Genomic DNA, 288,358 nt, shown 5'->3' on the forward strand with positions numbered 1-288,358 from the left:
TGACCAGATTTTTAATTTTTACAGAATTTTATTAACCTGTGTAATTAAAACTCTATATGTTCAAGCATTTTGAGATGAACAATTAAAAAAAAAAAAAAAAAAAAAAACAAGCTAGTAAATACAAAATAAAAAGTGACAGCTTTCAGATATTACGCCCAAAGGGGCTTTTTTAACGTTTTGTGTTTTACCTTTATTTATTAAATATCATGTTCTTCGCACTTAAATCATAAAATTGAATTCAACAGAAATATCACAAAATAATTTAAAAAGAGCATATTTTTAGAATTTCGGATACACAGTCTTGGGCGCTGGAGATAATTTTTTTTTTTTTTTTTCGTACAATGTTGCCACTGCTTGCTTTGAAATCGCTGAGTTTGCTAATCAAAAATTCATTAGCGTTTTATAAAGTATGAAATTAATAACAAAACAAACTCCAAATTACAAATTTGGGCTTCCAGACGCCCATATTCGAGATTATTCAAAATTTGGTGCCTTTAGATACCGTTGTTTTTTCACAGTGAGAGAAACATACATGCATTTATACAAATTCTTCATTATTTAATTTTTTTAATATAATGCAGAGATCTAATGTTTGGTGGCAACAATTTGGAAAGTGAAACGCCGTTATATTTTCGCCTTATATTATATTTAAAGAAATTAAATAATGAAGAATCTGTATAAATGTATGTATGTTTCTCGCAATAGGATAAAACAACGGCACCTAGAGCCATCCACTTTTAAATAGCGTAATTCTCCTGCGAATATGGGCATCTGGAAGCCCAAATTTGAAATTTGGAATTTGGTTTATGATCGATTTCATATTTTGTAATACTTTAAAGAATATTTGATTAACAAATTCAAGGATTTCAAAGCGAACAATGGCAACGTTGTACAAAAAAAACATTTTTATCTCCAGCGCGTGAGACTGTGTATTGGAAATTCTAAAGAGATATTCTTTTAAAATTATTTTGTGATATTGCTGTTGAATTGAATTCTAGAATTCAAATGCAAAGAACATGATATTTAATAAATAAAGGTAGCACCATAAATGTTTAAAAAAAAAAAAAAAAAAAACCGCTTTTTGGACGTAATTTAAAATCTAAATTCGTTCAGATTTTTCTACTTCATATTTTGCAAAACTTTAACGAATTTTGTATTTTGTTATTAAATCTTCTCCTTTTTGCATAACAATATTTCAAAGTATATAACGCCCAGATACGGGACTGTTAGTGAGCAGATCGTTAGGACAAAGCATTTCCGGACTAATTCCATTTATTCGGAGGCAAAAATTAGGGCAAATAAATGACATTGGAAGCATTTTTCGTTTTTCTTTTTATGTCGAGTACCTTTTTTGAGTGAAGCCATCGTTATCGTCTAAGGACAGAGATAGAAAGACGTTGGTGTATTTAGTGCACTAGCTTTCCTAAAACAAAAGCGAAATGATTTGCATTTGAATAAAAATACATTTTTGGTCTAAATACCTTTCCGCCTTTGGAGTAACGATTAACTTGACATTACCTATTTCTGAAGCACTCTGCGATTTGCATACATTCCAGACCACTCGTGAGATAGTATTAATTGTGTTGAACAATTTCATGTATGCAGTTTAAACGTTAACTTATTGCTATCTTTTCGTTAGTACTCTAATTAATGACTTTTTAGGTCAATTTACCCACAAGGGTTATTAATTTCGTTTTGGCATTTTGAGTCGTCCATTATAAAACGGCGTTTCACTTTTCAGATTGTAGCCACCAAATATTAGAGACCTGCATTGTATTTAAAGAAATTAAATAATGAAGAATCTGCATGAATGTATATATGTTTCTCACACCTCGATAAAACAACGACACCTAGAGACATTACAATTTGAATAACGCAGTCCTCCAATTGAATGAATTGAATGTGGGCATCCGGAATGTTCAAATTTGGAATTTGTTTTATTATCGATTTCCTATTTTGTAAAACTTTAACGAATTGTTATTAACAAACTCAACGATTTCAAAACGAGCTGTGCAACACTGTACGAAAAAGAAAAAAAAAATTATCTCCATCGCGCAAGACTGTGAATCGGAAATTCTAAAGATATGCTCTTTTTAAATATTTTGTGAAATTGCTCTTGAACTGAGTTTTATGGTTTAAGTGCGAAGAACATGGAATATAAAATCTGAAAGCTTTCAGATTTTTTTTTTTTATTTCTTATTTTTGAAATGCGTTTTTTAACACTTTTAGCTTAAACGGGCGTTCAACCCAAACGGCTTATTAATCTCAAATGGGCATTTTGCGTCGTTTCACTTTCTGCGTTGATTCGCTTTTTAAGCTGTTGCCACCAATATTATCGCCATGTATTATATTTAAAGGAACTAAATAAGGAATAATCTGCATGAATGCACGAATATTTAGAGCCATATAATTTTGAATAACGTAGTCCTCCAACCGAACATGGACACTTGGAAACCGAAATTTTGAATTTCGAATTTGTTTTACTATCGATTTCAAATTCTGTAAAACTTTAACTACGTTTTGATCAACAAACTCAGCGATTTTAAAGCGAGTAATGGCAGTAGCTTTAAAGAAATATTTTGAACATACTGTGGTAAAATAGACCAACGTTTAACGGATGAAGAAAAGTAATTGTAAAGCATTATTCCGAAGAAATTAACTGTTTCGAAGGAAATTTTAGCTGCATCATTTACAACTAAATTTAGAGAATGGCAGAGCAGGGGATATACAGTGCCCTCGAATTATTTTCAATAATTTTTTGTTGAAATCTTTTGTGCTTTCCTCTCATATTAGCACCATTATCATAAGATTGGTCTCGTAAATCTGATAAATTTAGTTCTAACGATTTTAAATATCCATATTTATGAATTCAAACAGACCCTGTCCAATAGTGACGTCGACAGATTGGAATCCTAAAAAAAATTCTTCAATTTGGGCTTTATTGGTTTCCTCGTTTATATAAACCAATCGAATTACGACAGTCAACTGTTCAGTATGACTGACATCAGGTGTAGTATCCAGAATTAGTAAGTAATATTTTGACGATTTAATCATATGTAATAAATGCTTTTTAATTCCTTCTGAAATAATGATTATAATTTTAATCTGAATTTGATCTCCTAAGTAATGAGCAATGTGCTTCTTTTGAGATGCTTGAATTTTATTGCGATGTTCAGCAATTATTGGATCAGATTTTGCTATGGTTTCAACCAACTTAAAAAAATTTCCATTATCACTATGATACAACTCTTTCGAAGAACCTCTAAATGCAAGGCATTGCCGGGCTAAATATTGTATTAAATAAATAAGCCATTCAATAACCGATTGCCAGTTACACTTTTTCTGCATCATAAAGTCTTTGTTCAGCTGCGTCAATAGTACATAAATTAAGTAAAGACATTTTGAGTTCACTGCATTTTGAACTATGTTTAAGGTGACTGCTTTCATGCATTTTCAAAATGTGGGTTAAATGTGCCCAATCATTACATCCATCTTTAATAAGCTTCTCACTGAATAGTTTACATGGGAAGCAAAAAATGCGTTTCGGGAATTTGAATATACTAAATAATTTCTAAATACTTTTTCTTCATTCGGTAATGTTCTCTAACTAAACGATTCTGAAAACTTTCTGCCAGAATTATCTCTTGAAAAATGTTTGGTTATCAACCGGGGAGGTTAAATAATCTGTAATTTTTATAGAAATTGTATCAGGCCAGGTAACTGGATCGTTTAATATCAAAGTCAAAATCTTCGTTTTGAGATATTACGTCATTACCGGCGAATTTTTTACGACAACATGTATAACTGGTACAAATCGCGGCTTCTTTAAAAGGTATTTCTCCCACTTCCCTAGCGTGCCTTCGTGGTGTAACGGTAGCACGCTGGGCCGGTATTCCAGAGGTCCGTGGTTCGATTCCCGGCGAAGACCGTTGCATATTTTTCGTCTTTTCTGCTTCCAATTAACCTAATGACTCTACAAGTGGCGCCCGAACTAAAAGGGTTGTGGATGATGATTCTCCGCACCCAGGATTTGGCGACTAGGTCCCCTAAAAAAACCCTAGCCGCCCTTTAAAAAGGGGTGTATATAAGGTATTTCTCCCACTTCCCTAGCGTGCCTTCGTGGTGTAACGGTAGCACGCTGGGCCGGTATTCCAGAGGTTCGTGGTTCGATTCCCGGCGAAGCCTGTTGCATATTTTTCGTCTTTTCTGCTTCCAATTAACCTAATGAATCTACATCTTCTTGATCATATTTTGATGAATTTACATTTTGAGACAAATTTTCATTGTGAAATTCCAAACCAGATGCTGATGTTGACGGTCCTAGTTCAATTTCTTATCCGTCTAATCCAGGGGCGTAGCTAAGGTTTTAAGCGCCCGGGGACACCTAAAGATTTTGCAACCCTTTCTGTATTCTAAGAATGGACTAAGAATGGAAGACAAAAGTTGGTAAACTAAAAATATTCTTCGCTTTTAATTTATGTAAATAATATTATGAATTGGCAGGGCCAATACTGAAGCCAGGCACCGATTTTTAAAACTCGAATTCTATAGTATTATGAATAAAGATTTTATGGACCCAGTATGTGTACAACCATGTCGGAATTTCATACAGTCGAAATTTATTTTCGCAACCGTTGGTCATAAACATATACATCCAATTGGAAAAATGTTTAAATGACACAAAATTTTATGTTTCTATATTTTTTTATAAAACACAAAATTTAACTTTTCACATCTCACTAATCTCTAGGAAAATTTTATATTTATTATAAAAAATACACACAAAATGTTTGACAGCTGTATGACATAAATTGAACGCGATATTTAATTTCAAAATAAAAAATCTTTGATGTCTTTTTAAACCTGCCTTGAGGGATCAGTTAATAAATAAATTAGAATAATTCGAAGTTAATTTTTTTTCATTAAATATCATTCAGTTATAACGCTAATTTATAACGTTGTTACAACTGGTATGTGAAAAGAAAGTTACACGAAAATTTTATAAGCTTTGGAACGCTAGAAATACATTATAAATATTCTCATGCAGTTTTATTACTTTAGAAGTCTAATTTAAAAACCATACAAAAATTCATTAAACTAAAATTATTTAAAATTTTTAATTTATGCATATAAAGTTATGGTTTGGTAATGTGACAATACCAAAACTTGCCAGTGTGTCCTAGAACAAGAATCATGGAAGTTTAAGGGAATAAAATCTCTTATTTGAAATATATATAGTAAGTAAAAGTAAATTAAAAAGCCTGTGACTTGCGCTAAAGCCTTGGAGTATATGTATATGGAAAGTTTTATTATTATAAATTATTATGAATTATATATACATATTTATTTATATGGATCGATACTTTTCACGATAATATGCATAGAAAGCTAGTCACTTTATTTGACAACATCAGAAAATATTTTCCAAAACTGATATTTTATTGTTAATTAAGTATAAATGCAAACACTTCGCTCTTCAATTTGAGCACAGTCTCTGGCTGTGATATTTCGACAAACTTTTGTCGTGCGGACGTAACAGTTTTTTTTTTTACAAGGTGCGTCCATTTAAATGTTTTATAGATAGAAAACTATTACTAACCTTCAGATAAATTTATCTCCTTCAAAATAATCGCCAGAGCAACGAATACATTTTTTCCAGCATTTCTTCAGATCATCGAAACATTGTTTATTGACATTGGAACTTCCAGTTCGCAAATTTACCTAATTTGTAACAAAATTTAATGTTATAACGCTGTTCTATTTCGAAGATATCCATTAAATGAAAATGACTCGACGTTTTTATTTGCAGACGACAAAATAACTAGTTTAAGCTGGCATTATCAAGAGTGGAGATGCCACTCTTTCTAAATATATATTTATTATCGTTTGTTCTTTTAATTTGCCAACTTACTTTATTGGTGCACTTTATAAAATCAGTACAACATTTCGCTAACTATGAATGTAGGAACCGAGAATAGGTGTAAAAAGTTAGATATTTTTACAATTTTTAGTCCAAAGGGGCAATTTTCCAAGAGGGCGATTAACTTCGTTTTGGCAATCTGCGTCGATTCACGATAAGCGGTGTTTCACTTTTCAAATTGTTGCCACCAAATATTATATTTAAAGAAATTAAATAATGAAAAATCTGCATAAATGTATATATGTATATTTCTCGCATTCTGATAAAACAACGGTACTTTGAGCCATCAAAATTTGAATAACGTAATCTTCCATAAACTATGGGCATGTGGAACCCCTAATTTGAATTTGAAATTTATTTTCATATTTTCTAACACTTCAACGAATTTTTGATTAACAAACTCAACGATTTCAAAGCGAACAATGGCAACACTGTACGGGGGGGGGGAATTATCTACAGCGCGCGAAATTTCGTATCGGAAATTCTAAAGCAATGCTTTTTTTGTGATATTGCTGTTGAAATGAATTTTATGGTTTAAGTGCGAAGAACATGATATTTAATAAATAAAGATAACACAGAAAACGATAAAAACATACCCGTTTCAGCGTAATATAAAATCTGAAAGCTTTCAGATTTATTTTTATTTAAAAGTGCCAAAACATGAATATCTGCCTTATTTAAAACATTTTTATGACTGGAAGCATTTGTTTTTTCGCAAGCATGGAATGAGTAAAGGCTTTTGTGAACATGTAATATATATATATATATACATGATAATATTCATACAACATATATATATATATATATGTGTATATTACTCATAATTATATATATATATATATGTGATGATTTATTTTGTTGTAGATAACTTAACAGCAACACAGCTTGATTAGGGAATGTACCAATTCACTTTTTAATCATGGCTGAGAAGATTCTTGCATAGATGATGACTGGAGGAAAAATGACACTTGGCTTGATGGTTAAAATATAATTTTTATTTTTGAACAGGAACAATTCTTTCCAAACGCAGTTTTTCTTAATTGATACAGCACTAGCGGTGTTAAATGCACCCTAAGCATCCAAATTAAAATGAGTAATTTTTTAGCTTCATATTCTTTATCTTATATATATATAATGCAAAATAAAATATCGAATAAATTTAAAACTCATCACATACAAAAACCAGAAAAAACAGAAGCATAGTGGCAAACTACTGGAAATGGGGAGAGCCAAAATATGGCCAAACCAAAAATGAAATATGAAATTTGTATCTTCCGCTGCATCATTATATGGGGACTTGGTGCAATGAAAGATGTAAATAAATAAAACAAACTTTTTCTGCACCGACAAAGACACAAACTGAAGTTTAAAATTTAAAAATAATCTTAGAACAACAATAACAGTAATCTGTGTCTTTATTAGTCAAACCCTTGCAAACCGAAGTAAACAGTGCAAAAAATTGCAAAATCATTACATGAAAAATATATACAATTTCAAAAAGATTATGAAATAACAGACAAATTTAAAAAGTTATTTTGAGTAGACTAATTCGAAATAATCAATAGAAAAGATTTCAGTTTTTCATTTCATAACTTTTGTTACTCTTGTGTTCCAGATTTTAAGTACTAACTCCTTTACTTTTTTATTTTATATTTTTTAGATCAAATTTTCATTTAATTCCTTTATTTTTTTCATATGTCTAATTACTTCTCTTTTACATGTTTTTGAACTCAAACTGTAAATTTTTTTAGCTTTATTGTTTGTTTGTGGTTTGAGTTATTATTTTTTTAATCTGGCATGTATGTTTTCAAAATTTGCATATTGACTTGTTTTATTCAGATCCCGGATTAAAAAAAATTGCATATTATTTTGTTTTCTATTAACAGGTTATTATTTTTCAAGTTTGCTTTTTTTTGCGATTAATTTTTAACATACTTTTTAATTTTATTTTACGTTATTATCCCCACTTGTTGCTATTATTGGCGTCGGCACACAACTGAATTAGAATTTGAATTGCTATTTATCAGTAGGCTTCGAGTTTTAAAGCTTAACTTGTCATTCTTATCCATGATGATTCCTTAGGAATATTTAGGAATATCCTATATGAATTTCCATCAGTTAGATTAAAATTTTATCCAGTCACTGTTCTGTTGTCTTAAAGTAATTTTAAAATAACATTTAATTTAAAGATAAATCAAGATTTTAACTCATATGAAAACTATTAATCAATATTTAAATTAATACACATACTTAAATTTTAGCAGTTTTTCAAATATTTATGTAAATTTCATGGAAAATGCCTATTTCATAGAATTTGCGGCAAGCACTTTAATCAATTTCTTGTTAGGGAAATTTCCCAGATACATTATTTGATCTGCTGCAAATAGTTTTGGTTATTTTTCCTTTCATCTATAAACTGAGAAACATGAATTAAGAAATTTTGTTTTACAAAATGGCCACTGGGAGTAAAATACTAAATGAAGTCTAGGAATATAAAACCTCAAAATAAAGTGGTATGTGAAATGATGCTATGCATTTGATGAATTCAGATGATCTGTTCTGAAATAAACATTCTTTCTTAATAGTTTGAATTTTTGACAATCAATTTGAGATCCAGAATCATATTCTGGATGAAGAGGAGAGAAAACCAAATTATTTAACAAGCTATATAAATAATGTATCTGGGAAATTTCACATAATCTATTTAAATAACATAGTTGAAAATTTATACTAGCACTTAAAACAGAACACTTGTAATGCAATTCTAATATTGCTATATGGGAGCACATTGTCTAAAACACATCTCCAAAGAAAAAAATAACAGCGTTTAAGACCATGAGACCTCCTTAGTCATCAGAACATCTTCCGGTGTCAACCAGTTGAATTAATTACCTTAATCTACCATAGTAATGTATTTCAGTATCCCAAAAAGATGAATATCTTCTTCCTGGACCTGGAATTTTTTTAATCTGTTTTATTTGAGGAAATAATCAAAACTACAATACATTGGAATATAAAATGTTTTTCACAGTATTTCAGAGGAGGAAAAAGCCCATACATCTTTATCTCTGAAATGGCAATTGAAATGTTCAGTTTTGGTGACTGTCTTTTCTATTCAATAACAGCATAATAATTTTCCAAGCACCAGTATAAAGACATATCCATTTAATATCCATCACCTCATCACTGGATATTAGAAGAGTGGCAAGAGCAATATTTCTTGCATGTGAATACAAAACTTATGTAGTAGTATCTGCTAAAAGTATAGTTTCAATAGCAATTAGCATTGCAAAATGCTCCAAATCTTTGATCATGTTTGTTGCTAGTGCATTTTCTTCACATCTGGGGTTACATGATGAAAAGAGTTAAGAAAATTTTAACAAGAAAAAAGTTACGAAAATTTTAACAAAAAGCTTGCATATTATTCTATTAAAAAAAGCTGATGTGCACACCACGACTTCCTTGTACAGAATATTAAATTGTAAACACTTTTTTATGCATTTAATTTAAACTTATTTCCTCAAATTTCATTTATATCTTATAATATATATAATATCTTATAATATATATAATCTCATAATATTTTATATATTTATAAAGAGATATATTTCTCTTTCAATTAATTCAGTTCTCCCTTCCCAACAAGACAAAAATACATAAAACCTCAAAATATCTTCATTAAAAATTGAAAGGTATAGAAAAACATAAAACACCAAATACAGTTAAAACAATTAAAAAAAAATTTTTACAATTAAAATAATAGTTCCTATGCAAAAACTACTGATTCGGCAAGAAGGCAGATATTTTGGTGTAAAAAACTAAGTTTCCTTTTTGTCCCACTCGGCAAAAATACACTGAAAGTGCAGGAAGACTTAAATCACTATTCTGCCAAGTTTCAAATGTAAATAAATATGGGTGCTATCATAAAAAATAAAATAGGTTTAATCGCACTTAAACAAATTTTAAAATGTTGATAATTCTACAACTATTGCATGCAGATTAACTAAAGGCATAAAAACCTTAACCAAGAGATAATAACAATATAATTCAATCATTTTTAAAGCAAAAATGCACAATTTACCAACATATAAGAATAAAAAAAAAACTGAACTCAATGAGCCGAGTAACAGAGTAGGTATATATTTATTTACTTTTGATACCGATTGAAACCAAAAAAAGGAGGTGCACAACTACATGTTATAGCAGTCCTATATACAAAGTTTCAACATTCTGAGGCTACTCGTTTTTGATTATGCGAGGTACATAGATATGTACAGGCACAACGAAAAAAAAACTCTTCTGAATCTATTTTAAATTGATTTTATAATTCGTTTGAGTAAGAAGAGTCCTTTACTCTGTTATTATGTAGAGATATCATGCAAAAACATTATTCAATTGCATTCAATATTGGTTAAAATGCATAATTTTGTTGAAATATGGTACCCGGAATTTTTCATGATTACAATACTTTCTTTACTTCGTACAAGGAAGTAAAAATTAGCAAATTTTATTGAAATGTTTGATTTTTTAGAGAAACAAACAAAAAAAAATTACACGTTAATAAAAAAATTTAGGTACTTTTCCGTTTTGCCGGCGCACCCGATAAAGTTGTCAGTTATGGTACAACCGATGCCAAACTAAATATCCTAGCTGGCAACCTTTTACTTTAACTTTTACATTTTCAAAACAAGTCACAGCCAGTTCTCATCAGGTTGATTGATTCTTTCAATACTGCCATACAATTACATAGAATTTTTACCACATAGTTCAATTTTATGTCCTAAGGCCATTCAGTAATTAAGTCAATTAGGATGCAATCACACAACTCACCCGATGGCAAAAATATAGAAAATACAAAGTCAAAGGTTAAATTCATCGATTCTATAGAGAATGAACAAGCAAAGTAAAGCACTGTGATTTCAATTTCTGAGTAACCTATTCGTACGTATTGAAATAATTCTTGCATTCAGACTTGTATTCCAAATTAAGATTTAACTTGAAATTGATGTAGATAATTACTGAGAGAAATAGATTTTTGTAGCGTAGTTTACGTGAGATGAGATCACTTGGGGTCATGTGATATGAACCGGCGAATCAGGATGTTGTACGATGAAAGCATAGTAAATTCTTAAATTAATGTCTTTTTACAAATTTATTGTCTTTATTATTTATTGGCTTTTTTGCAAAATTTTAAATGACATTAAAATATTTATACCTTCAAAGTAAAAAATTCTTAGAACTAACATTTGTCAACACCTTTTACGTGTATACTGTGTGTTTTCGCCAATAAAGTCTACTTGGCAAGATTTGCACCGGAAAAACGGAAATGTACCAAAATTTAAAAGAAAGAAATGGTTAAAACTCACAAAATATCAGATATAATAATTCCTATAAAGTACCCATGATCAGTGCCAGGTCTTTTAATAATTTCAAATTTAGGAGATAGTTTAAAAAGTTCTTATATACTTATTTTCAAAGACGGATAATTTTTCCACATTATGAAAGCTGCTTGAAACTGCATGCCATTTATTGTGGTTCAAACACGATTAATTTTGATACTTAGATCTTTACCAGTCTCATATAATTAATTCTCCTTTGCTAGACAGTCTTATAATAAAAAGCATTTCAGTTTAAAAGAAAAAATTCCTTTAATTTCTTTTCCTATTGAATTTTACTATACTAACTGTAAAAATATACATATATAAGAACATAGTTATGCTACTAATAAAAGAACACAGATGACCAATATACAATGACCGTTATTCATTAAAAATATTTTTATTTCACATAATAATCAACAGAAAAAATAACAGTGAAGAAAAAATTTTAATGAAATTAAATTGCACTCAGATGACATTGCCATCCATAGGAGGACTGTCACTTACTGGACACAACAGCTTCTCAGATGTGCTAATTTTCATAAAATAATTTTAAAATCTTCTGTAAATATCCGAAAAGCACTTATTTTTGGAAAGCTATTTGACCACAAAACATAAAATATAGACAATCACGAAAACAAGTGCCATTGGGACTCCATAAAGTACATCAATTTTTAATATTACTTATCTAAAAAAAGTATTTTGTTAACATGAATTATCTTGTGTATTCATTTCTGAAAGCATATGTATTTGTAAAAATTTCCCTATTGCCAATATTAAACATACAAAAAATAAAATACATAAAACTTCATACAAATATTTTAATTATAACCTTAAAAATTGATACCATGTGTATTGGAACTAGGAACTATCTAAACTAGAAGTAAAGCAAATACTATTTTATCCAAAAACCAATCATGGTCATACCATTCTTCTTCAGTAAACATCTTTTTGAATCTAAAGGTGTGTATAATTTTATCAGATGCATTAACAATGCAAATATTTTTATCTTTTATAAATATTAAATTCTGTACATAGGCCTTGATACATCTTTAGTAAACATCATATGCCCTAACACAGTTATACTTTCTTAGCCTATATAGCTAAGAAGTTCTGAAAAACATTTGATTTTAATCATTACATAGAAGGGGATAATAAATATTTAAAAAAAAATAAAGCTTTACTTATTTACATTCATTTTCTGTAACAGCTGATTCATAAATTACTTTATTAAGCCTCTGAAAGTGAGCAACATTTTTTTCTCCGAGTTTGCCCTGAATTTGTAATTAAAAATTAAAGACACATAATCTGATTCAATGATTACTAGATGGTTTACTTAAAATATATAGTATTGGAAACAGATAGCTTTTGTTTTGGTATTTCATATGTTAATACTTTCCTATGTTCTCTTAAAATATTGCAATTTTTATAAAAGACATCAAGTTATTTAATAACTAAAAGATGTCTAAACAATGCTATGTGAAAGCTAAAAATTAAAATGAGTTTAAAATATATTTAAAAAACGTTGAATAAATTTTAATCAATGTACAGAAAATTATTTGAATTCCAAAAATAAACCAAAATAGTAGGGAAAATATACTTCGCTAAATATAATTTTTACCAAAAACTGGCCCTAGGAACATTTAAATATATTAAAAATGCTCTAGATGCTTAAAAATTGAAAAAAAAATCATCTAACGGAATATATCAATTATTAAAACACAAAGAATTATTAATTTCCTGGAGGTTGTCGCCAAAGCATCACAAAATACCTTATTCATTCTTCAAAGATGCGTTACATGCCACTGATACATTTAGATTATGATGTATGCTTATATATATTCATTGTAATGACATAATACATATAAATATTTTTTATCTATATTAAAATATTTACTGCAAAGAGTAGATTGTTTGCAGTCCAGTACTGCGTATGAAAGGCAAGTTAATAAACAGCAAATTAGTTTTTGCTCTTCCCACTGCCACAAAACGGTGTTTGAAAAAAAGCGATTGAACTTTATATTTCTTTTCTTTTTTTTTTGGCACATTTTTCTAAATTTAGGAGAATAAAACAAAATAATTAAACAAATCCGATGAATTTCAAAATATAAACAAACACAACAACACTAGAAACGAAATCTTCCGCCGTATCTGCGATTTAAGCGCCCTCTTTGTTGCGCTTTACAGAAAACTTCGTTAATAGTTCATTATAAGTTATCATAAATTCATTTTAAGCAAAGAAATTTAATTCGAAGCGAAAATATGTTTTAAATTTTTCAAAGCGATTCCATTGCTTTTTCCAGTTTGATTTGAGTATTTATTTTCACATTGGTGTTAATATTTTGCACTTCCTGGGAAATGATTTATAATACACGTGCACCGAACTTGTGTTTTGAATTTGGTAGCACGTGTGAATAAGAAGGAAGGTAACTTAAATTGGGACGTAAACTTAAATCGGGACAAGTATTTACAACTTGTTGATGATTAGACAGTAGGTAAGTGTACTCTTATTTGTTAGCGAGGAAGAAGATGAGATGGTTGGAAGACACTATTTGTTTCTAAGGCAGCCAAAGAATTAATTTTTTCTAATTCCAAATCCTAGACCCCAAGAGACATGTATTTTTGTACTTGAGAAAAAGCTGAGTGTTTGAGATTATCATATTTTAATAGGTGTAATCTAGGAAACTACGAAAAATTTATATCAGTTTTAAGATAGTGTTTGATTTTGTAAGTTATACAGCCTTGTAAGACAACATGAGAAGCAAAATTTGACATTAAGATGAAGTGAAGAGGTAGTTAGAAGAAGTTTTGTTAGTCGATCAATAAAAAATTCAAAATTTTGAAAAGTAGATTATGTATATTTTGTAGGATGGCTGTTGTGGAGATATCATCTGCAACTGTAAATACAACTGTAATATCTACTGTAATGCAAAACAGAGCTTACTCTAGAAAAAAAATATATATATATATATGTATGCTACTTGATTCAAATTTATTATTTTAAATTTATGCTGGGGAAAATTTGGTAATTTTATCTGGATTATATATTTGAAACTGCTATAGTTTGTTATAACAAAATAAGGTACTGTTCCATTTTGAGGACCGTAAAAAAATTGGAGTGAAAATGTATGCACAAAAGCACCAAATCTAACAAACGCACCCATTTAAAACAGTGCGCCAAATCTAGCGTACGCACTGATTTCACATTACGTAAGTTTATATAGTTTTATATTTCTTAAGATGCCGTTGAAATACTAGTTTATTTTTTAAATTCTTTTTTGATATCCTATGGATTGAACAATTTGGGAATTGCCCATGATGAAAAGTCTGCAATAGAATTTTTGGGAAAGTGCAGAATCAACCACTGCTTGACGGGGTTTTTAAACATTGCACATACTCGGTATCCATGTACACAGCAACCTATTTTCACTTAAAAAAAAAAAAAAAAAAAAAAAATCCCAGAATTGCACAAAAATGGCACTGCGTGCATCCTTGACTTTATCTATGTACACATTGACCTATTTTCACTTATAAAGTAAAAGAAAATTGACAAAAATCCAATTGTTTTTATTTTTACCCTTGTTAAAAGTGACAAACAAATAAGTGGAAGATTCTGCACTTAAACCAAGAATTTTTTCAAAGAAAACGCATTATTCATTATGGAAAATTATGTCTGAGCAACTAACGAGATGAAACTATGCTTTAGCGATAACTCGGTAGCGATGCAGCCATCCATTCAGTTATGTTTAGCAATTTTTATATAAATTATAATAATGATCTGAAATAGTTATTTACTCTTATGCTTCCATTCAGTCAGGTTTAGTCTTTTTTATATAAATTATAATAATAAAAAAGTATTATATGAAATTAACCTTTCATCTAAATTAAAACATCAATCTTAGATAGTTATTTACTATTATACTTCCTTTCTTGCATTAGGGTTGCCACAATTATTTTTTGCAGCACTGGCATCAACAATAGTTTGACGATTTTTTACGGCCCTCAAAACCGAATAGTACCCAAAATTAAAATTCTGCTACAGTTTGCTATAATTAGTAACAGTTCTATATGTTACAATATGCTAAATCATATATCTGGTTGTAATGAAAGTTTTCTGCCAAAAAACTTTTTTAATAATGATAGGAAAAAAAAAAAAAAAAAAAAAAAACATGAAAGCAATACCTTTAGTGTGGGTAGTAATCAGCACCCAAATCTCTAATTTTCTGCCAATGCTTTCAGGTAGTTTTTAAAAGCCTTCACCACGGGGCTACGAGTCCAAAAGGAGATAAACTTTTATTTCATTTCAGACATCCTGTGCAGAATGGTTCCTATTCGAGTCCATACAAAATCCAGCCAGAGAATGCAGACACATGTGGTCTTGTATTATCTTGATGGAACATTGCCTTTTAGTTCCGAAACTTAGTTCGATGTTTTTCTTGATAGCAGTGTCAACATAGATTAGCATCCCGCTGTACACCTTAATGCCAAGGGTTTTACCTTTTTCCAGATGCTCTTTCTTGATAATAACACGACAATCCCACCAGATACAAAACATGATCTTTTTATTAGTTAAGTTGTGTTTTGTGGACTGGGGGCAGACTAAGTCCCTTTTTCAGCCTGTGTTGTTAAAGTAAATCCATATTTCATCACAAGGGATGATACAGTTCAGAACTTTGTTCTTGTGTTGATATTCGAGCATATCAGTGCAGGCCCAAACAATGCCTGTTTTTATGTGCTCGAGTCAGCTCATGCGGCATCCAGCGATTGAACTTGATATCAAGTTTATGCAATGCTAATAGACATGGTACTAATGTTTAACTCCTTAGCAAACTCTTGAGTGGCTGCATACTGATCTTCTTCCAGAAGTTCTTGCAGATGGGCCTGAACAACATCAGTAGGCTGGCCAGGGCACTCTGCTTCTTCAGTGCCATGGTCCTTGTTTTTGCACTTTCAGTACCAAACTTTCATAGTGTGGTATCATACAGTATTAGTACCTAAGCTGCTTTGGTGGCATTCTGTAGCTGACTTTTTGCAACAGAACTGGAAATAAATGATGGTTCTAGTCTGATAGTATGATAGTGATTCATTTAATTGTGTGTTATATTCCATTTCCCCAAATTCTTTATTTGGATGAAATGCCTTTTTTTTCCCCCTTGTAAAAATGCTATAGCTTCCTTTTCAGTTAACACTATATTGAAAATAGTTAAAAATTTGCAGTGAAAAACTGCTAGAACTTAAAAAGCAGAAATTTTCACTAGCCAAAGGAACGTGAATAACAAGCACACATGAAAAACTTGTATTTTAAAATTGACAGTAAAAGAAAACATATGTGCAGATCAGTAACTAGGAAAAACCTACTGTATTTAAAAGTGAAAACTTTAACTGGCTCTAAAAACATGAACTATGAGTGCAGACAAAAAGTCCTTATATTTTAAAAGCAAGAGTAGATGAAAAATGCTTGTGTTCAGATTGTAACCATAAATGTTTGTTACTGGCCAGTGTAGAAAAGTACCAAATTAACATTCTTTCCTAAGCTGCTGCAGAAGACAAGCACCCAATTTTTTTTTATTGCTTAGATTTTTGTCTTGTCAAAACTTCACCCTCCTTTTTTGGATGGCTGATAAACTGTTTAGTGGAATAATAAACTTTGGTGAAATATCCATCTTCTGGTCTTCATTTACCTTTTTAAAAATAGACATTTCATTTTTAAAACGGTTTAATTTTGACTGTTTTTAGCTTTCAGTAAATAACCTAAAAATGAGTTACTATGAAAAATAGTATAAAAAAACTTCAACATGCGAACAATATTATAACGTGCAAACACTACAATTCTATTCTTACTGAACATTTAATACATTGCCATGCTTATAGCTGTGTTGAAGAAAAAAGATTCAGAACCAGTTTGTAGGAAATATTTCAGTGATTATTCTCTCTCTTTTTATTTCTTCCTTCCCCCTTTTTTTTAGAAAACTTTGAAACTTAGAAAATTTCTGATAATAGAGAGATAATGACAGTTTCTTTTTCTTGATTCCAAAACCTTTACTTTTAAAATTGGCAAAAAGCAATTTTATTTTGGCATTAGAATTTAACAGTATCAGTTTCAAGGGTGTTTAGACACACCTCTTAAGAACCTAAAAATTTTTTTGATCATCCTCGAAATTGGTAGAATTTTATTTAAATTGTGTATCAAACTTTGTTTGATTTTTTTCCCTCGTATATTAATAAGTCTAGGTGTTTATCTTCCATTTTATTTCCTTTCCTTTTTATAAATCCTATATACTTTTTCTGTGTGAGGACTGTAGTTATAATAAAGTATACAGTAAAAGCTTAACTTGCAAAGCTTGAGAATATCAATTGCCGGATATGTGAAAATTATGCACAATTGAGTATAAGGGTAAAAGTATATTTTAGGGTACCTCTTGGCGATTTTTGGCGGGACATGGATACCGAGTTGACTTATTATTTTGGCTTGCATAGTGGCGATTTTTCAAAAATTGCCGCTACACAAAGCCAAAATAACAAGACAAAGAATTGCACAAACTCGGTATCCATGTACACATCGACCTATTTTCACTTAGAAAAAAAATTCCCGAATTGCACAAAAATGGCATTGCGCACTCTCTCGACTGTGTCCATGTACACGTCGACCTATTTTCACTTAAGAAAAATCCAAGAATTGCACAAACTTGCATTGCGCACTCCCTTCACTTTGTCCATGTACACATCGATATATTTTCTCTTAAAAAGCCAAAGGAGCACCCGATTAATTCTATAATATAGGCAAACAAAAAATACATAATCTCAATAAATTACATTTTAAACCAAACAATAAAAATAACATAAAGTAAAAAACGTGTTATACATTTAAGCACTACAAAAAGCAAATATCCACTTACCCTATTTAGGAGTTCCTTCGTCTTTAGTATGTGGCACAAATGCAAACCCATTAAAATCCATCTAAATGGTTTTTACGTTGGACTAGACGCATATCCTTCCTAAAATCCAAAAACTTCCTAAAAGTACCTGAACTGGAATCTGTATAGAGGCATCACCACATAAATTCACAAAAATATCCTTCGTACTGCCGACATCGTTCAGCGTTTGACCATACGCATTTTCTTCCTACGTACAGGATACTTATAATGGCTACTAGGTAAACCTTCATTTACACACCAGTCAATTAACTCTCTTTTCCCCTTTCGTTCCAAATCGTACAGAAAATTCAAATTAATCTTACTGCATTCAGCCATTCTACGGTCTAAACAATAAAACCAACACACACCACAAAAGTGCTTACAAAACATCCGATGTTTCAAAATTTCCCAGAATCATGCACCCGGTTACGTCGCAATAGGGTTTCCATAACATTATCTCAGCCTACCATAAATGAAACAACAACTTCGCCGTAACACAAGAGGTACCTTAAAGTCTACTCTAACCAGCACAAGTGCAATTCATAGTAGAAAAGTCAAATGAATGGAAGAAATTTTTGTTCTAAAATTATTAAAAATAGTTATCTTGTTTATAATCAACTTGAATATCAAAAGCCTACACTTAAAATTATGTGGAATTTTGAAAAAATATGTATTTCAGACATGAAAGCTGACTTATTTTATAAATCTTAAACATATGAAATTAAAACGTGTTGAAATCCCTAGGATCATGAACCAAACTCTCACCAGTCATTCCAGCAGATGTGTAAAGCAACAGATCATTTATGTAGATAGATAATCAACAGATAAAAATTATGGATATAGCATATAAAAAGCAAAATAACTTACACAGTCAAAAGTCATTAATCCGGACTCGTCGGGACTTCGGCGACTCCGGATTATAGATCATCAGTTTAAATCTCATAAGATGGCATGCAGAAATTCTAAAATTAAAAATATGAAACTGTAATTTATGAAATAAAGAACAATTATGATCTAAAGGGTATCAAAATTCACACACACACAAAAAAAAGCTTAATATTTATTTGTTTACTTTATTAAACATTTCTTTCAATGTAAGTTGTTTAAGTTGCTTCGTTTTATGTGATAATACTTTCTCTTTAATTCTATAAACAGACATAATTTCTTGTTCAGTTACAAAGTTCCGCTGTTCAAGTCCCGTTAATTGCTGTGCCGAGAATACCGACTAACTTGTCAATCGAAATTTTTTCGTTTTCACTAACCTCTCTGTCACATTCTTCATGTCTTTATCCATTTTTTGCAGCAATTCCACTTTTTGTTTGTTGGACATCGAAACATACTTTCGTTTTGTAGATCCTTTGGAAGTTCCAGCATCGGAAATTCTATTTGACAAAATCGAAAGTTCAAGTTTACTTTTATAAAATTGCTCTTACAGTCTGCAAAAAATAATAAGCGGGATCCAATTCGAAGATTAAGGAACAACGCAATCATTAACATTAACTGAAATAGATAATTAGATAATTTTAGCTTACACCGTCCGTTATACATTAAACGCACAGGCGAAAACATATTCTGCACTTGCGCACACGATTATGCGCAGTAGTCAAGGTCTTACGCGCACACGTAAAACGCCTGTGCGCATGTGCCAACGCGGCGCATGCACAGAAAGTTTTTAGCTTTGAGGTCTGGATTAATGATCATTCCGGATTATGGGTGTCCGAATTAACGACTTTTGACTGTAATAATGTTTCACATTACATCACCATTGTTTAATGTTTTAGAATAAAGTCGCATATCATGCCATTAATGTTCACATTCTTGATCCCAGGATCCTGTAATTTTGAAACTTTCTAAGAACAGCTGCACTACATGCTGTTCTTAGAAAGTAGGTTTAAAATTTTAATACGTTTTTTGAAAATTTGTGGGAAAAACATATAAATAGCAGTTACCTTATAATCCTTTTTACAAAAACCTAAACAGACTGAATTAATTGTGTTTACATAAAAACAAAGTGTCTGATTAAGTTGGCATGTCTATTATTTGCAATAAATCATGTTGTTTGGTGACTGTATCCTGTGTGTAGTTTATAATGGCTATAAAAGTCTCTCATTTCCTTAATAGGGGAAAAAAAAAAAAAAGTTATAAAATGTAATGGTTACTTGAATGCTTAACAGTACTTTTTTATAGAAAGGTATAAAAGTCATTGAAAAATATGACAAGGTGATTTTTAGAAATCTCTATTAAATAGAGAATACACTATGCTTTTTGGCAATTATTTTTATACAAAAACTCAAAAAGCATACTTTAGGGGAAAAAACTAAGTTAACAGAAAGATAGTACATTAACACATTATAAAACAGATAGATAACATTAACACATTTATAAATCAGATAGATAGTAGTAAAGCAAATAAAGACACTTATAAAAAAGATTAAATAAAAGTTTGACTGTATATAATAGCAAGTATATTGCATGTTTCTTATGTTAACATCAATTTCATAAAAATGATTTTATTTGCATATTTCAATGTATAATATTTATGTACATCTAAGTTTCTTCCTTTTACTTGTGCAGCTTATATTGGTGACATTTCAGAGGAATTTAATATAAAAATCCACCCCCTTAGCTGGAAGTCAAGCAACAATTAAAGCCAATTTATTTTTAAATTTTACTACATTACATTCATCAACATGTCTTTTTTGATGATATTTTTTATTACTAATCGGAACTAATTGAGGAGATACTAATATAACTGTAATTTACTTAGCAAAGCTAAGATAATGATTCCAGTATGCAAGAAAACGTAATGCAGAATGTTTAATTTAAAGGAATTAAAATCATATGCATTTTATGTTAGGTTCATCATATTGTTTGACTTGTGTAATATGATGTGCTTAATGATCATAATGCTATTAAATTGGACATGATACATTTAATTTTTTTTTAACTTTTATATACGTCCTCGCTTGGCGACAAATATTTTTGGTGAGAAACTCCATGGTGCCATAAAGCTAAAAATCCAAAACAAAAAAATTAGGTAGCAAAAACATAAAGTAATCACTCTGTACATGGGAATCTCTTGAATTGCTTTGCATTATTGATTAATCTTATCTAGCTTACATGATTACATTTTTTTTACCTAATCAGCTTTATTTTGCATTTCACTGGCTTCCATAACTTGGAATTTGCAAAGAGATGAACAAGCAGCTGGTATCATTTTTTCAAGAAAGAGATGTTCTTTATAAGTAAAGATTGTGTTCAAATGACTACCTCATGAAATTAACCGCTTCCCTTACAAATTTTTTTTGAAAAAAATTGCAAAAAATCATCACATTTTTTTTATTTTATTATTAAATACAGCAAAACGAAACAAATCAAAATATGTAGGTTTTAAGTTGAATTTTTAGTTTTTTGAAGGTGTAAAAGCATTTTTTTTTAATATTAGTTTACTATCCCGAGTTATCTCGGGCAAATGAAAAAAAGTTAAATATTAATCTTTGTATGATAGTTTTTGAAACAAGGGACAACACAGAGTGATACCTGACTTTCTACAGTGGTATCTGGTCTCTTTTCTTACTGGCTTACCGCTGGAATCTCTTTTACGGGAGCACAGAGTACACTGTCTCATTGGATTTGATTTTTTTTTCCACCACCTTTTCATAATCACTATCTGAAAAATCATTGCTTTTGCTATCTTCCATCATAGCCATTATTTTTTTTCTTTCACCACCTTTTCATAATCACTATCTGAAAAATCATTGCTTTCGCTATCTTCCATCATCGCCATTATTTTATTTTTTTCCAACGCATGCATCCTTCTTTATACATTACTAATCCACAATAGTGAAATACACAATAGTACAAGAAATATACAATAGTGAAACACGCGACCAGTCCCTCCAAAAGAACCGTGCAACCAACAAAATTTGGCAAACTGCCAATCAAAGCTAAATATTTCCTTTCATTTCCTCCAGACCGAGTAAAACCGTGATAAAAGAATTTGTACTAACAAATTCTGCTTCGCCCGAGTTTTCTCGGGATAATAATTAACTGCAATATATACGAACCCGAGATAACTCGGGATAATCAGGCAAGTGGTTAAAGAGTGAATCGAAGCTGAAATGTCTGAACACAAGTGTGATTTGTGGAATTAAGCATTCCTTTCATTACTCCCATACTTAAAACATTTCCAAATCGTGTCAGGGGTTAATATCTATTGAGTTTTGCAAATCAAAGTTACTCCAGAAGAATCATAGCACAGTAGGTGATTGGAATAATTACATAAGAGAGGTATTACTTGTTATTTATATGTCTTAACATTAAAATTAATGGATGCGACAAAGTTATGGAAATTCATGAAATGTTATTTACAAAAAAAAAAAAAAAAAAAAAAAGGGGTAGGCCACAATGGATTTTTGGAAGATTTTATTGTGAAATTAGGGTGTTCTTTTTTGTTGCTCCCATTCTTTGTTTTCTCTCAACAAGCAGCCAAAAGTATTGAAAAGAAATAAACCAAGATGCACCAATGTAACACCAAAAATGCATGAAATGTCTTTAATGGAAAAGTGCCAAAAAATCGTATTAGGCATTAATTAACATTTAAAGTAATGAAAATCTGAAAGCATGACAGAGTTTTGAAACTTGAAGCTCATTCATTAACTAATTGTATAAATTTAAATAAGCTTTTAAAATTTTAATAAGCTGAACTGAATATTGAGATGCAAAATTCAAAATTATTAATTTTCTGTATAAATCCAATTTTTGGTTTCTGAAAAATTGTTCTGCAAAAAATGTAATATGTAAAGAGGTATTATTATTTTTTTGTTAATTTTTATAATTTATTATTCAAAATAAATAACATTATTTATTTTGAATTTTTTATTTATCAGTAATTCAATTTTTTTATTTATCAAAATTTATCATTAATTCAACAATTTGCAGCTATGCTTAGGTCTGTCTTCCTTTATATTTATAACATTACTGTTTAAAAAGGAATACAGTCAAAAGTCATTAATCTGGACTTGTCGGGATTTCGGCGATTCCGGATTATAGATCATCAGTTTAAATCTGGTAAGATGGCATGCCGAAATTATAAAATTAAAAATATGAAACCGTAATTTATGAAATAAAGAACAATTATGATCTAAAGGGTATCAAAATTTACCAAAAAAAAAAAAAAAAAACCTTAATATTTATTTGTTTACTTTATTAAACATTTCTTTCAATGTAAGTTGTTTTGTTTGGTACTTTTCTGTTTCACCGGCGCAAATTTCGCCAAGCACAATTTATTGGCGACAACATACAGTATACACAAAAAATATTAAAAAAATTTTAGTTCTAAGAATTCTTTTTTTTTTTTTTTTTTTGAAGGCATAAACATTTTAATATCGCTGAAAATTTTATAAAAAGCCAATAAATAAAGACAATAAATTTGTAAAAAGACATCAATTTAAGAATTTACTATGTTTTCATGGTTCAACATTCTGATTCGCCGGTTCATGTCACGTGACCCCCAAGCGATCTCATCTCACGTAAACTACTCTACAAAAATCTAATGCTCTCAGTAATTATCTACATTAATTTCAAGTTAAATCTTAATTTGGAGCACAAGTTTAAATGCAAGAAATATTTCAATTCGTACGAATAGCTTACTCAGAAATTATGTAAAACTGCAGTGCTTTACTTCGCTAATGCATTCTCATTAGAATTGATGAATTTAACCCTTGACTTTACCTTTTCTATATTTTCAGCTTCGGGTAAGCGCTGTGATTGCATCCTAATTGACTTAATTACCGAAAATGGCCTTTGACATAAAACTGAACTATCTGATAAAAATTCTATGTAATTATATGCCAGTATTGAAAGAAACAATCAATCTGATAAGAAAAGCTGCGACTTGTTTTCAAAATGAGGCGTAAAAGGTTACCAGCGAGAATATTCCGTTTGGCATCGGTTGTACCATTATTGGCGACTTTATCGCTTGTGTCGGCAAAACGGAAAAGTACCTTTCGTTTTTTATGTGATGATACATTCTCTTTAATTCTATAAACAGACAGAATTTCTTATTCAGTCACAAAGTTCCGCTATTCAAGTCCTATAATTGCTGTGTCGAGAATACCGACTAATTTGTCGATCGAAATTTTTTCGTTTTCAATAACCTCTGTCACTTTCTTCGCTATCGGAAGCGAATTATAATGATGAGGAATTTGATTTAAATCATATCAAAGACAGAGTACATCGAGATGAAATAATGCATTTAGTAAGGAATTATAAGCCAAATAAAATGAAAACATCTGCCCTGAAGATAAGGATAGTGCTGACGGATCAACTTCCAATTCATTGCATGCCGCAGCGTTAAAGATAAACAAAGTTTAGATAAACAAACGTTAAAGTTTAGATAAACAAAGGATATGCCTTTATTCATTTTTTGCAGCCATTCCACATTTTGTTTAATGGACTTCGAAACACACTTTTGCTTTGTAGATCCTTTACATAATAGTAAATATATATCAGAAATTCTATTTGACATAATTGAAAGTTCAAGCTTACTTTTATAAAATTGCTCTAACAGTCTGCAAAAAATAATAAGCCGAATCCAATTCGAAGGTTAAGGAACAACGCAATCTGCAACATTAACTGAATTAGATAATTTTAGCTTAGCTTATACCATCCGTTATACATTAAACGCACATTCGTAAACATATTTTGCGCACATGTATATTCGCAGCCGTAAAGGTCTTACGCGCATGCGCAGAAAGTTTGTAGCTTTGAGGTCTGGATTATGATTTTTAAGGCATTAATTTTATGAAAGGCAGGAAAACATATGCCTAAAGGTAGTTCACATTCGTAAGTAATCATTTACATTTAGATTCACATTAAAATGTAATGTTACTTAAATTTAAGATTTGAGTTATAATTATAGTTTAGATTTGAGATGTTAGTGTCATCTTTTGTATATTTCTAAATGCTTTATGTCTCTATGTTTATTGCATTTTGTAGGAATTACACTATGGCTGATATGGATAAGTCTGAAACACATAAGGCCCATCGAGTGGCCCACAGTGGCCGCAAAGCAAAGAAGAAAGATGCCAAAAAGAAAAAGCATCATGAGCAAGATTTGACGGCAAGGCAAAGAAATCCGAAAGCTTTTGCCATTCAGTCAGCTACGAAAGCTGAAAGGATGTTTCGCAGGTAAACTGTGCTCCGTAATAGCCAAACTAGCGTTTTATTTTAAAAGTCTTCTTTTGGACCATTGACAATTATTAAACTATTTTTAACTTTAAGGTATATTTTATAACTTTTTACTTGTACAATATTTGCATTAAATTTTTGTGGAATTTTATAATTATTGCATTAAATATCTACTGCTGTTCACTTCTGTTATCTTTCTCATCCTATAAAATAAACTATTTTATTATTTAATATATTTTTATTAATGAAAATCATTTCAGGACAATGGATATAAAGAGCAAGGGTTACAAAATGCCTACTGTTGATCGTATGCCTGAAAATCCTCCACCTGCTGTTGTAGCCATTGTTGGACCTCCTAAAGTAGGCAAGACCAGTCTACTAAAAGGCTTAATAAAAAATTTTACTAAACAGAAGATAACTTCCATTCAGGGCCCTGTTACTTTAGTATCTGGTAATAAAAATTTTTGTGTAAAGAACATTTACTGAGTGTGTATTGAATTGTAACTACCTTTTGAATGCTTTGTTCATCCTACTGAGGCACTAGGACTACTGAGGATGTTTGTCTTTAATTCTGGCTAAGTATGCAACAGCTGTCAGTTAGTAGGATGACCTTGAGATGAGGCATGGTTCTCATTAGATGCTGATGTGCATCCAAGAGGATCTGACCTCATATATATTAGGTAGCAATCTATAATGAATCAATGGATGTTGGAGCAAGGTCCTTGATTCAAAAGCTGTGTTCTAAAATACTTAGTTTCTACACATAGATGTTACATGACACTGAGATGAGAAAATTATATTCATCTGTATCAGCATTTCATAAACTGTGGATTGTAACTTTAAATGGGGTAATAATGCGAAATGTTAGGATCACGAAAATGTAATTCAAGTATGTGAATTGAAAGAAGTGTTAATCCCTTCATTATCTTTAATTTAATATATTACATTTTCTGTACAGTGCAGCTACAAAATTGTAATACTTGTCAATTTCAGTTGTGTATCATGTTTAAATACTGAAAAATACCATTAAGCATATTGTAATAGTTGTCCTGCTTTGCGATTTAAATGTATAAGTTATTTCAGAATCAAAATCTGTCACAAATGCACAGCATGTTGTAAGGATTTATATATTAAGGTTTTATTAAAAGAAGAGTATTTGTAAGAATAGAGTGGAAAATTATTCATTAGAAACGTTTTCAACTATCAGCAGTTTTGTAACTGATGAAATTTAATAGCAAAATTTATTAGAGATCACTTGAAAACTGTAGAAACACAGTTTTCTTGGATCAAAATTAACTTTAGCATCAGTGAGATTAATCACTTGTCATAAAGCCCAGGAGGAATTTGTTGAACTGTTGACTAACAATGTCAAATATTGCACCAAGATTTAATTTGCCATGCAGTTATACAGTATATCTATCTCATTAAAATGGGATTTTCTTCTGTTAATTTAACTAATACTTGAAACAAATCTTAAACTGCTTCTTACCATATGTATATTGCTTACCAAAGAAATATATTATTTATGGGAAAATATTTGTATTTTTATCTTTATTCTATATTTAACACTTGAGGTTCTGAAAAAGTCTTGATGATAAAAAAGGGTCATTAATGGAAAAAAAATAAGAAGCACTTGTCTGTATGGTGCATCTCTGCAGAATATTTCTATAGCCAATTAAACGTAATATTTTCTCAGTATCTCTGTACATTGTAATCATGGAAAATACTAGATTCAGTTAAATCGAAATGTTGCATCATAGTCTTTGCACCTTATAATATGCAAAAAATATCATGTGGGGGTCTATAGTGATCCTAGATAATGCAACAGAAATATTTTCCTACTATTTGTACAATATTCTCTTTGCACAAATGATCCACAGGTTCATACTGGTACAAAATATTGTGCTATATCTGTGAAGCATGGACATGTTCCTATCTGTTTGGTACAGCAGACATTTCAGTTTACTGAAGTGAAAGTTCCTTTTCTGAATGTCAACTGTTCAGTTAACATAATTGTGAGCCCAAACTAAGTGAAGCAGGTTATGATGTTTCATTAGGAATGGGTGACTTGCGAGGCATTTGTTTTGGAAGTTTATATATATGCTTGTTTGTGCCACATACATAATCATATTAGGATAAGGGTAATGAATTTCCATAGTTTCATACTACCTGCAACTTCTAAATGCTGATTTGATAGAAAGGTTTTCAAAACTAATGCTATGTTCAGATTTGTAAAGCTCTGTATTTTATGCTTGTTTCTCATTCTAATGTTTTAATGCATACTGGGACTTTATTAAATGGGCATAATGAGCGTTGTTCTTGTTAGTAGCCATTGTTCCATGTTTTTTTCTTTTACTGTTCCGTATTGACTACTAGATTGGATGCATCTGACACCAGTTATACTGCCTGAGTTATTGAGGCTTTCAGGCGTAGGTATCCATAATCATACTCATTTGAGAAGTCATTAATCATTACCATCTCCTATTTCTATGTGTGCTGTGAGATTAAAACATAATCATGCTTCTTTTCTAATGGCCTTAGCACCGTTAACTGTACTTGCTTAATATAATTTCCATTGCAGGTAATATCTTTTGCATTATGAAGAGGTAGTTGCAATTCAGTAAATGCTATGTATATTTTATGTTGTGTTATTGTATCTGCATTAAGAAGTATAATCATAATAACTTTCATGTAATAACTGTTGCTTGCTAGTTATTATTTTGCATGCATTGTTTCAGTGAGATATATCAAGTCATGAAACACAGTTTACTGATATGTTGTTATAGTTACTGATATATTGTTATGTTGAAATTTTTAGGTAGAAAGAAGCGGGTTACTTTTATAGAATGCAACAATGATATAAATAACATGATTGATATTGCTAAAATTGCTGATATGGTGAGATATACTTTATTTTTTTTTTTTATTTCAATACCTCTTTAAATTATATTACAACAATTCTTTTATCCTTTTTGATATGTATGAAAAACTCTTCCATGTATATAATAATAATTACAATGTTATATTGTAGCAATCTTTTATTAATTTTGATATACATGTAAAATGCCCACACACATATATTTAATAATAATAACAATGCCATAGAAATTATTGATCAACCTTCACTAAATAGAAAGTAAATCGCTTCTGTAAAATGAATTCATAGATTCATCTGTATTTTTTGGTAAAGGATATAGTTTTATTGTATTTGCTGTTGATGAAAGTTTTGTGAATTTATGCATAAAATGCAGGCTACTGTTTTAACTCTGAAACAGATGTTACTTTGGAATGTTTTCGTTTTATGTGCAAAATGCTTTTCTATGATTTGGGCTGCTTAGTTAATAAGTACAATGTATAAAGTTTAGTGAATCTTGTTTAGGTTGTTTAATTGGTACAATATATAAAGTTTCATAAATCATCTTTAAACATCTCACACATGATATTGGACAGCTGTAGTTGTAATTACTAATTGAAGATTTCTGCTACTTAACACTATTATGGTGAAAGTATATGCATTGATGCCTAGGCTAGGGATAAGCTAGTAGTGTTCTTAATTGCTAACAGTAATTATGGCTTGATAGTAACAATGGTTGATCTTTGGTTAAAAGTCATAAATCCAAGAATCAAGAAAGATGTATGTAATTATTTTAAATGAGTTTAAGCAGAATAATCAGTGAGTGATGATGTGATTATAGCATATGAGGAGAGAATAGCTATTGAATGGCTGTGTTAATATGTAAAATTTTAGGCTGTTCAGTTGTATGGGTAGCACCCTAACTTGTGTAATACTAACTTCTTATTAGACTTCAGATCCTATTAGACTGCCAAGTGAGTTATCACTATGTTTGAAAATGTGCAACAGAATCTTATAAAGGATTTAAATAAAATTTAATTTAAGCTTGAATTTATAAATATCTCTCGGATTTGAGATTTAATATAGTGATATATTTTATTAACTTAATTTTTTGAATTTTTTCTTGAATTGTTGCTAAGGGATAACTGATATATTTTGTTAGTAGCCCAGAAGGGCTGTTAGTCTCGAAATTGCAGTTTGTGTCGAATCATTATAAATGGCTATATAATTTTTCATATTGTTGCCACCAAATATTATTGACCTGTGTTATATTTAAAGCAATTAAATAATGAAAAATCTTCATGAATGTATGTATTTTTCTCACATTGTGAAAAAAACAACAATATCTAGAGTCATCAAATTTTTAATAATGCACTCCTCCACTCGAATATGGGCACCTGGAAGCCCAAATCTTGAATTTCAAATTTGATTTATTATCTATTTCATATTTTTTAATCTTTAGATTAAGAAACTTGGTGATTTTGAAGTGAGTAGTGGCAACACACTGTAAGGAATAAAAGGGACATTAAATTAACATTTGACCCAAAGATTTCACCCCAAGCAAAGCCTGCACTAGGAACACAGAAAGCATGGAATAGCTGCGAGCAATTAATCAATCATAGCTTCCGGACAGCCAATGTGGTGCCTTTTTGACATGATAGGAATATGAACCTTCTCCACCTGCCCACCTGTAGTCTGATGAACTACATCATTCGTGCCACCCATGGCATCTTTCTCCAGAAGTCTTAAATGGGCCCAAATAGCTGTGCCAATTGAACAAAGCTAAACAGAATCACAATCACATTAATGCTATGGGCTCAAAACACTGTACAAGTCGCCCCTATTCATTAGCATACAGATGCTGGGGTAGTATGTGGAATATCTGCTCAGCAATTCAGCCTAGCACATAGGAGCTCTTTTTCACTGGTGGTAGAGAATTCCTCTCCTATGTCACAGCCTCAGGTTCTGTACCTCAAGGCCACTGTGGTCTGTTGCACCATGCTTCTGATTTCAACCTATAGATTTCAGCATGAGCAAAGCCTCCACTAAAAACACAGAAAGCGCAGAATAACTATAAGCAATAAATCAACCATCGTTCCGCTGACTGCCACAAGATGAAGTAAGTCAGCAAAATTTGAGATGCAGATTATCTGTTTTCAAGCGCCTTGGAGACTTCTTCCCTAAATTACATGCTTCAGAGTTAAAAGCTAAATTCTTTGTCAATTGTCAGGAAAAAAAAGATTGTGAAATCTGAAGAATTCCTCTGAAAGTTTACTGGTTAAAAAAAAAAAAAAAAAAAAGCTTGAGACAGCTTTGCGGATAAAGTGATTTGCAAAGAATTTCAAAGAAAGTTTGTTTCATGATAAGGCATGAAAGATATTGCCAAATATACTTAAAATGTACTTCAGATTTATTAAATAGTTTAATTTGTTTCATTAATTATTTAAAAATGTTTATGCCCATACAATTTTTTATCCCAACAACACGCTGTCCAGAAACTTATGTTCAGATAGTGATATTATAATTGAATAGGATGTTTCATTGTTATTGCATATTTACTGCCTTCACATTTTATAATTAACTAATGTAATGTAATAACTTCTGTTTCATTTTATTTATGTTCAGGTTTTGGTTTTAAAGTTACTTCCTGAAAATGCACACATTATCTTAACTTATTAAGAAATTATTGAAAATTTGTGTAATAATTTTTAGGTGTTATTATTAATTGATGCTAAGTCAGGTTTTGAAATGGAGACATTTGAATTCATGAATATTTGTCAAGTCCATGGAATGCCTCGTTTAATGGGAGTTTTAACACACCTTGATCTGTTCAAAAATAAAAAAGCCTTGCAAAGTGCGAAAAAAACATTAAAGAGACGTTTCCGTGCAGAAATACCACTAGTGAGTACTTTAATTTTTGTTATATTGTTTACAGAGCATTAATATTCATAAGCAGCTATTTAATATAATATTGTTATTGAAATAGTAAGTAGAAGTCTTTTATTTATTTTCACAGTTATAAATACATTTGAATTTTTCTCCCTCCATTCAGATTAATAAATGTTTAATGCATCCAAAATATATTAAATAAGTCTGTTGCATTTACTATTTTTTTTCATACATTACTGAGTCATTTAAGTGCTTTGGAATAAAATACAGTACAAAGTCCGAGATCTGGACTTCCGTGCTTCCGGATTTGGAATTTTTCCGGATATTCCAAATCCAACTAACTTATCACTAACAAACAGCTAACTCCAACTAACTTGTCAATCGAAATTTTTATGCTTTCAGTAACCTCTCTTCACTATTTATTGGTAGCGGTGTTTTCTGAATCTAGAACCAACCATACTTCAGATTTCGCCATCCATTAATTGATTGATGATCGAGAAGCATTATCTTCACAATGAAAATCTTCTTTTATATTATCAGTTTAAATCTAGTAAAATGGCATGTAGAAATAATAAAATTAAAAATGTGAAATCGTGATTTATGAAATAATGCAGTATTTATGATCTAAAGGGTATCAAAATTTAGAAGAAAAAAAAAGCTTAATATTCATTTGTTTACTTTATTAAACATTTCTTTCAAGTTGTTTAACCCTCTCGCTGCGCATCCTGTGATTTCCACGGGCAACATAAAAGTAACAAAATTTGTGCAACCCGCAATTTCCGCAGGGATGAATTTTTGCCATCTGTTTAACTGTGCAACCTGCTCTTTCTCCGTTCAAGGTTTCCTTTCAGGTTTTCTGTGATGTTTAATTGTTTATTTAGATGTGGGCTAACAGATGGCGTTAGTTGTCCACATTTCTGCCAAATATACAAGAATACGTAATGTAGCATTTTGTGCGCGTTTTTCAGAGCTCAAAGATGTCTGGCAGGAAGCGTTTCGCGAGTGATATAACCTATATTTCTGACACTGATAGTAGTTTTGACTCTGATTTCAAGTATATTGAAGGTAGTTATAGCGAAACTGATAAGAATTTCTCGGATTCCTCTGCAGATAGTGATGAATCTGAAAATTCAGTTTCTATTGAAAACGTTCGACAGTGGTGCAAAATTGTTATGAAAAATATTACATTATGCATATATTTTCATTAGTATATATGTTTTGCAATTAAGACACAATAACGCACCGAACAAATACGAATTCAGAAGTCAAACAACAAAAATCAGCGTAATATATTCAAATTTTCACAGGAGTAGTTTCGATATTTTTACCGAACCACCATCCTCAGCTGCAAAAATGCAAATGAACGAGATAGAATACAATGATCAGATAAGATAAGAAAGTCTGGACAGAAAATAAGCTAGTGGTGCGATCTGTTGGTGAAACCAGAACTAAAACATAATTTTTTTAAAGGCAGAAGGCAAAGATGGATAGGAATTAGGATCGTTAACTGGATTTTCTAGAGGCATTTCACATTCAAAAAAATCTTTCTACTATAGCTGATTTTTGTTGTTTGAATTCATATATGTTTTACCTTTGTGTTTTATAAAATAAATCATAATTTAACCAATATTAATTTTCAAAATTTTCCTTTTGTATCATTTTTTTTTTCAATTTCAGTATTCTGACAACCTTTTTCTATGATCTAATTCTATATTGGAAAAAAATCTCTTTTACAAAAATTTTTTGTATATTTTAACTCTAAAATATATGTAGTTTTGAAATATGTAATAAAAAAATCCTTGATAATTTTTGAACCTATTTTGATAAAAAAAAAAATACTAAGTCAGAGGGTTCAGTTGCTTCGTTTTTTGTGCTAATACTTTCTCTTTAATTCTATGGACAGACATAATTTCTTGTTCAAACTTCCATTGTTGAAATTCTGTAATTGCCATGTCCAGAACTCCAACTAACTTGTCAAAATATTTACACTTTTGGTAACCTCTCTTCACTATTTATTGGTAGCGGTATTTTCTGAATCTAGAACCAACCATACTACAGATTTTGCCATCCATTAATTGATTGATGATTGAGGAGCATTATCTTCACAATGAAAATCTTCTTTTATATCATCTTCATTTATTACCACTTCTCCACATTTCTTTATAAAATCCATGAATTAGAAAATTTGCGATATCCAAAAACCTTCAGATGCGTGGCCATCATGATAAAAATTTAGCTATAATTCACTATACATATTTGGCTATTATTATGAGATTGGCGACTAAAGGCAAGTTGTTCTGCTATATTTTATCTTGCTTCTGTCACGCACTGAGATGATTAAGCCTGAATTTTGTAATTAGTTTAGTTATTTATTATACTTATGCCTATTCCTTACACATGCTTAAGGCTTATCTGAGTCCTAAATAAATAAATTCCCACATCTACTTTAAGGCTTATTGGGGGCCGGTGCTAGAAATCTTACCACCTGATGTAGTCTCTGCGGGTCCTAAATTCTGCTACCAAGCACTTCCCTTTGCCTTCCTTAAATTCTGCCTTTCGATGTGGCCATACAAGCACTGGCGCTGGTTCTGGGTTTATGTGAATAACAAATCAGTTATTCTTAATTCAAATAGCCTTAAATGTAATCTTTTGGTTTGCCTATGAGTATAATTAACAACATTTATTCTTAGCATATGGAAAGAAATTTTTGTTAGATGTTCCCTGTCAACATAAAAGATTACCATACTCTTTATTATTCAATTACCAATATATATATAAAAAAAAATTGTTTAGGCGTTGCTACATGAATCATTACTCAAGTTGTCATGTGTTGATAAACATGTGGTGAGGAAAGCAAAATATAATAAATAATGATTTGCCAGGTTGTCATCAAGGATATAAAATATTGTAGTTGTAAAATTAACGATGTATCTATATAGAATGTTTCAGTTTGAGATATATGCCAAGTAGATACACAGCTACGGAGCCAAATTATTGATCAAACAAATCTAAAATGACTGATTCTTCAATAGCGAGGTATTTTATTTAGTACTGAAGTGAAATTAAGAATTGGGACTCTCCACATGCATGTGTGTGTGTGTGTGTGGAGGGGGGGGGGTAAAATGCATATGTGTAAAGCATATACATGCAAAAATTAAATAAATAAAATAAAAATTAATAAATAAATTTAAAAAAAAAGGTGGTGATAGCTTTGGAGGTCCGGATTTTAGATCATTCCGAATATTGGATGTCCGGATCTCGGACTTTGTACTGTAGTAAAACTTTAGAACTGTTTGAATGCCATATATTCAGGGTGCACCAATAATCATTGCTGTTAACATAAATAAGAAAGATAGATGACGATATGTCTCCTTGATAATTTTATTTGATTGTTAAACTTCTGGAAATTATTTATTTTCATGAAACCAAGCTATTTCACAAAATAAATTATATTTATATTACAGGCTGAAAAGATGTTCTATCTGTCAGGTATGCTACATGGAGAATACCTGAGAAAAGAAATGCATAATGTAGGACGTTTTATTTCTGTGATGAAATTTGAATTGTCTTCATATAGAAAATCTCATCCGTATGTTTTAGTTGATAGGTAAGGTATAATTTTGACATTTAATTATGGTGAAATACACATAAGAAAGTTAACTTATACTTAGTTATATAGTAAAAAAAATATATCTTTTTTAAAATTAAATTACTATCTTGTACAGAATGGAAGATATCACTGATCCAGAGCTGTTAGTAAATAATCCAGTTGCCAATCGCAAGGTTTGTTTATATGGTTATGCCAGAGGCGGGGCTTTGAAAAAAAACTCTCCTTTTCATATTCCAGGTAACTGAAAGTTTTTATTTTATCTTTCATTAAAATTTAAACAATTGAATTACAATGTTTTATTATCAAATATAAGTTTGTTCTTATAATTAAATATCGCAGTTTTTGCATAGAGAAAATGGAACATTGTTAAAAATTGCGCTATCTTTCTTATAGAAGAATCCACTTTCTAATTAATAAAAATTTTGATTTTAAGTTAGATAATAGCATTTAAGCAGGGGTTCTCAACCAGAGAAACATAGTTTTGAGGAGGATTGCGGTCACCCTTTTATTTTTCTATTAAGTACTAGGTGGTTATAATTAAAGTTGCACTTTGAAATGGTCATAAAAGGAAAACTATTGGACCAAATGTTATCAAATGTGGTAATTGTGTAAAGGAGGTAATGGAAATTTATTTCCCGCAGAAGAAAAAAAAAAAAAAAAAAGAAGTTAAAAAACTCACCACTAGGGGGGAAATGGTGCTGTATGCAATACTGTTAAATGAGGTAAGGGTCAAAATCTAACTTAACCTTTTGTTACACTGGTTTAACATGTTGTATACCCTTAAGAGACATTGACCTAAACAAAATTACCATTTAAAGGTGATAAAAGTCGAGTGCACCATCTGCGTAACAGAGAAATTCATGGGTAAAAACCACAGATTAGTGATTAGAAAATGTGAGATCACAAATCACTCGTAAAAGTGTGTGCATTCTGGAAATCATTTTCTTACAGATTGTAGCATTGCGTGCCTCCAACTTGCACGCAACCAAGAGGTGACTGTGAAAACTGTATAAAAGACAGAGTCTTGTTAAGGGTTTAAGTCCCTTTTTATTCAACGTAATAAATTACAAGTGCGTGCTCTTGATGCTCACAAACTGCGCCAACTCGGCGGTCAAATAAAAATAATAACCTGAAAAGAAACTAAAGACAAGACTCTAACTATGAGGCTCTCTAAAAGTAACTAACCTCACCGCATTTTACAATACCGCTGCTAATTCAGCAAACTTGAAGATCACGTTGAACGATTAACACTACTTCCAGGCAAGCACACAGGCCGAAACGGGGGTTTCTTCAATTTCTGGCCAACTACCTCCGCGCTCGTGAAGTAAGAATATCACACGCTCGAACTCGTTTCCTTTCTATTTAAATCAGAATACTTCCGCTGATAATTTGAATCCTTGCGCATTCTACTAAAATTTACATACTCTGGCATTGGCAGTTCCAGGGGAAAGTAAGGCTTGACAGGAAAGATAGTTTAAACTTAAAATAAATGTTAGTTAAAATAAATATAAACCCTACAAGATCATTAATTTGTGATTTTTGAAGCCTGAATTTGACCTTAATGAAGATATCAGTTTAAAACCTTTTTAATCATTTCTAAAATGAAACTTTTTGTGGGGTGAGGAAAAACCACAATGGCTTGTAATTGGCACGGAAGGAAGAATCAAATGATTTATGCAAATAATCTAAACAATTTGGCCTAATTGAAAGATGCAATACAACGACATGTCCGTAACATTTCTTCAGATATGCTAAGAGCAGCTGTTGAGAATGCAGTAATACAATTTAACTTGCTTTGAGAAAATGGTGGACGCCACACTGAACAAGCTTTGTAACATGTTTCAGAAATGATTAAACACATTTTAAACCAATGTTTTTATGTCTTATTTCATTTAACAATATTGCATACAGTGCTATTTCTCCCTGATGGTAAGATTTTAAACTTTTTTTGTTATCATGGAAAATAAATTCCCATGACCTCCTTTTCAAAATTACCAAGTTTGATAACATTTGGTCCTGTAGTTTTCCTTTTATGACCATTTCAAAGTGGAACTTTAATTATAGCCACCCTATATTTAGTTTTGGTTTATGAATACAGTCAAAAGTCGTTAATCCGGACTCGTCGGGACTTCGGCGATTCCGGATTATTGATTTTTCCGGATTATAGATCATCAGTTTAAATCTCCATCAGTTAAAGGTGGCATGCAGAAATTCTAAAATTAAAAATATGAAACCGTAATTTATGAAATAAAGAACAATTATGATCTAAAGGGTATCAAAATTTACAAAAAAAAAAAAAAAAAGCTTAATATTTATTTGTTTACTTTATTAAACATTTCTTTCAATGTAAGTTGTTTAAGTTGCTTCGTTTTATGTGATAATACTTTCTCTTTAATTCTATAAACAGACATAATTTCTTGTTCAGTTCAAAGTTCCGCTGTTCAAGTCCCATTAATTGTTGAGCCGAGAATACCGACTAACTTGTCAATCAAAATTTTTTTGTTTTCACTAACCTGTCTGTCACATTCTTCATATCTTTATCCATTTTTTGCAGCAATTCCACTTTTTGTTTGACAGACATCGAAACATACTTTCGTTTTGTAGATCCTTTGGAAGTTCCAGCATTGGAAATTCTATTTGACATAATCGAAAGTTCAAGTTTACTTTCATAATATTGCTCTTACAGTCTGCAAAAAATAATAAGCCGGATACAATTCAAAGATTAAGGAACAACGCAATCATCAACATTAACTGAAATAGATAATTAGATAATTTTGTCTTATACTGTCCGTTATACATAAAAGGCACACGCGAAAACGTATTCTGCGCTTGCGCACATGCATACGCGCAGTCGTAAAAGGTCTTACGCGAACGCATAAATGCCTATGCGCATGTGTCAATGCGGCGCATGCGCAGAAAGTTTTTAGCTTTGAGGTCCGGATTATAGATCATTCTGGATTATGGGTGTCCGAATTAACGACTTTTGACTGTATAAAAAATAACTCAAGTTTTGATATTTACCATCATTTTCTATACTGTTATAAACACTATAAACACATTAAAATTAATCTAAATTTAAATAAATGTATACAGTACAAAGTCCATAGTCCGGACGTCCATTATCCGGAATGATCTATAATACGGATCTCAAAGTCACAAACTTTTTTTTTGTATGCTTTACACATGCACGTTTAATGTATAACGGACAGTATAAGCTAGGCTAAAATTATCTTTACTGATTCTAAGGCATTTCAGTTAATGTTGCAGATTGCGCTGTTCCTTAATCTTCTAATTGGATCCGGCTTATTATTTTTTGTAGACTGTTAGAGCAATTTTATAAAAATTAAGCTTGAACTTTCGATTATGTCAAAAAGAGTTTCCAATTCTGGAGCTGCGAAAGGATCTACAAAGCGAAAGCATGTTTTGATGTACCGCTTCTGATAGTCAAGGTCAGAGAGGTTAGTGAAAACGAAAAAATTTTGATTGACAAGTTAGTCGGTATTCGCGGCACAGCAATTACAGGACTTGAACAGCGGAACTTTGTAACCGAACAAAAAATTATGTCTGTTTATAGAATTAAAGAGAAAGTATTAGCACATAAAATAAAGCAACTTAAACAGCTTACATTGAAAGAAATGTTTAATAAAGTAACCAAATAAATAATAAGCTTTTTGTTTTGTAAATTTCGATACCCTTTAAATCATAATTGCTCTTTATTTCATAAATTACGGTTTCATATTTTTAATTGTATAATTTCTGCATGCCATTTTACCAGTTTTAAATCGATGATCTGTAATCCAGAAAAGCCCCTAATCCGGAATCGCCAAAGTCCCGACGAGTCTAGATTATGGACTTTGTACTTTATTTTTCAGAGGGAGAGGGAATGGTTTGGTTTGGTTTATGTGACTACAGCAAAGCCTCGAGGCTATCTGCAAAAGGGGAGGCATGTCTTCGTGGAGGATTAAGGAAAGCTGGCTCATATCCATGTCACATATGAAGAAAACAATGAAACACCCATGCAACCAACCTATTCGCTGGATTTGAACCTTGGACTGAATTACCAGTGTTCAGTGATTTTACCTCTGGGCCACTGGTGGGCAGAGGAGCATTGATCATCTAGTAATGCTGAAAGGGACGCATGGGGCAAAAAAGGTTGAGGACTACAGCAGTAGAGCCTGCTTAAAAATTTCTTGAAAAGAAGTTCCCTCTTGTTAATATTTATCTTATCAAGACACATTTCCCTATAAATACACTGGTTATCATAAATTAAGGAAAAATCATGATTACTGAAAAACTTACATGTAGAATTTAATGAAACTTACCCACAATATACAACACATAGTAAGGTATCAAACAACATAAAAAGAAATTACCAGACAAATATGGTAATATAGAAATTAGCACATGTATAAGATGAGCAAATCGAAGGTGTCAGTTTGCTACAGGAAAAGTACCTTCAATATGGAATATGATCGCCTCTAGAAGCAATACAGCACATACAGCGATGTGTGATGCTCTCAATTATGCGGTCCATAGGAAGTGAGAGCCATTGCTCTTGCAAAGCAGTTGCAAGCGCGACAATAGTCTGAGGGGGCGGATTGAGAGCAGCTAGACATCTCCCTAAAGCATCCCAAACGTGCTCGATAGGATTCAAGTCCGGGGATCGAGCTGGCTACTCCATGCGCATAATTGTTTCCTGTTGAAGATAATCATTTACGATGCGAGCCCGGTGTGGTCTTGCGTTGTCGTCCTGTAACAGGAAAGCATCACCTATTGGCCCGGCATATGGGTGCACATAAACATCAAGGATGTCATCTCTATAAATCTGAGCATTCACAGTTCCCCTTGGAAAGACATGGAGGTCTGTGCATCCACCCAAAGAGATGCCACGCCAAACACAGACACTGCCCCTTCCGTATGCATCTCTTTCACGGATGTTTGATGGATGATAATGGGTTCTAGGTTCTCTCCATATCAAATAACGCATACTATCGCTTTCTAGACTAAACCTGGACTCATCCGTAAAGAGAACCGCCCTACATTGATCAGACGTCCAGTGTACATGTTGTCGGGCCAACTGAAAACGGTTCCTCCTATGGCGTGACGTGACAGATGTTGCAGGTGATTGTGTTCCTTTCATGTTAGTTGTGAAATTGTAACTGTTTAAATGTCAAGCAAAGATATTACTGGAGCAATTATTACTCGCGTATAATTAGAGTATGTCATTTGACACCTTTTAATGCTCAAATGTTTGGTTAAAAACTCTTGGATTAAAACTTGTGTCACAATGCATTTGAAATAGCTACATTTATTACCACAAAATACGAGGTAGGATTCAAAAGTTCCCAGACTGAGTCTATAACGTAAAAAATATTATGAATTAAACTGCAGAAACATATCCTCCTTCGAAATAAGACCCTTGTGCAACAATACACTTTTGCCAGCACCTGTAAAGTTCATCAAAGCATGTCTGGAATTTGGCCATATCCTTTAATTCAGCCTGCGATGCACATTTAACTTCATCTGAAGATTGAAATTGACGATCCTGCAAGCGTCTTGCCAGTTCAGAAAATAAGAAGATGATGCTAAAACAAAGTTTAAAGTTTAAAGAAATTAAACATTTAGCAGTAGTAGCAATGAAAGCTCCCTGAGATATGTTGTGCAGACATTGAAGACAATAAAAGATTTTGAACTTAACTAATTTATTAACAATATAATAAAGAATAAAAGCACACAAAAATAAATGTCAATAATATCAGAGTCTTAGGAAAAATATAATATAATCATCATTCATCAAATATTTTTACCTGTACTCCAAAACACTGGCATTCTATACAAACAAAAAATGTCCTAAACAGTGACTATGCGGCCTAAAAATAAAGCTGGCTACCCATTCAATAAGTCCATAATCAATGGTCAAGAAAAACACCTGAAAATTTAAATGAAGTTCTTGAAAACACTTAAAACCGGCCTAACTCCGTTTGCACAAGGAATCGTCGCCGCTCACGTATTTTTAATTCCGCCTTCATTGAAGAAACATGGATGCCGCCCACGGCAGTCACTCACATGGTAGCCGAAGAACTTTATTCTGGAACCATCATCTCGCAAAACAAAACCAATGCACTTTAATCACCGGACTGCATCCATTCTTCTGAAGGGGCTGGAAACCGCTCACTCAAATACTGGGAAAGCAGGAACTAAAAAGGGTTGAGCCAGAGCGATGCGAGATACTTATAGCAGAAGTAGGAATGACGTCATCTCACGGCAACCAATCAGCTATCGGCACGAATCGGCTTTTCAGATGACGTAACATCATGTTTCGTTTTTGCATCTCAATTAGGTTGAAACAGTCCGTTCTCAATGCAAACAGTGGCAGCAAGAAAAAGAAGTAGAAGTAACTACTATATTACATTAAAATAAGGACTAAACTAAATAAACATTTCAAGGAGGAGAGATGATGCAGTAAAAGGTTTAAAAATAAGCTATATTTTCCAACAGAAGAAATTGCAGGGTGCGAGATCAGGTGAGTAAGGAGGATGATGCAAAACAGTTGTTTTCATTTTCGCAAGAAAGTCGTTGATGAGTAGGTATTGGTGAGCAGGAGCGTTGTCATGCAACAGCACCCATGACTGCTCAGCCCAAATTTTTGAACTCTTCTTCTCGATTGACTCACGCAAATGACGCAGGACTTTGACGTAAAGTTCTTTGTTCATTGTGCATCCTTCAGGGATAAATTTCAGATGCACAATGCCCTGGATATCAAAGAATACCTGTAGCGTGACCTTTCCTTTAGTGCGATCTTGGCAGAATTTCTGCTTCCATGGAGAGTGGTGATTTCCATGTAACCGATGCCCTCTTGGTTTGAGGGTTGTACAAAAAACACCATTTCTAGTCTCCAGTAATTCTGCCAAGTAGGGAGAGATCTTTATCAACAGTCAAGATTAAGTCTCCTGCCATTTCCATTCGAATTCCCTTTTGGTCTACATTTAACATGCGAGGAACGATGTGTTGACACACCCTATGCATGTTAAGATCCTTAGTCAGTATCCACTGACATGTGTCTCTGATATCCTAACTGATTCTGCTATTTGGCAAATTGTTTGCTGCCTGTACACATGCTTCCATACACATGCTTCAACATTTCAAAGAACAAAAAATTTTATATTGATTCTCTGCTCAACTGATGCTATTTCTTTCTATCGCCGATTACTAAATGCACCTCCCTACACAAAAAGCTGTTGCCACAAGCTTTCGACCGCATGATTTGGGACAAACCACTTTTAGAAAGGGGGAGAACATAGTAACACAAAAACACTCTCATAGTCGCACCACTGCAAAAAATTTTTACCTTATAGACTCAGTCCGGGAACTTTTGAATCCTACAATGTATATCTGATATTTTACTTTTTTTGGGAGAGGGGGAGGTAAATTTTCCGAAGTTTTCTTTTTCCTAATCTATTTTTATTTAAAAAAAGTAGATGTAATGTAAAAAAAGGTCACAATTTCATTTATTTTTCATTAGAGGATTTCTGTTTAAGAATTTAATTTTTTTTTTTCATTTGAAATAATATTAATTTTCCTGAGGAGTCCTTCATTTGCATCTTCAACATTGCAACTACTAATTAGTGCTTAGTTTATAATGAATTAGTGCTTAGATTATAATGAAATATCTTCCTGTGTCTCCACTTGTCTTGAATTTCCCAAGCTGATTGAAATAGTTCCCATGAAAAGAAAATTTGATGCTTTTTAGTTATGTTCTGTGAGAATCACGGACTTCTTGTGAATTTCCCAAAATTCATGACTTGTTTCATTACCTACTTGATATTCATATGCAAGGAATGTTTCTCAACCTGAGCATATATTGCCAAAAAAGAAAATGTTGCATTGTGAGTTTTAAACTTGTAACTGAAGCTTTGATTTGTAATTTGAGACAAGAAATTTAGGGAGAAAGCTATTTGAGATAAACATAAAAAAAAAATATATTGATTCTATACTGAAAATGCAGAGAAATAAATAAATTTCAAAATGTAGTGGTTTTCAAAATCTGTACCGTATGTAATGATATCACACCAACAATAATAATAACATAAAGTATATCCAAATTTTGTTTTCAACTTAAACTTCCAGTGTTGTTTAGAATAATTAATTTACTTGCTTCTGGAGATGCAAACATATTTTTTGTTTAATGAAATACAACAAGATTTTCAATTGTTATTAATGCCTTATTTATAAAATAAGGAATTAGTGTTTATTAAGCGATGGTATAAATTGTATATTTTCTTCTTAGGTTGTGGAGATTTCATAATTAAAACTATTCACTTTTTACCTGATCCTTGTGCATTGCCTGAAAAGCATAAAAAACGTTCTTTAAATGAGAAAGAAAGGCTAATTTATGCTCCTATGGCTGGTGTGGGTGGAATTGTGTATGACAAAGATGCTGTTTATATTGAGGTGAAGGATAATCAAGGTCAAGCAGACGATGAAACGGTATGATGCATATTTATTTTCAGAGCAAAAAAAAAGAAATCTGATGATGTTTTCTTTATTTTATTTTTTATTGCACTTTATGGTCTATAAACATGAATATCATAACATGAATTGGGCCCCATGTACTAAATAATATGAAACAAAAAGCTAATTCTTATCCAGTATGTTTCCTGTCATTTTTTGTCTTGCCTGTGGTCAAGTTATTAAATAAATGAAATGTTGATTGCCAAGCCATTAGTTTTATGACTAAGTATACATTGAATGTTAAATGTTGATATATTCTAAAGGCAAATTTCACTGATTGTTCATCTGAGCAATGGAGAAGAATTGAAATATAATTAATTGAATGTATTAATTAACTTACCTTTGCAGTCCATTGCTATCCATCTGCCTTATTTAAATGCATGTATATTTTCTTCTATAATTTCATAATTTCAATATCAGGAAACTTTAAAAAAAATACCTGTAATGAAATCTGTTTTTATTGGAGACTTTGTTAAGCAGAAGCTCATTATTAGCTGAAAATTCCCCCCCCTTTTTTTCAATTTTAATACGTGCTCCCTTAATTAAGTACAGTCCAGTTAATTCTGGATTAAGCAGAGCTTTCAAGAACAATTTCCAGGTAGCTAGCAGATGGTTTAAAAATCTGCTTATTATACCTTACAGACATTGGTTTCTTTCATGTGTGATGACAGGTTATTACTAGTAATTTCTCTTTGTTCTTGTGCACTGTACTAAACATTCTGTATGTGTTACAAAACTAATGTTTGCATATATCATTTCTTCAGTTATCAGTTAATTGAGGAATCTTATTAATTATCATAGCAATTAATTGATCATGGTTTCAAAGAAAGCATAAAAAGATAATAATAATTGTATATGTAAAATATAAAATATCTATCTTTCAAATAATAAATTAATAATAGCCCTTTAACTCCTGTCTTCATTCTAAAAAATAACACAGCAATAATTTTTTGAAGTAAATGAAAAAGATTCATCATCTAATGTGTAGTGCGCACTTGTCGATGAAATCTGAATCCTACATCTGGACATCTGTCATGTGATCTGAAGTGGTATAAAAGGTTATTTGATTTGCAATTCCCCTTTCTTCGCTCTTTACTTTTGCTTCTAGATGCTTGTGTCGCCTTGCCGTAAGTCGCGAAAAGTTTACTTTCCTAATTTTGTCCATTAAGAAGATATAATCTGTATAAAATTGGGGGGGGGGCATAGAGCACCCATAATGATGATGTGCATTATCAAGGAATAAAATTATGTGGGGAGTTTATGTGTGTTTTTCGAGTGTCATCTTGCTAACTACGCAGTAAAATTTCTTCAATTTATAATTCGGAGAAGCACCGCCAATCCGTTGCAACTTTCCACCAAGTCATCTTATTAGAGCAATACCGCAGTCATATTGCAATAATGATGCAGTCCTATCACAGTAATGGATTAGTTATATTACACACACATATAAATATAACTTAATAACTATAAAAGATATGTAAATCTTGAAATTATAATTTAAACTAGTAATAACTTTACTGTGTAATTTCTAGATAAATCTGTGTCATACAGCTTGCATAGCGCTGATGAGATAGCTAATTCAGAACCTGAACCAAAAATTTCAAGAACTGAAACCTTTCTCTTTAACAGGCTGCCATATTGGATAACTGTGCACTTTGCTTCTACCTCTGTCCCATTAAGACTGCCTTGTGGCTCTGTTCCTATCGCAGTAGCATCAAAAATGTAAATGTTTTTGAATAGCATGATTAGAGTGCTAAGTGAATCATGGTTGAAAATGTCAGAAATAAAGATGGATATTTAATATGCCTCAACTGCAAAGTTTGCTGTTCATTACGGATTTAACATTCTACATTTACACCATTGATATTGCCAAGTCTTTTTCATTACAATGATGAAATACCATATTTCTCCATCTACATCATCAACTATTTCTAAAACTGTTATTTCTAAATATATTATATATATAATTATTATTATCTTATATACTGGGTAAGTCAAAATGAATATAGTGGTTACAAAAGGCTATAACTATTTAATGAGAAAGAATTTATCGATAAGAGTAACACAGAATGTAGACGGAAATACAAAATTTCTTTACGTAAGGTGCAGGTGCAGTGAAGCGTAAGCATACGTATGCGAGTTGAAACTTCACAAAGACAAGAAACCTGTTCATTGCGGGCATCTCATTAGTAAAAATGCAGAGTCCCATGCAGAAAGCATTCTGCGTGTTAGACTTTGAAAAGTGTCATTCTGTTATAACAGTTTGTGCAGAGAAGATTTCGTCAGCATTACAAATAAGAACCTCCAAATGCAAACAACATACGCAGATGGCATCGGATGTTTAAAGAAACAGGATGTCTGTGCAAAGGGAAAAGTTGCGGAAAGTCACGTGTTTCAGCAGATAACGTAGAAAAAATTCACCTCACGTATGAACAAAGCCCACGGAAATCGACATGCGAAGGCAGTAGGGAGTTGCAAATGCTACAAGAAATGGTATGGTATGTTCTCAGAAAGAGGCTGCAAATGAAACCTTACATCATTCAACTTGGGCAGTAATAGAAACAGGAAGACTATGGCAAACATATGAATTACACTACATTTTTGATGGAAAGCATGGAGTATGAAATAACGGCTAATCATCTCATTTTGAGCAATGAATCAGCCTTCCACATAAGTGGGAAGATTAACTGGTACAACTGTTGAATATGGGGTATGGAGAAGCCTTCCACTGTAATTGAACATGAACAAGACTTTGCGAAAGTTAATGTGTTCTGCAAGATCTCATCACATAAATTGTATGGTCCTTTTTTTCTTCAGTGAGCAAAGTGTGACATCAAATGTTTACCTAGACATGCTTGAGGTATGGTTAATGCCACAGCTAGATTCTAATTCCACGGATTACATCTTTCAGCAAGATGGAGCACCCCCACATTAGCGTACGGAGGTTTTCACATTTTTAAATCAACATCTTACAAAGCATTGGATCAGTCGAAGTAGAGCTGCCATGGTGTCTTCTATTCTTGGCCACCGAGATCTCCGGACTTAACACCCTGCAAATTTTTTCTACGGGGTTATGTAAAAGACGGGATGTTTGTATCTCCCATGCTCAAAACAATTGAAGAACCCAAAGTACGCATTTGTAATATGCTTGCGTCGGTGACTGAACAAATGCTTAAGAAGTAAAGTGTGAAATGGACTACCGCCTAGATGGTGTCCCCGTGACCAAGAGAAGTCACATAGAACATCTATGACGTATGTATACAAAATTTTGATGTTATGTGTTAATTTTAAAGATCTTAAAGATAAGTTCATTTTCAATAAAAAGTTATAGCCATTTGTAATCGCTATATTCATTTTGACTTACCCTATATATATATATATATATATATGTATGTATATATATGTATATATGTATGTATATATATGTATATGTAAGGTATATCTATATATATACACACACACAACATATAGTACATACTCTGGTCTTTTAGTTAAGTTTTAAATATTAGGTTGTTCATTGATATTTATCATTTGAAATAAAATGATATTTTTTTCTTAGCTTTTTTCTGGATTGTCTTTGCCTTCATAATTCACATGAAAAATTCTGAAATTGCTATTCTGAGAGCTTGTAATTGGAGAAGCATTAGCTGTTAATTCTTCTAATATTTAAACACTATAGGATTTAATTATAATTCATTAATAAAACTTATTTAAAATTTTCAATATAAAATTGATTTTGCTATTTTTTGTGTTTTCATTTTATATTTCTTATTGCTGCTTAATTAAAGATTTAAGAAATTAAATTTATTTGAGGTAACTCTGTTTAAATCTAAATTTAGTTAGCTAATTAGAGATCCAGTGCTTCTTTGCAGCGTCTTGAAATCATTGAAGTACAACATTATTTTGTATAATTTTCATTTGCAAAATTGGTTTAAATTTCTGTGTGAGAATTTTAACATATCTTTTTTGCTGTTATTGTGTAACATGTTATACTTGATTATGAGGTTAAATTATTTCTCAGAAGTTACTAAAATGATTATTTATTAGGAAAATAAACCTTCTGAGAAACTAGTAAGCTCTATAGTTTCAGTACAACATCCTATTGATGAGAAAATGAGGGCTGCAAAACTGCAGTTACTTCCTGGAGAACAACCTTTAATTGAAGAGGATTTATCAAGGTAAAGCAACATAATTTGTAAATTTTTAAATAATAAAGTTTAAAATAAAATTTTTCAGATCAGAATTTGTTGTTGTAGTTGTTAACATTTAAGTGTATGGTATTATAGAAAATACAGCTGTCATCTCAACCCCCTTTTATTTGTGTAACCTTAAATTTAGAATGTAGAAATTATTAGGCATTTCTTATACTCTGACTACCAATAAGTATTTGGACACCTGTGATAGAAAAAAAAAACTAACTTTTTTCAAAATCAATAGTTGGTAGAGCCTCCACGAGAGGTAATTACAGCGTGGACCCTCCGGGGCATACTTTCCATAAGTCTTTGTATGACAGCTAGTGGTATTTTCTTCTACTCGTCTTGGAGAAGACATAGAAATTCCTTCACCGATTTTTCACGGGTAGTGCACCCCTGAATTCGGCGATGCAGCTCGTCCCAAAGGTTCTCGATAGGGTTCAGGTCTGGACTCTGGGCAGGCCAGTCCATTCGATGTTATCCATTGGCACCATACCAAGCCTTGGTTAACGTCGAAACATGACAACTGGCATTGTCGTCCTGAAAGTGACAGGGGTCCAACCCGTAAAACTGCCACAATGTAGGAAGCACATTGTCATCCAAAATAGTGCAGTAGGCATCGGAGTTGAGCTTACTATGAATGGGGACCAAGGGTCCCAGCCCATACCAGGAGAAACACCCCCAGACCATAATTCCCCCTCCGCCTAACTTGACTGTTGGCACAAAGTATTCTGGCAGGAGACGTTCTCCAGGTAGATGCCAGACCCAGACCCTGCCATCCGAACGGTAAAGGGAGAACCTTGATTCGTCACTCCAAAGAACCCATTTCCACTGATCTACGGTCCAATTTCGATGTGCTTTGCACCACGTTAACCGAGCAGCGCGGTTGGACTTTGTGATCAAAGGCTTATGGGCAGCAGCACGACCATGAAAACCAAGCAGATGTGCTTCCTTACGGATGGTATTCATTGAAACAATACTCCCGGATGCCTGTTGAAACTCCTCGCGGATAGGGGCCATCGGTTGGGTGCAGTTTTTCTGAATTTCTCTGGACAGCACTCGTCGGTCTCTATCTCCCAGTTTCGTTGGTCTGCCGACTCGGGGCACATTCCGACAATCATCGCTCACCTTCCACTTCTTAATCACATAGGCCACTGTCGATTTTGGGTACTTCAGATCGCTAGATATGTCCCGTAAGGATCAGCCACATTTGTGATACCCGATAATTATACCTTTCTCGAAATCAGAGAGGTCCGAACCGTGAGGCATCTTGCATGTGACTAAAGCCTATGCTGTTTCCTACATGATATATACCGGCGGAGTCCGTGACGTACCTTAGGACCGCAGATATCGTCATTTGCATAGGTGTCCAAATACTTATTTGTAGTCAGTGTATTACTTCACTAAAATCATGTTTACAATTTCTGGAGATCGATTATTAGCTGAGTTTTAATCAGTTGCAATTTTGATATGAAATGTTTGCTGTATACTGAGCTGTATTTTTCATTATATTTGTATTTTTTTTCTTTTTTTAGTTATTCTTTTTATTATAATTTTAAAATTTACAAAGTATGGAAAGTAATTAAATGATGAAATGAGAATTTTTTAGATATCTATTAGACATCTATGAAGACAAAAATGAGCAGGAAAAGATCTGGTTTGTTTAGAGCAGGGTTTCTTAAACTGTGGGTCGCGGGACGTGCAGCAGGGGTCGCCAAAAATTTTAACAGTTTTGATACTACTTTAACTTATTATAATAATTTTACAATTACCAAATATTTTTACACAATGTATCTGAAGATAGATAAAGGTAAGACAATACAGACAAAGAAAAAAAACATGAAAATGTTTCGACGCATTCTTTTTATAATATAAACATTAACTTTCGTTGCTTTGTATGTGACGCTGTCATTTTGTCTGTTACTTATTTAAAATTTTCACATTGTTCTATGTCTTAAAATTAGAAATTAAAGTTAATGACCTGAAACTGCAATAATACATCACAATACAAGTGAAAAAATTGACAGTTTCACTTACGCGTGTGTCTGATTTGCACAATACTTATGGGGTCCCACAAAAAAATGTTGTAAATATTATGGTGTCCTGGGGGCCGCAAAAAAATTTCAGTGATAAAAGGGGTCGCAACTGAAAAAAGTTTAAGAAACCCTGGTTTAGAGTAACAAGAATGTGAAATTGAAGAATCACAATTTTGACTCTGAAACAATCTTATCTGATGATTACTTTGTCAGTGATGATAATTAAGGTAACTTAATTAAGTTTAAAATGTGGAGGAAAACAGAAATTGCATAACCTTTAAAAGGGATAAAAAAAAAAGAATTATAAAGAAATCACTTATAATAGATACTAGAGGCATTTCAAAGAAATGAAGCCATTTTGAAAATAATGATTGATGAATTAAAATACTCTAACAAATGCCTTAAATATGCATATTTGATGCATAAAAATTTTTAGAAGAATTTACATTGAAAGTATTTTTATTCTTTCATAATAAATTGCATGTTTTATATGCATTTATAAATAAACAAAGAAATGAAATAAAAGTATCTTACTTTAATAAAAAAAAATGCATAAATTAGATGGAAATGTAATGGAGGGCTGTACATATTATTTAAATATATCCCTGAATAATAATAATCCCCATAATATATGTGACTGAACTTGAGAGCATCATCAAAGGTTTAATTAAAACTACTCTGTTTTATTTTTTCCTTTGAATTCATGAAACTTCATAGTAAATCAAGGATCTCCAAATCTTTTTCCTTTCGTTCCCTCCTTTTTTAATGCCAAGCAACCACAAATCTTTTGTTAACATTTTCTTTCTGTTAATTAGTAAAACTAATTAAAAGCTATCACTAAATATATTCATGCAGTGTTAATATATGACATTTTATACAGACTAATCATTTTATTGTACTTTTGTCATTATTAACCCCTTAACTGCCACGGGCATATATATGTACCTTGCTCAGCCGATGCGTTAACTGCCACAGGCGTATATATACACACCCTTCCAAACTACTATCATTTGCTTTGCACTGCTACCCGTAAAATTATTCGCAAAGCTTTGGAATGCAACACCACAAAGACTTTGACAAAGTATGCAAATGAGGATACTATTTCAGAGAAGTGTGTGGGGAGAAATTGGAGAGAGAGGTGTGCCTAAAGCGGGAAAAGTAATATTGCGCAGTATTGAAGTATAAAGTGATGTTGTTTGAGTAAAACGTATTTTTTTAATTCTGTATCCTCTGTTTTCGTTTACTTTTTGTAGTAGGTTCCAGGAATAAAGAAAGATATAATGGATGTTTCAAACCCATTTATCTTTTTTGAATTATTTTTTGATGAACTGCTCGTGCTTCATATTGTTACTGAAACTAACCGTTTTGTAGAAGAGTATATAAACCAACACCTTGCAAACGAAAAATCAAGAACAAAATCGTGGCATTCAACCAGTTCAGAAGAAATACAGTCAAAAGTCGTTAATTCGGACACCCATAATTCGGAATGATCTATAATCCGGACCTCAAAACTAAAAACTTTCTGGGCATGCGCCGCGTTGACACATGCGCATAGGCGTTTACGCGTGCACGTAAGACCTTTTACGACTGCGCATATGAGTGTGCGCAAGTGCAGAATACGTTTTCGCGTGCGCGTTTTATATATAATGGACGTATAAGCTAAAATTATCTAATTATCCATTTCAGTTAATGTTGATGATTGCGTTGTTCCTTAATTCTCGAATTGGATCCGGCTTATTATTTTTTTCAGACTGTAAGAGCAATTTTATAAAAGTAAGCTTAAACTTTCGATTATATCAAATAGAATTTCCGATATATATTTGTTAATATGTAAAGGATCTAAAGCGAAAGTATGTTTTGAAATCCGAAATCTGTTTATCAATTTCACGCTGCTCGGCGGGGGGAACGCCGCGGTGGGCGCGTAATGAATTGGAAGTTGATCTGTCAGCACTATCCTTATATTCAGCGCAGATGTTTTTATTTTATTTGGCTTATAATTCCTTACCAAATGTAGTATTTCATCTCGATATGCTCCGTCTTTGATATGATTTAAAACAAGTTCCTCATCATTATAATTCGCTTCCGATAGCGAAGAAAGTGACACAGAGGTTATTGAAAACGAAAAAATTTCGATTGACAAATTAGTCGGTGTTCTCGACACAGCAATTATAGGACTTGAACAGCGGAACTTTGTAGCTGAACAAGAAATTATGTCTGTTTAATAGAATTAAAGAGAAAGTATTATCACATGAAATGAAGCAAAACTTAAACAACTTACATTGAAAGAAATATTTAATAAAGTAAACAAATAAATATTAAGCTTTTTCTTTTTGCAAATTTTGATACCCTTTAGATCATAATTGTTCTTTATTTCGTAAATTACGGTTCATATTTTTAATTTTAGAATTTCTGCATGCCATCTTACGAGATTTAAACTGATGATCTATAATCCGGAAAAATTGGTAATCTGGAATCGCCGAAGTCCCGACGAGTCCGGATTAACGACTTTTGACTGTATATGTTTTTTTAGGCATATTGATTTCATAAGGTATAACACTAAAACCTGATATTACACTTTACTGGTCTAAAAATGAATTGATCGAAACTCCATTTTAGGGATCTTTTTTATTATAAAAACATCATTTTTATGATACTTACATCTTTTTATTATACTTTTACTCAAAACATTAAATTTTGTGCATTCATTTTTTTTCTTTTATTCTTTATTTTGTGAAAGTAAACAGTTTTTAGAAAGTAAAACTTACACTTATTTTCCCTCTAATACATCGCTGAACTACGTGCGCCTGAGTGAAAAACCGTGGCACTGAATCTTCTATGTTTTTCCGCAGCAGTTAAGGGGTTAATTGAAGAGATATAGTTGATTGTCTTTAATAAGAGCAGTAGCAAATTGATTAACTTTAGGACTGTGGATTGCAAATTTTACTTAACTCTTTCGCATCGAGAGAGGGCAAAATCTCAATTCTCCAAACATCAAAAACGCCCGTATCTAAGAATTTCTCCTGGAATGCTTTTCCTTCCCCCATGACAATTTGAATACTACAGCGTTAACAATAGCCTTACTTAAGTAAAGCAAGAACTTCTTTCTTCGACGCTTTGACACTGTGTGAAGTTCCCCCTTGGGACGGGATTGCAACTTCGGGCATCAAAAGCTAAACACTGACAGTAAACAAAGGAAAGGAAGGAAAAAAGGAAACAAGGAAGCTACTTTTAGTAGCTTCAAAAGAATGATTGACACGTGATTTAACAACACCTGAAAGCAATGAGTAATGTAGTAACGTGATGGGGGAAAGCACTGGGTAGGAAATTATTCAGGCGTTTTGGGCGTCCAGCCGATGTCTGATTGTTTGGGTGTTTGGGGCGACTTCGATGCAAAAGAGTTAAAATATAAAAAGTATGCATTATTTCATCATGTAAACTATTATATTACCTAGAAGCATAGATTACCCCACATTTTCATTTGATTGGCTTATAGCATTTGACGTAAATTTTAATCCTAAACAAATTTTCAAAAAAATATTATTATTGCCTAGAGCTGACACAACTGTAGCCTGCTACTTTAAGCTACAGCATAGCCTGTTGTTTCAAGTCATGATATTATGCATCTCTCATGTCAGAATATTTCAAAACAGAATGTATCACTTTGGCTGCCCTATTCATAAAATTTGAACCTGATTTGGCGTATGTAGGTTGCCCTAGACTTTCAAATCATGAAGCCTCTCTTGATCTTCCAGGATCTGAAAAGTGTTATTAATGCATTGTACGAGTAATGAACGACAGTGAGCATCTGTCATGTCAGAATACTTCAAAACAGAATGTATCACTTTTGCTGGCCTATTGACCAAATTTGAACCTGATTGAGCATATGTAGGTTATCCTAGACTTTCAAATCACAAAGCCTCCTTTGATCCTCCAGGATCTGAAAAGTGTAATTTTAAAAGAGTAATATAATATGTATAATTCCATAAGATTTTGTGAGCAGTTTGGTAAATTCTATGTAATCAAGAGGTGAGGTTTTTCATTTTTGTCGGAGGTGATCATATTCTATATGAAAGAGAGTTTTCTTGCAAAACACTGAAGATCATTATCTCATCATTTTAAAATTTCCATAAGTTTTATGTTAAACTCAATATTTTATGATTAATCAACTCGCAAAGAAGGTAATTTATATTAAGTAATGCTTTTGTACAAAATCAGGGTTCGTAGCGGTCCTTACAAGTGCTTATAAGTCCTTATATTTGAAAATAAAATATAAAGGCCCTTATAGGTGCTTACTTTTTCTTTAAAACCCTTAATTTTTGTTTTTAGTTCTTATTTCTTGCTTTTAGTGCTTTTTTTTTAATCCTTTGTTTTTAATGAAAGTGCATTTTTCCCCCGTACCAAAGCCGAAACTAAATAAACAACTTTTCTTCCTTATATGCAATGTCAGATGGTGAATCATACTCTTGAAAATTGCTTTTCCCCCCTTCCTCTGCATTAACGTAACCTTTGGTGCACGTGAGAGTACAGACAGGTGCACGTCGTTCTATTAGCCAAAGAATTGCGAAAACGTAGAAAATTCCGGTACATTCGGTATTCTTTTCCTCCCAACCAAATACTACACACGTTTGAATTTCTATCAAGATTTTAATAATTTGCATTCTCGTTCCACATAGTCAGTTCATATTCGTGTTTATTATGATCGTTATACTTATATTATGAGCATATGTATGAATATTTATAATAATATAATTGCAGTAACTGTGGAAGTATAGATAAACTTCCAAAAATGGGTGTGTTTTTACACAGATTAGCTTTCTAAGGAATAATATTCAGAATGTCTTAAATAAAAGGAAAGTAATTGAATAGTCAAAATAATTTCATTTTCTTTGCCAATACATTATACAGTACGGAGGTTGGGAGTTTCTCCGCAAAATCTCTAATATTGAAGCAGCGGACTTTTTTTTTGTCACTGTCCAATCTGGATTGAATAGGACTAAAAGATTTTGCGGTCTACCCAACCCAAGCGAAGATTGATTCTATTCCGGAAATTTAATACAGTCTGTTGAAAATTAGAATCAGAAACACCCCAGATTAGTAAGTCTCTTTCTTTTCCTTTATTTAGTTCTTTTTTCTCCGAATACCGGCAGGTGTTGATTCCGATTGCGGAATATCACATATGGAAGAATTACGGCGCACGTATTGCGCAATGTTTGCGGTATTTTGCATTGATAATTAATTTTAATGTTCAGTCTGATATTTGTTTATGAACACTTAAGAGTTTTACTGTGCTTTCTAAGCACAATATTTCTCAGTTCCGTTGCTTTTTTATATGATGCACATATCGAAATGTCAAAATCATTTATTTAGCCTAAATTTAAATCTTAAGAACCGCTACAATCTCCCCCACTCCACTTTTTCCAGTTACTATCCGGAATATTTGGGAATTTCCGAGTATGCGGGTTAGTTAAGCTTTTACTGTTAAAGGATGACTGCATGAAGCAATTTCCCGTCTTCTGATTTCAAAAATGTGCCTCTTTTTTACTTAAATTACTTTGTTCGGGATATATGATAGGGGAAAACTGTTATGCAATGAAAATTTAGAAAATGTTCAGAATTTTGATTTAAGTTAAATTACTTAAATATTAATATGAGTGGACAAATAAGTTGTATTTATTATTAGGTGCCAAACGACTACAATTAATATGGCTTATTATTTATTTTCTATATTTTCAACTGAAATATCATCATTAAATTTTGTAATATAGTTTAGTTCTGCATAGTTTTTTTTTTCTCTCATTGTAAACTAATTCTGTAAATTGAACTGCCATTTAAAAATAATAAAAAAAAAAAAGTTAATTGTTTTCCATTGTTGAGGTAATGCTCATTCTCTTAATAAATATTGCATTGCTCATATTTTAAATTACAAGTCTAATTTTTCTTTTAAGGTTATGCAGTTGTGTATAATGTAATTAGACAGGTACTTATTTTTTCCTTAAAATGTGTTTGAAAAGTGCTTATAGGTGCTTATTTTTTTAACTAAAATGTGGCTATGAACCCTGAAAATGTTATTGATAATATTTCAACAAGTTGTATTTCTGTCAATTTTCTTTAAACTTAATGAGCAATATATGCTAATAAAATTTTTAAAAAAATGAAAGAGGAAGATTTCTTACATATACAGTTAGTTCTCCATAGTATCAGATTGATAAAACCACTCAGCATTGGTATTTTGTTCTTGATGTGGTCATGCATGCTGCTTGATAAGCTAAATTCCTACATCAGATGCCCAAGGAAGATATCACTTCTAAGGCAGATTGCTTTTGTATTGTTTCTCCTAACATTCTCCTCTTCCCCATTTTAACAATGTATTCTTTAAATTAAAGATAGCATTTTTTTAATCATATGCAAATTTAACAATTTAGTCAAACTGAAATAAAATTTTAAATGTAAAATTAATTAAACTTAGTCTTTTAAAATATTATTTTTTTATTTCATTCACTATAAGAACTTTTAATAGTTAGATTTTATGAATTTTGTAGTGAGAGTAATGAAGATGATGAAAATGATGATGAAGATGATGGTGATGAGGAAGATGATGATGGTGATGAAAATGAGGAAGATGATGATGGTGATGAAAATGAGGAAGATGATGAAAATAATAATGAAAGTGACAAAAGCAGTGATAATGGCAGTGAAGATGAACACAACAGTGAATCTGAATCTGACAGTGAAAATGAAGAAAGTGAGAATGAAAGTAGAACATTGCTAGATAAAGAAGAAACTCAGCAAAAAACAGGAAAGAAGAGAAAGGTGTGATGTTTCCTAAATTATATTATTTATCTCTACATGTAGCTTATTCAGGTTTGTTTAAAAAAGAAACTGATTTTTCTCCTGTTGCTTAATTTTTTTTTTTTTTTAAATAATTTAGGTGAGGTTTGAGGACGAAGAAGATGAATCTCAAGTATATGGTATAAAGAAAGATTCTGTAAAATTAGCTTCTGATGCAGAAATGAAGCAGACTAGAAAAAAGACAAAATTAGAAAAAAATGATGAAGAAAAGGAAGATGATTTTGAAGAAATGGGTAAAAAATTATTAATTTACCCCTGAGTTACTTTTAAAAGATGGATTTTTTAAAATTCTGTTGAAATATTTTGTTTAGAAACTGCATTATTTCAGTTACACATTTCCATATATGTAAGTGCAGTGTTTTTTTTTTGGGGGGGGGGGTCTGATTGTACAAAATGGAGACATAATTTCAGTTGAATACCATTGGAAATTAAATTATTTTCAGTTTCATTTTTTTTAAACAACCAGATAAAAGTTTTTGTTGTGTTTTGCATATAGCGTACTTAACAGTTCTGCAGTATATAAAAAATTTTATTTTAAATTATTATTATTATTATTATTTTACTATATCCTTAATTCTGTACAATTGAAAGAGTGTTTACTGTGTCAGTTTGCAGTTAGTAAGTTTAAAATTTGATTTACTAATTGTATTAATGTGAACATTATCATAATAGTCTTTAACTTTTTTTTATTCTCAGGACATGCAAAATGGAAGGATAATTTAATGAAAAAAGCTGCTGATGACTTTTACCAAAGGCAGAAAGAAACATTTAATCTTCAGAAACTTGTTTATGGGCAACGTAAGATTGAAAAACAGTTTTTCACTGTAATATGTTTTCTTGTAATGTGATGTAATTGTGTGTAGTTAAGCAGAGTAACAGTATTAACTAAAGTGTCTGTCCTATGATTGATGAAAAAAGTATAAAGCTGTAAAAGAAAATATTTTTATAATTCACAGTTTTGGTCATTAAATTGAAATTTGAGGCTAATATTGACAACTGACATCATATTTGGTGCTTGTGATCAAATTGAAGAATATGTTTTAATTATGTTTCAGATGCAAGATGCAAGTTTATCAACGTGTAGCATGCAAACTTCTGTACAAGTTTGTGAATTTAGCGTACTTAACAGTTCTGCAGTACTTAACAGTTCTTGTTTAGTTCAACTGTTTCAAATTGGTGACAAGCGAGCCACAATTTGCTCCTTCGAATGGCCTTCGAAGCAGTTTTATGCAACCTGTTAAATTTAAAAGGAATTCATTTTTGAAAAGTTGGCAGTTTTGCAAAACATATAGAAAGGGAGGGCTTTATACAAATTGAAAAATTTGCAGATTCATGATTGACGTTTACTAAAAATGGAAAGCACTCACGCATGTAGAAAATGCTAAATAATAATAGTAATACAGTAAATTCACGTCTCAATTAAAATACATGAAAAATTGCTGTTAAATTTATTTTACTGTTCCTGAAAACTGCAATTTTCTTTGTTTACATCCAAAAATGGATGTGGAGTACAGGCATTCTAAGCTGTTTGGATTATTAGAATTCCTTCCATGCTGTTGTTGCTTAAGCTCACTTGTCTGACGTTGTCAGTCGAAGCCCACGAAATTCTCATGGCAAAGAGCGCAAGATTACGTCTGTCATTGGTAACAACCTTGATCACCTAACAGGGGACAGTGCGATTTGGCTCGGTTCCACGCTCAGTTTTGATGGAGAGCACCTGGGGGGGGATGCGTCCGAGGGTTTCCCATCCCTCTCCCCTTCCACCAAACCACATGAGAGGACTTTCGGCTCACTGTATATTTAGAGTGCCGTCATGCCGCACCGACACTATACATTTACAAACATCCATGCCTTCTCCGGGATTCGAACCCAGGCCCTTCAGCATGCCAGCCAGCGATGCTAACCACTGTACCGGTTGGGCAGCTAGAATTCCATTGTGTTAAGAAGCAGATGCTTTTAAAGATGAAGCAGTGATTTATTTATTAAAACAAATGAATTAAAAAAATTAGTTTAAAATAAAGAAATGAATATAAATAAATTAAATACTAAAAGTATCTGAAAATATTTCAGATTAAAAAATATGTGACTATTTTACTGTAGTATTTTACTGTCAACTAACTGTCACTTACATCTTATCCTCAAACACCTGCTGACTATGGAGTGGCACTGCTACCAATGATTGCATTGATTGATGTTGTGTTGATGTTGGACAGGATTGCACTCTCAGTCTCTGAGTAGTTATGTTGGTGAGAGAACATTTTTCTGTCTGACCTAACATAAGTGAAGCCTAAATGTTGCCATGCCTGCACTGCAGTCTTACTAGATTTAATGTCGTGATCTAAAATCCATAATCACCAAAGTTCTAATTATTCTGGATCTGAGACTTCACACTGTCTATAATATAATATCTTGAATTGAGTTAATCTGAGGTTATTTATTAATGTTCTTTAATTGATGATTATCCATTTATAGGTCAAATACAAGAAACAGAGGACTCAGATTCTGATGATGAAATTGGCGGGCTCTTTCGATTAGCTAAACATGAAAAAGAGAAAAAACGTTCCCAAAGCGATGATGGAATTGATTGTTCCAAGTTTACAACATCTGTTCCTAGGGATTGGACTGATGAAAAAGTATGCCATATGGGAAATTTTGAACAGTTTCATATTTTGCTAAGTCATTTTTTACTTGATTTCTTTTCACAATTCATATATATATTGGTTTATACATATCCCTTTTTTTAGTCCAAAGGGGCAATTTGCCCAGAAGGACTATTAATTTCATTTTAACATTTTGTGTTGATTCACTATAAACATTCATTCACTTTTCAAATTGTTGCTGCCAAATATTAGAGCCCTGTATTATATTTAAAGAAATGAAATAATAAAGAATCTGTATAAATGTATTATGTTTCTCGCATTGTGATAAAACAATGGTACCTAGAGCCATCAAATTTTGAATAACATACATTTCCACCCGAATATGGGCATCTGGAAACCCAAATTTGGAATTTGTTTTATTATCTATTTCATCTTTTGTAAAACTTTGACAAATTTTAGATTATGAAACTCAACAATTTCAAAGCGAGTCATGGCAACACTGGGGAAACATTTTTATCTCCAGCACACGAAACTGTGTATTGGAAATTCTAAAGATATGCTCATTTAAAAATTATTTTGCAATATTGCTGTTGAAAAGGGGATTTGGCTTTAAATATTTGAATTACTTTTGAAATTGTTATCACTAAATATTATTGCCCTGAACTATATTTAAAGAAATTAAATAATGAAAAATCTGCATGATTGTATGTATGTTTCTTGCACTGAGAAAAGCAATGGTGCTTAGAGCCATGCATTTTTGAATAACGTAGTCTTCCACTTGAGTATTTGCATCTGAACCAAATTTGAATTTTAAGTTTAATTTGTTTTATTATCTATTTTATATCTTATAACAGTTTAATGAATTTTTTATTATCAAACTGAATGATTTCAAAGCAAGCAGTATAAAATATACTTTTATCCCCAGCGCATAAGACTGTATAGCAGAAATTTTAAAATTATGCTGTTTTTAAATATTTTGTGATTTTGCTGTTGAATTGAATTTTATGTGGTGTAAGTGTGAAGAACATGATATTTATTAAATGAAGTTATACATTGATTTAATGGAGTGAGATCATATTGAACAAAAAATAGAAAATGATATGCCAACACTTAACACACACAGGCCAACACATCAGGATTTCTAAATAGATGCTGCTATGAGGGTTTTAAAATTTTTGTAATTTTGCTGTTGAATTGTGTTTAGCATAACTTATGCATATATATGTGCCTCACCGAACAAAGGTATTACATGAACCGGACCCAGCTAGAAACTCCTATATTAGCAGGGTGAGGATCCCAGTTAAATTTCCCCCGAGAGGATTTATTAATCTTACTTGCTACTACCCCAGGCCCCAATCTAAGAGTGCAGACTAATGCCAACCCACCTCAGTCAAACCAAAAAATGAATCAGGTAGCTCCCGCAGAGGCAGGTGGAACCACCAAGTTGAATGATGATGTGACCCGTGGCCGAGACTATCACGAGAACTCTGTGAAGTACAGATCCTAGCCAGTACTTCACAGAGTTTTCTGTGTCAACCCTCGGGTAGGTGTATATAGCATAAGTGCAAAGAAAATGATGCCTAATAATAAAGCCAAAAAGGAATGGGTTTATATTGGGAGCAAGAAAAAAATTTTCCTTATTTATCAGTGACAGGAATTTAGTTTATGGCTGAACAAAAGTCGAAAATATTTCTACCATATATTCAAAGTACAAATTGTTAGAATGTTGTAGATCACTTACAGAAAATTACAAATATTAGCTGCTTGTCTGATGCGGGAAACGTATCTGAGTAGAAGAAAAGCAGCATACACGTAATTCAGCCACTGATGAAGCAGCATATATCAGACAATAGGATCTCAGATTGTCATGATTAAAAGATAACATTTGGTTTCTTCAGTGAATATTAATTTGATATTGAAAATGTGGCAAGTTGCTTTTTAGTTTTGCCTGATGGTGTGCAGGAATTGTAATAGCATTTTATTTATAAGCAATTAGATATAGAATTATAAGCTGCTTTTAATGGTTTTTTGGCACTTCATAAAATGTGCTTGTATCCATTATTGGGGATTTATATTTATCTTAAAGTATAACACATTATAATATGGAAGGTTATATTAAATGTACTTAGATTGTTTTAAATTTTTTAACTGTTTTAAATTTGTTAACTTTAACATTAGTGTTCTGTTTGTGTTTGTGTTATGTCAGTGTAATTTCTCTTGAGTAAGAGATCAATTTGTCATACATGCAAAACCAGTATAAAATACATAAATAATACACGACAAAGACTTATTTTAATGTTTATTCTCAAAACTAGGAAATGGAATCAATAAAAGATTGTTTTGTTACTGGTAAATGGGATGAAAATGAAGATGCAGAGCGTTTACTGGAAGAAGATGGTATGTTCACCTTATTTTGCTTTCTATTTTCATGTTTTACTTTTTTTTTTATTGTGTGTGGGAAAATGCTACCCATTTTTTTATTTTATTTATTAGTCCAGAGGGGCAATTTATCCTGAAGGACTATTAATTTCGTCTTGGCATTTTACGTTGAAAAGTATAAACGGCGAATCACTTTTTCAAATTGTTATCAAATATTATAGCCCTGTATTATATTTAAAGAAATTAAATAATGAAGAATCTGCATGAATGTATGCATGTTTCTCGCATTGTGATAAAACAACAGTACCTAGAGCCATCAAAATTTGAACAACATAATCTTCCGCTAAATATGGGGACATGGAAGCCCTAATTCGTATTTGAAATTTGTTTTATTATCGATTTCCTATTTTGTAGTACTTCAATGAATTTTTGATTTAAAAACTAAATGATTTCAATGAGAGCAATGGCAACACTGTACGAAAAAATAAATTTTTAGTTTCAGTGCGCGAGACTGTATTGGAAATTCTAAAGATATGCTCATTTTAAAATTATTTTACGATATTGCTGTTGAAAGGAATTTAATGGTTTGTGTACATAGAGCATGATGTTTAATAAATAAAGCTATCACACGAAATGTTAAAAAAACGCTCCTTTGGACATAATTTGAAACCTGAAACTTTTCAGTTTTTACTGTATTTTAATTTATTTATTTATTATAAATATTATTAGATGAATTGTATGGAGATTTTGAAGATTATGAAACAGGAGTTGCATATAAAGCTGAAGAGCCTGAAAAGAAAACATCTGAAGGTGAGTTAATGCTTTTTGTCTGTTTCAGTTTAATTTTCATGACATTTTTAATTTAGCGATTTGTGCTTGCAAATTGATAATTTAAAAAAAATGAGTGCTATTCAATTTATAAATCCTAGTTATTGATTTTATTAATGATTTAATTTTAAATAGGAGAAAGGGGGAACAAGTCCTTTTTAAGTTTCTTTTGTTATTTAGTTAACTGTTAGAAATTTTCATGTTATATTTTCTTTGTTATTAAGAAAAGAAAATTAAAAAAGCTAGTGTATTTATAACTGGTTAAAAAGCACGAAATTCAATATAAATTTTGACACAAAAAGGCAATAAATTATCAAAAAAAAAAAAAAAAAAACTGCATGTTTAATATTTAAATTTTTAATATTTTTCCAACTTACAACATTGTAATAAATTTTCATCTTATAGCACAGTAATAAATTTCAGAGTTTTTTTTGCTGAGAAACTATTTCCAACTCAAATTTAATGACAACCAAATTAGCAGTAGCCTCAAATTGAAGTTGTCTATATTAGTTTATCATTAAGTGTTTAAAAATATTGCCAAATCATCCTTGATTTTGTGATAACATTTTATGAAATTAATATCTTATATGAAGCAAATAATATATTTTTTCCACATGTTCTTGGAAAATATTTTTTCTACCCCCTTCTCTATGAAATGTTTTCAAAGGAGTGGAATGACAGAAATGCTAGTAAGACCATGTTTTAACTATATAAATTGCAGTTCGTATTATAGCATAACATGTGACTCACTAGGTAAAATCTTCAAGTTTCAAATCTTTGAAGAAGTTTTTAATGGATAGAGAATGAATGTGGAATAGTCTAGTCTTTTTTTTTTTTTTTTTTTTTTTAAGGAATGATGAACTAGATTGAAAAAGACATCTCTGAAGGAAATGGACCTTATCGATATATAAAGAAACTTTTGGTGAAATTTTCTGTGGTTGTTACTTCGTTTTAATTGATTACAGTACAGCATATAAGGGCTAGTGTACAAAATTATCCATGAAGCTATAAAGGGATTATAGCTTCATGGATAATTTTGTAAAGCAAACTGGCTTGTATTCACATTATTTTAAGGCAAACTGGTCCTACACACGTGGAGAAAATTATGAAAATGCACATGCAGCAACCTCTTTTTCTGGGATAGGAACTTGGCTTAAATTACCAGTTTTCAGAGTTTGTAACCACATAACCACTGAAAGACTGACTAGATATGGATAAGACTATTTTTAACTCATTTGCTGTTATTGATAAGAAAAATTCCAGTATTATTTTATGGTCAGCATAAAATAAAGTTATCCAGACCAAACGGAAATACCTTAAAGATTTGGTTATAGTAATATTTTTGTTTCTTACCTTTTTAAAAGTTAAAAGCTAGGTCATTGGTTAGTACGAACAAAAAATGTAACATTTTATAGCATAAGTCATAGGAATTAGTGAAATAAGCAAATTTTATAATATTAATTGAAATGCATCCTTGATTGAATAATATCTCCAATTTAATGGTAGTTTGATTCATCTCTTGACCATCTTTACATGAGGAATTGTCTGCATTAACCACTTGCGCTAAAAAGACGTGCCACGCACGTCGAGATGCTTTTGTCTCAAACTGCAAGTGACGTGAACACCACATTGATAGGTATTTATCGCCAAAATGAAAGTAACATGGTGCACATGTTTCCTAAGAACGAGATTGTTTATTTCTCGAGTTACAGCTCTGGATTACACTCGCAGACGCGGAGCGGCGTAAATGAGACACTTTACCGCTTGTTATATTGTAGCGCACGGCACCGCAACCGTGAAGTTTAGTCGTAGTGCAAGTGGTTAATACTTCAGACAAACATCCAATGTCTGGAATTGTCTAACTAAAATCCAGACAACCAGAAGTTCTTCTTCTTCTTCTCTTTTTTTTCCTTGTATGCTTTGTGCATGTGCATTTTTTTAAATATTTTTTCATAATAAAACATGGAGGGTTTCCAAATCTTAATTTCAGTTCAGTGCTAAATAAATTACCTCCGTATTGAAGAAATTATCATTATTAGCATAAATCTTTATGATCAATCATTTGGCTGTGTATCCAAGTCTTTGCTTGGCATACATTTTAATCTGAAACATTCTTCGTTGAAAAATTATTGATTTTACATACACCTACTGAATAATTTATAACCCTAACACCAACTTGGCCAGGGTTTTGTGTAGTCCTTAAAAGTCTAAGTTTTTTTAAATTGATTTTATGGTCATTGAAAGTCCTTAATTTCAGCCAAAATCGGCAGAAGCTTCTTAATTTTAAGCATTTAAAATTGTTGTCTCTTTTTACGATTGCATTTTAAGTGTGATTCAGCATTTTGGAGGAATATGTTTGGCGATTCACTAACCAATATGGTTATTTTTTGAATGAGTGAGTGGGTTATAATTTGTTCCTATTTGCTCGAGTTTCTGGGTAAGAAGTGAAACATAAGCATCTCAAAATTATTTAATTTTTTCTAATGAAGAGCTCTTAAGCAACTTTGGGGATACGAGTTTTCTTATTAAATGGTTCTAAATTTGGTGATTTTAAGATAAATTTGTATTAAAAAAATTTTAATTCGAAAATCTGGGAATTTTTTGTCAATTTTTTTAACATAACATTGATAAATTTCATTAAAGTAATGGTAATATATTGAAATTATATTTAAGAAATAACATTAAAATAAAACATTTTTATTTTTGTCTCTCATATTATAAAGTGACATTACTTTCCATTTTGGTAATTTATTATACAGTATTTCGAATTTGAAAAATAAACAAGGTAATAAATGCTATAAAGCACAATTTATGAAACAATTTTTAGGAATAGCAAAATAACTATGTAATTAATAAAAACATCTTTTTCATGATAAGAGTTTTTCCCATGTAATCATCTCAGAATGTTCAGAATTCTCAGAATAGAATATGCGTCAGTTTTTTCTATAAAATTAATTTTACACTTTTTCCTTCTGATTTTTTTTCCTAAAATATTTCTGCTTTTTTGCTGCTACAGAATTGGTAAGGGTAATTTTTCTTTAGGATTTTAGATGTTGTAACTTGGAAAGCATAGAAGGATTTGAAGGCAAGATTTATAGACCCATGGTTCTAGAGAAGATGCCGAAAAAATGTGACAAATGAAAAATGTCTTCATGGTATTAACATGTAATGGATGTATTTTACAGAAAGTTTTTGATGAATTTCTTACTTTTTGGAGAATTTTGGAAGAATCATGAAATTTCTGGGAAGGCTTGAAATTAAAAAGATGCACAAATATTTATGTGTTTTGCTTAAAATAATAGAAAACAACATATTGTATCTGTTGTTTTAGTGGCTTATTAGAACCTTAAAGTATATTAACTGGGTTACAATTTAAGGAACTCTACATGAAACTGTGACACTAACTGTGTCGGCTGAGACAAACATTTTGTTCGCAGTGTAGGTACCCGCACATCTTGGCACTACCTCGGAGTATTTAGATGCCGATTTTGGATTATTTTGGGCTTCGAACATAAGTAAAAATCCTAATAATTAATTGCAGAATGATGTGCATAAATGAAACAAAGATAGGCATAGTCCTTGACGAAAAAATTTTAACTGTGTCAGACAGACAGATCATAACTACCTTTCAAAACTTGCCCACCATGCCTACACCAGGCTTTCACGTTCGTTTTGATCAGCAGGTCTCTCTCTAGGCAAGCAGCAGCAGTAGCAACAGACAATCTTCTGTACAAATCATGCTGATTATGATTACTTCTCATTTAAACCTATGCCATTTGACTAAAACCTACCTGCTATTTACTTAGACCGAGCAAGTTCGTATGTGAAAAAATGAGACAAAAAAGAAAAAAAAAAATCCATGTAAAGCTAACTGTTAGTAAAATGTAAATAAAATATGTCTTATCTTCTTTCAAATATGTCAAACTATTTTAAGTGTAAAAGATTTAATGTTACTTAATAAGTTTTATTAAGTTGATTTTATACTCAAATTTGTTTTATAATTATGTTTATTAAGTTATGTTTAACCGCTTCCCTTACAGATTTTTTTGGAAAAAAAATGCGAAAAATCATCACATTTTTTATTTTATTATTAAATACAAGGAAATAAAACAAAACAAAATATGTAGGTTTTAATTTTTAATTTTTTACAGGTGTAAGTTTTAGTATTAGTTTACTACCTCGAGTTATCTCGTGCCAAATGAAAAAAAGTTAAATATTAGTCTTTGTATGATAGGTTTTGAAACAAGGGACAACACAAAGTGATACCTGGCATTCTGTAAACTGGTATCTGGTCTCTTTTCTTACTGGCTTACCTCTGGTATCTCTTTTACAGAAGCACTTGAACTATTGTCTTCAAGAAGGCTACATACAGAAGAATCATTTCCACTATTTTCAATGTCCATCTCTTCATAATCACTATCTGAAAAATCATTGCTTTTGCTATCTTGCATCATCACCATTATTTTGTTTTCAACGCAACTTACCTTCTTTATACATTACTAATCCACAAGCCGACGTATACTATACAATAGGGAAAACATGTAATCAGTCCCACCAAAAGAACCGTGAAACCAATAAAACTTGGCAAACTGCCAAACAAAGCTGAATATTTCCTCTAATTTCCTCCAGGCCGAGTAAAACCGTGCTAAAACAAATCATACTGACAAATTCTGCCTCGCCGAAGTTTTCTAGTGATAATAATTAGCTGAAATATATACGAACCCAAGATAACTCGGAATATACAGGCAAGTGGTTAATAATAATGCATCCTATGTATGCATCTGTTTTATTCTTAGGATGGTATTACAAAAGGGAATTTCAGGCATAGATAGTATCTTCTAAAAAAAATTTACATTTAATGTTAGTAATTCATTTAATATTACCAAAGAGCATGGCAGTCTTTTATGCTCATATTTTGCTTAGTGATGAACCTTCAGCTAACTAAGCTGCAAAGTGTTGAGTGTGTTGATGAAGATAAATTTAACAGAAATTTCTTTCCATATGCGAAAAATAGATTTTGTAAATTATACTCATAGACCAAAAGACTGTGTTATGATTATAAGACTGCTGTTATAATTTAGAATACCTGATTGTTCAGATTAGTTCAAGACCAGCGCCAGAGTTGGTGCAACCACACCCAGCAGCAGAATTTGGAGGAGGCAACATTTTTAGAATTTAGAGAAGCACTGAGCAACATAATTAAGGTATGGACAAATCCTTAGAATTTAGGAAAGGTACTAGTATGCAAAATTTAGGGATGGTAAAATTTTTAGAATTTAGGCAAGAGCTTTTAGCAGCTAGGACTGGACCACAAAATGTCTAGTGCCAGCCCTGGATATGTCTTACGCATATGCAGGAATTTATTTATTCAGGACTCAAATAACCCTTAAGCATTTGTGGAAAATAGATGTAAGTATGTTAAGTAAATGAACTAATATAATCCAGGCTTAACTTCTTCATCGTGATAGAATCAAGACAAAATTTAGCAGAACAGTGACTTTAGTTGTCAGTCTCATGATACATAGCCAGTAGTTTATAGTAGATGCTAGCTAAAAGCTTTATGATGAGACCTGCGAATTTGAAGGTTTTCAAACAAAACAAATTATCACAAACGAAAAACGAAATTTTTCAGTTATTAATTAGAATGTGTGAATAAATGTGGAGAAGGGGTAATAAATGAAGATGTTATAACAGAAGTTTTTAATCACATTGACAATGCCTCAGTCATCAATCAGCTTAACAAAGGGGGAAATGTATAGCATGGTTCTAGAAATCCACAAAATATCGATACCAGGGCCGTAGCTAGGGTTTTCAGTGCCTGGGGACATCTGAAGGTTTTACGCTTCCTTCTGTGTGCCAAGAATGGAAGCAATGTCATTCTAAATTTTTGTAACATCAGTTTGGCACCCCTCAGATGCTGCACCCAGGGACAGATGTCCCCCCTTTTCATACCCTAGCTATGCTGGTGATCGATACCAATAACGAAGAAAGTGACAGGGAGAGTGCTGAAAACGAAAAAATTTTGATTGTCAATTTAGTGGGGATTATCAATATTTAAACAGTTTAACTTTGTGACTGAACAAGAAATTTTGTCTATGTATAGAAAGTTTTTTTGTAAATATTTATTCCCTTAAGGTCATAAAGGCTTTATTAGTTCGTAAAAAACTCTTTCAGAGTTTTAATTTTGTAATTTTAACATGTGATCTTACTGAATTTAAACTGGGGATTTAATATCTGGAAAAATCTCAAATCTGGAATTGCCCGAAGCCCTGACAAGTGTGTGTCTCGGGCTTTGTACTGTGTAATGCATAATGGGAATTGTAACAGATTTTTTAATTTAATTTTTTCTGTTATATGCCTGTTTTAGATGAAGAAGATAGCACAGAAGAGAATACTGGGGAAGATGAAAAAACTGAAGCTGAGATGGAAAGAGCTCTTGAAGAAAAATACAGGAAAAAGAAGGAGTTAAAAGAAGCATTTAACAACAATGTTGATGTAACTAAAGATAAATCATACTATGAGGATCTTAAAGCTGAAGTTGATGCTCAAGCAGAGGTTACTCAATATTTATATGAATTTTTATTAATACAATTTATATTTTAAATCTAACAAAGGATTATATTTTATATTTTAATTTTTTCTCAATAAAAGTTTTTGGGCTTATTTTCATGTTCTAGTTTACAGTTATATTAAAAGATAGTGACATCTTATTTTTGCCATTGTTGTTATATGGTATCAAATTACATAGACATAATTTAATCAAATATAAATAGACATAATTTAATCAAAAATCTCACGGGGCGAGGGTAAAAGCATCTGTAAATTTTCTATTGAATTTTTTAAACATTTGCATCTACCATTTTTTAAAAAATTTCTTTGTAATTTCAGTTTTAATATTTTTAAGAATTTTTTGTATTCTAGTTTAACAATCTTGTGGAATCAATTTTTTATGAATTTTGCTATTTCTTGTAAAAACATCAATAATTGTGCCAATCTGATGATTTGTTGTCATTTTAAGTGCATATTCTTGGCAGGTATTAAGACTATCATTTGAGTTTTTTTTTTTTTTTAATTTTTTTTATTACATGGAAAAGGAGTTCATTTCTTTTTGTGCATTCTTAGATTTGACAAATTATCAATTGGTTATTTAAACCAGTTTGTTATGAAAGTTTTGATCTGATAATCTGGGAATTTCATGACAGTTATTTTAATGAATATAGTAATATTAATTCAGAAGTCATTTCAAGTTTGACTTCTGAATTAGTATTTTTTCAGCATATTGTGTCTTAATTATAGTAATATTTTTATGATATCATAAAATACTGATAGTAAGTTAAACATGCATCTTTTGGAGAATATTCATATCGAAATGAAGATTCGTATTTTTCTGATCTCTTATTTAAAAATATTATGTAATGCATTTCAGATTTAGTGGTTTTGAATATTTTGATCATGAAATTTAAATAAGTTAATAAATGTTATGACCTTCAAATTCTGAAATTTTTTTTAGAAAAAACAGAAAAGTGACAGTAAATTATGTTAAAATAAATTGATACGTAATATAGTATATGTTTTTATGGTAAGTTTTCCTTACCTCTTTTGCTGTTTCAAAATTCATATATGAGTTAATTTTCTTTTAGTTTTCGCTGTAAAAATTATTATATATATATATATATATATATATTTTTTTTTAATCTTCTGAATTTTACTTTCTTGAAACTAGTAGCTATGCATTCATTAGTTTAATATCCGGTGAAGTAAAAATGCTCTGAAAGTTTTTTAAAACTGAGAATTGTCATCAAGTCCACTTCTTAAATCCTATTTATATATTACTTATTACTAATGTACACTTAAGATTTCCAGTAACATATTTTTAACTGTATAAGCCAGTGTTGCCTGATATTTTTCAGCTAAAATAGCAAAAGCAGATTCAAAAAGTCGCAAATGATGTCAGAGATCACATGATTTTTGTGACGTCGTAGTTACACTGGCTCATATGACCTCTGACGTCATCACAAATCTACTGTCTATTGGTTCTGTAATTTACAGACTGTATTCGATTTTTAGTCATTTTAATTACCTATCTTAGCTTTAAAGAAAATGTTAAAACTATATTGTTCATTTTCAACTGTTGAAATGTCCATTCCTTTTTTTAATTAATTCTCGTTTCATTTAGGTTTCGGTTTTTAAATTAATTTGTAAAATATTCCTCACATTTAGATTGTTAGTGTTGTTTTTCTAATTTTTTTGAGTTGACAGTTAATTTTTTTAATTCATGTTTTTTTTTTGCTTGATTGTGAATATTTTAATTGAGGAATGCTTTTCAGTGAGCTTTCCGTTCTGCGTGGAGTTCTTATTTCAGATTCTGATTACTTAAGAAAGTCTTGTTCTTTCACTGCTAAATTTATTTGTGTTGTTATTTAGCAAAAGTTGCTTTGATTTTTTAGTCATTTCCATTGCTTAGTTCATAACAATATTATAATCAAGATACTTAATTTCATTTCTTTCTTTGTTTGGGTACCCAATATACGGCGTGCAAGTTGCAAGTTCTTTTTTTCTATCCGTTATCATTGTAGAACTGGGGGGAGGGGACTGACTTAAAAACAACCAGAACACTAAAATCATGAATATTAGTATTAAGGTATATAATTCTCTGTTTTACATCCTTTTTCAATATTTTTCCTTTCATTGCATTGCTATTGTTTATGCAGAATAGGTTTGTCTATCAATAACGCAATAGAATCTTTGCTTTTGAGTTCAAGAAAATTTTTTTTTGCAAACTGCAATTTAGAACTTTTTTTAATAAGAATGTAAACAGTGATATATTGGACTTTTATAGATACAATAAAAAGGTTTTTCCAATTATAAACGTATTTGTGTCTTCTAAAGTTTCTAAAATTGGCGGCCAATGTCAACTTACGCACGGGGGGGGGGGGGGTTACCAAAGTAGTTTTTTTTTTCTTTCTTTTCCCACTTTTCCCTACACACTTCTTGTTATACCGGCGAGAGGCTGTGCAGCCTTGAAAAGGAAAGCACGTGTAAATAGGATTGGCAGATGCCAACTTCTATTTAAGCCTAAATAAACTTTTTTTTAATATAAATATTTTTAATTGATACATTATTTTAACATATAAGAAATTTGCGATATATTAAACAAATATTTAAAATCACAAAAAGTAGTATAAGGAAATGATGGGGTTCGCAAAAATTTCGCAAAATCGCAAATACTAAAATTTTAGTAGCACAAGTTTGCCAAAAGTGGCAAATTTGTGAAAAATCGCACGATCTGGCAACAATGTTGTAAGCATAATTTGAATTGTATTGAAATTTGGAGTATTAATTTATTGCGATTCACAAACCATATGTGTTTTAATTGACTGAATCTGCATTTTTGCTTATAGCTGAACAGAAAAGAGTTCGAGGATCTAGATGATGAAGTCAGAATTCAGTATGAGGGCTACAGGCCTGGCCTATATCTCCGCCTTGAAGTGGAGGATATGCCATGTGAATTTGTGAAGAATTTTGATCCAGCTTATCCAATTATTATTGGTTCACTTTTGAAAGGTGAAGATAAAATGGGCTATTTGCAGGTATGCTTTTAAAATTCTTCTAAATTTTATTTATTTATTTGAAAATTATGCTTATTTTTGTAATATATCAGTTTCTCATTATCAGAAAATGTGCGTAGTTTTATTAATTTTTAGGTAATTGGTGCCTAATAATATTTAATTAATAATAATGTAATACTATTTAATTAGAATATTAATGTACTGGAAGAAATTTTGATTTATTTATTTCAAATAATACTTTTAACTGTTGTAAACTGAAGAAATATCTTTCTCTCTTAGAATTACTCTTTTTTTTTAATGATATGTAAATGTATTCATTTGGAGCTAAATTTATATGCAGGCAAAATTAAAATATAACTATATCTCCATTTCTTTTTGCACATTCAAAAAATAAATCCATCAAAATTTTGTTGAAAAAATGTTAGTACTTGTAAATTTTTTTATTAAGGAATTTGTTTGAAATGTATTCATTATAAAATTATATAAATATTATGTTTGTTTATAATACACTCCTGCTAAAAAAAATAAGACAAAGCATGGAATAAAACAAAAAAAAAAATGTTTAATGGATATGCATGAAATTGATCTAAAAGGTTGGTGTGGCATTACTAGATCACATAGCAGACAATAAAGCAAAGACATATAAAACACACGCATTGCAACCATCACATCGCAAAAGACCAATTGGGTCAGAAGAATGTGCAATGCAAGCATCACACTAATAATGGGTATGATCCCCTCTAACTGAAATGCATGCTTGATAACGGTGAGGCAAGCTGGCAGTAGTGCCCATTTCTATACGTCGGAGCTTGTGGACTGTGCCTGGTGGCACACCAAGACTTGCTGTCCTTCATCCCAATATGTCCCACACATACTGTATAGGAATTCAGGTTCAGTTATGTAGCAGGCCGTAACAGATGTGGAATGATTTCACTATCCGGATAACTTTAAACTCCTCAAGCTCTATGTGGGCAGGCATTATTGTTTATAAATATTCCGTAGGTATCCATTGCAAGGATGCACAAGAGAGTGTAGGATTTCGCTGCAATATCGAACGGCTGTGACGGAATCATGTAGAGGTCGGTGCGGCCATTCGTTGCTATCCCAGCTCATATAAGCAAGCCTACTCCATTGTAATGGTCTCTTTTGACGATGCTTGGCGCCCAGTAGCATGACTCACTATTGTCATTGCCTTTAGGGAATTGTTCTGGATGTTAAATCGAGACTCGTCTTTAAGGAGTATGTGGTCCCACTGCTCTGAAGACCCAATTCAATTGTGCTGTGACATGCAATGATGAAAAAGGAACACAAACTTTAGGTCTTTGGATGTACAATCCACTTTCATGCAGTTGACGTGGCAGAGTTTGGAGGAATATGGGCTATCCTGTAGCAGCAGAGATGCAACTCCAGATGTCATGCTGTTAGTGATCTACGGCATCTTGCACACAGCAACAGGAAGCGATCATGTGCCATTGTAGTAATCCTCTGCTGTCCAGATTCACATCTTCTGCAGGGGTTTTGATCCCTTTGGTAATGATTCCACAGCCTATTAAAGGTACTTCAACTGTCTCGCAACAGTGTATTGTCTTGCAGCAATTTGCAACATTTTGACAGCCCGCCAACGAGCAAATGGTGTCTTCGGCTAATGTTTTCTACTTTGGCTATCTTGGATTACATGGAACTATCAGTGCTCAAGAATTGACACATAGGTCTAGCATGTCCTTTTTAAGGTGTTGTGTGACTGCAGGATTGCATTTTATGCAAATTTTGGTTGCCTATTTGCATTTGGCAATGCTACCTCTATCTCATATGTAAATTGTATGTTTGAATTCCCCTTTTCACATTTGTACCTTTTCTTTTAGCATTTATTGCTTATTTTTTGAAGAAAGAATTTGATTGATTGATTTTGAGTAAACTTTTTTTTTTTTTTTTTTTTAGGTTCGAATTAAAAAGCATCGCTGGTATCCAAAAATATTGAAGAGCCGAGATCCGCTAATAATATCATTGGGATGGCGTAGGTTTCAGACTATCCCCCTGTATTATATTGTTGATCACAATATGCGTAATAGACACTTGAAGTATACTCCTAAGCATTTACATTGCATGGCTGCCTTTTGGGGTATGTGATAAAAATTGTTATTTTTGTAGTTTTGAAATATTTTGCTTCATAACATTACCTAATTGATGAAATATTTTAAGGTCCCATTTCTCAGCAGAAAGCAGGAATTTTAGGAGTTCAAACTGTTAGCGAAATAACGGTGAGTAGAAATGCAAACATTTATTTGCTTTGTAAAACTAATATTTTTCAAGTTATACCTTGTCTAAGGGCATTCATATATATTCTTATTGCTATTTTTCATGTATTCTAACTATCGAATGCATGACTTGTTTCACATATCATGTTTCTTTTTATAGATTGATACATAGCGTATTCGGAAACTAAGTACCGTTTCATTCTAGCGCCGTCGCAGCGCTGTGGTAGGCATCCTGCGCATGCGCACTAGTCTTTCTTGTTCACTGACTTTCAATTGTCAACATTTTGGTTGCTCTGTGTTGTGTTTTCAGTTTGCTGTGCACATTCAAAATGTTTAAGACAATTAGTTCTCATGCTGACTGTGAGATTTGTGCCGTGATTAAATTTTTGAACGCAAGGAATGTTAAACCGGCTGAAATTTATCGTCAAGTGACAGAAGTTTATGGTGAATACGCAATAAGTGATGGAATGGTGAGAAAGTGGGTAAGAATGTTTAATGCAGGTCGAACAAATGTCCACGCCGAGGCTCGGAGTGGTCGGCCTTCTGTTGTCACTGATGATTTGGTAAGGAAAGTTGATGAAGCAATTCATGAGAACAGATGCTTCACAATGACAACTCTTTCAGAGGCATTTAACAAGAGGCACCATTAATGCGGCACGATATTGTGAGACTTTAACAAAACTAAGGCGTACCATTCAAAACAAATGAAGAGGAATGCTCAGTAAAGGAATTGTGTTGCTCCATGACAATGCTCGGCCCCATACTGCTGGTGTAACTCAATCGTTAATTCAACAGTTTCATTGGGAGCAGTTCGATCACCCACCGTACAGCTCGGACTTGGCGCCGTCCGACTATCACTTGTTCCTGCACGTGAAGCGCGAGCTTGGTGGCAAGCGCTTTGGATCTGACGATGACACGAAAAATGCTGTGGAGTCGTGGTCATCGAAACTGGCGGGAAGTTTCTTTGAGGATGGTATACAAAAACTGGTCACCCGCTATGAAAAGTGTTTGATCATTGGCGGAAACTATGTTGAAAAATAGTTTAAGACATGTATTTTCATGTAAAAATAAAATTGGATTCGAAAAAATTGTTTTACTATTTTTTTTTTTTTTTTTTTTTCAAAACGGTACATAGTTTCCGAATATGCCTCGTATTTTATATAATTTTTTCCTCCTTTTTCAAAATCCTTAAAAGAATTTTGTCAACTACCATGAAAAAAATATCAAATAGTTCCTTAAGTATGAAAGTAGAGATATCTAATTTTGTGGAAGATAGTGAGTCTTTTTCCCTTGGTCGATAAGAATTTGCTTTATTAGCATGCTGCTGGGCTGTGAAATTTGGAAGTGCAGCAAATGAAATATATATTTAAACAGAATAAAAAATATGTAAATCTGAAAGCTTGCAGACTTTTATATTACACCCAAAGGTGCCTTTTTTAACATTTTGTGTGTTATCTTTCTTTATTAAATTTCATCTTCTTTGCAAGCAAACCATAAAATTTAATTCAACAGCAATATCATGGATAAAGAAACTTTGCACATAAAATATTCATGCTTGAAGATGCATTTTTTTCACAATGCGAGAAACATACCTACATTCATCCAGATTCTTTCATTATTTAATTTCTTTAAATGTAATGCAGGGCTCTAATATTTGGTGGCAACAATTTGAAACATTGATACAGTCTTTTATATTGAACTAACACAAATTCCCAAAATAAAATTGAAAGCCTTTCTGAGCTAATGCCCCTTTAGGCTAAAATAAAATTATTAAAGTGATGAGTTTATGATTTTAGAAAGAAAGCATACAAATTTTCTTAGGTATTTTATACTTCACAGAAGGCTTGCAGTATGCATATATAATGTGAAGTTGAAGATTTCTTATAAAATTCAGTGCATCCTATCTTGGTGATTATATTTCGAAGAAACTATAAAAGTAGACTGTGGTTTTAAGAACACAAATAAATATCATTATTGAACATATCTTCTTTAAGAAACGTGCTATGTCTTCAGAAGGCCAAAATTAGCTGGAATTGCTGAAGCTTGTCTTAGGGCTGGTTTTATATCTGTGCAAATTATTTTTTTACCAATGCCCAGGTTTTTTTTTTTACCATATTATTTTTCCTAGCTGCCGTTTGCTATTTCTATTCTCTACCAAAATATTTCTCCTAATTTTATATCTTTCTTGATTTTATCAACTTTTTTTTTTTTTTTTTTTTTTTTTTTTTTGTAATTTTTAATTTGGCCTAAGTATTTAACTCTGAATCTTTTTAATTAAATCTTTTCTAAGCTTTTGATTGTACTGCCACCATTTATTCAGATCCATTCTATTTATGTGGTCAAATTCAACTGTAGAACCTTCTACATTATCCCTAAAAAAATGTTTGGAGTTAAAGGAATTAAATCTTTAATGCTTTTTGATATGTATGTCAAAGGACAGGACTTGATGATATTTTCATATAGCTTAGTGGTAATCTAGACTTGCCCTCTCTAAAGTACTCGTCAATATATCCTTTATAATTCTAATTAGTCTTTCCTACCATGCTGATGTAGTGGGGGGACTGAATTTCCATTTTATTTTCTGGGAAAGGTTTCAGAGTTAAATATTGTCTATAAAGTATGTATTATTCATATAAAGTTTGTATTGAAAATGTAATGTCTGGTTTTTTTCTCTGGCCTATGAATTTTTTCAGACTTTGTGTAAATGCTTCTGTGGAGAGAGCAATAACAACCTCGGTGTGTATTACCCAATAACAACATGTAAAAATCACCATGCCTTCATTGCCACAAAGGTACAAAGATGCAGTTAAATTTAAACCCATAATCTGGAAAATTGCAGATTCTGCTACTCTCTGCTAGTAATGATAACGGGGCTCGCATCAAAACTGGTTACCTCAAAATGTCGACATAAACCACATTTTTTTTATTACTTGACAAACGGCATGCTGACATTTGAGAATCTTACATGGGAATTTTCTTTGTGTTTTTCTTTGGTTAACAAGTTAATAACATGGTTAAAAGAAGAGTTATCAGAAATCTAAAACTTTTGTTGTTTTTTCCTCTGGGAGATCTTTGTTCTTGTTAGTATTAGTCCCTTCTTATCCACAAAAGGTTGCAATGGTACTGTTGTCTTTTTATCACGAGATTCAAAAACTTTTTCCTTGAATTAATTCTAAAAGAATTTCTTCTCTTTTGTATTATGCAAAAGTAATGTTATCAAACATGCAAGGACAAGAAAATCCAACTGGATCGAGTATCACAAGTTTTAAGGATAAAATTCTCCTTTTTGTTACTAATGAAGCTTCTTATACTGGAAATTTCTTTGTGTTACAGCTGAGAGTAATTTTTTTGGTACTTTTCCGTTTCGCCGGCGCAAATCTCGCCAAGCAGACTTTGTTGGCAACAACATACAGTATACACATAAAAAATGTTAATTCTAAGAATTTTTTTTTTATTTTGAAGGCATAAACATTTTAATATGGTTTAAAATTTTGTAAAAAGCCAATAAATAAAGACAATAAATTTGTAAAAAGACATTAATTTAAGAATTTACTATGATTTCATGGTTCAATATCCTGATTCGCCGGTTCGTATCACGTGACCCCAAATGATCTCATCTCACGTAAACTACGCTACTAAAATCTAATTCGCTCAGTAATTATCTACATTAATTTCAAGTTAAATCTTAATTTGGAATACAAGTTTAAATGCAAGAATTATTTCAATTCATACGAATAGCTTACTCAGAAATTATGTAAAACCGCAGTGCTTTACTTCGCTAGTGCATTCTCATTAGAATTGATGAATTTAACACTTGATTTCGCCTTCGGATGAGTGGTGTAATTGCGTTCTAATTGACTTAGAACTAATTGACTTATTACCGTGAATTGTCTTAGGGGATAAAATTTAAATATCGTGTAAAAATTCTATATTATTGTATGCCAGTATTGAAAGAAACAATCTGATAAGAAATGGCTTCAACTTGTTTTGAAACTGAGGCGTAAAAGGTTACCAGCTAAGATATTCCGTCTGGCATCAGTTAAACCATTATTGGCGACTTTATCGTTTGCGCCGGCAAAACGGAAAAGTACCATTTTTTTTTCATCCCATATAAGGTTTAATATAGAAATACAATTTTTTGCATTTTCTTTTATTTTTAAAGAAACAATAAACAATTTCTGAGAATAAACGAGATCCCCTTTATGACCACGAATTGTGGGAAACATTCTCTCCATCTGCTAAAGCATCAAAAACTGGCCTAATTTTAGTAGTAGAAGAGTTCTTTATTTCTGGATGGTGTGGTAAATATTGTTCAACTTCATCATGCACGGGAACTTCTATAATACCTTGTAAATTCCAATCCTCAGAAACCTCTTGATAATCACTCAAGTGGCCATTAACAAGTTTATAAACTGTACACAAAAGTCTTTTTTTCAGCGAGTTGTCAACAAGTAGAAATTGGCAGATGTGTTTCTAACCATGGCAGTAATACTGTGTATCTACTATCTTTATCTCAGTTTTTTGTGAAATTTATGCCATGTAGCCGTTTGCAAGTCTTATCAATAGCATTTATTTTCCAAAGATCAGCAGGTGCACTTTCATTAATTAACAAGATTAAAACAGAGATAGTATCATCATGTGCATGTATATTTGCTAACTTTTCCATTACCATCCGTCCTAAATAAGTTTCATTTGCAGTTAATCCACATTTCAGTTTCTTTACTCTGCTGATCATCCCCAGCAGTACCTGTTTAAATAAGAAGTTGTATTTTTATAGATCACCTCAGATGATCTAGATTATTATTGTAATCACTCAGCCATATCCCTTGTCATCTAAATTCTTTCATCCATATTCTTTTCATCATACTTTTTATTATAGCATATATTTTCTTTTGGTCATTAACCTCAGAATTGCATTTAATTCCTTGCATTTTGCTTGTGATTATTTGGTCTTTTTTTATGCTGCTTAACTACTATGAACTACTGAGCAACTAAAAAGCTTCCAAAAAACTCCAAACCTTCAAAAGGTTTATGTTATGTTTAATTTTTTCTAGGTCATACACCTTTTCTGGAGCCAGTTCTTTTGCAATATTTGATCATTAAGACATAGTGTTGACAATGTTTCCAATAAGCCAAGTTTTCTCATTTCCTTGAATTTTGATCTTCAAAGTTTGCGTCAGTACTTCTGGCATATTCATTTGATTCATCAGAATATATTATATAATTTCAGCTTTTTAGTCATATTTATCCTTTTCAATTTCCCTGCAGTTAGATACGTTGGAACAAATAGACAAATAATGTGTTTTTAAACACTTTGTACATTTATCAAATTTTCTGCAATCTTTAGATAATGACCTGGAGTTGAACATATTTCTTTCTTTCACAAATTCTGTTTTCTTTGATCAAATGCCGTACTTTTAGCTAATTTGCACTGTACAAAATCATGGTTGTCATCACAAAATATAGAATTTCTTTTTTTTTAACGGTTTTCCTTTTGTTGATTCATTTTTCAAAAGTCCTGTGGCTTTCGGAATTTTACTCCGTCCTTTCTGGTCATTTCGTAAATACTTTCATTTATTTAACTTTCATTACTTTCTGCTTTAAGTTATTGTTATTTTCTCTTCACCTGCAACTTCTTTCTTCAGGAAAGTCATTAATAGTTCTAACTTATGTAATGAAATATTTTCATCAGCTGAGGCTAAGTTTCATTCCTGTATTCCCAAAATATGATGTGAGAAACAGGCTTCAGCAAAAGGATAAAGCAATAGCTACATTTTTCTGGGTTGTATTCTTCAAACTTTCTCTTGCACTCAAAGGCATTTCTGTTTTATCATATAATCTGAATACAGAAATTTTTTTTACAGAATTACAGTAAGACCCCGCTTAACGCTGTTTCGTTTAGCGCTGTTTCGGTTTAGCGCTCTTTTATTTCAACCCGGGGATTCCACGAAATCGCTCGCAGCATACGGGGATTCCCCGAAATATTATGCAGCGATAGGTTTCAAATACATATCCGAAAGAGTGTACTTGTATTTCTTGTTTGGTGCGGTATTGTACAGACATATTTTGAAGGGGTGAATGTGGAAGATGTCGAAAAATAATTCAAGAAGCAGCGGCTAGTCTTTCTAATGATGAGCTCAAGGAATTAACTGAACAAGAAGAAAACAAAAATGTTGACAGCAGTGATTCAGAAGAAGAGCAAAAAGAACTTTCGATGGCGTTTGTAAAAAGGAGTTTGTCTACCATAACTGAAATAATGGATCAATTCATTGAAAATGATCCGAATTTTGACAGGAGCTCAAAAGTAAGGCATGGTGTTAGAGATGCTCTATCCGTTTATGAAGAACTTTTAAGAGAACAACGCAACAGAAAAAGGCAAACAACATTAGATGCTTTTGTCACAAAAAGGCAGAACACTGAAAACGCGGAAGGCTAACTAAATATGACTGACTGAGAATTTTATTTGTTTTTTTTTTTTAAGAATATTCATTTTGTTATTTATATTTTGTTTTTATTTTTGCAAGAAATAATAATGTGGTATTAATTTGAGCTTTAAGAAATAAATGTTTGGTTTTATTTTTATTAAAAAAACATACTTTTTAAATTTAATACCTAACCAATTTCCTAGCCATCTTCCCCTAACCCCAATATTTACATGTAAAGATAACCTCGTTTAGCGCTGTTTCGCATTACGCTCTACTTTGATGGAACGTATCCCCCGCGTTAAGTGGGGTCTTACTGTACTACTATTTTTCATTGCTAAGGAGATTAATTCCATCACAATGAATTCTACTGAAAGGTCGTTTCTTGCAAGCTTATCTTTCAAATATTCGATTGCTTTATTATAGTTTTCAGAACTAGGGGTAACTCTCTACAAGATCTCTAGCTTTAAATCCAAGTTCAGTACATTGTAGTAGATACTAATATTTATCTTGAGAAACAATTTCCTGATCTTCTTAAATTTTTCTGAATTGCCTTCAAAATCCCAGGTATTATTTTAACTCACCATTAAACTTTCTTAATTCAATTTTAGGAGGTTTAAATTTCTTTTTAACATTTTAATAGCCTCCCTTTTATCTCTAGGTAAAATTTTATTTCTTTCATTAGAGTTCTAGTTACTTTCATGTTGAAATGTATAAATTTATCATTGTATGATTCAAATGTTTCGTACCAATCAATAACTCTAGTACTTAATCATCTAAACTATTTCTTTTTTGCCGTTTATCATCAAGTTGAGTAAAGAAAGAACTATAATTTTACCTAAATCTGGCCCTTTAAAACTTTTGTGAGTTATTCACTGTATCAGACTTAAAAAGACTTAGACAAACAATCTCTAAAGCATTTAAATTCTTCCATAATTTAATTTGAATATAGTGTTGTCACTTAGTAAAGCAAATTTTTAATTAATAAATTCAACTTCAATAAATATTCATTGCAGAATCAATCATTTAGTTTGCAACAGCAATGCTGTTTTTTAAAATAAAAACTCAAAAGTCTTATATTTCATGGACCAAATAAATTTTTAATCAAAATTTTTGGTTTCCAGTTATGAATGCCATTAGTAAGTAATGAAGAAAGTATCAAAGTATTAAATTAAATTTACTCTGGGAACTACTCTGATATGCGCCCTCAAGTTGGCAAATTTCTCGCCAAACATTTTTGGCGAGAAACTTCACGCTGCCATATTACTATCTAAATTTTTTGTCTATATTTGAAACTTTAAGCCTAAAATGTCTCCAAAAACGCAGTTTTCGCACATGCAAAATCTACGTTTTGAACACACGATTCAAGCTAAAAATCCGAAACAAAAACAAAAAATTTAGATAGCAAAAACGTAAAGTTTCTAACCAAAAATATTTGACAAGAATCCATGTACACAGAGACATGTTTTAACTTAAAAAAACATCTACGAATGGTGCAATGTAGGCAACGAACGAATCTACGAACTCGCACACCTCGCTTTAATAAATTAACATAACAACAATGAATTTCAAAGAATACCATGTACACAGCATCCTGTTTAAACTTAAAAAAACATCTACGAATTGCACAATTTAGGCAAGGAACGAATCTATGAACTCGCACACCCCGCTTTAATAAATTAACATAACAACAATAAATTTCAAAGAATACCATGTACACAGCATCCTGTTTAAACTTAAAAAAACATCTACAAATTGCACAATTTAGGCAAGGAACGAATTTATGATCTACGCACACCTCGCTTTAATAAAATAACATAATAACAATAAATTTCAAATAATACCATGTACACAGCGTTCTGTTTCAAAAACAACAATAACGACAGAAATTCGTACTAAATAACCAATGAACATAACATTCTACAAAATAAGAACAAGAATAAAATAAAATGCACTTACCATAAATTAATGCTTCTTCGAGCAGCAGATATACTAATTTTATACTGCCTTTAACATGCCGCCACGTAATCACTATCGTACACACTCCAGAAAATTCATACTATGGTTCACAAATAAATAAAATCACAAATCCCTACTTCAATCATGCACAGCCATTAAAAATAATCTCCCAGAACCTCTTTCCACACCTCCAAATACCCACTACCCCTCAACAGGATGGCCACAATGATATTTCCTTTTGCCGAACTTCAATTCAACAACTTCTACCATTTTATCTTTCCCTCCCATCTTCTCAGACGCGAATCAACGAGCTCCAGCGAAAGATTGTTCAACGTCAACAGGGTTGCCATTGAAAACGCAATTGTGCCAATAACCAGCGCAGAACATATATTGCCACATTTGGTGAAATTAGGACGTATATCAGAGTTGTACCTTACTCTGTACTTATGTTCAAATGAGGTATCTAGTAATTCCTCATCAGAATTAATATGTAGTAGCTGTTAGAACAAAGAACAACAAAACATGTACATCAGTCATGGATTCCAGTGTATTTTATTTAGTTAATTTCAATTTCATAACATAATCAGTGCATTTTTTCCTTACTTCATCAATTGCATGTATACATACAGATATTAATTCATTATATCACATATATTGTCATATATTTATTTGTTTTTTAGAGCAATTTTAGAATTGCTGCTGTAGGATCTGTAACAGAAGTAAATAAGATGACAGATATTGTAAAAAAACTTAAACTTATTGGAAGACCATGTGAAATTTTCAAGAAGACAGCTTTTATTGAGGTAAATTTTCATATATATGTGCATCTCTGGTTGCTGTTTTTTCTATGTGGTGCATACATTAGGACAATATCATATATTACGGTTGCTATTTTTTTCTGTATGGTACATAAATTAGAATAATATCATATCATAGAAAATACCTTCTAAATTAATATTTAGTAATTATCTTCAATTTTGGTCTGGTGTGTTTATAAAAATCATTGTTCTGAAAGTTATTACATGTTTTGATAGATATAGCTTAAAAATAATCGTAAACTTTTAGATGTAAATTTATTTACAATTATATATGTGCAATAATTTTTATTGAATGTTCTTAAAACAATACCATAAACACTTTTCCTTATATTTTTATTGGAAACAAGAGTACAGGAACCTACCTAAAATTAGATAGAATTTTATAATTATTGTACTTTCAGTGTTATTTGTTAGAGTAATATAATAATAAAGTTTTATTGATAATAGAATGATAGTAGTAGAATAGTAGTATTTTGTTAGAATAATGAAAATTTATAATCATTTTGCTTCTATTTTTTGGTTATATTTCTGGCCTTCTTGAAATGTAATATGATGAATAAATGTGTTAGTTAATACAAATATGAAAATTCATTTTCCTTTTGCATGTGTTTGTAGCATGAAGTAGCATAATGATAGTTTATTTAGGTTTTATGAGCTGGTTTTCTCTTTTTCTTGCAATTCATAAATAACTAAATGCTTGTATTCGTTTTTAGGGTATGTTCCATTCAGCTCTAGAGGTGGCAAAATATGAAGGTGCTGCTATAAGAACAGTTAGTGGCATCAGAGGACAGATCAAAAAAGCATTAAGGGTAATGATTATTCTTAACTAGCCAATAAAAACAACAAATATGTTATGCATGTAAAGTTTTTTAAAGGATTGCTAAAAGTGGAATTTTTAAAATTTAATGAATTTTGAAATTGTTTATGGCTTTTAAAATTTGGACTTCTCCAAGGAGGACTTGAAATTTTAAAAGAAGGGGTTAAATCAGTGTGAAATACATTTTAATTCTGTTTTAATTGAATATTCATTCATCATCATATTATAGACAAATGAATATTATAAATATATATTTATTGTAGATTTATGAAAAATATTTGCTTTGTGTGTATGTGATAATTGCATCATGTGACAGTGTAGAAATTTAGTCAACAATGTACAATCAACTTCATTATAGCAAAACTGTATATGCTGACTTGTTTCATTCACAATTTTCAAAGTTCTCTAAAACTGAAGTGTCTTTTCTTAACCATAGCTGAATGGAACATTGAAAAAGAAAGTAGGATATTCAAACAATAATGTGTACATAAATTATGTTCATAAAACTAATAATATGTACATAAAGTATATTTATAAAATTAAGTAAATAAAATCAATATTATATGACTCATTTAGCATAAAAATAATCTGACATGCACTAATATTTTCTGCAATTTTTTTCACAATTAACATATTCTCTAAGTCTTTTTTTTTTTTTTTTTTCCCTGTATACAATTCTACATTTTCTAGTACCCCTGAGAACTTTGCTCAATCTTGATATCATCCAATGCTTCTTTCATTTTTTGAACATAAATCCTTGGCGATTCCAGTTTCAGTCATTGAGATATTATTTCTTAATTCACAATCATTGTTTCTCCATTATTCTTTTCAATTGTTGTGTTTTTCCTTTTCTTCCATCAGTTCAGTTGCCATTCTGAATGTGCAAATTCTTAGTTGTTGTCCAATAACTTAGCTAGCTGCTCAGCTTTGTTTCCAGGCTCATTAAGGAAAACTTCTGAAGTGTTCAACTAACTTTTGAATTATAGTTGAATAAAATTGAACAACTATTGAAATAGTTCAACTAACATTTTCTCTATTGTATTATTAAAATATTTTTACATAATTTTTATTTGCATTGAACTGAACATGGCAGAATTTTCTCCTTGTTTTTCAAGATATTACATGCAGTTGATTAACTTAAGCTCTACTTTTGATACACCTCTGGTTGCAGAAGACCATGTTCAGTATTGCTGAAGATCTGCCTTAGTACTTAATGTTGTGATATTTTAATTGTTCAAAATATAAAATTAAGATGGAAAAGGTAAGATGGGAAAGGTACTCATCAGCTCTTGCACCCCTTCCTGCATCCAGAGTAAATTATTTACTTCAAGCAGAGTGATTTCCATTGAAAGTTGGTACTTTCTGATGATTGACAACTTTTTCCCATTTTTTGTCCCTGTCTATTCTCTTTTGTTGTTTAAATGAGCATCTAACAGATGTTTGCATATGTAAAATCAAACTTAATAGATATGCAAGAATCTTGTCAACCTTTTTTTTTTTTTAAAGTTTTGAAGGTTTATGGATTTGAAGACTTACGTTTAAAACCTTCACTAGATCTGAGCATCATGTTCATAGCATGAGCAAATGTCAAAAATAACTGCATTTTTGCTTTGTTATGATGCCATTTGGAGTATTTAACTTACTAATGATTAAGTTTCATTAGTAATTCAAATAATCATAAGTACTGAACCACCTGCAGCTTAATAATATGTTCGCTTATTAAATTCACATTTTATTAATAGTATATTTTATGAAAATGGCAAATTTTATTTATATTTTTGTATTTTTTTAAAATCTGTTTATTGTATTGAGGAAAATCTATTGATCTTTTATAGCTGCATGATTTTATGTGATTAGGTTTTAAAGAGCATATTTTATCAAATAAATTATAACAGTTATTACAGAATTTTCATTGTATTGATTTCTTTCATTTATATTTTGAATTGTTTTATAGTTTTGTGGATTTGGTATTAAATTAAATAGCCATTTAAATTACTTGAGCTGTAGAGCAGGTATGTTTACATTTTTATTACATAACGTAATTTTTTTTTAACATTCCATTTTAGATACCTCCTGGGGTCTTTCGTGCTACTTTTGAAGATAAAATTATCAAAAGTGGTAAGCGCATATTTTTTTTAGAAATTACATTTTTCACATCTGAATAATTTTAGAATACATTTTAGTTGATTCTGAGATTAGATGCATAATATTTAAAATATATTTAGATATTGTATTCCTACGTACTTGGGTGAAAGTCATAGTACCTCAGTTCTGCATTACTGTAACATCTCTGCTTTTGCCTCCTGATCAGAAGGCAAAGTGGCAAGGAGCAAGAACTATTGGTCGACTGCGTTATGAGAAAGGGCTCCATGCTCCTGTTAATGAAGATTCACAATATACTGTAAGTGTTTTTTTTTTTTTTCTGAGTTTTGTTACAATTTTGATTAATTCATAAAAATCTTTTATTGTAACTTTAGGGGGGGACCAGCTTATTTTGAAACTGAAAATTAAAAAAAATATATATCTGAAAGGTTTCAGATTTTAAATTACGTCTAATGGAGCGTTTTTGTAACGTTTTGTGTGTTACCTTTATTTATTAATTATCATATTCTTTGCACTTAAACCATAAAATTCAGTTCAACAGAAATGTCGCAAAATAATTTTAAAATGAGCATATCTTTAGAATTTCCAATACACAGTTCCGCATGCTGGAGACAAAAAGGTTTTTTTTTTTTTTTCCTCTCCTGTAGAAATGTTGCCATTGCTCGCTCTTAAATCATTGAGCTTGTTAATAACAAATTTGTTAAAGTTTTACAAAATACGAAATAGATAATAAAACAAATTCCATGTTCCGAATTTGGGCTTTCGGATGCCCATATTCACAGTAGGATTACGTCATTCAAAATTGGATTGCTCTAGGTACCGTTGTTTTATCACAACACGAGAAACATACAGACATTTATGCAGACTCTTCATTATTTAATTTCTTCAAATATAATGCAGGACTCTAGCATTTGGTGGCAACAATTTGAAAAGTGATACGCCATTTATAGTGATTCAATGCAAAATCGCAAAATGAAAATAGTTCTTCAGGGACAAAGCCCCTTTATACTAAAAAACATTTTTGTAATAGTAGCCTTCCTCCTATTTCTTTCTTTTCCTTGTGTGTGTGCATTCATTTAAATAATTATATTTAATAATAATGTGTAATTACCTACTTGTTTATCTTCTGATGTTGCAGCTGAAGTAAATGTAGGAACTTCACAGGAGAAGGGTTTAAAAAAAAAACCTTTATTAAACTCTTATTAAAATCCACAGTGTGCCAAATTAACACTAACACACTATGCCTCACTGGAGCGGTAACTTCTATAACAAGAACTGTACTAAAATTCAAAGATATTAACAAGCAGTAGAATTACTCTACAGGGCTCATATAATCCTGTTACCTGAAACCGCATTGAAATCTAGTGGCAGCAAAGTAATAGCTGTTAAGCCACATTAACGAGCAGTAAATGCAGAACCAGAAGCTCACGCTACAAACTATCTGATTTTCCCTTCTAGAGCTCTGTATTTAAATCTTTTTTCCTCAAGTTAGAATTTGCGTACCTTCACACACGCTAGCAAATTTAAATATTTTGTCATTGACAATTAGGGGAATGAAGGCTTATAGAAAAGAAAATATAACTTGACCTTTAACTGATTAGTGAAAATAAATATAAATCCTTACAAATGGTTGTATTTTCTGTGCTTTGTTTATTTTGTCTGATGGTTAAAACAATTTTAAAAATCAGTTTCTTCAAAGTGCATAATGCTGTTCATGCTTAGAATGCTTAAGAGAAAATTGAAAAAGAATATATTTATTACTATATTTTTAGAATAAGAAAGTTATAAACTGCATATTCCATACATGAAATATATTTTTATTTAATTCCTTACATAAATTAGTTTTGCTAAATTATTATTTGTGATTTTACTTTAAAGGAATAACAGTTGAAATTCAATTTGTTCACATGGTGGTAGAACTGCTAGCTGCTATGCCTTGGGTCTTGTTCAAAATCCCAGAAAATGCATAGCTGTTCATTTGTGTGTAATATCTTTGTGGCACGAGGGCACTTAAAATATTGTCAAGTTGAAAGTCCTTTCGAGAGGTGGGTGGTAGGATGAACATTAGTTTGAGACTATTGAGGGTTCATCATCAAAATTGGAATGGATAAGTCCAGTGGTAGAGCATAACAGCTGGTGTGCTAAACCCCAATAGACTGTTTGCTCCTTTTCAGTGCAAAAGTATAACAATATATCTTAGTTGTTTTTCAGTCTCATTATTTACTTTTATAAATATCTGAAGTTTTTATTAAGCATTTCACTAAAACAAAGGAATTACATTGTACTGTTTAAGTAGGAAGTTAACATTTAAAAAAGTGAATTATATTTTATAATATTTTTAATCTATTTTAATTACAAGTGTTATTGCTCTATTTCTGGAATGCATATTTATATTAAAAAATATTTTGTACAGCCCATCGAAAGAAAACTGAAGCAGTTTGCACCTTTGGTGGTTCCCAAGAACTTGCAGAAAGCTTTACCATTTAAGGATAAAATTGTACATAAACCAAAGAAACAGCAAGATCCAGAGAATGAAAGGGTGGCTGTTATCAAAGAACCTCATGAAAGAGAAGTAAGACATTTATTTTGTTGTTGTTTACCACTCTGTATTTCCTCTATTTAAAGATCCAAACTAATGAGCAAAAATGTGGTGGGGAAACATCTAAATTTTTTTTTTTTTTGTTGTTGTTTTAAAAATGCTCTTCAAAAGTAGATTATATTTCATTTATTACCTAAGTAGATTCAAATAATATAGCGTTTTTGAGTAAAAAATAAAAGTGTTAAGAGTTAAAAAAAATTTTCTCATAATATGCATACAGATTTAATTTTTAATAATTTTTGGGTGGGGGCTATGAAAGTATTAAAATGTACACATGTACTATTTTTATATGAAATTTAATTTTATCCATTTAGCAAATATGGTAAACTAACAGTTAATACTTTTCACCGCTCTTCCCCTCCCTCTCCCCAAAGTAATATATGTGCTGTAAAAGCGCAACTATTTGGCATTCAATTAACTGGAAAGTTCCAATAACCAGAATGCTGTAGAATTTTAGAAAAATCCCTCCCTCCAAAAAATTAAGTATATGTGAGATTTGTGAAGCCACTATAAAGCATAATAAGGCATAATCACCAAACAGTGTGATTCAGCACCAATAATGAAAGCATAATATCACAGCACAGTCCTAAGATCTTTGCACTGATTTGTGTAAAACTGTTTAATTCTCAATAAGTCACTTTAATTTTTTATAAAGAAGGATATAAGTAAACTGATATTTGTCTACTTTTCTCTTGCATTTTAAAGAATGATAAAATTTGGGACATGTCTTCTGTGGGATAGCATGCAGTGGAGTATATTCAAAGATGTGGGATCATAGTGTAGTGTTTCTCCCTTTTATTTATTAACTAAGTGTGTACGAACCTAGTGATCTGCTAAGGAATAATCACTTAACCCTTATATATACCGGATGTTTGTCAATTTTTTAACCTCCTAACAATTGCTAATTTTACTGCACCAAAAGCTGCAATCGCAAGTTTCTAGTGTTTTCTTTTGATTCTAAGTGGGAGTATTACCCAATCAATGCTCAATGTTTTGCTGTTATGAAATTAATATACTTTGCTCCAAGGTATCATGTCTGAAGATTCATAAATTCTATTGGAGGGGCAGAAAACATTCAAAATCAGCAAATATACGTAGCGTATTCGGAAACTACGTACTGTTTCATTCGAGCGCCGTCGCAGCGCTGTGGTAGGCGTCCCGTGCATGCACACTAGTCTTTCTTGTTCACCGACTTTCAATTGTCGCCATTTTGGTAGCTCTGTGTTGTATTTTCAGTTTGCTGTGCACATTCAAAATGTTTAAGACAATTAGTTCTCCCGCTGACTGTGAGATTCGCGCCGTGATTAAATTTTTGAACGCGAGAAATGTTAAACCGGCCAAAATTTATCGTCAAGTGACAGAAGTTTACGGTAAATACGCGATAAGTGATGGAATGGTGAGAAAGTGGGTAAGAATGTTCAATGCAGGTCGAACAAATGTCCATGTCGAGGCTCGGAGTGGTCGGCCTTCTGTTGTCACCGATGATTTGGTAAGGAAAGTTGATGAAGCAATTCATGAGAACAGACGCTTCACAATGACAACTCTTTCAGATGCATTTCCACAAATTTCACGTACTGTTTTGTTCAAAACCGCTTGAATTATCGCAAACTGTGTTCCCGATGGGTTCCAAAAATGCTCACTGATGTTCAGAAAACAAAGCGACTTGGTAGTGCCCTGACATTTCTCACGCGGTACAGTGATGAGGGAGAAAACTTTTTAAACCAAATTGTGACAGGTGATGAAACTTGGGTGTGTCATTTCACACCAGAATCGAAACAACAATCGATGGAGTGGAGACACACTCATTCTCCGAAAAAACAAAAGTTCAAAGTGACAATGTCATCACAAAAAATCATGTGCACTGTCTTCTGGGATAGGAAAGGCGTTTTGCTTACTGAATTTCTTCGCAGAGGTGAAACCATTAATGCGGCACGATATTGTGAGACTTTAACAAAACTAAGGCGTGCCATTCAAAACAAACGAAGAGGAATGCTCAGTAAAGGAATTGTGTTCCTCCGTGACAATGCTCGGCCCCATGCTGCTGGTGTCGCTCAATCGTTAATTTGACAGTTTCATTGGGAGCAGTTCGATCATCCGCCGTACAGCCCGGACTTGGCGCCGTCCGACTATCACTTGTTCCTGCACATGAAGCGCGAGCTTGGTGGCAAGCGCTTTGGATCTGACGATAACACGAAAAATGCTGTGGAGTCGTAGTTATCGAAACTGGCGGGAAGTTTCTGTGACGATGGTATACAAAAACTGGTCAACCGATATGACAAGTGCTTGATCATTGGCGGAAACTATGTTGAAAAATAGTTTAAGACATGTATTTTCATGTGAAAATAAAATTGGATTCGAAAAAATTGTTTTACTATTTTTTTTTTTTTTCAAACGGTACTTAGTTTCTGAATATGCCTCGTATAATACGTACACATGCTGAAGCTTATATATTTACTGCATTTCAGTCAGCACTGATAATTAAAAGAGGATTATTTATACAATTTTAAGACCGGTATATAAAATATACCGCCGACCACACTGAGGCCAATAGATGGCAGCACAAGGCTTCTGCTTTTCTACTCCATGAGATGACAGAATTTCTTTATACTATAATTGTTTGTGATGTAATATTTTGTCTATGATTAATTTACGTGTTGTTTAGGATTCAGTATTATGTTCATGGGGGATGGGGATTTTACTGACTCTGTGCTAAGAATGAATATAAGTATTGTAGTTCCTTTTTATTCTTGTCTTATAACTCCTGTTGTGTTTCTCATTCATCTCTGTTTAGCTAAATTTTTAATTTCACCACTTCACTGTTTTTTTTTATGAAGACTCATCGATTTCAAAATTGACGTCTACCTTCTAAACATTACACAATTGCAGGGGTTAAATGTGGCATGTTAGCCCCTAAAGACAGCAGTCGCTTCGTGTTTTTCAAAATCCTAGAATGCAGTGAAAATGATAAGAAGTGATCGACAGCTAATTTGTCTTGCGATCTTCACTAAGATCACACAAAAGTAAAGCTCACTTACAGACATGAGAATAAGAAATGTATTAGGGTGAGTCAAATGAAAGTGAGCCAACCCCTCCTCAGCAAGATGGGTTCGGTCCATCATCTGCGGTGCATGCGCGTAGCACAGAGACAGCCTTCATTTACGAAAGTGGCGCGAAAGTGTGAGGTTAAAGTTCTTTAAGGCGCTCTTACACTGGGTTGAAGACAGTAGCGTGACATAATGGACCCTCCAAAAGAGGAACAGCGTGATGTGGTCAGGTTTTTGACAGCTGAAGGTGTTTCCCAACATGAAATTAGTCGCCGTATGACTGCTGTGTACAGTGAACATCGCATCGCATTGGCCACTGTGAAGCGTTGGAGCAAACGGTTCAGAGAAGGACGTGAAAGTTGCAAAGACGATCCAAGACCGAGCCAAAGCCACCTTGCAATCACCCCCGACACAATTGCGCAGGTTGATGAGCTGATTAGACAAGAACGGAGGATAAGCGTCGATGAACTGGCAGAGCGTGTGAACATCAGTCACGGTTCGGTTCACACCATAATTCATGATCATCTCGGTTATCGGCTTTTGTGTGCTCAATGTATGCCCAAGATTTTGAACGACCGCCAGAAGACGGAGAGGTTCGGCGCTGCTTTGACTCATTTCATATGGTATCACAATGAGGGTGACGACTTCTTGTCTGCAATTGTGACCGGAGACGAATCATGGTGCCACCACTACGAACCTGAAACACGCCGGCAAAGCTTACAGTGGAAACATTTGAATTCACCACGCCCCAAGAAAGCAAAGGCTGTCATTTCCTCGGGAAAGGTGCTTTTTTCCGATCGTCAGGGGCCATTACTGATTGAATTTGCTAAACGTGGAGAGACTATCAATAGTTCGCGATATTGTGCAACGCTGGATCGGCTGCGTGTCGCAATCAAGAACAAACGACCTGGAAGATTGACGAATGGTGTGATCTTGTTACACGACAATGCTCGTCCCCCCGTCGCTGATGTGGTTAAGACACAACTGGCAAAGTTCAAGTGGGACACGCTGCAACATCCTCCATACAGCCCAGATTTGTCGCCATGTGACTTTCACATTTTCGGGAAACTGAAAAAACATCTCAAGGGTACCAGATTCGTGTCGGACGACGCCGTGAAGGAGTCGGTTACAGACTCTTTGAATCGACAGCCCAAGGAGTTTTATGAGACGGGGATCACACGGCTCATTTGTCAATGGGATAAATGTCTCAATGTTCATGGAGACTACCTTTAAATAAAGTACTCTGTTTGTCATATATTCGCATTGGCTCACTTTCATTTGACTCGCCCTTATACTTTGGGTCCGTCTCTTAGTGGAATGGAAAACCTGATGATTTGAAAGTATGCTTTTATTCTTGAGGATATTGTCTTTGTTAATTTCAGATGAGAAACTAAGGAACACAAGAGAAATTTTCCCCCTGGGTTAGGATGCAAGTACGTGGTTTTCGAAATAAGTGTTCACAGTTGGTGAAAGGAGGGAAAATATTTAAGGCCAGTTTTAGATGCAAAGCCTTTGGAAGGAATAACATGAGGCCAAATGTTTATTTACTTATTTATTTTTTCAATTTTGATGAAGCATGCCCTTTTTGTATATTATCTAAAGTAGGGGTCTTCAACCTTTCGTGCCCGAGGGCCACATCAATAAATTCACAAAGATCTGTGGGCCACATGTCTGTCAAAAAATAATGAAGTCAGAAAATTTCAATGAAAAAGTGAAGTTCATTTTGTAAGACTACAGTTGATTCTAAGTGAAGAGATAGTGTTACAAATTTATATATATATACATTGATTCCAAAAAGTTGAATGGAAATCGAATTAAAATGTTTTGCAGCTTTTTTTAACTATGAAAAATGTATAAAGATGATTGATTGTACAGAACAATGTTACAAAATGCATTTACAATAAAAAAAAGGGAAAAAAAAAACTTACATTACTGGTGGGAGATAGTAATTACTTTAATTTGAATGTGAAATTTGACATTGCTTTTGCTTGATTAAATCTTCAATATCTGGTTTAATCTGTGTTGTTGCAATTCGGAAAGTTTCCTCGAAATGTCTGTCTGTCAGCCGTGTTCTTGTTATTGATTTTAAGAGTTTTCATTTTACTAAAAAGCTGTTCACATATGTAGGTACTGCCAAAGATAGAAGACATGGAGAGTGCATGTTTACGAATTCCTGGATACTTGTCTTTGGTCACGTACTTCGAATAAAAATCAATTAATGTAGGATTTTCAAGAAGTTTGCATTTTACTGCAGAATCACACTGTAAATCTGTAAATTCTAATTGAAGTTAAGGTGATTTCCAACGTCAGTGTAGCTGTTGTGAATTGTGACTTCTAATGTCTACTGAAAATGGCGAGGAGAACATTCTCATAAAAATTTCATTTTCACGAATATCGGAAAATCTTATTTTGAATTCCTCTTTCAAATTTGAAATGCATTGTACATAATTATTTGAATTCGATGTTTTAGAGTTCTCCAAACACTCCATCAATTTTGGAAAGTGACTGGAATTCTTATTTAGCAACTGACTTTTCTACAGGATTAATTTAGTCTCAAAAGCTTTCACAAAGAAATAAAGATTATGAACAAGTAGATCTTTTTCCAGTAAGCAATAGTTCAAATCATTGAGATAACCTGTAATATCGACAAGAAATGCAAAGTCTCTCAACTATTTCTCATCACTAAATTCATGAACAGATTTTCCTTTAGATTCCATTAATTGTTGAACTTCACTCTTCAAAGAAAGCAGGTGCTGATCTTCCCTCGGCTCAACCAACATACACAACATTACCATATTCAGCTTCCAAATCACTCAAGAACTGTTGAAAACGCCTGTAATTAATTCCTTTAGACCGAATGAAATTAACCAATTTTAGAACAGCATTCATCACATGTTAAAAGTTTGAGAACGATTTCTTGCACGAATTTCTATGATGCAGTGAAAAGTCATCATAGTATTATTCTCACTTGCCTTCACATCAGATTTGAGTAATGTTGTTACTCCTGTTTTCTCTCCAATCATAGATTTAGCACCATCTGTGGTTATAGCAGATATATTACTGAAGTCTAACTCACATTTATTCAAAGTTTGTGTCAAGACTCGAATACGAATCTGTTCCTCGTATTGTACCTTTAAGTGCAATGACACTGGCTAGTTCCTCTATCACTGTGAAGTCTCTATCAATGTCACAAATAAAAATGGCTATTTGCAGAGTATCTGTTGCATATGTGTATTCATCCATTGCTACAGAATAAAATTCAATTTTTTTGCAATTGGATTTTAATTTAATTTATATCTGCTGCCAGATTCTCTATCCATCTCGCTACTGTCACACCAGAGAAGCTAATATTCGATATGACTTGAACCTGTGATGAGAAAGCACATCAACTGCACTCTGAAGACATTCTTGTACAAATTCTTCATCAGCAAAGGGTTTTCCACGCTCAGCAATTTTTTCTGCTATCATGTAACTAACGCAAACACTTTTTTCAGATTCTTTATTCGCTGTGGTGAAGAAAGACTGCTGAAAATTTAATTTTGATTTGAATTCACTCACCTTATTACTTCCAAAATGACCTTCCAATGCAGAATATTTCTCACTGTGCTTAGTATCATAATTTCTCTTAATGTTGTATTCCTTCTTCACAGCTATACTGTCGTTGCAAGTAAGGCAAACTGCCTTACCTTTATGTACAACATAAAAAAATAAAGATATGACCTTTTTTCTTGAAAAAAATGCACTTTTCCTTCAATTTTTCTTTTTCTTTCTTTCTTCTTTTTATTATTATTTTTATTTATTTATTTATTTATTTATTTTATTATCATCATGGCTTGCCAATGTGTACTTATTCAAAGACCATAAATGCTTCTGAATTTTAAATCAATCTTAAAATCAACTGTAGAAAATCTGCTTATCACCAAATCAAACAGGATGTTTATGATCACTGATCGGTTTGATAAGTAATTGCAACATTAATAGATATAGAATTCTGTTAATTTATTGTCCCCTCTATAGTAGTGGCATGCTCAAGGTCACCTTTGGCGAAATAGAAATATTGACGAAAGATTGACATCTGTTGGAAACCTGTTAGAAATAAGAATCTACCCTTTTTTTATGGAATTGAGATTTTATACATAGTCGGTATTTTTATTTTTAAAATTACATAAGATAAAGTGAAATTTTTGCAAAAATTCATCATTTTCAGAAACTTTTATCTCAAATAATATCAGGCATGTCAATAAAATGTTTTAAATATCAAGAATAAGAAAAAAACCCAGTTTTTTTATGAAAAAAAGCTGGCAAGGCAATTTTGCTTTAAATCGAAATTTCTTAAAATTCTTCAATTTTTCTTCAAATTCAATTGTAGGGCCACCAAAATGCCTTCAGCAGGCCATGGGTTGAAGACCCCTAATCTAAAGTATAAAATATAATAACTTCAAAAATGCAACAGAGCTTTCCATCTGAGTAATAGTGCTTCATTTTTAATTTTTTCCCCCTGATTTACATCAATCACCTCACATTGTAATAGTTCAATTACAGCATGATATGCTTTACGCATGCAGTGTTATATTTGCTAATTTTTTTCATAAAATAATAATATTGAATTTAAATCACTTTCAAAAGCTTTTTACCCATATTTTACATCACTCTGTTCACCTGGGTGGCATCATCAAAGTGCACATAAACATACATTTTATTTTCAAAATTTTAAATTTCTAGCTAAATTTTAAAAGTTTTTAGCTTCAGACTTGCATAACTATACTGAAGCACTCATCTTTATAAATGCACATTAAAAGTACAAAAAAAAAAAAAAAAAAAAAAAGATTTAATTTCTAATTTTGTGTTTCTAGAGTCCTTAAGTTATAATTTATGCAAAATTTTACCACAATTTAAATTATTTTATATACTGCCCCTCAAAGGTTTAAGTCCAGAAACAGAAATGTGAAATTCAAGAAGGGTTAATTACCTTTTATTGCACTAACTAAAAGGTGTACAGTTGGTCCCTTCCTCAGGACATACAACAAAGCCTTCACTTGGGCTTAAACTCAAAAATATAAGAAATAAGAACATAACTAATGGCTAACTAAATAGATTTAGCCGAAGCTGACACAATTCTAACTAGTTGGCCCCTAAATATTGAATTAGCTAGTGAAGCTATCAAGGGCCCGTAATACGGCTGAGCGTAGTAACAGCTTAGAGAGACGTGGTCAAAAGGCAAAACGTGCACTAGTCAGAAACTCTGATTCCCTCTCTCAGTGGAACTTCGACTTAAATACTACTCCTTCTCATTTGCATTAAACATGACTCTAAAAACACATTCTGGTAAGAAATTTATAAGCTGAAATTAGGAGATAGGAAAGGAGCATAAAAAATAGCTGTTAGAATAAATCTTACTATGGGATCAGTAAAAATGGTTATTAATAGGCATGATATGCAATTTTATTTGAAAGTGGAATAATAGTGCCAAACAAAATGTAGCAACAAAAATTATGCTAAATGATTTTGGTTTTTTATATGCGATATCTGTGGTTTGTATCTGTTGATTATTCAACTTAACAAAGAATGTTTTAAAATGAGACAAAATATTTTAGGTTGACATGTAGAAACCATATTTAAACATAAATAAATGTAGGAACTTGAACAATGTAGGAACTTAAACAAATGACCTGTTTGCTTTATTAGCTAGAGTGGAATGGTCAGGTTGATCAGGGCAGTCTTCTTGTGTTGCTTTATGCAGGACTGCTGTACTCAGAATTAAGTCCAGATGTATGGATGGTTGAAGGGAAGGTCTGTGTTATTACACAGTTTGATCAAACCATCCATTCTACCTCCAGCTAACAAATCAATGTCATCTGCAGAAGCTCTGACTTAAGTTTAAACATGCTATTAGCATATCAACCTTTATCTCATTGTTAATTTCATTTTAACTGTCTGTGCCATTTAATTCTTCAATATGAGCAGAGAATGATCCATTTCTTTAAATCTCTGCTGTAATGATTGACAAAGTCTCCAGTGACTTTCATGGTTAACAGGATTTTGTACTTTTTATATGCCCAACTGTCTGGAATTTTCACATATCTGTTATTAGGCATTTTATAAGCTTTCTAGATAGTTGAGTTGTAACTTCACATTTAAGCTTTTATATTATTTTATATTGCACATATTTCATACTAAACTTTAAAGAAATTAAAATGTTTTTTTGCTTTTCAGATATCTAAAGTCTTAAGTATGTTAAAGACTGTACATAAAATGAAAATGAAAAAGGAGAATAAAGCAATGTGGCTGAGAGCTAGAGCACACCGTAAAGAAAAGCGTGCAAATGAAGCCATTCACCACCAAAAAGTCCAGCAAATGAAAAAGCGAATTCTTCGAAAGAAGCACATTAAGGCACCGGATATGCAGTAATTTGTACATATGAATAAAGATTATTTATATATTTTTATATAGAAAATGTCTAATTTTTTGTGTTATTGCAGAAAAAAAAATCTTGCCCAAATTTCATTTAATTTCTGTAGTTACCTTTGGAATAGAGGTTAGAAGAATAATTTCATGGATAATCATGGAATTACAAAAACATCAGAGTTAGGGATGAGATTCAAGAATTCAGTATCACTTTTTGAAAGTTAAGTTTTGACATACCATTTGTAGACTGCTGTGTATATTTGAATGAATACTGTTAAATTCTGTGTGCTAATTTGTGATATTACCATTGACCTATATGAGGTTTGACTCATTCAAATTTAACTTTACTGTGACTTGAAGAATAAATTAATCTTACCCTTTTAGCTTTTCAATAATACTTAATGCTTGTTTCAGCCTTGCTCATTTTTTATTTTTCTCTCCTTTTATTAAGTTTTGAAATTCTTTGAAGAAGAAATTTAGACTAATTACATTTACATTACTTCACAGCCATTCTTTTTATTGCAAATTAAAATAATGTCTTTTAAAATTTTAAATAATTTTTTTATCCATATTTAAAAAAAATAGCAATTTAATCGTTAATTCAATATGTAAATAGAGATAATATAATGGGTGATTCTGAAGCAAAGAATATATATTACAGTGGCAATAAAGATAAACATTATTGTTACTGTGATATGATGTAAGAGAAATGATGTGTAAGTATAAGGTAAGTGATGAATATAACAAAAACGTCTGAAATAACTAATGGAAATAACAAAGAAAATTAAAATTTTTATGTGCCTCTTAATTTTAAAATAGCTCTTACTGGAATTATATAAATACAGTCAAAAGTCGTTAATCCGGACTCGTCGGGACTTAGGCGATTCCGGATTATCGATTTTTCCGGATTATAGATCATCAGTTTAAATCTGGTAAGATGGCATGCAGAAATTACAAAATTAAAAATATGAAACCATAATTTATGAAATAAAGAACAATTATGATCTAAATGGTATCAAAATTTACAAAAAAAGCTTAATATTTATTTGTTTCCTTTATTAAATATTTTTTTCAATGTAAGCTGTTTAAGTTGCTTTGTTTTATGTGATAATACTTTCTCTTTTATTCTATAAACAGACATAATTTCTTGTTCAATTACAAAGTTCTGCTGTTTAAGTCCTATAATTGCTCGACTAATTTGTCAATCAAAATTTTTTCATTTTCAATAACCTCTGTCACTTTCTTCACTATCAGAAGCGAATTATAATGACGAGGAACTTGTTTTAAATCATATCAAAGACGGAGTACATCGATATAAAATACTACATTTAGTAAGGAATTATAAGCCAAATGAAATAAAAACATCTGCCCTGAAGATAAGGATGGTGCTGACAGATCAACTGCCAATGCATTGCGCGCCGCGGCGTTTCCCCCGCCGAGCAGCGTGAAATTGATAAACAGATTTCGGGTTTCGAAACATACTTTCGCTTTAGATCCTTTACATATTAGCAAATATATATCGGAAATTCTATTTGATATAATCGAAAGTTCAAGCTTACTTTTATAAAATTGCTCTAACAGTCTGCAAAAAATAATAAGCCGGATCCAATTCGAAGATTAAGGAATAACGCAATCTGCAACATTAACTGAATTACATAATTTTAGCTTAGCTTATACCGTCCAAAGCGCATGCGTAAACGTTTTATGCGTTCACGCATATTCACAGCCGTAAAGGTCTTACGTACATGCGTCAATGCAATGCATACGCAGAAAGTATGTAGCTTTGAGGTCCGGATTATGGGTGTCCGAATTAACGACTTTTGACCATAATCAGTCAAAGTTGTCGTAATCCCTTTGTACCTGATAATGCTCCTTTCTGAATTAGAAGGAATGCAGTTTATTTTAAGAAAAATCCTGTATATAAACTGGATTATGCGAATAATGGTTTAGTTCTCATTGACTATGGAAGTAACTGCTGAGGAGAAGCATTAATTGCCACTTGCACACCAAACTGTAATTATTAATTAGTTAAACTTTGGCAAAAATGAAACGGGAGGAAATAATTTAATAATAAACACATACACACAAAGAAAGGAGAAAAATAAATAAATAAAGGGCTCTCTATCCAAAAAGTAAAAATTCAATGTTTTGAATTTTAAACTGTTGAAATATTTTAAGTCTATCCAAGTTGTATTATGTATGGAATGTGTTTAGAAAGCAAATCATTTGAGCAATCATAAACATAGGAAGAAAAGAATTAAAAACAAATTTTATTTTAAGAAAAATCCTGTATCTACCCAGGCAGCATGCATTCGTAAATTGCACGAGAAAAATACGTGCAATTTACGAATGGCCTTTCGTATAAAAAACGTTCAAGTTGAACGTAAAAATATCATAAAAAGTGTCCAGTGGCAATTACTAAATATTTACGTATATTTTTACGTTATACTATACGTAACTTTTACGTAAAATTTAGGTATATTTACGCGAGAGACTACTGTTTATTCGCAACTTTTACGTATAATATACGTAAATTTCAGGGATTTACGTATATTTTTAGTAAAAATTTACGTATATTTATCGCATATACGTAAATCTCAATTTTTTGCTTCCCGTATGCGTATATATTTAGTAAAAAGTTACGTAATTTTCCCCGATTTTTTACTGTATATAAACGTATATATTAGGTAAAAATTAAGGTAGATATTCCCCGTATTTTACGGTACAAAAACGTATATATTTGATAGAAATTAACGTATATATTTCCCGTAATTTACGGTACAAAAACGTATATATTTGATAGTAATTGACCTAAATCTTCCCTATGTTTCCTTTGCATATGCGAATGACTGGTAAAAATTTAATCCGATGTATGTCCTCTACTTTACTGTGTATAAATGCACATTTTTTGGTAAAAAATTTGCATAAATCTCCAACTACCTTTTCACTGCATTTTTCATAAAATGTACTTATTTTAATCTCATATTTTTTATATAAATCTATGCAAAAACTTTATGCTATGATTAAAAGGTAAAATAATTTTTATATCAAATTCTTACATATCTGCCTTTTAGTTATGTACAGCAATATGGAATATATATAACTGGAAAATTTAAATGCACTAGTAAATGCAAAATAAAAAAAAAAAAAAAATTTCTATTAAAAAATTACGTAACACTTAAAGGCTGAAAATGACTTTTAATATTTCATTTCAAAGTGACTACAAAATATGCAATAAATTTAGTAAACATCAATTCTGTGTTTTAAATCAATTAATGCCATCGTTCATTTGCATTTTTGTTTACTAAATTCATTTCATAAATTTAAATTTAGTAAAAAACTGTAGCAAACAGTTGTTTACTAAATAACACTTTAAATAAATTATTTGCTTTTCTGAAGGACATTTTCTTATGCCATGTAAATGAACGATAGCATTAATTGATTTAAAGCATAGAACTCAGGTTTACAAAATTTATTGCATATTTTGTAGTCACTTTGAAATGAAATATTAAAAGTGATTTTCAGCCTTTTAGTGTTATGTAATTTTTGAATAGAAATTAATTTTTTTGCATTTAAATTTTCCAGTTATATATATTCCATATTGCTGTACATACCTAAAAGGTGGATATGTAAAAATTTGATATTAAATTAATTTTAACTTTTAATCATAATATGCAGAACATTTTTGCATAATTTATATAAAAAACAAGAGATTAAAATAAGCACATTTTCCGAAAAATGCAGTAAATAGGTAATTGGAGATTTATGCAAATTTTTTACCAAAAATGTGCGCTTATACACAGTAAAGAGGAGAAGACATCGGACTAAATTTTTACCAAAGTCATTCGTATATGCAAAGAAAACATGGGGAAGATTTAGGTCAATTATCATCAAATATATAAGTTTTTGTACCGTAAAATACAGGAAATATCTACGTTAATTTCTATCTAAAGTACAATATAGTTAATTAACAAATTCAGTGAACGAATGTAGGACAAAAGAAAACATCATACGTTTAGATTATTTGAATGAATGTGCTAAATTTTAAAATTGTTAAATATAGACCAGGAAATTTTAGAAAACTTACCTTTTCCAATAGTTTACCAAGTTGACTTTGTTATTTTCCTTGAAGATGAATGTTTAATGTCATAAATATTTCATTCATATCTTCAGATAATACACAAATATATACATATTTATTTATTAAAATTCAGTTTATCCCAAACATGTTAAAGAAAATATTAATTTGCATGCAAGTTAATCGAGTAACTTCTGTTTTAATTACACACATAATTATGATATGTAAAAATTTTACATTTATCAGTCAATCTTGCAATGTATTGTAACCTATTATTGTTGTCTTTCTCAGTTTAAAATCTTATAAATATATTAGATCAGTACTAAAAGTTCACCTCTACAAAAGAAATGCTTTATTGAGGTATTTTTAAAAAGTTCCCTTTTACAATGTAACTGTTATTTTCATAAATAAGTTCATAAAATTATGCAAATTCAAAATTACCTAAATATGTTCTTTATTTTATCTTATATACCAGATAAAATTTTAAAAAGTTAATTTGTTTAGGAATATTGAAGTTTTTAAATATTTATCTCATGTGACTTTTTCTATAACATCATTATAAATGTACATGTTGATGTGGACATAATTATTTTTTTTTCATCAAATAGCTTTATGGTATTAAATGACTTAAAAAGAGGCCACTGGGCAAAAGAAAGCAATTAGAAGTTGGCTAATTTTTTATTAATTTGTTGTCAAATGCTGTGCATTTTAGATTATGCTCATATGATGACAATGAGTTATTTAAATTATAAAATTATTATGAACATATCCCACATAAATTAACAAGTATAAAATTTCAAGTTGTTTGAAATATTATGAACTGTAATACTTGCAAAAGAAATACACATGAAATTAATTTAAGAATTAGGTTTATTTTACAGGTATTCGAAAACTGCAATTACTGTTAAACAATAAAAACTAACATTAAATCTGAAGAGCATATTTTTTCAATAATAAAATTCAACATAGACTTCATGCAGCTTCGCCATATTTGTTCATAGTTCGCTGTCTTTAATATCCTGCTCGATTTTTGTAAAAGTGAATTCTTTGTCACCCAATGTTTTGAGAACAGCTCCTAAACAAGAAAAAGAAAAATTTGTAATAATTTCACACTTCAGATGTTTTCAGTTTTTAAATATAGTTGAAGTATTAAAAGATACATATAAAATGCACTGAGTATTTCATATTTAAAAATTTACATTTCAGTAATTAAAAATTTAATTTCATACTATCACACAGTAAGCTTCAATTATATACCTTACACAATGCCTATAATTTCAAGTAAAAAATACTTAAGATTTGTTTAGAACTGCAAGGTTGAGAAAGTCTTTAATGGCTATGTTTGTATTTAAGTACATGAGAAAAAACTTAATTTTGTATTAATTATATTGCATTAGCCTTTTCAATTTTACTCCTACATATAGTAAAGAATATTCGCTTTCTTACAGATAACTTTTTCTTAAATAAAGAGTAAGCAGAAAACTAAACACTATATACATATAACAGAATACTTCATAAACATATACATGTCATTAACATACGTATATGCATTAACAGGCTATTTTACACATTTCAATAAACCAGAAACCAATACACAATCAAAAGTATTATCCGTAAATTCCTCCAAATCAGAGCAAAAATCTTTAATTATGATAACAATGGCATCTCAGTTTGCAATATAAAATATTTCGAGTCTACATTCATGTGCATTCTAAGCAAACAGAAAGCTGAATAACAATAAAATTATAAATACCATAAAAAAGTTAAGAGCCACGTAGAATGATAGCAAGACTAAATGAAGTCTTCCTTCAAAAATCAATTTAAATTCAAAAATTTGCCTTCCTGTTTAACATCTCAAAATAGAGTTACTGCTTTCATTAACTAAATTTCCTGTCTTGGCAAAATAAAAATTGTCACTTCTGTTGCATGAAATATTTGCTGCAAACTTTGTATGCAAATAATCCAGTGAAAAAATTTTAATTGTGGCTTGAATATTTTCTTTATTAAATAAATGAAAAATTGCCACATAATATTAATTTATGATCCACATGAAGCTTTTTACCTCTACCATATCATGCAACTATTTTAAAATATATACTCTCATATAAAAGCCACTGAATTTTTTTACCAATATTAATATAGTATAAATCATTAATAAATCTTCTAAAAACAGCCCCAAAATTTCTGAATTTGATACCCAAAACATAATTCTACGTAACTGTTAATGTATGCATTTGCTTGCACATACTTAAAATGAATTATACACACAAAAACTTAACATATTAACTTTAATAAATTCTTAATTAGCAGGATGACTCAATTAAGGCAAAATATGAAAGAAATCTACCTGATGGAATAGTTGTAAAAGATATATTTAAAAAAAGCTAATATTGTTTACCTTACACATGGCAGAAATTGAGTAAACTGCATGCAGCTGGATTATTTATTAAGAATAGAAGTTAGATCAAAGTACCAAAGTCACACTAGGGCTTTAACCATTTGGGTGCAAAGAAGCACCTCAATTTAAAAAAGCTAATAGAATTTTATAACTTTTACAATCTAGTACAAATATTAGACACATAAACAACACTAAATCCCATTATTTACTTGCATATTTTCCTTCTTTGTGTACTTTTAATTTTTCAGGATATGATTTAGAAACAAAGTTATGGTAAAAATGTATACTGGTAAAAAAAATACTGCTGAAACTGATAAGTCCTTTTAATTATATACTATAATGCAAAGAGGGATGGAATATGTGACTAAATATGATAAATCAGATTACAATAACATTAAACAAATAACATGAAAAACTGAAAAAAGAAATTTTATTTGAAATTATTTTTTAACTCATGGAAAGACAGACAGTATTTCCAACTTATTAAATTCAATTATATTTTACCTTCGTCAAACCAATATTGTTAAGAGAGTTGTATTTAAAATCGGTGCTAAGCTAAAGCTGCTTTCTTGCCTAATTTTATACTATTGAAAATACCGGTAATTGTCAAAGTTATTCGTACTCAATATGTGCAAGATTATTAATGAGCTGCCAAACCGCAGTTAACCATCTAATATACTACATTCAACATTATTATTTTTCTTTTTGAATGTCAGGTTTTCATTATTTCTGCCAATATATCTGTAACAGGACATAAAGATTGAGTTAATGTAGAATAGAAAATTACCTTGCAAGTTAGCACTTTTACCTTAGTGGCAGTACTTCATTCTCTAGAAAAAACATTTTAAATTATTATACTTAAACAAAAAATTCATATTTGTTACAGCAAAACATCATTAACACAATAAACCAGAGTTGAATGCAAGTCTAGTTTAACTCCATTCTTGAAAACTAGTTATTACTTTCAATTTAATTTAAAAATAATAAAATATAAGGTACGTATTATGATGACTACCTATCTCGCCTAAACTGGCAATCCTTGTAGGTTATACACTTTTATTAGAATTCTTAAATGCAGAGGATTTACATTAATCAGTTTTATTAGAATTCTTAAATGAAATCTTCACTATCCGAAAATTCAGTTTCATTTCCAGCTGAAACTGTATCAGGACAATCTCATTTATATTATTTCCCTCTAACAACTGAACATTTTGAAAACCTTTTCTATTCCATGGAAAACTAATACTACATTAAACATACATTTTCTAAATCTGAAAATTTTAAGTTAGCTTAGAAACTGTAATCATTCTTAAAAAAGTTTGACTTATGCAGATGTTAGATCAATAAAATTACTTTCCTGTGAAAAAGTAATATGGCATTGAACAACATGATTTTACACATCAAGATATACTGAGTGAAAATTCCTGAAATGTTTTATTTCTTGGTATCTCTGCAAGAATTGTATAAATAAGACTACCTCCATTTAAAAAAAAAAAAAAAAAAAAAAAAAAAAAAAAAAAAATGTTTAGTAAATACTATGAAGAAAATTGGTTACATTATTTACAGTTCATAATTAATAGAAAATAAATCATTTCTTAGCTTATCAGAATTTATTTTTATCACATTCATAAACAGTACTAATTTAAACAAACATACCATTATGATTTCAATAACTATGAAATAGAAAATCCAAATCTGCATCTTTGATGGTCTAGTAGATTGGACGTTTTCGTTTACTACAATTCAGCAGGGTGCTGACTCCCCAGACTGTAATATATATATATATAATTAATTTACAAGGGAAAAAGCAACAAAAATATAAACAATTTCTTGGTTTTATATAAGCATTTCTGCGCATTTACAATTTTAATTTTTTTAACTATCTAGTTATATCAAAATACATGATTTAGTAAAATATAATTCAAATAATTTAAGGTATTTTAGATCAAATACTAATTTTTCAATAAATTTTTTCATGCAAGTCTAATAATCAACATAACTATCAAGTTTTGACTTCGAAAATTATGTTTAGAGAAACTTGAAGCTGCAGTAAATAGTAATAAATTTATTCAAAACTGAAAGTAAAGCATTCTTACTTTATTTTCTTACTTTAACTATGGCAGACCTTTTAAAACAACAAAATCAAACAAATAAAAAAGAAATGCATTCATGAAAGGACTTAGGACTTACTTATTATTCATGAAAGGATATATTTCAGTAATTACAAGTGCATAAAAATTCAGTATATATATAAAAAAAAATGAACACAGATTTGGAACAAAGTACCTGTGTTTCTATGGCATAAAATTTCCTTTTTTAATAGCACAATATCTTTGAGTTAAAGATTATATATTAAAGCAAATTTATAAAACTAAATTCAAAAATAAGAAATTAAATTATTTTTAGGGAAAACACTAAGCAAATAAAAAGTTTTGAATTTCATAAATAAATGAAAGTTACATGCTTTATTTTTTGGCATAAGGTAGATAACATTTCCATAACAGATTTCTGAACAATTAGGTATGTTAATATTGCCTTTCTTTTTCCATTAAAAGCTATTTCCTGCTTAATTACAGTATGCTTTAAGATAAATATTAAAACGTTTGAGTAAAAATAATATAACTATAAAAAGGTGTGACACATACAAACAGGAGTGACACAAACAGTAAGAAACAGACTAGTGCAAATTTTTTTCAATTTATTGTTTTGGTATTCTATGTCATTAACAGTACCAAATCCTGAAAATGAATCATTAGGCTCGTACACAAAAGAACAAACAACACATGGAAAATCACATTTTCTACACAGACGCTATTTATAAAATTTCATATAGGTGAAGAAAGTACGAGTATTAAACACTGAAAATATAAAATATTCACTTACTTTCTTCAAATAATGAGTAACTTCGATGGATTCAGTCACAAACGCCAATCCACGAACAAACAGTATTCTTTGCGACTTTACCATTCTTTTCGACCGCCATTGCTGAGTGCCGACTTCACAAATATCCCGCCACAACCGGAAGTAGAAAGTGTCTGCTTTGCCATTGGTCAGTGAACAAGAATTGCAATGCTTTTTTTTTCTTTATAATTAAACATATTAAGAAAGCCTCTAAATTAGCATATGAAATAAACTTACTTTTGCATTATATAAATTTATATTCACAGCATCTCTGTATTAAGGTAATAATTAAATTTTTCTACGAAAAATAGAAATGTCTGTGTATGCGCATGCTCAGTGTATAATCATAAATCCGGTTAATTTTTATAAGTTAGCGTAAAATTAACTATGCAAATTTTGAGTTCATTTAACTGGACCCTTGTACTTATTCTGTAGATCTCCATATTAAGAATGTCTTTAACTGTTTCAGGAAAAATATAAAATTATTTATTTACATTATTTATTAATTTTTTCCTCATATAAAAATTATTAAAATCGCTATATCATTTTTTCCGTACATTAAACAAAATTTAAAAAAGTTAGCCTCATATGATTTTTATAACAAAGATTAAAGGAACTGAAATATATGTAAAATATCAGGATTCAGCTTGCAATTTCGTAGAGTTATTATTTTTATTATTAAATAAAAATATTAGTATATCTTTGATTATAATTAATGATCCTTTCGTCTACATTAAACTATTGTTCAAGAAGTTAAACGTTTTCGAGCATCTTTTGCTGTATTTATTATTCTATTCCTCGACATGAAAGATTTGCTAGTCTTATTCCAATTTAATTGCCCACATTTGCTAAATAAAATAAGGAGAGTATTGTACCAAACTCAGTAAGTACACAAATTTAATATACAGCTTATTCCAGTTAAATGGGTAATAGGATTTTCATAAAAGAAATTAAATTGTGTAAATTAATGTAAGTGTTGATATGAATAAAAAAAAACAAATTTGATATAAGAAAATAAATAAGTTATTTTGAAGATGTTTGAATTAAGAAAATATAATTTTTTGCAAAAATGCACGTAAAGATTTAGCTCACATGTTAAAATTTATATAAAAATTTTAGCCTCATATATGAATGCCCCTTTTTTCATGTTCGTGGACAAGGAAAACAAAGTGAAATGCCAGAAATACACTAAATATTTTGAATTAAAAACTTCATTTTCAATCTTTTTAGACTTCGTATAATATCCGTAAAAGTGACGAATGAAATATACCATAAAGGCAGTAGTTTCTTTCAGAACATTCGGATTCGTATAATATGCGTAAAAGTGACGAATAAAATATACCATCATGGCGGTAGTTTTATTAGTACATTCGGATTCGTATAATTTTCGTGAAAATAACGATCAAGAGTCAACAGTAACTTCAGCCTTTTTCAATCGTATAAATTTCGTAAAAGTAACGTGCAAAAAATACCATACCCTTATTTCACCAAAATTATACGTATATTTTTGGAGACGTGCTGCCTGGGTAAACTAAATCTATTATATACTGGATTTTGCAAATGGTTTAGTTCTCTCATTGGCTTTGGCAATACTTTCAAAGGAGAAGCATTAATTGACGCTTGACTGCCAAATTGTAATTGTTAATTAGTTCAATTTTGGCAAAAATGAAACAGTATGAAATGGGAGGAACCAATTTAATATTAAAAACATACGCGCAAAGAAGGGGGAAAAGAAAATTTTAAACAAAGGCTGTCTGTTCAAAAAATAAAGATTTAATGTTTTGAATTTTAAGCTTGAAATATTTGAAACCTTGTAAGCTCTTAATATCCAATTTTATTGTGTATGGAATGTGTTCAGAAAGCAAATCATTTGAGCAGTCATAAGCATAGAGAGAAAAGAATTTAAATTAAGTTTTATTTTAAGAAAAATCCTGTATCTAAACTAAATCTATTCCAAACTGGATTTTGCAGATGGTTTAGTTCTGTCATTGGCTTTGGCATTAATTGCTACTTGAGCATTGTAATTATTAATTAGTTAAATTTTGGCAAAAATGAAACAGTATAAAATGGGAGGAAACAATTTAATAATAAATACATATGCAAGAAAAAAGGGGAAAAGAAAATTAAAAAAAAAAAAGTCTCTCTGTCCAAGAAATAAAGATTCAATGTTTCGAATTTTAAATTGTTGAAATATTTGAAGCCTTTTAAGCTCTATTATGTGTGGAATGTGTTCAGAAAGCAAATCATTTGAGCAGTCATAAACATAGGGAGAATAAAATGTGAGTAATTTAATTTTGTTTTGTATTTCAAACCATATTTATGTGGTGTTGATTTGCTACTTGCATATTAACAGAGAGGAATTTGCTAGTGGTAATTTGATATATTACTTTTCCTTTACTTGGAGGGAGGTGAGGAATGTTTGGCAGTCACCTCTAAAATAATTTCTGAGAGTTTTTTTACCCTGAGCTACAACCTTATGCTGCCATGCATGTGCATTGCCCATTATGGGGAAGATGTCAAAAAATGATTATATATAATTTTTCTGTATTTATTCATTTCTGACATAATAACTAATTGAGGTTGTCGTTAGAACAGCCTTCATACTTTCAGGCGCTTGCTGCCAAGGTTTTTGTTGTACATCATGTGATCTGCATCACATTACTAAATACATAAGTCATTACATCAAGTTACTGGCACTACATTAATTCACTGGTATATGACATATATGTCATCTGCCAGCAATGCACCTTATCATTCAAGAAAATTGTAATTTAAGGATACATTATGGTTATTAGTCTGTGATTAGAACTGTGAAATGCTACACGTACAAGGTGGTCAACAGCTTCAGGTCAATTGTATTATGGTGTTAGACACATGGGTGCCTGAGCTACTAGACCCCTATCTTAATTCAAAACATTTAAAATTTTAACGTAACTTAGTGCAAAATAACTCAGATAATATATGATAATTAATTTATAAGAGGATACTTAAACTGGAGCCACTTACATAATTCAGATGAGCAGATATGAAAAAAGAAGGAAATGGAGCTGGAAAAAGTATAGTATAAAATTTCAGTGTCGTTAAGTGCTAATGAGATCATGCCGGAAATATATGGACATGAATTGCACACATGAAAACAGTTTACAAAGTAATGTAAAGAACATAAGAAGCTATATATTACACTAGCATTTGATTATTTAATATGGCTGTGGGTCTTTTGCTATTACTTATCTTTCTGTACTTATAATTACAAATTTTGTTTATTGGTTTCTCCCTGATGAAAATTCCCCTGATAAATGTCAGTGTGAGGCAGTTTGGACTTGCTTGCAATTTGTTTTACAGGAATAAACCCACACTTAACAGGCTTAACAAAGCATGTGATACAGATTGGTTCATAAATAAATAACTTGTTATCAATAGATTTGGATCTCTGTTTGGAGCTATAACAATCTGAATAATAACATAATGTGTGGGGTCCATGAAAGAGAATTTGTGAGGATAACTCCAAGATAAAAACTTGCTTAACCCAGGGCAGAATAGTTCTAAAGAATTCGAGATTTTGTTGCAATTTTCTTCTTTGTATATTAAATGCCCACCGTTTCTTCAGTGTTAAATTGTATCTTCCATTCCTTTAGCCAGGTATCCAATGCCTGTGTCTGGTCCCGTAAATGTCGAATGATTGGGCTAAGGAAAGTACTCTGAACAGGGTTCACTGTGGTCATCAGCATGCATGCAAATGTAATGTTGGGTGTTTATGGAATGTTGCTTACATAAATGTCGAATAAGGTGTGTCCTAAAAGAGACCCTTATGGCGCACACTTGGCTTGTATAGCATATCAGGCGTGGTCAATTGACCACCCTATAAGGTACCTATAAGGTATTTCTCCTGCCTTCGTGGTGTAGTGGCCTGATTAACTATTGAAAATTGATTTGTATCTCCTTTTCTCATTTCTTTTCTTTAAAATAATTTTTAATTGAATTTTTTCTCTAAAATAAAGTTAAAATTTTGCATTAGAAAACATGAATCATTATACTGACCTAATCCTTTAATTTGATCAACCTAATGATTCATTTCCCTAGTGTGAAATTTCAGCTCTGTCTAAGGTTGTTGGACATATGCCAAATTACACTATCAAAGAATGTTATAAATTTTCCAAGCATTAACATCAGAATGGATCAAACAGTGAATGTGAGGAAATAGGGAAGAAAGTAATTTCTCCAAAAGATAGAAAAGAAAAAACAATTTTCAGTTTTCGGAGTTAATTCAGGTGGTTGAAAGGATAATTGCGTGATAACATTTTGCATTTGCTCATGCATGAAATAATCTTCCTTAGACAGCCTAATACAAAGCTGTCAATGCTTACAACTGATAATTGCCCAGTGCTTTCGCTTCGTAACCAGTTTACTAATTCGCATTTCAGATGTATCCCAGCTTCTCTTCAAAAGTCATGCACAGGCATTTCCACTAAAATTGATTGCTTTTGTGCATATTTTGCTATAATCAAAAAAGTATTAATTTGGAAGTTAAACAACAAAAATCAGCGTTATATTTTCAAATTTTCACAGGACTAGTTTAGATGGTTTTACCGAACCATCATCCTCAGCTGCAAATGAACGAGATAAGATATAATGATAAGATGAGACAAGAAAGTTAGGACAGGAGATAAGCTAGTGGCGCCATCTGTTGATGAAACCAGAAGTAAAACATAATTTCTTGAATGCTGAAGGCAAAGATGCATTGGAATTAGGGTTGTTAACTAGAACAAAAAAATTTTTTGAATGTGAAATGCCTCTAGAAAATCCAGTTCACCAATGGGAGATGTTTTTTGAATAATTTTGGCAGCAGAAAAATTGAAAGTGTGATTTTCAGACCAACAATGTTGGGCAACAGAAGACTTCTGTGTTTCCTTTTTTCTAACATATGCCTCATGTTCCTTAATGCGAAATTTTAAGGCTCTCTTAGTTTGGCCAATGTAAATTAAAGCACACTGGCAAGGAATCCTGTAAATACCACAGGAATTCATATCCGGAATGGGGTCCTTGAGTATGAACTCGGAATTTTATTGATGGGAGGAAAAACAACCTGAAAGTTAAATTTCTGCAAAATACTTGCAACTTTGTAAGACATTCAAAAAAAAAAATATTTCTGTTATAGTTAACAACCCTAATTCCAATCCATCTTTACCTTCAGCCTTTAAAGAAATTATGTTTTAGTTCTGTTTTCATCAACGGATGGCACTAGTAGCTTATCTCCTGTCCAGGCTTTCTTGTCTCATCTTATCATTATATCTTATTTCATTCATTTCCGCTTTTGCAGCTGAGGTTGATGGTTGATGGTTTTGCAGCTGAGGTTGATGGAACCATCGAAACTAGTCCTGTGAAAATTTGAAAACATAATGCTGATTTTTGTTGTTTGACTTCTAAATTAATATTTGCTTGGCATGTTTTCTATCTTAATCAATGAAGTATTGTTTGAATACCATTTATAGTTTTCTTCGATTGCCTTCTTATTGCTTTTAACATTTTCAGCACTGCTCCTTGTTACCATGGTGTATACGAGCCAGTTTGCCTTAGAAAGTCCTCCACGAAGGCATCCCTCCCCTTAGACAGATAGCCCTAGTGTGCTTTGCCATAATTAATTAAATACACCCTGTTACCATGGACTACACTTTTTATCTCGGTATTGAGATTCATAATACGAAAATTCAAAAGTTTTCAGATTTTATAAATTATGGCCAATGGGGCTTTGTTTAACGCTTTATGTGTTACCTTTATTTATTAAATATCATGTTCTTCTCACTTAACCACAATATTCAATTCAACAGCAATATCACAAAATAATTAAAAAAAAGAGCATATCTTTAGAATTTCCGATATATAGTCTCTCGCGCTGGATATAATTATTTTTCCGTACAGTGTTGCCATTGCTCACTTTGAAATTCTTGAGTTTGTTAATCAAAAATTCGTTAATGTTTTAAAAAATATGAAATCGATAATAAAGCAAATTCCAAATTAGGGCGTCCAGATGCCCATATTCGGGTGGAGGATTACGTTATTCATAATTTGATGGCTCTAGGTACCATTGTTTTATCACAATGCGAGAAGCATATGTACATTTATGTAGATTGGTTATTATTTAATTTCTTTAACTATAATGCTGATTTTTGTTGTTTGACTTCTGAATTAGTATAATGCAGGGCTTTAATGGCTATAATGGTGGCAACAACTATAAAAGTGATACGCCAATATAGAATATAGTGATTCGATGCAAAATGCTAAACGAAATTAATAGCCCTTCTGAGCTAATAAAATACCAGGTAGTATATTTTAATTAATTATTATGAGTAAAGAACTGAATGTGTAATACCTCAGTTGTCTTTTCTTTTTCTTTAGATATTAAGTATGTTAGGGAAAGTATCTATCTCTAATATTACAACATATTCAGATTATCAAGACATTCAAAGAAATGATGTCAAAATGCTTTTTGTAAGATCGAACAAATGTTGCTGACAGTATACATCGTGCCTGTAAAAGTCTTTATTTTCGCATCTGTGAGGTGTAAACAGTTACTTTTAATTACAGAAATGTTTTCAAGGTTTCAAATAGTAGTAGGTTTGGAGGTACTGGAATTTAAAAATATCAGTTTTTTTGAAAATTAAGAAATCGAACTGTTTATGTGTTTCTCCAATCCCTATAATTATGTTTAATAACAATTTCATGGTTGCCAACTCTCCCGTTTTTTATCACATTTCCCAGTTTTGAATGTTAAGCCTTTATTTTTTTATATTTACCTTTAAATGTTTCCTGGCTGTAAATGAAATTTAAAATTTCAGAAACTAGGCCTTTTATTGCATGAACAATATTATCTTCGTGGTATTATTGCTATATTTATATAGCTGTAGTACTTTTATACTTTGTAAATATTAATTGCAAAGGCCAGATATGACAAAGCCAACTAAATTACAAGAGGTTTTTTCAGATTTAAACAGGCACTCTGTTTAATCATGGTTTGTGATCATTAGCCCAGGAGGACTATTAATTTTGTTTTGGCATTTTGTGGCATTTCACTTTTCAAATTGTTGCCACCAAATATTATAGCCTGCATTATATTTAAAGAAAGAAAATAATGAAGAATCTGCATGAATGTATGTATGCTTCTCGCACTGTGAGAAAACAATGGAACCTAGAGGCATCAAATTTTGAATAACATAGTCCTCCATTCCAGTATGGGCATCTGGAAGCCCAAATTTGGAATTTGTTCTATTTTATCTATTGCATATTTTGTAAAGCATTTATGAGTTTTTGATTAGGAAACTCAACGATTTCAAAGGGAGCAATGGCTACTCTGTACGGGAGGGGGGGGGAATTATCTCCAGCAAGCGAGACTGTGTATGGAAAATTCTAAAGATATGCTCTTTTAAAATTATTTTGTGATATTGCTGTTGAATTGAATTTTATGGTTTAATTGCGAAGAACATGATATTTAAGAAATAAAGGTAACACACTAAACGTAAAAAAAAAAAAAAAAAAAAAAAGCTCCTTTGAAGAAATATAAAATCTGAAAGCTTTCAGTTTTTTCTTTTTTTTTAAAGAGCTTTACTGCAGCATGTTGTGCCCGAATAAAATGACACATAGTATTAATTAGCATGAAGTAGTTGCTAGACTAAAGAAGACGATTCTAAGTTTTGGGACGCGAATGTTCGTACTTTTAACAGAACTCGTATAATTAATTAATCTTAAGTAAAAAGAAAAAAAGTTTTTGTCTAATCTTTTTTTTTTTTTTTTTTTTTTGTTGTTGTTGTTTTCTTACTATGTATCAATTTCCTTCAAAATATTCTACCATATTATTTTAATGCCTAATATTTTTTTTTTCTTTTAAGGAGTTTATTTTTCAAGTAATACAATTTTTTCCGACTAACCCATATTTAGAACGAATTCCAAAGAAACTTGATAATTTTTTTTTTTTTCCCTTTCCGTTTCTCCTTCACCTTCACGATTCTCCATTTCATTATCCCAAAGAAATTTCCAGAATGTTACAATCAACACTGCACAAACTCCATCCTTTTGTAACCAGCGTCCGTCACCGGAAACAACATGTTTTCCACTTCCGGTCAGTGGGACAACATTTTGCTGAAAAAAAAAAAAAAAACTTACTACTACTGCCTTCGATTAGTTTTTGTTTTCTTTAATTTCCTTTCCTACGAAAACGTAAAATTCTGGCGACCAGTTGGCGATCGCCACCGGTTGCTTGTCAGGAGTTTTCAATCATCTCTCAGTACTCGGACCGCCGAGATAAAGTTCAAGAGGGGTAAGAGACCAACTCCGCGGAAACGCAAATGACGTTGCCGCCTGAAGCATCATCCCGAAGAACTTTTCTTGAGTCTTTTTCCTCTGTCGTTTACGAACAACGACTATGAATGCGTTTTTCGCATTTCTCCACCGGACAGGTGATATAATGTGAAGGAGACAGGGAGGTTTATGTCAAAAAGAGCATCAGGACATGGTGGCCGTGTTCTAAAATACGATGGTTGTTTATCATCTTACTTTGTGTTCTTGGTTGATCTTATCGTGGATTGCTTCTAGGGGTAACTCTGAGAAGAGGAGCTATATGACATGTAAGTAAATCATATTTTTCTTTGCCGTTTTAAATGCTGTTGTGTTTCATCCTCTTAGGTTTGATCGCTCGAATGGAAAGACTATTCTTCAATACCAGTTCCGTAAATGCCAAAAGGAAATTTATGTGACATCTGAGAAGAGATTGCTACTAGTAGATGTGTGCTTGTTGTATCAGTCACTGGTGAAGCAAATGCCATTGTTATGGTGTACCAATCATCGATGTTTGTTGTACTACCATTATGATGTACCAGTCATAGAGAAGATGGTTGGTTAAGCAACTACCATTTTGGCGAACTTGCATTCGAATCCTCAGTGACAGTTGAGAAAGTTAAATGTCAAAGTCGAGTTTTCGGTTTTGACATTTACAATCAATTTTTGGTACAGATTAGACTTCTAAATTTTGATATAATTCATCATTCAATTCCCTGCTACAAAGTTTGGTTGTTATAAGTGTTGTCGGTCTTAATTTATTATTTATTCATGCCGCCCAGACGGTATAGTGGTTAGAAGAGTCGACTGCGATATCGAAGGACCTGGGTTCGAGTCCCGGAGAAGGCATGAATGTAAATGGTCTGTCCCGTCATAGGAGGTAATGGTGACCGCCTGTTATGTGCCTCCACAATAAAATGGCCAATGCTGAAAAAAAGCAAGTGCCCGCCATTTCAAAAAAGAAAATACTTTCAGTATATTGTTCTTATTTATTCTGGCCCACCAGCGCCCGAGCGGTGAAGTCGGTGAACACTGGTAGTTTGGTCAGAGGTTCGAATCCCGCGAACGGGCTAGCTGCATGGGTGTTTTCGTGGTTTTCCCCATGTGTAACGTGTATACGAGCCAGTTTCCCTTAGAAAGTCCTCCACGAAGGCATCCCTTCCCTTAGGCAGATAGCCCTCGAGGCTTTGCCGTAATTAAGTAGCCTAACCTAACCTAACCCTTAGAAAGTCCTCCACGAAAGCATCCCTCCCCTTAGATAGCCCCCTCGAAGCTTTGCCGTAATTAAATAACCTAATAACCTTATTTATTCTGTATCAATGTGTAACAAGCACGTGAAGAATGACGAGCAGTTGGTGAATGCATGTAGACTCATGTTCAGCTATGCTTATGAAATTACATTTATAAAATGAATTGATAAAATGACTAACTAAAAAGTTGTGCATTGCGCTTAGTCGAAAGCGTTGTGATAGGACTGTTACTTTAAAATAATATTTCAAGGTCGTACTGACCCTCCTGTCATTTATGATCTTAACGTATTAGAGGATTCTACCTTTTCTCAGTAACAGTCGTTACCATGGTTACAGTGCAAGCCAGAAAGAGTGATGTTATAACCTTGAAAGAAATGTATATTCTAAAGTAATAGATTATAGTATTGCTCATTTCACCAGCCATTGAATCTTTTTTTCAATATACATATTGTATTTTTCTTCATATTCTCAGCATTATTCCACATGTTTTAATTACCATCAGTTTCGATAAGTAGCAAAATGTATGTTATCGTTTTGCAGAATTCTTGAGAAATGTGCCTAATAATTCTAGTCGCTTCTTGTGATTATTCTTAAGTGCTATAAATATCAGAATTCGATAATCATATGTGCATATTAAATGCTAAAAGTGTATTTTAATACTAAATGGTAATGAATAGCGAAAGGGGTAAGCGATAAATTTATGTGATGAATAAAGATTCTTATGTATAGTAAAGTTATGTATACTATATCCTAAATTAATTTCTTCATAATAAAAGTATATTTCTTTATTTGTTTAATTAAATACGGCAAAACACATGAAGATCGTCTGCTTAAGAAAAGGCTGACCGCTCTTAGTACTTCTGTACTAAATCTAGTACGTTTTATAAACTTTTAGTGCTCTAGTACTTAATGCATTTGTCATTTGATTTGAATTTTCTAAATCATTGAAAATATTAGCTACAAAGATCTTCATAGAGAATAGCATTTATTGAAAACTGTAGATACACTAAAAAAGATGGAGAATTCGTGCGAGAATTTTTTTTTTTTTTTTTCTGATTTAACATTTTTTGTTAAAGCTATTTTGTGTCTTCTTCATTCCTTCTTCAGCATCTTAAAGAATATTTCCAAGGAATGAGAATAAAATCATTTTTGAACGTTTTTGAAAAATGAAAAAAATTAATCAGCGAACAATGTTTCTGTTTTTTTAGGAGCTAATTAATTCAGAAAAAATATGCTAAAATATAGATAAATACTTCGAGTGTTTTCTTGTATGCAAAAATATGTGAAATATCATATTAAATAAATCAAATATCTACACCTAAATTATGGTTCCTATCCAAGTTAAACATCATATTGTATCAACTAATGTTCACTATCTGTATAGTTCTATATTGCTAACGTTTGTACTATAATGTGCCCATAACTAAACCTAAATAGGCTATTTAAGTTATATATAATATAACCTAAATGGCCCTTCACTATCATAAACAGTCACATAGAAGAATATTCGGCATCTTCTTATCTCGGCCTTCCCTTTGTAATAGTCCTTGCAACAAACTCAAGACTCATCTATTTCAAGTACTCAGGACTCAAGCTGAATTTGTAACATATTTCGTATGGCTCGACTTTGAGCACAAACTGCTTCAGTGGGGTTAAGCATATTTTGGTTCTAATTAATATTTTAATTTGGTACCTCAGTTTTCAAATCTTGTTTCAGCAAAACCATGTTATAGAGATGTCGTGGTAGACAGGGTGGTAGACTCTTGTCTAGATGCACCCCTTATGTACTAAATTTCGTAGCCCCGGGTCTATTAGCTTACGCTGAGCACGAACGAAAGACACACACACAGATTTTCACTTTTTTATATATATATCTTCTATTTTAAGGACACTAGTTGTAACTACTAAGGATGCCATAACTGCTTAAAACGGTTTCAAGTGTTAAACTGAAATCTGCGCTGAAAAATCAGATTGCAGTTTCCTTTTAATATTTTGATTTTATATTTTTTAATTTAAAAGAAAAAAAAAAAATTACACTTTAAAGGCGCCTTAGTTTTCAGATTGCAATTTTTATACAACTTCTGATGATCTAACGCTTCAACTGAAAAGCCGTAATATGACTTCTGAGTGTCTATCATTTTCAATCAGATTATGCGTCCTTGGTTGATCTTGAAATAATAACATGATCTCAATGAATGATCTTGAAATAAATAGCATAGCAATGGGTTTGAATAACTATTAAATGGAAGCTGTGAATTGCTGAACTGTGTTCGCTTACAGGTAGTTAAGTGATCAAAGCTATTCCGAGGTTCCCTTGTTTTATAATCCTTACATATTCGAATTATGCAAGAAGTCACGTAATCTTATTGAAATAAAAATACAGATGTGTAATCTTTGCTTACTTTAACAGATAGATAAGCTTCTGCGCAGTTCACACTTATTTACTGAATTTATTTCCAGCTTATATAATTTTTATCCCCTTATATTGTATGTGCTTTTAGTTACACAAAGATCTATGTGTTGTTCTTTGATAAAAGTACTGTCATTGTGTACATAAGTGAGATGAAAAAAAAAAAAAAAAAAAAAAAAAAAAAAATTATGAGATCAGAAATTCTAAGAAAATTGCCTTATAATCTCCTTATTTTTGTTCTTCGAAGAAAATATGAGAGTGTTGCCATTTTTTATATCAGTGAGATAAAAAAAATAGCAACAAATTCATCTTAAATCATCTTATTTTCAGAATATTTTTAGATTAAATAATGTCATGACTTAAATTTTATTAAATTAAAAACTTGTTGTAAGAATATACATTTAGTTTAATTACTAAATTTCATACGCTGTATTTACAACACACATATAATTTACAGACTGTTAAATAAATAAAATTCTATTCGCAGAATATCATTAATTTACTGAAAGTTTTAAAAAGTTTCAGCCGTTTCAACAAACACTATTTTTCCAACAGAAACAAGAGTACTTTTATGCATTCCTTGGCAACCACAGAAATATTTATTCGCTGTTACGGCGCAAATTTCGACGATTCTGAAACGCATCTGTGGCAACAACAGTTGGATCGTTTGGTTTCGCTTCAGAGAAGCGTATTCGAATGAAAATTGCTGCGTAATTATGAGTATATTAATTTAATTTAAGAACAGCAGTGCAAAATTATGATTGTGTCTAATTAAATAATATCCATATTGGACATATGTGTGCATTAAAAAGAACTGTAATACAGTCAGAATAAAATCTGTGAATGCTTCAAGTTCAGAACTCCTGCTTAGCTAATTAAGAGATGAAATCTAAGAAAAATCAAAGAGTGAAGATTACGCCTGGAATAGACTGTTGACCTTTGGGTAAGTCGCTTTGGGTCGCTAATTGCATCTAGAGTTTGAAATCATTGTTGACTGTTGTTTTTCGTAACGTTATCTTTTAACAATCTGTTGTTCGCAAAAGCAAATCGCAAAAGGCGTTTAAAATGAATATGTTTTGTAAAGTAAACTGGAATTATTTTTCCGTTATAGAACAAACCGCACCAAGCAATTTTTATATAAAGATATATGAAAGATGCAATCCAAAAATTCACCGAATTTTCTGCTATTAAATTATTTACCTTAAAGCCTTTAAGGTAAATGAGAGAATTTCGCATTCTAATAGATAACTTTGTAGATACATTAGGTTAACTGGAAGTAGGCAAGATGAAAAATCAGCAAACGCCTTCGCCGGGAATCGAACCACAGACCTGTGGAATACCGGCCCAGTGTGCAGACTGAAAATCCTAGCGCACTTCCTAGCGTGCACGAAAGCACGCTAGGAAAGCGGGAGAAATACCTTGTATACTCTCCTTTCTAAAGGGCGACTGAGGTTTTTACGGGACCCAATCGCCAAATCCTGGGTGTGGAGAATACTCATCCAACACCCTTTTAGTTCGGGCGCCACTGCAGAGACATTAGTGGTTTTTTTTTTTTTTTTTTCTTTTTTTTTTCTTTTTTAAAGGCCGGAGAGATGAAACATTAGCATCGCTTTCGCCGAAAATCGAACCAAGGACCTCTGAAATACCGGCCCAGCGTACAGAACCACTACACCACGAAGGCACGCTAGGAAAGCGGGAAGATACCTTATTAAAGAATATTATTTTTAAAACAACAATAAATTTAAATTAAATATTGTTGCCATTCACAAGTTGTATTAATAACAAATCTTTTCCATTTATGTGAAGCTAACGTGCTTGTATTAAAATAAATAAATATTTAGCAAGCAGATGTTTACAATATATGCTGCAATTGGTTATTTCATTGAGAAAACATAATGTCTTAATTCATATTTCGACTGCTATGTTCAGTTTTTCTAAACATAAGAAGTATATTTCTTATGTTAGTTATTTGAGTAAACAAAGAACGAAATAGAACGACACATTTTAAAAACTTTTTATTGACACTGTTTACTTTAAAAATATGAACACTGCTATGAAATTAATATTATATTTAACTAGCTAGTCCCCGCCCGCTTTGTTGGGCACACTATCTATTTGAATGTGAAGCTAAACTTCTTATATGGACGAAATGTCTGATTTCGAATTGATAATTAATGTAAATTTTTATAATTTAAATTCGGGAAATATAGCGACAATCAGTGAATCTGTCATACACAGATTTCCCCATCACCCATGAGGTTCTGTATATTAGGATGCGTCTCCATTATTTAAAGTGGCAGGATCTCCAGTAGTCCTACACCACGAAAAATTGCCAACATAAAAACTAAGGTTTATATTTAACTGTTATCATTAAGTTTCATGAAAATAAATGTTATTATCTTTGTTATCAAATTTTTAATCAATTATAAAATTATTTGTCTCTGATTTTTTTATTTATGGCAATTTTTATAAATAACAACAACATTTTTATTTTTCATCACAGTAATTTATTTCTCTTAATAATAACATTTATTTTCATGAAACTTATGATAACAGTTAAATATAAATGTTGTTATTAACCTTATCATTTAAATGTTTGTATTCATTGGATAGATGCAAGTTATTTACCAATTTAATAATTTTAAAGGAAAATGCATTCATTGGCAACATTGTATTTCATATCTAGTCTGGGCAACAATAAAAGAAAATTCTGAACTTGGATTTGAAAACCAAATGTATGAAAAACTTCTGTTGTGCAACAAAAATCCATTTTGGATAGGTTTTACGTAAAATTCGTTCTTAGTGCGCGTCTTCATCGTGGAATGAGTAACTATGCAAAATTTCAAGTCAATCGGATGTATAGTTTCGGAGATCTCGTGATCAGTCAGTGGTATTTCGCTTATATACATAATAGAGAGAGAGAGAGATTAAAATTCGTGCGCATCTATTTGTTTGTTTGTTTATTAGATTGTGGCATCATCTCCTCTGGAACCACGAGGAACTGAGTTTCGATAGAAGTTGCCCCGGACTCCGAAAATTCATGATATTTCGAATTTTCTATCCATTATTTGTGGATTTTTGAGAATTTCGCTTTGTTATCTTGACGTTGAGTTCATTCATCCTTTTCTGGAGGTGTTGGTTCAATATAATATCGCGCCTTTGTTTATTTCCTGTTGCGCATGAGATGAGTGGAGAATAATGTAGAATTAAACCTACAGAAGCACATATTTTGATATGTTATGTTCTCAAATAAGACAGGCGTGTTTTACAAAATGACTTTTAAAAGAGAAAAGCGTCTTCGTGTATTCCAGCCATTATATGCATACAAATTGCTGCTATGTTAGTTTTTTTATTATTAAGAAGCAGTATTAACGAATTTTAAGTTATTTAAATTTGCTTCTTTTGGTAGTAAAAATTTCGCCATTCAGCCATGGTAAACCTTTGTTGGTAAATATGCTCTAGATTTATAACTCGCAGTTGCTGTTTTATATCAATCAACGCATAACTAAAAGTTTATAATAATTATTAGTATAATTTTTTATAATTATAATCATTATGTATGAGTTGAGGTAAAATTCTGTTTTAACAATTTCTAGCTATGAATTTTTGAATCGCTTTGTGAAAGTGGCCAAACCGAAAAACACATAGTTTTGCCCCGGGTTCTGTTTCCTCAATTTGAATAAGCTGACTGCCTATAATGAATGTAATCGAATACGAGCGTGTGTCTTTTAGATAATCTTTCAGGAAGGCACCTTTTTCCCTAGTGTATACACGTTACACATGGGGAAAACCACGAGAACGCCCATGCAGCCAGCCCGTTCGCGGGATTCGAACCTCGGACCGAACTACCAGTGTTCAGCACGTTACCGCTCGCCGCTGGTGAGCTAAAAAACTGCCTAATAAACTGCGTCCTTTGGTAGTTTACCACAAAGTCAGTTTACCATGAAGAATATTTCATATTGGGTAATAATAGTTATTGCCATTAATAATAATTAATGTCAATAATATTCTTAAACTGATTGCTGATAGCTTCTGCGTCATAAGATGCTTAATTAATAAAAAGATAATTTAAAAAATTCTGAAAGCTTTTAGATTTTACATTATGCCCAAATGGACGTTTTTTTAACGTTTTGAGTGTATCTTTATTTATTAAATGTCATGTTCTCCGCACTTAAACCACAAAATTCAATTCAACAGCAATATTCCACCAATATTCCACTACAACAGCAATATTCCAATAAATTTTAAAATGAGCATAACTTTAGAATTTCCGATACACACTCTCGCGCGCTTGAGATAAATTTTTTTTTTTTTCTTTCTTTCCGGTACAGTGTTGCCATTCCTCGCTTTGAAATCTTTGAGTTTGTTAATCACAAATTCTTAAATGTCTGACAAAATACGAAATAGATAATAAAATAAATTCGAAATTCCAATTTTTGGTTTCGAGATGCCCATATTCGGGTGCAGACGTACGTTATTGAAAATTGGATGGCTCTAGATACCGTTGTTTTATCACAATGCAAGAAACATACATACATTTATGCAGATTTTTCATTATTTAATCTCTTTAATTATAATGCAGGGCTGTAAGATTTGGTGGCAACAGTCTGGAAAGTGAATCAGCGCAGAAAGTGAATCACCGCGAAATGCCAAAACGAAATTAATAGCCCTTCTGGGTTAATGCCCTTTGGGCTAACATTGAAAAAAGCGTTTTGTATGTTTGTATATTTATATACAGGAGAATATGTAAGATATTTATATGTAGAACATTGTTGTTTTGTATATTTATAGGTAAAAGAAATAATTAGAAATCTGAATACAAAAGAATGAAAACACTATTATTTATGAAAGGGCTCATAAAGCATATATATATGAAAATGTTTGAAGTGAAATTAAACATCCTAAAAAGGAAAAAGGTTGGATCTTGTTGGGCTATAATATAAAAACATTCTGATAAAATTTAATAAAGCGACTTATGTAATCCGATTAAGGTGAAGACTTCTTTCTCTCTGTACATTTCTTTTTCATTCAAATCTGCCATCGCATCCCGTACTCCAGTTCTTCTGAATTCGACTTCTTTTTGGGGAAGGAGGGATATACTATAATACAGCTGATAGATTTCACATTATTTTCTCCGTCACAAATAGTCAGTGGTCATCTACTCATTGTTAAATTGGAAGTAAACCATGCTAGTGTAAAATTTTAAATTATGTAAATAAGCAGCTTTAGTTTGGGATAAGGTTTTTGAAAATTTGGTTAATAAGCTGAGAAGAATAATTAAAAATGAATGAATTAGTAAAAAAAGCTCCTGAAGAGGAGAGACCTGTGCCTAATCACCTCGAAATGGAAAGACTTTTATTCAGAATCTCAGTCTGCGTCAAAATAAGGTTACATTTTTACGTAATAAACTCAGTATTATTTTAATGTTACTTGCATTTAGTAGAATGCAAATCATTTTAATCGGACGCTTGTCGAGCACTGTCTAAGTTATATATATGTATGTATGTGTGTGTGTATTTATTATCAAGCATATCTGATATTTCAGATTCCTTTATAACTTTAATTAATGCTGTTTTCATTTTTATTGGATACATTCTATATACTAGACTCAAAGGGAAAGGATTCAGGTTTCTAATCTTTCTAATGTTACTGCGATTTATTATGGATTTTCCTTACGCAATTTTTCCACCTTCCGACTTTAATTGCCGAAATTTGAATTAATTTTTACTTTATTAAGTTTTACACTCAATAATTTGAATTTCCAGAATTTGTTATTTCAAATTTTAATTAGTTGATTTCAGAATTATTCTTCATAAATTGAAATGACTGTAAGTTAGGAACTATTTTTGTGAACGTGGAGAAGTGATACAGCTAAAAATTGCTTAGGACGTTTGTACAACAGAATGTTTTAAAAGAAGCTCAAAACTGCATTGGTCATACAGGGTACAGGTACTGGGAACACGGCGATATACCATGGGTCAACCGGTAATACTTTTCCTTAATAACTACTAAAAAAAAAACTTGCAAGCTTTTGTAAGAGTTCATAAAGAAGAAATTGAGTTCCGCTGAGGAGATTGAGCATCTGAAGTTTTCCAAAGAAAGCAGAGTTTGCGCGTTATGGTACATCGCGGCAATCCCATCGTATACCCTGCATCCCCTATTTATTAAATATAATGATTGAGGCTATAATGAGATTACAATACAATTTTAATTCAATTTGAAATTCACAAATTAAATTGAAAACATTTGTTTTGATATAACAAGAATAACAGATAAATATAATAAGTCTTGGGAACAGTGGTATAATGAACTGTACTACTAATCGGGGCTGTGAAGTCGGAGTCGGAGTCATGGATTCGGAATCAGAGTTAGGCAGATTTTTGAGTAAAAGGGAATTGGACCTGGAGTCGCTAAAAACACGTCGACTCCGACTCTAGTTTTGGTTGGACAGATTGAATTTTAAATGAAATTAAAGTGAATTGAAAAATCTTTAGTGACAAACTGAGTTATTATTTTTATTTATGGACTATGTACATTAATAAATAGTTATTTTCTATTTTATTGACATATTAATAAATAAATATAAGGGGGAAGGATGGATGTGATATTTACCATTATTGATTAAACTGATTCAATTAGTTATTTCATTGGGTCAGTCCACATTAAGAGTATGCGTGGAATTCACTATGACGCATTTACTAAAACAATACAATTTTGAACCTGTTGAAATTTGTCGTCGTTTCCATTTGTCTATTATTCAGTTCATCACCAACTTTCGTAAATATCGAACGCATTTTAGTACCCATAGAAGATGAATATAGATAATCAGTACAAACGTGCTGTGCTATATTTTTTATTTTCGTGTGATGAATCTGCCAGGTCTGCAGCGATAAAAATTAATAGTGTACATGGTGAACACGCTATTAGCGTAAGGACTGCCCAGAAATGGTTAAAAAAATTTGAAGTTGGAAAAAACAGCATGGATGGTGAACTCCGTTCAATACGTTTTGAACTGTTAGAACCAAATCAAACGATTCATTCAGAAGTTTATAGTGAACAACTTTGCCGTCTAAACTCAGAATGGATCAAAAAACGCCCACGATGGGTGAATATCAAGCAAGTGTTGTTTCATCGTGATAACGCTAGACCGCATACGGCTCGAACAACGCTGCAAAAAATGAGTGAATTTAATTGGGAGCTTTTGCCACATCCTGCTTACTCCCCAGATATTGCCCCAAGTGATTTTCAGTTATGCCTTACAAAATTTTTTACTGGGAAAAAATTAAATTCTAAACAGGATGTACACAATGAACTTTCAAGTTTTCTTTTGCTTCAAAACCAGAGTCTTTCTACAGCAATGGCATAAAAAAGCTGCCTGTAAGACGGCGAGACATTGTAGATAATGGAGGAAAATATATAATTGATTAAAATGTTAAATTGTATTTTTTATATTATTTAAAAATTTACCAAAAGAGGCACACGAATTTATGGACTGACCCATAGTTCTAAATCTCATTATAACTAATATTTATCCTCATATGTTTACATATACATGAGAGAGTCGGAGTCTTTAAAATTCCAGGAGTCGGGGTCGTTTATTTTCCCTACCGACTACACAGTCCTGCTACTAATAATAAATAAGTGTCCAAGGAGTCAAATCTTTTGAGAATAACGTCAAAAACACTGTGAGTAAGAATCTGAGATCTCAGGGATTTCGTAATACAGAAGATAATTTTGAAAAGAAACCACAATTTAAAAAAATGTATTTATCGCACAAGTGTTTAAAATTTATAAGGTGGGTTATACAGGTCCGCTTTACCCAAAATTCAGGAAAAAAGGAATGGATAGTATTATAACTCGCGCTATTTACCATGCAATGCGTTTAAAAGCCATACAGCCCTTATTCACTAGTACTTTTGTATAAATTATCAGAAGGTTTATCCCTGAAGAGGAAGAGTATCTTCTTTTTATATCGAAAATGAGACAAATTTCATAATTTCAAATATTTGCGTTTGATTGGCCTGCCGCTCTAATCGGTATAGTGGTTAGTGTTCTTTGCTGCTGAATTATTGGGCTTGAATTCGAATCCCTGAGAAGTTATGGGTGTTTTAAGTGTATGGTGCGGTATAGGGCACTCAAAATACGCGATGAGCTGAAAGCCCTATGATTTGGTGGTAAAAGAAGATAGGTAGAAATCTTCGAACTGTTCCTTGGGTTGTTCTCCATTAAAAGTGGAACAGAGCCAGTACGGCCAGACTGCACCTGTACGACAAATGGTTAAATTCTGGTGTTCCACCTGTCCCACTACTACATTATGTGACGTTAATTTACGGTGAAATGCTATCACAGCATATCACTTTCGTACTATTTGGTCTTGTCGTTTCGAACACATAATTTTAAATGTTTTAAAACATTCTACATCTCTAATTACGAAAGGGGAGAGGAGTTAGTGTTTAAAACTAATAAGCCTAAACATTTAAACTTAAAATGTTACTTCAGATCTTAAATTGAAGTCTCCATGTCAAGACCAGATCGCAGTTATTTTGATTTCTGTATAATTTTTAAAACTTTTTAAACGTATTAAAACTTTAATGGTAAGTTTAAAAAAAAACTGAAAGGTTTCTGATTATAAATAACGTTCAAAGGGGCGTTTTTTTAACGTTTTGTGTATAACCTTTATTTATTAAATATCATAAATATGATGTTCCTATCATGTTCACTTAAACCATAAAATTCAGTTCAACAGCAATGTCGCAAAATAATTCTAAAATGAACATATCTTTAGAATTTCCGATACACAGTTCCGCGCGCTGGAGATAAAATGGTTCTCCCCCCGTTAGAGTGTTGCCATTGCTCGCTTTGAAATCGTTGAGTTTATTAATCAAAAATTCCTTAAAGTTTTACAAAATATGAAATTGATAATAAAACAAATTCCAAATCTCAAATTTGGACTTCCACATGCCCATATTCGCAGTAGGATGACGTCATTCAAAATTGGATGACTCTAGGTACTGTTGCTTTATCACAGCATACGAGAAACATACATATATTTAATAAAGATTCATCATTATTTAATTTCTTCAAATATAATACAAGGCGATAGTATTTGGTGGCAACGATTTGAAAAGTGATACAGCTTTTTAAAGTTTTCAACGCAAAACGAAAGCAATAGTCCTTCAGGGGCAAAAATCCCTCTGGACTAAAAATAAATAAATAAATAAATAAAATAAAAAAAAAATAAAATAAAAAAAAACTGAAATGTTTCAGATTTTAAATTACGTCCAAAGGGGCGTTTTTTTAACGTTTTGAGTGTTACCTTTATTTATTAAATATCATGTTCTTTGCACTTAAACCATAAAATTCAGTTCAAGAGCAATATCGCAAAATAATGTTAAATTAAGCATATCTTTAGAATTTCCGATATACACAGTCTCGCGAGCTGGAGATAAAAGTATTTTTTTTCTATATAACGTTGCCATTTCTCGCTTTTAAAGCATTGAGTTTGTAAATCAAAAATTCGTTAAAGTTTTACAAAATATAAAATCTATAATAAAACAAATTCCAAATTTGGGATTTCAGATGCCCATATTCGCAGTAGGATTTCGTCATTCAAAATTCGATGGCTCTATGTACCATTGTTTTATCACAATGCGAGAAATAGACAATCATTTATGCAGATTTTTCATTATTTAATTTCTTCAAATATAATGCAGGACTCTAACATTTTGTGGCAACAGTTTGAAAAGTGAACCGACGTTTATGAGTCCGACGCAAAATCGCAAAACGAAAACAATAGTCCTTCAGGGACAAAGCCCCTTTGGACTAAAAAAAATCTGAAATGTTTCAGATTTTAAATTATGTCCAAAGGGGCGTTTTTTTAACGTTTTGAGTGTTACCTTTATTTATTAAATATGACGTTCTTTGCACTTAAACCATAAAATTCAGTTCAAGAGCAATATCGCAAAATAATGTTAAATTAAGCATATCTTTAGAATTTCCGATATACACAGTCTCGCGAGCTGGAGATAAAAGTATTTTTTTTCTATATAACGTTGCCATTTCTCGCTTTTAAAGCATTGAGTTTGTAAATCAAAAATTCGTTAAAGTTTTACAAAATATAAAATCTATAATAAAACTAATTTCAAATTTGGGATTTCAGATGCCCATATTCGCAGTAGGATTTCGTCATTCAAAATTCGATGGCTCTATGTACCATTGTTTTATCACAATGCGAGAAACAGACAATCATTTATGCAGATTTTTCATTATTTAATTTCTTCAAATATAATGCAGGACTCTAACATTTTGTGGCAACAGTTTGAAAAGTGAATCGACGTTTATGAGTCCGATGCAAAATCGCAAAACGAAAACAATAGTCCTTCAGGGACAAAGCCCCTTTGGACTAAAAAAAATCTTAAATGTTTCAGATTTTAAATTACGTCCAAAGGGGCGTTTTTTTAACGTTTTGAGTGTTACCTTTATTTATTAAATATCATGTTCTTTGCACTTAAACCATAAAATTCAGTTCAAGAGCAATATCGCAAAATAATGTTAAATTAAGCATATCTTTAGAATTTCCGATATACACAGTCTCGCGAGCTGGAGATAAAAGTATTTTTTTTCTATATAACGTTGCCATTTCTCGCTTTTAAAGCATTGAGTTTGTAAATCAAAAATTCGTTAAAGTTTTACAAAATATAAAATCTATAATAAAACTAATTTCAAATTTGGGATTTCAGATGCCCATATTCGCAGTAGGATTTCGTCATTCAAAATTCGATGGCTCTATGTACCATTGTTTTATCACAATGCGAGAAATAGACAATCATTTATGCAGATTTTTCATTATTTAATTTCTTCAAATATAATGCAGGACTCTAACATTTTGTGGCAACAGTTTGAAAAGTGAATCGACGTTTATGAGTCCGACGCAAAATCGCAAAACGAAAACAATAGTCCTTCAGGGACAAAGCCCCTTTGGACTAAAAATTAAAAAAAATCTGAAATGTTTCAGATTTTATGTTACACCCAAAGGGACTTTTTTTTAACTTTTTGTGTGTTATCTTTATTTATTAAATATCATGTTCTTCGCACTTAAAATTGAATTCAACAGCAGCATCACAAAATAATTTTAAAAGAGCATATCTTTAGAATTTCCGATACACAGCCTCGCGCGCTGGAGATTAAAATGTTTTTTTTTTTTTTTTTTCTTGTACAGTGCTTCCATTGTTCGCTTTAGAATTGTTGAATTTCTTAATCAGAAACTCATAAATGCTTTACAAAATCTGAAATAAATAATAAAATAAATTCCAAATTCTAATTTTTGGCTGCCAGATGCCCATATTCGGGTGGAGACGTACGTTATTCAAAATTGGATGGCTCTAGGCACTAAAGTTGTTTATCACAATGAGAGAAATATTCATACATTCATGCAAATTAATTTCTTTAAATATAATACAGGGCGATGATATTTGGTGGCAACGATGTGAAAAGTGATTCATACTTTTAAAGTTTTTGACGGAAAATGCCAACACGGAAAGTATTTAAATGGAAAGTTACCCGTTATTCCTACACGACAGCAACGTTTAGTCTTCTGAGTGCTGCGGCAACATTAGCAATAGTACCTTTCTTAAATCGGAAATTACTGGTACATGAAGCAGAAGTAGGACTTGTAGGAGTACTCTCACTTATGGCTAGAATGACTCTCATGTCAGTGGCAATAACGGAAGGCCTCATTTTTTATGGCACATATAAGGAGGGAATTCAAATATTTTCATATATTGTTGTTTTCCTTGTATTATACATGTAAATACTAAATTTTTACTGCCAAGGAATACTACAATTGTTTGTAATCAATCATTCATTTTCAATTATGTACTCACGTATTTGAATTAGTATTGTCTTAAGGGTTCTCTAGATCATGGTGGACGTGGTGCTATACTAATTAACCGTATGGTAGAGGCATAGTGCCCACGTCCCCCTTTCCTTATCCTTATCCTTCTAAACTAATGCCCTTTGGGCTTAAAAAAAAAAGTGAAAAAGGTTAAAATTAACATATAATACAGGATGGTTGTTCTGCATTTCCAACATGGCCTGCTTGCATCTTAGATTGAGGCTCAAAAATGGAAAAAATGTGTTGAATAATAAGACAGCTGTCTCTCAGTGAGAAAATATTATAGAAGTTCCAATATATGTGCAAGAGAAACGAATATCGATAAAGTATTTGCCAGGACTGTGGGGTATAGAAAATGTTGGGATGTAACATTTCAAGATATATGTAAGATTTTGTAATTTATTGGATGTCTTTCAAGCAATATTTTTACTTTCTTGTATGAAGTAAAGGAAGTATTGTGGTCGCGAAAATTTCGGGTATAATATTTCAACGGAAATATTGATTTTGGCCGTTCCCGAATATTCTGACTACTTTTATGCGTGACGTCTATACGTAAGGACAAAATAAAGGATTCATTTTTCCAAAACGTATTGTAAAACGGATTTGAAATGGATTCAAAATGGAATTTTTGTGACAACTGACCATATATATGTACGTTCTTATATATCTCGAATAACTCAAAAACAATTAACCGTAGAATGTTGAAATTTAGTATATGGGACTGCTATAACATCCAGTTGTGCATCTTCTTTTTTAACTGCAATAGGCAGTATCAAAGGTTGGGTGTGTATATATATATATGTTTGTGCGTATGTTTATGTTTTCAAATAAGGATGAGATAAGTGTTGAGGAGTGTGTGTGTGTATATTAGGGTGACCATATTTCGAAAACACCAAACAGGAACACTAAAAAAAAAAAAAAAAAAAAAAAAAAAAAAAAAAAAAAAAAACCGCATCAGTCTCATTCGCATTTATTTTCACAAAAATTTTAATCAATACAATCCTAAATCACAGAAATATATGCACATCACATGTGTTTATATACACTGACTACCAATAAGTATTTGGACACCTATGCAAATGGCGATATCTGCGGCCCTAAGGTACGTCACGGACTCCGCCGGTATATATCGTGTAGGAAACAGCATCGGCTTTAGTCGCGTGCAAGATGCCTCGCGGTTCGGAGCTCTCTGATTTCTAGAAAGGTATAATTACCGGGTCTCATAAATGTGGCCGATCCTTAAGGGACATTTTCTAGCGATCTGAAGTACCCAAAATCGACAGTGGCCTATGTGATTAAGAGGTGGAAGGTGAGAGGTGATTGTCGGAATGTGCCCCGAGTCGGCAGACCAACGAAACTGGGAGATAGAGACCGACGAGTGCTGTCCAGAGAAATTCGGAAGGATCGCACCCAACCGATGGCCCTCATCCACGAGGAGTTTCAACCACGAGGAGTATTGCTTCAAAGAATACCATCCGTAACGAAGCACATCTGCTTGGTTTTCATTGTCGTGCTGCTGCCCATAAGCCTTTCATCACAAAGTCCAACCGCGTTGCTCGGTTAATGTGGTGCAAAGCACATCGAAATTGGACCGTAGATCAGTGGAAACGGTTTCTTTGGAGTGACGAATCAAGGTTCACCCTTTACCGTTCGGATGGCAGGGTTTGGGTCTGGCGTCTACCTGGAGAACGTCTCCTGCCAGAATGCATTGTGCCAACAGTCAAGTTCGGCGGAGGTGGAATTATGGTCTGGGGGTGTTTCTCCTGGTATGGGCTGGGACTCTTGGTCCCCATTCATGGTAAGCTCAACTCCGATGCCTACTGCACTATATTGGATGACAATGTGCTTCCTACGTTGTGGCAGTTTTACGAGTTGGACCCCTGTTACTTTCAGGACGACAATGCCAGTTGTCATGTTTCGACGTTAACCAAGGCTTGGTATGGTGCCAATGGAGTTCATCGAATGGACTGGCCTGCCCAGATTCCAGACCTGAACCCTATCGAGAACCTCTAGGACGAGTTGCATCGCCGAATTCAGGGGTGCACTACCTGTGCAAAATCGGTGAAGGAACGTCTATGTCTTCTCCAAGCCGAGTGGAAGAGAATACCACTAGCTGTCATACAAAGACTTGTGGAAAGTATGCTCCGGAGGGTCCACGCTATAATTATCTCTCGTGTAGGCTCTACCAACTATTGATTTTGAATAAAGTTTGTTTTTGTTTTCTATCACAGGTGTCAAAATACTTATTGGTAGTCAGTGTATAATAAGTACATAAGTGGTTAGAATTATCATTTTCTAATGGTTTATGCAAAACAAAATAAATTATAAATCGGCAATTATAAATTATAAATAACGTGTCACTTATTCATATTTTTTGGTTGACCCGACTTGCTTCAATACTGGTTAATAAGCAATAATGGTTTGGAGATAATGTATTCATGAAATTCTTGGCACTTCAAATCGTATTTCGTCAGCATGAGTGGACTCTACGGTTGAAATGTCCAATTGATTTCGCTCGTCTCTTCACTGTACATTCATTAGAGAAAATATCCGTTCAGTATTAGCGTTATCAGATGGAATTGAAAACATACACTTACATATTTTCAAAATTTCAGCATATTCCTCCTACATTAAAAAAATCCACTCAATTTTCGTAACAAAGCATAGTCTCCTTCTTCCGTTCTGCTGATTTTTCAATAATTATTTTCTTTACGTTACTCATTTGATTAAAGAGTAGTGAATCATTTAACTCCTCATTCTTTGAGATACAAACAGGTGGTCTCAATGTTCTTCTAAACGGATATTCTAAAAGTAACATCCAAGAAAAATACGGATACACTAGCATTTGTTTCCTTCCACATAAAAAGGTGTTCATTCGCTGTTTTGTAAAAGTCATCAATTTCACGCTTATAATTAGACATCATCGATTGCGGTATTTCATCTTTTTTCTGTAAGACATTTTTTACACTGATTGTAACAAAACGTTCTTCGGACCTTTCCTTAATGATGGTTAGCGTTTCTTCCAATAAACTTCGATGCAGCATTTCTTGTTACCTTCATTTTTTTAATTCCTTTTTAAAAAACATGCAATTGTTTCATTTGGCTCGACTGTTTCCTTTGAAAAAGAAGTGACCCTTAAAAATTTAAATTGTATTCCTTTATACATGTCAAAATACTGGATGCCAAAAGAAAACATTTTTGTCGATTTATGATTGCTAGCGTCTGTAGCGAATCGGTAAAAATTATTTTTTTTCAATAATGATATTATTGTGAAGAGAATGTGGAGCAATAATTGATTTAATTAATACAGTCGTCTTGGTTGGTGCTGACGAAAATTTACTTGCAATTACTGAATCTGAGTATAAAACTTTTATTAACTTATTATTGCAATTTGTACTGCAAAATGTGTAATGATGTTTAATTGTATGATGAGCAGTAGTCAACTGAGCTGCATTTATTTTATATTCTTCATCGGAACTAAAAAAAGAAGTTATTGTTCGTGAAGAACTTGCAGTTGATATGTTGCAAATATGCTTTTTCGACACTAAGTGGTCCTTAATGTCTGCTCGACCACCATGCCTAATACTTATAAAGGACATACATACTGTACATTCTACTTCCTCTACCTGTCTACCTTTTCTTATGAACTTCTCTTCTTTTGAGTAATCTTCTTTATACGTACATTTACGCTTCGGCATTTCAAGAGCTCTAAAACTAAAATAGTAATTAATGAAATTTAATTTTACATTAATTTTCTAACTTAATATACAAACAAATTATCAAATTACAAAATATGGAACATATAATTTTAATGGGGATTGAACGAACTAAAAAGAAAAAATATCTTATTACGCTTGGAGTCTAAAAACTAACGTTTCGAGTCTTGAGCAAACAGTATACTCTCAAAAGATGCAAAGCTTGAACCAAAGCGCTGTTATTTGTACGAAAGCGATCAGGAAAGTAAAAAAACATACAAAGCACAGGTTCATTACCCCACTATTGTATGGCGAGCTCCACAAGGAAAATGTAAACGAGTACGTTAGTGTGCTTAAGCTTACAACCATTTACATCTGTTTCGTAAAACGAGTGAGCTGCTAGCTCACGAAGAGCAGTATTTTTTCGAAAACGATTTTTGTAAAATATGTAAAACCGGGACAACATACCGTCCCGAAGATATTTTTCGGGACGCCGGAACAGAGTACCTAAAACTGGGACGTATGGTCACTGTAAGTGTACCAACTTTTGTAACAATACCTACCAACGTTTTACCTTACCCGGCGTTTAATTTCGCAATCATTAATCATAGTCATATACTTCCAATTACAGAAATGTTTTAAATGATGAAAATCTTCATGTTTTGGCTATTTCAAATTTAAAATAAAAATATAATTTTGGACAAATAACGAAATCTAACTTTTCATGTGGTTTACCGTTTCTGTACTTACATTAGGGAAAGTTTTGTACTCGTTATGAAAAGAATAAAATTAGAAATTTGGCTCCCATACGACAAAATCTAAGAAAAATATTATTTTCAAAATTTGCAATTTTTGATGTCGTTTTTCAGTTTGACTTGGGGGTTCGGGGAAATAAGTTTAGAAATAAAGTTTAAATGGAGTGCAGCGAAAAATATGTAAAATTTAATAGGCCGTACAAGGAAGTCATGATGGAAAAGTTAGACAGAGAAAACAAATTCCTGTTATTTGATGATCTTCACGCCAATCGTCCTTTATCCTTGAAAGGAATCGACTGTTTTTCTTGTGGAATTAATGATAAAGAGGAACGAGTATAAAACGTACTTCGCGTCTGCTTTCTACTTTCGTAACCACGAGACAGGCCGCAAGCTTATCGAAAAATCACGTGATCGCGATATTACACGTGAATCAGATAATTGTAAGCGAAAAATACGCGCTTCATCAAACTATCATTATTTCCAAACTGAAATTCAAATAAAAACGAGTTCTTTATATATTACGGTTTCTTACGCAAAAGACGAGTGTAATGAACTTCTTTCCAAGTTGTAGAACTGTTAAATCTTACCTACCTGATTAATTAGTTACTTTTTTTTTTCCTAAAAACCTTTAAATTCTAATATGTATATTGCTTTCAGATAATGATTCATTCTGAGTGTCAAGTTTCCATCAATAGTCTTTCTCAGTTCGATCCTCATCCGTTTTTAGTTTAGGTATGATTTACTATAGTGTCAGCTTAATAAGTATACAAAAATTTTGTCAGACTAAATTAATTACCGTAGGTAATTATCTCGCTAATCTGAGATAATGGCTGCAAACGGAAACGTCTGAAAGCGAAATATATCATACTCATATATTTCTTGCTCTAGTTTGTGATAGAACAGGATATGCAGTTTGAGTCATCATTTATATACTGTGGAAATTTCCATGACGAACTTGACGAGTTCCTGAAGAAAATTAATAAAACGAAACATTTTCCTGATTCGAATTAATGCTGAAATGAATTGTAATTCAAAATTAATGTAAAATGAATTATAGCTGCATTTTCCACGCTATCTGCAACTTTCTCAGCTCCGTGTTCCAATTTGGTCTATATTTGTGTTTTCTAATTTATTTATAGTGTAAGGATTATGTTAATTTTATTGACAGTTAAATTTTGAGTTAAATTTCCTTTCCTATCGATTCTTAATTTCAACTTATCACTTCAGGCCAGAACGTAGTTTTAGAATCACGTCTGAATGCTAATGAGGAAGAGCGGTATATAACCGCGAAGTTCTACAGTCTTAGTGAGAGAGATACGAGGTATTCTGGCTGCACGCGTCCGCCTTTTTAGGCTACTCTCTCGTAAGCTATTATCAAGCTCAGTCGTACTTTAGGCCCCTGATAGCTTCGCAGTCTATTAGCGTTAAGGGGCCAACTCGGTTAGAATTTTGATAGCTTCGGCTATATCTCTTTAGTTAAGAGTAGTTTAGGTTAATTCTTAGTTTCTTAAGTTCATTTATTGTACAACTCCAAGAGGGAGTTTTGTTAATCTTTAATTGGAATAATAAAGGGTTATTTCACCCTTCTTACTTTTTGTTTCCTGTACACGAACTCGAGCGATTATTCGCTTTTTAGTTCTTAAGATTCTTCACTTCCAACTGTAACTTAGAATTACACAGTGGGGAATCCTACAAATAGTATTATACGCATTAAATCTAATAATTCATTTTATTTATTTACTTTAAATTTCCCCGTAAGAATTTATTTTGGGAGTTATAACATAACAGGAATTTAAAGCATACTTCATGTACGAGTATATTGTTTTCGTTTTACTTTTGTGTGAATGTACATGTATGCGCGATGACTTTGGAATATTTTATTTATCGTAGAGAACGGATTTTTAAATCACCGCAAACGCACTTACGAAAATATATTATCCAGAGATATTCCATTATATAAAGAAATTTAGAACCAATTTTTCACAAAGATCAAACATTGAAATTCAAAGGAACTTCATAAAATCCTATAAATGTATTCTTTTTTTTCTTATAATGGTTTACGTTAATTTTTTCATTTAAAAATATTCTTATTCTACATTTGTAGGATTTTATGAAGTTTATTTATATATGTTATAAAGTATTTCTTCTTAGCTAGCCTTCGTGGTGTAGTGATCTGCATGATCAGGGCGTAATTGGAAGGTCCGCGGCTCGATTCCCGGCGAAGGCGGTTGCATTTTTCATCTTTCCTGCTTACAAAAATACCTAATGTCTCTACAGTGGTGACATAACTAAAAGGATGTTGGATGATGATTCTCATCACCTAGGATTTGGCGATGGGGACCCCTAAGAAACTCCAGTCGCCCTTTAAAAGGGGGAGTATATAAGGTATTTCTCCCGCCTTCTTAGCGAGCCTTCGTGGTGTAGTGGTCTGCACACTCAGCGCGTAATTGAGAGGTCCGCGGTTCGATTCCCGGGGGTTGCATTTGTCATCTTTCCTGCTTCCCAAAATACCTAATGTTTGCACAATGTAAAGGAAAACATTTATCTTTGTAGCCACTTTCTATAAAGAGGTTTATGAATTTAAAATTTATAAATTAAAACTAATATTTTGTGGATTATGCATAAAATAACTGTGCATATTGCATTTTAAAACATAAACCAGATTTCTAATAAATTATCCACCTGTAATAACTAAAGAAATTGATGCTAAAATTTTATGTTATATTTTATCTGTTTTCTCTCAGATTTGGGCATATTTTTAAAATATACAATCTCACGTAGCAGTCAAAAGAATAGCAATTTCTATGCAAATATTGCGAGCCTTTCGTTACAGTTGCCGTGTATTTTAAAGTACCAGCTATTTTTTAATATGTTTGACTTTTTTATTTGCTTTGCACTAATAGTACATTTTAGTTTTAATTATATATTATTTCATAAACATTTAATGCTTTTAGAATAGCAGAGAAATTTATAAAAATTACTTAAATTCTTATGCAATCAGAAATAATCACAATTTTCATTATAACCTTTTTATCTAAAAATTTCTAACATGCTTTACTTTTGTAGTTCATAAGCAGAAATAAAAATTTCTAATAAAATAGAATTTAAATATCCTAAAAGAGTCTGAATTCCGTAAGTTATATGCAGACAAATTTGGGTGGTAGTTAAATGCAATTATTTGTCGAACATCCGTAAGTGCAAATCCAAACGCAGTAGTGCGAACGGCCGTCCATCCGAATGCATTTTTCCCAATGCATTCACATAGCATATACGAAAACGGGCTTACTCGGCGCTAATATTTTGAACTAATACTGAAAGACTTGCCATCTTTTTCACTTCGTCAGTTTTATCTTTATTTTCTTAAACTACTTAGAAGTCAAGTGTTAAAACAACAACGCGATAGGCTTTGGTTAATGAAAGACGTGATATCAATCGCAGTTTTTTTTTCCCCAATGCTGTTTTGCATATCGATTTTGCTTGGAGAGTCTTAATCAAACCTTTTAAAATTGCTTGTTATTGAATTGTATTGCTTTTGCTGCGATATTAAGAACACTTATTTTCATTTGATAGAGTTTCTGTAAATTAATTTTATTCTTTCAAAGTTAACAGCCTACAAATATTAAGTAGCACTAAGTGTTAGTTATGTCACAGTGAAGATTTGGGTTCAGTATTACATTGGATCATCTCATAAATAATGTGGTTTTTGTATACTTCTTTTATTTTTAAAAACTGCAATGAACAAATTTAATTTTTAATCTAAAATATATTCTTTTTCATCTTCTGCTAATTAATAGTTACGATGGTATTTTGTTTCACCTGGGTTTGTGGGATATCTCTTCGAATTCTGCAACTCATCCAGGAAAAGGCTTGTCTTCTCGGCTGTAGTCCCACTGACACCAAGTTACGCTTGTTGTCCTATCCCATATACTGCATTAGTATTCGTATTAATAATTATTTATGAAACAAAATATGCCAAATATGCTCCTGCAACACTTCAATTTAGTTTTAAAAAAGTATAAGGTACTTCTTTAGCCTTCGTAGTGTGCCTTCGTGGTGTAGTGGTCTGCGCGCTGGACGCGTGTTCCAGAGGTCCGTGGTTCGATTCCCGGGGAGGGCATTGCTCATTTTTCACATCTCCTGCTTCCAAAAAAATACCTAATGTCTCTACAGTGGCGCCGGAACTAAAAGGGTGGTGGATGAGGATTCTCCACACCCAGGATTTGGCGAATGGTCCCCTAGAAACCTCAATCGCCCTTTAAAAGGGGGAGTATATAAGGTTTTTTTTCCCGCCTTCTTAGCGTATCTTCGTGGTGTAGTGGTCTGCGTGCTGGGTGTGGTCCGTGGTTCTAGAGGTCCGTGGTTCGACTCCCGGCGAGGGCATTGCTCATTTTTCACAGCTCCTGCTTCCAAAAGAATACCTAATGTCTCTACAAAAATAACTGTTAAAATAGCTCTATAATTTCAGAAACTTGCACTAAGAACAAACGTAAGGTTATTATCTCTTTTTGTAATGAACTGAGGCGGGTAATTTATCTCATCGTCTCCCCCCTGCGACTTTTTAATTTAGATGAAAAAAAAAACGCATTATTTATGGAGTGACACAATGCTAATTATAATTGGCAAACCAAAAGCAAAAATAAAGTGCAGAACACCCTTTTTCAATTTGTTATTGTAAAGCTAGGTATATGTATTTGTTTTAAAAATATTTTTTAATTGATAATTGAATAGCTATTATTATCAAATTTATCTATTGATTATTACAGAAATGGTGATTTTTATTCGATTTTTATTGTATAAAGTAGAACTACCGGACTGAAAGTTAAAGATTGAACTCAAAATTAATATTGCGGGTGGTAAGATAATATTAAAGTTATATATTTGAAAATCTATTCTCGACATAGTTTTCACCGATGTTGCAGAGAATGCTTTAGTAAAACATTAGTTTTAATTCCAAACTGAAATTGCCACAGTCGAATAATGTTATTAAAAAGCTTTAAAATCTGTAGCATAATCAATAAAAACACTTTTTAATACTCTGGTATCTTGATATGTATTTTCAAGGAAATTTTATATCTAGTGCCGTCGGCAATGGACCACTCAGTTTGTTATCAAAGCCAATATTGTACGCAATAACAAACTGAGTAGACAAATAATGTCATGAAATCACAGTATGCATTCTATGTCAAATTGAATTAATACAGGTTTTAATTTTAAGGGGGTAACTGATCTTCTTGTACTTTTTTCGTTCTCGAAACTGACTGTTTATTATTTCATTTCAAGTAAGAAGATCACGATACATTTGTGAGTTTTTTTTAATTCATTTTCTATTTTATTATATTTAGCATTTTGTTTAAGTAATACATTTGTGAGTTTTTTTTATTCATTTTGTATTTTATTATATTTAACATTTTGTTTAAGTAATCTTTCCCTTCGCAATGCTAATAAATCCATTTTCCCTTCCGTTTATCTTAGCTTGTGATTATTACTATATTTACTCCCATATTTCTCCTTTTAACTTTTCAAACGTAACATTTAGAAAACTCAATTTATTATAGCGAGATACAAAGTATGAATAGAATATATTCATACAAAGTATGAATAGTACATTGTGTAAGCAAAAAGTATAATATTAAAATAGTAATTATAACCGAAATAAAGAAGGCAATAATATTTTTAAATCTCTTTCTATGAGCTTTAGGTCTATGTAAGAACTTCCTTTAATCTTTTCACTCAATTACATACATTGCATATCCTCTTTTGATTTTCAAGAAGTAAAATTAGCTAGTAAAAGGGGGAAATGCACGAATAAGTATGGCATTTAACAATAAGGAAAGCACCCAAACACAATGCTGTTAGATCATCTAATGAAGTTTCCTTGGCTGGAATATGTTCAGGAAGATTTATGTGGGCTTTGATTGTTTCAGATAGGACTGGGAAAGTGTTATCGTGTTATGAATGCACCGGTCACGTTACTTCCGTATCGATTAATTATAGTTAAAATACGTGATTCTCATGATTAAGTAAAACTTACCTAGATTGAACTCATCCCGACCAAACTGTTATTTTTCTCTAACTTGTAATAAATCTAATTTTCTATTGTAAATGAATTAACATTTTGTAGCAGCTAAATTAATATTTTGTAGTAACTAAATTGACATTTTGTAGTAACTAAATTATTATTGTGTAGTAACTAAATTAATGTTTAGTATGTAGGCTATGTTTTGCTAATTACCTGTTAATTATACCAGCCAGAACAAAGCAGAATATTCTTATTGCCTACTTAGTAAGCAATGGTATAAAAAACGGCTTAATAGTTATTAGTTTAATATTTCTTTAAGCAGTCAAATAAAAGTGTTCTTAAATTAATCAACCTTGTCTGGAATATGAGGCTGGAAGAAAAATCCATTATGATAGTACAATCGTTGTTATGAAAACTGGAGAACGTGCAGCATGAATTCATTGTAATTCTGTAACCATAAAAAATAGCCTAAAATTACTACTTGTTAATTTTTTTTTTGTATTTTATTATTATAATCGTTCAATTCAAATGAAGACCTCCATAAAACTACGTTATTATTTTGTTTTAGGAGATTTATGTATAATTCCCGTAGAAGCAATTTATACCATATTTACATTTTTCTGTTTAATTAATACCGTCCCTATTGCATATATTTTCTTGAATATTTTCAGAATTTCATCGTTCTTTTACCATTGTAATTTTGGATAGTATTTATTTCGGATGAGATGAAGCGAACTAAAATTACTATAAAATTCTTCTGGAACACTGCTTGGCTTTAAGTTGGCACCATTAAGTACGATTAGCAGACAATAGATATTTTTATGCGTAATGTATGAACCAGTATAGAAAATGAATAAACGTAAGAAGAAGTTAAGATTGTTCATTCGACGAATGACGTAGATAAAAGAAAGATAAAATAAAATAACATGAGAGAGGCATTTTTAGGAAAATATGATAGTAAGTGCAGTTAACTTACGAGTTTGGTGAAAGGTTATAGCTAAGGGGTCATACTTGTAGATAATGCGGATATAATCTTTGGGAACACTACTGATAGAATATAAACGAATTTGCGATCTGTTTCTCTTAGAATAATGGAATCTGGGGCTTAGCAAGCATGTAATTTCGAGAATAGTATTAATGTATCAAAAGGTTACAATGGGTTAGCATAAATCTCAGTGACTGCAAAAGGTTGAATAGATATCCAAATAATGGTAAAAGTCTAAAGAATCGCTAGCAAATGGTTAGAGCTGTTAGGAAAATATTACTGGAAAACTAAAAACCTTTCCAATTTCTATTATTAAGTGTTTCTACAGATAGGATTGGAAACAAATATGAATTTTATTGGGATTATAGTCTTGTTCTTTTAGGTAGCATAAACTAACGAGCTTTGGAAAGACTGTATGAGGACTTATCCCCAGGTCTTGAGACAACAGAAAAGTCTGAAAAAGGGTGTAAAGAGCCCTTTATTTAATCACATAAAGTTGAACAGATGGCCCTACTTGGGCCTACATAAACTGCTTATATACTTCTGACTTATCTCTGGCTTAACTCAAACGCATAATGTTGAATTTAAAATAAAATGTAATTAAATTAGCCTAACGACTCACAGAATAAATTAATGTACAGAAAGGTTCTGACTCGTAGAAGACCGCCGGAAACAAATCTAATGGCTAAAAGCATCAGCGCCACAGAATCAAATCGCTAGTAAGTCAGAGTAACAACGTGGTCTTCAAGCAGGCATAACAGGTTCTTAAAACACCTTCCAAAAGCTTCGCTTAAATAGCACTTCTTTCTTTGAATACATGCGCGCTAATTTCTGGCAGGAGACTGTGGCTGAAAACGGGAGGGAAACATAAGTTGCTGGCTCACCAGCTGCCGAGCGGTAAAAGCCGCTGAACACTCGTAGTTCGTTTCGGGGTTCGAGTCCCGGCGAACGGGCTGGCTGCATGGGCGTTTTCGTGGTTTTCCCCATGTGTCACGTGAATACGAGCCAGTTTCTCTTGAAAAGACCTCCACGGGGCATTCCTTCCTTTCCGTGTAGTGCCTAAGGGTAAAGCACGTAATAAGTAAAAAAAAAAAAAAAAAAAAAAGTTGCTTTAACTAAAAATTGACTGTTAGTCAAAATAATAAATAAATAAATCATCTGCGAAATGTTTGCTTTAAAGTTGATTGAATTATGTTGTTGTTGTGTAGATTATCTCTTAGTGAATATACCAGGTGATTCAAAAGTAACAGAAAATGTAAAAATTCGGTAATTCGACAAGTATCGATAATTTCACAAAGCGGATTTCATAGAAACTCACAGAAAGACGTGGGTTAATAAGGAAAGATTTTTATTGCCAGAATAGTTAATTTAGAACAGTTACATTTTTCTCTGGCTAATGCTGCTATTTGTGTCAGAGGTTCATACAGGATAAGCAGGAAGAAATGGACGGGACAAAAAATAATATGTATAGTTAGTATGGTGGAGATTATGGGTATAATCTTCCCTACACTAATTATACAGCTTCACTTAATTTTGCAGGAAAACATCACGAGGGATGGATCTCATGGCCTGTCTGTGCTCTTCACCTGCCATAAATCGTCTGGAGTGGACTTTTGGCTCCCCAATATTTTAAGTAGATTACCACCTATGTCGCTTAAACACTTAACTCATAGAAACATCCAGACATCATCCAGGATTTGAACCCTTGCCCAACCATTATTAGTTTTTCCACCCTAATGGAGGGCACTTGCCTATGCCGGCGTCGTCCTCTTCTAAGGCCAGATCGGTGGTCTCTTTATTATGGAGGCACCGAATAGATGGGCCACCATTGTCTTCTATGAAGGGACAGACAATTTTACATCCATGCCTTCTCTGGAATTCGAACCCGAGCCTTTTGGTATCGCAGTGACTCCCCTAACCACTATACCGACTGGGCGGCTTGCCCAACAATTATTAGCAGCCAATTTCACTAACCACTATGTTGACTACTGACGGAGGACGAAGACTTCTTGTTTTTTATTCCAGTCATTCTTTCATGAACAGCGCAGCGACTGAGAGAGCACGTCACGTAGAAAAAGGGCAGTAGATTTCAGCAATGTTCACAGATGGGTTCTAGTTCAGCCTTATAGCGTGTATGATCTGGAGAGAGAAATGCATCCAATTGAATATTGTTAAACAGAATACTTACCAAGATAGCAGCATTCTTACTTTGACATCATTCAATTTAGATGCCCACAGTATCCTACATATGTTTCTTGCAGGATAGATAGCTTAGATATATAGAAGATATATAGTTCACAGCTTAGATATGTAAAAGCGACATCCTCGATCATAAGTAAGACCACATTCAGCCGCAGTCGGGTATTCTCTTGCATGAATACTTCTGTCTTCACAGGCAATGTATAGTTACTCAGTTCCTTTACGATTAAAATATTCAGCGAATAAACTGACCTACTCCATCGCTAGCTCTTAATCAGATAAAGTACATGTGAAACATATTCGAAGAGAGAAAGGTATATTTTGTAGGATCACTTCTGTCTGCTTATGTTAGAGAGTCACAAATTTGTTACAACGGATCTTCTGCTGTGTAGTCTTTGCTTCTAACTGAAGTATCATATAATTTAATTGGCATATAAATGAGGAATGCAAGCCTGTGTTCCTGAAGAAGGTATATTGCACAATAAATCTGTTACTATTACTTATGCCATCAAAAATGCTGTTTACTTCATTACATTGCCAATAGTATGTTTTCTGAGAGTCAACATTTCATATGTATTCCAAGAGAAGATAGCGCCATCTGCCGGTGAAGTATAGCCTTTGCAACACGCAATAAATCATTGCATATAATCTGCAGAAGTTGTTCATACATTTTAAAGCGACTTGATAAAGAATTATAAAATCAAATGTTTATGAATAAAAATTTCTGGCAACAGCTTATTATTCCAAATAAAAAAATATTGTCTGCTACTTTTAAACTTATTCTTCTTTCAAAATGTTGTGCGTAAACAAGTTGTGGATTGAAGTATATGTTTTTGCATTTCCGAAGAGAGATATTCATATTCCATAATTAAAAAACGTTGTGAAATGCATGACAGCAAAATTTCTAAATGCAAAATAAGGAACATTATTAATTGGAAATGGATAAACTGTCAATTAGTATTTCTACATGGAAAGGAGATTCTAAACGAATACTCGAGAAAGGTACATACTGTTTCTAATAGTTCTTAATTTAAACTTTTGGTAATAAGAGAAAGTCCGCCAACGCAGAAATCAACTGTAAAGCGTTTAAATACACCTGTAGCAACGATAAATAAAAGAATAAAGCAAGATTTACAACTTAGAAAAGCTAAAAAAAAATAATATCCACTAGTTTTTGCCGAGGCATGTAATTCAACGCAGATCACTTTTGTAGAACCCTGTTTGAAAACTATTTAATAGAAGATAAAGGAAAATACATACGGACCTTTGATGATGCATGGCTTTATCTAAATGACTGAAAAAAATTTAAATACATATCGAAGAGAAAAATGTACAAACCTAGTTCTGTCAATGGGGGGAGGGGGCAAAGAAAGTTTCAATAAGAGATTTATGATTTTCTCAGGGTCTCTTACATTACGAAATTAAAAATAAGAAGAGTGGAACAAAGTGTTAAAATCAAGAATGAAGAATACTAAAAAAGTTTCTGATCCGTTATTTGTAGAAGTTCTGCTTCTTTATTCCAATGATTTTAAAAGGGTGAGTCTTCATTAAGAAAAAGCAAGAAGTCTTATTTAAAAGTACTTCTGCACGTCTTGGGATTAAGAAAAAAGAAAAAGAAAACTGATACAGGTATTGCATATATACCTTTTCAACGTATTCCTGCGAAGTCCCCTGACTTTCGCCTAAACATAATTGCGCCTTTATATCTTGAAAAGAGCTCTTTCTAAGCGCGATTGAGGCTTTCTGGAAAAAACGCGATTTTCACCACTATTGAGGCTTTCTGGAAAGTAGTGGAAAATGAATGAAAATTAAGAAATGTCACTACAACAAATTTCTTTATTCCTTAATGTTTGGGGTGAAGTATATGTGTATGGTAACTCTCACAAAAACGAAAGTACCACTCTAATTTTTCACTTGATTTAGAAACAAATAATGGAAGTAAGGAAACCAAAATAGCAAAAAATTACTGCATGCAGCTCTAATACATAGTCTCAACATACGAAAAGAAATATGTTTTATGGATTTACGGCGAGCAATGTTTTCAGAGTAATTGATCATGAAAGCAAATATCAATAAATTCTTTAACTGTCTGATATTATTTTATACATATTTATAAAACTGACTTGAGTGATTGGCAGTTTGATTGTATTGGATTTACTATTTTAAAACATTTATCTTTCTAATACCTTTTTATGCTATTACTTTTAATTAAGAAAGACATAAGCTATTGATTAGATTGACTATTGATAATGGAAACAAAACATCAAATTCTTGATAGCTATCTCGAAACAAATTTCAGAAGGTTGATAACATTTGCTTCAGAATTTTCGAAGGAAACGTGCATTAAACTTGAAAGGTTATCTGTTATCTTTCTACTAATTTTACACTTTGGATTAATGGACTGTGAAACAGATACATAAAAGCAAGTCTTAAGAAACACACACACACAAGATAGGAGAGTTGAACTTTCCTTTGGCTCTGGTTTTAATTAAAAAAAAAATGATTCGCTTCAAGGAAAGGGCGGGTCATTTTTTATTAAAAATAAATGTATACAGGCTCGCACATTAGATAGAATACAGTAAGATGATGCAAGCGAAATTCAGGGCCGTATATGGAAAAAGAAGGGGAAGATTAGTTTAATAAAATGTGCAAAAAAATGATTTGTGAAAATTAGAACTCTTAATTTACAATTCATATATTTTGGTACATGCCAAGCATACAAATTCATAATTTGAAAATGTGTTTCGAATAATTTTAGTAGAGAAGTAAGGGAAAGGATAGAGAATAATGATGGAAAATTTCTGACTATCCTCTTCTTACATATGAGATACATGTTATACCAATTACGGAGTTTACAACTGTAGCAAAAATGTGTTCCTTTTGCTTTTCTTAATGTATGTATAATTTAAGAACACTTACAAGAGATGTAGTAAGAGCTAGAGGAATTCATATCTGAAATAGGACTTTAGAAGCTGAAACATAATTTTACTAACAGAAAATAACTTGAAATTGGTAAAAGCAGAAAATATATACCTCTTCTTTTTTGACAGAGAGGAAGATGAAAAGATTCATGTAAAAGAAGAATACCATTTATGAGGAAAAAAATTCAGAAGTCTTGTAAAGTTTCCCTTATTTTGCCTAATAAATTGCTTTAAGTTTTGATACCTTTCCTGAATCTCTCATTTTCCCCTCGCATTTCCTCGCCAGGATGGAAATTTAAAGTTAAGTGAAGTGAGCATTTAAACGGACGAATCTTGTAATTTATTCAGAGCGTGATTTCGCTAGCCAGTGCACATTACTAGTTTGTTCTTGCTGTTATACGGAGCTTCAGATACGCCTTTGTGGTCATTTATTAAGTATATCGCCCGGTAGGTTGTTGAGTCAGCCTCGTTAGCCTTAAATTAAATTGTTAGTCTAGCACTACTCTTTGAATTTATTGTGAACTATTCTTAAGTTCCATCGCAAGTCGTCGGTGTTATTGTAAGCACGAAGAACTTGTGCTAAGAGTGCTAAGAGTTTGACGAATAATAAAGGGTTATTTTACACTTATTCTATGCTGGCATTCTTTCATGATATGCAAGAAGTTGCCAGGTTATTTCATAAGATCGTATAAACCTTACGATAGCAAAAAGAGTAAGATCTTTCAGTTTGGGCCACTAATAAAAAGGAAAAAAAGAAAAAAAAAACTCTGAATAATAGCAGTCTTTAACTGAGTTATTGCGTAGAAAAATGTTATTTTTTATTGGATCACTAGAACAACAGGGTATGGCTTTAATAGATGCCATTATTTTATAAATATTAATCGTGGAAATACACAGTATCAGAATAATATAAAAGTCGTTAAGAGCAGTTACTGGATGAAAACAAGAGAAAGAAACCTTTTACGAAAACTGCGACTTGTTTTTTTAATCGGGAAAAAATTCGGGTATAATATTTCAGTGGAAATATCCATCATGATTATTTTTTTGCACGACGTCTGTAGAAACAGACAGAATACAGGTCTATTTTTTTTTTCAAAACGAATTGTAAAGTGCGATTGTTGAGCGATCAAATATTAACGAGCCTTTATTGGCTGAGCATGGGAATGGGTATTTGCATGTGATTGGGCAATTGAAGTCGTTAGGTGGGGTTGTCTAGAGTAAGGGAACCACTTCGTGAAATTATTAATGCACCCTGGTTCATCTCAAATTCGTATATTCACAGAGATCTTCAAATTGATACTATACAAAATTATATGAAAAAACTTGCAACAAATTTTTTCCTTTCTGTACTATTACATCCAAACAGCTGTATCAGCTCTTTGTGATGCTCACCTTTTCCTAGAGCAAAACACAAATATCCTTCGGATATTCTAACCTAACATTTTGTTAATTATTTGAAGCACCTACTACCTTACTGATCCAATTTTTTTTCACATTGCTGGTCTATTTTCATTCATTTCATCTTTCTTCGCCGACTGATGGCGGCTAAGTGAAATATCCCATTCTGCCATCTTGATTCTTCATATTTTCCTTTTGTTGTTCCAGACATTCTTTTATCTGATGCAGAGTAAAAGCGCGCTACCGCGCGCTGTCATTCTCTTTCCATTCAACACAAGAGAACCATACCAGTCGGCTTGTCCCATGCTTTACGTAGTAGCCCTTACGATGAGTGAGAGGACTGTACATTGTACTCGTCTCTATTGAGCAACGCCTGATTATAAAGTTCATCGTCCGTGAAAACGTGAAACCGCTGCATGTCCAGTTCGGGGAAGCTACCCTTTCATGGTCACGAGTAAAAAGTTTGGTGGAACGAATCCAAGTAAGGCCGTGGACATGTTGCGAATCAAGGTCATTCCCGTTGTCCTCGTACCAGTATGATTAATGAAAACATTGCACGTGTTCATGGGCTTATGGAAAGGAATCGACGCTACACAGTGCTTCAAATTTTGGTAAAACTTGGTGTCAGCTATGGAAGTGCCCAATCAATCATCAGAAAGCAGATGGGCTGCAGAAAAATTTCAGCTCATTTCAGAAAAATTTGGGTCCCGAAGTTGCTGAATAATGACCAAGAAGCTGCTCACGTTCGCCCCTCCCCCAACCAAAGCTTGCAAGTATGAATTCGAGAAGGAAAGACGAAGGAAACCCCACGAAAGCCAAAACTCGATTGTCTGCAGGTAAAATGTTGGCACGGTTTGGGGGGAGATTGGAGAGGATCCTACTTGTGGATTTCTTACATGAACATCAGACCATCAACGCAACCTACTGCTGTGGTCTCTTGTATCAAGTTGGGCTTTAGTGTCGACGCAAAAGATGAGATTATCCCATCCGCGAGGTGTTGACCCTCCATGACAACGCCAGACCCCACATAGCAGGTGTAACACAGCAAAAACTAATGGAAATGCACTGGATAACGTTTGATCATCCACTTTACAGCCCAGACTCATCGCCATCGATTTTCACACGTGCAATGAACCCATCAAAGAAGCATTTGGAGGCAAGCAACTGGAGACCAATGATGAAGTGGAAACATACGTGCGCAATTGGTTAGATATCCGTCCAACTTCGTTCTACGAGAACGGAAAGAAAAAATTACCAAAACGTTTGGAAAAAATGTAGAATAAAAGAATGAGATTATTTAAAAAATAAATTCATAGAAATGTAGAGGTTTTCTATAAAATAAATTTTGCTTATAAAAATCTCGCTTATATTTGATTCACCCTCGTGTATATCTCGCATAACTCAAAACGATTAGCCGTAGAGCAGTGAAATTTTATATGGGACTGCTATAACATCTAGTTGTGCACCTCTCTTTTTTATTGCAATCGCTAGTGCCAAAAGCATATATGTATATGTACTTACCTCGTAACTTGGCTTAAAATCCTCACCCGGTCTTTATTTTCGCAATGGTTGGTCGTAATCCTATCCTTGCAGTTACAGAAGTACAGTTCCTGTACGTATGTTTGGGAAAGTTTTATACTCGTTGTGGGGAAAAAAAAATAAAATAAAATAAAATAAAATAAAATAAAAAAATTATAAAGAGTTTGACTCCCGTACGACAAGAATTGGTCGGGATATTTAGTTTCAAAATTTGCAGTATGTTATATCATTTTCAACTTGCCTTGAGTAATCGGTTGATTAAGATAGAATTATTCGAAGAAATAAGTTTAAGTGAAGTGCAGCAAAAAATGTGCATAATTTAATAAGCCGTTCAAGAAAGTCATGTGGGTCCACATCCCATTTTTATTATATTATCTTCTTATTTCCATAAACAAAATTTAATTCTGCATTTTTAAGTGAAGACTGCTGATTCTTTCATACACCATAGTGCACCATCAGATCTCTGTAACTACTTCCAAATTTGTTTTGTACTTCTTCAAATATATTGCATGTCCACTAATGTTTTAAAAATTGGATTTAATTTAAATATAAATACCTGTATAGAACTATTATTCCTGTCTTCCTAACGGGACATAAAAAATGTTTTTTTTGGGGATTCGATTACGATGATTTTTTTCCTTGATTTTTCATTTTTTATCAAAGTAAAAAGCTTTGGGCGCATGCTTTGAGTTATGATCTCCTGTAGACACCCTAATTTTGCTTAAATTTTGTTTCATTAATTATGGAAGTGCCTTCGAGAGATACCTGGTTAGAGAAATTGATGCTTTTAGGCGAAAACTTTCTAATTAATCTTTCTGATATTCACTCTAAAGATGGAAAAAACCGCGAAAATGCCCCTTACGCAGTTCGCCAGAATTTGAGCCGGGTCCAAATAACTGTATTCGGCGGTCTTATCCACTTAGGGGGCCGGTGGTGAGCTTATCCTGTCAAGTCTGTGTTTTAATGTCTTCAGTGAAAATTAATCCACAATAAAAATTGTCTCAAAATGATATTTACTCTTTATGAATTTTAAGAACCGAGAAACAATAATAAATAAAAATGGGTCTTGCTGAGTTGAAACTGATTGGATATTTTGTATTCGGAACTGCAATATCTGCATTGAGTGTGTATGAGAGCACGTAGCCATTTTATTGCTTTCATTTCCGCCACACCTTGCCATGAATCAGGCATCAGTGTACATTAAATAGCACAGCACGTTAAAGTAGAATTAAGTAGCACATTTCCTTTTAAACAACGTAATTTTGAAGTATCATCGGAAAATCGAGAGTGTGTGTGAGGTGTAAAGAGAATGCAGGACAGATTTTGATACTCCGCTGTAATGACGTATGACATTACTTGTGCTATCTCTCCTGTTGAAAACGTATCCACTGTTTATAGCGTTGCAGGCCATGTGTTCTTACCAATGGCTGTCATTCTGAACAACTGTAAGATATATATCGTTAAAAACATTAATACTTGTTGTTATTAATATTTCTATTCAAAGAATATGAACATTACTTTGGGACATCCTGTATTTTACTTTGATGAAATAGTAACCTTGTGTGTTCGTATTCTTTTTTCCATCTGTCTGCATCTCATTTCTTGTCTGTCTGCATGCGTTTTACACGAACTGACTTAATTCACTATTCTGCTAAACAAATATGACTGCTATGGTAAAAAAAAAAATAAGCTTAACCGCACTTAAACAACTTTTAAATTGCTGATAATTCTGCAGATATTGCATGCAGATTAACTAAAGGTATAAAAACCTTAACAGGAAGATAAGATCAACATAATTTAATAATTTTTAAAGCAAAAGTGCGCAATTTACCAACATACAATAACAAAAAATTGAGCTCACTGAGCCGAATAACAGAGTGGGTATATATATACATATATACTTTTGGTGCGGCCGATTGCAACCAAAAAGGGAGATGCATAACTACGTGTTATAGCAGTCCTATATACAAAATGTGAACGTTCTGAGGCTCCTCCTTTTTGAGTTATGAGAGATACATACGTACGTACAGACGCCACAGAAAAATCTCTTCTGAATCCATTTTAAATCAGTTTTGTAATTCGTTTTGGGAAAAAGAGTATTTCATTCTGTCCATACGTACTGTTGTCATATTCGTTAAATTGCATTCGATAGCGGTTAAAATGGATATTTTCGTTGAAATATGGTACCCGGAAATTTTCGTGATTATAATACTTCCTTTAATAATAGCTCAGGGGAACGTTACTCGAGCGTTATGATAAACATTGCAACAACACATTCTATAAGTTTGACGATTCTCTTATCAGAATGATTTCCTTCTGATAAGAGAAATTTGAAAAGACCATTATTTTCTACTGCATTCGGGGACTAGTTAAAGGAAGATATATCACTTACAGTTGCAAATGTAAGTGAATGTAAAAATTACGTAAAGTTTCACTGAACGCGAGCAATCTTCAAAGGAATTAAAAGATTTCATTTCTGGCGGTGAATTCAATACTGGTCAAATGCGAGTTACAAATTATTTCACAAACGAATTTGAAAAATGACTTAGAAAATTTATCTAGTGACACTGGTCGTATGAAAAAGACGCAACTCCAAACATTCTTTACTCAAATAGTCTTACGAAAGAGGTGCTTCATGTTGCTGCCAAATTATTCTGCATATCAATCAGAAATCTGAAGGAATAACCCAAATCAACATCTTTTGTGACTACTTGATTTAAAAAACAGACCTTTTGACTTTAATTATTAAACTAAAGTAAAAAACTTTAATTATTGAACTAATGGCTGTAAAGCATTTACAGTTTTTGTAATTATTTATACTCTGATGGCAACTTTTAAATATATCAAAAACTTGTGTGTCATCTTATTTATATATATAATAGTCTGTTCTTTCATTTGGTTATTTCTTCTATTTATCCTAAAAATACTTCTAAAGTATCTTATGTTATAATTAACCAGTTATTATGATCTTGTCTTTGCTATAACTTCTTCTTTTCGTTTTCCTCACTAGAATGCAAATTAACTTTGTGAATATTTGAGCTGAGGTGCGTGTGTGTGTATGATTATGGCAAAGCCTCGAGGACTATCTGCCTAAGAGGAAATGCCTTCGTGGAGGACTTTCTAAGGGAAACTGGCTCGTATACACGTTACACATGGGGAAAACCACGAAAACGCCCATGCAGCCAGCCCGTTCGCGGGATTCGAACCTCGGACCGAACTACCAGTATTCAGCGACTTTACCGCTCGGCCGCTGGTGGACCTTTGTGCTGAGGGTTTTGATTCTTTAAATAAGAGCATCTGGTAATCACGTCTTGCTGGGAGTATTTCCGTCAGCTATGCTTAAAAGTTATATTCCACCTTTAACTTTCTTGCTAGCCGATGTGTTCAATACATGCCGGTAAAATATCTATGCCAGCTTCTTTTTTTAGTCTATTTAATGTGCAGATTTAGATAACTTTTCAAATAAATCTAATTGTCTTAATGCTGATTTAAAAAGCGACAAGCGGTGAAAGTTTCGCTTGTAGTACAAGTTGTGCCTTTATGTTCAAGTTAAATCTAAATAAAAACATTATTTAAAACCTTATTCAGTACTTTGTAAGTTGTTTAAGACGTAGCAATAGCTCTCTCTCTATATGTATAGTAGATTCTGCAGGACTTTAGTTCCCCGTTGCATTAAAAACCCTACATAGTAATAGGCTTATAGTAGATATTTCTGAAGTGAGTTATTCCAAAATCGATCCCTCTTGCATGATTCGTAAATAATGCTAATGACGCATGTACTTGCAGAAGGAAAAACTGAAACTGAAGTTTTCACCAGGTTGTATGCAATGAAGATCTTTATTAACAACCGGAAGTAATGCAGAACCATAACTTCGATTCTTAATCTAATATCAGTATTTGTAAGTTTACATCTTCTCATGCTTCTCTGTGCTGCTAATATGTTATCTGTCGTTTCTTTTTTGTCACTAGTTATGCTAGATACTCCTTAATTTTTGACTATTAAACAATGGATAGAAATTTCCTGTGATCGAACTGTTTACTGAACATTTCAAAATAAGATACTCCTTAATTTTTGACTATTAAATTAAAAAAGTCTCGTGAAGAAAAGAACAATGGATAGAAATTTCCTGCGATCGAACTGTTAACTGAACATTTCAAAATAAGATACTCCTTAATTTTTTACTATTAAATTAAAAAAGTCTCGTGAAGAAAAGAACAATGGATAGAAATTTCCTGTGATCGAACTCTTAATTGAAGATTTCAAAAATAAGACACTCGTTAACTTTTGACTGAACGAAAAAAGAATTCAAAGACATTTCAAATAAAACTATCAAATTTTTCTTGCCTTTTTGCGCAACCTATTTGTGTAAACAAAGATTTTCTTCCATGTTATATTTGAAGTAAATACAGAACAAAATTAAAAGTGGATCCTAACTTAGGGTTAAACCTAAGTGAAATAAGACCAGACAAAGAAATTGATATCTCTTAATTAAACAGGCACAAATTTTACACTAAATTTATAATTAAAGTATTATAACTTGAATTCTGATAATTAAAATGGTAATAAATTTTTAATCTAATATTTTTCAATGTTTGCATATTTAATAGAAATAGCCAATAGGTTGTGCAAATAGCAGAGTATATTTTTTTAATATTTCTATTGAGAAATTGAAAAATAATGATTGTAAAATGTATGCAATGTTATGTAGAAGTGAGGAGGTTACTTAATATTTATCCTTAGTTAAGTAGGTATTAGCCCCACACACTAGCTAACTACATTCTTACTAACAACATTCTGGCATCATTCCTCGAGTCGTGATGGAAATTGACTCCAGCGAGCACCGGCGGCGGGGGCATCAATGGTACTCCTGCCTTTCAGCGTTAAATTAGCTTAAGTAAAAGGGATTAAATTACATGATATACATAGTTGTGCAGGTGCATATTTTAAGATGTTATCTGTTGTAGTGGGTACAGGCAACATGTTTCAGGACATTATATATTGCATTAGAAACAATGTGTTTCCACGTTACAAATCGTGTAGGCGTGATGTTTCCATGTTACAAATCATTTTTGGAAACCATGATCTGCTTACTATCAGAATTAATTAAGAACTATAAAATTGTTTATAAAGCTTACATTTAAGTACTGTTGTAAAGTTGTGCTGAAACTTTAATAGCTCAATTTTGACGATTCATTACGTATGTTTTTGTGTTAATTGATTTTCAGAAATTACATTATTGTCTAGCAGTACATTGTTATTTGCATGTAAAAACTGATCATGATATTATAAATTGTGGTGGCTAGAAGCAACTTATTTCTAGTCTATAGATCATACCCACAATCATGACTTATTTACATCATTTTTTACAAACAGCAGTCAAAATTAGAAAAGAATATAAAATAATAAAAAAGACATAAATAAATAAGTTTGAAAACAAAAGAAAAACATAGCTTCGTCTGCATACTTATGCGTACTACGTACTTTTAGATATATCTGCATACATATGCTGATACACTGCCAACTTATTTTTGTCAGTTCATTGTATGCAATTTCGTGTGTTTTTACAATAATTAGTTTACATGAATTACATTCTATGATACATTACATTGTTTATACTTTACCAACTCAATTTACAACGCAATTTTTTACATGTGTTCATCTATCAGGTTGTAAAATGTAGTGGTGGTGCAAAAGTTTTTCAATTTTTGGTACACAATTAGTACTTGTTAATCAAAAGGTTGAAAACCGCTGGTCTAGAGCTTTGGTACAGTCAAAGTAAACCAAACGTAAACTATCATCAGTTACAATTTTATATGTAAAAAATAAGCTAATAATTATGACAGGCCACGCATCTTGCTTCAGTTCAGCTATATATGTTTCGGGTATGTTTTGAAAGGAATAATAAGGTCATGGGGGGGACTTGCATTTTACTTGTAGCCATCCAACTTTTATCGTCGTCATCATTTAAGACATACTCAGAATTCTCATCCCATGTATGTTTCTGAGTTTTATTTCAGTTCATTTTCAAAGACGGGAATTTGTTTAAAACTGAAATCCAATCGGTTTTCAGCAATCCTACTTTAGACAGGCTTTACTTATTTATCTCTAGTAATCTTTGCATTTTACTTGTAGCCATCCAACTTTCATCGCCGTCATCATTTAAGACATACTCAGAATTCTCATCCCATGTATGTTTCTGAGTTTTATTTCAGTTCATTTTCAAAGACGGGTATTTGTTTAAAACTGAAATCCAATCGGTTTTCAGCAATCCTACTTTAGACAGGCTTTACTTATTTATCTCTAGCAATCTTTATGACGCACTGACAGATGCATTTAGAAAATCTCACGTATTAAGCAACGTAAATAGATATGAAGAATTGATTCATTCAACAGACATTTAAATTTGGTATCATTCCGTTCTAGACTGAACGATTAAAAAATATCTTGAAGATATGAAAAAAAATGTGCTCATCACCTAGCAATAAGGAATGGTGATGAAACCGTTATCTCAGAAACGCAACTAGGATGTTTATGCTGCAGGAAAGACCGCTAAAATAGAACTCAGTTCAGCTTTTCCAATGCCTCATCGACCAGCAGCGGTTAACATTATCAGTGGTCATTCAACTCTATCTTGTGATCTTATCGTTATGTCTAACACCTACACTCAATTTAAAATGTTCGAAACAATATAAGGGCCTAGGTTTTCTTATTATTTACTTTGAGGAGGAATTTAAGACTCGCAAAGGAATTAGTTTCATATTCGGATGACAAAAGATTTGTGATATCAACACTCTAAATTCATATTCCTTTTTTAAAATTTTATCCTCTTATAAATAGAAATATTTCTATCGTTTAATAACAGATATACAATCTTTTTTTTAATAGCCTGGCATAGTACCAACTAGCCCACGAACCAGAACCAGAATCTTATTGACTTCCTGATCTCCCCTCCTTTCTTATCGTGGATAAATATATACAAACAGAAAAAAGTTTGTTTTCTGTATTCTGTCAAGCTTATCTCCTCAGATTCAAAAGGAGCAGAAATAAGTTTAAATGTGCTTCAGAATGTGAAGTCATAAATGGAATAAAATAAATGTTTCATTGCAGTTTGTTAATAATGTAAATATTTTTGCTTGTCTTTAATGTAAAGAGAATAGTAAGTTATTATAATTGATGCATTTTTTAATTTTTAAATGGGGAATACAAACTTGAAGTAACTAAAAATCAATGATTACTGACTTTGTAACAAACGAAAATGAAACCATGTGCCAAGTTTGTAAATCACAATTTTTAACCATTTAAAGGTTGTTACGAAATGATGTAATTTATATTATCATCATTGCCCGAACTCTAATCACCTTCACTGCTAATCAGTTCAAATTCTAGTCGCGGACACTTCATCCTATGGTTGGCAGGTGCTTCCTAAAGCATAATATATTTTTATAAAATTTACCCATATTTCACTCATTTAACGAAGGGTCTACTTGAATATTTTATTTAATATGTAAAATATTCTTTATAATAATATGAATATTTTTTACCAGCCATTGAAAGGATGTCAAATGAAGATTTTAGATTTTTAAAACACGGCACGTGCGACGGAATATTGTTTCGTTATCAGAACGTAAATTTTAGGTATATTTCTGTGCAATGAGGCAGTTTCCCTTAAAAACTTTCAAGACGCTATCTTTTCCATTAGGCAGGATAGCCATTGGGTCCCTTGACAATTGATTAAGCAAAATTAAACAACAGCCTCTTTATGACAAAATGCCATTTGTCACTGATATTCGGGATCCTTATTATTGAATAGTTGTTTAACCATAAAGATATTAAAAGGAGAATCTTATGTGATTTTATATCAACACTAATGTGTTTTTTGCAGTCTGTCAGAGGAAGATAATTATTTCAAGTAATAGACAGCTAATAATTTCAATTATTATTCTCAAGCAATTTATGACATACATTTTTTGGAAAATCTTTCTTACTGATGTTTTCTTACTAAAGTTATTTGTTAGTAAACTTCACATTTCATCGAATTAATTAATAATATTTCAACTGTTATAAATAATGAAGTTATGTATGATCTGAAAGGTATATGTATGTGTGTGTGTGTGTTTGATTATGACAAAGCCTCGAGGGCTATCTGCCTAAGGGGAGGGATGCCTTCGTGGAGGACTTTCTAAGGGAAACTGGCTCGTATACACGTTACACATGGGGAAAACCACGAAAACGCCCATGCAGCCAGCCCGTTCGCGGGATTCGAACCTCGGACCGAACTACCAGTGTTCAGCGACTTTACCGCTCGGCCGCTGGTGGACCCGAAAGGTAAATGTAATTTTTATCCTTAATGTCATGTGGTCAGTACCCTTAAACAAGAACTGGTAAATTATGTCTGCGCCTTTTCGATTAATCGTAAATCTTTTCACATTAGCTTAATAAATGTGAATATTTTCTTTTCTCAATAAACATTTCATATTGATTTTTCATAAAACTGATAATTTACTGTATATTTCAAACAATGGTATATGACCAACTTGTATTATTCAAAGCATGAAATGTTGGTCATTTCGAAATGTTATTAGATTTTACTTTTTGACAATAGCATTTATATGTCACTGTTCAAATCTAAAATCTATTCCTTTTTAAAATAACTAAATATTTCATTAAATAACTGTATTATAATATTGGTCAATACTCTAATTTAGTTGTTGAGAAATTTATTGAAAACATTTGATCTATGAAATGAACATTTTGGGTCTATGAGAATGTTGGCATTATCCCACTTACGGTAGCTCTAAATATTGCGTAGTTTTTCTAAATGCGAATAGAACACATTGACATCTTATTCTTTATTTTTTGTGAAAAGTGATTAAGAAACGTAGTGAAGTGTCAAGCTGTTGATAATATCTTAAGTATTAATATCATAAATAGTCTAAATTAAAAAAAATTATCAAAAAAGTTCATTGGAAATTTATTACAATGAAGTGATAGTTTAGAACAAACAGATCTTGTAATATAGTTTGGATTTTTCTCAGTGAATTGCATATTCCAGTTATATAAATGCGCATTTCCATGAATAAAACTTTATGAACACTTTTAATTATCTTTGATTAATTATTTCATAAAATAAACAATTAAATATAAAAAATATTAATATATTTTAATTGAATTTTATTTTATAAAGTACTTGGATTCACATGGTAATTGTAAGATAAACAGTTAATTTACGAAATATGCGATAGCTGACGGAATTTAAAGTTTGTTTCTTATGACAGAAACAGGTTAAGTTAGACTGTATAAAACATCGAGATTATTTTAATGAATGAACTACAATGAAGTACATTTATTTTATTCGAAAATGTATTTTATTGATATCTACTTTCTTTTTCTATATTTGTACTTACAAGCTATTCACATTTCAGCAAGTTAATTGAACGGCATATAATAAAAGCAATGATTTGCTTCTTTTCTAAAACCTCTGACCTTGTGAGTAGCTAAATTAATAAAGAATGTCATCATCGGCCTCCGTGTTGCTATCATTATTCTCAGCAGGATGCATTTTGAAACGAAATTTCTCATTCGAATATTTAGGTTATGTTTCTGTTAATCTATCTGCCACATTTTTGCATAGACTCGAAGTCGCTCTTGCCGTAAAATACTTATTCCTATACAATGAAACCTCAGTTCGCGAATTTAATTTGTTCCCGAGGCCATTCGTCAACCGAAACAATCTTCCTCATAGAAATTAATGTAAAATAGATAAATTCTTTTCCAAATCATAGGTGATTACTTATTTAAACGTTACAATAGAACTTTGTTGACAGGTTCGTAATGCAAAATCATAACCAAATATAAATGGACTTACATAACCAAAAAGTCCTCTCTTGAAATATTTAGTTCCGTAAATATTTCCTAGCAACCTTCGCTCAGCGGCATGAAGACTTGCTGCAAGTGTTGTACTGTGGTCCGAGCTAAGGACACCGTATATTAATCTCATTTTTTTTGAAAGAGCTATTATATCGTTAATTTGGAATTTGCAGGAATTCAGTTTTCTGCTATTATTGTATATTAGCAAGGTATTTTCTCCCTTCTTACTGCTTCATGGTTTAGCTTGAAGCACATCCGGATAGCAATCAGGAGGTTCGGAGTTCTAATCACGGCGAAGAATTCACATATTTGTCTTGCTTCCTGCTTCTGTAAGTACCTAATGATTCAGCAAATCGCTTTTTCTGATCCTTGTAGGCACGAAGTATCTCTGCAGCAAAATTCATTCAAATTAGCCAAGAACGTTTACTAGTATTCTTCAGTTGGTCTTCGTTAGCTTAATTTGATCATGCAGTGTTTATTCTAAGCAATAAATATACTCAAAATCAAAATGCTTTGGAGCTGTCTACTTTATGATTTAGAGGAATCTAGCTAGATTTTATTAACGAATGCCCTTGAAATTGGTTGCAATCGCAAATGAACTTTCTTTTTGGTTCCATGAAAAAACGCTGACCTAGAACTTTGAGAATTTATTTGCGATCAACTTCTACTGCTTTTATCTGAAGCCTTGAGCAATACTGTTCGAGATGTTTATGCAAACTTTGTTCGTAAGAGAAAAAAAAAGGCTTATGATAGTACGATCTCCCCAAATTTTGGGCAAAGTTTAGACACGTCCGAGAAGTCTTCACAAATAGTTGACACAGGAAAGATCCGAATTCTTTCACGATAAGAAAAACGCATAATGTGACCGGAGAAATTTCAGAATGAGTGCTAGACTTGTTTCTTTCGAATCGTACGCTTAAATACTTATGCAATGTAACATGTTAGAGTAATTACATATACATTCCCGTAGCGTTTTCTTATACGTTATTTAAGTAGAGAGCTTTCATTGCTTTTCTTTCCTGAAGGCTCGCGAATATATATTTCCCTTGAAAGACGCATATTTTACTAAGAGATATTTATAGTGGAAAGGATCTCATTAATGTGTTATCCCCAAAGGCTTAGCTTTTTGGCGCTATAGATAAATGAATAAATAGATAAAAAAATTCCTTATCTAACTGTTAAATTATTAACTACTTAGAATTATAGAGCCTGGCTTGCTTCAGGAGTCAGACTATTACCAAACTCTTAACGACGTAGAGCGAATTATCGTTGTGTTGAAGTGACTACAGAGACTTGAAAATGTTCAAAATGATTGTTTTAAGTAAATCAAAATAATTTTTATAATTTTTCAAGTTCTATTATATTATTATTAAAATAGAACTTGAATATAAGTGCACGCCTTGTGCTTAAACAATCACACTTGTGGCAATAGGGTTAGGGAAAAGTGGACGGAGCACCAAACTTCGTAACTTTTACAGGTATTACTCCGCTGCACTACTGTACCCGCTACAAACAATATATTTACATTAGTATATCTAATTACACCCAATTACATTAAACATCTTTTTAAGGAACTAATTGGTGAAGAATTTTTTGTGTATCTCATAGTATTTTGTTGTATTCCTAAGGCAAATTTTCTTGTTAATACATTTTCTTTCATTTTTTAACTTGTTACACACAATTGCATCAGCACTGAAGTCTTACATTATTATTTGCTTTGTAAATTAATGTATCATAAATACAGAAAATATACATTAGAAAATCACATGATACTTACATTTACATTATTATATCTAATCAAGTCGTATATTTTTTAAATTAATGATTTAATTATTTCAAGATTCCCCCCCTTATCTACTAATACAAATTCTGAATGTAATTATTTTGTAAAAACAATTCATACCATATTTAACCTGTTTCAGACATTTGCAATATTTCTGAAATCCAAAGTCCAAATTCTGAATGTAATTATTTTGTAAAAACAATTCATACCATATTTAGCCTGTTTCAGACATTTGCAATATTTCTGAAATCTTGCATTATTTTTGTAAGTTATGGAATGAGGGGTATTTATGCAGATGTGATATCATCTTGACATATGTCTTCTCTTTCATGTGAGAAAAGTTTCTTCATAATCAAGGAAATCTTTTGTTGTAATTGAGGGATCGTTAGTAAGCATTTAATGTACTCGGGCGTAATTTGTGACCTTTCTTTGCAGTGTAGCTCTTTTGTGAGCTGGCACTTAAAAATATAGTGCTCTGGGTCTCCCTTTTCCCCACATACGCACTTGTTTGAATCGCTCAAATGTCGTGCAAAGTAGTACGTGGGGAAAGAACCATGTCCAGATGAGAAGATGTTGATGAAGAAGTTATATGAGATTGGGTCATATGTGGGTTTCTTGTAGAAGTTAAAAAGCCTTCTACCTACTTCTGCATTTTCCCATTCAGCTTGCCATTTCTTTAATGTAATTTGTTTCAACATATGTTTCGCATACGATTTTGGGAATGGAACATTGATTGAAGGTAGAGATGGATCTTGAGCTGCATTCTTAGCAAACGCATCTGCCCTTTAGTTTTGGGCTTTTACCCATTTTATATTTATGGACGTCCTGTTGTGCTGTGATATTAAATCGTAGATATCCTGTACTATTGATGATTTGTTTCTTGCATCATCAACAGCTTTAATTGCCGCTTGGCTATCACTGTAGATGGTAACGTACGTTAGATGCTTTTGATGAGACCATAGAATAGCGTGTTTTATGGCTGAAAGCTCAGCTTGGAAAACGCTGTTTTTGTTTCTTAGGTGTCCTTTCCATTCTGTTGTTTCTTGTTCTGAGAGGAGTGCTAGGAACGAACAGTTAAACTCAAATTTAAAACATAAACCAGTATCAAAGACTAGATAATTATATTTAAATCTAAGCTGCCTGAGAAAACTCTAACCGGTGTATCAATTTAAATATCGGCAGCAGATAACGCAGAGCCGAATAATTACAACTTATGAGAAACTTCAGAACTAAAGTAACGTGGCCTTAAGAAGCAGAAACATGCTGTATCTTAAAATCCGAAAACCTCAGCTTAAATACTGTCAGATTCTGGTGAGGAAACGGAGAGGAGAAGCTATAGTAAACATATAAATCATAATAACTGGCTAGTTTAAATGTTTTAAATAATAATCCTACAGAGTTCATACTTTAATAAGTTTCTACCAGTACAGACCTTTTCTTAATAAACTGCAAAGAATAATTTTCACAAAAGTAAATACATCCCATAAACAGTAATTAAAACTATTTATTGCTTATAATGTTATACTAAAAAATGTAATTTTAATGAAACTCTTGCCACTAGCAATGTAATAAATGAAAACAGTTACAATTTTACACACGAAATGCATTGGTTTCGACAGAGATGGAAAAACGGATCTATACTTCTCTCACCCAAATTTGAATACAGAAAACAAAGAACATTAACGACTTAGTGAAATATTCTGTCGATTTCTAACGCTAAACTCAGTATAATTGGGGTTATTAGGCTGTTGATAACACGCTATTAACATTAATCTTGTTTCTAAGCACGTTACAATTAACATCTTTAGATGTATAATCCCGATTTCTTCAATCTTTCCCTGAGTTCGTTGTTTTCCATATATATCTGGAGTGAGTTTGATATACTTCTAAATCTGGGCAGAACAGAGTTGACCCTAATAAAATTGCTTACCACAAGAGAAAACTTAAAGTTCAAAATGGAATTGTTTTTTGATATCATCTTTTGCTAGTAGAAAACGCTTAAACATTTGTAATCAGATAAAGAGTTTTGTTAAATATGGATAATGTGCTTTTATTGCATGAACAATATTTCCTTTTGGGTATTATTGCTATATTTACTATATAGCTGCAGTACTTTTATAGTTTGAAAATATTAACTGCAATGGCCAGATCTAACTCATCTTGTAAGATTTAACCCTCTTTGCTATCATAAATATCGCTAGATCTCACTAAGGAACCTGGTGACTTCTCGCACTTGCGTAAAAAAATACCAGTACAGAAGAATAGCAAAATAACCTTTATTATTCTTCAAACTCTTAGCACAAATGCATGCACTTCGTGTTGTAGAGACATTAGGTATTTTTGCAAGCAGGCAAGATGAAAAATGAGCAACTCCTTCGCCGAGAATCGAGCCACGGACTTCTGAAATACGCGCCCAGCTTGCAGACCTTTTCACACTACGAAGCCATGCCAATAAGGCGGGAGAAATACCTTATATACTCCCCCTCTTAAAGGGCGACTGGGGTTTTTCAGGGACCCAATCGCCAAATCCTGGGTGTGGAGAATCATCATCCACCACCCTTTCAGTTCGGGCCCCACTGTAGTGACATTAGGTATTTTTGGAAGCAGGCAAGATGAAAAGTGAGCAACGCCTTCGCCTAGAATCGAACCGTGGACCTGTGGAATACGCACCCAGCGTGCAGACCACCACACCCCGAAGGTATGCCAAGAAGGTGGGAGAAATACCTTATAGTGTTTACAATAACAGCGACGACTTACGGTGGAACTTAATAGTTACACGATGATTTCAAAGATAAAGAATAGTGCTGGACTAACAATTTAATTTAAGGCTATCTAGGCTGAATCAACCCGGCGATTAGCATCTTCATAAATTGGTATCTATTCCAAATGGCATTCATTGCATCTTCTTTTCATCCAAAAGGCCTCTTTTTCCAAATGAATAAGCATGCATGTGTGTAGTAATGGTAGGGAAAGAAGCTTAACACTAAGCGATGATCGAATTACTTTAGCGAAAAGAAATAGCGAAGTTACGCTTTCATTAACTGGTACAGGTTTTAAAAATATGCTCACTAATCTGCTGAAACTTTGTGTTATTGACTGTTGAATTATGTTTGCGGAAGCCAGTCGTTTATATTTTAACGCTACTGTGCTGTTATTAAGCTAGAGTGAAATAGGCGGGTAGTATCATCTTCTGAGCCATAGACATTGGTCAGTTGTTATGGTCTTTGATGAATTCTAATTCATGGTTAAGAACGATTTGAGATATCACATCTAACGGCTAGGTATAGGCGCACATTTCCATTGATGGTATGTTAAAGAAACTGATTGTTAAAGTCAAGGTGTAATAATGTGGATGGGGATAACTCATGAAGGTTAGTATCCGTCAAGTATCCGCCGCGTTAGTATCCTTCAAGGGTGTCAATTTAATTTTTTTCGTCAAGCAATGTTTCCCGACTTGTCAATGTGGATGACAATGTGCCTCCATATAAGAGATATGGCGTAACTGAGGCAATTGCTTATCTAGAGAAGGGGCGTCAGCACCACGAAGCCTGTTTTTGACAGTAGCATTTTTCATGTGGAATGTAATTTCATAAAGTTTAGTCATATGGATCGTCGGCGGAGGAAGAAAGTTTGGCATTTTTGGACTATTCAGAGTTCACTACGGTTATCTGACAAAGGAGAGGGGTGCCTTGGTGAAGGTCATAACTTCTGTACGAAGGACTTAAAAACTGGTTCATATTCACGTCACGACAGGACCAGGTAAATAAACATGATCATAATTGTAGACGTAAATAATCACAAGATGCTAAACTGTTATACGAAATGGAATTCAAAAGACAGAGTTGTCTGGACAGAATATTCAAAGAAATAATAACAACATTTCAGCTGTTTCATGTTCTGTTATGTTCATCATGGAAACTTTCTAATGCAAAATACGAATATGATGCCAATTAAATTATTTCCACAAGGAAGAATTTCTTGCTGAAAGGAAAATAATTTAGAGTGTTATTTATGTTACTGTTGGGAATAACGAAATGGTAAGATGGAAGAACAATCGCTTTAAAAGATTACGCTAAGACTCAATTCTAGAAACGCAGTACCATGTATTGTAATACTACGACGAAGTTTCCTCTCAACTAAATGTAAATGTTACTTGCTGTAAGAGGAATTTTCTAAATACAAATCGACAAAGAAGCACTTAAAACCTAAAAGTGAGTATCTCGCATTTAAGAAATCTTATTGCACAATAGCAATTAAATTAATTAAACAACTTTGCAAAATGTTTTCCACAATTAGCTAGGCCCCCTTAAATAAATCTGAACGAATTCAGATTTTAGCGATCGCCTAAAAGGACTCTTATAAAGTTTAATATGGTTTATCAGTAGAGATTATTGATAGAGAGGGTGCAGGTGAAATAGCGGAGCATTTTATAGGATATTAGATGAATACGCATTTAAACTAATATGGAAACGTTATATGGCTTCTATATATTTAAAAATGTGAAAAAATATGTAATGTAATTCTGTAAAAATATTTAATGTTTTTAATTGGAAATATCAGGAATTAAAGGCATTTTTATAGAAATATTTATATTATAAAATAATAAAAATATTTCTATAATTTTTATAAAAATATTTATATTATATTATAAAATTTAAAAAATAATATTTTTAAAAACCGCATATATTTCTTTGAAACAGTTTAGTTTGTTAATTTATAGCAGACAGATTAAATATGAAAGAATAATAGCTTACGCTTATAAGGTAATTCTCTCGCCTTCTTAGCATCCCTTCGTGGTGTAGTCCGAGTCCCGGTCAGGGCATTGCTCATTTTTCATCTCTCCTGTTTCGAAATAACCTAATGTCTGTACACGTTTTTCCTAATGGCAATAGATGAACACGAATGAAAAGTGGAACAACGCATTAAAGTTGAAACAACGCAAAATCGTGTTTTGAGACTAATAGCCCTTTTGGGCTAACTAGCAAAATAGCACTTTAATTTGAAATTAACAAGTTTTATTTCAAAAATGAACACAAAGCCTTTACTTATTTCTCCATATGTCGTTTTGACATTGTATAGATCTTTTTTATGTGAAATGACATAGGTGGCAAAAACTCCAGTAACGCTACTTACTAGACAGAGGTTTTGAAGAGTAAGTAAGGCTTATCACTTGTGTGACAGGGCCTACATATTTCCCGAACCTTAATCCTATCGAACTTTTCTATGACAGTTTTGGTAGACATATAGCAGGGAGAAGATCGCAACCCTAATATGTACAGAGTCCTTGCAAGAAGAATGAAAATACACATCCCTTCTGAACAGTCTTATGAAGAGAATGCAAAACCGATGTAGATCCTGTATTCGAGGTTAGAGGAGACTATAGCTACTGTGAACTTTATTACATCTGCCGTGGAAGATTTCCATTTTCTGTGATTATTCCATAATACTATAGGATGTCCCCTTTTTTTCTGTATTTATATTCTTTTCGATTAAATGCATCATATTGAAGTTTCGCTGCTATAGATTTGAAAACTGTCATTTAAGAAGAAATGTTCGTCGACACAAAATTTTTAACACAAGTTTGTTCTTAATATAAAAATGTACAAATACTGCTTTATTCAAAATAAGATGAAAGATGAAGATAATAAAATTAATTAACAAAGCATGTGCGACCTCTCTTCAGCCTAATTAAACTAAAAACTGTTCTATCTCATAGAATTCCTTAAAGCATATATTTAAGAAAGCATGACTATTTGATTATTGAATACATTTCTAATCCCATAAAAACTACTTCTTGACCATGGAACGGCCGTAACAAAATTCATGTCGACTACATTTACAAAATCATGGAATATTATGTTGAAAATATTGCACAGTCGTTGCAGTTCAAGATATTTCTTTACTTTACTTTAAACTAAAAAATAAATGTAGTTAGCTAACAAACAAGCGAGGCACTTTTCTAAAATTGTGATATTTAACTAGCGAAAAATGTATTCTCTAGATTAAGAATCTGTGAAAATTTTAAGTATAATATTTTTGTTTTCCAAAATATAGGAATATATATGTTATATAATTTAATTATACAGCAATATCAATATAAAAATTTATAAATTGCATAAACTGTTTGACACAAAAGAAAAAGCATTTCTAAATAAACTTTAAAATCCAGATTAGAGGCTTTAGGTAAGTATTACGTTCTTTTGGATACGGAGAATGTTATATCGGAGAAACCGTAAACGTATATAAATTAAACTTATCGTATCATAACTGCTGACATCATCCTTATCTTTCCAATGATATCGCGACTTTAAAAGAATGAAAAATAATACTCTGTGTAATCTAGAGTGATTAAATAAAAGCAAAATGACGTCTCTCATGCTGCGCACAAGCTCTTTATCATGCAGTAATTTTAGAAGGCTTTTTTTTTTTAAATCGAGATTCTGTTTTTAAACAAATTACTTAAAGTTTATTTAATATTTTATCACAGTGAGATAAACTACAACTAGCAGTAAACTATCTGAACAGGAAATTTGAGAATGGGGAACACTAACATACATATGAGTAATAATGTCAAGAGCACTGGGCTTTACAAATGATAAACCGCAACTCTGAAGAAAAAAAACTAAAGAGACCGTAAAAGCCTAAAGAGGAAAATGAAGTATGAATGAAATAGTAGATGCAGAATAAAAAAAATACACTCGTGTGCAAAATTAATTCAGTTTACGCTTTATATCGAATTTTTAAAACAATGGACAGATTTTAATGAAATTTGGTATGAATATATTTATAACAAAGAAATTGATCTCCCATTCAAAAGTCATTTTATGTACGCATGATTATCTGTAAAGCTCGCAGTGCAGAGATGTCCAATAACCACACTCCGATATCGAACTGAAAATGAGTCTAATATGAGATATGGTATCCTCTCACAGCCAAACAGGTCGCGCAGCTTGACGGCATACCAGACAGGAGGCAGTTAAGGAGACCTCCTTGGCAGTCGCTTCCACTCCTGCAGTAGAGCAGTTTTCAAACTCTGGGATGGTCCTTGGAGGAGGATGGAGAGATGAAACTTATCTCCCAAGAGCGTCCCAAAACATGATTCATAGGGTTATGATCATGATATCTGGCTGATCAATCCCTACTGCGAAAATCCTCACTATCCAAGTAATCGTTGAGCAGCTGAATCCTATGTAGAAGAGCGTTGTCGTCCATTAACACGAATCCAGGACCAACTATGCCCCTAAAAAGCCGAACATAGAGCTCTAAAACCTCATAGCAGTCAGGGAAGCCATTTATCAAACACGCCCAAGAGTGTGCGGCCGTCCAGCATATTGCCTGACTAAATCATGACACCTCGGCACCGTGATGATCTTTTTTTTCCCGATGAAGGAGGGATGGTAATATGTTACAGGAGGTCTCCAGATACAGGTATGCCGAGAATCAGTATCCAAGGTACAAATCGACTGATTTGTAAAACGCATGGTTCTCCAATGAAGTCTGGTCCAAGGCACATATTGTCTGTGCCATGTTAAACGCACTGTCCTGTGTGCTGCTGCTGTGAGCGGGACGTAAACTGTAGGTATTATGGCATGCAGCTCTATCTCATGGAGCCTTCGGACAACTGTAGATCGCGAAACTCAAGTTCCATTGGCAGATACAGCTCTTCTGACAGCTGTGAAGCTGTAGCAATCCTGTGTCGTCGCGCTGAAAGTACCAAATAACGATCCTCATTCGTCGTTGTGGATCTTGGTTGTGGATCTTGGTCGACCTTGGTCCATATCTTCTCGATATGAATCCAGTATCCTGAAGCTGTTTCCACAAACTTAAGGGGACTCGGTACCTTTTGAATGATTTTTTTTTTTATTTAAGCACTTTTATCTAATTTTTATGAATAATATTAAGTGGTTTTATGAGACAAAATGGTTTTAAGCTGAAAAACATTTTTGTGCTATTAATTTTTGTTTAATTTTTTTTAAAAAAATTCAACAATTAAAAATTCTTTCTTCTTCCTCAATTTTCAATATTTTTGCTTCAATTTTTTTATTGTATTCATAATAGTGTTCTTAATAACTTTACGGATCGATTTTTCAATTGATGAATTAGTTTCTGAGAAAAAAAATAAAAAGCACATTTTTATATAAAAATTTTTAAAAAATATGATTTCAGTAACATTTTTACTTCCAATAATTTTTCTTTTTATTATTTTTCAAATCCCATCCTTGGTTCTATTTAGTATATAATTTTAAATAAGCAGTAAATTTATTAAATAATTTGGTCCATATCTGAACAAGTTTTAGGACTTTAAGTAAAAGGATATATTAAAAAATTGCAAACTGAGAAATCGCAGTTTAAAGAATGTAAACTGTTTGGACGGTCATTAAATCATTTCCAATTTCTTAAAAATTTTATTACTGAATTTCAATACATATATATATTTATATAAAAACTTAGTACTGCTCAATTGATTAATATGAATATAAATTGCAAGCTTTTGTTTAAAACCTTATCCGGCTAGAAATATAAAATGCAAGTAGAATTTTCCTTTACCTGTTTTTTGTTTTTTAAAACACGCTCAAAACAATTTTAATGTATGAATTAATTATAATATATTTTCTAAAACTCTTATAATCATTATTAATAATATTAATTTGTCGTTTTATACATTTTTTAAAAAGCAAAATTTGAAATTTTAACGGACATAAAACATTTTATTTAAAACCACTCAGCAGCTTATGTGATTTCTTCTCTTATTTTAGCCATTTGTTCTCGTATATAAATTCCATTTTAAATTAATTTATGTGCATTTTAATTAATTAAAAAGTTTAATGTTTGTTCCAGCACTATTTCAATAATGCTACGGTCAGAAATTTGATCACTTTCATTACACCACCTCTTTCTGTTAGTATCTAATCACAGATAATTTCAACTTTTGAATAAACATAGCATTTTTGTTGACTGATAATACATATAAAATTATTTGCTGAGCTCAGTATAAATATATAAACTTGCCAGTTTAAAGGTGAAAAAAAAAATTTTTCCAACTTTAATTTGTATTTAAATAAATCAGTATATACGCATAAATAGAGTTTTTTGATAGTTGGAGCCATATTTAATTACACTCCTTTTCATTTATACTGATTTTTAGTAAGTTACTGAAAAAATTAAAAAGTAAAAAAAAATATAAAAAAAAATAAACACTGAGGGGGTGTGGCATTTAAAGGGGTGTCAAAATTTTAAAAACCTTTTTATAGCATTTATTATCGTCAGATCATTTCAAAATTCCTCTTCAGTGTAGTAAGCGTATTAAGGTACTTTTTCAGCAAAAAATTGAAAAATCGGTATTTTCATTGATTTTGGGGGTACCGAGTCCCCTTAAGACGACACTAGCTCTCTAGCCACCTGCGCTTGCGATTGCTCTGCCTTGATTCTACCAACAATTCTGTATAACATTTCATCATCCATTTGCCCGTGACTACCTGAAACCTTATAAAATTTATCCAACATTTGAGAGAAACACGGCGAATGTCGTAAAGTAAGAACCCACAAATTGCTGAAAACCCCTCGTGCGTTTATATCTTTTTCGGATTCAAAGCTCATCAGATGCTAAGTGCGCTGCACGCTTACGTATTCCACTCTTTATATTTGCATAATTCCGCGGCGGCATAATTAGTACCTTTGGTTCAATAGTTTTGGAAGAATGGACATAATTGGCAAATTATTTTAATTTTGTGCACGAGTGTGTATACCAATAGCAGACAGAAATGAAAGCAAGGTTATTATATTAAAACTACACCTTAGCTTGATATAATTGTTATGTTAACTACAACTGTTTTTGATGTCATCAAAAAGGGGTTAAAGGGTGTCTTCTCATGTAGCTAGCCAGTTACGTTTTGCTGCATTAGCTTAACATGTAGCTGAATAATTTTTTATTTGATTTGAAACGGTAAAAAAAATAACATTGAATCAATGTCTCTGAAAGCCAGTCATCTTGAACTTCTTGTCGGATTTCTGTCATTATCTCATTATATAAAAATACATAACTTTTTTTTGAATACAATTAGTTTTAATTTATTAAATGTACTATACAGGATTCTGAACTCTCTTCCTAGCAGATGATAGAATATATCAATTAAAATTATTATTCAAATGTTGATTATAACCTATGTCGGTTAGACATACGAACGCGAAACACAGTAGGAAGCGTTCTCTATAAAAGCGTTGTCCCAGAACTAGTTTGAACGGCAGATTTCTATCTGCAGTTGGCCACGATGACAGAAAATAAGCTTCGTTCAACGCTGTGTTTTGCGTAAGTCAATTAAACAGAACGAAGGAAGGAATTAGGGGTCTCATATACCTAACTTAATTACCTAAAATTCCTTTAAAAAATTTGAAAATATTCAGTTATTAACGTCGTACCAAAGGAATTGTTAAGGTTTTTAATGCTGTCTCTGAGCATTGCAGGTACCAGCCTGCTCCTAGACTCACTAAAGATCTAATCTTCTTTGCTATCATACAGTTAGTGTGATCTTATTGGGAAACTTGGCGACTTCTTGCAGAGGCATGAATAATACAGAAGAAGGGTAAAACAAACACTTAATTATTCAAACTTTTAATAAAAATGCACGTACATCACGCTCACAATAACATCGACTACTTGCGGTGGGAACTTCAAAATAATTTAACAATAAATTTAAAATGGTAAAGAGTGGTGTTACACTACTTAAGATTGGGAACCCATTCAATCATGCTGCTGGGCACTCAAGGTAGCATCCAGCACGTTCATCATTCTGCACACTGTCCCTTCCCCATGAAAAGCGCTTATACCACGTGCATGAGGCAAAGTTTCATCTGCATAAGCCTCGGTTAACATTCGAAATATTATGGCTCCATGGCTGATTTCTTAAGTTTCCCAGACTTGATGTTGATTCGCTGTTCAGTTTTTACATTATATATTTTTCCTGCAGAATGCAGTTGCACGTGTTCGCTCATTGACGCAGTACTTCCCCCCTAGCGTGGTCGGTGAAGTCGAAACTGGCCGAATGGATAGAGGGGATTATTATTTTAATTAATGGCAAAGCACACGAGGGCTATCTGCCTAACGGGGAGGGATGCCTTCGTGGAGGTCTTTCTAAGGGGAAATGGCTCGCATGCACGTTACACATGGGGAAAACCTCTAAAACGCCCTTGCAGCCAGCCCGTTCGCGGGATTCGAACCTCCGAATGGATAGAGGAGGTGTTTGGCACGACGTCACCAAAACAGTTGTTGCCGACTCCACTCTATTTTCAAGCTACACACTTAGTCTCTTTTTTTTTTTTTTTTCTTTTTGTGTCACACCTCGTATAACGTTTTTTGTACTTACGCCACAAAAATTCACAAAATATTTATAAGTGTATTTTTAGTTCCATCTGCATAAGCCTCGGAATATAAGTGTATTTTTAGAATTTCCTGACTGAGTGTTAAGGGTTGACATTTTTTATATAATATAAAAATATGTAACAATCTATAATTTCTTTAAATTCTAGCCACTGGCCCAGCCACCTGCCAAAAATTATAAAAAAAGAAAAAAAAGTATGTTAAGTCCAGCTACTGTAATTAAAAAAAAATTCAACATTTATGATGAGATATCTCACGATTTTAAAATATTTTCATTTAAATCAATCAAATTAAATAGTAGAAAAATATTTTTGAGAACTTTATTTATTGCTTTTAAATCACAATATTTATAGTATATTATCCAGAAACTTTCCAATCTTAGGCGTTATCGAATGGCAACGCGCTGGCACGTGGAAGGTAAAAGTATGTTATTTCGAGTAGTGGAAACACACTGCTTTAAAATAACCGAGATTGTTAATTAAAATTGAAAGATAAAAATCGTACATTTTTCCGAATGGCAGCCGTCTTGCTGGATGCTAAATGTTTTACTTCAAACAATGTTGTGACCGCTGACTCGCAAATTGGCCAGTTTGTTAAAAACAAATTCATTAAATTTGTACAAAATATGAAATAAATAAAAGGTAAATTCAAAATTCAAAATTCGGGGGGAGGACTACGTTATTCAAAATTTGGTAGCTCTAGGTACCGTCTTTTTTCACAATGGAGGAACATCTATACATGAATATAGATTCTTCTTTATTTAATTTAGTTCGAAATAATACATGGTTATACCAACAGGTTGCAATAATTTGGAAAGTAATTCGGATACAAAAGTGATACGGACAAAAATTATTTTTGAGAATAATAATACTTCTGGTATATATTCCTTGAATAATTCCATTCGACAATGTGTTGAGGTAAGTTTTTTTTCCAGTTTGATGGTTAATTTAATATTTGCATTTAACGCTTACTCAGATGGTGATTTACTGTCTTGCAAAATCTTATACCGTTTCAATCAACTATATTAGGGAAAAATCCCTAAAACTGCTTTTTAGTGAAACAGCTTCTTCATATAAAACATATAGTGGCCGCATTTTCTTCCACATGACTAATACGTTGAGCAAAATTTGATTGCTTCTGAATAATATTAGAAATTATTAATTAATTGATAAAATTTTTGTAATAGTAAGCTTATCTATTAAATTTATGATTTCAGTTAGAATACCTTTGCTAAAGAAGTGAAAGGAAGAAAGCGTTTTGGAAATCTTTCTCTATGCATCTACGAAATGGAGTAAACATTTGAACACTGCTCAATTAGTTTTTCAGCGGTGTGATCGCCTTGCTGTACTGTATAACACAGTCATTAGCTTTTCATTAAATTATAGCAAACTTGTTCGTGCTAGTTTCGCAAACTGGGCCGACAAAGCTTTTGCGCGAAAAAAATCTCAATTCATTTGGGGCGGAAGAAAGAAAGAAGAGAGGTAGTCGTTTTCACCGAGATGCGTCGGCATATTTCATGTTTTGGTAATATCTTTCTGCGGTTTCTCGTTTTCTAAAAAAAAAAAAAAAAAACATGCATGGCATATAGACGCGCGCAGACACACATACGAAAAAAGAAAAAAGTCAGAACTTTCTCGGTAAATAATGAAGATAGAATATCAGGGTTTACATGGAAGACGAAAACTTGGAAATATGCCTTTTCTCGCTAGAAGAGGGAATCGGATTTTATCTTTCTGCTAGAGGTCTAAGGTCATTGGGTGGACTTTTATTTATGTCAGGAATAGTGAATTTACTGTACAGAGGTTTTTAAGATAGATTTAAAAATATATTAAAAAAAGTGCCATTTGTTTTTAAAGGCTATAGCGATGCGATGATATGATATAACTACGCCATATTTATTAATACAGTTAAGTGATATGACATAGATATAAATGAATGATGTATTTCTGTTTTTCTAATTTGCCTGTTTTATGAAAGTTTTAAATTAAAGTAGCTGGTGCATAGTTTGCATTGTGTATCTTTTCTTTTTAATATCTTTAATTTTTTAAATCAAAGAAATTTTTCAAAAATTATTTCAGCTTAGCAACTGGATTCTTCCTTTGTGCGTTTCCATAAATGATATTCAAACTAAACATTGCAGTAAAATGTCTGAAAATAATAGGAAAATAAGGGCAGTATAAATATGAATCAGTATAAATTACCATATTTCTTTTAATTGTGTTTCTTTATTTGCAACAGATGACATGGCGACCATATGCAAGACACATCCTAATTTCAAAATCCGGATGCATCACAGTGGAACAGGTTCCACAGGCATTTTGAAAGCCACCGATTTATTATCAGAAGATGAAGAGAAGGAATGTGTTGCAAAAATCAAGCCTCCTAGAGGATATGGGGTGATTTTCAATCTCGAAGACGTCCGACTGAGGAAGGATGCTAATTATGACTGCAGAGATTACATCAAGGTGAGAATTCTTTTTCACTCTTTGTATCTGGTGAAAAAGACTTTAAGAAAATAATTATTTTAAATTACAGCAAAACTGTTATCGCTCGGAAAACATTTTTGAATAACTACTATAACTAAAGTTTATACTAACCTTCTAGCTTGCTTTGTATACTTTCGAATGTTGGAGTTCGAAAATAGGATGGAGATGCTGGAGAGGCTTGTCATATACATATATATAGAGAGAGCGTAATTGTGTATTCCATAACATTTTGTTTTCTCGAAGATTGCAACTTCCTGAAATAGTAATTAATGTATTTCTTGAGATCCAAATTCTTCTTTAGGAGATTCTCCAGATTCTGTAAGATTTATTAGTTCAAAAGGACCTATTTTAATGCGAAAGAAATAAAAAATGACAAAAGTAAAATAACTCACTCAAAAAGGATATAGAATGCATTTGGGCTATTTTATACTTCTTTTATTTGATCCTTAGATTACATTGATGGATGGACATCGATTAATTACGTCGCCAAGAAGGATGCGTTTGGTGACCGAAAATTAGCTTGTTGCGTAGATTGTAGGAATGCATCTAAATGACTAGCAGTGTTGCACATACGTAAATCATGAATGTTAATCAAGCAACAAAAGAGGAGAGAGCAGAAATCTTCTGTTAAATATTCAAATTACGTTTACTTACCATCCTTACACATAAAGCTATGGTCTATTGAATAATATGACTGGCATACTAGTAGGCATCTATCATCATGGAAAAAGGCAGAAATATAGTCTGAGAGTTAATTTTCGGAGAAATTGGTGCATGTATTAAATGGAAGGTGATCACATACTGAGAATGAAGAATTAATGCGACAAAGAAAAACGAATTCAATGATGAATGGTTGTCTAAATGAAAGGACAGACATCTTGTGGATATAGTTTTTATAAATCATAAATTCATATAATAAGCTCTAGCTTAAGAATTAGCGTAGTGTGCACAATTCTCTGCTAATTAATGCAAAAGACATAAAAAAGAAGTTTAATTACCTGCCTATTACAATGTTAACAAATTATGTAGTAGAAGAAGCTTATGTCTGCGATGGCTTACAAGTAATCTTACAGAATATCGTTTAACTTTATGGAAGACATTAAGGAATATCTGTAGGAAAAGAGATACTATAAATGTCGGAAAGTGCACACTTTAAGGAAAAGAGGCTCTAACACACTAAAAGCTAAACTAAATTTATTTACTGCAATAAAAAAGATTAAAAAGAACTTTGAATGGAGACTAAAATGTCTTTTCATTCACTATCATCAGTATCTTTTATAACACTGTACGTATACGCATTTAAAATGGTGCAACACTAGTTGCAATTGCAGTTACAGTTACAATTGGCCTTTTCCTATATAGCTAACGTTTAAATTGATGAAATATCTTCTATTTTAAATGCCCTATTTTATTAAATTCATCTGTTTCATGACAGTTTCAATGAAAAGAATTTCAATCAGTTATCTGCAAATAAAGCTAAAGTACAGTAGAGCTGTATCTAACGCGCTGGGGACTAGGTGATTCTGGTAATTGTAATCCCGAGCTGTAAGCACGTAATCTTTCCTATTCAGACCAATTAAGTGCTTACGACTATAAAAATTAAAATGTTTCCTTTTTTTATTTAGACAAGTGCTATATTGTTAAAAGTAGTACATTTTTTGTTTTTTTACTTCCTTGAAGTGAAATGCAAACACGAAGCTACAAAAATGAATTATGAAATTACACTTTTTTTATTTGTCTGAGCACGTAATCCATTTTTATTTAAAGTAAGCAATGAGGCTTAATTTTTTCTTGCATAATCTTTAAAATTATCTTCGCGTGGACAAAGATTAAATATAATGCCACCATGATGATGTTTAGTTTGTTTTTAGAAAAGAAATATCTGAGATGGGTAAACACTGACTCAACGAGTAAATAAAGAGTAGTACAGTGCCTAATTAATTTCTTATTATTGTTTAAAAAGCTACGTATTTAACAAATCGTATGTAATGACATATTATTAATGTATAAGGATGATTTATTGAATTATGTGTAATGAATGCGTATGACAAACATGTTTGTCTACAATAAAATAAAATAATTGTAAGCCAGTAATCGTTCAATGATAATTATCTAAATTTGGAAGTTTCTTAAAATACTGTAGATAGCATAAATTTTTATCTTTTTCTATTACTATTGAAATCAACAAAATGTTCAATAGATTAACAGGAAGCTTATCTTAAAACTTCCTCAAAATAATGGAATCCTAACAACTGGACAAACTATTTTAGTTTATTTAGTTATTTATTATTATTTAGTTATTTATTATTATTTATTTATTTATTATTATTTATTTATTTATTATTATTTATTTATTTTTTATTTGTTTATTTGTTTATTTTTATTAATTTTTTAAAAAAAAATTTAAATTAAAAAAATTGTTTTAATTTTTATTATTATTATTTTTTTTACTAAAGAATTAATTTGTTTCCAATAAAACAGTTATTTTTTCGACACTTAATGAAAATAAAATGTTATTATTTTTTATTTCAGTCCCGTGTTTTGTTAAATGAATTCCTGGGATGGTCTTTAATAGCTGTAAAGCAGTATTTAATTTTTATTTTCTAACTTCATTTCTCCAAGAACTTATTACTTTCTGGCATCAGAGCGTCACAGTAGAGACCCAGAAAGCATTAGTTTTTCCTAAATTACATATATCTCCATAAATTAAAAACTGAGTTCTAAGAATGAGAAATATTCTAATTAATTAGAAAATTCTGATTTCGAAAATGTTGTTTACTTTCGACAAAATAATAAATTTATAAGGTATTTCTCCCGCTTTCTTAGCATGCCTTCGCGGTGTAATGATCCGCACGCTCGGCGCGTATTCGAGAGGTCCGTGATTCGAGTCCCGGCGAGGTCATTGCTCACTTTTCGTGTCTCTTGCTTCATAAAAAATGTCCTAATGACACTACAGTGGCTCCCGAACTTAACGAATTCCTATGATAAAATTATGCTAATTTTAGAAAAAAAAATAGTCGTTTTACAATTCTCGTACCTTATTTTTTAAAACTGCAGCTCAAGAGCAATTTTCTAATTTATTTCAACTCACTATGAGTCATTGTAATGTCTTGTAAAGCTAAGATATTATTGTTTATACAATTATTGCAGTATTTTAGAATTTTGCCTTCTGTGTATGAAGTTTGAAAAAAGAGAAAAGTAAACTAATTTCAAACTTTTTAATTTCATTTATTATATATATATTTTCTAAATAACATAGTAATAGAGAAAATATATATATAGGCAAAGTTTAATCTTGCAATAATTTTAATTAATTATTTACCTTATTATGTATTTCTCCCACTTCCTTAACATGCCTTCGTGGTGTAGTGGTCAGCACACTCGGCGCGTATTCGAGAGGTCCGTGGTTCGAGTCCCAGAGGGGGCATTGCTCATTTTTCACATCTTCTGCTTCGAAATACCCTAATGTCTCTACAAACTACAACAGATCACTTACTGTAATCAAAAGTGTCTTCTCTGCATTTTGTCATTATGAATTTCAAATTTATAATTCTGTCATCGATATTTACAAAAGTGTCTTCCAAATTCATAGCGTTTTTCAATCCTAAAATATTATCGAAAATCCAGTATTATTTTTCTTTTGATAAAAAATATGGAGATACATACCCCGAAGACCTGTTAAAAGTTATGTTCCCTCAGCAGCTTCTCTATCTTTATAAATGTGTATTTATTTCCTTAACTTATATTATATTAACTTTGCAATATTAAGATTTTTTTCTCTACCGGTACTATAAATATACGTAGTATTTACTAAGTTTTGCAGCAATAAATAACATCAGCTTTGCCACTTTTTTACATTTCTCTTTATAAAGTTTTATGAAGTCAGAAGAAGGTAACTTTTAAAATTAGCTTCTTATATCTTAATCAAATCACAGCAAGTCTTGTGTTTACGTTTGCTCAGTAGAAAGGTTTATTCACCATTATGACAGTTATGTTATAATATAATAGGACGAGTATAGCTCGACTCTCCTAACGGGCAATAAAGCCGCTGTATGACCATAAAGGATTAGCCCAAGGAAAAACAAAAGAAAATGAAATTAAAAGAAAATGAACACTAAAAGCGCAAACAACAATCAAACACTAATCCCAATGAACCTACGATTCGAAATGACAACAGCCGTGATTTTAGATGCAGTTTTCCATTTTCGTATTCAATAAAATTTCATTTTGACAAGACTATACGCATATCTAACTCCCTGGGTACCCAGCACAGCAAGTAGCAGCACAGGTCGGAATCTTGAAGACAGAAATTTTTTAAATATGTTGAGTAACGATCATGACCAGTCAGAAATTCATTTAAATCGATATACAATTACATTTGTTTTCTTAAAATTATATTCTCCAAATACCCAGTCCTTTTTTTCCGACCCGGACTACTGCTCTTCCCAAATAACCAGGATTATTTTCCCCGATTGGGACCACTGCTGTCCCCAAATACTGAAATAATAGAATCTGAGCTACCCTGCATTAGTGTACTCCAAGAAGGAGAAGTGGTTAAAACTTGGGAAAGATGACTGGCAGACAAAAATACCGTCTTTCAGGCAGAGCTTCTTGCATTAAAAGCAGCCATCAATTTGGCAAAATATCAATTAGGATTAAAGGTCAGCATATATAGCGACTCTGCCTCAAGTTTGGAGTCCATCCGAGGGCACAAGACAAGGAGTCCTTTGGTGCAAGATATTCAGAAAATTCTTCTAAGTATCCCACCAGATGACAGACCTATCCTGATCTGGGTTCCAGCTCATGTGGGTATTACTGGCAATGAAGCGGCGGACCTGCTTGCGAAATCTGCTGCCAATGACTCCAGTAGATTGGAAAACGCAGTAAGTGTTCCGCAGTCCTATTTAAAAAAATCACGCTCAGTAGCCTTTTACAAGAATGGCAGAAAAGATGGGAAAGGGTTCAAGTTCTTTCCGAAAGTTCCTACAAGTTCTTTCCGAAAGTTACATGCTCAGTTAATACATACGGCAGAGCACAAACTCAATTCTACACTGGGCATTGTCTATTCCCACATCATCTTAAGAGATTCGGCAAACAAGCATCAGAATTGTGTGAATGTGGTGCGGTAGGTGATGCAGATCTCTTCAACTGCCCACAAACCGAAAAACTGCATTTAAAAATGCCAAGCAGTGAATACTGGCCGCAATGGGCGGATAATACCTGCGGCAACAAGCAGACGAAAACTAAGATAGAGGAGGTGAACAGGCTATTCTCAGCAAGGTTCTAAGAGATTCTCCCCCTCCCTTGACAATTGCATCTTTTATAGATCTACAAATTTTTAATCTACAAATACTTAATATCAACACTAGGAAAATAGCTCACCCCGTAGATTAATAACAGGACTGTACGAGCAAAACTATTGTAATGTAAGCATATTACTATCCAGTTTGTATGTACTTGATAAAAATAATATTGCAAAGCAGTTTAAATGATATTGAAAATCCAGTCAATGTGTAAATGAATTACAAGTTTAATTTGATTATCTCAGTAAAAGTATTGTAAATATGAATTCATATAATGTCTAAATGTACACATAGCTGTCATGATTTTAGGTATCTATCATATGTAACTTGTACAAGACAATGATTGTAATCAACATATCTATGCTTATACACAGGCCTTGTATGCCCATGTAATATTTATATGTATATTTTAACACGGAGGGAATTTTCCCTTCTGCCAGGATGACTACTAACACTGTAAGACTTTTACAACAAAGTCAGGTCAGTGGTTATCTCAGGCGGCGCTCAGTTCCTATATGTTATATAAATAGTTCCTATTTGGAGTTAGGGCTGTCGGATTTTGTGGACACACTGTATGTTTAATCCACATTCTTTAATTTGGGTGTTCATTATGTTTTTTACTGCATTTTTGTAGAAAATTATAAACATTTATTTGTATCACAATAAGTTTAGTATTAATGCAAGCAGGAATAAATGCACATAAATATCAAATGAACAAACAGAACGGAGGCCTGCATCAGTAATATAATCGAAATTCAAATCAAATTATTGCTATTTTAGGCATAGATTTCTCCTCAGTTATTTATACATTTCTTTGTTTTTAAACAAAAGACTTAGACAGGGCATACGACTATCAACTAACAATTATAATATCTTTTATTCTACTAATATATAAGTTCTGGACCAGTCGTGGTAATGGTTTCTTTAAAATGGAAGAATAAGCTACTTTTCTAAATTGAAAATAGTTAGACAGAAAGAAACTACTTTTATAAAGATTTCAACCAGTGGTTAGTCTTATTTTCTTCTCATCCCTCTCTCCTAGTTCCATTGCTAAACTCCAGTAGCCAAAAAAATACACATTATTAGGTTTTGCTTCTTCCTTCGCTTTGTTCTTCTTTATAGTCAATCCTCAAGTGTTAGAAATAGAAAGAAAGGAAAAATGTATTTATAGCTGGCATTGATCTATGGAAATTATAAAGGTTTTGTAAAGCGCCCAATTTCAGAATTGTATAAAAAGTTTGTTACCTGTCCAAGACCCATATACGCATAAATAAAAATTATTATAATAGTTGATACACTTAGGCCTGTTTAAATCTTTTGATTTAAAAACAAAGAAGTTTGTTTATAAATAATCAACGAGCACCCTATGCTAAGGATTTATTACAGGATTTCTTAAACTGTGGGTCGCGACCTCCAAGGGGGTCGTGGGACCTGCAGCAGAGGGTCGCCAAAATTTTTAGCAGTTTTGATATTTCTTTAACTTATTATAATATTTTTACAATTACCAAATATATTTACACAATGTATCTGAAAAGAGATAAAGATAAGACAATACAGACAAAACAAGAAACGAAAACGTTTCAACGTATTCTTTTTATAATATAAACATCCATTTTCCTTGCTTTGCAAGTGACGCTGTCATTTCGTCTGTTACTTATTTAAAATTTTCACACTGTTATATGTCTTGAAATTACAAATTAAAATTAATGACCTAAAACTGCAATAGTATATTATAGAACAAGTGAAGAAATTGACAGTTTCACTCACGCGTGTGTCGGATTTGCGCAATACTTGGGCTCCCACAAAATTTTTATAAATATTATGGGGTTCTGGGGGTTGCGAAAAAATCTCAGTGATAAAAAGGGGTCGCGAGTGAAAAGAGTTTAAGAAACCCTGATTTATTAGAACTAATTGTTTGAGTTTTCATCAATTGATTGTTGGCTTAGATGTGAGTAAGATATTGAAATACATTTCCTTCAACAGTTTAGTTTTATTTTTGGATTGCTTAAAATTGATTTTGTGTTTCAGATCTACAACGACTCATCCCGTAGCAACATCACTGCTCCTTTCTGTAGAGATTGCTGCCGTTACAGCCGTGCAGAACCTGTGTGCCATGGACATTGCGGCTATGAGAGTGAACCTCGTGTGTGTGAAGAATACTGTGAAAAAGAGAACGACAGCTTTCCCATGTCCGGCAGCGGAAACCCTCTTGTCATTCGCTACCACACTCGTTGCGGATCTTGCACGGACAAGAAAGAACAGGTCGGATTTCGCATGGTCTTCACTGCCTACAGGCTGCTTGCAGGTCAGAAGGAATCTACGTCAGAAACATGTCGATTTGCTCTTCGCCCTAAACCTCAAGACCAAACGGCTTAACGTTACCGAAAACATTTTCTTACTTGACTAAGTTTAATAACTATGCGTACCGAATAAAAAATATAAAAAAATTACAGGTGTACTAATGAAGCACACATGTAATTTTAATACTTTTTTTTTACCTCGCAAGGCTACAGTAGTAAATATTGGTTCTGACTTTTTTATGACGGAAACATTTGATATTTTCGAAACATTTCGGCAGTATTTGAGCCTTTTGTTGTTAAATATACTTTTAAGGAATAAAAGTTAAAGACAATCGCTTTATCAGTAGGAGAATTTTAATGATATAATAAAGAATAGAATTTTGATAGAAACTTTTAGAACTATTTAAATTAATGCAAAGTTAATAGAGAAGATTTCTAAATGCACTATGATCCTTGACAATAGTAAGATTTCAGGCAATATGTCTGCTGCAAGATTAATAAAGCAGAATTTGTCTCAGAAAGGCGGGACAATTCTCGATGCATTACTAGTATCAAAAGCATTTAAAAGAATGTTATTGTTAAAAATAATATTATCTTAATAAGTTATACTAGTTGAAGAGTAATACAATTAATCCTTCAACTAGTATAAATATTTCTGTCTGTATTTGTTTGTGTCTGTATATATATAAACATTTTTATAGGAGTAAGATATAAAAGAAAATTACTAACTTTATTTTAACAACAGGCATTCGTGATTTTATTTTGGCTGCGTCCCCTTTCTGGAATCTGTACTGCGTCACTGATATCTAAAATACTATATATTTCTTCTCTAGTCACCTAAACAAACTGTATATACCCCAACCAAATTATCAACTTTGTATATACCCCAACCTCTAAATACACGCAATCGCTGTTCTTCCCTGCTTTCGCTTCGCGGGGGCGTAATTAATCGCTTTGCTGCTTTTATCTCTTGTTTAAAGATGTGATAGGCGCACAGCACCCATAGTGTTGTGTAAAACAAGAAGAGATGTTCAAGAAATTATTCGTAAAAGAATTCGTTCCCAACATCTAATACGCACCCTGTTTATCTGCCACATTTATCATTATTTCGGCCATGACTAAAAAGTTAATAGATGCTTTCTGTCATGCAGAACTAAATTGTTATATACAGGGTGCGTAGAAAAGTCCCTTTAACCCGAAAATTCTTGCGAGCGAAGACAGCTACAGCAATGCAAATGAGGTAACGGTATAGAAAAGCGACTGCGTCCGATCTAATGCAAACGACAGCAAAGCCCCTAGTGGCGAAATTTGGAGCATAGGCATTACAAATCGAAAATGAAAAGAACTAGAGTAAAATTTCCAATTAGAATGTTTTAGAGCATCATTTAATTAGAACGACGACCTCTCGAGGCGGTCACTTTTCCAAAAACGAACCCTTGCGACAGTCGCCATTATTTATGAAAACATAATTAATTATGTTCAATGATTACCTGAGGGTTACAGCCGAAAACATCGCGGCAAAAGCATCGCAGACGAAAACGTCGCGGAGAAAACAACGCAAGGCGAAAACGTCGTGCTACAAAACATCGTGGGAGAAAACATCGCAAAGAGAAAACATCGTAGTTCTAAAACATCGTGGTACAAAACATCGTCGTCGAAATTAAAGCGGTTCAAAAACTTCGCAGTTTGAAAACATCGTCGTTGAAAATATCGTGGTAAAAAATAAAGTATCTACAAATCATCGCATGACGATAACATCGCAGACATGCTTTTTTCAGACATGCTTTAATAACTGTAAATGGATATTCCCATAATGAGTTTAGTGTGCGCAAGATTATTAGTGAGCGCAAGATGGAAAGAAGGATAACTTTTACTTTCATATTTTTTATTAATTAATAAATTTTTGCTGAGAAAATAAAAAGGAAACTTAAGCATAGAAAATTAATGCAACTTATAGCACTTAATAGAATTTTAAACCGGCATAGCTAACTAACAAAGGCCATTAATAAATCATTTTTATGAAGTTTTTACTGGTAATTTTTCATGAAAAGTATAATCTATAAAACGCATTTAATTTTCTATGCTTAAGTTTCCTTCTTACTTTTTCAGCAAAAAATTTATTAGTTAATAAAAAATGTGAAAGTAAAAATTATCCTTCTTTATACCTTGCGCTCACAAGTCATTATATGGGAATATCCATTTACAGTTATTAAAGCATGTCTGAAAAAAGCATGTCTGCGATGTTATCGTCATGCGATGATTTGTAGATACTTTATTTTTTACCACGATATTTTCAACGACGATGTTTTCAAACTGCGAAGTTTTTGAACCGCTTTAATTTCGACGACGATGTTTTGTACCACGATGTTTTAGAACTACGATGTTTTCTCTTTGCGATGTTTTCTCCGACGATGTTTTGTAGCACGACGTTTTCGCCTTGCGTTGTTTTCTCCGCGATGTTTTCGTCCGCGATGTTTTTGCCGCGATGTTATCGGCGGACACCTTACCTGAGTTATTCTCAAAGTATAAACCCCCTTTCGAAACTATCTAAATAATTACATGACTGTCTTAGATGCAAAAATTATTTACTCTTGTTTAGAATGATTATTAACTGACGTTACTAGCAAATTAATGTTATATTAGTTAATTCTAATTAATAAATTGACTTTCCTAAGCAATCATTTCATTTAAAAATTGACCATGCAGAAGTTTCTTTACAATTCTTCCCTTCCATATTTAACTCAAAACCAGCGAAAATCCTACTTTGTCCATCCAGTCGGTAAGTTGAAAATTGTGCTTTGGCATTAATACTTTTTATTATTTTCTTCATAGACTACCTTATGAAAATTATGTCGCATTCCTCTCGTATTAGACTTACACTATTTTGTTTAGAATAAAATAAATAATTACAAGCTTACTTTTATTATCAATAAAAATTTGTCTTTTATTTTGAAATTAAGAAGGCATTTGAAATCTTCTCTCTATGTGAAACCCGTGTCGTATGAATAGGTGTACCAAAAAGCAGCCCTCATTTAATTTTCAAAAGCAGTTTATTGTCCCAACATTGTTCTATTTCGAAATACTAATTGTGTGTTTGTATATATGTTACAGCTCAAGAAGCTCCTTGTGTATGGCCTTCAGACTTTCAGTGTGAAAATGGTCGTTGTATATGGTCTGGTTTGACTTGTGATGGCTATAATAATTGCGGTGATATGAGTGATGAGAATAAAGCGGGTAATTCTCATTGTGGTAAGTTAAGCATTTTTGTAATCTTTCTCTTTTGTCTTTAGTTTCTTTCTCATCTCTCAACTTTCGACAAATATTTCAACTTTCGTCTGAAGGAATACGACTCTACCGTGTTCATCGTGCCAGTGATACTTTGAAAAAAAAAACTGTATTGGGTTCTGACAGTACTGCAATCAGAGATAACTTCTTACGAATTTTCATTAAATTAACTTTAAATTCTTTCGACTATTGACCAAGAAGCGGCAATACTGTGAGAAAAACATCACAAAGGAAAAAACCTAAATAGCGTAGGAGAATTAAAAGCAAAGCATTATAAGGTCATCGGTTAAGATGTTTTGTTTTCGCATCCTTGGAATTCGGTTCAGAAATCCTAAACTCGGAAAATTTACTTTTATTTAACAACTTCAAATTCGTGTTTGACGCAAACGCTTCAATTAGACTCACAAATTTGCATATAAGATCCCATCTCGATACGAAGAGTGCTTTAAAAAGGCGGCTAAATTTCTTAAATATTAATCTTGGAATTTATTTCTAATTCCAAATTTTTCTAAAGTAAAATAATTTTATGAAAATGGTTTCAGGATTGGAAGCAAACGAATTCCATTAGTACGAAATTTAATGATTTATATGGTCTTTATAAACCAGTATGATATTCAGTATGCTTTTAAACATTAAATACAAAAGGTACCAAATATTCACAGAAAATTTTGAAAGTATATTAGGAATTTCATACTTTTAAGTGCTATTTTATTAAAACAATGCTAGGAAACTTTAGATCTGAAGCTTAGTAACTAAAGCACTCTACAGTACTCTAGTTTAACTCTAGTGTTATGAGTTTACTCTAGAGTTCTGTTTTACTCAAGATGAACTATTAATTGTCAAAGCAAATAATTTTAGATGTACAATTGTGTTTTCTTTTTTGATATTTTTGATCAAATTTATTAAACTTCTTTGGGCTATAAATACTGGAAAACAATTTAAATATTTTTTTATTATTAAAATATAATAAACATTTTATTTGTTAACTTTTTTGACTTGTGGAGATCATTTACTAGCCGGTCGTTTTTGACTTGCGTTGACCTGTGACTTTTTTTTTTAAATTTTCATTTCTCCGCCCTGTTTGATATAATGGATAGCGAAGTTGCCTAACTTGCAGTTGGGCCGGCTTCAAATCCTGGAGAAGGCTTGAATGTTTTTAAATGTATAGCATCCGTGTGGCATAGGGACTTATACTGCGGAGCTCTCGAGAGGTTTGAGGAGAGATTAAGAAAGGCGGGAGACTCTCGGGTCCAGGTCCATTTTCGGAATGGTCTTCATCAAAACTGGGATGGAGCTTCCCCTTTCGCACTCGTGTAATTCGGTCGCCGCCTAGGCAATGTTCTCAGTGTCCTGGGCAACGTTCTCAGTGATAAGATGGCTAAATAAATGTTATAGACGAATGCATTAAGGTGCAGATATACGGCCATCGTTTTAAAATGGTAATAAACTTTTTTGTAGGAAAATTTATAAATGAAACTGTATAAGTCTACGATGCATAGTTAAGGAAATAAAAACGTGCAACCAAACATTTTTTATCGCATGCTTCACTTCTCTTTATACAATCTTCTGAGCACCAAAATCATATCAAGTATAGTGTCGCCATCAATGCGTTCACTGGATCAACTGTGATAGGCAATGTACACTGCGGGGGGAAAAAGGGGGGACAGTTCTATATCTTCCGTTCTACTGGGCCGATTAACGAAATTCAATTTACATTTTTCATGTCTCGAAAGCGCGACTTAGGATATGTATTAGATTTATATACAACATTGTTCTCATATAGGTATTTTGACACAAAATCGGACTTTTTTTTAAATAACATACTATTTTTTTCCATATTTGCGTTCTACGACTCAAATTAGGCCAAACTATTGAGTTTTGTAAAAATCGCACGACTAGTTTTTAAAAAATTAGCTCTAAAAATTTTAGCTCCTCAGTGTTAATTGAGTTTGGTATATATTTATTAATCTCTCTTTTTTATTAAACTTATATTCTTTTAAATAATTTTTATAAATTTTTCAAAAAAAAAAAAAAAAGGTTTTGAATCATTATTTATAAAATTTTCACCGTCATCTTAAAGTAGACGTATTTCTAAGCATACCTGCAAAAAATTACAGTTTTTTTTTTTCAGAATTTCCGGAGATATACGTGAATTTATATATTGGCCTCGTTTTGAAATTTGGCATATTTTTTGAAAGCGGTAAAACATCAAATGCGGTTTAGGCACTTTGTTAAAATTATTTAAAAGTGGGAACGATGTGACTTTTTTTTCCGCTCATGCACAATGTAAAAAAAGTATGAACGATGTGCCTTTTTTCCCTCTCCGGCATAATGGAAGGGAAAGGGAAGTAGGTTGCTATATATTAAGAAGTTCGCTAAGTGAATTTTACAAAATTTAATATCTAGGCATAATGGAAGTCGTAGAATCGAAATATGGAGAAAAAATTGATATATTGCTTCAGAAAGATTTTGTGTCAAAATACCTGTTAGAACAATGCTATATGTAAATCTAATATATATCCTAAATAGTGCTTTCGAAACATGAAAAACGCAATTTGAATTTTGTCAATCGGCCCTGTAGAACGGGAGATATAGATTATAGATACCCCCCCCCCTTTTTTTTTTTTTTTTTTTTTTTTTTTTTGCGCGAGCAGTTTACATCCAGGTTCTGAGCATAAGGATGATTTTTTTTTTATGCGAAGTTATCGCCTTAAAATCTGATACATCAACATGCTGTGATATGTATAATTAAAGTATGCGTAATAGAAAGCTTGTGAAGTAACAAGTAATGCAGATTTCCGATTCTGAGGTTTCGAGATCACGAATTCATTCGAAAGCAAATGAAAGAGAAATAGCACTACCGATGACAGCGTTTTTCAGAATTTCTTCGTGCAAAAGAATAAATCTGCACACATAAAATTTTCGTCAGGTCTCATAGACATCATCAATTCGATAATTTTACATGGAAGATAATTATAAGAAAATTAGATAAAGATGTAATAATCAATAAAATTGGTGTAGTGTATAAAATCGCGTAAAGGTTTGTCTTAAGACTTAACCGAAACGCAATCGATGCTACACGGACAGCCAACTTATCACTTTTATTAAGTCCCCTTTTATTAAGCATGTAAAAAAGAAAAATTAAGAACGAGAATGCCCTGCAGATTCGTAGGACCGTACGCTGGAAGACCGATTGTCTTATTTGGAGCTATCCAGAGGGCATCATAGAAGGCATTTGCAGTGGTCTGAAATCCATTGAGAAACTAGTTGATGCAGTAGAAGTTTCCTCAAATGAGTAGAATCTATCTGTCATCGGATTTCTGACATCACTGTAATTAGTATATAAGGAATAATTGGTACTAACTTCAATGCATTCAAGAAAGGCATCGTTTTTGTGGAAATGGGATTATGCTGTGAGGCAACCTCATGGTGGACATATTGAACTGGATTTAGGGCAAATTCTTTCTCTTTAGGCATAATAATGCCTCACCAAATTCAACTAAAGCAATACAGACTCTCTTAGATAATGAGGATATCCATGGCCTTCATGTTCCATTAACCTTCCTAAATTAAGGAGCACTTGCTGGATGTTACGGGGAAATGAACTGCAACTGTTAGCCTTTTGCTGCAAAATAAGGAAAGCCTAACATGCGCTTTGAAGAAAAAATATAACAATCTGGCCCCAGAAATTTGTAGCACATGTGGCATGGCGTTCCGATTTCTGAATTACATTTTGAGGAGGACGTATTTCTTACTAAATTAAATTACCTGAGCATAGATAAGTATTTCATCTACACCCAAATTATTATGCCTCAGTTCTGTCTAAAATACTTGCTACTATTACTTAGAAGATTCTTTTTCCTTAGAAGAATGGTTTTCACAAAAAGAATGGTTTTTACATTTAAAGTGTAAATATTAAAAGATTATATTACGTTTTGACTTGAATTTTATGTATGGAAGTGTTATTTCCAAACTGTGCTTGGTTATTATCTTGTGTTAAGTATCGGACAAGTTATAAGCTTACCATGTTTGTATTCATGTACAGTTTTCGCTATGCTCATGAAAATGTCTTTAATCTTCGGGCATGTGTATATTATTTTTGTATGGAAGTAGATTCTGTTTTCTCAATTGGATAATATTTTGTCTAAAATCTAAATATAATATAAAAATAATCTGTCAGACCTGTACGCGAATTTACATTAGTGTTCAGCGGTTTATACCCAATATAATATATTTAAAATTATTTGCACTGTGTGTTATGAAATGTTTAAGATGAAATGGCATTTTATGCGACTTTCTTGAGCAACAAGACTTAGTTTAAAATTAATTATCAACAACAAGAATTCGTCGTGAGTAATGCTGCCACGATCAGGTTCGTTGGATTATCAAAGAATGGTGAACGTACTATTTATTAATGGAAGTATCTGTTTAAAACTGATCTGTTAAGACAAAAGATTTGTCAAGAACACAGTAGATAGAATTTTAACAAGGTTGTGATGACGATTCATTTGTAAGTAATCTATAAGTAGGTTAACAAAACATGAGTACATCTAAGCCCAACAAGAAACTAAAATTCATTGAAATAGATGTCACAGAGCGAGATGATATTATTGAATTTTATGTATGACAGTGTTAAGTGACCACATTTTCTTTGAGACAAAGCGGAACAAGCAGACCAGTAATTAAAAAAAAAGTAAATTTTATTGTATGCATTCATATACTTGTCTATAAATATACAAAAACATATTTATTATTAACTATTGGTAACTATAAAAATATTTGTAAAAAATATAATTTGAATATTATGTTTTTTAATTAATTTAAAATTTTATTAAAAAAATTATGATTTTCTTTCACGGTCATATTTTTATCCGAGTGAATACTTTGCAATAGATTCGGATCATTTATTAAAATGTCGTGAAATTTCTCACATGAGTTGGTCAAATTATATTTTACCCTCAATATAGATTTTAAAGTTTTAATGTTCAACTGCGTTTTTTTAATTGTCCATATTTTATTGATAATAGAAAAAACACATTCTGTTGCTGCATTTGTTTCTGGAAGGGATACCGTGTGTTCTACAGTTTTCAAAATATTTTCATAAGGAATATTATTCTGTTTAAAATGAAGGAATAACTCCGTCCATTTTTTTGTTTGTTTCCACATTTGCAGACAACCAACATTTAATTTTTTCTTCAGTAACATATCTTTTTACCAATGACACCTCATGAAAAAGATCATTTTCGCAAATATTATTTTCCGGAAAATGGTTACTGATATGTTAAAAGGATTTTTCCACATATTTCCATAAAAGTTTCTTTTTTAATGTCACCCAATTCTTTTATATTCGATTTCTGCGCTTTCACAAAAGTCCTTCAAACTTTCAACAGTATATATATATATAAATACGAATAAATTTTTGCAGTAATATTTTCAAGATCCACTGAAAGTAAGTCAAATGCTGTTTGAATAATACTGTATAAAATGTGCGCTGCACAAACCTACTCCAATAATTTTTTGGTTCAAAAGTTCGTTAAGTTTCGTTAAAACGTTATTGATGCCTCTTCTAGCTTCTAACAATTTGCGTTAGTGTTATCCTCACAATAGGCAATAATTTTATTATTCAAATTATTCTTTTCTAAAATAGTACTTATTGAATCAAAAATTATTTATGAAGTTTCACCCAGCAATGAAACAAAATCTAATATTCTAATTCTGTTTATGGATAAAAAAGTCTAACAATTGTGGGAAATAATTTTAAATCTTTGTGGTTGGAAGCATCATAATATATGATATTAGATAAATGTGCATTTATCTAATTCTTTCTGCAATTGTGAAATTGTGAATATAGTGAAAAATTATTACAAATAATTGCTTCGGTTTTTGTCCTTGCACGTGCAAATTTTTTGTCGTACAATGTTTTGATCATTTGCGACGTACAATCAATTGATCTGAAACTTTGATAGTGGTTTATGGTGTGGAAAACAAATATCCCTTCAGCTATTGCTAGCTGTTCCTCCGTTAACTATACATATTCCTTGATGAGACGTAACTACAATGATCGAACACCACCGAGTAAATCTAACTCGTTACATCACCTAATTTAGTTTACTCTGCATGCATTTTATGTGTTTTTTTAATTTATGTATTTTTTATTTCTTTATAGTTACTATAATAAGTAATAAATAATAGGTAATATATTTTACAGTACATTTAAAATAAGAAATGAAGATGTTTTCTAAAAAGTGGGACATTTTTAAAAATTGGCGGGATGTGGGATTGTCCTCCAAAAAGCGGGACTGTCCAGCCAAAATCGGGACGTGTGGTCACTTTATGTTAAGTAATATTAATTTTGAAGAAGATTCTTCATTTGAAATGATAATTTCTATGAGATTCTTTCGATATTTTCCCATAGATTCTGAAATTAGTATACACGAAATAATAAATATGTATGAGTTTCTTCATAAAAATTTAATAATAAAATTATTTTGTCACACAAAATTACACTATCGAACATTAAGTAAAATATTTTATGCCAGAAAATATATTTTCTCACTTCACGAATAAAATGTTAATGTTTAATTGAATAAAAAAACATTTGAATAACTGGTCAATTAATTTTTATCAATGAATGTACGCTGTGTGGGCCATTACTGTTTACGAGAGAATATGTGATTGCAGGAAGTCACGTAGTAATTCTAGGATAACGTTGTTTTCATTGTCAAGGGCAGTAAATTAATAAGTTTATCATAAATGACATCCGGCCTTCGGAAATGGGCTGTATCGTTTGCGATTCTCTGAAATTGTGGATGAAAGTAATCGTATTAACAGGAAGTAAAAGCACTGAAAATTTATTTTGCTTTGTGGTAGCAAGTTGGACGAATTTGGAAGTCTAAGAAAATTGATGCTTTTCTACTCTATGAATCTTCTATCATGGCGTCTCATAGACCTTCCATATTAACGAGCGTTTTCATTATGCAAAGAAGAAAGCGTGAAAACACTTGTTTCAGTTTACTGCAATTAAATGTTCAGTTTGCTTTTGTTATACCGTGGGTTTTGAATTTTAAATTTAAATTTTAAAAGATTCTTTTGCATTTTAAATGTTAATATCTGGAAAATGTGAAAAAAGTTGGTCTTTTGCCCTGCCAACTGATGTTAAAAATGACGCAATTAAATTAAGACAAGAAAATATATTTAAAATGATAAAGTTAGCATTTCGATTAAAACCAAGTACATCATAATTGCAATAGTATAAAAAAGGGGTTCTCAACCGGTGGTACGCAAAGAAGCAAAGTATTTTTAACTATTATATTCAAAAATTAATACCCCAACACCCTGATTGAGTTTTCTTTTCTCTAATACTCATAAAATTTTGCGATCTGAGCTTTGTTCATGAGTATTGTTGGTAGAGGTACTTTGTAGTGGTGGTATTAAAGGTTTGAAAGTTTTGTTTGGATGGTACGCGTTAGTCAAAAGGTTGAGAAGTGCTTGTCTAAAACAAATTAATTATTATAACTTAGGACAGCGTTAAAGTAATAAAATTAACCAATCAAAATGATAAAAATTATACATTAAATATTATTGACCTTTCAGTACAATATGTTTGGGGTAAGCTGTATCATGACCATTGTAAGCATTGGTGTGTTCATTGTATATATAGGCTTTCTAAAAGTTATAACCACTGGCAAATCAATATGTTGTGTATAGCACTAATATCTTATTTTATTCATTAAGGTTTTTATAAGCTTCTGTATTCGGTTTTGTTATAAAACACTGAACTTCAATGCAACATGCAATTGTACAGTGTTATCTATGATTCAGTCGGTAGACCTTTGAAAGTAAAGTTTATTGAAAGAAAGTGAAACTTAATGTGACTGCCAAAAGCGTAGTTGAACAGCTACTTACAGGATGACTACTATTTGTGATCAATAAACAGATCTCTAGCATGGCACTCTATACAAAATTTAGATGGTACTCTAAATCATAATTAAACTGCAGTACATTGCTGCAATTGAAGATGGTTGCTCGCCGGTGTTGTGCAGATTAAAAATCATCGAAAGACGCTCTATAGGTCATTGGTGTGGGGTATTAGATTAAATTTAGGTACAATTTTAAATTAAAATAAAGCATATCAGCTTCATCATTGACCTCTAGGTTTGTGGTTATCTGTGATCAGCCCAGAGGTTGCTAGTGTCCTGTGGTGAAATAAATCTAAATAGGTTTTATATTAATGTTCAACCTAAGGACTCCGTTCCCATCAAATCTGTGATCACCAGTGATTACATGTCGGTGATGGTCACTTGGAGTCCTCGTGTATGTCAACAGTAAGGAACAATGCAGTAAATCATAATCTTTGACAGATTTTAAAGTGTATCTGTTAAATATAAGTGCACAAAACTAAGTATTAAAGTTAAATCTAAGCACACGGGAGCCTTTCACCGATACATTGAGGACCATCCAAAGCATCGCAGTCATTTTATATGGATTTTTAGATTAAATTTATAGACCCATTGTGAGATTTTAAAATTAAATTGAAATACACATTGTGTTTGCCATGAAAAAGTTTGGTCGCTGATGATCTACAAATTAATGATCATTGTCTGGTGATTTAAAAGATGACAGTCATTGCCCAGTTCGGGACAGTGAATTAAACAAAATTTTTAATTAAAATGAAAATGAAGCATATCAATGCTCATGAAGGTTGTTGATCGTTGGTTCCTTTATACTTATCGTCACTGGAGATTAACCCATAAGCTATCTAAGAAAGTGTAGTAAATTTAGGACGATAAATGAATCAAAAGTTGAAATTAAATCTAAGAAAAACAGTGTCCATCAATATGGTTGGTCTGCCGTGATCTACAGGATGATGCTCTCGGGTGCTCAACCCACAGGTCATTGTTGTGGAGCAGTGCAATAAATTTAAACTTATTTTTACATTAAAATTAAATAGCAGAACGATATTATCTATGAATTCTGTCGTCCACCTATGCGCTACATGTTGACGATTTGGTAAGGTAACTTAATGCAATGCTCCAAAACTTTTGGAAAGACTCTATTAAAGATGTTTCTGGCATCAAAATTAACTGAGAAGAAAACGATAATGCGTAATTTGATTAATTTTTAGATAGACATCTTTGACATTTGTATACAATAATTCCTTGATATGTGGAGGTTACGTCAATAATGCATCGCCGTTATTTTTCTATGAAGAAAGTGTGTTAGGGATAATTAAGTTTATGAAAATATTATTCATCCTTTAAATGTGCGGCGTACACTTTTCACTGCTGGTCGGAAGACAAAATCCCTAATTAAAAAACAGCTTTTGACCATCAAACGAAGCAAAAACAATTATTGTGAGCAATAAAATACAAATCTTGGATCATAAGTGACTTGGAAAAGGACATTTTTAGCAAAGAGACTCATTTAATACACATGTAACGTTGTTAGTCGAAGCAATTTTATTTTAACGTATTCAACAAATCCAAAAAACATATCCAATAAACCATAAAATACTCTCAAAAGCAAATATTTTCGGATTTCTTCACTGCAAATAGCACTGGGAGTTTAGTTCCTTTTTTCAGAGAATGGTGAATATAGAAGTATATAGAAGTTTTCGAACGTAGCTTGTGCCATTCCCGAAAGCCTTTGCAGGGACATCAGAATGATTTGGCTTTATGCCACAATTCAAAATTTATCAGAAGGTTTATGTTGGAAAATAAAATTATTGTGTTAGACTGACATGGAAATTCATCAAACTTAAATACGATCGAAAACTTGTGGCACGTTCTAAAGGAATATCTTAGCAAAATGGATTCTACAACAAAAGCATGCATGATTAAGAACGCTATAAAAGTATGCTCCACATATATGCAAAGACAAAGTAACTAATGCACATTCCTCCCCCCATAGGTCATCTCTGTTAAAGGAGGATACATTTCTATTAATTTTATTATTATCTGTGTTATGCAATGAGGGGAAAAAAGGAGATTACTATATTTCCTGTTCTACTGGGCCGATTGATAAAATTCAAATTCTGTTTTTCATGTCGCGAAAGCGCGACTTATATGTATTAGATTTATATATAGCATTGTCCTAATCTAGGTATTATGACACAAAATCGAACTTTATGTGAAACGACATGGCAATTTTTTTCCATATCTCTATTCTGTGTTATTTATCCATCAAATTATGCCTGAATATTAAATTTTGTAAAATTTGGTGCGAAATACACTGAGGAATTCAAAAATTTATCTTGGCGCATTTCTTTTACTAATTCAGAAATCAAACAACAAAAATCAGCGTTATATTTACAAAGTTTTCACAGGACTAGTTTCGATGGTTTTACCGAACCACCATCTTCAGCTGCAAAACCGCAAATGAACAAGATAGGAAATAATGATTAGATAAGATAAGAAAGCCTGGACAAGAATAAGCAAGTGGCGCCATCTGTTGGTAAAACCAGAACTAAAACATAATTTCTCTAAAAGCCGAAGGCAAATTTGGATTGGAATTAGGATCGTTAACTAGAACAGAAAGATTTTTATGAATGTGAAATGCCTCTAGAAAATCCAGTTCTCCAATGGAAGATGTTTTTTGAATAATTTTGGCAGCAGAAAAACTGAAAGTGTGGTTTTCGGACCAACAATGTTGAGCAACAGAAGACTTCTGTGTTTCCTTTTTTCTAACATATGCCTCATGTTCCTTGACGCGAAATTTTAAGGCTCTCTTAGTTTGGCCAATGTAAATTAAACCACACTGGCAAGGAATCCTATAAATACCCCAGGAATTCATATCCGGAATGGGGTCCTTGAGTATGGAACTCGGAATTTTATTGATGGGAGAATAAACAACCCGAAAGTTAAATTTCTGCAAAATATGTGCAACTTTATAGCTAATTGATGGAAAGAAGGGAATGACAACAGAATTTTTATAATCTCCTAAAACAAGATTGTGCCTTTTAGTGTGTTGAGATGAGAATTTTTTAACTGCTTGATTAATAATGTTGGGTGGAAAGCCCCTGTCAATAGCTATTGCTTTTAAATACTTTAGTTCTTCATCAAGGGCTAGTTCGGAGGAGCAAACTTGAAGAGCACGGAAAACATAGGAATAAAATGAAGCTAACTTTTGTTTAGTCGGATGACATGATTTAAAGTGTGGTGGAAGGCAAACCGATGAAGGTTTACGGTAAACCGTAGTACTGAAGTTGGATGTGTTACGTGTGACCAGAATGTCGAGAAACGGAAGAGAATTGCAAGTCTCAAGTTCAAAAGTGAACTGAATAGCAGGATCAATAGAATTCATTGTTGAAAGAACTTTATTTAAATCATCTTTATTACCTTCAAACAGAGTAAAAGTATCGTCTACGTAGCGGAACCATGCCGGGAAGTTTAAAGTTTCAAACAATTTTGATTCATAATAATGCATGTAGATATCAGCCAGGATGGGACTGAGGGGACTTCCCATGGCTAATCCCTCAGTTTGCTTGTAATATTTATTTTGGAAAACAAAATGTGTTTGTTTCAAACAGAGTTGAGTGAGAGCCACCCAACATTATTAATCAAGCAGTTAAAAAATTCTCATCTCAACACACTAAAAGGCACAATCTTGTTTTAGGAGATTATAAAAATTCTGTTGTCATTCCCTTCTTTCCATCAATTAGCTATAAAGTTGCACATATTTTGCAGAAATTTAACTTTCGGGTTGTTTATTCTCCCATCAATAAAATTCCGAGTTCCATACTCAAGGACCCCATTCCGGATATGAATTCCTGGGGTATTTATAGGATTCCTTGCCAGTGTGGTTTAATTTACATTGGCCAAACTAAGAGAGCCTTAAAATTTCGCGTCAAGGAACATGAGGCATATGTTAGAAAAAAGGAAACACAGAAGTCTTCTGTTGCTCAACATTGTTGGTCCGAAAACCACACTTTCAGTTTTTCTGCTGCCAAAATTATTCAAAAAACATCTTCCATTGGAGAACTGGATTTTCTAGAGGCATTTCACATTCATAAAAATCTTTCTGTTCTAGTTAACGATCCTAATTCCAATCCAAATTTGCCTTCGGCTTTTAGAGAAATTATGTTTTAGTTCTGGTTTTACCAACAGATGGCGCCACTTGCTTATTCTTGTCCAGGCTTTCTTATCTTATCTAATCATTATTTCCTATCTTGTTCATTTGCGGTTTTGCAGCTGAAGATGGTGGTTCGGTAAAACCATCGAAACTAGTCCTGTGAAAACTTTGTAAATATAACGCTGATTTTTGTTGTTTGATTTCTGAATTAGTATTTATTCGGCGTGTTATTGTGTCTTAAGCATTTCTTTTAGTTTGCGCCAAGTATAATTCACTTGACGAAATTCTTAATATATGGCCACCTATTTTCATTTCTCTTTTTGCATTGTGCATGAGCGGAAAAAATAAACATCGTTGCTGCTTTTAAATAATTTCAAAGTGCCTAAACCACATTTGATGTTATTATCGCTTTCAACAAATATGCCAAATTTCAAAACGCGCTAGTCTCTTAATTCACCTATATCTTCAGAAATTTTGAATAAAAAACTCAAACTTTTTGGAAGTATGTTTAAAAATACGTTTACTTGAAGTCGATGCTAAAAGTTTTATACATTAGAGTTCAAAATGTTTTTCGAAAAATTTATAATAATTATTTAAAAATACAAATTATAAAAATAAATCATAGAAAATGGGCGAATTTCATTTGGAATGATCCTCAATTTCGAAATGCGAAACGAAGAATCAAATAAGTTTAGTAAGAAAAGAGAGATTAATAAATATATACCAAATTCAATTAACATTGAGGATCAAAATCGTAAAAAACAACCTTATATTTAGCGTAGGTATAATGAAACACTCAATCGATTTCGAGGGCAGCTAAAGGTCCCTCCTCATCAGGAGAAAGAAATACATAGAAAGAAGAAAATAGGAGAAGGAGTCACAGAAACACGTAGTGCTTATCAGCACTGCACGTGGTTATAACTAGATTTTTAATCAGAGTTGCACTGGCCGCCTACTTTTACTGAGCCAGGCTGTCTGATCAAGCATAAAGAAATGTTAGCGAAGTTAAAATAGGGAGCGAGGGGCAAATGCACATTACGCTCAAAATCTGAACTTCAAATAATGGAAAGCCAATGCCAATGATTTAAAAATTACGGAGTGCCTATGGTTCAAAACCATTTACCTCCTCATCAGAATTTCTAAAAGCGAGCAGAAATAGGAAAAAATTTTGCATAAGTGAATTACTTGATGCACACTAGAGGGAGCCACTGGCTCAAGAAAGGTTAAGGATAGAGATGAGAAAATAAAAACTTAAGTATCATAATTTTTTTTATAAGTTTTTAGGTTTTATAATTTTTTTTTTGTATTTTATATTTTATACTTTTTTTGGTTTTTATAAATTTTTTATACAGAATACTAACACTAAAGCAGAAAGCGGAGAGGAAAGAGTTTAAGATTAATAGGCTCATTGGCATGTGGCTTGTGTAGGATAGTGCAAATAATAAATATGAACGCGTTGAAAATATTCATAGGCAGATTTTAAAAATCTGCGGGAGATGTGATTCTATGCGAACAGATTGATAACTTTGCTAGAAGATCTTGATTGCAGGTAGTGATGGTGATAAAGCAATTATATGGCAGCTCGCTGAAGAGACGTCCTTCCTTCATGGCGCGGAGACTGGAACTGAGGTAGAATGCCAATGATTTAATAATTTCGGAGTTCCTATGGTTCAAAGCCATCTACCTCCACATCAGAATTATTAAAAGCGAGCAGAAATAAGAAAAATTTGGCATAAGTGATTTACTTGATGCACACTAGAGGGAGCCACAGGCTCTAGAAAGTTTAGGGATAGAGATGAGTAAAATAAAAACTTAAGTTTCATAATTTTTTTATAAGTTTTTAGGTTTTTAAAATTTTTTTTTGTATTTTATATTTTATACTTTTTTTGGTTTTTTATAATTTTTTATACACAGTATAAACACTAAAGCAAAAAGTGGATAGGAAAGATTTTACGATTAATAGGCTCATTGGCATGTGGCTTGTGTTAGGGAGTGCAAATAATTATTGAGATCGCGATGAAAATATTCATAGGCAGATTTGAAATCTGCGGGAGATGTGATTCTTAAGTAAACAGATTGATAACTTTGCTTGAAGATCTTGATAGTAGTAGCAGAGGATGAAATAAGCAATTATATGGCAGCTCGCTGAAGAGACGTCCTTCCTTCATGGCGCGGGAGCTGGAACTGATGTTGAGTCTAGTCAAGTCGTCGTTCTAACTCTTGGTAATTACTGCAAAGAGTATTGACCAATATTTATCCGGCCTCGGCCATTAGCTTTTATTTAAAAATAGGGTGCGTAAGCACCGTGCCCTTAGTAAGAGAAACTATTGGTGGCAAAGCAGGGTAACCTTAGGTAAGAAAACTATTTAAAGTTCAAATAATACGTAGCATACAGGAGTGGTGCCTGGAGCATTAACCAAGTGCAGTAGAGAGGCGGTAATGAGCAGGGATACGTGGGAGTGTGTCATGTGATCGGAAGTCTTGACTCTGATTCGTAGATGTGAATTGCAAATGCATTCAGTAAAATTGAGATGACACGCGAGCGAGTGTAGTAATAAGCATAGAAAATACATAATTTTGTAAAAAGCACTTAATTCAAAGTAAAATGGAATAGCAAAGTCCAACGGCTATTGTGAACAAAGTCCTTGCTTTGACAAGTCCGTCTTTGCAGTGGAAAAACCACAGATCGCTGCGTGCTTGGGTGGTCACCCTCCCAAGTACTGACCGGCGATACTGCTGCTTCAAAATAAACATTGAGCTAATGTAAACAAACATGATACTAATGTAAACAATGATACTACAATGTGAAAATCTTGATTAAATGAAGAGACGAGAAAATAAATTTATATATACATTATGTACAGTTACCATTTAGTATTATGGTGTATCGTTCGCGGTCTTTTCACCATATTTTCCTCTGTAGGGTCGTAGTTTATGAGTGATCTTATGTTATCATGCTGAGAGTTTGCAACACTTTCAAAGAAGTTATGTGTAGATCTTAGAATGGCATCTTGAAATTCTGGAATGTTGAGATCTTCATATAGTTGATTGTTGCGTACGAACCAAGGGGCGTTTGTCATGGCCCGGAGGATTTTATTTTGGAGAACGCTGAATTTCTTCCTGTTAGTTTTATTTGCCGTAGCCCAAGCAGGGGCGGCGTAGAGAAGAATTGGTTTTATTAAAGTTTGCTTGCTTAAATGCTAATTGCTTATGCTTATATTAGCCCAGTTGGGCTTTAATAAGCTATATTGATCTAATCCCCTAAGGACAATCAGAATGTCAACTATCAGCTAGTTCCCAGCCAGGAAATCGGAGCGGGTAAGGAAAAGAGGGCCCATCGGCCATAGTGACAAAGTCCAATCTTCAAAGTAACTTAACTCTTACCCCTGAGACAAGAGTAATAATCACGTCTATGGAGCTATGAAGATGCAAAAGAAATGAAAATACATGAAATGTACATAGGATACAGTGTTGAACATGTAGTAAACAAATGAAAGTGAAGTAATGTATGCATAAAAATATGTTATTTACATATTTGAAAACGAGTGGGCTAAGTGACAAAATTGTGATCCCTCATTCTGTGAGCCGTAAAAGGCCTGATATTGTAGTCCTCAGGAATGCAGACATAGTTCAGTACAGCATTAAAGTTTCCTTTACTGCAATTCAAGCCTTTGTCAAAGAACTTGCTGCTAAGTTTTTGCAGATATTTGTCAATATATTCAACTTGTAAATCATCGTGCAGGAGTTTGTTACGGATGTAAAAATGCGCTCCTGTCATGGTGCGTAAGATTGTGTTTTGAGTCACCTGCAATTTGTTGATATCTGAGCTCGTAGCAGTCGCCCAGACAGGGGACGCATAACACATAATTGGTCTTAAAATGGAAATATAAATCTGTCTTTTCCTTCTCAGATCTAACTGCGAGCTGCGCCCTAGCAGTACTTGTAATTGTTGAGCAATTCCTCTGGTCTTGTTTGCAATGTAATTGACATGCGTACTCCACGTGAGTCTTCGATTCAAGTAAACACCTAAATACTTGGCCTTGTTTACCATCGGGACACGTTGGCCGAATAGGTAAAGTGGCTGAACTGAGACCAGTATTTTCTTCCTTCTAACAAGAAGTAGCTGTGATTTAGTCGCATTGATGGAAATCTTCCACCTGGAGCACCACTCCTCAATGTCCATAATTATATCCTGCATAACAGAAATTGCCCTGTTAGGCTGAATAGATCTGACCGCTACAGCGGTGTCATCCGCATAGCAGGCCAGCAATGTATTTCTGTTGAGTTTATCCCGCGGGAAATCAGCCGCATAGAAAAGATAGAGTACTGGGCCAAGACAGGACCCCTGGGGGACGCCTGCAGCGATAGTTTTGTATCCAGAATGACTTTGCTTGCAGCTAACTGTAAAGTAACGATTTGCAATATAAGATCTGGTGAGTAAGATCAGTTCTCTAGGCAAATTCATCATTATCAATTTATATATTAAGCCCTCATGCCAGACACGGTCAAATGCTTTGGCCACGTCCAGCATGAGCACTGCAGTACAACTCTTATGATGCAGAGCAGAGCCGATAAATTCCACAAGCCTAATCAGTTGTTTAGATGTGCAAAGTTCGCTCCTAAATCCATACTGATCTTCCGGAAGTACCTGTAAATAAGGCTGGAATTTCCTTAAAATTATTCGTTCAAAGATCTTGCCTATATTAGAGAGCAAGTTTATGGGCCTGTGATTTTCCGCCTTAGTGATGTCTTTTGCAGGCTTCGGTAGTAGGAAAACTTTTGCGTACTTCCAGCAGTCCGGGAAGTAGCATAACGTAATGCATATATTAAAAATGCTGGAAAGTCTTGTGATTCCACCGCGCGGGAGGTTCCTGATCATTAAATTTGTAACTCCATCAATACCTGGGGCTTTCTTGGGGTTCAATTTGGAGATAATATCCGTAACTTCTCTTGGATTAGTTAAACCATCGGCATTTAGAGCCGTGGGAGCACCTAGCCATTCTTCTACTTTCATTCTGACTTGGGTCTCAAAGTGAATATTACGAGGTGTCTGATTGGGAGAAAACTGCTTTTCAAGATGTGAAGCAAAAATCTGACATTTGTCAGTATCTGAATAAGCAGTGACGCCGTTGTCAATAATTGGCCTATCACACTGATGCGTCCTCTTTAACATTTTTGTAAACTGCCAGAAGGCATCACTGTCTAAGTTTAACTCCTCCATTTTAACATTCCAAGCCTCATACTTTAATTTATGCATTTCAAGCTTAATATGCTTACTGATCCTATTTAACTCCGTTTTAATAATTGGGTCCCAGGTGATATTATACCTCCTTCGCAGCCTGTTTCTTTCGGCTATGAGAGATTTGACGTACCTTGGAATCTTAGCGATTTTACAAGACCTTTGAGTAACCTTGGTGGCCTCATAGTAAGAGTCATTAAGACATGTAGTAAACTTATCAATCTCCTTGTCAATATCAGAAGGGCTTTTCATAGCACCTAATTTAGGGAGCCTCACTTTCACAACATTGTGGTACATTCTCCAGTCGGTATGGGTCTTAACATTCGTATAATTAATACTGGTGACCCCTAGTGTAGCAATCACAGGAGTATGATCAGAGCTTAAGTCGTCTCGAACCTCCAGCACCATATTAATTCCTGTATTAGTCAAGATGATATCTAGAATATCAGGAGTGTACCTGATGTTGCTGGGCCTGAACGTCGGTACGTCAGGCGCAAATATACCAACTGGGTGGTTACTGATATACTCTCTCAGTACTTTACCATTGTGATTAGTGCTACGGCAGCCCCAATCTTTATGCTTACTATTGAGGTCGCCACCAACAATCATTATTGAAGAATCCGGAATAATATTTTGTAACATTTCCTCAGTTAGCCTATTAGTAGGGGGGTTGTAGATTGCCGCAAATAAGGTATCTCCAATCTTAGGCAAGCTAATAGAGGCAATCACAATTTCATAGCCCTTGTCTCTTTCAGTCGAAATTAAACAAGATGAATATTTACAATGAACGTAGATGAGTGCTCCACCTCCTCTGTGATGTAACCTATCACATCGGTAGGTTCTATAATTTTTTATGCTAACTCTGTCTCCTGGGGTGATGTGCGTCTCGGAGGTCAGGCAAATATCAATGTCGTTCTCATACATAAAGTCCTCCAACTCATCTTTCTTTCCTCTTATGTTGTTAGCATTCCACACTAACATCTTGATTGGCCTAAAATTATTATCTTTCCTATCCATGATTGGGTTCATTATTGACCGCGTTGAAACTACTAGCATTGGCGCTAGGAGCTAAATTTACTTGTAGAATGCCGGAAGCCTTAATAGCCTCAACAAGGTTTTTAAGCCCTTCAAAAATACTTCTAGCTTCATCTAGAGTATTCATTGTTTGCCCGCCAACAGCGGCGGCATAAGATTTATTGATAATTACTCTATCACTGAAATTCTTCAAAGGCGGATTTTGAGTATTTATTTTGGGAAAATTCGGGCAACCCCTGTAGTTGCTTGTATGATCTAATTGGCAATTTATACACTTAGGTTTATCTTCTCTTGGCTTGGGGCAGTCTTTTGAATAATGATCGCCAGCGCATTTCATGCATTTCGGGTCATGCATACATCCTGCCTGGGCATGATGAAATGCTTGACACCGAAAGCATTGTACCGGCCCTTTCCTTCCTTTTTCGGGTAAAATAACTTTAACATTCAGCAAACATAATTTAGTTATATTATGTATCCCTCTCGCTTTTTCATTCCTCTTCAAAATAACTAGAAACAGGGGCAGATTAAATTTTTCTCCATTTCTGCGTCTTACTAATTGCGAGACTCGTTCAACTGGGAAACCTCTATCTATCAGTTCATCAGATATCTCTGAGGTTGGCGTGTCGATCGGTAAGCTGCGTATAACAACTTTAACCTTCTTGTTTTCGGGTAAAATAAATGAGTGATATTTCACTCCTTTGGCATTAAGTAATGCAGTTAAACTCTTATGAGTTTCTATACTGTCAACTTTTAGCTCATAGTGGTCTTGAGCTTTCATTATACCTGATTTTAGCTTAATTCCTGCATCTTTAAACATTTCCTTATATTTTGACCAGGGGTATTTACCATCCTGTATAATAATCGGGGGAGCTTTATTGCTCACTTTATTTGGATGTATGAATTTATCCACATCCTGCTCATTATTTTCGGCAGAATTGGTACCAGTTTCATGATCATGAGCATCACCTATTAGCCCAGCCGAGCTAGTGACCTCATCTGCAGCACCGATAGGCTGCACCATGCTTTCCGTCTGAGACGTACTCGCAGCCGGCTTTTCGGGGATCTCACTAGATGGCGCCACATTAGCGTGGGCTTTATCCATATTATCCACGTCTGGGGCTGTATCCATATTATCATAAGTTATTTCCGTGGTCGGCTCAGCTGTCGAAACTTCTGACAAAACAGAGGAATCCGTCAGAGTAGACTTTCGAGAGGGTTTTCTTAGTCTTCTAGTAAAATCTCCTTTAGGACCTGAGTCCGTGTCGGAGCTGTCTTCATTCAGTGCTTTATGTTTTTTCGACTGCTCTTCATCTGAGCGCGCAGGGCTGCTGGCTCGTCTGACATTAGTTTTGTTGATTCCAGTTATTGAAGAATCACTGTCATTAACCTTAGGAGCAGGGATGTTTGGTTTGGGAAGAGAAGTAGAAGAACGATCAGCGTTCAGTTCTCTGTCAATGAAAAGTTTGAGGCGTCGAAGGAATTTAAGGTCTCGTGCGTCCTTAGATGAGAGAGATCCATCAGCTTCTTTGATGCATTCTAAGTTGGTAATCTCAGAGGCAATAAAATCAATCATTCGATCCATGGTGGAGCGGATGGCAGAAAATGAAGCAGCGGAGAAAGCAACCAGAGTCTATTGCAATGCCGACCTACTGTTACAGCGGCATGCACTCTGATCAGGTATAATAAAAGAAGAGTTCTAATATCACAAAATCAGGAGCGAGCAGATGCACGTCTTAAAATTTTATTAAAGTGAGAAAAAGAGTCCTTTTTGTATTGAGATTTAGTTTTGATTTTCTTCCAATGATTGGATAAATAGCCATAAAGGCGGCATTGGCTTTATTGCAAATGTAGTTGATGTGTTCTTTGAAGGTGAGTTTGTTGTCAATATAAACTCCAAGATATTTGTAGCTATTGGCTTGTGGGATCAAGTTATTGTCAATTTTTATATTAATATTGATAGGGTAGTTTTTCTTATATCGGCGATAAAGGACGATGCAGCACTTTGAAGGATTTAGATTAATTTTCCAAAATTTGCACCAGTTTGAGATCCTTTGAACATGAGAGTCAAGTTTATCAATGGCATATTGAGGGTTTATGGAATTTGAAAGAATCACTGTATCATCGGCGTATTTGAGTATTTTAGCAGAGGTTGGATTTGGCATGTCATAAGCATAAATATTAAAATTTGTAGGAGAGAGGACAGAGCCTTGAGGGAGTCCTCTGTAGATATTTTTAATATTTGAGAGAGTATCTCCACATCTCACCTGAAACGTTCTATCTTCTAAATAAGAGATGATGATTTTTATAAGATTAGTAGGTATTTGAAGTTTTGATAGCTTGTAAATAAGGCCAGCATGCCACACTCGATCGAAAGCTTTTTCGAAATCGAGGTAGCATGCTGCAACAGTATTCCTCTTTTGGAATTCAACTGCAACATAATCAATTAAATTTAGAATTTGGTGCGAAGTGGAGTGTCCTTTTTTGAATCCAAATTGCTGATTATCGATTTGATTTAAATTTATTGTGTATTCATTTAGTCTTCTTAGAATAATTCTTTCAAAGATTTTACTAATTGCAGGGAGCAGACTGATAGGCCGATAGCTTGTAACTTCTTTTGGGTTTTTTCCTGGTTTCAAGATCATTATTACAAGGGAGTGTTTCCAAATTTTTGGAAAATAAGAGTGTCTGATGCAGGCGTTGAAAATGTTGCAAAGTAAGGTTATGCAGTTCGGAGGAAGAGCTTGGATTGCTTCGTTATTAATGTTATCAAAGCCCCGTGCTTTCTTCTTTTTAAGATTTTTGATAATTTCTGTGATTTCATCTGTGGAGGTGAAATTAATATAAGATCTGGTGCGTTGAAGTTTAATTTCTTCGGCTTTATTGTTGATGGTGTAATCTTGGGGGGTATCTTCAGTATGATGGTCGAATATCTTGCTAAGGTCATCTGCCATAGCTTCAGCTATTTCAGCTTCGGAATATGCGATGTTACCTTGATAATTGATAGGATATTTATAGTTTGGGTTTTTATTGCGGAGAGAATTTGCTATTTTCCAGACAGTATTTGGTTGAATGTCAATATTTTCTAACAGAGCATCCCATTTTTCAGATCTATGGTTTTTAATTTCTTGCGAGATTCTGCGGGTCAGGTAAGGGCGTGTCTTGCCCTTTTGGATGGAGGGTAGATGCCGAACTCTCGGCCAATCACGGCTCTTGGTCTCTTCTGTGAGCTGCGAATAGCAGGATCATATGCTGGAATCTGCTGAAGTGCTCGGTTATCAATCTGTTCAATTTTGAGGAATAAATTTTGACTAAGCTTTTTAATATGATAATCTACAGGTTTAATATTTAGGTCCGAATGAATCACATCTGTACGGACGTCCCAGGCTGCGTTTAGGGCCATACGTAAGGTTTTACTTTGAAAAGATTGAAGTTTTTTCACATGAGTTTTTGCAGCAGTACCCCAGATTGTACATGCATACATAAAGACAGGTCTTATAATGGATGTATAGAGAAGGATTTTGTTTTTAATTGACAGATTGCTCTTTCGAGCTAAAAATGGGTAAAGTTAGGCTCTGGCACCTTTTGCTTTGTTGAGAACATTTTCAATGTGAAGGCGCCAGGTTAATTTTGAATCAAGTACAACTCCTAGGTACTTGTAAGAGTTTGACCAGGGAACATAGTCATCAAAGAATTTAATATTAATGGAAGGGTACGGGAGGGGGCTACGTTTGAATATCATAGCAGCACATTTAGCAACATTAATTTTGATTTTCCAAGTGATGAGCCAGTGCTCAAGGCTAGAGAGATAACTCTGAATGATTTGGACCAAGTTTTCAAGGCGTTTGTGTTGAGCTAGGATGGCTGTATCATCTGCATAAAGTGCAAGAGTGATACTAGGTGATTTTGGTATGTCATTTATGAAAATGTTGAACAAAATTGGGCCTAAAAGTGACCCTTGGGGGACGCCGCTTAGTATAGGACGGGGTGTCGAAATGAAAGAATTAACTCGTACAGAAAAAGATCTATTAGTGAGGTACGAATTAATTATATGAATTAAATGGGCCGAAACGTCAAGTCGTATGAGCTTGATAATAATTCCTATATGCCAAGTCCTATCAAATGCTTTGACTATGTCAAGAAATAAAGCGCCAGTAAGCATTTTGTTACGAAACCCTTCGTGAATGAACTCCACTGTCCTCAGCAGCTGGTGCGTGGTGCAGTGTTTTGCTCGAAATCCAAATTGTTCATCAATCAGAACGTTGTGATTTCGGAGAAAATCATTCAGGCGTTTAAGTAACACAAACTCGTATATCTTAGATAACGAGGATAGGAGGCTGATAGGTCGATAATTTTGAGGGTTAGAAAGGCTTTGGCCTGGTTTTGGAATAGGCACAATAAGTGCTTGTTTCCAGCTTTGAGGAAAATAGCAATGCTGTATCATAAAATTTATAAGCATTACTAAGAAAAATAGATAATTGGTGGGTAAATTTTTAATCATACGATTAGAAATAGAGTCCATACCAGGGGCTTTTTTTGGGTTTGAGCTTGGTAATATATTCACTTACCTCGCTCATGGATGTATAGTGTATTTCTCTCGCGAAGGGCGAGGAGAGGAAACGTTCAACATCTTGTGGGAAAGAACTTGCGCTGTTCGCAAAAATTCCTTCATTATGTGGTGTAAATTGAGTTTGAAGAGAATCCGCAATTAATTCGGATTTCTCAGCGTCTGTGTGAGCCACCACTGCGTCCGTAGCTAAGGACGGAATGTTAGATTTGTGTTTGCGTAGGCGGGCTGATGCGCGCCAAAGACTGTTATCATTGGTCGTTAAGGACTGAATGTAATTCGTGTATTGTGATTGGAAGAACTGGTCACATGATGCCTTGATCTCATTTTGGAGAGTACGGAGTTGAATTTTTAAGCCAGGATTTCTATTTCTTTGCCAAAGTCTCCGTACTTTATTCTTTTCTTTAATTTTGAGTTTAATTTCTTGAGGTATTTTACGAAAATTGGGTCTGAGGGTGGGTTTTGATACTTCTTTATAAGTATCAGTTAGGGTGTTCGTTAATTGATCTACTGCTTTGTCAATATCATGGCTGGATTTAATTTCGAGGGAGGGTATGCTTTTAGAATTTAATTTAAAGCGAAAATTGTCCCAATTTGTAGAGACGAGTGCCGGAAAATTTTGAGTAAAAATAGTACAGCTAAGGTCGATGGTTACGGGGTTGTGATCTGATGATAAACAATTTTCAACAGTCACTTGATATCCAAAAAGGATGTTTCTAAAGAGTGCCAAATCAATGAATGAAGGGGCACCCCGTGAACCATATCTAGTAGGGGAATCCGGCGCAATAATTTTAATTTTTGCGCACTGAGCCCATTTTAGAAGGCCACGACCAGCAGGGTTTGATCTATGACAACGCCAATGCTGATGGTGACAATTTAAATCACCAGCTATGATTAGATTGTTGGATAAGGTGAGCAATTTGTTAAAATCAACCACAGGTAAATTTCCACCTGGTGGAAGATAGGCAGAGATCATTACAAGGGAGGGCGAAATTTGAATGAAAATTTCAATGATTGTTGCCTCGAGTTTACTCATACTCGGAGTGTCAATTCTTTTGTGTGGTATTGAATTTTTAATATAGACACAAGTGCCACCATGATAAACATCACGAGTATTAGAAGCTTGTCTGTCAATTTTCTGCTTTCAGGCTATTGTATATCTGGAGGTAGAATAAGGGCATCGGCATTTTGGTCTTCCATCTTTTGAGCTGTGAGATTTTATGAATTTTGAAACCGAGGACTTCCACCGCAGTCTGCACAACACTGAGTGGTGTGTTCGAGGGTAATCCCCTAATAACTATTTTAAGTGGTCTGTCTGATTTAAGAGTGTGTGATTTAAATTCGATGTTATTGTCAGTTAAAAATCTTACAATCATCATCCTTGAACCGGCAGGTTCCTTTCAACGGGCGCCTGGACGGAAGGGTCCTATCCCGATCGAAGTTGCGTCTCTTTTCGAACATTATGGGCATAAGTGTTGTTCGGCAGAGTGATGATGGCATGTCTATAAGCAATGTGGATGACATACAGTCCAGCAGAATGATGATTTGATGATACCTGCACTTGGGGAGAAGTATTCAGAGGCTAACTCCTAGGTTGAAAGTCGCTGCGCTGAGGTATAGTAGGCGGCGTCGGTGGGCGGAGAGATCTTGAAATCTTCAGGTCAGGTGGGTGAAAGTGTCCAATAGGAGAAAAAGTTGGAATTTGGAAATAGAGCTGAGGGGTCTCATGCAAGCAAGTGTATTATGTTAACAGATCAAAAATATAATTTAAGAGTTTTTTTTTTCTTCTATTATTTAGCTAAAGATGTTAGCTTCCTCGCAAATAGTAAAAAGAATTAATAGTTTCTCCATGGGTGTGTCTGCTGCTTTTAATTGGTGTAAGTTATTTTTGAGAGTGGAAAAGAATTTAAATATGTTATTGTGGCCGAAAATATTATTGAGTTCTTTTAGTGTAGAAAAAATGTCGGTGAAAATGTTCGCGTTAGATGTAGTGTTGGTAGTCTGATTTCTAATGTCTTGTGTATTGTTGGAAGTAACTTGTGCGTATGTTCTGCCTTGTGTAAAATTTGGGGTGCTATTGCTTGGTGTAAAAGTGTGATTTGGTGACTTATTTGTGTTTCTGTTTTTGGGGAATTTCTCGCAACCGCGGAATGAAGCTGGATGATTTTTTTGGCAGTTTGCGCATGTGGGGTTATCTAATTTACCTTGTGTTGGGCAGTCTGTTGTTTTATGTTGTTGTGCGCATTTAACACACCTAGGTAGGAAGAAACAATTGTCTGATGAGTGATTAAAACGTTGGCAGTTGTGGCATTGTGGTGTAATGTTTTTGTTGATATATTTTTCGATTGTGATAATGAACATACCTAGGTGTGTTTCACTGTAGATTTTGTCGATGTTTGGTGTTGGCATGAGTTGTATCTGAAATAGTGGCATGGGTTGTTTGGTCTTGAATCTTGTGAGTTGTACTACTTTGTGTACAGTGTATCCGAGGTGTGTGAGTTCCGTGGAAATTTCATGTGTGTCAGTGGTAATGGGTAGGCCTCGGATAACTACTTTAATTGGGCGTTTGTGCTTGGGTGTGATGATATAGTGTTCGATGTTATGTTTTTGTAGGTCTGTGGTAAGTTGTCTGTGATCATCTGTTGTTGAAGGTAGTAATTTGAGGTATTCTCCACTTATTTTGGCGTAAAATGTAGCGTTAGTCAGTGTAGTGAGTTTCTTGATGTACTGGTTGTGTGTGGCGCCATCTATCGGTTTAACCATAATTGGTGTAGGTGTGCTATATTGGGGAAGTCTTGTATCTGGTGTTTGCGAGCTATTAATTTGTGGTGTGGGTTGGGTGGAGTGAGTGTTTGGTTGCGAGAGTGCAATGAAACTGTTCTGGGTGGGAATAGTGCTAGGTGGTATATTTTTAGGAACCTTTGCAGGTTTAGCCGGCTTCCGGAATCCATCCGAATCGTCCTCGTTATCTGAATTGTCGTGTGGTTTACGTTTCATTTGTGTGACTGGTTGTGTAATGCTTGCATGAGAAAGAGCAATATTCAACTTACCCCTCAGCTTGTCCAGCAGAATCTTCTTCTTTTCTAGCTCCTTTTTCAGAATGTCCGAATGATAATCCTTGTCCGTGACCGGTCTATTGGCCGATAAATCCCGAATGAGTTCGCTGACGGTAGAAATATTAATTTCCAATCCAGTGATTTCCTTTCGAAGTGTAGCTATTTCATGCTCCGTGAGAACGTGATCAGCATTGCCCTGGTCCATATCAGTGTCCGTCGTATTCGAGGTGTCCAAAATGGTCGTTAAGTGATCAACTGCCGAGTCTATATCATGGCTGGATTTAATTTCAAGGGAGGGCAAATTTTTACTTTTAAGTTTGAAACGAAAATTGTCCCAGTTTGTAGAGACGAGTGCCGGAGAATTTTGATTAAAAATAGTACAGTTAAGGTCTATGATTACGGGGTTGTGATCTGAACATAAACAGTTTTCAACAGTCACGTGATATCCAAAAGGGATGTTTCTAAAGAGTGCCAAATCTATAAAAGAGGGGGCACCCCGTGAACCATATCTAGTGGGGGAATCCGGCGCAATGATTTTAATTTGGGCGCACTGAGCCCATTTTAGGAGGCCACGACCAGCAGGGTTTGATCTATGGCAACGCCAATGCTGGTGGTGACAATTTAAATCACCAGCTATGATAAGATTATTTGAAAAATTGAGCAGTTTATTAAAATCGACCACAGGAAAATTTCCACCTGGTGGAAGATAGACAGAGATCATGACTAGGGATGGCGAATTTTGAATAAAAATTTCGATAATTGTTACTTCGAGTTTACTCATACTCGGAGTGTCAATTCTGCGATGCGGGATTGAATTTTTTATGTAAATACAAGTGCCACCATGATAAACATCACGTGTATTCGAAGCTTGCCTGTCATTTTTATAAAGTGCATAATTTACAAGCTTGGGAGCTCTCCCTGGCTGGAGTTTGGTCTCTTGGACAAAAATGATATCAAAATCCTTCTCTTCCACATAGTCTCTAAACTCATGGAATTTGGATAGAATGCCATTTGCATTCCAGGTGCATAGTTTAAGATTTTTCAACCCTTTCAAAGTATTGAATTTTAATGGATGTGGGAATCAGAGAATTGGAGAGTGACATAGCTCTCAAAGATGTTGTAGGCCGCGTCAGCCCCAGATGTAGCCACTCTAAGCTGCGGTAAGGCGTTTTTGAATGCCAAAAGTAATTTGCTCTGGTCAATACCAGGCTGGTTAGAAATTTGGATTATAGCCAAAAGGATTTCGGTGCAATTTAGATTCGAATTTACTCCAGTGGGGACCGATAAATTTGGAATAAGTGGGGGTGCAGTCTGTTGCATACCCGTAAGGGCAGCAGAGTAGGATACTCCAGGACGAGTATTATTTGCACTGGGAGTGTGTGCAGCCGGCAGTGTTGGAAATGAATTGTGTTGTATATTAAATTTGTTCGTGTTGCCAACGGTCTGACTGGGTTTTGTACTTGGCTTTGGTGGTTGACGATTTTTGGATCCAGGGAATCTTGGACAGGATCTCCAGTTTGCTGCGTGGCTCCCGGAACAGTTGGCACATTTGTTGGGTTCTTCGAAGGGCTTGGTGCATTCTTTCGCCTGATGCGGACCAGCGCATCTAACACATCGTTGGGGTAACGTACAGACCTCCGAAGAATGAAAGAATCCCTGGCAACGCCAGCATTGGGAGAGACCTTTCTGCCCTTTGAAGTGTTCCATCACCACTTCTGTGCCAAGGAGTTCGGTGACTGAATATATTTCCGATGCTTTGAGGCTGTTATGTATCTGGAGATAGAAGAGTGGCATCGGCATTTTTGTCTTGAATTTTTTCAGCTGCGATATCTTATGGATTTTAAAACCAAGTACTTCGACCGCAGTCTGCACAACGTTGATCGGTGTGTTGGAGGGTAATCCCCTAATGACCACTTTGAGTGGTCTGTCAGATTTTAGTGTGTGTGACTTAAATTGAATGTTGTTTTCGGTGAGAAATCTAACGACTGTCCGATAATCTGTTTCGTTAGTGGTGGTGAGGCGTAGAAATTCAATGTCTTGTTTGGATTGGACAGTCGGTGCGTGTCTGCGTAGCTGATTCAGTAAAAAGAACCAATCAGCACGCGGTTTAATGAAGATGGGTGGTGGTGTCTGAGTTTTAGGTGTTGTAGTTTCAGCCGGCTGCTGCGTTAAGTTTTCTGTGGTTTCTGTGACGTTTTGAATGTTAGTGTAAGAGTTTGTAATTGTAATGTTGTTAGAGTTTTCTTTAGTGTTGGGTGGTTTCTTTGCAATCAAATGTTTAGGGGGGATTGCAAAGCCGTCACTGTCGACTGGCCTGGATCTTTTTTTGGTATCAGTCTGAGAAGTTTCTTTGGGTGGGTCTGAGGATGAGGGTGAGGTAGATTTTGGATTATTGTTTTCAGGTTCAGAGGTTTTGGTGGTCTTTTGAAATTCCTTAATAAATTCATCTTCTGTAGCTGGTAGAGTGAAGAGGTTAATGTAGAGGCGGGTGCAAAGTGTGTGTAAGGAAAATAAAATTTTCTCACCCTCATCCTGTAGTTGTTTCATCATGAGGTCTTTGTTGGGAGTTTCAGATCTCTGTAGACGCTGAATGTCGAAGAGAAGATCAGTGTGCCGGGTCTTTAGCGCGTATATTTGAAGTGCACTCTTTGAGAGTTCTTGGGCTGAAGGAGAAGCAGGAGGAGTTGAGTTCGTAGTATCCATATCTGTAAGAACTTGCAAAGGTTGCGAAGTCGAGTGATTGCCTGCTGGCGGCGCCGTATTCGTGGTATCCGTTTTCGCATTGCGGAGCTCTGAGCTCGCACGTCTGTCGCTCGTGGCGTCCATGACGCGAAATGTCTCCAAAAATATGGCATAATGGAAAGCCAATGCCAATGATTTAAAAATTTCGGAGTTCCTATGGTTCAAAACCATCTACCTCCACATCAGAATTACTAAAAGCGAGCAGAAATAAGAAAAAATTTGGCATAAGTGATTTACTTGATGCACACTAGAGGGAGCCACAGGCTCGAGAAAGTTTAGGGATAGAGATGAGAAAATAAAAACTTAAGTTTCATAATTTTTTTATAAGGTTTTAGGTTTTAAAAATTTTTTTGTATTTTATATTTTATACTTTTTTTGGTTTTTTATAATTTTTTATACACAGTACAAACACTAAAGCAAAAAGTGGATAGGAAAGATTTTACGATTAATAGGCTCATTGGCATGTGGCTTGTGTTGGGGAGTGCAAATAATTATTGAGATCGCGATGAAAATATTCATAGGCAGATTTGAAATCTGCGGGAGATGTGATTCTTAAGTAAACAGATTGATAACTTTGCTTGAAGATCTTGATAGTGGTAGCAGAAGATGTAATAAGCAATTAAATGGCAGCTCGCTGAAGAGACGTCCTTCCTTCATGGCGCGGGAGCTGGAACTGATGTTGAGAGGGCGTGTCTTGCCCTTTTGGATGGAGGGTAGATGCCGAACTCTCGGCCAATCACGGCTCTCGGTCTCTTCTGTGAGCTGCGAATAGCAGGATCGTATGCTGGAATCCGCTGAAGTGCTCGGTTATCAATCTGTTCAATTTTGAGGAATAAATTTTGACTAAGCTTTTCAATATGGTAATCTACAGGTTTAATGTTTAGGTCCGAATGAATCACATCTGTACGGACGTACCAGGCTGCATTCAGGGCCATACGTTGGGTCTTACTTTGAAAAGATTGAAGTTTCTTGACATGAGTTTTTGCAGCAGTACCCCAGATTGTACATGCATACATGAAGACAGGTCTTATAATTGATGTATAGAGAAGAATTTTGTTTTTAATTGACAGTTGGCTCTTCCGAGCTAAAAATGGGTAAAGTTGGGCTCTAGCACCTTTCGCTTTATTGAGAACACTTTCAATGTGAAGGCGCCAGGTTAATTTAGAATCAAGTAACACTCCTAGGTACTTGTAAGAATTTGACCAGGGAACATAATCGTCGAAAAACTTTAAGTTAATGGAAGGGTACGGGAGGGGGCTACGTTTGAATATCATAGCAGCACATTTAGCAACATTAATTTTGATTTTCCAAGTGATGAGCCAGTGCTCAAGGCTAGAGAGATAACTCTGAATGGTTTGGACCAAGTTTTCAAGGCGTTTGTGTTGAGCTAGGATGGCCGTATCATCTGCATAAAGTGCAAGAGTGATACTAGGTGATTTTGGTATGTCATTTATGAAAATGTTGAACAAAATTGGGCCTAAAAGTGACCCTTGGGGGACGCCGCTGAGTATGGGACGGGGTGCCGAAATGAAAGAATTAACTCGTACAGAAAAAGATCTATTAGTGAGGTACGAATTAATTATATGAATTAAATGGGCCGAAACGTCAAGTCGTATGAGCTTGATAATAATTCCTATATGCCAAGTCCTATCAAATGCTTTGGCTATGTCAAGAAATAAAGCGCCAGTAAGCATTTTGTTACGAAACCCTTCGTGAATGAACTCCACTGTCCTCAGCAGCTGGTGCGTGGTGCAGTGTTTTGCTCGAAATCCAAATTGTTCATCAATCAGAACGTTGTGATTTCGGAGAAAATCATTCAGGCGTTTAAGTAACACAAACTCGTATATCTTAGATAACGAGGATAGGAGGCTGATAGGTCGATAATTTTGAGGGTTAGAAAGGCTTTGGCCTGGTTTTGGAATAGGCACAATAAGTGCTTGTTTCCAGCTTTGAGGAAAATAGCAATGCTGTATCATAAAATTTATAAGCATTACTAAGAAAAATAGATAATTGGTGGGTAAATTTTTAATCATACGATTAGAAATAGAGTCCATACCAGGGGCTTTTTTTGGGTTTGAGCTTGGTAATATATTCACTTACCTCGCTCATGGATGTATAGTGTATTTCTCTCGCGAAGGGCGAGGAGAGGAAACGTTCAACATCTTGTGGGAAAGAACTTGCGCTGTTCGCAAAAATTCCTTCATTATGTGGTGTAAATTGAGTTTGAAGAGAATCCGCAATTAATTCGGATTTCTCAGCGTCTGTGTGAGCCACCACTGCGTCCGTAGCTAAGGACGGAATGTTAGATTTGTGTTTGCGTAGGCGGGCTGATGCGCGCCAAAGACTGTTATCATTGGTCGTTAAGGACTGAATGTAATTCGTGTATTGTGATTGGAAGAACTGGTCACATGATGCCTTGATCTCATTTTGGAGAGTACGGAGTTGAATTTTTAAGCCAGGATTTCTATTTCTTTGCCAAAGTCTCCGTACTTTATTCTTTTCTTTAATTTTGAGTTTAATTTCTTGAGGTATTTTACGAAAATTGGGTCTGAGGGTGGGTTTTGATACTTCTTTATAAGTATCAGTTAGGGTGTTCGTTAATTGATCTACTGCTTTGTCAATATCATGGCTGGATTTAATTTCGAGGGAGGGTATGCTTTTAGAATTTAATTTAAAGCGAAAATTGTCCCAATTTGTAGAGACGAGTGCCGGAAAATTTTGAGTAAAAATAGTACAGCTAAGGTCGATGGTTACGGGGTTGTGATCTGATGATAAACAATTTTCAACAGTCACTTGATATCCAAAAGGGATGTTTCTAAAGAGTGCCAAATCTATAAAAGAGGGGGCACCCCGTGAACCATATCTAGTGGGGGAATCCGGCGCAATGATTTTAATTTGGGCGCACTGAGCCCATTTTAGGAGGCCACGACCAGCAGGGTTTGATCTATGGCAACGTTAATGCCGGTGGTGACAATTTAAATCACCAGCTATGATAAGATTATTTGAAAAATTGAGCAGTTTATTAAAATCGACCACAGGAAAATTTCCACCTGGTGGAAGATAGGCAGAGATCATGACTAGGGATGGCGAATTTTGAATAAAAATTTCGATAATTGTTACTTCGAGTTTACTCATACTCGGAGTGTCAATGCTGCGATGCGGGATTGAATTTTTTATGTAAATACAAGTGCCACCATGATAAACATCACGTGTATTCGAAGCTTGCCTGTCATTTTTATAAAGTGCATAATTTACAAGCTTGGGAGCTCTCCCTGGCTGGAGTTTGGTCTCTTGGACAAAAATGATATCAAAATCCTTCTCTTCTACATAGTCTCTAAACTCATGAAATTTGGAAAGAATGCCATTTGCATTCCAGGTGCATAGTTTAAGATTTTTCAACCCTTTCAAAGTATTGAATTTTAATGGATGTGGGAATCAGAGAATTGGAGAGTGACATAGCTCTCAAAGATGTAGTAGGCCGTGTCAGCACCAGATGGAGCCACTCTGAGCTGCGGTAAGGCGTTTTTGAATGCCAAAAGTAATTTGCTCTGGTCAATACCAGGCTGGTTAGAAATTTGGATTATAGCCAAAAGGATTTCGGTGCAATTTAGATTCGAATTTACTCCAGTGGGGACCGATAAATTTGGAATAAGTGGGGGTGCAGTCTGTTGCATACCCGTAAGGGCAGCAGAGTAGGATACTCCAGGACGAGTATTATTTGCACTGGGAGTGTGTGCAGCCGGCAGTGTTGGAAATGAATTGTGTTGTATATTAAATTTGTTCGTGTTGCCAACGGTCTGACTGGGTTTTGTACTTGGCTTTGGTGGTTGACGATTTTTGGATCCAGGGAATCTTGGACAGGATCTCCAGTTTGCTGCGTGGCTCCCGGAACAGTTGGCACATTTGTTGGGTTCTTCGAAGGGCTTGGTGCATTCTTTCGCCTGATGCGGACCAGCGCATCTAACACATCGTTGGGGTAACGTGCAGACCTCCGAAGAATGAAAGAATCCCTGGCAACGCCAGCATTGGGAGGGACCTTTCTGCCCTTTGAAGTGTTCCATCACCACTTCTGTGCCAAGGAGTTCGGTGACTGAATATATTTCCGATGCTTTGAGGCTGTTATGTATCTGGAGATAGAAGAGTGGCATCGGCATTTTTGTCTTGAATTTTTTCAGCTGCGATATCTTATGGATTTTAAAACCAAGTACTTCGACCGCAGTCTGCACAACGTTGATCGGTGTGTTGGAGGGTAATCCCCTAATGACCACTTTGAGTGGTCTGTCAGATTTTAGTGTGTGTGACTTAAATTGAATGTTGTTTTCGGTGAGAAATCTAACGACTGTCCGATAATCTGTTTCGTTAGTGGTGGTGAGGCGTAGAAATTCAATGTCTTGTTTGGATTGGACAGTCGGTGCGTGTCTGCGTAGCTGATTCAGTAAAAAGAACCAATCAGCACACGGTTTAATGAAGATGGGTGGTGGTGTCTGAGTTTTAGGTGTTGTAGTTTCAGCCGGCTGCTGCGTTAAGTTTTCTGTGGTTTCTGTGACGTTTTGAATGTTAGTGTAAGAGTTTGTAATTGTAATGTTGTTAGAGTTTTCTTTAGTGTTGGGTGGTTTCTTTGCAATCAAATGTTTAGGGGGGATTGCAAAGCCGTCACTGTCGACTGGCCTGGATCTTTTTTTGGTATCAGTCTGAGAAGTTTCTTTGGGTGGGTCTGAGGATGAGGGTGAGGTAGATTTTGGATTATTGTTTTCAGGTTCAGAGGTTTTGGTGGTCTTTTGAAATTCCTTAATGAATTCATCTTCTGTAGCTGGTAGAGTGAAGAGGTTAATGTTGAGGCGGGTGCAAAGTGTGTGTAAGGAAAATAAAATTTTCTCACCCTCATCCTGTAGTTGTTTCATCATCAGGTCTTTGTTGGGAGTTTCAGATCTCTGTAGACGCTGAATGTCGAAGAGAAGATCAGTGTGCCGGGTCTTTAGCGCGTATATTTGAAGTGCACTTTTTGAGAGTTCTTGGGCTGAAGGAGAAGCAGGAGGAGTTGAGTTCGTAGTATCCATATCTGTAAGAACTTGCAAAGGTCTACTGTCTTAATTCAATTATTTTTGCCGATAGATGGCGTTACCTCCTCGCACTTGGCCCAAGGCCCAAGGCGTCTGACTTCCGGAGTACCTTTGCAACTTAATGCAATTACCTCCACAACATCGATAAGGAAACTGAGTTGGATAAGAAAACGCAATGGCTAAAGGAGCGATGAACAAACCATTAAGGGTTTATATAGAAAGAAATGAATAAGGAGTCCGCATATGGGACGAGCAATTCTCTCTGCTTTCAGCTTGTAATTTAAGATTGAAAGAGAGAAAGGAGTTAGTTGAGGCGAATTCCGGAACGCATTGCGTTTATGCAATCGGTAAGGTTGGAAGACAATCAGCCGGGAAACATAATTTTCCAGGGCTTGGGAAAGGTAATATTAGGTAATACGGACAGCCGCAGTGATAGCTAATGCCTTGGGGATGAGCGAGGGGGGGGAAGAGTCTTACGACTAAAACTGAATCCAGGGAAGAAGGGGCGAAGAGGAGGGGGGGAGAGTCTATTCAGGAAGGCGAAAAGTTCTCCGACCGCCCGTGGCGAGAGGAGAATAGGAGCAGCTACTGGAGCGGAAAAGAACCGTGAGGAAAGTTAACTGTGAAAAAGACGGAGAAATTATTAGATGAGGAAATAAAGGGACAGAAATAGAGCAAAGGAAGGGAGTAAGGGGAATTAAGGAAGCGAGATTAAAATTTAATTATTGAAGAAGGTCTACTACCAGAGGGTATAAAAATCCGTTCAGTGGTTGCTTTCCATTATTTGGGATTCGCGTCATGGACGCCACGAGCGACAGACGTGCGAGCTCAGAGCTCCGCAATGCGAAAACGGATACCACGAATACGGCGCCGCCAGCAGGCAATCACTCGACTTCGCAACCTTTGCAAGTTCTTACAGATATGGATACTACGAACTCAACTCCTCCTGCTTCTCCTTCAGCCCAAGAACTCTCAAAGAGTGCACTTCAAATATACGCGCTAAAGACCCGGCACACTGATCTTCTCTTCGACATTCAGCGTCTACAGAGATCTGGAACTCCCAACAAAGACCTGATGATGAAACAACTACAGGATGAGGGTGAGAAAATTTTATTCTCCTTACACACACTTTGCACCCGCCTCAACATTAACCTCTTCACTCTACCAGCAACAGAAGATGAATTCATTAAGGAATTTCAAAAGACCACCAAAACCTCTGAACCTGAAAACAATAATCCAAAATCTACCTCACCCTCATCCTCAGACCCACCCAAAGAAACTTCTCAGACTGATACCAAAAAAAGATCCAGGCCAGTCGACAGTGACGGCTTTGCAATCCCCCCTAAACATTTGATTGCAAAGAAACCACCCAACACTAAAGAAAACTCTAACAACATTACAATTACAAACTCTTACACTAACATTCAAAACGTCACAGAAACCACAGAAAACTTAACGCAGCAACCTCAGTGGAACGGTGCCTTGGTACACCAGGGTACCTGGGCCGAAGGCCCTACCCCATGTAGAATATATTTAGAAGTTTCGAATTGCTGCTTTTCATTAAGTTTATACATATTAGTCTAATCAAGTTTTTTTTTTTAACATTTTTAAGTATATTTTGAATTTTTTAATTTTTTTTTTGGTGGATTTTAGGGATTTTTTTTTATATATTACCAGAAAGCCAGAAAGCTGTCGAGTGATGAGAAATCCTAGAAACAAAGATGTGAAACACAAGGCAGTGCCCAAAATGATGCCAGCCCTTGGCAAATAAATATATACAAATTTATATACATACATGAGAGTACAATAACAATAATAAAATAAATATACATACTGAAGGTGTTGCTAAGAAGACAATAATTATATAAAGCAGAGAAACCATTACTATGCTATGCCATTACATGATCCATTCATTTAATATGGCCAAAGGCCTGTGTTTGTTGTCCAGATTGTATGGGTCGTACTCAGGTATCTTAATGGCAGGGTTTCCAATCTCTAGCTGCCTGCTATGAAATCGTTTTGCAATTTTGTAGTATACAGATTTAAGCGGGCGCACGCCCAGTTCCTCATGAATTTTATTATTCCTCACGTACCATGGTACATTGGCAATTTGTCTGAGAGTGGAATTTTAGGCAATTTGTAGCTTGACCCGATACCTGTTACATGAGTACGCCCATACAGGACATGCATAGCATAGTAATGGACGCAAAATGGATTTATAAATGAGTAACTTGTTATCTATAGACAAAACACTGTTTCGAGCAATTAAGGGGAAGAGTTGAGCTTTACGGGCTCGAAACTTATTAATAATATTTGTGATGTGTGGGTTCCATGACAGAGTTTTATTGAGGATCACCCCAAGATAAGGGACTTGCTGGGCCCAGGGGATGGAGCTGCCGTACATGACCAGGTTTTTTTTTAACTTCTTCTTCCTGGTAAACAGGATGGCTTGAGTTTTATCTATGTTGACCTTAATCTTCCATTGAGTGAGCCAAGTCTCCAGTGCATGTATGTAATTTTGTAGATGTTGTATAGCTGAACCAGCAAATGCACTTTGTGTGAGGATTGCTGTGTCGTCAGCATACATAGCCAGTGTTGTGTCCTGAGTTGTAGGGATATCGTTCACGTAAATATTAAAGTAGGTGGGCCCTAAAAGGGACCCCTGCCCTTATGGGGTGTAGATTAGAATTTGTTCCTGAGACGTGAACGACAAAGTTTCTACCTGTTAGGTAGGATTTAGTGATGTTTGTGATGTAATCTGGGAAGCCCAGATTGTGTATTTTGTAAACTAGTGCCTCCAGCCAGACCCGATCAAAGGCCTTGGCTATGTCAATAAACAGACCGCCAGTAACTCTCCTCTTGTGCAGACCTTTCGATATAAGCTCCACTACCCTGTAGAGCTGGTTCGTGGTTCCCAAGCCTTTCCGGAAACCGAATTGGCTTGGGATTAAGATGTTGTTTTGCTCCAGGTGATGATTTATTCTAGTGAGAAGCATAGCCTCGTAGACCTTGCTCATGGAGGAGAGCAGACTGATCGGCCGGTAAGCAGTGGGGTCGGATGCTGGTTTCCCCGGTTTAAGGATGGGTACAATTTTTGCCGTTTTCCAGGCCTGTGGGAAATGCTGTAGTTGCATGATCCTGGTGAATATCTTCGCCAGGATGAAGATGATCTTAAGTGGCATTTTCTTTAGCATATAGTTGGTGACCCCATCCAAACCAGGGCTTTTCCGCTTCTTGAGTTTATTGACACAGTCAAGGACCTCCGAAGGCATAACCGGAGGGATGTTGTTTATGTTTGTATTTGTTGTGATATTGTTGTGAAATGTATAAACAATTTTTTCTGTTGGAATGTCATGTATGTTGTTCGTGCAAAACTGAGATTCCAGTTGCATTGCTAACAGTTCTGCTTTCTCAGTTTCGGTGTAATGAATCCTCGTGGGGCCTTTAAGGGGCGGAATTTTGTTGCAGCATTTTGTATACCTAGAAACAGCTTTCCACAGGGAGTTATCGTCCGTGGAATATGAGTTAAGGTAGCTGGTCCAGCGTTGTTGTGCTTGCACGCGTGTAAGAGACTTGACTGCATTGGCAAGGCGATTGAAAAGGGTTTTGTCTTCATGACATCTGGTTTTTTGGAAGAGCCTCCGCGCAGCATTTCTCCGTTTAATGAGTGCTTGAAGATCACAGCTTCTTGTATATGCCCTTCTATGAATTTCGACTTTTGCCTTTTCGTGAGCTTCTTTGATCTTTTCTGTGAGCTCCTGAATGAAACTATCAATGTCATCCCCAGTCTGTATCGTAGGGAGTGTATAATGTATGTTGTTGAGAGCTTTGGCAAAAATATGCCAGTCTGTTTTAAAGGCTCTTGTGTCTGCTGTGGTATACCTACTAATGTCCAGAATCATCTTAACCGGATTGTGATCCGATGACAGTTCGTCCAGCACGGAAATATCCAGTGGAACACTGGTATTTCCGAGCAGGAAGAAGTCAAGGATCCCGGTGGACCTAGTGGTGTACCGTGTTGGGGTTTTCGGAGCTGCTATGTGTAATCCAGCCGATTGGGCTAAGTTGAAAATTACACGTCCAGTGTCGTTTGAATTATAGCAGTTCCACGCGGGGTGTCGTGCATTTAGGTCTCCACCTAGGATAATGTGTTTACCTAGACTCAGTAATATTTGTAAATCAGCCAGGACTGCAGAAACAAGACGTCCTGGGGGAATGTAAGTGGAGACAAGAATGTATGTTGTGGAAGTGTTTGTTGTGAGTGAAATTGCAGAGGCCTCCACGACCGAAAGCTGCGGTACTGTGACTGGAAGATGTGGGATGCAGCGTTTAATCAGGAGCGCTGTTCCACCTCCTCTTGGGCGGGAGATTACCGGATCTCTGTTTGACCTATGGACAACATAGTTTGGTACATAGATAGGAATGGCTGGGCCAAGCTTGTGTTCTTGTAGGAACATAACGTCAGGAGTGTACTCATTTATAAAATCTCTTAGCTCATGAATTCTATGAGATAATCCATTTGCGTTCCATGTAATTATGTTTAGCACAGACTTCAAACTATACATTATTTGCAGTATTTATAGATCCAAAAAGTTCTTCAAATAGTTCAAATAGAATAAATAATTTATCTACAGTATTTTGAGTAGCCTGTAGTTCAGGCATTTTTTTCGTGATCTTACGTATAACAGTGACAAAAGAGATTCCATTGAACATATTGATAATATCCTTAATTAATTTGGACATTTCAAAAAGGCCAGACAGGCCCACATCGTTCGTGTTAACTGGCTTCTCAGATTTACTCGCCATTTGTACAGTATTTTCTTTTTTAGCTACCTCAACCGTGCTCTGGGGAGTTTTCCCGCTTACAATATTAGCAAAGGAAATTCCGGGTTTTAAATGGCTTTCTTTAACAAGTACTTCTTTTTTGTTTTGCGGTCTGGCACCCTGAGGAGCTGGGAATTTAGGGCATCCGCGATAATTCGCAGGATGTCCTGCCTGCCCACAATTACAGCATTTAACATCAGCAATAAATTTGCTGGTACACTCCTCAGTTTTGTGGGTGCCAGCGCATTTAACACAACGGGGTCTTAATTTGCAATTTTCAGATGAATGATGGAAGTGCTGGCAATTATGACATTGCACAACACTCCCATTCACTCTATAAGGTTGAATGCTTACATAGAAATTCAATAACTTAGTAATATAAATTTTATCAATTTCTGGGGTACGTTCAATGTGAATTTGGAACAAGGGCATGGGGACTCTTGTCCTAATTCTGTGCATTTGTGCCACCTTTCGTACTTTATAACCCAATTGGGTCAATTCCTCATGCACATCTTCCGGAGCACAGTCGATCGGAAGGCCTCTGATGACCACTTTGAGTGGCCTATCAAACTTAGAAAGTATGATATAGTGATCTACTTTCTTTTCATCGAGAAATTTGGAGATTTTGCGATGGTCATCTTCAGTCTCCGGGAAGATTTTGAGGAAGTCCCCCTGCACCTTGCCCGCAAATTCACATTTAACATTATCCCGCAACACCTTCATAAATTCATTAAACTTTATATCTGGCTTCACCATAATGGGTTTGGGTTTTGAAATTTTCGCGACAACACTTTCCATTACCACATCGTCAATATCATCATCTGGTTTGCTATTAGTATCCTGAGTGCTCAATTTTTCAAATTTATTAGCCAGTGGCAAATCGGCGTTACATTTGATTATCTTGCTAGGGCGCGCAGTGGTTTTCGGCAGAATGAAACCATCTGCGTCCCTATCATCATTAATTGAACGCTTAGCAAATTTTTTCGAAGGGCGCTTAGGCCTAGGTTTGGGTGTCTCAGCCGGATTACAATCATTAGTACCATTAGGCTTAACATTAACATTATCATTACTAGTACTTAAATCATTTGCAACAGAACACAGGTTTTTCATTAACACATTTTTACAAGCACTTTTAACACTATCAGAATTTAAATTACAACCAAGGGCAGAAGCAGCACTTTGGCACTTACCTTCTAGGCTGGATCTCAGCGTTGCTCCAGTTAGTTGATCCTTGTCCAGAGTCTGTCGGATGCGTTTCACAACCTCTTCATCTGTCATCTGGTTTAGAATATTTTTACACGAGTCTCCCCGCGCAATGAGGTCCGTGTTGATTTTTGCCACCATCTCCACTCCGCGACAAAAATCGTCGTAGTTCCAATTTTCCTTAGCGAAGAGTTCCTGCCAGTCCAGGTCGAGTATCCTATTTCCATAATCCATAACATCGGCGGCGAGTCCACACAGTATCCCAGTAGCAATTTTCTTATCCATTTTTTCCTTAACCGGTAGCGGCGGGAAGTCACTGCCCACCATGTCGGTCGAAAATACACTATCACCACACACGAGCGATCTTCTAAAAAATTCACAAATATCACAAGCGAAGCACTACACTAGAACCGAGAAATACACATTGAGCACAAATAAACTTGTAATCCAATATGAGATCACGATAAAGATGGGTAACTGCCAAAAAAACACAAAACCATCCAAGATGGCGGCGAAAATGGCGCAGGCAAGCACGAGGTAATCCACGGAGCGCACAAAAACACGTCTCTCCAAGTCACCAGCCGAATCATCAATCACTTAACGCAGCAGCCGGCTGAAACTACAACACCTAAAACTCAGACACCACCACCCATCTTCATTAAACCGCGTGCTGATTGGTTCTTTTTACTGAATCAGCTACGCAGACACGCACCGACTGTCCAATCCAAACAAGACATTGAATTTCTACGCCTCACCACCACTAACGAAACAGATTATCGGACAGTCGTTAGATTTCTCACCGAAAACAACATTCAATTTAAGTCACACACACTAAAATCTGACAGACTAATAACTCTCTGTGGAAAGCTGTTTCTAGGTATACAAAATGCTGCAACAAAATTCCGCCCCTTAAAGGCCCCACGAGGATTCATTACACCGAAACTGAGAAAGCAGAACTGTTAGCACTGTTAGAACTGGAATCTCAGTTTTGCACGAACAACATACATGACATTCCAACAGAAAACATTGTTTACACATTTCATAACAATATTACAACAAATACAAACATAAACAACATCCCTCCGGTTATGCCTTCAGAGGTCCTTGATTGTGTCAATAAACTCAAGAAGCGGGAAAGCCCTGGTTTGGATGGGGTCACCAACTATATGCTAAAGAAAATGCCACTTAAGATCATCTTCATCCTGGCGAAGATATTCACCAGGATCATGCAATTACAGCATTTCCCACAGGCCTGGAAAACGGCAAAAATTGTACCCATCCTGAAACCGGGGAAACCAGCATCCGACCCCACTGCTTACCGGCCGATCAGTCTGCTCTCCTCCATGAGCAAGGTCTACGAGGCTATGCTTCTCACAAGAATAAATCATCACCTGGAGCAACACAACATCTTAATCCCAAGCCAATTCGGTTTCCGGAAAGGCTTGGGAACCACGAACCAGCTCTACAGGGTAGTTGAGCTTATATCGGACGGTCTGCACAAGAGGAGAGTTACTGGCGGTCTGTTTATTGACATAGCCAAGGCCTTTGATCGGGTCTGGCTGGAGGCACTAGTTTACAAAATACACAATCTGGGCTTCCCAGATTACATCACAAACATCACTAAATCCTACCTAACAGGTAGAAACTTTGTCGTTCACGTCTCAGGAACAAATTCTAATCTACACCCCATAAGGGCAGGGGTCCCTTTTAGGGCCCACCTACTTTAATATTTACGTGAACGATATCCCTACAACTCAGGACACAACACTGGCTATGTATGCTGACGACACAGCAATCCTCACACAAAGTGCATTTGCTGGTTCAGCTATACAACATCTACAAAATTACATACATGCACTGGAGACTTGGCTCACTCAATGGAAGATTAAGGTCAACATAGATAAAACTCAAGCCATTCTGTTTACCAGGAAGAAGAAGTTCAAAAAAAACCTGGTAATGTACGGCAGCTCCATCCCCTGGGCCCAGCAAGTCCCTTATCTTGGGGTGATCCTCAATAAAACTCTGTCATGGAACCCACACATCACAAATATTATTAATAAGTTTCGAGCCCGTAAAGCTCAACTCTTCCCCTTAATTGCTCGAAACAGTGTTTTGACTATAGATAACAAGTTACTCATTTATAAATCCATTTTGCGTCCATTACTATGCTATGCATGTCCTGTATGGGCGTACTCATGTAACAGGTATCGGGGCAAGCTACAAATTGCCCAAAATTCCACTCTCAGACAAATTGCCAATGTACCATGGTACGTGAGGAATAATAAAATTCATGAGGAACTGGGCGTGCGCCCGCTTAAATCTGTATACTACAAAATTGCAAAACGATTTCATAGCAGGCAGCTAGAGATTGGAAACCCTGCCATTAAGATACCTGAGTACGACCCATACAATCTGGACAACAAACACAGGCCTTTGGCCATATTAAATGAATGGATCATGTAATGGCATAGCATAGTAATGGTTTCTCTGCTTTATATAATTATTGTCTTCTTAGCAACACCTTCAGTATGTATATTTATTTTATTATTGTTATTGTACTCTCATGTATGTATATAAATTTGTATATATTTATTTGCCAAGGGCTGGCATCATTTTGGGCACTGCCTTGTGTTTCACATCTTTGTTTCTAGGATTTCTCATCACTCGACAGCTTTCTGGCTTTCTGGTAATATATAAAAAAAAAATCCCTAAAATCCACCAAAAAAAAATTAAAAAATTCAAAATATACTTAAAAATGTTAAAAAAAAAAAAAAAAAAAAAAAAAACTTGATTAGACTAATATGTATAAACTTAATGAAAAGCAGCAATTCGAAACTTCTAAATATATTCTACATGGGGTAGGGCCTTCGGCACAGGTACCCTGGTGTACCAAGGCACCGTTCCACTGAGGTTCTCATCTGACAGACCACTCAAAGTGGTCATTAGGGGATTACCCTCCAACACACCGATCAACGTTGTGCAGACTGCGGTCGAAGTACTTGGTTTTAAAATCCATAAGATATCGCAGCTGAAAAAATTCAAGACAAAAATGCCGATGCCACTCTTCTATCTCCAGATACATAACAGCCTCAAAGCATCGGAAATATATTCAGTCACCGAACTCCTTGGCACAGAAGTGGTGATGGAACACTTCAAAGGGCAGAAAGGTCTCTCCCAATGCTGGCGTTGCCAGGGATTCTTTCATTCTTCGGAGGTCTGCACGTTACCCCAACGATGTGTTAGATGCGCTGGTCCGCATCAGGCGAAAGAATGCACCAAGCCCTTCGAAGAACCCAACAAATGTGCCAACTGTTCCGGGAGCCACGCAGCAAACTGGAGATCCTGTCCAAGATTCCCTGGATCCAAAAATCGTCAACCACCAAAGCCAAGTACAAAACCCAGTCAGACCGTTGGCAACACGAACAAATTTAATATACAACACAATTCATTTCCAACACTGCCGGCTGCACACACTCCCAGTGCAAATAATACTCGTCCTGGAGTATCCTACTCTGCTGCCCTTACGGGTATGCAACAGACTGCACCCCCACTTATTCCAAATTTATCGGTCCCCACTGGAGTAAATTCGAATCTAAATTGCACCGAAATCCTTTTGGCTATAATCCAAATTTCTAACCAGCCTGGTATTGACCAGAGCAAATTACTTTTGGCATTCAAAAACGCCTTACCGCAGCTCAGAGTGGCTCCATCTGGTGCTGACACGGCCTACTACATCTTTGAGAGCTATGTCACTCTCCAATTCTCTGATTCCCACATCCATTAAAATTCAATACTTTGAAAGGGTTGAAAAATCTTAAACTATGCACCTGGAATGCAAATGGCATTCTTTCCAAATTTCATGAGTTTAGAGACTATGTAGAAGAGAAGGATTTTGATATCATTTTTGTCCAAGAGACCAAACTCCAGCCAGGGAGAGCTCCCAAGCTTGTAAATTATGCACTTTATAAAAATGACAGGCAAGCTTCGAATACACGTGATGTTTATCATGGTGGCACTTGTATTTACATAAAAAATTCAATCCCGCATCGCAGCATTGACACTCCGAGTATGAGTAAACTCGAAGTAACAATTATCGAAATTTTTATTCAAAATTCGCCATCCCTAGTCATGATCTCTGCCTATCTTCCACCAGGTGGAAATTTTCCTGTGGTCGATTTTAATAAACTGCTCAATTTTTCAAATAATCTTATCATAGCTGGTGATTTAAATTGTCACCACCGGCATTAACGTTGCCATAGATCAAACCCTGCTGGTCGTGGCCTCCTAAAATGGGCTCAGTGCGCCCAAATTAAAATCATTGCGCCGGATTCCCCCACTAGATATGGTTCACGGGGTGCCCCCTCTTTTATAGATTTGGCACTCTTTAGAAACATCCCTTTTGGATATCAAGTGACTGTTGAAAATTGTTTATCATCAGATCACAACCCCGTAACCATCGACCTTAGCTGTACTATTTTTACTCAAAATTTTCCGGCACTCGTCTCTACAAATTGGGACAATTTTCGCTTTAAATTAAATTCTAAAAGCATACCCTCCCTCGAAATTAAATCCAGCCATGATATTGACAAAGCAGTAGATCAATTAACGAACACCCTAACTGATACTTATAAAGAAGTATCAAAACCCACCCTCAGACCCAATTTTCGTAAAATACCTCAAGAAATTAAACTCAAAATTAAAGAAAAGAATAAAATACGGAGACTTTGGCAAAGAAATAGAAATCCTGGCTTAAAAATTCAACTCCGTACTCTCCAAAATGAGATCAAGGCATCATGTGACCAGTTCTTCCAATCACAATACACGAATTACATTCAGTCCTTAACGACCAATGATAACAGTCTTTGGCGCGCATCAGCCCGCCTACGCAAACACAAATCTAACATTCCGTCCTTAGCTACGGACGCAGCGGTGGCTCACACAGACGCTGAGAAATCCGAATTAATTGCGGATTCTCTTCAAACTCAATTTACACCACATAATGAAGGAATTTTTGCGAACAGCGCAAGTTCTTTCCCACAAGATGTTGAACGTTTCCTCTCCTCGCCTTTCGCGAAAGATATACACTATACATCCATGAGCGAGGTAAGTGAATACATTACCAAGCTCAAACCCAAAAAAGCCCCTGGTATGGACTCTATTTCTAATCGTATGATTAAAAATTTACCCACCAACTATCTATTTTTCTTAGTAATGCTTATAAATTTTATGATACAGCATTGCTATTTTCCTCAAAGCTGGAAACAAGCACTTATTGTGCCTATTCCAAAACCAGGCCAAAGCCTTTCTAACCCTCAAAATTATCGACCTATCAGCCTCCTATCCTCGTTATCTAAGATATACGAGTTTGTGTTACTTAAACGCCTGAATGATTTTCTCCGAAATCACAACGTTCTGATTGATGAACAATTTGGATTTCGAGCAAAACACTGCACCACGCACCAGCTGCTGAGGACAGTGGAGTTCATTCACGAAGGGTTTCGTAACAAAATGCTTACTGGCGCTTTATTTCTTGACATAGCCAAAGCATTTGATAGGACTTGGCATATAGGAATTATTATCAAGCTCATACGACTTGACGTTTCGGCCCATTTAATTCATATAATTAATTCGTACCTCACTAATAGATCTTTTTCTGTACGAGTTAATTCTTTCATTTCGGCACCCCGTCCCATACTCAGCGGCTTCCCCCAAGGGTCACTTTTAGGCCCAATTTTGTTCAACATTTTTATAAATGACATACCAAAATCACCTAGTATCACTCTTGCACTTTATGCAGATGATACGGCCATCCTAGCTCAACACAAACGCCTTGAAAACTTGGTCCAAACCATTCAGAGTTATCTCTCTAGCCTTCAGCACTGGCTCATCACTTGGAAAATCAAAATTAATGTTGCTAAATGTGCTGCTATGATATTCAAACGTAGCCCCCTCCCGTACCCTTCCATTAACTTAAAGTTTTTCGACGATTATGTTTCCTGGTCAAATTCTTACAAGTACCTAGGAGTTGTACTTGATTCTAAATTAACCTGGCGCCTTCACATTGAAAGTGTTCTCAATAAAGCGAAAGGTGCTAGAGCCCAACTTTACCCATTTTTAGCTCGGAAGAGCCAACTGTCAATTAAAAACAAAATTCTTCTCTATACATCAATTATAAGACCTGTCTTCATGTATGCATGTACAATCTGGGGTACTGCTGCAAAAACTCATGTCAAGAAACTTCAATCTTTTCAAAGTAAGACCCTACGTATGGCCCTGAATGCAGCCTGGTACGTCCGTACAGATGTGATTCATTCGGACCTAAACATTAAACCTGTAGATTACCATATTGAAAAGCTTAGTCAAAATTTATTCCTCAAAATTGAACAGATTGATAACCGAGCACTTCAGCGGATTCCAGCATACGATCCTGCTATTCGCAGCTCACAGAAGAGACCGAGAGCCGTGATTGGCCGAGAGTTCGGCATCTACCCTCCATCCAAAAGGGCAAGACACGCCCTCTCAACATCAGTTGAGTTCACATTCGTCTCCTGACTTCCGAGCGTGAAGGTGCTCCGTCCCCTCGCTCGTCTCGTGGAGTTACTAGGACTAACACGTGGCAGCTTTGGTATCGACGAAGCAATTGTGCCATATTTGCTTATCGCACAGAATCACTCTGTGCAAATAATTTCTTGTGATTAACAAGAAATATCTTAGAATTTTGGTCGTTCTGCAACCAGAGTACCCTCCAAGCTTGCGTGTCGGCGCTTGACAGAGGCACTGGTTGTATTCATCGGAGATTCCACCTATTGCACACCCGGCGCGGTGCGGGCAAAGTGGCTCTTCGATTTTTTGTTTTTTTTTTCTCCTGTTCCTGCGGTCGATACTCTCTTTGAGTATTACATGATACACAATGACAGATCATTTTAAGAATTCTGCTGCAATTCCACCAGATATCAGCCCAGAAAAGAATAGAGAAAAAATGTCGCACTCACCACCTAGCTCACCAATTTCAAAGATCATTGCTTATCCGGAAGAAAGAAAAAAGCTTTTCCAAAATGAAGCAGAAACTGATCAGTTCATCACGTATCTGGAAAAACAATTACACATCCTCTCCACTGTTGAGGAATGCGCTAGACTCTCTGCACTAGCTCAAGACATATTAACTAGTGAAACAATTACTTATCATGCTTCACATAGACTGCAACACTTCCTAATATGCATCTTAAACAAAACACGTGTATTAGAAGAAAACCAAGCAATTACTGAAATTGAATATCGTGACCAAAAAATTAAAGAATTAGAACAAAAAGTCGACCACTTAATGAACGTCTTACATGGAGAACCATATAAGGAGCAACGTAAAAGACATAGGCGCCGTTCTTCGGCTTCTACAAACTCCGACACAGAACAACTTGAACCTGCCATTAAAACCGCTAACAGATACAGTGGACTAGAAACAGAAATGAGCGAAATTAATATAAACAACAATGAGGAAAAAATGGATAATGAAAGTGAGGGTACACATAATCCGGCGGCCCCTGAGCCCTCGAACAGTAGAAAAATCAGAGTCCCGCCAATTATTATAGATGATGTCCCTCAAGCTGATAAATTCCTGGCTGAGCTTAGTGTTCAAACAGGGAAAACAATTACAGGCCAATTAAAAGGCACCAAATTGCATGTGACTCTCCCTGATGCAGATGCTCACAGATATGTGAGAGAAGTCATTAAGGAGAAAAAGTTAAAATCACACACTTACCAACTTCAAGATGAAAAGGTTTTAAAAATTGTCATACGAGGACTTCCTGTTACTATGGACCATCAGTACATAGTACAAGAATTAAGAAATCAAGGATATGGAGCTACCTATATATCTAATCTTAGAAATAGACGTGAGAACAAACCAATGCCGCTCTTTCTAGTGCATTTGCCAAGAAACGAGCAAAACAAAACCATTTACAACCTCACTTACATTGGCTATCTCAGAGTTACCGTAGAGGCACTTAAAAGAAAACCAGGACCTCCACAGTGCTATAGGTGCCAGGGGTTCTTCCACAACTCATTATTATGTACAAGAGAATGGGTGTGTGTGAGATGTGGGGGCCCACATCGATCGACGTCCGGCGAATGTAAACTAAAACCAGAAGAACCTGCAAGGTGCTGTCACTGCGGGGGACCACATCCTGCGTCCTTTTCCGGTTGCCCGGCTATACCAAAGACAAAAAGGAAAACTGACAATTTCATCCCAAGCCAGCCGCCTGCCAATAACCCCTGGACAAGCAATTCAGAAAATTTCCCGCCACTCACAGAACCAGCTGCTGCAGCCCAGACAGAAACCTCAGAGACAATGCAAAGCTCTGATGACCTCTTCAGTCTCCAATCGCTAAAAGTCATATGGAATGACATCAAAAACGGAATAAAACAATCAAACAAAAAACTTCAATATTTGACAAAATAGAAATAATAGTAGACATTATTGAAAAAATCACTAGTCACATTTAACTCTCCAGCAGCAAATAATAACAGATACTACAGCATTCTCACTTGGAATGCCAATGGACTCCAGAAAAGATGAATTAAGCGATCTCATATTAGAATTCGAGCCGGATGTTATTTTAGTGCAGGAAACTCATCTCAAGCCAGCCAGGACGGTCCTCTTTCCAAATTACTTTGCCTACAGATGTGATAGACTCTCAGGACGAGGCGGCGGGGTCATCACGTATGTTAAAAGCAGTATCTCACACTTCCACAAGCCAGTGCTCACAAACAGCTTTGAAAACGTCAACGTCATTATCACAATTGACAATACCTCATTTGCAATTACCAATATTTACATACCACCCACAAATCACCTTAACATTACAGAACTCAATAGCCTGATCACTATACACCCCAAATCAATAGCAGGAGGTGACTATAATGCAAAGCACCCTAGCTGGAATCCTGGACGAGCAAACAGAAACGGCAACTTACTTTTTGATCTCATTAATCAAAATCATTACTCACTGATAGCACCAGAAGAACCCACGCATTTCTCCCTAAACAGATCTACAATTATTGATTTCTTCATCGCAAGGGATTTTCCATACCAGCATGAAATTACCTCAATCCCAGCACTTTCTTCAGATCACAATCCAGTATTACTGAAAATTTTTACAAATGCTAGCCCTCCTTCACTACTACGCTCAATTGGTGTTACAAACTGGCCCAAATTTACTAATATTATTTCCAGTACAGTCCCAGGCAACCCCCTCATTAATAATAAAGAGGATATTGATAAGGAAATTGAACAATTCACCAATCAGATCAAAGCAGCCATTAATGACGCTACTAATACATTCTATGTCAACAGACGTTTCCAACCCCTTCCACGCAACATAAGGGAGCAGATTATCATAAAAAATAGAGTACGCAAATTCTGGCAAAACACCCGAGACCCTCAGGCCAAACGCAGACTAAATTCACTCCAAAGCAGTATAAAAAGAGCAATCAAGGAGTACAAAAGCAGCAAATGGACAAATTTTCTAAATACACTATCCACTGAAGATAACTCACTGTACGACATCTCCCGTAATCTCAAAAACTCTTATAAGCAAATCCCCCCCTTACATGGACCGTCGGGAATGGTTTACTCTGATCTTGACAAAGCCAACACAATAGCAGATGTCATTCAAGACTCTTTTACACCAAATCCAGTCCCTTATGACAATGATCATATTGATCACGTCAACACAGTGGTTGATAGCTATCTTGGCATTCCAGCTCCACTAAATTTCACCTTTCTTGCCACACCAACACTTGTTGCACAATTTATCAGTGCACTTAAAAATAAGAAAGCCTCTGGCCAAGACAGGATCCCAAATAAGGCATTAAAAAATCTCCCCATAAATGGAATTACATACATTACTAAACTCATCAATGCCATTATCAAATACTCATATTTCCCATCAGCCTGGAAAAATGCATCTATCATAGTATTCCCAAAACCCAAACAGAATAATACATTTCCACAGAACTACAGGCCAATAAGCCTGCTTAGCAGCCTATCTAAAATCACGGAAAAAATTATTTTGTATTTCATTCACAAAAACATTCCAGTCAGCCATTACACACCCTCAGAACAGTTTGGTTTTCGTCATTCACACAGCACTACACATCAGCTTCTAAGAGTCATCAATTACATTACAGATGGTTACAATGCCAAAATCCCCACAGGAGCAATTTTCTTAGACGTGTCAAAAGCATTTGACAGAGTATGGCATAAAGGACTCATCTACAAACTTATCAAGTTGGACTTCCCAGATCATCTTATTCGACTTATAGCTTCATATCTTAGTAATCGCACATTTACCATCAAAATTCGCAATACGCACTCCTCCATACGACCCATTACAGCTGGCGTCCCCCAGGGAGCAGTTCTTTCCCCCCTACTCTATAATATCTATACATATGACATACCCAAAGATGACACTATCACACTAGCACTGTTCGCCGATGATACGGCCATTCTCACGAGGGCAATACATACAAATCACATTCGACTTCAATTACAGCATTACCTCATAGCACTCGAGCACTGGTTCACACTTTGGAGAATAGCAATCAACACAAATAAATCAAAAGCAATCATCTTTCGTAAAGGTACCTCGAATTACACCCCAGCACCACCCCAAATTTTTGATGATGATATAGAATGGGTCTCCGAGGTGAAATACCTAGGGATCACTCTAGATAGCAAACTCACCTTTAGGCAACACTTCAGTGCTGTCACAGAAAAATTTAAAATGACAGCGGCCACTATGCGGCCTCTCTTAGGCAGACACAGTGTACTTTCCATATCCAACAAAGTCATACTTTACAAAATGATACTCAGACCTGCTCTACTCTATGCCTGCCCTATATGGGGACAAGCGGCAAAAATGCACATCAAAAAACTACAAATTCTTCAAAACAAAATGCTTCGTGAAATTGTAAATGCACCTTGGTTTATCCCAAATAACACCATTCACACAGATCTCAATATCAATACCATTGCAGAATATATACGCAAACTCTCCACCAACTTCTTTTAATCAGTCCAATTTCATCATAATCCAGAAATATCAAACCTTCGATATACTCCAATCCCTGTTGAAAAACACAGGTACCCAGCACATATACTTGCCCCATAACACAGGCTTTAATACTGACACCGTCACTACAGCTACCACTATACAAAAGCACTACATTACCTTTCACGTCACTGCTAGACTAGTGTGGCCCCGCCACCACCGCCTCGCCGGTTGAAGAACGGCTCACCTCAATTCTATGCTCAAACACCAGTCTCGGACCGCTCATTAACGAACTCTAACTCCTGATATTTTTAATATGAAACATAGTAAAAGAGCGCTTCGCGCTCTGACACTATTACAAAGCATATGATCTTCGTCGTTCGTCGTCAACATCAGTTCCAGCTCCCGCGCCATGAAGGAAGGACGTCTCTTCAGCGAGCTGCCATTTAATTGCTTATTACATCTTCTGCTACCACTATCAAGATCTTCAAGCAAAGTTATCAATCTGTTTACTTAAGAATCACATCTCCCGCAGATTTCAAATCTGCCTATGAATATTTTCATCGCGATCTCAATAATTATTTGCACTCCCCAACACAAGCCACATGCCAATGAGCCTATTAATCGTAAAATCTTTCCTATCCACTTTTTGCTTTAGTGTTTGTACTGTGTATAAAAAATTATAAAAAACCAAAAAAAGTATAAAATATAAAATACAAAAAAATTTTTAAAACCTAAAAACTTATAAAAAAATTATGAAACTTAAGTTTTTATTTTCTCATCTCCATCCCTAAACTTTCTCGAGCCTGTGGCTCCCTCTAGTGTGCATCAAGTAAATCACTTATGCCAAATTTTTCTTATTTCTGCTCGCTTTTAGTAATTCTGATGTGGAGGTAGATGGTTTTGAACCATAGGAACTCCGAAATTTTTAAATCATTGGCATTTTGGCTTTCCATTATTTGAAGTTCAGATTTTGAGCGTAATGTGCATTTGCCCCTCGCTCCCTATTTTAACTTCGCTAACATTTCTTTATGCTTGATCAGACAGCCTGGCTCAGTAAAAGTAGGCGGCCAGTGCAACTCTGATTAAAAATCTAGTTATAACCACGTGCAGTGCTGATAAGCACTACGTGTTTCTGTGACTCCTTCTCCTATTTTCTTCTTTCTATGTATTTCTTTCTCCTGATGAGGAGGGACCTTTAGCTGCCCTCGAAATCGATTGAGTGTTTCATTATACCTACGCTAAATATAAGGTTGTTTTTTACGATTTTGATTGTCACATTAGCGTGTTTCTCTTCTAGTCTAACATTGAGGAGTTGAAAATTTTGAGAACTAATGTTTAAAAAGCTACATGCGATTTTTACAGAATTTAGCAGTTTCGCATAATTTGAGTCGTAGCATCGAAGTATGGAAAAAAATGGCATATCATTTCAGAAAAAGTTCGATTTTGTGTCAAAATACCTGTATCAGAACAATGCTATATATAAATCTAATACATATCTTAACTCGAGCTTTCAAGACATGAAAAACGCAAGCTGAATTTCGTCAATAGTCCCAGTAGAACGGGAGATAAACTATTTTTTTTTTCTTGCGCAGTGTCCATAAATGATAAAATAAATCACTTTGTCTTAATTAAATTGCACACTATAGTAACTTTTTCATTCGTTATATTTTAAATCAAACAAACTTTGCAAACACGTAAATGAATTAACAAAATGCTTAATTTTATTTAGCTCAGAAGGGAAAACTAACCAACTAGATAACTGAAGTTCCGAAACTCCAGAATCATAATATTTCAAATTCCATTGTGTGTACTGATATTTACATGAAGTAAAAGAATTATAATAATTAGAATAATTAGAAAATTTAAGAGAATAATGAAGACTTTTTTTTTATTTTTCTTTCCCTAAGCGCATGTGCATTAAAGTAAACCATTATTTCTCTTTATCGGCCATTTCACATGCACTCATGTATACTGAATTGTGAATGATCTTGTACTTGAAACGAGTTTTACAGTAATGTTGACTTTTTATTCGCTTTACAGCTGAGTTTCCTGATCCTATCAAAGCAGCCATTGTCGCAAGTGCAGTGATAGTAACTGTCCTGCTGGGAGTAGTGTTGGCGTACTTCCCCAAGATGTCTTTGCAGAGATTTTTGGGTCAAAAAAGGAAAACAGCTTCACTCAGACTTTCTCACAGACATGCAAAAAAGAAACCATCTACCGTTTCGCTCATTTCCAACAAACCAGGACCAAGCCGGAGCGTCAGTTTTCAGACACCGTTGCCAAAGATTAAAGAAAATCCTAGCAGTGAATCGGAATTGTAAGATACTGTTATACATTAACACCTCGTTTTCATTGACTTGTGAATGCACTGAATAAACCTTGTGAATTTTCACCAATCATCTTTCACTTAAAAGTATTCTTCGAGCTTCTTGAAGAAACTTTCTTCTAAGAAAAAAGATTGTGCTCGACGTGTGTTCGAAGGTCGAAATTTAGAACTCTTTTTTTAAAAAAAAAAATTGTATCATTCTGATGCATTATTTAAGATTTATAATGAATCATCAAGGTAGCCAAGTGCTGGGTTTGCAGTTCTTACGTTTGGAAATTATATTACAAAAGTTGGAAATCCTACAAGGATACTGCTGACTTCAGTAGCTGGATAATTTACAGAACATTTAGTTTGATGTTATATATAAATTTTCGTCTGGATTTCCGAAGGAATTTTCAGTTTACAAATATTTCATATAGTTTTTATTCTGATTTCATGTCATGATTTTATTGAAAATATATGTATTCTCTTTTCGTTCCAAAAAAAATGGACATTTATTTTAAAATCTTTTGGTACATCGAAACATATGTATGTACGTTATTTTCTAGTGAAGAAAGAAAAGTGAGTTTTTTTAAAGGATCTCAGGTATTCTAAAATATATTTTTAAGTGAATGCATTTGAACAACTCTACAGTCGGAGTAATGACAGAAATTAAAATTTAAAAATATAGTTTTTAGCAGTGGTTAAAAGTACAGTAAAAGAAGAGAAAATTATTGATATAGCAAAATGAACTAAATTTATTGATGCAGTAACAAAGTAATTATGCTCAAACAGAAATAAAAGAATCGAAATCTCTGAGAATTAAGCTGCAGTTTTCATTAGGAAGTTAACCAAGGCGTTGGAGCAAGGAAAAGTAGCAAACAATTCAAATTATTAATGATGTATTTAAAGTGTCTAGAATCTTTTCTAACTCCATAAACACATATTAGAATTAACTGATAACTCGAAAACTCAGTAATAAAGATTGAATTCGCAATATTAGAGCAGTAGAATGACAGGAGCAATAACAGTACGATTAAAAAGTCAATACTATAGTAAGAAACCAAGATCAAACTGCAAAATATGTTGTTGACGCACAATAAGGACAATCGAAAATAATTAAGCATTTACTTATTTACTTGTGAAATATGATTTTAAAGGTAGAGTTATATCCATAAGCTTCGTCAAATATTTTAAAAGCACTTGAAACACCAGTAAAAAAAATTGATAATAACAGCACATAAATACGTTTTTCAAAGTGATACCTAGAATTAACAATTGAAAGTATAACTGAAAATCGGTGTTATTTCTCAAAATATGACTCAAATTCAGTAGTTTCCAATTAAAAAAAAAAATGCGAAATTTGACATACATTTTGATTTGACAGTGCCATCTGTTGGTGATTATATGAGCTAACATTTATATACTTAGACCATCTTCCCTAAAAAATGGCTACATCTGTGATAAGTCTTTAAGTGGAAACCACATTCCAATACGCCAGTTTGTTGACGTTATAGGATTTATCTAACTTTGTGGGATGCCTTCAATCAGAGAAAAATGGCAAGCTAATTTCCTTTCTTATGTCAGGAGCGGGAATGTAGCTCATTATAATAAGAATGCATGGGTGCATTGCTAGTTATTATCATAACTACGTATAATTTCTATTTATTATGTAAAGATCTCGAGAAATAGAACATTGGTAAATTTGTGAGGGTATCTTCAGCTGAAAAATATAACTTAATGGAAAGAGTTTTCCCATTAAGTAATTCTAGATATAATAAATTATAGATATATTAAATTGGAATAAATTCCAGTCTATTGATCATTTCAAAAAGAACTCTATTTTGCCAGAGTTTTGAATTTTATTTTATTTTTTCATTTTTGCCCCTGCATATCTCCATAAAATTCCGTACGTTTGTTCGAGGGGAAGCCATCTCCACGAACAACAACCTGGGATAAAATCAGGGCCGTTCCTAGCGGGGGGTAAGAGTACACGGGCTGCGCAAATTAGGGACGGCCATCTCGTGATACTACGGCTAAATATTTTAAGTTCATTAAATTCATTGTAAATAGTTGTCATACGTAAGTACTTTTTATACAATTTGTCATATGTAAGTACTTAATAAATATGAATAAAAAATTTATTAATCATTGATAATTTTTTTTTTAAATTTTGGGGGGGGGGGACAATCTTAGGAATGTACGCGGGCAGCCAATGGCCTAGGGGCGGCCCTGGATAAAATGAAGATTTTTAAAACAAATAGCATGAGGAAATGCTCTTAAGTGCAAAGTTTTCATGAATAATTTTAATTTTCGTGAAGAGTTTGCATATCTAGGGCCAATTGAAGTATTTTTTTTTAAACGTTGGCGCAAGAAAATAAGATACATCCAATCTAATTTTATAATTAAAATGCTGTACTTATTTGGCAAGATTTCAGAAATAACTAAAGTAGCACTCGGTATGTTTTTGCCAGCTTATTTTGCTTTAAAAAATTTATGAACTATTTTCATTTGCATATATCAATCATCTGATAACTGATAACATCTGATGTTCTCACGTAACTATATTTATCAGTATCTTTTATCAGAGTGTTTGTAAATACTGTCTGCTGTTACTCAGATATCAAATTATGACGTATTTTCGTAATAAAATTTCTCAATTTGTCACAATTTTCATATATATGATATTTTATAAATTTTGTTTTTACATTTGAATATATACTTCATTATTTTGTTCATGTTATCAGTCCTAGAATACATGCACTGATAATAATACTGTTCTTATTCTCAGTCAGGTAAAATCTTATCTGAGTTATCATGTAATATCTTACCTTTCGTTTCAGAATAGTTAGAAACGCATCTGTTTTATATGTAAATAATGCTTAAAATGAAGATAATTTTTAAATTATAATTTAATCACATTTTTTTTTAAATCAGCAAATGCTATTAATTTATGCGATTGAATGCATAATTTTTTTATTTCTGTGCAGAAACAAAATATGTGATTTGAAGAAAAATTAATACATTAAATACGCAAGCAGAGATAACATATATTTAAAATACAAGGTGGTTATAAAAATATCTTCCTAGCTATATTAGCGTATTATCCGCTCAACCAATCAAAATGAAATTTCGGATATTGTTACAATTAGTTAAACAATAGTGCTCTCACGGTTACAGTTACAGTGAGCCAATTTCGAAATTTTCTAAAGGCAACACCCGTTTTTTTTTCAAATAGATGAGCGCATTGAAAACCATAAACGGACGTTCGAACGCTACACATGTGACGAAAATTGTCGGTGTAAAACATTTGCAAAAAAGAGCATTGTAAAAGACCGGTGGCAACACAAGAGAGGAGAGCAAGAAAAACTTTTAAAGGAATTACAGTTTCCAACGTGCTCACCTTCTCATAAGATAACGCATTGCATGCGGGAAATTGGTGATCCCAATTATGAACGTAAAACATGGCAGGAGGAATCTGTATAACTTCACGTTTTAGACATCTTTTAATTATGAACAAATCTGGTGACTTTGACGTGTGCACCTTAGATTTCAGATAACTCCAGAACCAGAAATCCATCGGAGTGAGGTCCGGGAATCGTGATGGCCACGAACTTGCAATGTTACGGGAAATGACTCTTATCTTTAAACGTTGTACACGTTGAAATGGAGTTAATAGTATTATAAAAATGGCGTTAAAAGTGAATTTTAAGAAAAGGCAATTGATTCCTGGGCAACGTCAAAAGATATCACTGAATGACATTGAATATTATTTTATTAGAATCTGCTTTAATAAACTGAAATAGTAATTTATACTCGCAGTTATAGTGACCTGATATCCCGCCATTACTGTCACGCAAGAAAGATCATCAGAGGAGATAAAATGTTAAATATGGTTGCTATATGTGGATTAATATTATCAAGATAATTTAACGTGTAACAGTTTTGAAAGCAGTAGTATACATAAGAGGGGACTTCCAATCTGGTAACTTTAGTCTGCAATTTAATACCACAAAAAGTTCACGTTAAATTTTTTTTTAAATGAAAAATATATATATATATATATACTTGAGTATCTGATATATCTGAGTGAATATATATATAAATATTTCCTCCCCTTAACACCTGTTTTTGCTAATTTTTATTTATATGCGATATCCTATTTTTGCTATTTAATTTTTGAACAAGATTAAAATTCACTTCATTGCTGTTGAAGTATTAATTAATTTTGAATTATTAATTATTTTTATCAAAATTTGTTGAGAAAATGAACAAGATTCAATAATTTTAATTATGCACTTCATTTACTAATTTTTGTTTCTATCGTTGTAATAAATATAGGTATATATTTAAATACTATATTTTTAAATTTATTTTTATTTAAGAGCTTTGAAATAAAGCAAAATTTCAATTTTTCTTTTCATAAAAATTTTAGAGCAACAATTAAAAATCTTTTCCCTTACTTTTATTCGCAGAATTGGAAACATTGGATAATCTTTTAAGATTCGGAATCGAGAAAATTTAGGATTCATTCATATTTCAGCGTGATGTTTGTGCACATGATTATCCTGTTGTAGAAAAAATTTTTCTCTTTCTCTTTTCACAAGACCTCAAATCACACATGAAATTACAATGCAGATTTATAGTGAAGAATGAAACATCCAAACCAAAATTAAAATAGTGAAGCAATGATTCCAAATAATAAAATATATAGTTCTCAACTTTTTGTAAATAGTGTAAATATATTTAGACTCTTATAAGATTATAAATATTTAGACTATTAGACTTGAAAGCTAAGCTATGAAACTTTACAGCTTCAAAATAATACACAGGCGAAATTAAATAACTTCAGAACTAGAGATAGATGGCGCCACTATTTGAAAAAGTGAGATTTCGGAATTGGCATTGTGTTATAAAAAATATTAGATTAAAAATTGATTACCATTTTTACAATCAAAATTTACGTTAATTTAATTCTAAAATGTAGTGCGAAATTTGGGCCTGTTTAAGAGAGATCAATTTCTTTTATGTCTGTCTGATCTTATTTCACTTAGTTTTAACCTTAAATTAGGATTCCACTGTTAATATTTTTCTGTATTTATTTTTCAAATATAACATGGAAGAAAATCCTTGTTTACACGAATACGTTGGGTAAAAACGCAATAAAAATTTAATAGCTTTATTTGAAATGCCTTTAAATTCTTTTTTTCGGTTCAACCAAAAGTTAACAAGTGTGTTATTTTTGAAATCTTCAGTTAGAGTTCGATCATAGGAAAGGGCTATCAGTTTTTTTTTTTTTTTTTTTTTTTTTTTTTTTGTTTGTTTTGTTTTTTCCCCCACGAGATTTTTGAATTTACTAGTTAACGATATTTTTAACGTACCACTTATTTTTCTCTTGCGTACCACCGGTTGAGAATCGCTGGCTTATGGGATAAATCATATGACTAACTCAGAAGATATATCGGTCGAAGTAAGATTCTGATCGTCTATTTAATATCAATTATCAAGGTATAAGATATCAAATAGAAGCAAATTACGTCTTGATAACTCAAGATTGCCTTTTAAAGTATCTTAATTTTTTTTTAATTTTAAAATATTTAAATTTGGTATTAATATATTTTTATTTAATTTTAAATTAAAATTAACAGCATTTATATATATATATATATATATATTACTTTGCATTTCATGGAGATACAGATGTGAAACGTCGATCTGTTGATACTTCTTTCAGTTGCTGCTTAACAAAAACTAAAGAACTATACACTATTAGTTGTTATTTATTGAATTATTGTCGAAAGTTTTTTATCTCTCTTTCTGCCTTCACTTATTATATATAAAATACACACACACATAAGATAAAAATATGTAAATCAAAATTCTAACTTCTGAAAAAATTCTAAACTTATTCAAAACTTATTCAAAATTTTAAATTTCTTAATTCTTTCTAATTTCGCATTTTTGTCCTAAAAATAGTAACTGCTCATAATAAATCACTCTAAACTGCGCTGTTTCAAAAGTAATCCATGTTAATTCTTCCATTCTTGCATAACGTTTCTGACGTAAATGTTCATGTAACACCAGTTAATAATTATTTCAAATCTGGCAACTGAAACTTATTTTTAACCAGTGGAAAAATCTCAGTTGAAACTGTGTCATTCTGAACGGGGATTTTATCTTGACGCTCTGTGCTTCTGTATCTTTTCAGACTGCTGTCGCTAGTTTTCCTAGCGGAGATATTAGAAATATTATATTCACTCAGAAACAAATGGTGTTAGCGTCAATTTATTAGCGATGCATTAAAAATATTTATTTACAATAAAGCCAGCGCTTTACAAAAAATAAAACTTGCTGAATCGTTTCGAGTGCATATACACTGGTGTGCAAAAATTAAGGACGAGACGGTTTTTTCAATATAACTTTGCACAAAAGCTTTCCAAATCAACACATTTAATACCGTAAGATCCCCAATACGTAAGGACATGAGTAATGTAAGCAACACTTACTAAAAGAGAAATCAGAGGGATAAAAAGAAGCTTTATTGAAAAAGTAGCATGGAGCGCAATGCGACTGAAGGTCGAAACATCCCTGTGATGGGTGTCCAGCAAGAAACATCCGGTCTTTAATAGGGGATATGATCTCCCCTGACTGCTAGGCAGGTTTCACAGCGTCTGCCCATGCTGAAAATGAGGGTGTCAATGAGTTGTTGAGGCATTGCTTCCCATTCGTCTTTCAGCGCCAATCGAAGCTCCGGAATTGTTACTGGTGGTAAGGTACGAGCTGCCAAGCGTCTGCCTAGAAAATCCCATACATGCTCGATGGGATTGAGATCCGGAGATCGTGCCGGCCAATCCATACGTTCAATATTCTCACTCTCTAAGAGCTGTTCGGCAGCTACTGTGCAATGACATGGTGCATTGTCGTCCATGAAAAGGAACTGCGGACCTATAGCGCCTCTAAAAAGACGCACATATGGAAGAAGAATGCCGTTATAATAACAGGTCCCGTTGACTGAACCTGCGTCGAAGATGTGAAGGTCTACGACTACCAAGCATGAAGCCTCCCAAAACGAGAACGCCGCCACCGCCATACCTGTCCCTTTCAATGATGTTCGAGGCATGATTGCGGCTTCCCCGCTTTCTCCAGATGAGTATGCGATGAGAATCGCTACTCAGACTGAATCTGCTCTCATCTGTAAAGAGTACTCGTCCCCATTCATTGTCTCTCCAATTCCGGTGTTCCCGGCACCACAGAGAACACCTTCTCCGATGGGCAGGCGTTAGAGGTACACACCGTACAGGGCGTCGTGCAAACAGACCACCACCGTGCAGTCTTCTGGCCACGGTAAAACGCGATATCGGTCGTCCAGTTGCCTGTGTCGTGTGTCTAGCGATTTTTCCGCTGTCTGCCGCCTGTTTCTTCTGGCCTGTAAGGCAATATACCGGTCATCTGCGGGTGTGGTTCCTCTTGGACGACCACTACTAAACCCCAGGATAGCTGTTCCTGTAGTTTGAAATTGTCTCCAAAGTCGTGGAATGATGCTGTGAGCCATTCCGAACTCTGCAGCCACACTTGTCAAACTGCGGCCTTCCTCCAACTTCCCAATGATTCGACCTCGGGTGAAAGCATCCAGATGTCGTCTAACAGATTGATTATTCGCCATTTCTCGCTGAGGCAGCAACTCGGTGTGATTTTAACTGCTATACGGCGTGCAATCTCTTTGCCAGAAATACTGATCTTACACCGACAACATGCTTTATACTACTCAGACACTCCCCCATTACGTCTACCTGCATATCTGCGCATGTGCTACCGTACATCACTTACTTAATCTCCTGATTGGTCTTTCTGTTCGCTCTGCCTCTTCGTTCAGCTGATATGCTAATTTTTCGACTTCGTCCTTAATTTTTGCACACCAGTGTACTTCCTATGCATCTACAGGTCTTCAACATCCAAATTATTTCATATATGATTTTGGAAATAAACACATTTTTGGAATGTGTGCACTTACATGCAATATATTTTACTGCATCATCGAAAACTAATCAGCTCACTTTCTGAGAAAAATCATCAATCAATATTACTTTCATTTTGAAAATGTATTGTCTTATATTCATCCATCTGAACTATTTTTTATGCAGATTTTATAAATTACCTGTATTTATTTTTGTGCTATTAACTTTGTGGGCTTTATTTACCTAGCCTTGTAAACTGTATTCCTCAAATTTGGTCAGTTTCCTTTAAATAGTTTATCTGCACATACGTAAATGTATGTTTATGTATATATGTGTGTGTGTACGTGTATGTTATATATGTATAATTGGGTGAGTATATGTTTAATGCCTGTGTCAAGTAATGCTTTACGTGCTTTTAATAGTTAGCTATTAGTTTATATATAACCCTGGGAGAGGGAATAATGTTATTGTGCATGTGCCTATTTATCTGTCGTACGCTGTCTTTTATTCGGTGCAGCGTGTCTTAATTGTATTCTCAAGACATAAAATAAATTTAATAATCAACCAAACATGCCAGCTAAAGTCATACAATTCTGCAGCAATGAGGGAAGAACTCAGAAATTATGCTTCAGATGGCCAGGTCTCAACTATGTGTTAATCTCGATAATCGAAGAGGAAAGTCAGTTCAAAGGGGTGGGGAAATCTGAAAGGTTTCAGATTTTAACGGTCACCCAAAAGGGTTTCTTACAGTTTTTTACGCTCTCGCAGTCTGCTGCTGCTCCCATTCCTGCTAACCCATTTGTTCTGCCTTTTTAGCTTCATTATTAAGCATCATTTCCTTCAAACGTAAACCATATACAGACATACCATATCACAAACTTGTTATTTAATTTAACAAAATTTAGACTTCCCGATGCAGTGTTAAGTGTTAGCATACATTTTTATATTTTTTCAAGTTCATCATATCACTGTTCAGTTTTCTTTGTAAAATGGCTAGCAAAAAATTATTTTTGTCTTTTTTATCATTAACCTTCTTTGTGTTAACTTTATGTATTAAATATCGCAATTTTCGCAATTACAAACTATAAAATTCCATTCAATAGCAAAATCTCCGATATTTAAAAACAGTATATCTTTAGAATTTTCGATAGAGAACCTGGCGCGCTGAGATAAAAATGTTTTACTCCGTACCCTGCTTTCTTATATTGAGTCATTTCGCAGTGCGAGGAACATGCATACATACATACAGATTCTTCATTATTTAATTTACAAATAAGACATGGGATTATATTTGGTGGCAACAATTTGAAAAGTGATACATCGTTTATAGTGATTCAAAGAAAAATCCCGTTTGGAAACTAGTACCTCATTTGGGCTAATGCCCCTTTTGACCTAATAATCGAAATATTAAAACTAACGAGCGATTTTATGATTCAATAAAGAACCAAGCGGTGTTATTAGTTTAGAATGAGATAATATTGTTTCATGAAGTAATTACCAATTACCAAACTTCAAGACAGCTTTACATGCGTAATCTTACGGACATGGAATCGCACAAAATCTTGAAAAATATTTTTACACAATGGTCAGGGTCATATATGTTATAAAAATGGAAAATGTTTTCATTAAATAATCTTAGTAAATAAGTTTTAATTCAACAAAACTTAAACATTCAACATTTTATTTTCTATAAGCTTCTTAAACATGTTTAGATAAAGGATATCTTTATACTTAAACGTACAGTATGCAATAGTTAATAAACATTGATTCTGTAAATTTATCTTATAAACTATAAATAGATAATTGTTCTAAAGTATATATCACATTTGAAGTAGCAATTCCCTCTAAATGTTTCTTACGTTCATTTTGAAACTCATATCGGAAAATGATCTCATACGATTATAATTCTGTTTTATTCATCTTGTTTACACTGTGCTATTTTTTGCAGACTAAGCATTTTAAAGTGGGCTGTTGAAAAGCACTCTGTTTGGATAATATAATGCGAATTTCAAGCATAAACACGCATTTACCACAACTTATGTAGACTTTCATAGCTTGAACTATTTATAAATCGTCATTTTTTTTAATTCCAGAAGGACTGATCAAAACGAGTAAATGGTGATGTTTCTTTAAATATCCTATTTTCAAATTCCAGTATACTCGGTATTTACAGAACGAAAAGCCTTGATGAAGGAAAATGAATCAGGACCCAGCAAAGGCAAATTAGTTAAAGGTAAATTTGCAGCAATTATGCATTCCTTTGTAAAGCAAAACTTCTTTTTAAATTCTATTCTATCCTTGCAGAAAAAAAAAAATTTTTTCTCAATGCTTTCTGATCAAGAACGCCCAAAACATGCTGATTGGTATATTTAAAAAGAAAGTTGACTTCAATTAGTATCCAAAATAAAAGGATTTTTCTGAAACAAACATACATTAATAATTACTTTTATCTTTTGAAAATGCTTATATCAAGTTTAAAAGAATCTTTCTGTACTTACTTTAAAATTTATCAAATTATTTCCAGTGCATTTATCCATAATATTATAATATGATGCTAATACTTTAGTAAATTATCTTCAAATATTTCTGCATAATACAGTAGAAGTCCGATAATCCGGCACGTTCGGGACCGGCTCGGTGCCGGACTACCGAAAATTCCGGTCTATCGAGCGGTAATTATAAGAACAATTAGGTTAATATTTAAACTAAAAATACAGAATGCAAATACATACAACAAAGTTTATTTTACATTTCATATAATGTATGTACACGTACTGTAAAACATATTTCACTTAGATTTAAAAAAGTCACGAATGTCTTTTTGTTTTCTTGACTTTTGGCGTTTAGTATAAAATTGATTTCTAATGATATGGAAATCAATAATTGCTGAAGCACTGTAGCTAGTACTAGCCTCGGTAAAAGAAATAAACTTATTTAGTGATTCTGCAGCTTCTGCCCAGCTGATTTTTTCCTTTTTCTTCCGTTTCGGCATCTGAGTCATTTTCTAGCCGTTTGATGATTTCTAGTTTCTGATTGAGAGTCAGTGTTACGTGTTTTCGTTTCTCTCCTTTTGAACTCGAAGGCTTAGGTTTTGAAAACATGGTCACTGTACAGTTAGAACGAAAATCACTTTTTTTATAAACAGTTTCAAAAGTTACGTTTACTGCGATGTGAAAGGACACAAAATAACAACGCACAAAAAAATGGCGAAGACGCTTCGTGATTAATTAACGGAGCTGCACTGCACATGAATTTGTTGTGACAGCTGAGACTAGCCGGCCGCTAATTGTTTCCGAACAATACCGAGCGCTTCCGGATGATCTCGAACTACCCCGAAAACTTCCGAATAGCTCTCGAGCGGTTTTATTTGCTTTAAAGACACACTTTTGGAGAAAACCAAAATTTTTACAATTTTCTGAAGCGATGCCGGACTATCGGGCATTCCGGACTGTTGGATGCCGGACTAATGGACTTCTACTGTATTGTCTTATGATACGAAAATGAAGGAAAAATTGAGATACTATGTTGTTATTCTGTAAACGTAAAAATGATGATTAATCGCCTAAAATAATTATTATTAAAAAAAGGAAAATATTAAATGATTTTAATGAATCCGGTTAATCCAGTTTCATTGGGTTCAACTAGTTTAACTTGCTAAAAGTACTTGGTGATTTTGATGGTAAATTTAAAGTATTGTTTTTTTATTACAATAATTTAATGGATTTTCCAGTCCTGTGACTCTAAGCCAGAGATTCTCAACCACTATGCTCCAGCATTATAGTATGCTGCCAAATTTTATGAATGCGTACAATTAAAATTATTTTGTATGTACTTATATAATCGTGACTGTTCTCATGCAATACATTTTTGTTTCTGTACATGATGTGTGTATATGATTTTCCTACATACACTTCACGAAACGGCACTACGAATAACCTATGAACGAGCGCTGTCATACAAATAGTTCTAACGCATCTAATTTCCTAGCTGCGACAGGCTGAACCAATCCCAACGCATCTCGGACTATCATCGGACTGATCAAATATTTTAATAAAAACGCACAACTTTTAATTCCGAATATATTCGACGAAGAAAAACAAAACTTTCCCGTCTGTGCGGCTCAGTCGATAAGTTTTTGTGATTAAAAAAATTATGGAAGAATAAAGCACAGGATAGTAGTTTCAAAATACTGTTACAAAATAATTTATAAAATATGTATTGATCGTTTCGCAATATTAGAGCAAAAATTTGTATTACTTTCGAAATTTTAAAATTTGATTGGGTTCGAAATCCATTTGTGATAAATAACATGTCGATGTATGAATTAACTTTGAAAGAAGACGAAGAACTAATTTTGGTGTCTAATAACCAAGATTTAATTTCAAAACATTCAGAAAAAACAATTGGTTCGTTCTGGATTGATCTGAGATACGATTATCTGATCTGACGGTAAATATCATAAAAAGCTAAAGTGTATTATTACAATTTTCCACACCTTTATTCCTGCAGATTCGGATTTTCAGCTTGAACCAAAGTAAAAACGAAAAGAGATTCAGGCTTTTAAATCTGAATAACGAAATAAGAATAGTATTATTTTTCCGCAAATTTAAATGAAGCTATCAGAAAACATCAATATCAAATTTCGTATTAAATGCAATTTGTATTTTATCATTAAATAAACATTTTGTTTACATTGTAATGCAATTTTACTTCATTTCATTTGAAACTATTATTGTGTGCTAACTTTACAAAATATATAACAGGTCATCAATCAATTAACCAAGTAAAATTCTTTTAAATTTACCTAACTGATAGTGCGCTGCCAAATTTTTAAATTATTTAAAGTGTACCGTGACGAAAAAGAGGTTATGAATCACTGTTCTAGACATTAGATGCAATAGAATTTATATTGAGTTGGCAAGAAACTAATTTCGGTTTCCATAAATAGATAGCCTTATGTTCCCTTTGTTATTCTTTTGTCAACTTTTTTTGTTTGTTTTTGTTTTTTCTTTCTTTCGGTATTTGGCAGCTGAACTTAAGGTTTCTAGAGAAACAAATTAGGTATATTCTCATTCGCTTAACAGAATGGATGTGTCAGAACTGGTTTAAAAAATTTCGTTTTGGAGATTTTTCTCTTGAAGATGACCAACGTTCTGGCCGACCTTTTGAAGTTGATGATGATTAAATGGACGCCATAATTGAATCGAATTCTCATATAACTGTGCGAGAGATTCCAAAAATGTTAAATGTATCACACATAACAACTGAAAATCACATACGTTGTCTTAGACTCTGTAGAGTTCCTCACTGGGTAATTCTAAGTTACTGTTGAAAGTGAAGAAGCTAGTAAGCGAATAATCGCTTGAGTTCGAGTGACAGAAAACAACAAGATGGAAGGGTAAAATAACCCTTTATTATTCAAAATAAGATCTGACAGAACTCCGTCTTGGAGTTGTACAATAAACCCAATACTTCGGCTTGAACTTAGACTAAGAATTAAACTAAACTAATCTAAACTAAAGAGTAACTAGTAAGCGAATCTAAACTAAAGAATCTAAACTAATGAGTAACTAGAATTAAACTAAACTAATCTAAACAAAAGTGTAACTAGTAAGCGAATAATCACTAAGAATTAAACTAAACTACTCTAAACTAAAGAGTAACTAGTAAGCGAATCTAAACTAAAAAGTAACTAGTAAGCGAATCTAAACTAAAAAGTAACTAGTAAGCGAATCTAAACTAAAAAGTAACTAGTAAGCGAATCTAAACTAAAGAGTAACTAGTAAGCGAATAATCGCTTGAGTTCGAGTGACAGAAAACAACAAGATGGAAGAGTAAAATAACCTTTTATTATTCAAAATAAGATGTGACCAAACTCCGTCTTGGAGTTGTACAATAAACCCAATACTTGGGCTTGAACTTAAGAATATAAGAATTAAACTAAACTAATCTAAACTAAAGAGGATAGCCGAAGCTATCAAAATTCTAACAGTGTTGGCCGATTAACGTTAATAGACTTTGAAACTATCAAGGGCCTAATAAGTACGGCCGAGCGTGATAATAGCTTACGAAAGAGTAGCCTAAAAAGGCGGACGCGTGCAGCCAGAATACCTGGTATCTCTCTCTCTAAGACCGAAGAACTTCGCGGTTAAATAACGCTCTTCCTCATTATGCATTCAGACGTGATTCTAAAACTACATTCTGGCCGGAGGTGGTAAGTTGAAGTTAAGAATCGATAGGAAAGGAAATTTAACTCAAAATTTAACTGTTAATAAAATTATCATAATTCTTACAACTCGTTAAGAAACAACTCGATATTTGGATTCTGCATGAATTGAAATTCACACAACATAACGAATCAATATTTGAGTTACGCATTTCAAACATAATGCAATCGACTCTTTTTTGAAACGAATTATTACTGGTGATGAAACATAGATCGTCAGCAATAACATTAATCGAAAATATCGTGATTCAAGCATGATTAATCAGCATAAGGCATATCGAAAGCTAAACTGCATCAGAAAGCGATCATGCTGCCAATTTGGTGGGATCACAAAGATGTTGTATACTTTGAACTGCTACCCAGCAACAAACGATCAACTCGGATGTTTTGTACCAGCAGTTTATGAAACTTCACTTCACTTCTTTTTTTCCCGCTGATAAAGACTAGAAGTTCTAAGAGCGCGGAATCCGTCCATCAAGCTTTCCATCCTATCCAACCACTCATCCATCTATTCCATCCATCATCCATCCATTCCATTAATCCTTCCCTCCCATCCATCCATCTATTTCATCCATCTATCCATCCATCTATTTCATCTATCATCCATCCATCTATTCCATCCATCATCCATTTATTCCATTCATCAATCCATCCATCAATCCATTCCATCCATCCAACCAAATTAGGCGGTGTTAAGTGCCACTGTTTCTCTACAGTGCCAAGAACACTTATACATGCAAATACATATATAGGAATGATTAAAACTCGTTAATTTTCCCTGTCCTGTTTCAGTTTAAGGCCACCACATCGTTAGTGCCCACAGTCCGTTTACTGATCCACTTCCTTCAAACCTGGAATTAGTTCCGAATCATGTTATTGCCAGGACATGCTCTGACATTAAAATGCTGCTGGTTAATTTTCGAGGTATGGTCTGTAACTTGAATGGGAAAAAAAAGGTAATAGTTATATTATGCAACTATTAACGAAACTTAATAATGTATTTCAAATAATTAACATTGCGCGGCGATTACATATTAAAAGGAAAACCATAACAGAATTGTATTAAAAAATCAATTGCACAAAGAAAGATAAATTTTACAAAGTTACTCAAGATGTACCATTTTTAAATATGCTTATTATTTAACTTGTGAGTAACTTATCTTTACTTATTTTTTAGATATTTTTTGTTCTTCAAGTTATATTTTCATCATGTGTATATTGTAAATATAGTGAAGTAGAATATGTATCATGCTCATTATCTTAATTTGATTGATTCTAATAAAAAATTACGTGACACATAATAAAAGAACAATTTATTTCATAAATACATTTCTACTCTTTAAAGGTAACATTTAAGTCACATAAAATGTCTTCTCTATGATCCAATAGTAAAAATAAAATAAATTGACTAGACAGTCCACAAACATATCACAGAGCATAATTAAAGAGAAAAAACATTCTAAGGTATTTGTAATATTCAATAACAAGTTCAGACTTAACAAAATAATAATATTTTTCAAAGTATGTATAACGATACGCCCAAAAAGTGCATTTACATGATTGTATTTCAAAGAATAGATCACATTCTTTTGGAACAGAAATTATTTTACTGAAGTGAACACTGTCTTCTTCGCACAGAACGTGTAATATAGAAGTCCAGTACTCATTTTTATGTTTGAATAAATATTTATTATTTGATAATTGGTATTATAATATAGTATTAGATAATAACACGGTATATAATGCAAGAACCACAGCGCACTCTATTACGCAAAATATGCAATATATTGCGAATTAAGATGGCAAAGTGTTAAATCAAGGACAGCTATCTGACGCTTTTCGTAGACGCTTAGAGCTGTTAGTCAAGGAATGATCTCTAAGTACTGGTTTAATAGCGCCTAAATTTAGCGCAGCAATTACTTGTATAATTACTTATTACGAATTGTGTACAAAAATGCATTCCCTTCATTTTTGATAAAGGGAGAAGAAATATCCCAAATAATAACAAATTTTTAGTAAGTAATTACAACAGGCATAGAACGACGATTAAGACCATTTTTCACAACATTTATTAAAGAAGCACATTCAGATGAAATAAACTTAGCCAGTGTTCAAACTCTGACAGACGCTTATTTGAAAAATACTCTAAGTATTTTAGAGGAGATTGGCACGAAGTACCTTTTCTTCAAGAAGCAAAAATACTTTACAAAAATATTCATAATTTGAAAAAAAAAAAAAAAAAAAAGAGGAAAAAATCTGAAGGAGTTCAGATTTTAACGGTCATCCAAAAGGGATTGTAAAGTTTTTGGTACTCTTCTACTATTATCGGGACTAGATTCACAAACGTATGTATACATGCATATATGTATCGATGTATGTGTTCATGCATGTACGTATGTATGTATGTGTGCGTATGCATATAAACATATACAAATACGTACATAAAAACATACACACCAGCATATGTGCATACATTTGTGAAACCTCGCAATCTACCAGTCTGTTGTTACTAGCTCTTGCTAACGCCTCTCTTTTTGTCTTTTTAGCTTTATTGTTAAACATAATTTTCTTCGCACTTATACCTTATACAATTCAAAAACAAAATTAAAAAATTTTAAAAGTAGCATACGAGTATATGTTTTGAATTCCCGATGCAGTGTTAAGTGTTGCCACATATTTTTTCCATTTTTCTCCCCAGTTCAGCGTTCAGTTTCTTAGCAAGATTACTTACAATTTTTTTTTTAAATCTTTTTATTATTAACGTTTTGTGTGTTAAATCTATTAATTAAATTTCACGTTCTTCTCCCTTACGCCACATAAAATTCGATTTAATAGTAAAATCACAAAATATTTAAAAGCAACATTTCTTTAGAATTTCCGATATACAGTGTCGCGGCCAGGAGATATAAATGCTTTATTCCATACAGTGTTGCCATTTCTCGCTTTCAAATCGTTGAATTTGTTAATCAAAAGTCAATTCATAAATCTAAATAAGTTTTGAAAATATGAAATATAAAATTAAAAATTCTGGCTTCCAGGTGCACATATTTGGGTGAAGGATTACATTATTCAAAATTGGATAGGTCTAGGTACCGTTGTTTTATCACAATGCGAGAAACATACATGCATTTATGCAGATTCTTCATTATTTAATTTCTTTAAATATAACACAGGGCGATCATATTTGGTGGCAACAATTTGAAAAGCTAAAGGGACATTTAGTTTTCGACGCAAAATGCCAAAAGGAAATTAATAGACCTTCTGGGCTAACGTCCTTTGGGGTAATAAAGAAAATTCCATTTGAAAGAGAAATCTGTTTGAAGAGAAGAAAAAGAATAATTCAAAACTGCGTATTATAAGTAGGTTAAGAAAAGATAAAATTTATTCACCGGGGAAATAAATTCTATTAAAAGGAAACGGTGGAGTATATCTTGATATAATCGAAAAGATTTAATGAAAATATCCAAACGTATGCTTGATTTAAAAGAATATTTTATGATAAGTTAGTGTATTCCACTTGAAGAAATATATTACTAGTAATAAAAAGAAAGAATATATAAGGTATTTTCTTCCGCTTTTCGTATGCCTTCGTGTTATAACTGAAAGCACACTCTCGTGTATTCAGGAGGTCCGAAGTTCGAATCCCGACGACAGTAATTTCTTCAGTTTCCTGACATCGAAAAAATTATAAATGGCTCTAGAAGTGGCGCCCGAACTAAAAGGTAGTGGATAATAAATCGTCACCACCAGGATTTCCCGATAGGGTCTCCTAATCCCCAATCGCCCTTTAAAATCAGATCGCATGCCTTCATGGTGTAATTGGAAGCATAGACGATGCATATTCGAGAGCTCCAGAATTCGAGCCCCGACGAAAGCATTGCATATTTTTTACGTTCTAGTATCGTTGTAACTTAATGACTTTACAAATATTCTACATTATTTAAAGTACAGCAGTTAAATAAACTTTTTTTACTTCTTAATAATAATAAAGTTTAATAATAATAATAATAATAATAAAAGCTACCAATTATTTAATCACAGTCTGAAACATCTAGCCATAGAATTTGAACTGTATTATTCGAATTCATTTAGCAGCGAGAAATATGAAAATTATGATAGAAAAATTATAAAAATGACATTACTCATATTTGTCATCAACATTCAACGCATGCCCTGTAACTGTGATATAGTTATCGAACATTTAAGAGATCACGCAATGAAACCATGCCAATTATCTCAATAATTCTATCTCATCTTTAATTATTAGCTTAATTTTTTTCCTTTTATATTCAATTTGTCGAATATTAAGCAAATGACAAGACAGATAATTATGAGCATTTTAACATTTTAACAAACGCTACACTTTATAAATTTGCATACACATTTCACAGTAATTTTTCCGGAGATATTTCGAAATAAGACTCTTGGAACGAAATGTAATCTTCTATTCGCCGAATAATTATCAGCGTTTCAACTTAGCAGTTCTGTTTGGAGTAGGTTATTAATACATTTTTCTAAACTGGGTAAAGTATTTAGATATTTCGATCTGTTAGGTTCGTGATGTCTATTTAAAGAATGCTTTCTGAATGGCATTGTTCAATCCCTGTTTCTCACTTTTAAAATTAAATATATTTTCTAAATTATTTTTCATTTATTATTCGCTTAAATTGTTAAAAAAAATTAATTAAAAACATTAAGAAATGTCTCATTTAACCTTCTGAAGAATCTATAGCTTATTTTTTTAATCTTTTTTTTTTTTTTTTTTAATTCCATTTCCGATTAAAACGCTTAGAAGAATGTCTCATAGATGGCGCTGCTAATCCACTATTTAATTTTCGCTAATCACAGCTGCTTATTTTAGGCAATAAATTTTATTTATCAAATAATGATTCCCCTACACAGACGCACACAACTACTCAGTGACATTTTAATGAGCTTTTACCTATTCTATGGTCGCACAAATTTATTATTCTGTCAATTGGTTTTGAAAATTTAGAAACAGAAATAAAATACTTATGAAGTCATTAGCAAAGATTTGAATTTAAATAAAACTATTTTTACTTTACCACTACATGGATTACGTAATATGACTTAACCACTATATGGAATATGTATATCTGAATTAATTGAAGATTATAAACTCTCCTTCATAGATAATGCACGAGCGAAGATTGTAACACAGACTGATCGACAGTAACAAATTCGAAACTGATCAAGTACATATTTAAGTTTCTCAACCAAGATGCCTGCCTCCATAACCTTGCAATTTTTCTTAAGGAATTACATAAGGCACTACGAGAAGTAGTGGTAAATAGCCTTATCATATATATAAATATACATTTATTAAACTTTATCGACTAGTGTATTTATCGACTTATAGACTACGTAATTACAGCATTTTATTGATAGTAATTTATTAATTGTTAAACTCCATCAGTCACTTTAATCTATTAATAGCTGATTTTATTAATGACGATAATTTATTAATTTTTAACTTTTATCCATTAGAGTAGTTTTATTAAATTGCCTTAATTTACCTTGATTTATTATATGCCTTTTCAAACTATGAAGAAAACAATTCATCTGTCTTCGATGTCACGTGTAGCATACAATATTAGCTATTTACGTCTGTTTATTTATCTCTTTGTTTACTGTTTGTATTATATTTTGGAGCTCAAAGATAAAAAATACAATCGATAAAAAAATAATAAAATCTGAAATGTTTCAGATTTTAAATTACGTCCAAAGAGGCGTTTTTTTAACGTTTTGCATGTTACCTTTATTTATTAAATATCATGTTCTTCGTATTGAAACCATAAAATTCAGTTCAACAGTAATATCGCAAAATAATTTTAAAATGAGCATACCCTTAGAATTTCTGATACAGAGTCTCGCCGTGTTTGAGATAATTTTTTCCCCGTACAATGTTGCCATGGATCGTTTTGAAATCGTTTAGGTTTTGATCAAAAATTCGTTAAGGTGCAATAAAATAGGAAATTGATAATAAAACAAATTTTAAATTAAGGCTTACGCATGCCCATATTCTATGAAAGATTACGTTATTCAAATTTTGATGGCTCTAGATACTGTCGTTTTATCATAATGCGAGAAACATACATACACCCAGGCAGATTCTTCATTATTTAATTTCTTTAAATATAACACAGGGCGATAATATTTGGTGGCAACAATTTGAAAAATGATTTGCCGTTTATAGTTTTCAACGCAAAATGCCAAAATGAAATTAATAGTCCTTCAGAACAAATTGCCCCCTCGAATAAAAAAATGCGATATATTTATTTATTATAATTATGAGAATTATATACGAATGCTATTATATATTTCTTGTAACGGTATTTCAAACAAGCAAATTTAAACTTTTTTTAGCGGGGTTTCTTACTAGTAAACTTCAGGAAAATGTAAATTATTTTTTGCTTAATTCTGCTACTGAAACGAAAATATGTTTTCCTTATGCATTTCTACAAATGAGCTTATATGTATGTTTCTAATGGGTTTCTTAGGATTTGTAAAAGAGAAAAAAATATTAAAAATGATATTTGATAATTTCTATGTAAGGATTTCAGGAGACATGGTTGTTGTTTCAAGAGTTTGGCAAAGTAAAAATTTAAACGCTACCATAAACATTTAAACCCTCAACATGCCCATTTTATTAAAAAATTATAAACTGTGCTTTTAGAGTTCTCTGACAGCAGATGGCAATTTCACAAATTCGCTGTTAAAAGAAACAAATAATTTTAATCAAATTCTTAGAAATGACAGTAATGACTTAAATTGCCATACATTTGGTTTTTAAATGACTATTACTTTCAGATATAGATTATAATATGGTATTAACATAATATCTTGGTAATATAGAAATATGTAATAATAGAACAATACAGTGATGTAGGAACTTTCGAGTTAAAAATGCAAAACTTGCAATAGAGCAACAAAATATACTATTAAAGAAGAGCAAAAGGGTTAACTGGTGTTGAAATTCTGGAAAATTACCTATTTCAGAATCCTACCTTTCTGTGGTCCAAAGCCAAATTCTGGAAAAGTACCTATTCCAGAATCTTATGTTTCCTACTTTTCCGTGGCGCAAAGCCAAATTCTGGAAACGCATTTAATTCAGAATCCTGTTTTTCCATGGTCCAAAACCAAATTCTAGAAAAGTACCTATTCCAGAATCGTATGTTTGGTATTTTTACGTGGTCCAAAACCAAATTCTGGAAAAGAACGTTTTCCAGAATCCTATGTTTCGTACTTTTCCGTGGTCCAAAGTCAAATTCTAGAAAAGCATTTATATCATAATCCTATTTTTCTATGGTCCAAAACCAAATCTGGAAAAGTACCTGTTTCAGTTTCCTATGTTTCCTATTTTTCCATGGTTCAAAGCCAAATTCTGGAAAAGCACCGAATTCAGAACCTTATTTTTTTCATGGTTCAAAGCCAAATTTTAGAAAATTAGATTTCAGAATCGTATTCATCTGTGGTCCAATGCTAAATTCTAAAAAATCACCTATTTTAGAATCGAATTTCAATGAATTTTCTTTCATTATTCATATTAGATTTTTCAAAGTGGTCAGAAATATATTAGCTCTTAATTTTAAAATCTGTGATTTTACTGATGCAACCGGATATATTTTAAGATATATTTTTCCAGATACTGAATATTACTGTAAGATTTCTTTAATTCTTGACGCAAAATAAAGTGTAATGAATTGAAAATTTTTGACATTTGATCACGAATTCCTATATACCATGGTGCGTACTATTAACATTCTAACACTTCTTAGAAAAAATCACTTATCTGTTGTCGTTCTTAATAATTAATACATACTCATTTGTGATACTTAGTATAGTAAATGTTTACTTTTAATATCTATTTAATTTTTAAAAATCAGCTATTGCACAAGCAACTTAGATTTGTCAGTGAGACGGTGAAAAACATTTTACTCCATAGGGAATCGAACTCAAGATCTACTTTCTTGCAGAAGAAAGCTTAACCATTGTTCTCTCAAAAGCGTTGAATGGTTCTTGCTCTAGTGCATGGGAAAATGTAATGCAAATGTAATACCGTTCTGAAAAGTTAAGGTTTAAATACTGGGCACGTTTGTAAACACCACTCACTTGTAATTATTAGATCAGTTCTCTTTCTGCTTCCCAATTGTGATAATTATAGAAGACTGATTATCCTTTTCTCATAACAGTTGAATTATTAATCACTATTTCTTTTGCATCTGGTAGCTGTATTTTTATTTTAACTTTTGGTATTTAGATAAGTTTACAACCTGCCTTGTTACATTTTGATTGTTTCTTGTCAGAAACGTTGAATTAATTTAGAATATTTTTAGATTAATTGAATGAACTTTAATTGCCTGGTAAGGAAAATAGGTTAATGATCTTTAAATCCTTTGAATCGCTCAGGATTTTCGAATAGGGTCTCAATGTCACGGAATTCGATGACCATGTTTTTCTTTCGTAGATAGGGGCATGAAAATCCTTGGATTCTATGCCCACATGTAACGATGAGAGTATTCTTACTAATTTTGGCACCTTTTTTCAGAAATTACAGTTACTTATATTCACTAATTAAAGTTCATACCAAATGGCAGCACCAAAAACAAAGATTATGTACACTTTCTTTACAATTACTAGATGTGTAATACACTTGAACTTCAAACTCTGTACAGAACGAAATTTTCATCCGAAAGTATCTATCTCGTAATGATGCCATCGGTCCTACTGATACCAAAGTAATATTTCATCACTCTGTAAGCATGCTAAGTTTTTACAATTGATAATGTATTTGTAATGTTTCGTTAGTAATTCCACATATGAAATTACATTCAAGTTAATAGAAAATTTCCCGGAAGTACGAGGAAATCATTTTTGAATACATTGCAATAAATTAAATCACACAAAAATCGCTTCAGATCGATGAGATGATAACACCTAAGAATGAGAGATTAGGAATAGATGACGGTATGATAGACTTCCTATCACAGTCTGTTCAGGTTCCTGTGGGGTCGAGGATCACAGGAAAACACAGCTATTGCTTTTCACCAGAGACCGAGGGGAGTCGTTATCAGATGCTGGTGCAGGTACGCCTCTCACCCTGGGGGCAACATGAATGACCTGGACATTCCCTCTCTTACTCTGGCGAGTAGGCAGACTGGGACGTGGCTGTATATGTGGGAGCTGGCAACCGAAATGTGAGGTGCTGAAAGCTGGAGAAATTTCAGCCAAATGGCAGGTATGACAGCGGTGTGAATTATGGTTAAAGTGAAAATATCCATTTGCCTGAAAAATATAGAAAAAATTATTGTGAAATGGTTAGACATGTTACAATCAACAGTGGACTCTCCAATGAAATTTTTAGTAATACAAGGTGTACCGTAAATGTTGCGACAAACTTCTAGGGAAGGTAGGGCACATTATAAGGATTAAGAATTGCATAGGAACCCATGCCCGGAAATGTCAGGGGTAAGTGGTAGCAGAAGTAGAAGATGGGAAAAAAGCAAGAGTGATTAATTTGAAACGTTTAATGGGCATGAATACAAACGGTGTACGACAGCTTGAATGTTAAAACAGATGCTCGAACTTTACATTATTAGACGCCAAGCATGCCTGACACTGACGGACCATTTCAATGCCGCGAATTATTTGATCTTTCTGGTGTAGGTTCTTCCAGATTTGCTTGACGATGTTCTACCAAATGTGAGACGCAAGATGTGATTCCAATATGATGGGGCTCCTGCTCATTTTGGATTGGATGTTCGTAGCCATTTGAACAGATCATTCCCGCATCGATAGATTGGGCGTGGTGGACAACATTCATGGCCCCCACGCTCATCGGATTTATCGAGCCTTGATTTCATTTCGTGGGAAGCCATCAAAAGTGTCGTGTATCACGATCCTGTTGTGTCTGAAATGGATCTCGTGGCAAGATTCCCCTGCGCAACTGCTACGATCAAAGAAATTACCGGTGTGTTTGAAAATGTCCGCCAATAAATGGTCTGTCTGTGTCAGGCATGTTTGTCATCTGTTGTAACATTCAAGCTGTCGTACATCATTTGTATTCATGCCTAATAAATGTTTCAAATTAATCACACTTGTTTCTTTTCCCATCTTCTACCTCTGCTACCACTTACTCCTGACATTTCCGGGCATGGGTTCCTATGCAATTCTTAATCCTTACGATGTGCCCTACCTTTCCTAGAAGTTTGTCGCAACATTTACGGTACACCCTGTATAAACCATTTATATATGGAATTGTGTAATGATAATTTGATGAAAACTAGGGAAAAAAAGGAATATATAGGAACAAAAGGAATATATAAGGTTCTTTGTAAAATGGTATGTTTTCGTTACTGTTTTACTCTTTGATTATTAAAATATAAACTCTCATTCTTTTTGGCAACATAAACTAAGATAACTCTAACTAAGATTTAAGTGACTGATGCACTGGTTTCCAAAATTTAAGAACTCCAAATTTCAAACTGTTATTCTGTTCCACGATGAGACCAGGAACGAATAGCTGAAAGAACCAATTGTCGATTTCGACATGCATAACGGAAACCTTCTACAAGGTAATATTTAAAATTCTGACAAGAATTTCAGAAAGGATACAGAGATATCTAAATCTGTACTTTCTTACGAGGGTGCCTGCACAGAACTCTTAAATAGCTAGATGGGTTTATAACATTATATTAAATTACAATAGTTTATGATACTGATGTATGGGCTTCTCAAATGGACACGTGGTATAGGAATGCCTGCAAGCAGATATATGGGATTTCTAAACTCACCTCAACAGTAGACAACGGATTTCGCCTGTCATGTCGAAGGCACTGTGAAGAAATTCCCCATGGGCAGTGCAAATGCGGGCTTGTCTGTACACCGACAGTAGACAATGTTGTGCTTTTCTTCAAATCCACGGGAAATTTTGCCTCGACTGGTAGTCGTGGAATGGTACCTGCATAATAAACACTATATTAAGGATTCTGATTATCTTTAACAATACAATGAATATATGTAAATGCAGCAATGCTTTGAAAAGGTAAGATAAAATTGCAATAGTTTTTGAATTTTTTATTCCACAAAATGTGCAAAGTGTGGTATCACACAGTGGCCAGACTGAAAGTGTACGAGTCGCTTTCTTGCAGAGGCTTTTAAGTCTAGAGTTTTTAAGTCTCTTCTGGTTTTGACAGAAACTGTAAGTAAAAGAATTATGCTTGTTTATAAAATTAAACCTCACTTTTTTTGTCCTAATAAAAAAAGTTAAGTTATCTTGTAGACACATTAGGTATTTTTTCGAAGCAGGAGAGATAAAAAATGAGCAGCGCCTTCGCCGGGAATCAAACCACCAACCTCTGGAATACGCGCCCAGCATGCAGACCACAACACCACGAAAGCATGCTAAGAAGGTGGGAGAAATAACTTATAGTTTTTTCAAACATTTTTAAATACATTGCTTTCCAAAAGTTAAGTAACAAATATTTTTTTCCTACATAGCATTAAAAAGAGGAGAAGGACTGAATTACAGTTTACAGTAGAGTACTAATACTAATTGCGAAAGCATTACATAATTAAGGACATCACTAACATTTTTGAAGAGAAATTACTTAATTTGAAAGCACTGTAACTCGATAATGTTCATTTGATTAATCTTCTGAAACTGGGACAGTCATGATGTCATATGTTTGGATCGATCTTTTCAGTAAAGCCCATATGTAACAACAACATATTGAAACGTTTTGTCTGAAATATTCCATGTACAAAAGCTCAGAGAAATTGTTCACTTGATTCGCTTTGATGGCAAACAGTTGACTGGCTGAAAATAAACCTTGACAGAGAGAAACGGCAGGGCTGTTAAATGATGCAAGTCGCAGAATCATCAACAGATTATAGAATCAATTCCTTAGCAAAACTTCATTTTCAAGAATAGTACCACAACGCTCACTGTCTAAACCATTTCTGTTGTCGTTGTTGCTGATGTTCACTTGTCTGACATATAGTCAGCCCAATACCATGAAATTTCTCCTGACAAGGCGCGCATGATTACGCCTGCCTAAGAGGACACATACACCTTAAAACCCGTAAGATCTTTGAATATTTTACTATTGCAAGAATTGGGATAACTTATTTACTTTAAAAGCAATTACTTCCAACTCTTTACAGCTGACTACATAATATAGCTGCTTTCTGAAATAGTCATCAGAAAGTTTGTGTTGCCACACATATTTTTATAATTTAATCCGCTTTGCGACAAAAGTTTTCGTCATGTTTCCACCTTGCGCGCACAGTTTCAAACATTCTGTTGCATAATTTAATTCCATATTTGATAAATAGCTTTTATAACATTTAGAAACTACTATGAATCAAAAATCCTAAGAATTCCATGTTAAATTTTTATTTTATTTGGAGTTGAATTTATAAAATGTATTTTATTAAAAACAACTTGTAATGTTTTCGTGCATAAAATTTTTTAATATTAAAATATTCATCAGGTTTTTAATTCAGTTAAAAAATAGCACCCATATAAAGAATTCCATCCAATTTCAAGTATGTACCATCAGCCATTTTTTAAAATATCATGCGCGCAAGGTGGAAACATGACGAAAAATGTTGTCCCAAAGCGGATTAAATTACAAAAGTATTTGTGGCAACACAAACTTTCTGGTTATTAGTTCCCAAAGCAACTATATTATGTAGTCAGATGTAAAAGGTTGGAAGTAATTGCTTTTCAAATAAATGAAATATCCCAATTCTTGCAGCAAACGCGCATTCGAATATCATAAGGGGTTTAAGGTGTATGTGCCCCCTTAAGCACCTTACAGGTGACAGTGCCATTTAGCTTAGTTCCGGCCCCAATTTTGATGGACAGCACCCCGCGGAACGGGTCCGATAGTCTCCCACCCCTCTTCCCCTCCACCAACCTCTCGAAAGGACGTCTGGTTCGCCGCATATTTAGAATGCTTCCATGTCGTACGAACACTATACATTTACAAACATCCATGCCTTCTCCGGGATTCGAACCCGGGCCGTTCAGCTTGGCAGTCAGCGACGCTGACCGCTATACCGGTTGGGCGGCTAAACCCTTTCTGATGACTGTTTTCTTACCCTTTAATGCGGAACAGAAACCGCACTGCTCATTATAATTTTTTAGGGCCACAAAGACGATATTTTGTAGTTTCATTATTATATATTTTATTTGTGTTTATAAATCAACCTGAATAACCGGTTTATAATTTTAACCCTTACTATCTCTTCTCCTTTCCGTTTTCTCACCAGAACGCAAATCAGTTACAGAGTATTTACCCTCCGAGCGACTTTATCCGGTCATGACATTTCTTTGTCGCTTAATACATATTAGCTTATAACTTAAGATATTTTGCTTTCTTACTTATTTTAACAACGTAAATGTAAATTACGTTTATGAAAATAGAGGCTAAAATAAGTAAATATATGAATTGAGCTAATAAATGCTGCATAAATACTGGTCTTCACGACAGATCCCAAACCCCGTGCTGCTCAGAGGATTAAAGCGAGTCTTTTCGAGAACAGAACATTTTTCTGCTCCGTGGGTCCACGTTACAAATTTCGCCAGCTTTGATAAGATTGTATTTTTTCGGCTGCCTTATAAGATATTTTCTCCCTCCTTCCAGCATGCCTTCGTGGTGTAACGGTTAACACACTCCGCGCATATTCCAAAGGTCCAGGTTCGAGTCCCGGCGAGGGCATTGCTCATTTTTCATGGCTTCTCCTTCAAAAAAAAATGCTAATGACTCTACAGTGGCGCCCGAACTAAAAGGTGGTGGATGATGATTCTTCACCACCAGGATTCGGCAATTGGATCCCCTAATTCCCAGTCGCCATTTTAAAGGGGGAGTATGTAAGGCATTTTCTCCCTTCTTATTGCATGTTTTCGTGGTGCAATAGTAGCATACTCAGCCCGTATTTGACAGGTCGAGGTTCGACCCCGCGAGGGCACTGTTCGCGGTTCTTGCTTAAAAATAGCAATGCCTGCTCTACAGCCTTATTGCTGCCGACATTTTAATTGTTACGGCAGCGAGAAGTTTTGATCGAAATTCGCGTCAAATCAACTGTATAGTCTTTGACTACCAGATCAATTTAATTTCAATTTGACTGGTTGGTACTTTATGTTACATCACCAGAAGTGATGACTGAATCTGTCAAGCAACGAGATTCCAGTATTTTAATGTTCTGATTTAATAGAATTGCTTTAAATCTTTTCAAGACTCTGTTGTTACTTCGGACCAAACGATAATTCACTTCAAGTCCGTTAGGAGCTTGATACTAGTTTTTTCTGCCAAAGAAAGTCAGACTCTATAAATTGTTAAAATATACACAAGGACTTCATAAATATACGCAAGGGCTTTTATGTGTATTTCGCTGAACGTATATTCAAGATACGCCGGTGAAAGTATTAGTATGGAGAAATGGTTTATTATGGGGTGGTTAAAATCGAGCAGCTGTGTATTAAAATGCATTTTGATTTGAAAAAAGAAATAAATATTTTCATGAAGCACACAAAATAAAACCTTAGACAAGATATATAATGATGTACGAATAAAGCAGATTTAACATTTCTTGTTGATTTAACAGGTCATTTCAATAGAGAATTAGAATAATAGATTTAAAATAAGAATAATATCTTTGTTTAGAAGCACATAAGCTTTCACCGGTTGAAAATTAATAAGCCTAAAAAAGGACCCACCAACAATCCATAATGAAGACAGCTTCTAAATCTTTGCAAATATCTGACGCAGACCATTTTCGTCATACCTGCATCATTCCAAATCCATTAATGTTTTTCAATGTGCCGATAACTTTACGCAGGAAAACGTGGGTATTGCCATTCGAAAATTTTGAAATTTGTTCACTGTAACGGTAACCGTGAGCCCTATTTTTTTAAAGCATCACAATCTCGAACACATATATTGCGATAACAATATCTGAAATTTCATATTTCATTTCCCTTGACTGTACCTGAAAAGTTTCTTTATCCAGTTTCTTAGTGACCATACATATCCAATAAGGAAAAACATATTAAATTATTTTCATATTGCTCTAACTTATGCAACGTTTTTGCTGCACTTCATTTAAACTTATATCCTCGAAATATTTTAACTTCATTAACCGATTCTTCGAGGCAAGTTCAAAATGACATCAAAAATTGCAAATTTTTTCCAGCATTGAGTTATTTTTCAAACTCTCCAATATATAAATCGTTTAAAAATAAGAGAAATTAGCAGTCATACCTTGAGGTATTTCTATCAATTAAAAGTAATCTCACAACACTAACTGAAATGGTACACCTTTCATTTAGCTACACGTCTGCCACTTGGGTGACAAACAATTACTTATCCTATAATGGAAGTAACGTGATAAAGTTGTTAGGAGTAAAGGAAACAGGATTATTTGTGCAATTTAATCTCACATCCCCAAATAGATTTGGGAAAAAGGACGAGTTAGCACTTTTCGTAATAACGATATATTTGAAGATAAATGTTTGGCCGTTCATTATCTTCTTCGAAGTAGAAATCCTTTTGAAAGGATTTAAGGATTTAATATTAGAATGATGAAATAAACGTGATAATTAGTGTAACCTGTGTAAAGTAATACATTTACTTTTGTATATATATATATATATATATACATATAAATTTACTTTTGTTTAGTACAAATATAGCTATCTTGATATATATATATATATGATGTACCAGCTTTTGTCGTAGCTTAAATTATCAGACGATAAGTTTAAAAAACAGGATCCATTTATTATTATTCAGGAGATATAGCAGTTACAAAATCAGATAGCCGGAGTTAATAAAAAGAATTACTAATAAGTTTTTGTATGAAGTTTACTGCATCGTGACATTTAAGAAAAAGGCCCCGATATTCCTTTGCGAGTCCTTTTATAGCCTCTGGAAAGGCGGAACTTCCAAGAATGACGTCAGCCTCGTCAGCCGATCCAGTTCGCTTTAAATATTTCCAGAACATTCTATAACTGTACATGTAGAAAAGGCGGGAAAAACAACTTGACTACGGGGCTGTGGATTTAATTCCACGTACTTTCAAATAAGAGAGCGTCGCCATTAAAAATGAAAAGAACATACAGTTAGAATTTTAAGTGTATTCTTGACTATGGAATTTTATTATTACAAATATATATCAAAATAGCTATATTTGTACTAGACAAAAGTAAATTTATTAAATCAAAATATCATAATTCTTATAGCATAATTATATCATAATTCTTAAAGTTGTAAGATTCTAAACTATGTACTTTTAAGTTACAGTAGTCAGTAGAACTTCCCAGTTAAATACTTCTCCTCATTTGCATTCAAACGCGGTTCTAAAATACGTTCTGGCCGGAAGTTGTAAGCTTTAAATTAAGAAGTGATAGGAAAGTAACTTTAACTCAAAATTTAACTGTTAGATAAATTAACATAATCCTTACAAAGTATTTTTGAATCGTAGCTTTATAAATTCAGAAAAATAATATAGCCAATTATTTATAACCTCCAAATGAAAAAGTTAAAAAATTCTTTTTTGGTTAATAAGAAATAACATCGAAATCCACATTGCATTAATTTCCAGATTTTCTTGCAATTCTTCCTATAGTTTTATTAATTTATGTTTGCTGAAGCTTTTTTCCCCTAATAATAACTGACAAACTTAAAAAAAGTAATTTTCGAATTTGTATGGCGCCCCTTCTTGTGATTCACATGAGGCAAGTGCCTCACGTGCCTCACCCTTGTTTTGGCTCTGTGTATGAGTAAAATTTTTATAATTCAAAACCATAAATTAGTCAATAATCATTATATCTGGGTTGGAGAAAATATATATAGTTAGGCCTTACATTACCATTTTTTTAAATTATTACAAACCTTCTTTTCACATAAACGTAAAAAATTCGAAGGTTTACCCAACAAGCTTTGGTTAAACAAAGGATTGAAATTAAAATGATATTTATTTATCTCTCACTGAGATGTTGGACAAAGATGAGTTCAATTGCTGTTCATCGTGCAGTCCTTAGAGATGTATTGTGAATCCTAGTGCTGGATAAAATCCTGTGCTAGTAATCGAAAATTTCTATCTTAGTTGGTATGAAAAAGAATAATAAAAAACTGCAATTTAAAACTTCAGATTACAGGCTAATACCTCGAAGCAGTTACTAATAAAGTCTAAAGAATTTGTAAAAGTATTTAAAAAGCTCAAAAAAAAAACCTGATGTGGATACCATATGTCTTCCTTTGTACGACCTATTAAATTATACACATTTTTGCTGCACTTCTTTTAAACGTATTTCCTCGAAATAATTCTATCTTCGTTAACTGATCCCTCTAGGCAAGTCGAAAATGATACCAAAAACTTCAAATTTTGAAATTAAATATCCCGGTCAATTATTGCCGTACGGGAATCAAACTTCCTGTATCTTTATATTTCCATAACGAGTATAAATGTTTCCTAAATATAAGCATAGGAACCGGGAGATCGCATTAAAAGATTTCGTTATCTGTCCAAAAGTAATTTTTTTAAAAATGTGCCAAAACATGAATATTTTTCTCATTTAAACCATTCCTGTAACTGAAAGTATATGACTACAAAACAATGATTGCGAAAATGAAGGCCGGGTAAGGACTTTTAAGCAGGGTAAGGAGGGTGGGATGTACACATTTGGTACCGCCGGTTGCAATAAAAAAGGGAGGTGCACAATTATATGTTATAGCAATCTCATATATAAAATTTCAACGCTCTAATCGATTTTGAGCATGCGACATACATACATATGTATTTACAAACGGTACGACAAAATCCCTTTTCAATCCAATCTGAATTCATTTTACAATCCGTTTTGGAATAAAGAGTCCTTTACTTTGTCCCTGCGTATAGATGCCCCTACGAAAAAAAAAAGTCAAAATGGATTCGGGAACGTTCAAAATTGATATTTCCGTTGAAACCTAATAACCGAAATTTTTCACGATTGTAATATTGCCTTTACTTCATGCAAGGAAGTAAAAGTCACAAATTTAGAAAGAAACTGATATTTGATCTTGATATACAAATTTCAATTTAACTCGTATCTGTAGCTAACCCACTTGTGAGATTTACCTATTTATTTTTAATTAATAGTTAATTTTCGTTGGAAGACTTTTCTATCACACTCTTTTCACTCACGCATTTCACACCAGAATGTAAATAGATAGCCAACGTTTATTCAGATTGAGGTAGAAAGAACTGCTATTTAAGCGAGAGTTTTGGAAGTTAGTGGCAGAGCGTGTCTGCCTAGTCTAGGCCACGTTGTGCCGTGATTATTAGCCATTTGATTCAGCGGCGCTGAGTGCTTCTAGCCATTTGGCTTGCCTCGCCGGTTTCTAGAAACCAGAGCCTTTCCAGCGCGTTAAATTATTCTGTGAGCCGTTAGGTTAAAGCTTCCACATTTGAGTTAGTTCAACGTTATGTGTTTCTGTCAAGGCAGAAGTGCTTGGCATGTGTAAACCTAAGTTGTTAATTCTTGTGTTGAAATAAAAGGGCTATTTACACCCGTCTTCTGACTTCGTTTGTCTGTAGCATTCCTCTGCAGTCTTTCTGGAGTTCACCAGTTTATGCTACCAAAGAAAGTGAGACTGCACGTTATCGCAGGGCAACTAAAGGGTTAGTCTCCCAGAATTAGAAGACATAGAATAAAATTTTAAATCCTCTGGGTGAGTAATGCATTTATTTAATAATAAACTTTAATAAATGAAAGGCTTACTTAAGCAGGGCACAGGCATTCTTTTATTTCATTAGAAAGCTTAAAACTGGAGCCTCGAATTAGAAACAATGAACACTTCGAAGAAAATCTTTTCACGAGCTTAAAATTTAGAGATTTTTTAGTGAAGTTTTTTATTTAATTATTAAAACAATTAAGTGGACTGAAAATTGGAGAAAAGCCTCAATATAAGTTAGTCTACAAACATGTTATGATGTATTTTAAACATTTTCAGAATATCATTTAAATAATCATTACTATGATTTCATCAATGAAAATTTTGAAAGTTCGTGTTTGAAGGCAAAATACCTCAAGCTTTATACGTTATAAGGCATTTCTCCCACTTCCCTAGCGTGCCTTCGTGGTGTAACGGTAGCACGCTGGGCCGGTATTCCAGAGGTCCGTGGTTCAATTCCCGGCGAAGGCGATTGTTAATTTTTCCTCTCTCTGGCTTCCAAAAAATCCTAATGACTCTACAAGTGGCGCCCGAACTAAAAGGGTTGTGGATGATGATTCTCCGCACCCAGGATTTGGCGACTAGGTCCCCTAAAACCCTAGTCGCCTTTTAAAAAGGGGAGTATATAAGGTATTTCTCCCACTTCCCTAGCGTGCCTTCGTGGTGTAACGGTAGCACGCTGGGCCGGTATTCCAGAGGTCGGTGGTTCGATTCCCGGCGAAGGCGGTTGTTAATTTTTCATCTCTCTGGCTTCCAAAAAATCCTAATGACTCTACAACGTGAAAGAGCCTACTAAATAATTCTCACTTCCTAGGAAACTCTTTTGCAAAATTTATTATAACCGCTGTTTATAAAATTAAAGGGTGACTAATTAAATTTTTTAACTAATCATCCAAAAGTTGCCAACAGAATTTTAAGCGACGATAATTTTTTCTCTAAACAAAATATGTTTTACCTAACTTAGAACTAGGTACTTTATTTAGACAATTCTTCTTGTTTAGAAAAGATAGAAGCTCCAATATATTAATGGAATATGCAGGGTAAACTTCACACTACTTTTTTCTAATTTCACCGTTGAGTTTAGAGATCATGAATTTTTCTTTTCATTTTTTCTTATTGAAAACCAAAAATGACTTCCTAACGCTTCTAACTTGAAACAAAAATTATTATTAAGATGTTTTATAATTTTCATGAAATAAGTCTATTTAATTTTCATAAAATTCAGAAGGCTAAATATATGTTGAACTCCTTTCAACTTGCTTAAATAAAAACATGATTTTATTACGAATCATTTGTTACCTAATTTAGCTATCTATCATAGAATCGCTTGTGATTTGTTGCCAAACCGCAGCTGAAAAACATTGGTTTACGTTATAGGGTATTTTTCCCGCCTTCTTTAGGGTTACGTTATAGGGTATTTTTATTGGTTACGTTATAGGGTATTTTTCCCGTCTTCTTTCTAATGTCTCTACTGATGATGTTTCTTTCGGAACATACAAATTAAACTTTAAAAAGGACTAATAAAGAATTATCTTCTAGCTTTGTGAAACAGAACAGAAATCAGAAGAAAGGCGTACAAGACAATTTTATTCAAACGTAAAATTAACAAATGACCCAAGTAGGGTTACAAGAAACCAAGCACTTGTGGCTTAACAGAATAACATAACAATTAATAATATCAAGGGGTGGTAGATAAACCAAACGGCTCACAGAAGACTTTAACGCCAAGATAAACCTCACAATGATTACAAACAAGTGATACATTCCTGATGATTAGCAATGTTCACAGGCTTATTTTAGATCAAATGCAGCTAAATAAGCTATGGTATGTACACTCGTTACTAAAACATCTACTGGATGCATGTGAATACTTATATATATATTTACCAATTAATCCCAACTTCCAAAAGTAGCTGTACATTTACAGTGCAATATTTAAACAAAGGCGGTCCTATGAGGTACGATTTAAGATTCTCTAGAATATTGAAATAAGCTGTCAGGAGTTTTGGAGCCTTAAAGATACACTTCTATACCGACATGGATGAAGGTGTTGCCATAATTTAAAGTTTTATATCAATATTGATTAAATTACGACAAAGATAAATTATTAGTGTTATATAATTTATCTCAAAAGCTTTGTCAAAAAAGGTAAGTAATTTTTTAGACAAATTTTGAAATGATTTACCAATGTATACAAATAAATGCATTTTAGGATACGTTTTTTTCCAGTATTTACTTACATTAAAATCTTTATCAATAGATATTTGTGTATTGGTGTTGTAACTTGCCTCCCTTTTCCAAAATACAATATAATAATTTCTTATACCACTGTAGCAGTAACGTTAATGCATTACATTTTAATAATCAAACGACGAATGATTCATGATTCCCAATCAAGAACGAATGAGTAAATATTAGAACGCATCTTCTCTTCTCTCTTCCTCGTGTTTATATTTTTCGACGCTACATGCACTTCGAAATCTATGGTAATAGCATCTAAATGAAATGCGACTCCACAAACGACGGTCATTCTTTTTCGACTCCTCCTACAAACTGCACGAAAACGGCTGTTTGCTGAAACTAGACCGCTTCATACTCAGAAAAATGACATATTTCCCCACCCAAGACAAATAACACCACTTACTTTACCTTTTCTGTACCCAGCAAGTTTCGGGGACACCGAAGGTTCTGGCAGCCTCAAACTGTTGTTTTTCTCGGTCCCCATTTGTGCTATGATATCGCTTGTAGTGGAGCTAGTTGGCGACATGATTGGTGAATATCTAGAGACGTCCTCAAATGTCACTGGTGAATACAAAGATCGAGTGTCGGATGGGTCTTGCATCAGTTCAGGCTTCTGAGGGTCAATTTTCAAATCAGTACTGGATGGCTCTAGGAGGGTAGGCGTTTCTTGCACGTGCCCTGTGTTAGGGGACTTTAAGCGTCCATGCAGCCAATATGTCTTCATCTCACCTTTACCCTGCAAGATTACAAACTTTATTTCACATTTTTCTTTATTTAAACCAATAACCAAATGAACTCAGTTATTAAAACCTAACAATAATCATTTCCGAAAACAATAGAAAAAAAAAAAAAAAAAAAAAAAAAAAAAAAAAAAAAGACAAAATGTTTAAAGGGTGTCAGATTTTAAATTACGTCCAAAGAGGCGTTTTTCTTTAACGTTTTGTGTGTTACCTTTATTTATTAAATATCACGTTCTTTTCAATTAAACCATAAAATTCAGTTCAACAGCAATATCGCAAGTTTATTTTAAAATGAGCATAAATTTAGAATTTTCCATACACAGCCTCACGCGTTGGAGATAAAAATGTCTTTTTATTTTCTTTCGTACACTGTTTCCGTTGCTTGCTTTGAAATCGTTTAGAATTTTAATCAAAAATTCGTCGAAATGTTACGAAATCTGAAATCGATAATAACGCTAATTTCAAATTCAAATTAGGGTTTCCACATGTTTATATTCTATGGAAGATTACGTTATTCAAATTTTGATAGCTCTAGGTACCGTCGTTTTTTCACAATGCGAGAAACATACATATATTTATGCAGATTCTTTATTATTTTATTTCTTTAAATACATGACAGGCAGATAATACATGGTGGCAACGATTTGAAAAGGGATTCAGCCTTTTAAAGTTTTCAACGCAAAATGCCAAAACGAAATTAATAGCCCTTCTGGGCTAACGCCCTTTGATCTAATGATTACTTTTAACAAAACGTTCATTAATATGTTTTTATATAGTTCGGAAATTAATTCTGGATTGGCAAAATTAGACAGCCTCTTACCAACACAATTTAACAAATAAATATATTTCCCACGGGGGGAGGGGAGGAATGAGCTATTGTTAATCTTTTGTAACACAATTCACGATCCATTCCAATAGCTGAAGCTGAAGACTTAGGGTAGTAAATTTTCTGAATTCGATTTTCGACAGTAAAATTATCTGGCTTCTTATGTCTTTTCCACGTGTGAAAAGACGGTTCTTTTAAAGAATCACGAAACCTCTCTTTCTAAGTAAATAAACTTGAAGTGCTATGCGATGACTAATGTTTTTAAATTTATAATATTCTAAATTGCAGAAATTTAGTGTAATTTTCGAAGTAAAACATATTTTACGATTTTGAATGAAACATTGATTGCAAAGAATATAAATGATAAGAAAAAATAATCAACTTTTACTGATTGCAGTTAATAAATTACATTATGAAATATTTGGATTAAAAATAAAAAGAAAAGATTTGAGGGATCTTATTTACTTTGAAGAAGAGCAAGTTATAATATCATTTAGGAATATATACGTGCATCATTTCGAAGAACTCATAACTGTAAAGATTCTGTTATGCATTTACAAAATTGCGCGAAATCAAAAAAATTGGTAGTAATTTTATAATGAAAAGAATAGGAATTTAACTTCAACTTAACATTTTAATTTAACTTCAATTTAATTTAAAAAATGTACTTAAATCAAAATTGAATGCAGCAAAACGTTCGCAATTATAATATGATAATTTTATGAAACTATTTGTCATTGAATGTATAATTAAGCAGAAATATAGCAAGAAATTATCTTCATTTATTGCATAATTATGAGTAAATTCAATTATAAGATGACAAGTATTTAAAATAGCTAAATATATCCTTCTGCTGGATTTAAAAAAAAGTTCGGATTCTACAAAAGCAAAATCAAGAAAAAAAATTAAAAATTAATTCTTATTTTGAGAAACAAACGATTTTGTGACATAATTAAAAGTGACATATATACAGGGTGGTCATATTTTTTTCTGATGCATAAACATCTAGGGGTCTATTCGCTCGAAAATTTTTTTATGGCCACGCTCTATATATAGAATTTTTTCCAAATTTTCATCAGCCTAGCGTAAAAACATTATGCTACCATGAAGAAAGGAAATGGCAAATTAGGAAATTATTTCTGAAAAAATAATCAAAAATAGAAATTAAATTGAGTTGATAATTTTTTTATCTTTCCAAAGGGGTAGTAGCCAAAAGAATTTTCAACAAACTCTCGTTTCTAATTTATGTTTGGATGAAATGCTAAACAGAAATAAATATTTTTTTTTTCAATATTGAGTACCAGACTTTTGTAGGTTTTTAAGTTCAATTTAAAGTAAAAATTTAAAGTAAAAATTTTGAAATAAAATTAAAAAAAAAATTAAATGCCCTTTTCAAGATATAACTTGTTCCGACGCGACATGAAAGAAAATATGTCTTTAGCCTCTCCAATTACAATCCAAAATAATATGAAAACTTACGTAATTCCAGGATAGATTACATTCGAACTTTCTACCTTCCAGTGCTAGTCGAACGGACTTCCAGACACTTCATGAATTCTCCAGAGAAGGAAAAAGCTTCTCACAAATTTCACAAGGCAGAAATTTATCTAATTATATAGAGATAATAAACCGCTGTTCAAAATTTAAAAAATATATATATATTTAATTCGGTTTTGTAAGCTATTCGGATGTAACTCAGAAACGCTGTTCTGTTGATAATTCTTTCTTCTGCTCCTGGAAAAAGATTAGAAGCATTAACAACTAATTTGATTTTTGTTTATGATTAAATTTCTTTTTGATTTCAGGATTAATTTCCTAACTTGCTGTTTATTTGCTTTCCGCTTATTGCATATTAATTTCGTGGAATTAGTAGTTTTGTATTAATCGAAGTGCGACTTTAGAAGCTTTTTATTAAATTATTTTCTATTAATATTCTTTATATGTATATGCATTAATATTTAAACAAATTTAAATTTAAATTTTAACAAACACGTATAAAGTAAAAAAGCAAATTTAAAGCCAAAATAAAGAAAAAAAGCCAAAATAATTTTTTAAAAATTTAAAAAAAAAATGTGCAAACATATAAAAGATTTAATTCTCGAACTAATCTACAATATCATTTAAATTCAGAAGCATAAGCAAATCAAGTGCAAAACCAATCCATGAAAATAAATTCACTAATTTAGGTTTGGAGGCAACTTCCCCTTGATAAGTCTGTCTTCTGCCTACTCAACAGTCATTCATTTATGCATTTTTAAAAAAATTGTTTGGTTTAATTTTAATTTGCTAAATTAGTGAATTTATTTTCATGATTGGTTTTGCACTTGATTTGCTTATGCTTCTGAATTTAAATGATATTGTAGATTAGTTCGAGAATTAAATCTTTAATATGTTTGCACATTAAAAAAAAAATTTTTTTAAATTATTTTCGCTTTATATTTTGGCTTTAAATTTGCTTTTTTACTTTATACCTGTTTGTTAAAATTAAAATTAAAATTTGTTTAAATTTAAATTCCATTCCTTGCAGCAATGGCACAAAGAATATTTAATTAAATTTGTATTAAAATTAAATTTATTTAATTAAATTCAATTTATTCTTATATACATTAATATATATATATATATATATATATATATACATTAAGATCAAAATCATGTAAATCATATTTCTAGTTTTTTAATAAATTATTTTCTGTTAATATATATATATATATATATATATACATTAAAATAAAAATTATGTAAATCATAATTCTAGTTTTTTATTAAATTATTTGTTATTAATATTCTTTATATATATATATATAGATTAATATTCCCTAGTTTTTTATTAAATTATTTTCAATTCTAGTTTTTTACTAAACTATTTTCTGTCAATATTTATATAATATTCTTAATCTGATCCTTCCTAACTCCGAGGGAGCACATTCTTTGGGGAAGTTCCCGCTTATCCCAAAATTTTGCAGCAAGGCTCTGTCATCTTCAAAAGTCAATACCTTTCACTGATCCATGAATAGATTCATTTCATTTATTAAATATGCCACCTGTCTGCAAAATATTAGTGTTTCAGAGCAAAATTGCGATGTCTTAATGCAACCATCAGCAATCTGGAAGTCATGTTCCCTAGGTTTGGTTTGGTTTATTTAATTATGGCAAAGCACACTAGGGCTATCTGCCTAAGGGGAGGGTTGCCTTCGTGGAGGACTTTCTAAGGGAAACTGACTCTATACACGCTACACATGGGGAAAACCACAAAAACGCCCATGCAGCCAGCCCGTTCGCGGAATTTGAACCTCGGACCAAACTACCAGTGTTCAGCGACTTTACCGCTCGGCCGCTGGTGGGCCTAATATTCCCTAATTAAATGTATTAGCAACGAAAGGAAATCGATTACTCAAAATATGTGAGGTACTGTTGCATAACAAACTTCTACTTCTACTGATTTGTGCGTATGTAGGGAAAGAGGCGACCCTGACCATTATGTCTTTCACTGCCCACTAACCGCCAACCTACACATCAAACACCCTAATCAAGTGGGAATGGAATTTAAAAGATTCCTAATCAACCATCAATACACCTACAAAAACATTAAACTAGTCATAGACAAGCTACAACAACAAGGTAGAGAACTATGCCACTCATAAATAACAAAACGGACGTAATGATGCCACCACACAGCGGTCCAAAGAATCATGACTGTTTGCTCACCTCCTCTGAAGAACGACACCTAATCTGCAGCTTCACCATTTAGTTTTCCATGGAAATAATCTAAGGTACTCATACGATTCAAATATGATATTCAACAGGGAGTGCTCCTATCTTAAGTCATCACTATCTATGTGAGTGATGATTATCAACTACTAGTGCCTTCAAACTGCTAAAGCGCAGTACTTTGAACTTTACACTATTATCTGATGCTCATTATATAAAGTGCTCTCCATGCTGCTGCGCACAATTCAGTGCACATTGAACTCTAAGCATAATGAACTCTGTGCAAAGTAAACTCTGCAAAATCTGTGCACAATCACACAACGATACCACCAATACAAAAATAACATAGCATTATAACTCACATCACATCCATCTTCCCAAATGCTAAGGCATTCCTCCAAGCACACCAATAAATGTCAAACTGCAACACCTAATTAATTGTAACATGTTATCTCCATGTTGATTCCTGTATACCAATATATCTGTACCTCGATTACCTGTACCCCAGTTTATCTTTATAATTGTTCTTCCTATGTAAATAACTTTTTACTTTAATGTAATTTATTATGTCAACTGCGTAATGTAATGACTTGAAATGTAATCTTTTGTCTTAATGAATGCCAGAAAAGGTTAGTGCAGTGGGGCAATACCATTTTTGTCTATGACGATATCGTGGTGCCCCCTGCACTTTTTCCTGTCCTGTCCTGCATAACAAAACGCTGGTCAAAAAACTAAAATCGAGATTTAAAATGTATTAATAAAATAAAGCTCAGGAATGTAATAAATATATCGTAGAGAGGGATAAAAACTTTAAAGACTTTTGAAACATCTGTTGCCTGCTTAGATTTACAACAGGTAACCCTATTGGAATGGTGGTAGAGACTTCAACAATCTTGAGTCATGTCAAGCCGAAAATCCTTTGGACAAGCTGTTATTAGGTGATTACGTATGGGAGACTCGTACCTGCCTCCAGAGCTACTCTGCATTGAAACTAGGATGGAACTTCGCGTTTTTCCCGAATGCAATGAGATCGCCGAGTGTGGTGCACCCATGGTAACGTTCTCGACGTTTAAATAGCTTAGGAACAAATGGGCTCGGTCATTTCCGACGAATAGTTAACCTATCAAAGTGTCTGGTGTTGGCGTGGGGGCTAAATGTCCCCCCACGCTAACACCCCCGCCAATGTTGTTCCTCTCCAACGCCAATTTTTTTTTGGGGGGGGGACGCCAAATCCTCCCACGCCAATATTTTGGGGGCCACGCCAATTTTTTTCTTCATATTAAATAATTTATATAACACAGTTTATTTCCTAAAACAATGTATAGTCGTTTTAAAATCTCATTTTTAAAAAAAGTTTTTTCACTGGAGTCAGGTATTCAAAAAGTAACAGCATTCTGGCTGTCTTTGATTTAAATTATCCTTGAAACTTTAATACCTACTACTTTTCGGTCCCTTGAAACCACTTTAACGGCTTGTCGGCATCAATCCATTGTTCGTTAGGAAGCTCGTTTTACAGTTAACGTTTATTTTCTTTCATGGACTGCACTACTGCTAATTATTTAGTTCTTATTACTTGCTTATTGTTTGCAATCGAAATGATATTGTTTTCATGTGAAGGAAGATGGTGTATAGGAAAACATTTAAATTAAAAAATTGGTCCAAAGTTGCACATTATTGGTATATTTTTAGTCCAAAGGGTAAATTTGCCCAGAAGGACTATTCATTTTGTTTTGGCACTTTGCTTTGGTTAACGATAAATGTCGGTTCACTTTTCAAATTGTTGCCACCCAATATTAGAGCTCTGTATTATAGACTAGAAGAGAAACACGCTAATGTGACAATCAAAATCGTATAAACAACCTTGTATTTAGCCTAAGTATATTGAAACACTCAATCGATTTCGAGGGCAGCTAAACGTCCCTCCTCATCAGGAGAAAGAAATACATAGTAAGAAGAAAAATAAAGGGGAAGGGGTCTCAGAAACACGTGGTCCTTATCAGCACTGCACATGGTTATAACCGGATTTTTAATCAGAGTTGCACTGGCCGCCTACTTTTACTGAGCCAGGCTATCTGATCAAACATGTAACACAAAGGACAAGAAAAATTAGCGAAGTTAAAAATAGGGAGCGAGAGGAACTGCACCTTCACGCTCAAAATCTGAACTTCGAATAATGGAAAGCACCACTTGGTACTACTACCAGAGGGTATAAAAATCCGTTCAGTGGTTGCTTTCCATTATTCGAAGTTCAGATTTTGAGCGTGAAGGTGCAGTGACACTTGCAGTGCTGATAAGGACCACGTGTTTCTGAGACCCCTTCCCCTTTATTTTTCTTCTTACTATGTATTTCTTTCTTCTGATGAGGAGGGACCTTTAGCTGCCCTCGAAATCGATTGAGTGTTTCAATATACTTACGCTAAATACAAGGTTGTTTTTACGATTTGGATTCTCTGTATTATATTTAAAGAAATTAAAAAATCAAGATCTCCATAAATGTATGCATGTTTCTCGCATTGTGATACAACAACGGTACCTAGAGCCATTCAATTTTGAATAATGTTCGCTTCCAATTTTGAATAATGTTCTGATAGCGGCCCACTCGAATGTGGGCCGCTTTCAAATCGTTGAGTCTGTTAATCAAAAATTCGTTAAAGCTTTTTTACAAAATATGAAATAGATATTAAAAAAATATCTGATTTCATTCTATGAAAATACTGAATATTTTTAATTACATAGATCAATAATTAAATGCATTTTTATTATTTAAATTAATCCGACTCAAAAGTAAGAACTGAAAATTCGTAAGAGTTGCAGCTATTACTTTCAAATACCTTAGTTTGTTAATCCACGAAAGATAATTATTTTACATTTTGCTCAATGGCATCAGACTCGAATGAAAAGTGAAACGACGCGTTTATAGTGATTGGACGGAATACATTATTTTTTACTGAAATCATTGCCAGAGATTGAATTTTGCTAATTATTAATTTTCGTCTGGGTACGCAAAATTCTAACATTTTAAATAATTCAGTCGCCATATAAGAATTTAATTTTATCACACATTTGTAATATTGAATATTTTAGAAATAAAATATTGAATATTTTAGATAAACTCGAATATTTTAGAAATATATTTCTTTTACCTTCACAGTAATGGTCCCGCGATCTGAAATGTCCCACTCATCCAGATCTAGTTTTTCTCTTGTTTTTTCGCTTATGTGAATCTTTAGTGCCTAGAAATAAAAAAAAGAAAGCACAATTCTGTTAAAAATACAAAAATGAAAGATGTTATTATTACATGCAGAACAAATTTTATAATGAAGCAATTGGTCTGCAGCGACGTTTTGAATTATTAATAGAATCAACAAAATGTAATTGCTATTAAAAATATAAAAAGTATTTTAAATAATTTCAGTATCTCATAAAATAGGATTATTTTTATCATTTCTCAGTACAAATAAAGATCATGATGATAACTTTATAAATAATAGTAGAGATATTAGAATTATTTGGAAGCCGGAAACATGAAAAATTAGCAACCCCTTCGCCGGTAATCGAACCCAATTAATTTAGTTTTCACTTCGTAGCAAGGCACAATTACATAAAATCTCAAAACATCGTCATTAAAAACTGAAAAATATAGAAAAAAACAAAAACCCAAATATAGTTAAAACAGTTAAAAAAAACAATTTTGCCAATTTAAATTAGTGTTTCCACGCAAAACAAGTAAGTTTACTTCTGGTCCCAGTTGGCAAAAAGACACTGAAGGTGCAGAAACTGAATTCACTATTCTACTAAGTTTCAAATTGAAGAAAAAAAGGGTTCTCCGCTAGGCTTAGTCGCACTTAAACAAGTTTTAATTATTGATAACTCTACAACTATTGCATGCAGATTAACTAAAAGCGTAAAAACTTTAACATAAGAACAACATAATTCAATCACATTTAAAGCAAAAAATGTATGATTTACCATCACGTACGGAAAAAAAAATTGAGCTCACTGAGCCGAGTAACAGAATGTGAATATATATTTATATATTTACGTGCTTTCCGTACGGCAAACAAAATTTCAGCGTTCTCAGGCTACTCATTATTCAGTTATGCGAGATGCATACATACGTACGTACAGACGTCTCGAAAAAAATATCTTTTGAATCCCTTTTAAATCCATTTTTAACACGTTTTGAGAAAAAGAGACATTTTTTCTGTCCGTACATACAGGTATCGCAAAATTTTTATTCAGATGGATTCGAATATGTAAAATATGATACCCGAAATTCTTCGCGATAACAATACTTCATTTACTTCGTACAAGGAAGCAAAAATGCAATTATCGTATTTAATGTCACTTATGCAGAACAAAAACCCCATTTCATATTGCCTCTTTAAAATATCCCTTTTTCTTAACTTTTGTAAAATTCAAGTGATAAATTTTGATTTTTAACACACGTAAATATCACATTTCTCTTGCAAGCTTTGTGAATTTTGGCTTACATGCTTACCTGAATGTGCAAGTATGCAAAAATAAACTACATAGTATGTCTAATAATATACTCACTATCGGATAGAGTATCCCATACCGAAATAATTCTTGACGTCTTAGGTCGTCTTCCGCTTGCTTCGGTTATTATGATTCGCTAGATTTAGCATTTTTGAGTTATTTATCAATTTCTGTTAGAGCTGAAGAATCATTTGGTGGATATGATTATAATAAATGTTTTCGATAATGTCGTTAAAATAAACCTACAGTTTTATGAAATTATGTACAGTGTCTCACAAAAGTGATGGGACACTTGTGCTTTACGAAAGGAAACTGTAGTAAAATAAATTAAAAAAACATGTAAAAATTTTTTGTGGGTGTGTTTCATACTTAAATTTAGTAACAATTATTACATAACATACATTTTCTCAAAATATTAAAATACTAATTTAATAAAAATACAATTGTTTAGAACGGAGCAAAAAATGGCTCACATAAGTGATCGGACACTTACTTTTCCATTAAATATTTATCCAAAAATTTTTCTTAAAATGTTTTAATATTTTGTTGGATTTCCTTTTACTTTTAAAACGTGATTTAATCTTCTTGGGATGGATTCGACTAATTTCTTTGTGATTTCTGGAGTGATTTTACCCTATTCTTCTTGAAGCAATGATTTTTATTTGTTGTTTTGAAGAAATGCTGTGTTTGCGAATTCTTGATTCCAATTCTTGCCAAATATTCTCTATGGGATTTAAGTCTGGAGATTGTGGTCGTGTTTTCATTATTTCAGGACAGTTATACAGCAGCCAGAGTCTAACGTTCAAAGCAGTGTGCTTGGGGTCATTGTCCTGGTAGAATATAAAATCGTTATGAAGGATCAATGTTCGTGCTAAAGATTTCAAATTTTGATTTAAAATGTCAATATACTTGTACTGATCCATTATACTGTCAATAAAAACAAGATTACCAACTCCAGCGGACGACATACACCCCCATACCATAACTCCTCCTCCACCATGTTTTACTGTTGGCACCAAGTTCTGTTTGCGAAATTCTTTCCTAGTTTTTCTCTACACGAAGATTCTACCGTCAGAACCAAATATATTAAATTTACTCTCATCAGCAAATATAACTTCATTCCAGTAATCAGAGTTCTTATTTATGTTGGATTTTGCGAAAGCCAGTCTGACTTTTCTATTCTTTTCACTTACGAAGAATTTTTTCCTGGCTGCTCTACCGTGATATCCAGCAGATCGAATTACTCTTCTAATAGTCCCAGGATTAACAATTACTCCATGTAATGCTTGTAAATCAGCAGCAACTTTAGGAGCACTCATTCTTGGATTTTTTTTAATATTTAGAACAATAATTCGCTTTATTCCATTGGATAGCTTTGATGGTCGGCCAGGTCTTCTTTTATCCTGAATCATATGATTCTTTTTATATCGTTTAATGATATTGGAAACTGTTGAATGACTGAAATTAACTGTTTCAGCAGTTTCTCTAATAGATTTTCCACGTTCAATATGCAAATTAATAACTAATTTTCGAATTTCAGTCAAAGTTTCTTTTCGTTTAACATTCATGGCTGCACAGAGCTAAACAACACAAAAATTCCAAAACAAACTGGAGAGAAAGACTGCAGACGATTTTATAAATTATTGCCAGTTGCTTTTGAGTAAAAATAAAAACCCCCAAAAATATTTTTATTGTAGTACGTAGTAGTATCTAATGGTGTCCCATCATTTATGTGAGCCATTTTTTGCTCCTTTCCAAACAATTGTATTTTTATTAAATTACTGTTTTAATATTTTGAGAAAATGTATGTTATGTAATAATTGTTACTAAATTAAAGTATGAAACACACCCACAAAAATTTTTTACATGTTTTTTAATTTATTTTATTACAGTTTCTTTTTGTAAAGCTGAAGTGTCCCATCACTTTTGTGAGACACTGTATGGATTGCGTTTGTGTTCTTTCCAAATTCACTAAATGATGAATTTAAACCTATTTACTGACTTTTGGATCACTAAGTATATTTGTTAATATTTAACACGAATTAAAATTCACGATAAAAAACATTTTGGTAAATATTCCGCAGGATTTAAAGCATCTTATGGAAGTGACAGCGGTCTTTTTCATGAAGTCAACAGTTTATACTGAATTATTGTTTTTAGTAAATTGACTATTAAATAAACAAAAATGCATTCCAATAAAACAAAATTGTAAGTTTCTAAATTTATAACAAAGCTATTAAAAATTTTTCCTATTCTGAAGTTTTCATATCAGCCATTGCTTTGAAGCGCTTTGAACAAAACTTCTGAGGGAAGCAATATGTAAAATAATTTCTCTGTTATTGCTATAGTACGTATACATAAAACTGTCTACGAAATGCATATATCATAAGCAGGTTAGAAAATGCGATGAGCAATTTCTTATGAATTTGGTATGAATGTAATTTGCGTTTCGGTCAAGAATTATTTGACAGAATGAATTTTCTTGGCAATGATTTATCTAAATGAGACATCTCAGTTTTGTATTTCAATATTACGCACACTGTTTATTACTTACTCTCTTCATTTATAAGATTTCTAGTGAGTTTCGGCACGTTAATTAGCAAACTGGTGCATAAAAGTGCAATTTGTTTGCATTTACGAATATATTGCAATACTCGTAATAGTTATGCATTTCACCGTGAACACTCAGCTGCACATCTGTTAAGAGATTTAAAACATAAAATTAGCACAGCGACAAACTTGTGTTTTGCATACTCAAGAACTCAATCAATTTCGAGGGCAACCATATACAGACTCTTCTTCATCGACAGCAAAGAGATCTGCAAGACTGGAATGCGCCCGCTGGTTTCCAGTCTTGCAAATTTCTTTGGTCTTAATGAAGAGGGACCTGTATTTATTTGCCCTCGAAATCTGTTGAATTTTTGACTAATTCTACGCTTAACACATGGTTAGTGCTTTGC

General features: G+C 33.3%; 3 protein-coding genes and 1 long non-coding RNA gene across 6 annotated transcripts in view; 2 read left to right on the forward strand and 2 right to left on the reverse strand.

The window, feature by feature from the left end:
- The first annotated feature begins 13,585 nt into the window (after window positions 1-13,585).
- Window positions 13,586-98,526, forward strand: LOC118200264 (ribosome biogenesis protein BMS1 homolog). The gene is made up of 25 exons (XM_085812163.1): window positions 13,586-13,793; window positions 25,212-25,403; window positions 25,664-25,854; window positions 28,222-28,301; window positions 30,970-31,158; window positions 34,611-34,753; window positions 34,872-34,993; window positions 43,044-43,243; window positions 47,315-47,445; window positions 56,036-56,306; window positions 56,425-56,578; window positions 57,042-57,143; window positions 58,818-58,978; window positions 61,261-61,342; window positions 62,054-62,134; window positions 68,520-68,707; window positions 71,554-71,742; window positions 73,660-73,840; window positions 73,921-73,979; window positions 83,038-83,160; window positions 83,889-83,984; window positions 86,059-86,110; window positions 86,218-86,393; window positions 88,509-88,667; window positions 97,952-98,526. Exons 2-25 carry the CDS (start codon window positions 25,222-25,224, stop codon window positions 98,144-98,146), a joined length of 3,507 nt encoding a protein of 1,168 aa, XP_085668289.1. The 5' UTR covers window positions 13,586-13,793; window positions 25,212-25,221; the 3' UTR covers window positions 98,147-98,526.
- Window positions 98,527-103,079: 4,553 nt separating this feature from the next.
- LOC146998978 (uncharacterized) lies at window positions 103,080-107,632 on the reverse strand. The gene is made up of 4 exons (XR_015039371.1): window positions 107,503-107,632; window positions 106,276-106,386; window positions 105,407-105,449; window positions 103,080-103,296 (listed from the first exon to the last, which is right to left on the reverse strand). It is a non-coding gene; the product is annotated as an uncharacterized LOC146998978 (long non-coding RNA).
- Window positions 107,633-108,257: 625 nt separating this feature from the next.
- Window positions 108,258-243,126, forward strand: LOC118199251 (uncharacterized). 3 transcript variants are annotated; one of them, XM_085812166.1, is made up of 5 exons: window positions 108,258-108,403; window positions 176,173-176,399; window positions 183,752-184,028; window positions 187,135-187,272; window positions 240,192-243,126. In XM_085812166.1, exons 2-5 carry the CDS (start codon window positions 176,178-176,180, stop codon window positions 240,470-240,472), a joined length of 918 nt encoding a protein of 305 aa, XP_085668292.1. In that variant the 5' UTR covers window positions 108,258-108,403; window positions 176,173-176,177; the 3' UTR covers window positions 240,473-243,126. The 3 variants fall into 3 exon arrangements, with proteins under 3 accessions (XP_085668292.1, XP_085668291.1, XP_085668293.1); XM_085812165.1 differs by lacking the exon at window positions 108,258-108,403 and adding an exon at window positions 115,779-116,135; XM_085812167.1 differs by lacking the exon at window positions 108,258-108,403 and adding an exon at window positions 120,279-120,448.
- A 12,828-nt stretch (window positions 243,127-255,954) lies between these two features.
- The window catches only part of LOC118195736 (soluble guanylate cyclase 88E-like), a 323,641-nt gene continuing 291,237 nt past the window's right edge, over window positions 255,955-288,358 (reverse strand). The window contains exons 11-14 of the mRNA XM_085812164.1: window positions 284,042-284,131; window positions 276,030-276,357; window positions 265,452-265,618; window positions 255,955-263,943 (exon numbers count right to left, since the gene is read on the reverse strand). Coding sequence (XP_085668290.1) covers window positions 263,677-263,943; window positions 265,452-265,618; window positions 276,030-276,357; window positions 284,042-284,131 — 852 coding nt within the window. The 3' untranslated portion in view covers window positions 255,955-263,676. The remainder of the gene's footprint in view (window positions 263,944-265,451; window positions 265,619-276,029; window positions 276,358-284,041; window positions 284,132-288,358) is intronic.

This window comes from Stegodyphus dumicola, chromosome 2 (assembly GCF_044657685.1).
Source record: "Stegodyphus dumicola isolate Sdum_Otavi_A_Nest chromosome 2, ASM4465768v1".
NCBI lineage: Eukaryota > Metazoa > Arthropoda > Arachnida > Araneae > Eresidae > Stegodyphus > Stegodyphus dumicola.

What these genes read in the sequence shown, in the direction of transcription:
- LOC118199251 (XM_085812165.1), top strand. Translation starts at nt 116,045, where the DNA reads ATGGTTGTTTATCATCTTACTTTGTGTTCTTGGTTGATCTTATCGTGG. An exon ending in ACTGCAGAGATTACATCAAG is followed by an intron (nt 176,400 to 183,751) that starts GTGAGAATTCTT and finishes TTTGTGTTTCAG; the next exon opens with ATCTACAACGACTCATCCCG. An exon ending in AGCGGGTAATTCTCATTGTG is followed by an intron (nt 187,273 to 240,191) that starts GTAAGTTAAGCA and finishes TTCGCTTTACAG; the next exon opens with CTGAGTTTCCTGATCCTATC.
- LOC118200264 (XM_085812163.1), top strand. Translation starts at nt 25,222, where the DNA reads ATGGCTGATATGGATAAGTCTGAAACACATAAGGCCCATCGAGTGGCC. An exon ending in CCCTGTTACTTTAGTATCTG is followed by an intron (nt 25,855 to 28,221) that starts GTAATAAAAATT and finishes TGAAATTTTTAG; the next exon opens with GTAGAAAGAAGCGGGTTACT. An exon ending in AGATCAAAAAAGCATTAAGG is followed by an intron (nt 83,985 to 86,058) that starts GTAATGATTATT and finishes ATTCCATTTTAG; the next exon opens with ATACCTCCTGGGGTCTTTCG.